General features: G+C 37.6%; 1 protein-coding gene across 1 annotated transcript; it reads left to right on the top strand.

Annotated features, from left to right (window-relative positions):
* Nucleotides 1-39,378: 39,378 nt before the first annotated feature.
* Nucleotides 39,379-273,810, top strand: TMTC2 (transmembrane O-mannosyltransferase targeting cadherins 2). Its single transcript, XM_071423340.1, has 12 exons — nucleotides 39,379-39,833; nucleotides 137,531-138,101; nucleotides 176,198-177,026; nucleotides 191,152-191,266; nucleotides 200,376-200,461; nucleotides 201,295-201,479; nucleotides 203,085-203,163; nucleotides 215,766-215,887; nucleotides 229,474-229,555; nucleotides 243,839-243,953; nucleotides 250,889-250,952; nucleotides 270,983-273,810. Exons 1-12 carry the CDS (start codon nucleotides 39,751-39,753, stop codon nucleotides 271,160-271,162), a joined length of 2,511 nt encoding a protein of 836 aa, XP_071279441.1. The 5' UTR covers nucleotides 39,379-39,750; the 3' UTR covers nucleotides 271,163-273,810.
* The last annotated feature ends 5,806 nt before the right edge of the window (nucleotides 273,811-279,616 follow it).

Genomic DNA, 279,616 nt, shown 5'->3' with positions numbered 1-279,616 from the left:
GCCAGAAGGGGTTCAGAAAGTACGTGAGTCATGACATGTATTTACTCTTGGAACTGGGTGCTCTGACAGTTCAGCACACCCAGCACCTGCTGGTTTTGCAAAAAATTGGACGACTCTTTTGCACAGCAGACCTTACGTAAACAACTGTGTGCTGTTAAATTGTTGGCTCTCCTTCCATATTGACTGGCTTTAGAGACTAAAGGTTGAATTAAACAAATGTTTTATTCCACTGTGGCTTACACCACTATGATATCTTTACTTCCAGATGTCCGTGTTTTCTAAAGCTTCCTATTTGATGTTAATCTTTCTCTTACATGCTTTCCAGAAGAGAAGGTTTGAGTCAATCTGAAATGCGGACATTATAGGATAACTGAAGCCATTTGACTGTTCATACCATGTAGTTTTAGCAAAGAATCTGTATTTTGTATGTAGCAACACTTAAGGACTGGGAAAGGATATATAATATTCTACTCAAGCCTACCTATCTTCTCTATACAGTGGCTGAGATGGACTGTTTTCATGCTGATTGAGAAGTCTGAATGTGACAATTACTCAGATTAAGATTTAGGCATATGACAGAGGAAATTTTTAATAGCATTTTTCAGCACACTGGCAACAGCGCTCATCCCAGAAGATAAATGCTTCAGATCCAATTAAAGATTAGTGCTTAATAAAGAATTCTCTTTCCAAAGGAACGGGATAGACTATTAGATGTGCTGACTGCAGAATCACAGAGTGGACCACAATAACACACAGCAGTTTGGTTTAAAAAAATCAAACAAAACAATCACAGGAAGACTGCTTTTCATTTGGACATGTATTTGCAGTATAAGTTAAAAGTCCCTCATAGAAGCCTTTTGGTGTATCACAGACTATATTTCATTCTAAACTGTCAAGTGATAAAAATGGTTTCACTATTCTGCAATCCTGTGCCTTCTGTCAAGAGTATTTTATAACTTTGCTCATTTTGGTTTCCATGAATCCTGAATTTGTGAGTCCTCTCTCACTTATGAGTCAGGAAGGATTGCCAGCTGTGACTGACATGTAATTACCAACTCCACATTAGTGATTGAACTGCTAAAAGTCAATAGACAAATTAGAGCTTCTTTCTAAGTGCACAGTGACCTACATGTAAAGAATTCTGTACAGGGTAGGAACCTGAGACTCAGGAAGAGAAAAATTTGGATGTGGTAAGTTGGAGGAAAATAATTATCAAAATCATTTATGCTGTTACATGCAAACAGTGCAGAGAAACAAAGTGACCAGCAGGTAAGAAATTGTATTGAAGCCACTGACCAAGATGCTGTTCTGCTGTTTAAGAATGGTAGCTAATTCATCAGCAGATGAGATGTTCAGATATGTACATGCACACCCAAGTTTGGTAATGATATTATCTAGCTAATAAATCTTTGTAAGAGGTTTAGCTGTGACTAGAAAGATAGAGTGATCAGGTCACAGATGGTTGTTTTCTTAGTCTTTATTAGTGTTCATCACTGAGCACACCTCACACCAGGAAGTGTGATATCACCCTTCCTAGCTATTGGTTTAGATTAGTTAACAATAATTTAAGGTTTCTACCTTGAGGAACTTTCCACTTAGGTAAATTCTTAATTTAACTGAAAATGCACATTAAAACCTGTGGGACCTGGCCCAAAATGGTAGACATTAATTTTAAATAGTCATTTAAGTTCACAATTTTGAGTTAATTTAAAAAGAACAAAAACAAAGCATGAGAATCTGAAATAACAGTCTTCACATGGTTGCAAGTGATTATTAAAGGCTGAGTAAATTAGTGTGAATTTCTCATGTGCTAAGCTGTGTTGCGTCATCTAACTTAAGTGGGACAGTAAAGAAAAGCTATGGAGTAGGGGAATTTTAACTCAGAAGATGGAATTTTTATGTACTGACAAACCCAGATGCAGTCTACTTGTGTTTTGGTTTTTTTTCCAAAGATAGGCTGTAAAATGGTTTCACAAATTAAACTTATTTTTGTTTTCTGGGAAGGTAAAAAGGTTTGGCTGTGGGCTGAGAAACTCTCTGCCTCCATTTCTGCTCCTGCAGAGTCATATGATAGACATTAGAATATTTTGAAGGCCAGACTTTGGAGTGTGAAATCATCTCTGGAGAAGATCACAAGGCAAAGTTTTTCTTTTTGTATAAATATATATATCCCAAACAAAGGAGTGTAAATGCCTTGCTAACATTCTACCGCTGGTATACAGATGTTACAAATCATGTTTATATTCATGAATATTCATTGCCTAAACAGTAGCAGGCATGAGAAAGTCTGAATGGGAAGCTTAATAGGAACAGTGTTGCTTATTATTATTATTATTATTATTATTATTATTATTATTATTATTATTATTTTAAAAGTGATTTAATTTTAAAAGTGACTTAAAATTCTCTTTTAAAAAATCTTTGATAGCTACGAACACTTGTATTATGGGGTACTTTATTATTGGATATTACTGGGATTTTTTTCCTGATCTAAGTGCAGACTATCAAACTAAAGCAACTGCAGTGTCTTAGAGCAGTGTTTTTGCACTAACTTCTACAATGTTTCATGGAAAGTCCTGAAGGATCTTGACTTATATCCTGAAAGAAAGAGGCAATAACAATCTGTCTTGGTTTAAGAGATTTAAAGAGGTGGACACTCTAAAACAAGTTTCCTCCCTTTAGTTCCAACCAATCATCTCCCACCAGATAAAAGTAAAAAAAAAAAAAAAAAAAAAAACAAACACAACAAAACAGTTGACTAAGAAGCAAAACTGAAAATGACAGTAAATAATATCTAGATACAAAATTGCTAAACCTCAGGAACTCCCTGAGAACAAAGTGACACCCACATTGTTGGGGTACTGCCCCCTCCTGAGATAGCAGCTCCCTCTGCTGGCGGCAGGCAGGGAGACAAAGGGAAAATGGCGGCTGGCCTACACACAAAATGGCGGCTGGCCTACACACAAAATGGCGGCTGGCCTACACACAAAATGGCAGCTGGCCTACACACAAAATGGTGTCTGGCCTACACACAAAATGGCGGCTGGCCTACACACAAAATGGCGGCTGGCCTACACACAAAATGGCGGCTGGCCTACACACAATATGGCGGCTGGACCACACACAAAATGGCGGCTGGCCTACACACAAAATGGCAGCTGGCCTACACACAAAATGGTGTCTGGCCTACACACAAAATGGCGGCTGGCCTACACACAAAATGGCGGCTGGACCACACACAAAATGGCGGCTGGACCACACACAAAATGGCGGCTGACCTACACACAAAATGGCAGCTGGCCTACACACAAAATGGCGGCCCCCACGGGCGCCTGCATGGCTTGAAAGGCAGAGGGAAAATGGCGCCAGCTCTCTACCCCAGCATGGCGGCTGTCACAAGCAATTACCTCCTTTCCCTGTGTGTGCCCAGCCTGTGGGCAGAAAAGTGTGCTGCAGAAACGCTCCTTTTTCCACTGAAGCCTCATTACAGGTTCTTTAAAGGAAATGTTCCTGAACTCTTCCTTGCTGCGATCATTTTCTTTTTTCAGAAAACAAAACCAAGCCAAACAAACTCAGAGATCCATAAGCATACTTTGTGTGCAGCATGGAATAATCTTGGGGTTGCAGTTCTGTCCTAGCTCTTTAGAGGTGTTCCATATTTGAAATCTCCTTTGACATCCTACAATAATCTTCAAGTGGCCTTGTTGTAATCTTTGAGGATTATTTTATACTGGATGAAACAGGGTGGAGTTAATGCACAGATGAAGGACTAACCTGCAATTAAACTGTGGAATCACTCATGAACCTTAATCTCTTAGCCATGTGAGAGTTTCAAGATTTAGAAACAAACTTGTTTTTTCTCTCTTCTTTCCTGTCCCATGATTTTTGTTTTTATCACTTAAAAAGGGAATAGGAACATGTAGAAGAATAAAGCTGCAAAATGGGAATGTAAAGGCGACATCAATTCTTTAAAATATTTTGTCCTGAACAGAATGTTATTAAATTATTTTTATTTTGTGGGACTCTAGTAATGCCAAATGACTTTGTTCAGGCCTTGCATGACATAAAATGTGCCTGGAAGAGATGCAGCATGTCAGATGTTTTAATCTTGAATCTGTTGAGGTATCCTATGCAAATATCACAGTCCCAGCTACTGACTCTCACTAAGCAATGGGTGCTGTCATACCTTCTGGAAAAGGATATAAATAACCTTATTAACTGGACAAGGAAAAAGAAAGGTAGCCTGGAAAAGTCTTCTGTTCCAGAAAGAGAGTGAAATGGTAGCGCTGTTCATATTCACTAAGTTATTCCCATCTTCTAAATCATCTGTCATTTCAGATTTTGAAAAGAGTCTGAAAGTTGCAACAAAATATATCTGAGTGCAAGTCATGGATCTTGTCCTTGGTGTCATAATTTTGTACTGATACAATTTTCTTTCTGCGATAATATTGCGAAGTGAGAGTTGTATGGAGAATCTATGGGTTGCTGATAAGCTGTTGATAGCATTTTGCACAGAGAAAATACTTTGTAGCATGCTTCTATAGTTTATTGCATGCTAAATCTTGGAATTTATAATTTAGAAATTAATAAGGAAGGGGTTTTTTGTTGGTTTTTTTTTTCACAAAATCAATTACAAATAGTATATTTTATTCAATATGCACAATTTTCATCTGGGTAAACAACAGATGTGGCCAAACACCTGGAGTTACACTGGACAGCATTTCAGCTGAAATGTTCCAACATTATTATAAATCTGTAAAAGAGGCACACCCTCTTTGATAGACACTGTTTTTTCTAGACTCAAGTGGTTTATTGTGCAGCTGGTCATCTGAAACCTTCCCAAAGTAGTCCAAGCTAACATTGCAGAAAAAGTATTCTATGTTTTCTCCATGAAATACTTACATTTGTTGCAGTGCTGTGCTTTTGTTAAACCTTGTATGACTATAGCAGTGCACAGGAAGCAGAGGTCACCACACATCAAGCTCCACCTGCCTCCAAACTTCAGCTGGGAAGTGGGCTGGGCACCAATTCACATAACATTGGCTCGAATTATCTGAAACTCTGAAGGAGTACTAGTCAGCAAATGGCCCCATATGGTGGGAGGAACGCTGTAAATGCTGCAGGAATAATTGACTTCTGGGAAAAGAATACAAACATTAAAGTGTTTGTAATTAATAACCATTTCAAGATGCTTGCCATGAATTGGAAACCTTTTTGCAAACTATCCTGCTTAACTAATCATCCTATACTAGTCTCTGTAATTTGTCCAGTGCCTCTGAGAGAAATTGCAAAACGTCTGATCCGTGCCCTTTAAAAGACATTAATAATAAAGTGAAATCCAAATGTGTTCATTTTAGCTCTGAAGTAAAGCTCAAGCTCCATGCTGAGCACAATTACAAATAATGTATGAACTACCATGATGCTAACTACAGATGTCCAGCTGGTGAAAAAGAGGGTAAGCTATGTTTGCAAGCACATATGCTTACAAAGTTTAAAAAGTATGACTTACCTTAATGTATTTTACCTTCCTAACAGTGTACAACTTCTTGCTGATACCACAGTGTACTCAGCTGCAATTGGGTATTTTTATGGATATTCTGTAGAAGGAATGTTCTCAGAATAAGGACCCCAATATCCATAGGACTTTAATATATCTTCAAAACATAGGGTAAACTGATTTTGTTTAAAAGGGGGAACTCAATAGTTTAAATGCAATAGCCATGAAAATGTTGCTAACACAAAGTTGTCCAAGGAAATGTTAAGTTTTCTGAAAATATTGGAGTGAAGCATTTTGTATGTAGTCTCTTATAATTCTTTGATTGAAGAGGCTCCTCCATTTGTTTTTTAAATTAGCATAAGATGAAAGAAGAATGATTTTTAAGCCAAAGTCAAGGTGTTGCTTCATCTCATAAAGATGACAAAATTGCAAATGCAGCTGAAATTTTATCCATAGGTTACGTTGTGTTCTGAGACTGGTGCAGAAGCACAGCAGTCAGGCTGAAGAAGAGGGAGAGACCAAGCATATGTCAATGAGGAGTCTTGAGGGAGCAGTTGCAGAGACACAGATTAAATTTGAGATGTGAAGCCACAGCTAATTAACGAAAGCTATTTTAAAAATGGTTTGTGAGAGAAGTGTTTTATCAAAGACAGTGGCTGTTTTGTATCTATTTTATGTCTAAGAACAGAGGGGTGCATACCTTAATGACTGATAACAGTTTTGTTCCACTCTCTCTGAATGTCTGTTTTCAGTGGTCTTTTTTTGGCCATTTCAGTAACCCCAAATTGTACCTCACTGGAACATTCCTTTAAATGAAGGTAAAGCTTTAAATGAAGGATTAGCACAGTCTGTTAACCATCAGTTTAGACTTGTAGAAATAGCTGGTAGTATGTCTCCTAAAATAAGAAGGGGGCCATGTGTGTCTGTTTTTCCACTGAAATACCCTGACTGGATACCCACTTTATGCACATGGCATCTCCACTCAGTGTTCTTGAGGTGGTTGGTTGTACTACACACTCATTTGTGTAGTACATACTACACAGGATAGACAGGAGGAGACATAATTCCTAGATGGGAATTAAAGAAAGACTGGACTGGTTAAAGAAGAAGTGAATGGGATGGGGCTTAGGGATGTGGCAAACATCCATTCTAGCCACAAGTGCTTTAGGGTCCTGGTATTATTATTTCTTCTCTGCCTCTTTGGGGTTTTATTAGGGTCAGGTGGAGCCAGAGGAAACCCCATACAGTGCAGGTACAATACAGCAACTTTGCCAATAAGCCAGAAGTCTTGCCTGAGGCCAAAGCAAGCAGGAATAGACATCTGCTTAAAAATTTGAAAAAATTAATAGTTCAGTGTCTTTTCTGACTGAAGAAAACTGGGGCTCTTTTTTGACTGAAGAAAACTGGAGCCTGCATCTCTCTCCAAATAAGTCCTCACCAAGCTGTCTTCTAAAACTCTTTTGAGGATTGTAGCACTGAAGGGGATGATGTGGTCCAGCTGTTGTAAAAAATAATTAAAAAACATAATGATAATCAATCCAATGGGATAAATGCAGTAGAATGCCACAGAAATTAAATTACTCAATCTGATAAAATTAGTATTGTAAAATATTATAGAAGTAATTTCCAAAGGTATCTAAATTCAGTCTAAATAATGTAATGGAGAAATATGTCCATTCTGTTAAAGGTGTATACTAGTTCTACACTGACTGTAGCAAGGTTTCTCTGTAAAGACAGAAAAAGATTAATTCCCATTTAAAATGATCTTTCATCCTTATGACAGTTCTTGTAACTGCTTAAAGTTTCCTGTAGTTTCACCCTTTCTCCCCAAACTAGACACTATTAATGCATTTTGCATTCATTTACTATACATTCCCTCTGGTCCGTATATACATTATAATATTTGCAGGCAGAACATTCTATTTAACTAGTAATCTAAAGTCTCACAGCTCGCCAAGAAAACTAAAGGGGTCTGAGTGGTGGAGATTAAAATGAAGAAGAAATTCCAGCACTGTAAATTGTAAAACTTTACACCTTACAGCTGCCAGCTGTAATCCACAAGGAGACAGTGTTCTTAAGCTCCCAGGAACTTAGACTGGGCCATTTTTTAGCAAATACTTTTGTTGTTCCTTCAGAAAGGGAAGAAAAGGGAAGACAGAAGTCCCAAACCCCAGAAGAGCCCTTACATGCAGAGTACATAGCATTCATGAGGAGTTATTTTGTCCTTGAGTGTGGAAGGATTGTGGTTACTTGATAAGATCTGTTAAGATTACACTTTTCTTGTTGTTGCAGTTGAAATATAACAGCTGAAATGTTACACAGGCTAAGTCATACTAAGCCTGAGAGGATTTTCACAATGTAACATTTACATAAGATAAAGGACATGGTGGTTTCTAGTTCTTTTTAACTGAAATACCTTCATCTTACTATTACCACATGATTTCTATCTTAAACCAGCTTTTACCGTAAGATTAAATGTATTTTTTTGAAATCTATAACAAGGCTTATTTTAATAATCCATTTTCTTAATAACTTTAATAAATTAGCATCAGACAAAATTCATGATGCAGTAAAGATTCCTGAAGTTACAGCTAACTTGCAGAAGTAAAGTAATACATTCAGCACTGAGGGGTGCTGGGCAGCACATTGCTGTTCTGAGACCTTCAAAAAGGAAAACCACATCTTATTCTGAGTAAATGAGAGGCCTAACAATTGCCTTTTTTTTTTTCCTCTAACAAAAGAAGGAGCAATGGAAAACTATTTTGGGCAGGTCCAGGGAAGCCTGAATTGAAGAAGTGTGGCAAGGCAAGGGAAAGAAGGGGAAGACACTGGACAACTCTATGTATCTGTTTATCATATTTTGTCTGCCTGTGTCTTTATGATGAGAGAGAGAAAAAGGGAAGAAAGAGGAAGAGGCATAAGAAATACCAAAGAATCAGTCAAAGGCCAGATCTCAAGATGAAATAGTCACAAATGTAGAGCTCAGAGGAAGTACTGGAAGACAAGAGAGAAAAACACCTTCTGAGCAAAACTGAGTGATAGCGTGTTCCTTGCTAGTGGCTATGGCTTATAAAGAAATCTCTGGATCCAGAATGAATTTTTTTCCTGGTACAAATATCCTAGAGAAGTCTCTATAAGATCTAGATACCCAAGGCAAGCAAAATAACCTAGAGCAAACAAAATAACACTTACAGTTAATTAGTTATTGGGGAAAAAATGTAATCTTGACAACACTAAAGTGCATTAGACAAGAAAGGGGCTTAGTAATCTCTGGGTTCATTAGTTTTAAATAGTGGTTAATTTTTCAAGTACTTCTTCATTGTACCTTTAAATTGCACCTTTCTTGTCAACTGATCTTGATTTTGTCTGAGGTTTCTTCCATGTCCATTTCTATGGAACATACTTTTTGATTAGTACCATAAAATGAAATAGAAAGCAAATACCTTGTGTTATGGAAGAACTCCATGAAGTCCCTGGACTTAGTTTGCTTTAATTCAGATTCACATAGGTAGCTTTAGTGCTAGTCAAGTCTGTGAGCAGAATTAGAGATACTTCCTTAAACCAAGCTTGAAAGATTATCATCTCTTCCTCTGTCATTTTCAGCACAGCTGTCTCTTTATCACTTTTCTTCCAGCTAGAAAAGGGAAATCATAGGGAAATCTACTGCTATTCTGTGGTTCTTTTGGTCTGAAGTAAGCCACAGGAAAATGGAAGTAGTAAACACAAGAGAAAAATGGAGTCCTATGCTGTTGTTAAGCTGCATTTACTTGGTTTGACCCAGGAATAAGCACATGAAATCTAAGATCCAAAGGAAACTTGTCTATATAATTCTGAAGTTTTCTTTTTGGTCCTGAAATCCTATGAATCTAAGTCCCTTCATGGCACTTTGGAGACAGGTCATAAAAACAAAAAACCCTTTTCACTGGGCGTGGAAGGAGCCTTTTCCCTCTTAGCAGTCCATATGGTGTGCCTATAAAAAAGGTGACTCCACCACCAGGAAGCCTGACTGTCCAAAGAGCCAGCATTTAGTAAAAACATTTTCCTTGTAGGCAGTGGATGAACCTGCAAAAAATGTTCTAATGCTGGAATACAATCCTTTCCAGAAGTCACATTTTTACACAAATTTCCCATCAGTATCACTCTAAGAAGGCACACTGCATTTAGTGTGAGCCCTAAAAAGCATGAACCAAAGTGTCATTTGAATCTCATGTCAAAACCAGCTACTCAGTGAGGAATTATCTCCTGGCAGTAGTAAAGAGAAATGTAAGAGAGACACAGATTTCAAAAGACTTCAGGATAGTTATGCTTTTCACATTTTAATCTTTTCTGACAAAACAGAGCTACCTTCCCTGCCATCACTTTTCATCATTGAGTTTCTGTGGCAGGAAAACTGCATACAGAAGAGCTCTTATTCTCTAGCTGGAATCATAGATAAAGGGGCTTAAGTTGGAATATCTTAGACTATGAGTATTTTTCTACTTAAATATTGAGAAAAGCTTCAGAGAATGCATCACTTTGAAACAATTTTGATAAGGAACTATATATGTTTTGTAGAAAGCACTTTTAACATTTTTGACAAATTTCCGAGGGTTTGGGAAAATATGCTATTTCTTCAAGTTTGCCAGGCTTACTAGTTAAGCAAGACCTGTTGAAAGTATTACTTTAATAAATGATCACTTCTACTCAGCTCAGTAAAGTCATTATTTCTCCATTTATCTTTTCTCTGTCAAATGCAAAATCCTATCCAAGTTTAAAAGGTTTATTTATTTATAATTATTATTAATATTACTCTTGCTTGTTTTGGCTATTATTTACAGTGGCTACATAGAGAACTTTTACACTATTAAGATTTATAGTGTGCAAAACTTATGTCAGTTGAGATACCTACAGTACTTTGAGTGATGAAGAGCTAGAAGAGGTGTGGTCAAGGAAAAGAGACTGATACGCTGCTTTATTCACCCAATACAATTTAAGGGATAATTTGCTCATGTAACAGGTTCTGTATATTTTTCAAATACATCCTTATTCAAATATTTTCAATTTGTCAGTAACTATGCTTCTGTCTCCTTTGTTTGATCCCCACAAACTGATGTTATATAGCTGCATTTCAGAAATGACCCTGTTAATAATTTTTCATCTTTTCATAGAAGGATGTAAAAATTGCTATAAAAACATTCTGAAGAAGTTCAGAGTGACATGCTGAAAAGCCAGGTGACTGGAAAGAATAGTTTCACAGTTGGCCCACTTTTATTATCTTTTCCAGTATCTGAATATCTCTTATTTTATTCAAATTAAGCATGTTGTCATGCTTGCTAATTGCTTTTAATTTTCCTTGCTAATGTTTAATTCTCACTGTTAATGTTTCCTCAATAGGTTTTCCAGGGTCAAGCATTTTCTCTTTTTCTACAGCTTGTGTCAGTCACCAGATAAACTTGCAGGTTACCACAATATCCTGGACATGAAAATAACCTTAGTGCATTACTTTTTTCCAATGCTGCTAACCTGGCATGGGTAGTTTAAGAGAGTATATCTTTGAAAAAAAAAAAGTTCTTTCTTTGACTTCTTTTCCTTTTCTCAACACCACAGTGATCTGTCAGGTTTATAACTGTACTGTGCATGGATACCTCTCCCTACTTGCTGTTTCATCATGTATCATTTCCAAATGCTCTGGAAGTGCTCAGTAAAGCTGTACAGTATCCCTTTTTTGAAGACTTATTGCATGTGAGTTCTAAAGCTGCATGTATTTTCTATGGATGCTTGAGTGCTTTATCATGCCTCCTTCTCTTTTTCCTCTTTCAGTTCACCTGTGGCCCAAGATATCTTATTCAATACATTTTTGTTGGGGCTCATTACACTGACATTGGTATTTTTATGGAAGTTTTCCTTTGATGTTGACTGTGAGATGAGTAGATTTCCTAAGGAAATGTACATCAAAGAATTTGTTCACTCTTTCATGGATGTTCTTTGGAGAGAAATGAGGGAGAGACATCTTGAAAATTAAGTTTAAATTACTCCTGAAAATGCATAAGCTGCAAACTGCTCATCTCAGTAAAAGTTCTAGCCAATGGACAAGGCCAGCTGGGAGAGAAAGCCAGGTTCAGCCCATGTGAGTGGGAAGATGGAAGGGGTTAGTCAGGCCCTTCCAGAGCCAAGAGCTTTAAGAGATTTTCGCACCCACTGTCATCACTCTTCCCTCTCCCCACTCCCTCCAGCTATCCTTCAGCTTGTTTTCCTTGAGCTCTTTTCAACCACTGGCACTTTTTTTTTCTGGAGCAGCAGGAGCCAGCAAGCCTTGGCTGCATTTGCCCCTTCTGGCCATGCTTGCTCTGCCTTGGCCCACCGTCATGCACCATCACCTCCCTGGAGCACTGACCCCTCCACTGCTCTCCTGTTCTCCCAGCTGCCTTTCTTCAGCTTCCGCTTCCTCCCATTCTGTTTGCCCTGCGCTGCATTTTCACCCAGCATCGTATTCTCATTGACACAAACTCTTTGTTACGTTTCCCCTGGCAAAATAAAGGACTCACTGAGCGAATAAAAATTATACCTGAATGCATGTCCATGAGAGACAGTGAGAGGATAAAAAGTAAAGAACAAGGAAAGCTACAACAAGGCCTGAGAGAAGCAGTGGTACCCACTAAATCCTTTTCAGACTTCACTAAGCTAGTGTGCAAGGGAAAAGGAGACACAGAAATAATTCAAAGTGGGAAACAATAGGAGAAGAACCTTACTATGAGAGGAAAAATTCCTCATTTCATTGTCACAGACTGGGTTATAATACTACATGGAGGACTGAATCAGGAATTTACGTTGAAGGAACATAAATTTAAAGGAGTATTATTAAGGGCCTATGAATATGGGAAAAGGGAACAGGATAAGGTCATTATTCACCTGGAAGAATAATGTCTTTAATATTTTGCTATTAGGCTCTGACCTAATATGTAGCACATTACAGAAAAAAATTATTCATCTTATAATAATTCTAGATAAAGAAATTCAATAGTATTTTTTGCAGGGATTGTAAATATTATAGGTGAAATATAACTTTAAAAGGAAAGTAGAGAAATGGGCAGATGATTTAGATCCAGTTTTTGCTTTATAGATAATTGTATTGATTACTCAATTGCAAGTGACATGCCTGATTATTTTGTTACATTAAACAGTAAGTGCTTCATAAATCTAGGGAGTGAATCATGGTAATGACACACTTCCAAAATCATAGACTGGGAGACTTGCTAAATACTTTTAAAAGTTGCTTTTTTGTGTATCTGCATTGAGTACTAAAAAACGGTTGTATCACACCTTGCAGCAAATAACTTCAGTGAGGAACCAGAAATACCTTTCTAGTATACCTTTCACACATGGAAAGTAAAGCTCTTCCATTTTAAATCTGCTTAAATTAAAGTGGGGAGTTCCATATAAAAAGTTGGACAGTCTGACTGTTTGTGGAGAACATCTGTAATAGAAAGGTCCAAATCTTGTGCCATGTTGATAATTGTGTTCAGTTTGATTTGCAGAAAGTTGCCCTGGTAGTGGTAACTGCTCATCTTGGTTAAGTTATGCAACTGCTCCAGGCTGTTCGGCTCTCTTTTGGATCATACCTGAGTGGAGGCACTTAATCAGTCTCCTGACTTCCATGTGGACCTGGAGAGCCATTAGGAGATAAAGCTTTTGCTGAGGAAGGGCACCAAGCTGACACAGGCTGAGCTGTGGTTTTAAAACAAAGAGATTTTGTTGCTTTGGGGTACTGACATATGATAAAAGCACTATTTGTAGTGACAGTAGCATCAGAACAAAGAAAGAAATAATGGAAACCTCAGGTCATATGCTCATCTATCCTAACATCTGTAAAGGAATAACCTTCTCTGAAATCCAGGTGGTCCACAAAGACAGGCACATAAAATGCCTAAATCAAAATACAAGCTTCAGATAATGGCTGAAATAGGTCCCTAGAGGATCTCCCTTCCTCGAACCAACTCTGTACATGACAGCCTGTAAAAGGGAGGAAAGAAACACAGATAATTTTATAATACCAGTTGTGAGAGCTGAACATCGCCAGCGGATGAGACTGCTTCAGACCTACTGTTGTTTTAGGAGAAGCCAACAATAAACGATGCTAGCAATGGCACAGATGAATCTTATAAAACACATTTAACTATTAAAGGTCTTGACACAAAGGTGAAGTAATTCCAGCTGTCCTGCTGGACCACATAAAAGTGATAAATGATGTCTAACTGAGATATTCATACCAGGTGCAAGTGACAGATGCAACCAGCATGATGGCAGATCAAGAGTTCTTGTAAATCTCATCAGGAGAGGCCATTTATTAAGGGCTTCAGCATCTCCAGCTCTTTCACGTCAGCAGATCTGACTGAATTTCTCTGTTAATAGACCTTACAAAGTTTCTGTGATTATCTTAGTCCTTTTTCTAAATTTTTGGTTGTGGATGATGAGCTACAGGAGTGATAGTTGAAATGTTCCTTGACACACAGACCTTATTTCCACCCCCATTTTGGTTTCTAAGTGGCTGTATTCAGACATTTCCTGAGGCAAGCCTTTTACAGCTGAGGAGCATAGATATTTTGAACAACAACACAGCACAGATATTTTGAGCAACAGCAGGAAAGTATATGTGGAACTGCTTTTTATGTCACTTTTCACATGCAGTAGTGATCCTGAGAGCAAGAAGCTGAACTTAAATAAACTGCATGAATCGTCCTTTTCTGAACATGTGGAGAGTAGACTGAGGCATTAATTCACATCTTCCCCAGTGAAGTTATAGTATATATATATACAATCTGTGAAAGCTATGGGCTGCATTAGTTGCCCTGTGTGACTCTGCAGTGATTTTCTCATAGTCCCTAGAGAATGAGTTCCCTCTGAACTGGGTCTGACCTAGATATCCACTCCAGTGTCATTGCAGACATCTTAAGACATTACAAATTAATTATAATCCTGGCCAAATTAAGTAAAGCAACTGAGCTAGTATAAATTGCGCAGCTGGGGTGAAAAATTAGTTTCTCAAATGATATTCATGTTATTGTTATACCCATTATCTGATTATTACAGATGACACTATTTATATATAATGAAACAAATGTGCTTTTTCTTAGTGTTCATGCTTGTTCTGTGTTTTCAGTTAAAATGCTTAGTTTTGGGAGTAACTATGAAGTGGCAAGGGCAGACCTGGGGTCACAGGCTGGGGGATGAGCAGATAGAGAACAGCCCTGCCCAGAAGGACTTGGGAGTGCTGGTGGATGAGAGGTTGGACATGACCCAGCAATGTGCACTGGCAACGCAGGAATCAAACATATCCCGGGTTGCATCCAAAATGGTGTGGGCAGCAGGGCCAGGGAGAGGATTCTGCCCCTTTTCTCTGCTCTGCTCTGCTGTGCTCTGGTGAGATCCCACCTGCAGGGCTGCATCCAGCTTGGGGGTCCCAGCACAGGAGGGACATGGAGCTGTTGGAGTGGATCCAGAGGAGTCTACCAAGATGGTTAGAGGGATGCAGCACCTCACCTACGAGAGAAGGCTGACATAACTGGGATTGTTCAGGCTGGAGAAGAGAAGGCTTTGGGGTGGCCTAATTGCAGCCTCCTAGTACCAGAAGGGAGCCTACAGGAAATATGGAGAGAGAATTTTTACATGAGCCTGTAGTGACAGGACAAGGGGAAATGGCTTCAAACTGAAAGACAGCAGCTTTAGATTAGATGTTAGGAAGAAATTCTTGAATGTGAGGGTGATGAGCCACTGGAACATGTTGCCCAGAGAAGCTGTGGATATCCCATCCCTGGCAGTGCTCAAAGCCATGTGGAATGGAGCCCATGGTAGAAGGATTGGAATGAGATGATCTTTAAGATCGCTTCCAACCTGAGCTGTTCTATGATTCTACGATTCTGTGGGTCTGTGATTCTATGACTCTACCCTGAACAGTGCAGACTGTCTGATGTGAGTGGCACAATTTGATACTGCAGTGATTCTGGCATGCCAGCACCAGCCATGGCTGGATTATGCCAGCTGCAGACCACAAGATTTCACGAGGCACAGGCCTGACATAGTGACTCTATAAGACTGCAGAAAACAATTTCAAGAGTCCAGTGAAAATGACACAGCAAAGAATCAAAAAATGGGGCTTTGGAGGCAGAAAGGATAGACTCATTGGACCGCCTGAAAATCAGTTCTTTAGCTACACTGAAGTAGCTCCACTGACCACTGAAAAATAAAGGTTGTAAAACTAAGTCGCATCTCAAAGGAATACAAATTGGTATTCTTATTTATTTGGAGTTTTTGAAAAAGAGTGAGCATGCTTTTTTTATATATGTAAGGCCGTAACATGAAAAAAAATAAAATCAACGGAGGTGCAAAACTGATCCACTACCTAGTTAGTGTTATTCTAACCTCCTCTAAGATTCGTGGGTCCTGACTAAGGACTTGTTTATAAGCTGGTGATACTTTGCTCTCAATGCTACTTCAGTATCTATTGATCTATTTAAATTAAAGTTAGCTTGCCTATCTCAACATTTTATTGCAGTCTCAACATGATGCCAGTGTAGATGTATATACCTCAGATCTCCAACATTCAGGTCAGTAATGGTTTGTCAAGAAATTGTTAGGAGAGAATTCACAGGGAAAGAACTGTCTTAAAAATTTCTTCTTTCATTTCTGTTTTTTCTTGCACAAAGGGCAGTCTTGCATTTTCAGTCTGCATAGCCTCAGGCAATTCACACAGTACAGAATAATACTATTCTATTGAGAAATGAATTACAATGAGAGGTATTGGAGAGCTCTGTAACCTCAGAGAACACCAGAAAGTCAGTGTTTCACAGAGGTGTTGCAAAACTCCCCTTCAGCCAGGTGTTGCAAAACTCCCCTTCAGCGAGGTATTACAAAGTCACCGTGTGAGGAAACCTACCAATTACTCACTGAATACCTATCCAGGATGTTCAGGAAGGACACAGACTCAGAATTATATCTACTGAAACCTTGAGAATGGATTAAAGCATGTCAAGATCCATTTCCTGCATGTTTTCTAGCCATATTAGTAGCTGTCCTGCTTATGCACTAGCTTAAAGTCTCTTTGCTCTTGGGACACTTTGCCCACCTTCCTTTTTCAGTGACTTTAACATCTTTAGCTAGGGCAAAGGAGAGGATAGGTGTCTCACTGCACTGCTGTTAAGCAGAGGTTTCGTGAATCTACTGACTTGGCCCAATTAGGAACAGGATCATCAGGAAACCAAATGTGTGCCGAAAGCCAAACAGGAATTTGTAGACCTGTTAAGGAAACTACCCAGTCTGAGCATTCACAAGACTCTCTGGCAGTCTGGAACCAAAGCCCTCCACAGTTCCAGTGAGCCCACAGGTGTCCCACACACCCCACTCACAGTCACACCAGGTCTCCTGAGCAGTTTAACCCCAGGTTTTCCATAGCAAAGTCTGAGATGTCTCATTCCATAAAGCAGTAACACAAAAACAGCCTGGGCTGGTGCCTCCAAGGAGAAACCCCCAACAAAGGAACCCCTGGGCTTTTATACCTTCACAGTCTACCCAGGCAAAAGTCTTGCTCTTTTCCCTGAGTTCTCAGCTCCTGCTGTGTCTCCCAGTGTCCATCTACCTGGCTGGCACCACCTTCTTTGTGCCATTTAGTAACCAAAGGGCTGGAACTTCATGGCCTCTTGTCTTGGGCTTCCTCCCAGAGCTCAGCCTGCATGTTATCTGCAGCTTGCAAGTAGAGCTGCCTGCACCAGATGTGTTCCTCAAAAGACCATGCCTTCAGGTTGGCAACTAAGGTGCTGCCACCAAAATTAGCTCAAAATCAGCTATGGCAAAATATCATTATGTGATCATCTGTGACTGCTGCAGACCCTGTGCAGCTTAGTGGGGAGCAGTTTCAGCCAGTTTCATTCTAGGAAGGTAGATTACTTTGTATAGCTCTCTTCTAGATAACTTGTAGCATTTCACTGTTTCTGTACAGTGAAACAGTGCCAGTACATCTTACCCTTGATAGATCTCTCTTGGATGCTTTTTAATTTCTTATAACTAGTCTCTAGGGCACACCATAAATTTGCAGAGAATTATTCAATCTCTTTTTCATTTTTCTTTTCTTCTTTGTCCCTGCCTCCCAAAGCCCTATGATTAGAATTTTGAATGCACTCTTCATACACCTTAGTTTGCACATTACTGACTTTAGCTTGCATTTCTTACTTGCAACCTTCTGAAGTCACACCAATGACAACCAATCAATTATATAATGAAATATAATAAAGTAATAACATTTTTGTTTAATTGACAATTGTTTTGGTTAGCATCATATAAAGGCTTAATCTGGAGATAAACTACTCTGATTAATTCATTGTCCATACCCCTGATCCCCACCTTTAGTTTTAGAGGGACTTCTACTGTAGAGTCTTCATGGAGAACTTGTTTGGACAAGTGTACAAATGGAGGTGTCTTGCAGTGATGAGGCCTTATTCTCATTTTTGCTCAGTCATATACTTTCCTCCCCTCTCTCTGTGGGCACCTGAGGTGGATTTATGTTCTAAGCAATTATTTTTATGTATTGGATGAAAAATATCTGCTTAGTAATCACCTGCAGATGAAACTGGAAAGTCTCTGTCCCCTTAGATTATTGTCTGTCATCACCTACAGCCATTCCCTCTGTCAGAACTGCTAGATTCATTCCCTTTCCCAGCTCTCTGAGAATGCCACTAGGAGAACCAGTGACACTCTTCTCTCAATAGTCAAATTTGTCAGTATAGGAATACTTGGTAAAGTTTTTGTTTTATTGTAATTTTTTAAAGTATATTTTTAGAACTATGATCAAATCACCATAGTGCTCCTTGTCTTCAAAGCTCATGTTTGTCTCTCACTGTCTATGTTAGTGCCAAGTCAGAGTGACTGCAGTGGATAACAGAAGGGATGTGTTGAAGCAGCAGCTCACAAGCTTTTCTTGGTCCATAATGCAGCCCTTAGCAGTCCTGTGCTCTGTCCTCAACTCTAACACTACTTGGGCCTGCAGGTGTCCATCCTCAAGCCCCAGAACAGACACTCATACCTGACTGCCTGCTTATTTCCTTCACAGACTTATCCTAACTGGCATCTTCTCTTTCCCTTAGTGCACAGGAAGGTTGCTCACATGGGAGAATGGTGCACAGACTCTAGCACCTCCTGTGAGAAGCTTGCAGCCCAGCTGAGGACAAAGTCCTGACAAGGGGCTCTCTGGAACAGACATGGAGAGCCCTTATTGAATGTACAAATACCCTGAAATGTCAGTTCACATGGCTGCTCCATGCCAAAGACAGAAGGATCTTTTTTCTCCACCCTCTGTTACAGGGCCCAGGAGCCAAATACCCTCACTGAACAGACTGTCTCTCACTCTCCAGATGTTCGCCCACTCCTGGGCAGTGACATAGGAAAATGTGTCATGTAGCAGGAAGTTTAGCACTTCCTGCACATTCCTGAAAGCTTTTAATGAGGTTGAGGCTCATTAAGACACACCCAGCTCTCACACCATGGGAGCTGAAGTAAGGGCATAAAATACCAGATTAGTGTTACAGCAAGTGAGAGGATACACCAAGCCTAGTCTGGAAAACTGGGAAAATCATTCTGGCACTACAACATTTAAGAAGTCTTCTGAAGCCCTGCTTGGCTGCACAATCTGAAGAGAGAGAAGTGTGATGGAGGCCATAAGTAGGCAGCAATATGTCAATGAGACAGCCTGGCTGTCAGTCTCCTTCTTAAGCACAAAGCCTGATATTTCTTTATTCTCCCTCTTCCATCAAACTACTGCCACCACCTTCAGCAGGTGACCAATAAAGTCTGAAAATCATTCACTGAGATCTGAGTCCATGCCCCTTCTTATCTGAACTGATCACTCTCCTTTTGTTGTTTAGTCAACATGTGCAGAGAGCAGCATGGAAATCAAAGGGTTCTTTCAGGTGCTGCTTCCTGGATGAAAATGTTCAGAATGGGGAAATCAGTTCACAGATCTTTTCCAGAGGATGGACTTCAAGTGAAGTGGTTAAGCAGACTAAATTCTATATTGACTAGGAGGTTCAAAGAGTCTACAAATGTAGATTTGTGTTGTTTATAATCTGTTCCACATGGGATTGCCTCTTAGGCCTGCCCTGGACCTATCTCCATGACTCAGACAGAGGACCATGAATAAGGACAGAAAATACTGAGTTCTGCAATAAGGGAGAGATCTGAGAACTTTCACAGTGGCACATGATCTCTCTTTGTGATGAAAGGGCCAGGTTGATGTACAGTACATTTCACTGAGAATGAACAGGTGTTCCCAGCACAAGAGGTTAATGTTCAACTAAAACGGAAAATATTTGTACTTTACAACCACCTTTTTCTGTCCTTCCTACAGTGCCTGCAACACCTCCTCCATGTGTTGATGGAGTGAGTACACCTCAGCTGTCTGCTTGTCTCCCTAGATCACCATCCTGCCCCTACAAGAGCAGCTGAATATAGCACATTGCTGCGAGCCTGTCCAAACTGGGGGGGCCACACCACATTGATGAGGTGTGAAAGCATCCATTGCTTGAAAATCTCAAGCTGAAGCCCTAGATTTTATTAGGATTTAAAAGTTAAATTTTAGAGGGTGTGCATCCTTCATTCCTAAATTTTTCTTCCTGCTCTGAAGCAGGACGAAAAGCCACTTACTAAGTCTTGTTTTCTTTCCAAACAAATCCTAGAGCTTTAAGCACACTTTTTATTTGTCATATTACTTTAAATAGTAAGATGAAAGGGGCTGTCTTTATGTTCCCTGTATATCTTTCTGCAATTTGCGTAGCCCAAGCAGGAGTGCTAGTGTTTATATCCTCTATATTTCACATAGTACTCCCTCTGTGGCCAGAGGGTCTATGTATTATTGTTATTTTTGGTTCAGCTTTCAGGACTTGCATATTGCAAACAGCGCCTTTTTTTTTTTTTGTAAGGAGACAGTAAAAAACTTTGCATTTGTCAATGTCTGTGTCTCTCAACTCAGTGCACTTTTGGAAAGCCATCTCCTCTGGTATTCACGCTATATCATCCTCTACCACAAGACAATTTAAAATAAGATATTCCCAGTCCTGCCAGCTTTCTCTAAACAAAGCCTGTGAGTTGAGAATGAGCTCAGTATTTGCATGACATGTATTGGCATGGACACACCAATGGGAGGGGAGCAGTTAGGGTAATTTGGGATATCCTAGGATACTTTGGAGAGAACTGTGGACCTCTCACTGTTATTCCTTCAGGGACCTTCATTTTCATTCATTTCAATAATGCACTTTCACCCTCAGACCATCAGCCTTCACAGACCCCAAACAAAGCACTGAAACAGAATGCCTGGGCAGCAGGGTTTCCTATTTCTGCAGCTGCCACAGAGAAATGGGATGAGGAGACAAGAGCAAAGGTTTATTCTCCATGAGGTGGTGGTTTGAGATGCATCTTCCTCTGGAACAGCCAATGCATGTCCTCTAGCAAAGGTACAGTAGGGGTTCTGATGAAGGAGAGAGCTGCTGTAGTTTTTATACACAAAGCTGGCCCTGAACCTGATAAGGAGAAATGTGGTATTCTTATATCTTTATCATGGCTAAAATCTCTATTTATTGTTGATATGAGTCAGTAAATGTACTGAAATGTACGTCAGAATACACACCTTGGAAAAGATGACTAATCAGACATAGTTTTAAAAAGTGCCTGAATGAATAACAGAGTAACATGAAATTCTTATTTGGAAGTGTCCATATAATTTAAATGCCATGTAAATATCAGTAATGGTTTGAATCTCGTACAATGTTTCAGAAACATTCACCTGCCTAATTCTCTTTAACATCAGAGCCTATAAGGCATACAAATATATTTGCAATAGTTTTCAAAGGTTTCAAATGCATATTAGCACTGAAAACTGGTTTGTGGTTTTGTTGTTGTGAACTTTTATTTACAGGCTGCTTGTCTTCACCAAAAGTTTGTCCACTGGTTGCTGGCTTTTTTTTTAAAATGTTCAACCACTTTGAATAGTTTTGTTTGTCCTCAGTGTAACTAATCTCACAAATGGATTATTAGGCTTGTAGAATTTGTTTACATTTATGAATATTTTCCCTCATGGCTGAAACAGTTGGAGAGAGAAGTTTCTACTGAAACACTCCCTTTCTTTATAGAAAATGTACTTGTGTTTTGTTTGAAGGAGGCCATGTGCCCTGGCTAGGCTGCCATGAACTGGTGTATGGCTGCACATACAGTACACAGTGTACTTTTTTTGGTAATTTTCTTCATCTCTCCCAGTCTCTGCTTCTTTTAATCCCACAAATTCTAATAAACTGAAAGAGAAATCCTATGAAGGTTGGAGCTTTCAAACCAAAAATGCAGCACTTGAAAGGAAATAGTATGATCTCATCCATCCCTAATTTTTCGTGCCTTTTCTATGCCCAGTAGACAACTTTACTTTTATAAAACTTGACTCCTTGTCAGCCTTGAAAATACTATTTATTGACTTTGTCACTTCTATTTACTACAAGCTATTGCCTCTTGTATATGGCCATGCACAATGAGTTTCCAAACAAAATATGAAGTATTTTTTATGTTGATCAGGAGATCTAATTCCAAAGTCAAACTATTCTCCAACTGTGCATAAGTGAAGAAAAAGTTCTTCAATGTACTATGGTACAGTTTTGTACTCCTGTACATCTGACATAAAAATAATGTGCACTGGGCTTGATCCAACTGAGAGTGGCTTTGTGTTGATCCTGGACATTTCCAGAGCCACCCAGGATCTCTAGTCGAAAAGTCTATTTTTGATTCTAATGGGAGAAAAGTGCTTCCTTCTATGGCTGCAGACTGCCAAATTATGTATCCCATGCTGGCTTTTCCTGACTGGCACTGCAATAATAGCTGCAGTAAAGATTTTAGTCTTTACCTCTAAAGCCAGTTTGGCATGAAAGATTGATAAGCTGATGACTCAAAACTAAATGTAGTATTTCATAAGAGAACATAGGCAGAAAGAGCTGCTGATTGTTTCCCCCTTTTGCACAGTAAATGAACTAACTAGCCAAATCCATTGTTAGGTATCTGTTAAAGGGCTTTTGTTTTCCCATAAATAACCCCTGCATGTTTTGAAAATGAAATCAGCCATCACAAGCAGGCTTTTGAGCATGCCATCAAGGCTGTATGCAGTCAGAAATGCTCAAGAAATCATTTGTCATGATTCAATCAATGGGCCAGAGCAAAAATCTAAAGAAAGGCTCAAGTAGAATAAATCAGCATCAGGTTCCATGCATACAGTCACTTCACAGAATGATTAATCCAGCAACAATTACATACTTATAGTATCCTGCATATTAGAGAAAAAAATACTGAAATGGGGAGAGTATTTTATTTATCAAAATAAGATGATAATAATATCATAGCTGCAGCCAGAGATGTAGGTAATAACAGGAAATTGCTGGACTGCCTCTGTTGACACCTTCCAGTACTGTAGATCCAAAGCTGGAATAGATCCCTGGTTCACTGAAGTACTTAAGCATGTGTTTCATTCCCAGTGAGTTCAAAGAGACTTAATCTTGTCCTTAAAGTAAGCATCTGCTTAAATATTTAAACTGAATGAGGACCTTTTTATTGGAAACATCCACTGACTTCCATAACTGCAGACTATTAGACTCCTAAATAGGACTTGCAGAACTGTGGAGATGGTCTTTAGTCATTCACCTATTTTGCTCTAGGCATGTGTCCTGTGTAGAGGCTACATGGTCCCTCAGGGCTATGTAATTTATCCAGTCTTGGGATACCTAATGGATCTCTTCTCCGCAGTGATCATTGGCAGCCTGAAGTTGTGCTGGGGGGCTTTAGGTTGGATGTTAGAAAAATGTTCTTCATTTGTTGGGCACTGGAACAGGCTTTCCAGGGCAGCTGCCTCAGCACCAAGCCTGACAGAATTCAAAAACTGTTTGGACAATACTCTCAGGGACATGGTGTGACTTTTAGGGATGTCCTATGCAGGGCCAGGAGTTGGACTCGATGATCCTTGTGGGTGCCTTCCAACTCAGCTTCTTTTGTGAATATCCTTACTAGAAATCTCAGCTGATTAGGATGGTAGAGCCTGACTCAGCAAAACACTTGAACATGACTGCACAAACTGGATAATAAGATGACATTGGTTGGTGTTGGTCTAGGAATGCTCTGAATAAATACCACAGTTCCACTTGCTCCCAGTCCATTTTCCCAGAGGCCAGATACAGCTGTGGGGACACAGTTGGTTGGAACAGGGCCATAAGGCTCATGGGGTTGCAGAGCAAAGGGGGCTCTGGCGTTCTGCAAAGGTTCAGAGCAGAGGCCCTGCTGCAGGGGCGGGCAAGGTGGAAGCAATGGTGAAAGTGTCACGCTCAGCACACAAGGTTTGATGGGCCTTCATGTAAGCCCATTAAAGTCAATGAGAACGAAACACACACTATGCTCTGCAGAGATGGGATTACTCATGCACCTAAAATTAAACATGTGGTTAAGTGCTCTGCTGAACCAGGGCCAGAGAGATGGAAAATGAGCACTGCCAGTACTGATTCTCCCCCATCGTCTTTTCCACACAGCTGCCTCCTGACGCCTGCTGACTCTTTGGTAAATATGGACTGTAGCTGTAGTACTGTATTAATTACTAAAAGAAACTGGGCCATATCCAAATCCCTGGCCTTGCTGAGGTCTTGGACAAAACTTTCATTAACACCAAGTTAAGATCATAAAGATGGGATTCTGTAGCATAAGAACGGAGTTGTTCCTAACACAGTGGATAGAGATGAGATTTCCTATCACAGAACCAAATTAGTGGGAAAGTGCAACTACCAGATAAGTCTAGAGGAAAGGTAAATTTTCTGTTGGGAAATGTACATTAGAGAGCTTCTTCTGCAGTTTTCTTTTGTGTGAACTTAATCAGTTGTGTGAACTTAATCTTTTAGCATAAATAACTCTTACAGTACCAGAGAAAATTACATATGTCTGTGTACAGCAGATTTATTATTGAGACATTTGCTTATTTAGCAGGTGCATTAATTTGATCCAACATATGAAAGAATTGTGGTTGCATCAAATTGTTTCTTTAGTTTTAAAACAAAAAATGCAAGCTAGAATGGAATCTCTCTTTGAATCAGGGAAAATGTCATATGTGTGTGTTTGACATAAATGATTATTCATTTGACAAGCATCTGGAATTTATGTTACATAAATTTGGTAAGTCACTATATTCTTACATTTCCTCACCACTTTCTGAATGACATTCCAAGAGTCAATCTTCTTTCAAATAGGCTATACTTCCTCTATCCATGTATGCATCCCATGAGAAAACATATCATATTGATATATCAAATTATCTCAATATCAAAATCGAGGCAGAACATATCATACAAGAATATAAGTGATACTACAAATATCTACTACCTTAATAAACTATAATTTATTTTTGTATAAATTAGAAAGCTGTGGGGTTTTTTATAAACATTGATGATAAAGATTTGATGTACATTTTATTATCTTTGGAAATGTGGGCATTTATGATTGAAAAAAGCACTGAAAAGTAGACAGGATGCAGAATTTTAGAAAATTTTTTCGTCCCCTCTCACAGTGCAAAAAACTTAAAAACACTTTTAAAACTGCTTACCATGTGGTTTGTTCTGTTACATTAAATCAATATCAGAGTAAAGACCCAGGAATTCCAAGAATTTTTGCACAGGTCATTTAACTTATCTGCTCTTCTGCTTGTTACTGTATTATCAGTGTTTTACTGATAACTGCCTTTGAACCAATAAAGTAAAATAGAATTGGAATTGTAAAAAGCTTTATGATATTAGATAAAAACTGATAAGTAAGAATAAATTATTATGTCAAATATGTACTAAATATAACATGTAGTAGACACTACATCATAGTTAATAATAACCAATAATAATAATGCAATGCACAACAATCCTTTAAAAACCTGGTGTCTTTCATTACTGCCAGTAGATCTGGGTGTACAAGAGAAGATACTCCAGCTACTTGCTTTTTAATGGAAAAAGTGTGTTGCCAGGCTGGACACTTCTCAGTAAGGTTTTGTTAGATACAGACTAACTCCAGGAAATGTAGAACTGGGCACCTACTTCTGCTATGCTCCAGAAGACCATAAAGCATCTACAACTGTGCTTCAATATTTAACTACTTCTTTCTTGGTTCTTGCCTTGATAATCATCTTGGAAAACGCAAGCCAGGACAGTTGGTCTGTGTTGCTTTTTGTCAATCCTTAAATATTAAATGCATAGATGTTAGGACTGTGGTGTTTTAGGTGTAAGGGGGCAAATACAAATGCCATATAAACAAAAAAATAATTAATGTCCTTTCCCAAAATGAAAAGAACTCAGCCTCCACAATGTCCGTATCTTGCAAGAGCCACTTTTTTTAGTCATTGTTCCATATTTACACTTATCCAGTTGAAATCTGAAGTCTGAGAGAAGCAGATCCATGTTAAACTTCTTGCCTGTAGCAGGCAGCTGAAGAACACAGTAGCTAAAGCTCAAAAAGGCTGCTGTCTGTCAGACTTTCCTGTTGAACAGTAGACCTGGGAGCTTATATTTGCTTTTTTTGGCTGTAAAAAAAATCACCTTAAGCTGAGCTCAAGTAAAATGCATTTTAAAAAAACCCATGTTTTTTTCCCCCCAGCATTACTGCTTATAAGGGAATGAGAGTGTTTAGGGAATGCAATCCAGGAAAGATGGCAGAGGACTTTTTGTGGCTGTGGCTAGATTACTATTAGAGTGGCTATAACTCTTACATGACCAGCTTGCTTTGAGAGACAGTGATATTTGGATGAAGAAGCTAAAAGGCCTGGAAAGAGATAAAAGCGAACAATGCTGCACTGTGGTGAGCAGAAATGGATGCCCAGGCATATCCTGGGGGAAGTACTAACCTGTGACAGGTTAGTCCTGGCACTGGGGTATGTCAGTTTTCTCTGCTTTCATCACAGTCATCTTCTTCCCCACTTCCCCTAACCATTTTACCAGGCATATTTTTATCATTTTTCCATATATATTTAATATGTGTATTTTTGGTGACATTCTGAGTGTTGCAGAAAAATCTACTGTACAGGACCCAGGATTAAGAAGCCTGCATGATTTACCCATCCCACAAGCAAAGACTATAAGCTGGAATACCTCAGTCTATCAGTTTTTAGAGTGGCTTCAAGAAGATAAGGACCCTCTGTATAATACAGCTGAAGAAGCCAATTAGCCTGCAAGGCAGACAGGACATGTCAATTAAGAATGACCTACTTTCACTGGGCTGGTGGAGATTATGGGTATTTTCTGAACTGTGCTGGAGAGCAACCACAAATCACATGGCTCTGCTTGGGAAAAGTACCCATGAGAAGTGGGAATAATTTTGGCCTGAAAAATGAAGTTTTGTCAGTTTGGACAGCTATCTCACAGAGACAGGCTGTGCCTGTGGTACCCTCAGCTTACCAAGCAGGTGCTGAGCTGAGGGGTCACAAAGCTAGATTCAAGTAATAGAATTAAAGAGTGGCAGGTCATTTTATCTTCCTGGTAGACGGAGAGCAATACAAGAGCAGGAAGTATGAGGTAAGAACCACAAACAAAGCCTGGAGGGATGATTTGTTATGGTTTAGGATCATATGAGAAGTCTTGAAAGAGTGTCAACAAAACCTGGGTGTGGTAAAAGTGTGTCCTAGCAGAAGGTCTTAAAGCAGGCAACAAAACAATAGCAGGAGTTCATGTGGTCTAGACCAATGGCCAAATACAGGAAACCACAAAGTGTGCTTGCTGGCAGAGAGGAAGAAGTGCCTGAGAGCGGAAAATCACTGTTACAGCCAAGCAATATCCAGGAGGGACCCAGACACTTCCTCACAGAGCACCAGGAATTATGTGGGCGACCCTGGCTCCGTGTTCTCAAGGATGGATCAGGACAGATGCCAGCAGTGAAAGCAGCATCCCTGTGGGAGTGTATACAAGGGGGGGAAAGCAGAGCAGCAGGGGGCATAGTTGAAGCTAGACAGAAGTACCCATTCCACAGATACCCATCACACAAAGTGGTCTGTAAGATCAATTGGGGTCTGAAAGCAGTTTGTCCTGCAAATGACCTTATGAAGGAGAGAGCAGCTGGCTAAGGGCCCTCTGTCAGTTAAGGAAAACAGAAATCTTTGGGATTATGTCAGAAAGTCATTGGTGTCTGTAGGTGCTCACCCCTGGATCACCGTCACTCAGAAGAAAATCGAAGGGTCACACTGGCTGTGAGCTGCAGTGGTCCAGCTGCACAAGAGTGCGGGTGAGCCTGATGACCCAGCATCTGGGGAAAAAGTAACACTGAGGTGTCAACAGGACTGAACAGAAAGAATCACTAGGTGGACTAGCACAAGATAAACTTACAGCACATGTGAGTGTTGCATGCTTTTTTGGTAAAAACTAACATACTGCAAAAATAGAGTAAAATAACCTTGATTTACAAGACTTTGGTAACTGTGCTGTTCTCAGTACGTGCAGTTAACCTAATGGTGTAACTTCTAGTTAACTTCTCTGATAGGACTGAGAAAGCTACAGCGTGGGATCTGCCAGAACATCCCTACAGAAAAGCACTGCTTTTTTTGATTGCTGCTAGCAACTTAGTGTTGTCTGAAGCCATGCACAGCAGATGCATTTGGTATTTTGCCAAAGCAAAAAGGAACGGGTGTTTTACCCAAACTGCTTGAAGGATTCAGCTCCCTTTGTGTTTCATGCATACCTCTACAGTGTACCCCGAGCACCATGGAGGCAAAGCAAAGTCTGTGTGTGAGTCAGAAAGGAGACTGACACCAAGAAGTGATGGAAGCTGGCTGGAGTTGCCTGAAAAAACAGGGTGGAAGCAGGGACTAGTATCCAGTCCTTTGCCAGTCTGTCATCCAGCAGTGATAAGGAAGGAGTGACCACCAAGAGGCAGCATTTTCTTAATAGTTTTTCTAAGCTTTTCTGGCCTACTATCCCTATGACACCATTCAGATTTCTGAAATAAATAAATAAATAAATGGTTGTGAAAATGGTCTTGAGAGCCTGTAAATGACAGTCAACAGGAGAGTGCCTTTCTGGAGAAGATTTCTAAAATGCCCTGACTTATGTGGAAGGTACCATTGATCGATATTTTACACTTTATTGTCATGCAGTGCAAAAGTGTGATTAATGGAACAATTAAATTCCCTTGCTTCCAGCAGAGACCTGAACCTTCATTCTGGTGGGGTTTTTTTTTCAGTACCATAATGTTTAGCTAGTTTAAAGGTGTTCTTTAATTTCTTCTTGAGCTCCTATTCAAATTTTATAGAGATACAGTGAAAAACTCTGTCACATTGTCAGCAAAAACAATTAGATTATGATCCTTTAATCACTCATATTGAGCATGAAGTCCCTGATTCAGCAATGCATTTAAGTGTGCTTTGAATTTTAATTAGGTGTGACGATCATTGTTATTCAGAAAGGTGTTTAGGCGTATGCTTGTATGTTTTGCTGAACTGAAGCTTGAGAGCAATAAGAAGGCATCTGGCACTTACCTAAGAGCAATCCAGGGTGAGTCATAGTAGTGAAACTGAAGCTGTGGCCACAGAGAGTTACTGCATAGGGCAGTCTCCTAACCCTGTACTATAATAATCAAGAAAGAAAAAGATCTGCTTATCTCAGTCTTCAGATTCCTGACAGATTCCTTCAGATTCTTTTTTTCTGGTTGAAACTGCATCATTTTACCAGGGTCCTTTCATTTCTTGTCAATCAAGGACGATGCATATGGGAATGTTTGTTTTTTTCATCACACTTTCCACTGGACAAATAATTCCCAGCACACAGGGGTGGCTGTTGAACAAACTCCTGCTGTAAAACCAGTTGAAAGGCTCCCATTGATTCTGAGGAAAGCGGCTTCAGGCCCTGGGTGAGTCACTGCATGGGCAGCACTTCTTGTGTTGTCTCTGTAATACAGCAGCAGATCAAGGTCTCTCAGCCAGTGACTAACAAATGCTGAGATTGGAGAATCACTTCCCAATCCTGAAGTCTTCTGACAGCAGGCTGCTGCCTCTTTCTAGCTGCTTCTTTCTTTCTAGCTGTCTCAGCCATCAGTGGGATCAAATCCTACCTCAGGACAGCAGACTGTCTCTAACAGCACCTGGCAGGGCTCTGGCAAGCCCTGTACTTGAATGCAAGGCACCACTGCTCCACTTGCCTCATCATGATACTAAGGGGAGAATTCAACCCCCCTGTCAACTCAGAGTAATAAATGAGAGAACTCCCCAGCTGATTATCAGCTCTTTTACCTGCAATGTCCTGGACCACTTAAATCTTACTATGACTGATTAAAAAACATAATGGAAAATTGATTTTTTTCTGTGTTATAGGGGGAAAAATCAATGCAGATTAAGAACAAGAGAAACAGAGAAAGGGAAGAAATACAACTGCAAATTCCACTGGACTCAAACCCAAAACCAAGGGTATATATTCTAAACTGCAGGAACACACACTTTCTAAAGCCTCCTAAGTCTCTGCACTGGTAAAATAATCTCAAACAAACTTGAAAGCAGATTGAAAATAGATGGGGTGTCTCTAAGTGAAAAGAGACAGTTATCCTCTCCACCTGCTAACAAACACAGTTCTTTTTTTGTTATGAAATGTCTCTAACTAAAATACTGCCTGAAAGTAAACTCCTTCATCAATTCATGATGAATTCTTCAAAGGCATTTTGGAAGACACTCTAAACCACTGGCTTTATTATAGCTTTATTTAGGATTTGAGGAGAGAGAATACTGCAATCAGAAAGGAAGAAAGACAGACAGAGGAAATGATTACCTTTCAACCCCTGTGATTTAGAAAGAATAACATGCTTCTTTCTTGATCTGTTATATTATATACTTACAGAGTAAAATTTGACAATGTGGCATTGAACTGTAACTGCCTGCTGAAGTGATATCATCCTCTAGTGTATACCAGGAACTTCTGGACCTGGAAATTCTGTGCCCTTTCTAGAATGTATCCTCCCATTGCTTTTGGATTAATCACTGTATGCTCCCCTCCGTACTTTCCAGCAGAAATGATTAATGGAAAGGGTGGGTAGCCATGCCCTCACTGCTGTGTAATCACTTCTCTTCATTTAGAATAAAGGTCAATTTTGACAGCAAAACTATTTTTTTAATTATTGTTTTCCTAAGTTCCTCAAACTCTTTTGACAAACCTAGGTAAGTTTTCCTCCTTTCTGAAGTTGTGCAGCCACACATATTTATTCCTCATGTAAAGGAGAAAAAAGTTTTTGCTGCAGTGCTCTGGGCATTTAAGACCTGCTAAAAGTACAGCACCAAATAGATACTTTTAACCCTGGTGGTGATGAGTGCATATCTGTCAGAGGATGTAGAGCTGAGCTTGCTGTTCAGTTTTGGAGGCCTTCCCAAACATTTCACCATTCCACCTGATAAGGAAAATAGGCTGGGAAAAATGCTACACATTAATTGTGGCAAAGATTGTCCTGTCTCCATTTTGACAACGGGATTAAGAAAACATGATTTCTAATGGCTACACTGAGAATTAGGGATGTTTGACATCTGTTTCTGTAATTCTGTTCTCCCTAAGTTCTCTAAAAAGCATCCAAAGGCACCAGATTCTGTGATAGGAACACCAGAAGAAATACCTTGAGGAATACAACTGGGAAAATGGGCACTGCATATAAGTACTGGCCTCCAGAATTGCCTGCAGCAGGACCCTGAGCTCAGCATTGCAACCCTGTTCTCTCTTTTTTCCATCACGTCCTCTGCTATGTGTTTTTGTCTATCCACTGCCAAACTTTAAACATCAGAAAACTTTTAAACTCAAACTAAACCATTTGGCTTAAAGAGCTGCAATAAAAGTGAACATTGGAGAATATGAATCAGATAAATGTGTCCCTGTGACAAGAGTTTGTTTTCTCTACTGAAAAATAATTTGTTATTCCATATGTTTTGCCACTGAAGGTTTGCTTTTAGAAAGCATGTTATAGAGACTATCAGAAATTTTCTCTGAAGCTGAGTTCAAATATGTGCAAAAAGTGGATGTTTCTCTCTTTTGGTGTGTGTATAAATAACATTATAGCACTCTCCCCATAGACTGTATGGCAAAGATAGAAATACATTTACAGATAACCTATGTAAGCCACACCAGCTTTGGTGTCTTTGTACCAAAGCAATGATGATGTAAGTTAGCTAAGGATTTGCTCCTCCTTCACAAAATTGGCTCGTGTCTCAGTTCCTTCTTGCTGGTAAAGTTCTTGGCTTACCAGCAGCAGTTTGGAGTCGTGTTTGGTACCAGCACCAGCCTTTTGCCTGGCTGGTGCTGCTTGGTGGTCCTGGGGCAACGCTTATCTGGCAGTATTCACCACTAACTTGTCAGAACCCTTTCAAGGTTGAATTCTTATTGAAGGAGGGTAGGAATTGCAAATAAAGAACATTTTTTCTTATTTGATTTCAGCCAGGGCCAGGGGAAAAAAGTACTTTGTGAGTTGTTTGTGGGTTATTTGTACACACAGAGCATTGTGTCACAGGATACTTTCAGCCAAGTACCATCTGCTGCTGCTAATGGAAACTGTCTAAACCGGCCCAAATTAGGCAAGTCTCTGAGATCAAACTATAAGAAGAATGAAGAATTTGCAGTCAGTTTAATTTTCAAAATGGCATTCTAAAATGTGTGGGTTTCTTCCAAGTCCCTCGCTAAAATATGCTGCAATGTACAACAGTGCAGTGCTGAGGGTGAGTCCAGGGAAAGAGGGGTAACTCTGAGGTAATGGAAAAGACAGTTTCTTCAAAACAGTTGGAACATGCCCAGTGATTTGGATGGGTCTATACGTAGTGGGTGCTGGGAATAGGCTGGAGAGGCAGGAATCACCCGGGAAAATGTATTTCAGCAATGGACTTTAATAGCAACAAGACGGCTGAGCAGACCTACCTTGCATGTTTGTGTGATTAATAGCTGTGGTGAAGGGTTAGTGAGTAACAGCCTGATGCCAAATGGATATCAATGGGATCAAACCATGCATTTGGCAGATATAGGAAGGAGCATTCATTGTTGTGCACAGAATAAAGGAGAGTGAGGCAGCAGCTCCCCGAACCCCCGGCAGAGCTCTGGCATGTGAACAAGAATCTGGCTGTAACCCTGCACAATAAGGACCACGCATGTACACATGTGCACGCAATTACATGGCATGAATGTAACAAGAGAAAATTGAATATAAAATATCACAGAAAGCCAATAATTCTGGTTTATATCCTTCTTTCTCCTTGATGCATAAGAGAACCTGGTTATTTTTAAATCTGGGTTCTATTTACATAGCCAAATTTAATGCTCTTTCTTGTGCAAAATATGGTAGGAAGGAATTTAAAATGTCAACATTCTCTAGACCTGTTTATCTCTTTCCATGCCACACTGTATTAAGGAATAGACACTAGATGATTGAAACTGCAACAGTTCTGTTGAAGATGTGACAAGTTATACCAGCTGCAAACATGATCCAAAATCCCTGACAATGTACCTGCCCTACAAAATAAGGATTTAATCACATGGTAGCCAGCATACAGGAAAATCCTTTTATTGATCATGGAGGCTGCATCTCTTACTCATTAGCAGATTGAGGAAATTAAATTAAAGATTTGACACAGGAAGTCATGAGATGTACTCAGCAGGACATTGTTGTTTTCCACAAATTCTTAATGGAATTAGAAAGGAATAACATTCTTTTTACCAACTTTATCTAAAAATTATAACACAAACAATCTGATGGTAAATTTTCCTCAAGGTCGCTAGAGATTGATCAAAGTCCAAGTTTGCTATTACCAGTGTGGAAACACCATGGTATAGACAGGCCAGTTTGGTGATAGTAAATTTCATGGGAGATAGCCCTAGGTATATTTTCCAAGGTGTACTTTCCCAAGCAAACAAAGTAAGCAAACATTACTAGAATAAAAAAATAAGAAGATATCAAATAAATTAGAAAGCGGCTACTTTGCAAAAGACAGGGAGTTCTCTCTGCCAATGTACATGGGAGGGAAAAGTACTGGAATAGAGTCTCCAAAGAATTTTATTTCTGGTGTGCACACTGGAGATTATAACCTTCATTTCATTGCATCCTATGGCACACATCATTGTAACTGGAATCCAGCATGTATATGCAATAGCCAGTAGTCAAGCCATCAACCCATTGTTCACAGAAAGTGTACAATTCTGTATTTATCTGTTTGAATGACACAGCAGGGGAGAAATCTGGGTCACCTGCATTTCCTGAGTCACTGGATCACTTAAAAGCTGAAAATGCTCTGCAGGATTGATTAAACTTCTGCTACAAATCTTGTGTATAAAAAACCCTCACATGTTTCATATTTTGCATTTTACCATATTTGAAAATAAAAGAAGAAATTGCCTTATCTCCAAATTAACATAGAAATGTCCTTAAACCACTAAAAATGCAGTATGTTTATTTCATTAAAAATTAAATTTAATGTCACTTTATTGCTAGCATGTGCTAATTATATTTTGAAGTATGGAGACAGAGGCCACCCGAGATTTCAATTCAGGATTTCATGTATACAGAGAAGCTTTCCTCAAATTGAGCAAGCAGATGAGAAGAAACATTAATTCCTGCTAATTTAGTTGCTGTTTCTGCTATATTGTTAATTAAGAACTTAGAACTACTTGAATTATCCTCTCTGGGCTTGTCTACATTGCAGTAAAAAATGTCATTTAGTTCCAATATTATTATGAAAAATCAAACTGACTCTGTTTAGAGGGGTTCAAAGGTTTACTCCCTATAATAATTTCCCCTTGTTTATTTAACTCTTGAGAATTGTGCTTGTGCCGGTGTTAGATATGTTTTGGTAATGTTGACATATTCCCTCTGAAATAAGAGTAATCATGGTTTTCCTGGCTTTACTTCATGCTTATACAGCAGGAAGTCAGGATTGTACCGAGGTAAAGAAGTAAATTAGGTTATTCCATAGAAAAACTGAAGGGATTGAGGTGGAAATTACACTTGCATCTTTGGCTGCTTTTGCTCTGCTGTGGGATGAAGATCTGATCTTCCTGCCATAGAGATGTATCATTTTTTGTCCAATTTTCACAGCCAATATCCCAGGTTGTACATTTGAAGGACAAATAAAGTAGAAGCAGACAGATCTAGAGTAAAAACTGTCTTTCAACATCTGCATCACAAGGGAAGTGTCAATAGCCTGAAAAGTAGAGGACTTACAGACAGCACAATGATTCGCTTCTTTCTATGGGAAGGAAGATGACAAGGAACAGATTTTCAGCTGCTGATGAAACTTTTCCATCTACCGAGCAATACAGCTGCCAAGAAATTATGAGAGGCAGGATATGATACACAACTCATATTCCCTATCCTCCACCTGCACAAAATCTAGGCTGCACACCACAGACCTCTTGGTTATGTTGCAGGCATCCATCTGTCAAGTAGAACTTTTCTCAGAATTAGTGTCCTAGGCCAAATTAATCCCTGAGATAATTCCATTGTGTTTTGTCTAAGGAAATATCAATTACTGTGAATGGAAGGATGATCTCATGATGAAAGCAAATAAATGACTTGGAATCATGGCTGGGACCTTGGATAGATTCCTCTTCTGCTGAAGGGTTCTCATATGATTTGGATAAACTGACGCAAAGGCCAGTTGCCTTGATTTCCACCTGTATAAAATGAGACTAATTCTAATTTACTTCCAGAGCCATCTTTTAAGAATCTGTATTTCTTTGAGCTGTTTTGATAAGAAGAACTACAGAAAAGCCCAACCTAAAAAAAACAAATGAAACCAAACCAAATCAAACCAAACCAAACAAATTCCAAAACCCAAAACTGGCATATTGCTATTTTTATAAAGCATGAGAAAAACAGTAAGAGCATCATGTTCTGGGAGATGACAAATAGACATAGCTGCATTTAGTAAGTTTATACTGTCACTTACTCTGAAAAAGAAGGATTAAAACCTCTTTTTGATCTCTCTCTGAGCTATCTCAAAGGACATGGGAGATAAATATGCAAAGCAGATTAGGATTAGTCTAGAATGGAGTAATATTAAGAAAATAATCCTTGAAAATTCAAAAAAGACTAAAAATTACCTTTTTCTCTGCCAGTGTGATATGCTTACCTATGAGTCATACAAATGCTCCTGCATGTTTTGTGCATAGAAGAAACTTCCCGTGAAGTGCCTTTTTTTCTCTGTAGAGAGTCTGCATAATTAGATTAGGTCAAGTTAAAAATGCATTGCTTTTCTCTCTCCCTTTCTCTCCCTCTCTCTCTCTCCAGCTCTGCAGCAATACTCTAGCTCCACTGACTGATCTAAAGTAGGAACTGGTGCCTCCCAGAAATGTACATCCTTAAGAAATGTGTTCAGTTAAAATCTCTTCCAAGTACTGATGAAAGTCCTCTGTGTGCTTGTTTTTCCTGCATCTATTTAACTTTTACTGTCATATCTACAATATTCCATACAGATTTCCATGAAATTTTACAGTTTTGGAGTTGCAACTTATTTTTACTTTGGCTGTCATTGCTGATATTATTATTATCATAACACTAGTAAAAAACCAAAAAAATCCCAAAACAAACAAACAACCAAAAAAAAAACCAACTAAAAAGCAATTTCTTAGAGAAAGCAGAAATACTGGTGTCTTTGAAGATTAACATGATCTTGTTAGCATGAAAGGAAAACAACAGCTTGGATTCCTAGCCCACAGAATCCAACAACATTACCTCTATGGATTCGTGACTAATTGTGAAAGCAGCACTTGGCTAAAGCATTCTTCTCTACTCCTTTTTCTGCATTTTTGATCAAATAAAATATTTTTTTCCTTCCTTAGATAACACCAGTTTATTCTTGACTGCATGGGTGTTTCAAAATGGACCAAAGTTTACATTTCTGAGGTTCATTAAGCTACATCTTTGGGTGTCATTTGGATTGTTCAAGATTTGGCACAGTATGTTATGACATTTCTTTGATGGTATCTGAGCGTAAGAACTGGCAAAAAAAATCCACTTATTATCCAATTATTCCTATAGTAACATTTAATATCCAGTTACCTCATTCTAATCAAAAACCCCAGCAGCTTTCAAGGGGTTAGCCTTTTTCTTCTCAGATGCTTTAAGGAAGTTGGCACAAATATTTTTTACAAGCTCCAGCAAATGAACCCAGTGTATAGAAATTGAAGTGTCTAATCTAATCTGTTGAGGGATCTGTACCACATGCATTACCCTGACATTTAAGGTCTCAGCCTCAGTGACCGGTTAACCAAATCTGTCACTGTGACAGACATGTATTTCTACATGCTGTGCCACAACTTAATCTTTCAGGCACCATTTAGGTGAAATATCTTGTAGCATGGTGACTCAGAGTCCATAATGTCTTTAATGAAGAAATTTTCCAACTGGTATTAAAACAGATAACTTTGGTTGTCATATTTGCAATAAAGCAAAACAAAGTGAATTTGCCTACTAGGCTCTACACAGTAGATCAGCTGTTAGACCAAGTAACTCTAGTTATCTTTACAATTACTGTTGTTATTATTATGTGTTATTACAACCCTACACCTCTTCCCTCTTCCCTGGCACCACAGCCTGTGACTTGCTGGAGGTGAAGACTGTTTTCAAAATATTTGATTAATGACAGATCTGAACTTCTAAATTAGCTTTTCTGACACCTTGTGGTTCCTGTACATCACATTGTAAATCTGCTATGAGTCAGAATGTTGTCCGATATCTCTCAATGATAAAGTAAAATATCATGTTGTTTATAACTACATGCATTTAATATTTTTAACTAACTCTAAGAAGAGAAGGAATTCTTTTATCATTATTTGATTTCTACTCCCTTGTTTTCTTTTGTGGCGTTGTTTAACAGCATCAATATTTTTATGCTCAATTTGTCTCCAGGTTTCTGCGCTGGCTCTTTCCGGCTGTTGCCCCTGGTGTGGCCTGGCTTGTGGAGTCCCAGAGCTGACAGGGGGGTGCTGCATGCACATGTTGCCATCTGTATCTTTCTACAAAGCAGGTTATCTCCACTGGAGACAGCTCTTGCCATTGGGAGGAAGCCTGCCCTTTCTTTCTGCAAGGAACAAGAAATGTGTCTGCAAGATACAGACTTTGTGGATTCTTGTAGTGTAGATAAATCTACTTGGACAGGCTGGTTCTAGCCACCCTGGAGCACTTGGGCTGTCCTGGGGAACAAGCACTCTACATGGTTACACATTTCATCCCACCCTTTCTTGACACTTGCTTTTATTAGACAGTGCCTGCCTTTGTTAAACTTTTTTCCCTGGAGGATCTATTTTGTTTCTAAAGCTTTTCTGCCAGACCCCATCTACTCCAGTCTGTAGTCCTACCTCTTTGAAGAAAAAATACATATGCTTTTGATGGATAACAAGAGGCCTCTGCCACTATGACTCAGCAGCAATTATACTGCTTTTTATGCAGAATTTATTAGGATGTTCTACAGAAGGAGCTGTACAAACCAATTGTATGAATTCAGCAATTCCACTGCAGCAAGGAGGACTAAGTCGTGATCACTGGGCTCTTGGCAGTAGGTCCAGAAGCATATTGAGAATTGGTGTCTGAAAGGAAGGATCACAGGTCTTCTGACAAAGAGCACCAACTCTTTAAAATCTAGGTTACTATATTCAGTGCTTCAGGCTGAAAAGTTTAATGCCAGATCAATCTGATCTGCTAATGGGTTCAATAAGGCCCCTCAAAGCTTTAATGTTCTGAAAAAAATGCACCCTCCCCCCATGTCTGCAATTACTGCCACTGATGGTGATAACACACTCCCTGAATCTAAGTAGAAGCAGCTGAGATGTTTGTGACACTTGGGGCAGACTTCCCAGGAGCACTTTGAGCATTGCTTGAAAAGAGGTCTTAATGCATTTCATATATTTCGAGGTTGCAAAGAACAGCATTAAATAATCACATAGGGGAGAAAGAAAACTTGTTAAAAGTTCCCCAATTTATTAGACACAGCTTGATGAACAGACTCCCATTCTTCTGGGACAGCATGATGTGCCACTTGATTGAAATCATGAGGAAACAGTTATATAAAAGGGCTGGCTAGCAGTGAAAGGAGGTAATGTTTTAAAAACTTTCTATAAAGAAATAATCAGCTTGATGGACCCAAATCCTTTCCATAACTTCATGCCTCTATATCCCATGAATTCTGGAAGATGGTTTCAGTGGATTATTTTCCATAGCTGGCTTACCTTTCCAGTCCATTTATCTGTTCTACTCAAAGTGCGCATCTCTGGCTATACCCACCCCTCCTCTCACGGGCTGCAGTTGTGGGGATGTCCTGAGGGAGCACACGCTTGCAGCACTCCCTGCCTTGGAGTGTGTTTGTTTCTGACCCTCTCTGTCAAGTTTCAGTGATTTTGCTTAACTGTAAGCTAAGCTAAATGCTCCCTATGGATGTTCACACTGATAAACAGCAGGCTGTGGGCAAGTGTGGAGCCCCTTGCTCTGGCATCCATCCCCAATATAGGGAGAGCCCTTCTCTTTGCTACTACTCTGACCTATTCAGCACGGCTGAGTAAAAAGAAAAAAAGGGGGGGAAAGGGAAACTCAAGGAAAATAAAGACAGAAAAAGGAAGAAGAGAAAAGGGGAACAGAGAAAAAGGGAAAAGAAAGGGAAAAAAGTCCAAGAGAAAAGAGAATGGAACAGGAAAATGGAACAAGGAGCAAAGGGGAAGGGAAATAAGCCCAGATTGTGCCCAGCTGGTAGCGGGACACGGCCCGGCCCAGGGCCCAGCCCGAGCCCCGGGGCCGGAACGGGAGCGGGCCCGGCTCCGCCGCCGCCGCCGCGCGGGGCGGGGCGGGGCGGTGCGCGGGGCGGGCCCGCACGCAGGCGCGGTGGGAGCCCGGGGCGCCCCACGCGGGCGCTCCCAGAGCCTCGGCGGCGGTGCCCGGCTCGGCAGCGAGGGGGGCGCGGGCGGAGAACGGAGCTGCGGCAGCGCCGGGGCGCCGCGGGAGGAAGGCGGGAGCCGGAGCCGCGCCCCGCTCCGCTCAGTCCCGTTCCGCTCAGCCCACTGCGCTGTCGCCGCCGATCGCCCCGCTGCCATGGGGTAGGGGCGGCGGAGCGGGGGACGCCGTCAGGCTGTGGCCGCCGGCGGAGCGCGGAGCGGCGCCCCGCGGTGCCGGGGGGCGCGAGGGGCAGGCGCGGCGGGGCTGGAGCGGGAGGCCGGGCAGGGCAGGAGGCTGCCCCGGTGCGAGAGGCGGCGGCGGCGGAGGCAGGCGGAGAGATGATCGCGGAGTTGTTGAGCAGTGCCCTGGGGCTCGCCCTATACTTAAACACCCTGAGCGCCGACTTCTGCTACGATGACAGGTAGGGCGGGGAGCGGCGGGGCTGGGCGGGCGGGGGTTCCTCACCTGTCGGGAGCAGAGCTTCGGCCGCCCCGCTCCTGGTGCCCGGGGCGGCGCCGGAGGGTCCCGGAGCTTTGACGGCTCGGACTCAGTCCTCTCCGGCCCCATGCAGCGGGCGGGGACCCGCCGATCCAAGTTGGCTTGTTCTGGGCTGGTCCCTCATGCGCGGTGTCAGCGGGGTGCTCGGCTGCCTCCCGTCCCGTTCCCCCGCTCCGCCGGCACCGAGCGCCCGCGGGAAGTTGCCGTGCGCTGCCGGGCTGCGCTGGGCGGCCGCGGGGAGCGGAGCCCCGCCGGCCCGGAGCGCCGCTGGGCTGGCTCGGGCTGCCCACCTGCTCCTCTCCTGGCCGTACCTGCCCGCCGGAGCTGCGGAAAGGCGCTGTTATTAGTCGGGGGAAATTTCGATTTGCGCCTTTTCCGGTGACTTAATCTGATCGCATTTAAAACAGATGCATAATTATAATGTATTGTTAGGGAGAACAGCACGCCTGGCTAAACTTATTAACCGTCCTGGGGTGATTCATGCTCCATTGGAATTAAACCATCCAAAAAGTGAGCCGAGATTGACTTTGACAGCGTTTCATCAGCCTCTCCCCTCTGAGGCCGGAGACCGTCTGCCCCGGGGCCGGGTGGGTGGGGGGCTCGGCCCGGCCCGGCGCGGCTCTCCCGGCCTCGTCCCATCCCGGCGGCGCGGCTGGAATCCCGCGGGAGCCGGCGGCTGGCCACGCGTGCGGGGCTGCCCGTGCGGGAGCGAGCGAGCGAGCGAGGAGTGCCCTGGGTGGGTGTGTGAGCGGAGGGTCTTACGGCATGGCTCCAGTTCACGGTGCCAGCGAACTCCCTGAGCAGCTGTCAGGCAGGGTTGGTGCCTTGGAGCCTTTGGTGTGAGAGGAGTAAACGGGAGGAAGCACGGCGAGGTAGGACGAGGGATGTGCCTGATCAGGATGATGAGTTGAACTTCCCGGTTCGCCGATGGGATGCGAAAGGGTCAGATGCGTCTTTGATTAGGCATTTGCCTTGGAAAATAACCTGCCTGTCCTGCAGTAATTAGTTACTAAACTTGGAATTTTCCTCCCTTAAGCGGTATTACAGTGCACCTGCCGCGTTTAAGATCTGTCACCGCTTCCAGAACACTCCCCCCTGTTTTCATGGCTTGCTACTATTAAACCTATTATACTGGAAGCAAATGCCAAGTGTTAGTCCTGGTATAGGTCTCTGGCTGGGAACAGAGTTGGCTGCAGAATGTGGCAATTCAGGCTTCAGCCCTCCAGGTCATTTACATGTACTTGAAGCCCTGTGAGCAATTAAGTGGTTTTAGGTTTCTGTGAGTCTTCCAATTTTCTAAGTGATTTTTCTTAAACCTATTTGAAAGTTTTGACGCTTCATTCATAAACAATAAAAGAGAAAAGTCTACTGTTTCCCTGAAATGTGAGGTCTGAGTTGGATCAATAGGAAGTAGTGAATATTTTGATACAGCGACGCTATTTTAAATCTCCTTATTATAGTTAAGAACTGCAGGAGTTGTGGAATATTTGCATAACCCTACATAGCATATATTGCAATGTTTGGGCAAAATCTGGGTTGTTTAAGCACAAGCCTAAAAGCCTGTCCTGCAGGCCAGTTCAAATGGACTAGGCATGGAAAGCAGCATGAAGTACTTTCTGGTGCTGTTGATGTGGAGGTCAAGGTTACTCTTGATCTTGCCTGAGTGGTTTTTTTTTTATACAGTTAGAAAAAATTGTTATTTGAGTGTCATCTCTGAAAGTGTGGAAAAGATAATCACACACAGATTTTGTTAGTACTAATCTCACACTGTTTAAAAGGTATTCTAAAAGATTGCTGTGTTAATGTGTTTACCTCCTAACTAAATAAAGTACTTCTCATCCTTGTAGCTAAGATTTAGGCATTGAATAGAGTGCTGTAAAAGCCAGTTAATGGCATATCTGTATGTGGGGTCATCTAATTAGGATGTTTTTCAATTGCAGCACAGGAAGGGAGAAGGCAGAAAGGGCTGTTTCGTGCTAGTAATTGTTGAACTAGAAAGGGTTATCTATTCAAAGAGGCAGGCTCAGACCCAGAGTATTCTTTTAAGTGTAATCACAGAATCTTGCTACCCCGCAGGAGCTGGCTTGAAATGTAACAGTAGAAAAGGAGGTCGATGCTGGAGCTGCAGGACACATGCAGGAGATGGATCATACTACTGACTTGAACTGAACCAAGATTGTGCATTTGAGCTAGGAACCAGCAATGTCTTGTTTCAGGAGGGCAGCATATTGTCATGGTTTTTATTCTAGTTCCTTTGCTATTATATTGAAATTACATCAACTGTTCTCTTTTTAATATAGTGATCAAACTTACTACATAAAGGGTGTCTGTAATTGCTTTCTGTATTTTTTTATGTAGGTTGGGCAAGATTAAGTGGCATCATAAAACTTCTTATAGCAAAATCAATTTTCCAATGGTAAGATGTAATATTTTAGCAGCAGCATGGCACCAAACTAAAGACTCTATGGACAGTGATATAACAAACTTGCTTGTAGTCTGGGCTTTGACTTTATACATGTTCTTACTTTTTGTCATTAATCTGCTTAACTCGTTTCTTTCAAACTAAGCAGATATATTGCACGTAGTCAGTGCAATCCCAATATTTTTGAGCAGTTGACTTATTGCTTACCTTGAATGAAAGTGTCACTTGTCAGTTTCTAGTCAGCTTCTAAACACAAACACCAGTGTTGTTGGATGTTTTTGTTTTTTTTTTTTTTGTTCTGTAGATGTAGACCTAGAAAACATAAGCTTTTGCCACCCTTGTCCCTGCCACTGTAATTCTTACAGACAGCTGTGATAATTTCTAGTTACGTGTGTGGATTATTACTTGGAGTTTCACCTCTCCAGCTCAAAACCTACTTGTTCAGCTAGAGCTAGAAGCAAATAGATATATTTCCCCCCTCTTTTTACTTATTTATTTTAAGCTGAATGTGGTATGCAGTAGCCCAAAACAAGAGATGAATGAAGAAGGGGGGGGAATACTTAATGCTACTGTAGCTCACATTGTTTGTTAATAAAGGTTTATTTATTGTTAAGCAAAATCATCTTGAAACTGGTAACAGGGTAGAGAGGAATGAAATTTCCATTCCTGCAGATGTATTGAAGATATTGCTTCTTGCAACGTATTAAATCCAGTTTCTTGCCAGATTAAAGGCTGGGGGGGCTAATCTCTGCACACACAGTTTGTGTTTCATGCCAGTGTCTACCAGTCTTACAGGAGGGAAGACAACCCATTGCTACAATTAGGCTTGCACATTGGCATGACCATTTTTGCCTGCCATTTAAGCCCCACTAGCCCACCTGGCAATTTGACCTGCGAGTGCCTTACACGGAAGCTGTCATCCTTCATGTGGCCTGTGCTGACTAAGACAGGTCACTGTCAGTGCATGGCTGGGGAGGGGAAGATTTAGTGCTCTGTGTATCCGAGGTCATGCATTGTTACAGTAAACATGGCAGAAGCAGCTCATCTGTTGAGGTGGTCCTTTCTTCTAAATCTCAGAAGAAAGGCATATTTTAGGGGGAGTATGGTAGGAAGCTTTAACCTTGAGTGATGTATTGTCTCAGTGACACATTGTCAAAATCAGTGTTCTGGAAAATGAGTACAGATTTGTCTCTGTCTGTGTAGGGCTCTTCCATGAAATTTGGTAGCACAGACCAACTTTCTCTAGCTTACACTGCATTTTATTTAGCAGGCCTGAATGGGGCAGCCTTGCTGATGGTAGGAAATATCCATCAGCCCTGTTTCAAAGTCGCTGGGCTATATTCCAGACTGTGTTGCAAAAATCCTGTTAAATGTTTTCACCCTGAAGTGTCAGACTTGCATCATTTTAAAACAGGCTGAGCCCATACACATTTGACAGTACCTCTGTTGGGTCTGCCACATGAGATTTAATCTAGCAAGTGACCCAAATACGTGCACTAGAAGAACAAGTGTAAGTTCACTGGGGAAAATTACTTGCCATCTGTCTCCTTGTTGTGTGTGTATATTTGATTATTAATTTACATTTGTGATTTTTATGGCCCTTTTTTGTCGTCTTCTCAATTTTTCAGCTCTGAGTGCGCCCCTCCAGTAGCTTTTAGTAGCTCCAGTTTACAGGTACCTGCAATCTTCTGAATTCCGGGAGGTGGATGATGGGGAGACAGGGGCTTGTGTGCTTTCTCTGTAGTGTTTTCCCTTTGTCCCCTCTGTTCCATCTTCTGCATGCTAATTTCAAACCACCATAAAGATAATTTTTATATGAAACAGGAGTTTTAACATATTCATAGAGGAGTAAAGATAACTTGGAGTAGATGCTTGAGTAACTTAGGCTGTGTAGTAAAGGTTTATAGTTGAGTTTGTGTTGTGGCTGAGTATTAAGCAAGTGAACTGGCAACTGATTGTCTAATGGGATGAACCCGGCACAATAATATTGTATTAATACCAGTTCTTTTTTAAATGTTGAGCATAACCTAAATATGTATTTGGCTTTTGATTTGAAAAAGATTTCTGCATGAAAAATTATGTTGAATGAAACACTTTGATCCAAATGTGCAATCTTAATTTCATCCAAAATATCAGTGGGTGGTTTGTTTTGGTTTTTGTTTTTTTCCATTTGAGTTACTGTAGTACAGAGATTACAGAAAGCAAAAAAGAAATTATGTCCCCACTGGCTTTATTTTAAGATTCTTGTTGCATGTGTAACACTAACATAAAGCATGTCACTTCTGGTAGCTGGTTCAGAGGATAAATTCATGCCTGTTAGCAGACGGAGAGTCTCCCTGAGTCGCTAACGGGATGCGCCTCATCTGCAGGAAGTTCTTCCAGCACACAATGGAGTTACAAATTCAAGTGTTCAACTTTCTCCAACATCTCCCATATGTATTCCAGCTGCACTTCTGAATCCTTTAAGTTTGCCAGAGCGAAAGTCGCTGAAAGGCTCAGAAGTATCTCATCTCAATTTGTTAACCATCTGATAGCTGCAAGAGTGATGAATTAGAGCTCCTTTGCTTCCCTCATCTGGAAGTTTGCCCTTCCCTTGTTGTTTGCTGCTAGGTTCGTTTCTTTCTTTTATTCTTTTTTTTCTGTGAAGTTGACTGAATCAGACTTTGCTGTTTGTTTGTTTATGTAGTTTCTTTCTTCAGCTGAAATATTTGATGCTGAAACTGATGCAAGACTGCTGGCAACCTGTGGTGAGAGTTGCTCCAAAAAAAAAGCTGGAGAAACAGACTAAATCTGAAGGCAGAGATGCTTAGTGTTATTGTTACTTATGTAGAAGTCAATCTGTTCTTTGGGCCAGTGTTTTATGTTCGATTAAAAAAAAAAAAGATTTCTGTATATTTTATCGTTTCTACTCAGATTTTGGGATAACTGTCTGCTTTTTGGAAAAGAAGCCTTTTAAAAGTGCCCGTTTCCTTATCTGTTCTTTTAACCCTAATTTTTGTCTGAAATGATTGTTTGAAAGGTGGAAGCATTTTATTTGGAGACCTGAACCTTATGCTAAAAGTTTTAAAATAAATTTTGAAATTTCTCTTGATTGTGTAAGCCTACTGTTTGCCTTAGGCTTTGGCAACCTTTGACTCCTTCTGCTTTTCTCCTTGGGGTGACTGACGATATAAACTCTCCTTATGATCCTTTTGAGTGGGAGCTTGTTCTGTGGGCAGGTTAAGTCAGGATGGCAGTAGGATTTCATTTCACATCTGCTAGATCAGGTGCTTATCCTGTCTCGGGATGGTCATCCAGAGTTAAGATCTGTTATTTTCTGTACAGGCAGTCCCTCCTTAGTAAGGTGGTGTCAATTTTGCAATTTCTTTCCCAGTTTCACCCTCTGCAGAGCTCCATACTAAACCATTTTTCCCCAAAGGCTAGCCTGTTGGTGAATGAAACTTGAAGAGTCAGAGAAAAGTGTTTCTTTGGACTGGCATCCTAATTATTACTTAGCATGTCAACACTGCTGCTCAGTTTGTTACTTCAGGACAATTGCAATATTTTGTGAACCTGTGAATGGCTTATGACAGACATCTCCAAAAGCAGCGACATGCATTTGACTCTGTCTTCAGAGGATGCTTCAGGCTAGCACAGGGTTGCTGCTGTTTGTGTATGACAGCTGATTGTGAAACAAAGAAACAAGCTGGATCACTGGGGCAGCAGCCAAGGATCAAGTAATCTCTCAATCTCTGTTTTACTTCAAGGAAAAAGAAAATTGGTAAATCAAACTGTTTGAAGCCAATAAAATTTTGTGACCCAGCCTCTGTAACTCGGGAAGGTTCCTCAATGATGCTTCACTGACCATTCCTGGCCTCGTTAAGCTTGCCTCGTTAAGCTTCGAGAGGGAGAAAAAGTAAAAGTGGCTTCCTTGAATACTAATCCTTGTATTTCCTAGGACACTGTGAATTACTCTGTTAGCCTTCATTGTCCTAGTTGCTGAGGAAATTTTTCAAGAATAGTGGCAGGTTTCAGTTGGAGGTAAATAGTAGTCGTTTATTGTCTTCATGTCCCTTATTTCCTTTACCTCTTCATCTTTTAAATTGCTTTTTGTTTTAATGGAAATATGGTGCTTTCAGCATAAGATTTTTTGTCTTTTATATCTTATTCTGATTTTTTTTGTCCAGTAGTTTATTCAAGTGGCCCATATCAATGCTGAAAAAACTGTTAAGAATCAATGTAATCTGTAAAAACACTTTGGGTATATATACTATCATTATATTAAATAGCAGAATTCTGTTGTATGCTAAAATTTGAGACCCTGCCTTTTATGGCATCTTTCTTCCAACAGACAGGTTTGCTATTAGTCTGCCACAAAGGCTCCTTAATATATTCACAGGGGTCACTGTTGACTGCCTCAGATCATTTCCTTCTGTCCAGGATTTAAGCACATTGGCCTCAGCAGCACTCCCAGTCCCAGCTGGCCCAGCAAGCCAGAGACTGACAGATGACTGAATGGGGATTTTCTATATGATTGTACAAACCATTGCTTCTAGATGACTGGACTGATCTGTGGAATCTTTTATTATTCACCAACTTCTCAGTAGACCCCAGAAGCCCTGCCCTGACCTCTGACCTGGGTTTCAAGGGAGGACACGTTTTTCTGAATTTAGCATCCTGTGTCCAGGATGGGTGTTTCTGAATTTAGTGTTACCCTAGGCTATTTTGCTAATGAGAGGATTGTATGATTTTTAGCTCCTACATGCTTCAGTTGGCTAGGCCAATTCTCATTCAGGGGAACAGTGCAGTAATTGGTAGCAGAACTATTGCTGTGAAGTCCCTGCCAGTGCCTGTATGCTATTTTCATGCAGCTTGGTAATTTGCATACTTAAATCCTAAAAAAGACTTGAACTCTTGAAACAGGGTCACTATTCAATGACCAAAATTGTCATGGAAACAAACCCACTCAACTGCAGCCAATGCCCTTCCTAGATTTCTGTGCAGTCTTCTCACCTCTATGGCTTTTTACATATAGCGGTTAATAATTGGAAGCTGGGCCCAGGAGCCAGACTCCAGTGTGCCACTTCCATATCATTGCTGTAGAATCACCTGCACTCAGTGCTTAAGTGGGAAACCAGTCTCTGAACACTCTCTAATACCTAACTACAAGATATACCACAAGTGTTTATCTGCAGCCTCAACTTAGAGATAGCATTTAATTTCTGTACATAGTGTTTCCAATTGCTTGGCTGCCTGCTCTAAGTGTAACTTGAGTTAACTGTTTGTCCAAGATTTTTCTCTCCCTCTGATACAAGGGACTGTATCTCAAAGTGGTATGGCTCTCTGTGAATCAGGTATTTTTATTTAGGAGGTGGTGCTTGGCTAAGTGTGTGGGCTTCCAGTGTCATGATGGATCAGGAGTGCCTTTGCAGCATCCAGCCTCCAATTTCTATGCAGGAATATTTCTCAGTTGATGCTTTTTAAAATAGCTTTTATGTTTTCTCAGCCACTTTTGAAGTTGGTGATGGCTATTTACTTCGATACTAAAAAAGCCAGCATGGAGTTCCAGTGTATGAGTAAAGTACTTAGAAATACTCTTCCACTGAAAATAGTTTCCTAAATTTGATGTTTGAAGCAGTTTTAAGATGACATAAATACTTAGAGGGGGAAGAGGAAAAACCTCTGAGTCACTGGATGTTGTCCATTATAAAGATCTTTAAGAATTAAGGAAAATAAAAACCTGTCTGTAGATAGGGGTCAGCCAAGCCCTTTATTGTGGAATATCGCAGTTAAAACCAAGCCCTGAAATCCATGCATTTATTATGCTCAAAGAGCCCCTTGATATGTCTTCATCCAGATTCCAATAGGAGATGAAAGACTTCAGGAAGAAACCAGCTTGTGTGTAGAAAAGATTGCTGTGTGCTGAAGTTACCTCTAGAAGGCAGGCAGAGGAGGTCTGTCCCATTGTCATTTCAATCGTAAATATTCAGTGTGTGACTGGTTTTGGAACCATGTATGTTGTAATTCCTGTGCCTGCATTTTACCCCAGGATGTTTCCCAGAGGTGTTTTGTAGCATGCTTAAGGTTCAACCTGCTCTAAGTGAGGTTGTGAGTGGTCGAGTTGGAGTTCTATACTATATTAATACCTATACACGTGACAGGGTTTTAGTAGACACTTTGCATTGAAACATGCTATTAATTAAATTATAACCAACATCTTGGAGGCAAACTGGGAAGAACTGGCATTCTTAATTTGGGATCCAGGATAATTTGATTTTTTTTTAATTTATTTTTTTTTGTAAATGATTTATTTGTTTCAGTCTCTCACATGAAATCTTGAAGTGGGAATTAATTTCAAAAGTCTGCCACTTCTGTTTCTCCAAGTCTTTTGTGTGCGTATATAGTTTGATACTGTTTTCAGAGTGAGTTTTCAGTGGTGGGCCTTTGAAAAGACATGGGAGGTTCTTGCTGCCCAATGTGCAAAGGAGCACATTAAATAATACACTTAAAAGTCTTCCTTTTGGTTTAGTAGTTTCTCCTCTGCAGACTGATCCTGTTGGTATTTTTAGTCTTTGTGATATTGTAGCACTTTGGAAACATTGGAATCTTCTTGGTTTCATTTCACAGCCTGTCAACTTTCCTGGGTCAGAATCAGTTATGCTTGGCTGGCTCCTTTGTTTGAGGGGACTTGTACTGGGCTACTTTGAGAAGAGGATTAGATCCAGTTGGAAATTCAGATGAGATGCCTGCAGTAAATTCTGGCCATTAGAGTAACTTTCCTAAGTTTCCTGTTTCCAAATATCACTGTGGATTTCTCTTACTGAAGTAGGAGCCCATATTGTGTCGGGTGTGACTCTGTGGGTGGAACTTGCAGCTGTTGTTCTGTAGGTTATGAACCTTCTGTGCTATACTCATTTTTTCATGCTTCATATACTTTTTAAAAATAGATCTTTTTCTTTTCAAATAAAGAAAAATTGAAGGAACACTGTGACTTATTTTATCCTTTCATTTCCAACAGTAATGTGACACTGAAGGTGCTGTCATACCTTCTCTTCTATATGATACTGTATTTATTTGATATTGCCACTTAGTAGTAGCAACAATGTTGATAGTTTTAATATTTTAATAAGAAGATGAAGAAATTAGACTCACATATGAGGCAGGATCTTAACAAACCTTACTCTGTTTGTTTTACATCAGCACTCTAGGTATCACTAAAATGATAAGAATATTTATATCCTGGATTAAGCCTCTCTGTATTGGCCCATCTGACCTTTTTGGTGCCAGTATTTAGTTGGTGAATCATCCTGGGCAACTCTCTGAAATAATTTCTGGTTTGGAAGTTGGGTTTGTGAGTCTCTAGCAAGGTTGCTCCCATTCTGCTATCCTTTCTTTAGCTTTCCAGGCCTCCTTCCAGCTCTCATGCCAAAAAGAAGCACGGTACACCTCCTGGGAAGATACTTCTCGGTATGGTATGCTTCTATCTATGTATTTCCTAAGTGCAAAATCTTGAATTATAACAAGAATTTCTTTGTAATAAATTCCATGAATTTTCAGTGTATGTGTTTCATTTTCTTCAGACAGTTTCAATTGTACTTGAGGAAACTTTTAAAGGTCATTTTGTCTGTGGGGGTTGTTTTGTTTTGTTTTTTTTTAAGTAAGAAAAGAGTGTTGCTCTGGCAAAATTAGCATTAGTCACAGAAGAAAGGTTTCCTTTTTTTAACCAATTATTTAGAATTAAACTTCTGATGTGTTACATTTTTACAATTAAAGGAGAAGAAAACTTAGGCTTTTAAAATCACTTTGATCTGAATTAAGGTTCCAGTGCCAAAAAAATAATTTAAATGCTGCATGGCTGTATAAATAAAGCCTGCTGAAAGAAAATGTACTAAGCATAATGAAAAAATTTAATCAAATGGCATTTTTGTGTCTAGCAGCTCTTATTTTGTAGCACAGTTCTTTGTAGCTTCTTTGTAACACCAGTGTACTTGAATAAATTTTCTATTTTTGTGAAAAGAGTAGTTATATGTTCTATTCCATTTCACAGTACATTACTCATCTCTTGCATGTAAATCACTTGGCTTCTTAAAAATGTTAGTATTTCTCTTTAATAAACATCACGCTTCTGGAGAGTTCTCAAAATATACTTTTATCCAGAAGATGAAGGACTTAACAATGGGGAAAGGCCACAAAGAAAATGGTTCCTCACATTGTTGCACTCATGGTAAAAAAGACAAAGCCAAGCTGGATCTCCTGGAGTTCTGTCTGTGCTTCTGTTTGCTGCCAGGCACATTCCTGCTCTGCCTGGCTGTTGAAAGCAGCTCCTGCTATGGAGATGGTTGTGGTGATGTGGCTTATGGAGTATGGCTGGCAGGTGAAGCCTTAGAGGAGTGCCTGCTGCACCCAAATGAGCCTGGGGCTGTGTGTCAGGATGGGCCCTGAGTGATGCTGCAAGTCACTAATCTGTCACTGCTTGGCTCCTTCCCTCCCCGTTCCTGCTCATTATCATGGCAAACCTGTGGCAGCTGAAGCCACATCTTTGACCGTCTGTTGTGCTGGATGGTTCAAGCCTTCATAAGGGGTCTGGCTATTTTGAAATGATGGCTTAGGCTTTAAGAAAAGAACTTGTTTTATATGATTTCCCTTTCACCAAGAACTATGAGGTGTCTAGATGCTGCTTAGCCAGAGCAGTTTTGGTTTCTCTGGAGTGTGCTTTGCTGTAGCACTGTACTTGCTTTAATTAAAAGACAAGAGAAGTTGTGGAGACTCTCCTCCTCTAGAGGTAATTAAAACCCACCTGGACATGATCCTGTGCAACCTGCTCCAGGTGAACCTCCTTTATTTGAATGGAGTGTGGTGCGTCTTGGACTAGAGGACCTCCAGAGATCCTTCCTAAAAGTTGCAATTCTGTGAAAGTCTCACTAAATCAGTTTGTTTAATGTTGAATGGGTAGGTTTGTATGTGTTCTGAGTGGAACCTGGGATTACCCTGATGGAGTTGAGTAACTGGAGTTAATGATGAAAATACAAACTGTATCGGAATACTTCTTTCGTGTTTTGTCCATATATCGCTAAGATAAGTGTTAACCCTATTGTAATTCTGAGCTGTTGGCTTGATGTGTACAGAAATAAACTAGTTTTGCAGGAAAAAAGGTTTGCTCGTCTTTGCAGCTCTGGATCTTGGTGCTGCTTGACAACAGTGTTGGAGAAGAAGGCTTCTTAAAGCAGGAAATTTGGATAGTACAGATCTGCAGGTACCATGGTGATAAGTACCACACGTGTCTTGAAAGGCTTGGATGCAGTAGCTTGGAGCAAGGTACCACTCTGTTAGGCACAGTTGGTAGTATTTCAGTCTATCAATTTGGTTCCATGCTTGGCTTGTTCTAAACATCTTGCAGACTGAAATTTGTAGATTTTGTTGTTCTCTGTGTTGTAGCTTACTATAGGCAGGGGGTTTCAGTTTGTGTTGATGCTGTGCTCGCTAATTGTTAATGATGTGAAAAAGCACAGGAGTTTTATTTTACAGCAAAATGATTTAAACCTCAGTTTCTTGCTACTGAATCCTAATGTTAGGGTACTCTTTTCTGAATAAGTAAAATTACTCTAAAGCATAAAAATAAAGAACTAAGACACAGGTAAATGTAAGTATGGGGAAGATTACAAGATTCCAGAATAAAGAGTTATTTTATTAATGCCTGTGCCTCAGTCTATCTGTAAGTATTTCTTTAAGGAAAAAGTCCAAGTGATGCAGGTGAGAATTTTCAGTGATGAGGGTGATTAAAATAATTTATCAAATTTTTTTCCTGCTTGTGTAGTGGAACCGAAACAATTCTGCTTCAAAATACAGATTGCACTGGATCTTAGTGTGGTCAAGGATTTAAGGACAGCTCTTCTTTGTGTGGCACAGTAGGAGTGATGGCTGGAGGTTTTTGCTTGAACAGGGGCACTGAGAGCACCTAATTTTGCATACTTCTTTCAAGATAAGAAATCATAAGGAAACATCTGCATGTAGAGTATGGAAATGTACAATGTTGTGCTTTATATACTCTTGTATGCTGTGTTAGTGGAGAGTGTTTGTTTTCCCTCCGTGTTTTTCTTGGACTGAAATCCTATATGAAGTCTGTGCAGTAGCAGAGACTGATCCTGTTAAGAAAGAGCAGATACTGTGATAATTCTAAGAATGAATCCGAAGTTGTACCAGGTAGTGCTTTGCCAAGACTAAGTGAGCACACTTGTAGAATAAGTGCTCAAGGAGGACTTCTTGTTGTGGTGTATTTTGTGTTGTAAGATGCAAAAGAACCCTTTTCATAACAGGATGGTTGCATTTAATATGCATACTTAATTGTACATCTAGCTATATATATATACACAAAAAAAAAAGACATAATTTTTCATCCCATCATCCCATCTGTACTGGCATGCTATCTTACATCAGCACCAGAAGCACAGGTCATGGATAAAGTAAAGGGATGGGCCCTGCAATCAGTGACTTTTCCAACAGAGTGATTAAATTATTATCCAGTTATGCCCTTGGGAATTTCTGAGCTTATAAATATAGTAAGTAGTATGAAAAAGCTTTTTCTGATTACTTACCATACTTCTAAGTATAGTAAGTAATCAGAAAAAGCAAGATGTTTGTTTTGTGTTTAAAGAGTTCTTATTTCTTTAGTCATTGTTGTGAATTGCATCAGGAACTGCTAAATTTTTACTTTCTGTAGTGAAGGATCTCTTCTGACTTTGCAATATTTGGGTTTCCTTTTTTTCTGTTCAGAAAAACAAAAAAGCTTGGGTCAGCTAACACTATCCATGTTTTAAAATAAAACTAGATGAGGAAGCAAATGCAGAGATTGTAGTTCAGGTGTTGCTTCAGAAACTTAATAAACTTTGATGTAATTGAATTCTATTTAGATTGGTTGAATGTTGCTGCTGCTGTAATTAAAGAAAGAAGACTACACCTTATTAGCTGTTATTCATGTAGCTGCCAAAATTTATTCTTTTTTGAAGTACAAATGAACAACTGAACTCTTCTGCTAAGCAAAGTCAGTGTTTGTGCATAGAAATAGTTAATTATGCATTGGAAATTAATTATTTAATTTAAATAAGTTAATTATGCTTTTCTGCAGGAAATAGTTAATTATGCATTATCTATTTCCTGTGGATTGGAGAGGATAACTTGCTTAGTAATAGTCAAAAAGAAGGATAAATATAACTTAATAATCTGCTTTAGTGAAAATTTTTAGTCCTTAGTTAAAATCAAAAATAAAGCATATAATTCTGTAGGTAAGACATGCTAGTAAGAGATAAAATGGCAGAGCGTGCCTTGTCTTTGCTGTTGGGACTTCAGTTTTACAAACACTTGGACATGTGTTCAGCTTTTCAGATGTAAATAGTCCCATTAGATGAAATCTGGGTCTAAATGGAATCAATGGTAAAACCTGTGGCAATTTAAATAAGGCTAGAATTTCATGAATGAGTTCAGTGAGACTACTTGCATACATAAAGTTAAACACATGGCTGAGTGTTTGCAGGATAGAGGGCCTGCAAGGATATGAGAATAAGACCCTTGCGACACAGTTTGAAGTCTGACCTGTCTTGCTGCTGAACGATGAAGAGCCACAGTGAGGAAGTAGGGGGAACCATTTTGTGCATAAACAAATGCAGTATATAAAACATCGTAAATAACTACATTTCATAAAATGCTTGGTTGGTCCTAAATAATGAAGCAGTGAAAATGTTTATGGGATGTGCTTGTAATATGTTTTTATTTTATATTTTTTGGCACAAATACATACAAGTATCATTATTATGCTTCATTATTCAGAAAAACTTAGTGGCAGGAGACTTTCTTTTGGAAGAAGGAAGGTAAAATAGAAATTACAGGGCAGCCCCCCCCACCTTATCCTTTCAGTGGTAGGAGTCATGCAACATTTGATAATCGTGTCAACTGTTTTAATCATCGTGTATATTAACTACTTAATTTTACATCACACTTGGTAAAGAAATGCTGTGGGTATTACCATAATTGTGATCATTCTCACCATCTGAGGCTCTCCCCTCCAGATGTTTCACCAGTTTGCAAATGTGATTTGGAGCTGCATGTGCAGCAAAACAACTGATCTGATACACTACCAGATCTGTCTCTTTGTGCAGAAAATCTTTGCAGAGCCTAATTTTACATTTCTTGGTGAGAAATATTGTTGAATGACTGCCCTCTTTATTATCCTGTGAGATTTAGGTATGTGAAATTTTCCAGGTTTTTGAGGGAGTTCTAATTTACATTTCATAACACTCACAAAGCAATTAGCATGAAGTCTTATGGCAGCTTGACAGTCCTTTGTGCCTATGGAAACGGTTACACAATAGTGCACGTGTGGATAATATTATCAGGTCCCCTTTGTGCATGCTCACTTGTTTTACCTGGGGCATACTAAAAAGCTGCAGCCTAATTCTCATTTAAGCTCAACCTGCTCCATTGTACAATGGACTTGCATAAAGAGAGAAATGTTGAGGTCTTAAGAAAATAACGTTACCATTCATTGTTGTGAGTGACCTCATTTTGGCATGCTCAGGCTGTTTTTCTCTATGTGCATGGATTGAACGCAGTGATGGGAGGAACATGACTTTCTAGGTGAGGTCAGACCCAGGCTGCGAAGTTTCCTTCTGTCTTTGCTCTCTCTCTCCTCACAGGTAGGTGTAGAACTGGAGATTAATAGTGTCTCTGTGTTTGGAGAATGGAGAAGGACTATCCCAGCTGCATTGCCCTGTGGATTGCACAATCCAGCTGTTGTTGGGGAATAGAGAGGGGAGACTTGGTGTAGTGGGCAAGAAGGCAAAGAAGTAAAGCAGCAAGGCAACAGAACGTATGGCACTGGTACCAAATTCTTTTGCTGTTGTGTGCACAGAAGATGACTGGGGCAAATACTTCTGTACTTCTTACTCAGTCTTTGTTTTTTGCCTTTTTTTTTTTTTAAGGTTTAAAGCATTTCTGTTTCAGTCTGATAAAATACTGATGCAATTTCATTCACTTCAGTTGCTTTATCCAACTGTGTAGGGAGCAATACCTTAGGGTGCTTTCAGAAGCTCTTGAGAAGAAATTTTCTGCCCCAAGGAGTTTTGGACTGAAAAGTATGAGAAGAGTAATGCATGGAAAAGGGCAGTGGTCCTGTGTCTTAGACACCAAGTAGTGTGCAAGAGTCATCTAAACATTATGGTGTCAAATAGGGCAGGTCTGGCAAAAGGAAAAGGTAAGACAGAAGACAAGAGAAAAGGTGAAATGAGATACAGACCTTGTTGGCTCTTAGGTGTGTGAGATGCAAAAGATCCAAACCCAGCAGACAAGATGTGAGAGGAATTGCTCTCAGAGTATGAGTGCTGCTGTCTTTGCTGAGAGACATTATCCTAGGCTTTGGCAATCTCAGCTGTTCCTGTTGTCGGAAGCCAGGCTGGGTCAAACTGCTTAAACCTGTTTGCTTGATGGAAACAAGCTAAGATCGATCATGCCATCAGCATGGTCAGCAGGTCTGAAGGGATGACTGTTAGTAGGGTAAGTGAGGGTAAGCAATCAGTGCTGATAATCTGGTCAGAGGGTACCAGGGAAGCCAGAGAGGTCTCTGGGGATTTCACTCCTGCCTTTCATGTGTTTTCATCTTGCTCTTCAAACCTGTTCTCTCTGTCTCCCTGGGTGGTTTTCTCCTCTCGTTTCCTACAGTAGAAAGTTATTAAGACATATACAGAAAACAGATGCTGGAACCAAAGTAGGAGAAATGAGCAATGACTTGCTTGATAGATTTAGGCCCATTCAAGAAGAAAGACACAATATGGCCTAAAAAAGGGATAAATTGTTTGGGAAAGGAAAATGGATAAAACAATGTGACTGAAGACAGAGACTTAGCTGATGCTGTGGAAAAGCTTGATTGCTAGAGAAGCTACACTTTTGTGACTGCCTTTTTTGGCTATTCCTCACACTAATTCCTAGTTTGGGACAGACGGTGATGATGCAGAGCACTGCTGCTTTGAGCTGGCCCTTGCCAAGGCTGCTGTGTGGCTAATGAAGCGTGAGGCTTTAACCTCGTCTTGGCAATAGTGGTTTGGATGGAAGTCCAAGCTGAGCTATCATCAGAGACAAGGCTATTTTTAGGGCTATGTTTATGAAGAAATAGTTGATATAAAGCTGTGGAAAACTCTCGAAAAGTGGCCCTGTGCCTTGTGCTTTATATACTTCATACTGAAGAAGTTTTCAAATCCCTCTCAACATGAGAACTGACTGTGAGTGTCAAATGTGGCACTGCACAGCATATGGCATTCATTTATTACCCTGTTATAAGATAAAATTGTACGAATTAAACAAGTTTTCCCTGTATGCTTAGGTTATTGTTATAGTAGACACACATTTTTAATTCCAGGTAGATAGGCTTTTCTCTCTCTTTTTGGACTTACTCTTCCTTCCTTCCATGTCTTAGCTTCAAGGACAAAAGAAAACCTAATTTTTACGTTAACGAAGAAATTATTTGTAAAGACACATTGTACTCCCACGCTTCCAAGACTTGTGGTCTGAAACTTTAAATGTAGCCGCAACTAATGTATTCAGAGACCAGCTCAGTGTGGAGTTTTACTGAAATGTTTGGTGAATAGTCTCAAGAGCAATAAGTGAAGCTTTATGAGTTTTCTTGTAGTTCCCTGTATACTGCCTGATGTTTAATGTTGGCATGGTTTTGCTAGAAATGCATTATATAATTAGACCTATCAATTTACCATGAAAAATAGAACGGCGATAGTATTCCCCATCCCCATTAGCTTGTTTGTATATCTCCCTCTCTCATCTTAAACCAGAAGAAAATACTGAGATTTTTGTGTTGTTGCCATATTTTTTTTTTGATATGCCATTTTCTTAGGTAAGAGGAATGCTTTAGAAGTGTTAATGGCTATGGCCTGTGTTCACCTTTAGCTGATACAGCATTTCTTCTAATGCATCTGTGCTCTGTGCATGGTGAGATTGGCCTTGTACTTAGTGGCAGAACTGGTCTGCATGTGAAATGGGACACAGGTGAGCCAGTAGCAATTGCAGAGAAGGTTTTCTTGTACCTTGGAAGTGCTGCTCTCACCAAAGCTCAAGGTAATGCTGTGAAAACAATTCAAGTGGTAGGTAGATAATGGCAAAATTCAGAAGGCAATAACAAGACCTATTATATGTAAAAGTAAAAAAAAAAATATAGTGAGCATTCAGGAATGCTAGTTCATTTTATAATGGTTTTATCACTTGTTATGGTTAACTGTCTTACATTCATGTAGCAATAATGTTCTATTTTAAAGGTGATTAAGTTGGAGTTTTGGAGACTCTAAAAATATGAGGAACAACTGCAATCTCTGTCCAACCTAAGAAAGGAGGGAAAGCAGGAAATCATCCAGGGTGACATATGGACAGTGCATACTCTTGAATTCCTCCAAGATCTAAATATACTCAGAGTCTGAGCTAAAAGAGCATTGTTTTTGTGCTTCCATGTTAATCTGAGCTATATTTCTGGCATGTGCTAGAGTTTTTGTTCTATCTTCAGGGTAGATGTAGCCAGAAAACTGAGAGAGAGACCAGCACCAGACTTAGTTCAAAAATGGCTTATCTGCAGTATGGGTGGTTCAAAAGCATAAACTCTATAATTTCTAATTTATTATCATAACATGATTTCTGAAGCAGTCTGATCCTTCTAGAGTTGCATCCTTGAGAGACTATAGAAATTAGAAATTTATAAAATGAATTTAGAATATAGAATATAGAAGTTGAGGGACTATAGAAACAATAGCTGAAGCTATCCCAGCCCTAAAACCTTGTTGTTCAGGCCCCTATTCTGGAACAAAAGCCCCCACCCAAAACCAACATACTTCACATCTACCCCTACCCATTTTTTATTTTACTTAGTAGGATTGCTTGTATAAGCCTAAACATTGTTGACTGTCCTATTTTTTCAAGGACATAAAAAAATCTCAGAGATTTTGCTCATGATTTATTTCTGATTACTTCATGCTATGGGTATTGATGAGATAATGAAAATCTGTATCTGGAGCATTGTTGTGGGGAAGGCAAATTGTGTGCAATGTTTCTCATCAACCATCATTAAAGGATTGACTATTACAATTAAAATTAATTGTGCTTAATAAAAGATTGCTGTACTTTTTTTTTTGGTAATGTTTTTAAATCACATGCTCATAACTTTCCCTTCATGTTTCAGAAAGCTTTTGGAAAATTCGGTTTTCCTCTTTCAGGGAGAAAAGGGATGCGGTATTTCTTGAAGGTAGTTATATTTCTTAAATCACTGAATCAAAATGCAGTGGTTCATGTTAATAAATATTTACTTTGGTTTTAAGCTTGGAATCTTTAGTAGTGCCACCAGCTAATCTGTGAATTAGCCTGAGGTGGTGATGTGAGCCTTCAGAGTGTTATATTTGAAGTTGCACTCATCCGTTGATTAACTGAATAAAATTTGCATCTTTAACAAAGACTAGCCTATAGCTTTCTCTAGGTAAATAATTCTGTGCATACTTTGCAGTAGTAGTTTGCAAATTTTTTTCTGTTTTAATTTTTTTAACATTATTTTCTTCTTGTGTTGGTTTTTTGGGTTTTTTTTTCCATTTTTATCTGTAGGGATACTTGTTTTCAATATCAAACAAAACCCAAACACTATCAGGAAAAAAAATTTTGGGAGTAAAAGCAATTTCTTATATCATAGACCACGAACTGTGAAAATGATACAAGCTCAACTAATCTTCTCACAAGTCAATATTAATTTTCTTCTTTCTCCTGGTTTTTGTGATGTTGTGTTTGTTTTTTAATATATCTTTTTTTAAGAGATATTAAAATCTTATGACAAACTCTTTGTTGTCATTTGCTTTGTCTGTGTTCACTTATTCTTTCCTACCTCACTCTTACATCATACCTTCTATGGGCCAAGGACAAACCTGCTTGGAGCTTGTACTTGTCTTGTCTTGCAGGAAAGCTTCTTCAGTGATGGGTTGGATTCTTTAAATGTCATTGCTCTCATCTCGAAACCTGATGCTTTTATTGATTCTTATAATTTGTGAAATCTGCTGCCCTCACTTTTGTAAGTATTTGGTCAGAATGAGTGTCAGAGTTGGTGTTGGTGAATACAGGTAACGATGTCCCTTCTATATTACATGAAATTATTGAGCACTATGAGATGATAAAATAGAAAAATAGTAGGAAACCAGTGTGTTTATGTAAAATGTGTTCTACTCATCAGTTTTGCTCATGAGCTGCAGTACACTCTCTAGGACACCTGTGCCAGCCAGGCAGATCTATGAGAGTCTTCCCATTGTTGAGGTCAGGAGCCCTTTTAGATCTGGAGCATCTGCAGTCCTGAGGATGTGCTGCTTTCCAAGGGTGTTTGCTGCAGAACTGGTGTGTTGGCCTTGCTGAAAGCCTTGAGCTTGTCCTGCTTTGCTGGGATAATCCTGCAGCAGCTGTCAGAGTTCCCCTTTGATTCCTCTGGCTTCAGCAAAGCTGCAGGGACACTGGAAACCTGGCCCTGACCCTGGCTGATCTGGTGGAGATGAGCAACATCATCCTCATTGAACCTGTGTACCATTGCCCTATTTCAGCTAAGGGCAGATTAATAATCCCAGATTTGATTTCCAAGGATGAGTGGCAGGCAGTCCTCCCCCCATCACCAGTCCCCCAGGGATGCCAGCTGCATGTGCTCTGTCCCCAGTACCCCTGTGGGTGGGGTGTGGAGCAGTGATGTGGTGTCAGCAGTTCCCTGTGATGGCATCCCTGCTTGTGACAGCTAGAGGGAAAAAGTGGGTGTTTGTAGATGAGGTTGTACTCAAATTTGATTGAGACCTGCTGTCTGTTGTGATGCAATGCAGAAAGTGTTCTCAGTGGATATCTGGTGAGGAGCTGGGTGCTAGGCAGCAAGAGATCAAAAGTACAGAGCTGCTGAGTTGGTCCTGTTGTATTTGGTATTGTTTGTGAGGCTCAGTGGAATGCACATCCCTTATTTTAGATGATGCCTAACTGTCCCTGGAAACATGTCTCTTAAAAGTTTTGCTCCTATTATTTTCAGCTTCAGCATGCATTTGTGAACTAACTGTACTCAGGAAGGGTGCTCTGCCGTGGATTCAGTTCTTGTCCTACAAAGCATCCCCACTGAAATGTTTTGGAAATGGTTTAGGGTATAATCTGCAATGTGAGGAGGCTGGCAGTGAGAAGGGTCGGTGATTAAATCATTCCATAAATACTGAATAGACAGCTTGAAAACATACTGCTCGGATTAACTGCCTCCACTTTGTGTACATAATTTTCTGTTAAATAATTTGTTTTCCTACAGGTAAAAAGTTAATCTTCTAATTTTAAATTAATCTAGGTTTAACTTCTATTAGTGCAATCTACTTTCTCTTTTCATTTTGACATAATGTTTCACTCTGCTAGGCAAATTCAATAGTTTTGTTGGAATCTGGTACATGGACCTTTTCCATGTGTTGTAGGTATTGCAGACTACCTTTTCTACAGTTTCCATGTCACTTTGTTTAATAGCAACTTTTTCAATATCTAGAAATAATACAGGAGTGATACAAAGATTATGCCTTATTATTTCAACCTACAAACACTCTTCTTTGAGGAACTGGGATTAATAACCTTTGTACCTTTAGGCTCTCTGTGCAGTATAAATCCCTGTGTAACTGTTGAATGTTACATGTACAAGATTGAAATGTATTTTTGCAAAGTCTTGTGATGTCATGAGATTAAACATGTGTCTTCCTCCCTTTAGTTTTTTTTTCTAGGTTGTGGCTTTGATATTAGGTGGCCAGTGTCGGCTTGGCTTTGACCCTTCAGTGAGGTATCAGAAATTCCTGTCTGAAGATGTTTTCAGCTCCAAAGTCAGCTAGTCTTGAAGCATTTCTCTTTGTCCTGCTGCTGGCAGTATTGATCTGAAAAGCTGCAGGTGGAAGCAGCAGCCTGAGGTACCCACTCACAGTGTGTCTGGGGACCTCAGGAGCCACACTTGCTTCTGGCTGCCCAGAGCTAAAACCCAGGCATGAGCGTAGGAGCCTGCTTAGCAGTGCCTGAACTGCTGGTGCATCTTGGAAAAATTAGTACCTGAATGCTTTTTGCACAAAGTGTTATGAATACCATCCTGTCACCCTTAAAAAACCCAGAGTGAAACAGAGCCCTTTGTGATTGATTGTTCCTGTGTGTGCCTCATGGCTTTCTAATTAAAAAAAAACAACAAAAAACCTAATGTGTCTGTTCTGTTTTTTCTTTCAAAGCAAGAAATAAGCATTTATGTAGTGGAAAGGGGAGACTGTCTTTTATCCCTTTCCTTTTTCATCTGAAACAAGTGGCAGGAAAGAAAGGAATACAAATGCAATGTTTGAATTAATTTTACCCTGATTTAAAGAGGGCTTTTCTCCCATATTGACTGTAGTTTGTGCTTTGAAAAGCGATGTTTTAACTCCTAGTGTGCCACACAGTCCTTCTGTGAATGCTGAGAGGGGACTTAAATCAAATCCTCCTTTAGCCATTCTTTACTGAGTCTAGTGCAGCTTTACTTTGCTGTCCAGTGGATATCTCTGGGTCTTGCAGATTTACAGTCCCTTATCCAGGGCAGTTTTCAGGAATTCCAGTTTGTGGCATTCTTGCTACCAGAAGAATTGCCCAAATATTGAAACTTCTGAATTCACATCTGTTCCTCCTATTTGAGGAGAAAGTGTACAAGGGGGGAGAGTATTTTTAGCCTCTGTAAAGTGCAGTTTCTTAACAGCTTTACTTTCTGGTTCCAGTCTATTTCATAGATTTTGAGGGTTCTTTGTTTTTGTTTTGTTTTGTTTGGGTCTTTTTTAGTTTTTTGGATTTGTTTTGTATTTTTGTTCTGATGTGTGTATTGAATTTGTCTAGGTTTTTCAATTGTGCTGCATTTCAACCTTTCTCAGATTTTTCTTCTTTACTGTGGAAGAACTAGCTGTTAATTCCCTGTTTTTTGATGACAGTTTTGAAAATGAGCCTGGAAAAAATGACACAAAAGTGCTTTTGGTGAGGCAGCTTTACCTGTGTCTTTGCATTGACATAGCTGGACACTGCTGGCTGTAATGCAGGCAGACCTACTAGCAGGTGCTTTAAGGCAAATGTTTATTTTTTTTTCCTCTTTTACAGGTATTTTATTGTTTTGATATTTACTCAGTTTTTCTTTGTACTGGTTTGAATTTTGGATTGCTGAGCAGTATTGCTGACAGTACTGCCTAGTTATTGCAGTATTTCTGTTAATAGTTGATATATTTGCAAGAGCAGCCTTTTGCAGAGCACTTCCATTTATTTATTTATTGAAGACAACAGGCTGAGCACACTGTCAGCTTTAAACCAGCATCAGTCCAATGCACAGATGGAGAACACCAATTTTTGTGCCTGTGCTTCAGGGTAGGATTTTCCCCAGCACAGATGTGTGTAAGCAGAAGTCATAGATACATTTGCTTAGTTTTTGCTTAGAATTTGATTGCATCAAATTCTGTTTCTGTTTAAGGACTTTTTCTTGACCTCTTTGGAGTTTCTTTCCTGAACATGTATGAAGAAGATCCGAGGAGGTTAACTCCTGTTTTCAGAGTAATGTACTTTTAATCGAGTGGCGTTGTAAGCTTTTAAATTGTGTATGACCTGTTTGGCCTTACAAATCCCTTCTAGAAGAGATAGTCAGCAGATGTATTGTAACTACAGTCTGTTGGAAAAGTTTGCAGGCTGGAGAGGAATGTGCACACTGTACTTTAAATCTCTTTCCATTAAAAGTTTCTTTTGTTGCCAAGGAAGTAAAGCAATGATCATGTTATGGGGCTGACAGTTTTGCTAATGTTTCATATTTTCAGAACAAGGCTGTTCAGTTCTTCAGGATGATGTAAAATTCAAGGACTCTTAGTAATCTTTTTGATGGGACTAAAATATATTTTGACACCTCCTCCCTCCCTAAAAGAAACCCTCCAAAACTCTTTTCTCAAGGTGACAGAAGAATGGACTCCCTTTTTAATGAATTTTGGTAATTATAGCAAGTAATTAGGTGCTCTCTGCCCCTCTGGTGGTGTAAAAAGCTCCACAGACTCTCTAAGCTGGGCTTCCTTTACCAAGGATTAAGTGTGTTGGAGTTCTCCCTGCTGTGTTTCCTGCTGCTGCTTTTTACAGCTCCTTTGGTGTTGTAAGTCATTGCTGGGGAAGAGCTGTTACCCAGGTCCCATTCATAATTGCCTTGTTCCTACTTCATCTCTTCAAAGTGAGGTGTTATTTTCATCCCTTTCTTTTTTCCTTTGGTCCACGCACTTAGGAAATAAGATCCAGAGACTGTGGTTGCTCTCTCTGTTGCTGTTACCTTTGTGTGTTTAAGGGCATTGGACTTAAAAGTTTTACTACATGCACTGGGTATCTGTGCTCATGGTAAAGTGATGTTAACTCAGGTACTGATGACTTTTCCTTCCTCTTCAAATTCAGGATGTCAGTGAAAGACTCAGGAGTGACAAATCTGCAGTTGAGGCCATGATGCTGCATCCTCATCCTCTTCCCTTAGCTGTTTCTGAGAAAGAGACAGGAAGTGATATTCTTCCTTACCTTTGATGTTGGCAAACATGGTGATGCCTTTTTTATTGAATAAGGAGGAAACATAACTGGAAGTAATTTGAATTCTACTTTTTCCTGCTATGCATGTTCTTGTGTGTGTGGGTAAGTGGTTTGCAGTGCTGATACTGATAGGATAGCTCTTGCTGTGTAACCCTGAATTTCTGATTTGAAAACTTGAGCCTGATGTCATAGTAGCAGTATAAGCAAGATTTATTTTGCCTAAAATCATGTTTTTAAGATATTTAGGTCTATTTTAAAGTTGTTATGGGAGTAAGAATATTGTTTAGAGGGAACAAAAATGTGCAGCTTGTGCAGGCTCAATGATTTTCATTACCAGAGAGACTTCTTCCCTGTCTCCATTCATAATGGTTTAGTATTTCAGTCAAATGTTTTCAAACATTTACTTCTCCTACATGCATGAGAGGATTCTCTCATTTGAGTATGGTTGTTTACTACTAAACTTTAGAAATAATCATCTTGGTTAATAAGGAGTGGATACTGGTTTCTTGCTTTAGAGGACAAAGATACTAGAGATGACCAAATAGTGTTGCTAAAATATGCGGAATATATCACATTAACCTTTGTTTTAAAAATCTTTATTTGCCGGTAATACTGGATGAGAACACTATCACATAAAAAGAGGATAAGGTAGTGTGAGACTAGCATTATTGTTGATCTACTGTGCAAACAAATATCAGTCTTTTTTAAGCAGGATTACTAGAAAAATATCATCACAAAATCAGTGGCATAATCTTTTATTCTTGTTTCCTTCCCCTGTTCTTTATGTCTAAAAAAAATTTTAAAAATCCAAGAAAATACTCTGCTATTATATCTGAGCTGCTGTAAGTTAATACATAGATAGTAAACAGAATTAGGCTGATACACAACAAAAAAGATATTCCTTATTTCATCTTTCTGATGCAAGAAGAAGGCAGACTGATTTTTAAAAACAGCTACAATTACAACAAAGGAAAGAAATCAAAATACTCTGTAGAAACAAGGAGAGTTCACAGAGTTGTCTTTTCCTAGGCTTGCAGGAAGACAGAGATATGATGCAAGTGAAGTAGTTAAATTAGGTCGTGGCACAAGCTTTAGTAGGGATTGCTAGGAAATAATTTGCTGAGTGGAGGAGAGCTTCCTTCCTTAATTGTTTCCACCTGGTAGCAGGCTATTGTCAGACTAGGGACCTCTCTGCCCCTTGGAGCAGCACTCGCAATGAGAAATACACTGTGCTCTGCGAGTAAGTAGTGTTTGGATAATAGCTAATTCTGCCTGGCTTCGTTTTACAAAGCTGTTTGGAAATGTGATAGAACAGCATTCTCCTTCAGGGATACGTGCTTTCCCACTGTGGTCTCACTTGGGAGACTGTTTTTCTGTGGTTTTATTTTTGTGTTGCTGCTACTGCAAGCACCATGGTATGTGTTCAAAGTGCCATATAAAAATGTGAAGTGTTACATTACCTGTTAAAGCACTGTGATTTCTTTGTTCTGAAAAAAATGTACCCAGAAGTTGTGTAGGAATGCAGTGCCTTACTAGAAGAAAAATTAAATAGAGAGTCCTTTATTATGCTCCAGATTTAGCTACTAGGAAGGAGAAAAAGCCTTGCCTAACACTAAAAAAAGTAGAAGGAGCAGGCATGCATGTGAAGTGATATCACCACCGATCTTGAAAAAAATCATAATTACTTCTAATGCAAGCCCTCACTCTATGGAAGTCAACTTAGCACATCTAATGCAGCTCAGAAATTCAGTCCAGTTTTAGTAGCTGAAGGCTAGAATGGGAAGGTCCCTCCTTTTGTAATCTATGCCTCTTTAAAAGTGTGCTTGATTTCTGCCTTGAAAGTCTGGGAGACATAAAAGTGAAATGGAATAATCTTTCATCAGAAATCAGCTGAAATGTGGATTTCCAAGGTAAGTGTGTAGGATTTACTGCAGCCTGCCTTTGTACACCTGTTGTAATTTTAGTCTTATTTAATTATTCTCAAACGATGGTACTGTATCCTAATTAATAGTTTGCTATGTTTGTTGATGGACTTGGGAATCAAAAATTCAAAATGAAATTGCAGCCATTAAAAACATCTCAGCAATGAGACTCAGGACTCTCTGGATCCATTAGGAAGCGCAGTCCCATTGGCTGCTGCCAGCCCACTGCTGGTGTTGCACAGGTGGCTTTGCTGCGATGGAACACGCGCATTCCGCATGCGCCTGGCATCCCTGGCATGGAGCGGGAGGCAGGCGAACGCCTACGGACTGCTGGGGATGCTTCATCTGCCAGAGCTACCCTGGATTCCAGAAGCTGCTTGGTACTAGCTGTGGAATATTAAGCAGGGTTGAATCTGCCTCAGTATGTTGGAATGAGATTGCATATTTCATTAAAGCCTAATTTGTTTTTCATGGGGAAGTACCAGAGGCTTCAGCAATTAACATACTTCTAAGATTGGGAGAAAGATGCTTGGATGAAATTTAGCAAACAAGGCTGTCAGTGCTCATTTAGTAACTCCTTTGTGAATCATTTTGAACCGAATTTGCATGATTGTAGCAGACCCAGAAAACCTTTTGCTGCAATTATTCAGTGATACCACTATATAATCAGCTGGAGGTATTGGGTGTGCTTCTTACAAAACTTTTCTCACCATTTCTGGCCTTTTCAGTCCCTTTCTCAGCCTTCCTGGGGGCATTCTGAGACAACCTGGCACTGACCCAGAGAAGGTACATACATCAAGGGTTGGATGGAGGAGAGATGTTGGCCTTTTGCCAGAAGGATAAGATTCTGGTTTTTCAGATTTGACCCTGCATTTTTTGAAATTTGCAAGGTTTAGGGACAAAAACCTTGTGAGTTGCTCACACCCCTCATACTGGAGCTTGGATTGAAAGTTGTTTATACATCTAGGGTTAACAGTCTAATCTAGGAATTGAATTGAACCCATGTAACTTGCATGCTAAATTTTGAAATGCCTGCCAGATGAGAAAAAAAAGAGGGGTAGGGAAATTGGAGAGTAAGAAGTGCCAAATAAGCTTTAAAGTTGTCTTGCTTTGCTCTTTATTTCAAGTAGTGTAGTAGGAAGCTGAGTCTTGAGTTACAATGAAAAAGGAGTTTGTGCCTCACAGTATCTTTTTGAAAGTCAAGTATTTGTAAATGAGTTCAAGACTGACAGGAAAAAAAATAATTAAATCTGAAACAGCAGCACAGATATTTTTGAAAGTGATGGGGTAAGGTGGAAAGTGCGTATGGAGCTCTGTGAGACAATGTAATTTTTGTTCCCAGCCTATGGAAGCTTAGCAGCTGCTTATTGCCTGTAACAGTTTTTTCTTAATTGACAAGGTTCCCATCTTGAGAGTTTTCAGTTGTATGCTTATATCTCCTCTGTCTTGGTGTTCTTTAAACAGTTTAATAAGCCTGGCATATCTCTTCCACCACAGCAGCAGCAATCGAATTGCATTAGAACAATCAGACATTGTGAAGTGAGTTGTTAGGAAGTCTCTTTGCCTGAGATACAGCTGTTTCTTGAGCATATGCTATCACAAGAGCTACAAGTCTCAGTAATGCTGCATGGAAAAGAAAGAAAGAAAGAATTGTCACTGAATTACTATTCAAAAGAGAAATAAAATCCAAGTTAACACCCATCTGAAATGCAGCGTGGCTTGCACTTACTGCCTTTTGGGTGTGCTTTTTTAAAATTTATTCTGCAGCATAGATAGATGGCCTGAGGAAGAAACAATTAAAAAGGCACAGACCATTTTGAAGGATGATGTTACTGACCTGGCTGGTCTGTTCTGTGCAGATGCAGTTCCAGTATGCTGTTGCACATGTGTTCGTGCATATAGGAAATTGACTTCAGAAGTTTAATGCTATTCTTAGTCTGCAGTTGCTTTTGTAATCACTTGGTTTGATGCTTGGTATCAAAGCTGGGATTAACTTTGTCGGTGTACCTGTAGTGTTAACTAACACTCTCCTAGTGGCAATTTTTTAACAATTCAGAGATAATTTAATAATTTTTAAAGATATCCTCATTGCTATATAAAATATGAGTTGGCTAAGGTAAAAAAAAAAGAGAATATAAATGCTTCGAATACATACATCTGAGCACTGTTTCATTTTATGCTGTCATAACACTTTACCTGCAGTATATTGGTTTCCTGAATTTCAGTAGTCTGGTCTGATCCCTCCATGAACTGAATCCTGTTGGCAGCACAGGGATCTTCTCAAGTGTTGCCATGCCATGTGCATGCATTTCTGCATTGTGATACTGTTGCTTCCACTAGCGTTTTTAAAACCATGCCTCCATGTCTAATATTCTTGGTTAGTAATTTAACCAATCTCCTATATAAATGTGATCTTTTTGTTTTCACTTCATTTCTGTGCAATTGCATGGCCTACTTAATTTTATGGTTAATGGACAATCTCTCTTCAAAGGATTTGGGAATCCTTCTGCCAGTTAGATATCATCTGTTTCGCCATTGTGCTTATATAATGGTGAATGATAACGTAAAACTGAGGCTCCTAAAGCAATTTGATTATTTGTTCAGATAAAAAGTCTTACCATAAGTCATTGTTGACAGTGAAATGGAAACAGGGTGGTTTTAGTGGCTAAGGTGAATGTACAATTGCTCCAGCATTCTCTGAGTGTGCTATGAAATGGTTCCCTGTAAGAGAATTCTTACAGGGTACCCTATGGCCATATGTTCTTTGTGTTTTTTGGTTCTTTTTTTATGAAAACAGTTTCTTGGGAAGACAGTGGCCTTGTATCTCTTACTAGGCAAAAGCATAATTCTCTCCTGCAGAGCAAAGATATAATGAGGGAATGGGTTTTGTGGTGGGGCCTCTGCTTTTCCTCTGTGGAAAGACAGTGTGAGGATATACAGTGCAGAAGAAATGGAGATGGGCAAAACCACTTAAGTGCTCGTATTCTGTAGTGAAGGAAGCATATAGCATGAAGAGTGCACTTGAGCTTAATTGTGCTCATGTTGTTGCAGAATAAGACAAAAAATGACCTTTTTAGCCTTGTAAGCATCTTTCTCTTGAACCTTTAAATTTCACAGTTGGTGGGAAGGAAAGAAAGCTGCATGTGGCTGCTTCATTACATAGCAGAGAATGTAATTATGACTTGTATTCTTGATTTATTGTTGAGCACTGATAATGAGTGACAGCATGAAGAATGCTCTTAGAAATACAGTCTGTCTCAAACTTTGTGGCAGGGCTTCAGCTTGTCTTTAGCATCTGTGTTACGTGTGTTGGGTGGATGCCCAGGTTGTCAGAAATGTTGGTGACTGCTCTCTGCATCTTCATCAGAGCATCAGGAATCTGAACAAGTGATTAGGAGGCCAGCCTGGCTTTCTGGCTTCTCCTCCTGCCTTGCCTTTTTTTTTTTTTTTAATTTTTGTTTGGTTTTTTCTTAATTTTTTTTTTGTTGGGTTTTTTTTTTGTCTGACTGATGGCATCCTTAATTACAGCTGCATTCTGCTGTCAGAAGTGAGCTTGGCTAGCAGGGAAGCTATCAGCCCAATTCCTACTTGCTACCTCCTGGAGGTGAGGCGGGACAGAAGAAAATCAATTAAGAGATGAAAAAGCACATTTTTTAAAATAAACTGGTTCAATGAAACTCCCAAAAGGATGGTACTATTTGCAGGACATGATGAAGGTTTTGACATTTGCATAATCACATTAACATTTGTAAATCAAATGTATTTCTTGGGTCACAGTGAGAGAGGCTGGTTTTAAATATTCTATGAAATTTTGTTTAATATTTGATAGTGAAAGAATTTTTTTAGAGCGTGTAATTGAGTTGGATTCATGGATAAACAAGTTAAAAGTGATTTCCATCTGTGTTTCTTGTTCTACATAAATCCCCAATTTTCTATGCTCTCTTGGGTACTCTTAGCACTTTAGCAGTAAAACCTTTATTTTACCTGACATTAGAACCGATTTCTCAGTGAAAGTAATTTCTACTATTAAAGCATCATTCCTTTGTCAGTAAGAATATTCCTTAGTTGAATATCCTGTCTTTAAATACTAATTTGTGCTTCCAGGTCACCTCCAGGTATGCTTTTAATCTTGTCAGTTTAGAAGAGTGCTTAAAAGGCCAAACACAGAGGGAACATTTTTGGAGGGACTATGTTCCCAGCTTAGTTATCCTGAAGATAATTTCTTCTGTATCACTTAGGACTTGGTGTCCTTCATACATGATAGCAGCATTTTCTTCCAGTTTTGTTTTGCAAGATTGTTAAATGATGTATTCATGATTTGTGAAATAGGCATATATCTGTTGCATATTATGTTTTTATAGAGTTCTGTTATTTTGACAGTGTTGTCACCACCAGTAACGTAAGATTGATTTGAAATTTAATCTCTACTATGCCAGTGAGTAGTGCATCCAATTTACACATGAACTAATCCGTTTGTGTTTTGAACTCAGGGAAAATACAACCTTTTCCAAAAGAAGGCCTGATATCCTAAAATGTTGATTATCTTTAAAATTTCTATCAGAGTTGTATGAACACCACTTAATAATGACGAGATTTATTTAGAAACAAATGTGTTAACCTCCTTGATACTGGAAGCCTTGCATAGTTCTTGAGCAGAGATTTATATCACAGTCTTCATCAAGCTAGGCTTCCGTGGATTGTTCTGAGCTGCAAGCACAAGAATCAGCTCTGTAAATGGACAGTTTCACATTTGCTTCAAAGGTAGCTTGTAAATGTAATGGTAAGTTTTAGTTAAGGAAGGTACATCAAAGATTTATGTGCTTAATCTTGACATTGCTGAATTCTGATGTTTGGGGATAAGTCCTTGCAGCATTTTGCTTTGATAGCCGAGTCAAATCCTTGGCGGTGTATCACATTGCCATTGTTCAGTGTGGAAGGACTGCAAACTGCTTCGCTAGGAATTGTTTGGTATGGTATTAATGTCTCTGCCCTCCGCTGGACATTATGCTTACTAAGTACTATAATGTTCTTGGTAAGGAGAAATAACATGCTATCAGGAAATAACTAAAGAAAACCGTATAGCATACCATACACTAATTGTAGGGGGAAGCAAATTCTTGGCAAGAAATTTAGGAATGTTTCCATTTAAGACTGTAAAGGTCCAAATATTTATTTTTCTTTTCTTCCAAGAAGGAAGAGAAACACTGGCTTTTCAAAAATTGTTAAATGTTTTGTCCCATTTTGTAAAGTAATGATGTTGCTGTTGACTCTCAACTGGTGAATGTAAGCTCTCACCTCTCATGGATATGGTACTTAAGATACTGTGTACTCTACATGTTAGTCATAGTTAGAAGTTCCTATCAAGGAAGCCAGCAAATGAGGAGATAAGGCTGTATTTAAAATGTACAAAAACGATTGTAGACTCATTTATCTGACTGCTCTGGTACGCACTACATTAAAGTACATAATGAATAACTACATCATGGTTCATGTAGGGTTTAACATTCTTAGGTTAGGCTTTTATCAGAGGCATTAAAAGAATGAATAGCTATTGTATGTATAAATCATATGGATAAGCAGAATGTAAAGCTGAAGTGAAGTATGCTGCACTCCTTGGTGGCTAATCTGCAAAGGATAACAGCATCCTTTCCCTGTGTGGTTATATAGCTGCCCCTTTGGTTTGCATAGGTCCCATCATGAATCTTCAAACTTCAAATCATATTGGTTTATTTATAATATTTTATTTTTTGTCTGAATTTGAAGTTATTATATGAGAATAATGTAAAGTTTTCTCTGTTAATGATGAATGCATATGAGTAGTTAGGAAGAACGTAGCACAGTACTGTGTCTTTTGTTTTCTGTTCTCTGCTCTCTGCCCTTTTAAATTTTTTTTTTTTTTGTCTTCTGATTTTGTACTGGATAAGAAAGGATCTTACCAACTTGTTTGGTGTATACTTGGAACAAAGGAAACTTCTCTGGTAGAGTTTGGGAATAAAAGAAAGCACATTATCAGTATTGATGGATGGTTAACTGGTTTTCCACAACACATTGAGAACAGTGAAGAGAAGTAGCTATGTTGTTATGTATTTTCATCTCCTTTGCTTTGCACTAGGGAGATACCACCTTTAGTTTTGACTCGTGGCCTTTCACTTGCACATAACGTTTTGGTCATGAAGTTTAATCAAGATCGAGATCTTGGTCTTGATTTCTGTGTTATTGTACTGCTGTTCTAAATCACTCCTAAAATTTCTTGGAAGAATGAAGTTGCTGCAAGAAGAGAGTGTGCTATTTGTTAATGGTATTCCTCACCATTGCTAGGTGGCCTCTACCACTGTGTGTGAGTGCAAAAATATAGCTTGTACTTGTCTGCACAGTCTGCAAGAGATTCCCCAAATAGGCTCTCAGAAGCAGGTGTCTTCTGTTGCCTGTTACAGTGAATGTAACAGGCAGCAGTCTTCAGGAGAGGCACCAAAAACTCAGGCTGCTGGGAGGGGACTGGGCTGTTTGGTTCTGAGGTTTTCTTCACTTTGGAATTTACTTAGTTTCTTTTTACCTCTGACTGGTGTGAAAAAGTCCAAGCTAGGATTAGCTCTAAAGTGGGCTGTGAAGTCATTCTGTTTTTCCAGACTTTAGGAAGAGAAGGTTATGTTGACTTTACTCTCCTTAAACTCTGTTCTCATCCATAGTCAGTGTATTTCTTGGGTTTCTGGCAAGGAGCACACCTTATGGAAGAGAATTTATTTAGCTGGTAACCTTTTTCAGGAAACCCTGAAAAAGAGAGCTTTTGGCTATGTATAAATATATATCCCTGTACATTGTGCTACCTGGGGTAATGTCTGAAAATTACTAGGGGGGCAAAATTTTTCTAGTCACTGAATCTGGTTTTGATGATAATAAAAGGAGAATTACATTGAAGCAGAAAGAATGTAGACCTTTAAACCTTCAATTGATATTAAAAATTAATCAAAAGGAGTGGTATTCTTCCTGTGCTTGCTTTCTGCCTCAGATTTTAAGATCTAAGCATTAGAGGCTGTGGGTTGTATAAAGACACAACTGTTGGCTTCATTTGATTCTGTTTCAGTGAAACAAACAAAATGAGAACTGATCAAGTGTAATATTCCCTCTGAACTATTGCAAACTTAGTTAAGAGACATCTCTGACTGTGCTGATATTTTGATAATATGGAGGTGCTTACAAGCTGATTAGCATTTGCTGCATTTTTCTTCTCTCCTACTGGGAATAAAAGTCTGGGGCTAATAAAATGTTTTCTGACCTGGAATAGGAGAGTATAATATTTTATTTCTGGATAAACATATAACTATGAGTGCTGACATTTGCTGATTTTGTTTGAGAAGTATAGTAAACAACACAACTTGTGAGAAAATATGCATAGTAAATTTTACTCATCTCCTCTCTTTTTTTTAATGAGAATGTCTTACTCCATGAAGGAGTAAGTTAAAACTAGCTATGTATGTAGCTACCATGTAGCTAATAAAATAAAATGCTTGGTTTGGTTTAAAGAGCTTTCTGTTCAAAATTTCTACTTAAAACATTGAATTAAAAATAGGATAATTGTTATTGTATTTGTCTATACATCTGGGAATTCTACTTTGCATCTCCTTAGCACAGTAAATAAAGAAGGAACTAGAACATACCTGACTAAAAGTTTGCTAAAAATGTGTCTAAAAAATTTATAAAGACTTTATCTTTTCCCCCCTTTATGATTTCCCAAATACTTTTTAATTCAGTGGTGCTTTCAGTTTTTTTTTGGGCTGAGTTAAGTGATTTCCTTTAAAGCTAGCAATGATAAAGGTCTGCCTACAACCATGGTTGAATTAGGAAGTGCTGAGAGTCAGGAGACTAGAGAGGAGAAATGCACAGCTGAAAGCATTTGAATTAGTAGATTTTTAGCTTTGCATAATTATGAAACAGAAAAAAAGTCATGACGTGCTTCCCTCCTGGTTATGCAGCTCAGATTCCTTAACAACAAAGGTTGTCCTAGTGTAGCCAAGGTCTGCTCCTAAAGAAGCCAGCTTTGTCAGCTGCAGGTGGGGATGGATGGATCAACGGACAGATGGAGATACAGATGCAACTCAAGCTAGGAAGATGTTTGCCAGTCACTCTGTTATCCCTCCCCTCCCTGGTATCTGTCTCTTTGAAGTGCTGGCTCCCGATTTTGTCCAGAGTCCCATTTGGCTTCCATTCAAATCTGATCAAAAAAAGATGAGGGAGACATTTCCATTTTTGCTATACCAGACATTCTCTTACGGGTATTTCTTTTTGGTGGCTGGCACACCCTATTTGTCAGGAAACTGTCTTTGAAATGCTATTTGCACTCAGCACTTGACATCTTTAGTACAGTATAACCTGAGACTTCTGTAGCAGCCCTCAAACTTCTTCAGGGAAGGTGGGAGCAAATTCCATGTCTTGAGAAGCAAGAGGTCCTTCCCAGTCCTAAAGAAGGGATTAGTGTCATAGTCACTGTTTAAAACCAACACAATGAACAGCTAGCACAGTCTTATGACAGTCCTAGAAGAGGGAGGTTGGTGATCACTGAAAGGTGAGTCTGGTTTTGTTCTGATATGTAAGAGATGGCGGCTTGTGGCCAGCTCTGGTGATGTTGACTTTCTGTAGGTTAAGGAAAGCAGAATGAGAAGAGCTCTGGAAGAGGAGCCCTTTATTCCCGGAGTTGTCTGGCATTTAAGGTTATGGAGAGCACATCTACACCGGAGATGACAGCTGAGCAGGAACTGTGACATTTTTGTTGTTAGATTGTTTTTATAGCTGGAGGAGGAAGAGAGGAGGGATGCTTGTAAAAGGTGCTTTCCTCCTAGGGAGGATGTTTTTCCTGTTTGAACCTGTGACTACAGCAGGAAGGAAATAGAGGCCATAGAAGAGGAGCCTTGTTTCCCCAGTAGAAATTGCTAATATGCAACTATCAGCTGGGCAATCTCCTAAAATGCAGTGCTTCCAGCCTAATGGCTCCTTGTTCCCAGTGATCAGTAGTTGGGCTGTCAGCTTCTGTTTTAAATCATTGTAACTAGCTCTGTTCCTCCTTCTGGGGTCGGTGCAAGATGCAGACATGGCAGTGTCCTGTGGTATTTATTTGAACAGTTGGGTTTTTTGACAAGGGAAGGCAAGGTTTACTGAGAAGTTCAGAGGGATTATGTGAAATGTCATCTGCAGCCTGTGCCTGGAAGGTGGAGGGAGGGATTATAGGATTTGCTGTGGGTGATGTGAACCTGCACATCTGCCTGGTTTTGCTATGGTGAAGATCAAAGGCTATTTCTGTATACATTTTGGGGGCTTTGAAGTGCTGGCCTTGCTTGAGTAAGTAAGCATTGCCCATGTAAAGGTTATGAAGGTAATTCATGTGACACAGGACTACATAAATGAAATACACATTTTTTTCTATGGTCACATTGTGGCTGGTCTACTGGTGCTCTACTCATCTAGAAGCCTTTTGTATTGGCCTGGCAGCCTATTCAGCTAAAAACCAACCTTTCCCTCCTTTTTCATGATCTCACACAGTTCACCATTTTCAGCTTGCTATTGTAACAACAACAACAAAAAGGTTAATTCATGTACTTAATAATGTGTCTTTGAAAACAAGTTTCTAAGCATTTTTTTGGTCAACGTTTATGGTTCTGAACTTCTAATGTGATGTTTATTAGAAAATATTTTAATAGTCTTCCAGTTGTTCATTACAGACATGTTTGGTTTGTCCTTTTTGAGGGCAGCTTTTAGCAGATGAGTGTTTTTTGAAAATCATCCCCCTATTTTGTGACTGAAATTACTTCATGTCCACCTTTCAGCTGTGTGTGAAATCAATTGCGTTGAGGTCGAAGTCACTCTCTGGAAATGTACTATTTCTTGTAAAGTCCTCTGAAGTGATAAAGTGGTCTAAAACATTTTGTTGGGGATTGTTTTCCTCATCAGTACAGGAAGTAGAAGCAGCATTCTTATTCTTTTTTTTTTTTTTTTCAGCGTTCACAGTAGAGTATCAAAGAATTTGATGTGTGCTTAAAAGCAAACATGCAGAAGAACAAAAAATATGAAACAAGGCTTTGATGTTTTTTTTTTTCCCCTGGACTCTAATACTAACAGGCAGAAATAGGGCTCTGAGCATTATCTTGGAGGGCTTTACACCTGATAGGAAACCAGAGTGCGTTTTGGAGGACAGAATTACTTTGTTGTCTTTGGAATGGTTACTAAGCCGGGTAACAGCATGACTGTTTACAGGGAATAATGCCTCCAGGCTTTAGGCAAAGGAGTGTGAAGGATGTGAGAATAACTGGCCCTGGGAGACACCAGAGAAAGCCGGAGCCTGTCGGTTAGGCTTCAGCATCCCCAGGCATCTGATCCACTGTGAAATTGAGCAAAAATAATGGTACTTTGTAACTCAGGTAGCAAGAATTTAGGATCCAGTGCTGCTGCTTATTTCTTTCCTGAAGTGGTCTGTTGACATTTATGTCGTTTCCTTTGTGTGCAGATGTGACTCTCTGGGTCTGTGGGGAAGTCTGGTACTAAGATATGTATGTATGCTGTTCATTGTGTCTTTGGCTCTGACACCTTGCATGTTTCTTATTTAACCCTTCAAACTTTTGAAATGGAATTTTTTTACTGTGAATCATTTTCAGAAGTCGAGCTATATGATTGCATTAGCCTTATTAATGTTTGCTGTAATGTGCCATGATTTTAGTAATGGGATTTGCAGCTCTGGAAAGATTTTAGTCCTGCAGTACTACTTGGAAATAAAAGTGCCTAAAATGGTTAGCAAAAGTATTTATATGCTCAGTAAGCATCAGGCTGGAGTCAAGATTGCTATTCTGTTAGTGAGCATCCTGCTTCTCCCAGTCTGCCCTTCCAGCTCTCTTCCCATCTTTTTTATCTCTCCTCTGACTGCATGTTTAGTATGTTTGGACAGTAGGTCCAAAAGGAAAGAGTCTGTTCCCTGCTGACCCCTGGAAAGCCTTCGAAGCTGGAAGTTACAATATTTTGCTGAAAAGTAAGAGATCATATTTTGAGGTTAAAAGAAAAAAAAGGGAGGCGGCTGAGTTTGAGTCTGGCTAGGATCTGGGAAGAGAGTGCTGGTAGCTGTGCGGTGCAGTGTCCTTCCTCATGTTTCTCAGCATCCTTATGCCTCTCATCTCTCTAGTCTGTTAAAATCACTTATGCTAGGCAGCCACTGGAAGGATGCTGACTCTCTGAAAGGAGTACTTCTTGCATGAACCAAAGGAGTAAGACACAGTATTTTATTTAGCCCCCAATTTAAAAGTGAATGAGGAATGGTTTATACTTACCTAGGGGAAATAACCTATTCTTAATTTTCAGTATGGCTCTGTGGTTGAAGTTGATATATGATAGGGCCTCTGTCCCATCCTTGAGCTCTTTTGAAGTCCCTTGCACAGAATGAAAAGAGGAAAGAGCTTAGGTAAATATTTTATAATGAAATTACCAACAAAGACCTCTTACTGAGAGAATATTCCTCTCTGTTTACGGGTGTGCCTGAGGTGATTCCCACCCTGTTTTTAATATAATCTTGTGTGTTTGCATGTGTGGGGTCTCCTGTTTCTTCTGTGCTAGATCTCAATAAGACATGTCTCATTGATTTATGTATGCAGGGAATCCTGCACAGGTAACACAATAGCTCCAGTAGGCATGACACTTAAAATACATTGTTACAGACAGGTGACACTTATATGAGAATAATATTAATAATTAAAGTCTTTCTTGAAACACTGATTTGAAATTGGTTTGAACCCACACTCAATTAAGTCAACTATGCTGAGAAACAATGTTTAGTTACATGACTTTGAAGTAGCAGCTCTACACACACTCTACAAAAATATCTATGCTATTATTTCCTTAGAAGTAAACCAAAAATCTCCTCCTAACCTACATAGAGAGTAAGAGGCAGATGCTTCTGTAGCAGAGCAAGTCAAATAAAGGAGAGTATAAGGCTGGTTAGGCTTTCACCATGCTGTCAGTTCAGAGCCACATGAAAATAGGAGTGTGGGAGTGGCTGCAAATTTGTATTTTTGAGATGGGAAAAGTCACCTTTCTGCATTTGAGTGTGTAGGGATGCTGAGTACATTTAAACAATGGGTTGCTAGTTAGTTGGTGATAGAGGGTCTGATTGTGACCTTGAGCTCTACTTGTGTGTTTTGAGGTGTGGCAGGGTTGAATTAGCACTTTTGTTAGTGAGGGAAACTTCTGGCTCGGTATTTGCTTTTTAATGCCAAAATCTAACCCACAGGGGGAAAAACTTCTGTTCTCTAAATCGCCAGATGCTATTTTCTGGAAGAAGGTAATATACAGATGAAAGACAGTTGTTCTTGGAGTATCTGCTGCAAAAGGTTGTATGTCAGAAAAATGTTATGTATATCTAGTGTAAAAAAAAAAAAGAGGAGGCAAGTATGCTGTTACCTGCATGCTCTGCTAGAAAATATCAAACTGAAGCACTGTCAAAGCCCAAAAGGACTTAGAGTAAAATCATTAAAAAAATATATTTTCACATAAATTCACAATGTAAGGCACAAAAGAAATGTTATGACATCCTTTGATCTCAATTATACTAGATTCTTTTATCTTTCAATCATTTATTCCTTTTGTAAAAGTGTTGAATTACTGGACAAAACTGTAGTCTAGGGCTATACAACAATTCTGCTTAAGTGCTTTGCTATTTTTTCAGTATTTGTTTTTAATGAAGACCTGCAGTCTGTGCATCTGTGGCTCCTAGACAGCTGAAGGCAGATATATTTGCTTCTGTGCCTAATGCATAATTTCTGCAGTTGTGATCATTCCCATTCACTTCACTTTTTGTCTTTGTATAGTGTGACAAAGAAGTGAGTTGGTTTCTTGAACATTTGTCTGTTAAAATCTATAGTCTCTGGGTTTTGGACAAGTTCTGCATCTTCACTAAAGAACATTGGAGTTTGGAGGAGGTGTCTTAAAAGAGCTTGAAGTGAGTCTAAGAGGTGGGTTGTGCTTATAAGTGCTCTTCCTGCCATTCTCTCATCCAGAGGAAGGTGAAATTTTGGTCTAGAGAAAAGGACCATCTTGTGCCATCAGAAAAGTTGAAAAGACAAATTGTCTTTCCTCCACTTCTCTTGAAGTGCTCCTCAGTGTTCACTTCATCAGCTTTCTGAGGGGAGAGGGAGCAGGAGAGTCAGACTGCCTTACAAGTACAGCAAGTTTCTATTTAGTTGACATTTGAGTTGCTGCATCTGTAGCACAAGTAAATAAATAACAATAATAAATGAAGCCAAACAATGCAATTAGAGGGCAAAATTTTACAATCTGACTCTCTACAGGAGAATTAGTACATCAGATATCAAACCAGTCACACACATCATCAGGTTATTAAAAAACCTGAAATTTGCAGTTTGTTTATGGCCAAAACATAAATCCATAAAATCTGTTTTCCATAGAAAAGTGTAAGGCTGTAAAAGCACCCCTTCTACGTAATGTGTGTAGTGTTGTTGCTTCTGCATATTTTGATTTTTTTAAATTTACTTTTAGTTCAAACTTTCTAGATTTCTGTGATGATGCACAATGCAATAATCCTGTTGAATCCCAAAAAGGAAAAATGTAGTATTTTATTCACTTACTACTTTTTTTTTTTTTCCTGTTAATGTACAGCAGTAGAGTGGGAAGCTTAGTGGCCAACATCAGCAGCTTAGTGGCCAACATCAGTGCTCCTCTGAGGGTTGCTTCCAGGTGGGCTCCAGCAAGTCATTTACATGATTGTCCTGCATGGGCCCTTGTCAGCTTTTGCTGCTGGGGGCAGAGCAGTGCCTGTGTGATGGGGGCATCCTCTCCCACCCTGGACACTCTGGGAAGCCTCAGGATGTGCCCTGGCTAGGGCAGGGCGTGTGGGTGAGGCTGGTCAGGAGACCTCTGGTCAGCATCCTCACTGGGGTGATTCTTGGGAGTAAGAGGGGACTTTGAAGATCTGGGAAAGTGGATGTGTGTTGAACTCCACCAACTATTGGAGCAAATCAAAGCCTTGTGTTATCAGTTGAACCATTTGCTATCTTATTTTCTTTTTCTTTTTTTTTTTTAACTGTTTTCTAAGATCAGTATGCCTTTCTTTAAAAAAATAAAGAGAATCTCTTAGTGATGAGATCCAGCATTGCTGCATAAGTGGGCACTGCAGCACCCTCACTGCACTGAGGGGCTTTTTGCTTGTTTTTTTGAGTAAACTACATTTCTCTGGTTGCTGACTAGCTTTCACTTTTAATTGTACATGAATAAAGGCATGTCAAAAACTGGAATACAAAAGAAAACCTAGGAAGGGAAAAGCTAAAGAACTACTGTTGAAAACATGATATGTATGAAATAGTGAGCCTCCTATAATGTTTTACAGTATAATAAACTGTGTAAAGGTTTTTATTACAATGTATGTTTTTAGTTCTTTACAATGCAGGTTGTCAAAGATGCTCAGCTGATATTGCCTCTCATCTCTCTAGTCTGAAACAAGTCTGTTAAAATCACTTACAATATTAGGTGAGAATCAGAATATCTGTTTTAGCAGGGCTTTCAGCCAGAAGCAGCCTCTGAGCAGAATCAGTGCTTGATATTTCATGTTTCATGAAAAAAATGTTGAATGAGAGAATACAGATCTTTCAAAATGTGGAAATAGCATTTATGACTGTCATGTAGTCCAACATCTTATCCTCCCAAATGTCCAAAATCATTTACATTTAAGGGATACAAATATTGTTTTTGTACAGTGAACAGAACCAAAAAATGGCTAGAAACATTTGTTTCAGAAAGACATGGTAAATCCTTTTTGTCTGATTTACTGAATAGATTTTGGTGCAGCAGAACACTTCAATATTGCAAAGCTAATATTCTAAGCATTATGAGCAAAATCTAACTTCTAGTGTGAATAATCATGTTTGTTGTGATGTGTTGAGATTCCAGAAAATCCCTGATGCAGTGCACTGTCTCTATGAAATCCCAAGGTAGTCCACTGGTACGTACACATGTGATTTCCACATAAGTAAACTGACTGCTTTATTATCTTGCCAGATTGTTGTGTTCTGTAAAGCTGGCAGAATTGCTATCTGACACCTGCTAAAAAGCATTTTTAAAGGATTTTTCCAGTTCTCCTATTTGTCTTATTTTTTCCTGGGCCGGTACCATAAATGATGATTTTAGGTCCTTGTTGATGGTGATAAATTTGTAATTTTTATACTGAATCCCATCATCCTGAGCTCAACTGTTTGCAAAACGCTGCTCTGCAACACCTAAGTACTGGTCTTGTGATCTCATGCAATACTATCCTGTTTCATTTAATTTCATCAGGACTGATTTTTGAGTAAGCAGATGGCTTAGTCTTCTCAAAGAGTCTATAAGGAAATGCCTTGCCATAAATACTTTGTGTTTCATGATACTTAAGTTAGCTGTGATTTAAGGGTTTGTAAGAGCGTATTCAGCTTTTTTTTGTGCAGTTCATCAGTAGGGTTTCATTGCTGATCTTCAGACTCATAAATGGAGACCACAATTCTGTTGCCAGATGCCTTTCAGAGCAAAGCCTGTTTGGCTGACAGGACGCTGGTTCCGTGCGTGCCGTTGCTTAGGCTGCTCAGGCAGGCTCTTCAAAAGCTTAATCCTCTGTCTGTTTGGAGGATCTGCATGTATCTAGTGCAGCTAATAGGAACTGAAGAAACATAGCACAAAAAAGACATTTTCTTTTGTTTTTCCTACACAATAGATAAATCCAAATAGAATGATTCTAACATGCTATTTTAATTGTCCAAATAATTATTTTTTTAAAAATCAAGAAATATTAAGTTTAAAGGCTGTTTAATTCTTTTTGACCTCTAACTATCATGACATATTAGATAGTTATGTATATAATTATTTAGTATGAAAATTAGCTTTTTATTACTTATTTTTTTCCCCAGTGTATATGTTCAGTGTTAATTTTTCTTTCGTTATAAAACAGTGAATGACACTTTGAATTACATTTTTTTCCTAGGGTATTTTTTTTAGCTTTTATCAGGCTACTTTAAATTAAATATTGTTGCAGTATTTTGGATATTATTGTGTTCCATTCTTGAGACAGTTAAGGCCAACCAGGTAGTGTTCCATATGAGGAAAAGTGCAGCCAGAAGGTAAAGGTAAGCAGTGGCTCCCCTTTAGCCAGTGCCTGGGAGCTTGCATCTAGGGAATTGCGTCCAGTATGGGGCTTCCCAGTGCATGAGAACAGTTTATGAAGAAGAGCAAGTCCAACAGAGGAATGTTGAGGTGGTTTGGGGGTCAAGGTGTAAGTGTAGGAGGGGAGGCTGAGGAAATTGGATTGGTTCAAGTTGGAGATGAGAGGACTAAGGGGGATCTGACTGCTGACTTCAGCTCTCTAAAGGAGAGCATTTAGAGGAGATAAATACAGGACTCATTTAATGGAAATGGCAGACAGCAGTCACATGTTGTTGAAGGAAAACTCTGATTAGTTAAAAGGCAAATAAGTGTCCACAGTGTATGTAGCTAAGCACTGGAAGAGGTGTCTCAGGTTTCTTTGGTCTTGGAGCCTTTAAGCAGTGAAGACTGATCAAGGTAATGGCAAACTGATCAAACTGATCTTTGCAAATTGAGCAAACTGATCTTTCTCCAAATTAGCCCTGTCTGGTGCGACAGCTTCGACAAGATGGCCTCCAAAGGTCTCTCCCAACCTAGAGTATATGCTGATTCAGTGAATATTCCTATGAATGGTGGATTCTTTTTAAGTTCTTGTTGCCTTATATACACTGAATAACTAAGAGAAATTATAGCAGCCCTCCCTTTAATGTCTACTTACCAAGGGAGGTATTTGTCTTTAAGGGACTAGACCTAATTAATTTTGCTTACCATTGTCCCTCCAGATTTGTTTGTGGAACTAAGAGAGATCACACTTTCATTTTACTGATGGATTGGAAAATAAACTCTCCTGTTTTTGCAACTCCCTGGAGGTTAATCAGTTTTGAATAAACTGGTAACTGAATGGAGCTATTTGTATGAGCCAAGATAAAAAGAAAAAATGTAGAGCCTTGCTGTATTCATAAAACATGCTATAGCTGTCAAAGCTGGTTTCTCTCTTTAATGAACTACACGTGCTTAGACAAACATGTTATGTGGGGTTTTTTAATAGAAGCTCACTGTAAAGTTTTCACTCTTGTGTTGTCATGCAGTCAGATTGTTCTTGAAAGTCTTAGTACATTTTTGCATACATAAAAATTCATCTGTTTTGGTCATCTCTCTTTGCCAAGCAGACCAGGTGCATTATGTATGTGCAATAGAAGTGTAAAGAATATGTGTAGGAAAAGGACCTTTTAGGGGAAAGGGTTCTTAAAAAGACAGGAATTTTGTTTTGAGAACTTCTAGCAGCTAGTATAGTGTAGCCTTTAAACTTGGGCTGTTTGACTGGATTTCATTGTTACATTTTCCCTCTGTGCTGCTCCTTGCTTTTGAATTGACTATTTGCTGAGACAGGGGAAAAGTTTTAAATTAGTGCTATGAGCAAACTCGCCTGAGCAAAGTTGTGCCTCAGCAACACAGTAATTTTGTTTTTCAGTTGACTCTGAACTAAATGTAGGGAAAGAAACTTCATTGGACAGCACTGTTCATCAGTACATTCCCGTCAATAGGGCTCAAATTAACTGTCTGTGATTTGGATTGTTTTCATGTGTCCCAGATCTTACCTTTTCAAAGCAACTATCTGGCTGGACTGTAGAATGTTAAGGACTTTCTTGAGTCTATGTGGAGTAGAGGAAGGGATAGGATTGGGGGAAAAATGCTCATGAATTATTATAGTATCTTTTCCATTCCCCATTTTTTTCCTATTTTGTGTCTTAGCTGGCAATCCTGTTGGTCTCTCTGACTGACCTAAACCAGAGGTTATGTTCTTTTAACCTAAACCAGGGGTTGTGTTCCTTCATTTCCATCTTACAGGTTCTTCCTCCTTCTCCTGGGCCTCAATCACTGTCATTGTGTGACTATATGTGTAGTTTAAACTTTACATTATAGCTCAAATATCCTTTCCCCATTACAAGCAGTTTCTGTGGGTGGTTAAATTAGGAGATTGTGTGGTGGAGAAATAGTTCCATAGAAATGAGTATTCCTTGGTTTCTGTTTCTTCCTTATTCAGTTTGCCCAATGTGTGTTTCAGGGATAGACACCTCCAGGGGGTGTGGAGGTGCTGGTGAAGACAGCACGGCTTCTGCTGCTCATATGAGATGTCTTTAAAAGCACTGGTGTGTACCTAGAAATGTAATAATGATAGAATCCTGCTTTCTGTCTTAACATGGGCTGAGAATACTGGGAAATACCATAAAACCTCATCTAATTTTTTTATAGTCAGGCTATTGCCATATATACACTCTTCAGCTACCCTGCTTGATTCAGAGGGAAAAAGCCCAAACAAAACCTCAAGCAAACAAACGAAGCAACCCCACCAAACCCTCTAGAAACTGCAGACAGAAAGCCTGACACCAAACTTCTTTGTAATGGCATTGTGAGTGTCCTGAGGGCTCAGTCTTTGGAGAAGAGTGTATAGCAAGAGGGGTTTGGCTATATATTGATGTGAGGTCACAGCTGCCAGCCATGCATGTCTGTTTCTGCAGCACATTTTGCCCTCTGGTCATGTTCAATGATTTGTTCAATGCTCTTGGTGGTAGATGCTCTTTACTATTAAAAGGTAAAGCTTAACTGGGGATGAAACATGTTAAGGGGAAAACAGACCAATGATCTCCCCCAGCATTGCTTTAGCAAAATGGTACACAGTGTTCTTTTGTCTCAGACAAACTGTCCTTTCTATTTCCTCTTAATGTAATTAGGAATGGAGTTCTGTTCTATCTGCTTCTGAAATATATTCATGGTATCATTTTTTTTTCTTGTGCAGAAAAATTTCCAGGGCCAGAGCAGACCCCAAACTTTGAAACAATGCAGTTGGGTTATAAAGAATATAACTGATGTAGTGTGTTACAAATAGTATTGTTCTATCTGATAGCTTCATGGCAAAATAGGAATCATCACAGCCACAATTACATATTTCAGATGCTCCAATTTATGTTTTTTGCAAGTGAAACCAAGCAGATGCTATCCTGTAGCAAAAAAGGCATTAGACTGAAACAGGGTGTGTATTATTGTCCTTTGCAGGTGTCTCTAGGTTGTGAATAATGTTAGATTCATTGGTCTTCCTTCTGGCTTTAGGGCTCAGCAGTGGTGGCAGGCACAGCTTTGGTGCTGTGAGATTTGTCTCTAGCTCTGCTGTAAACTTCCTGCAGTGGTGAGGGGGGTGGGGATGATGTAGCTGAAGGTCAACTGAGAAAGATGCAATCTACTGGAATTGTTAGCTTATTTGAAAAGCATTTTTATCCCATAATGACTAAAATGATGGCACCAGATGCAGAGTAGTGGTTTTGAGATGATTTGTATTGATCATCTTTGCTGGTGTCCTATTTTCCTGCCTAATAAGTACTGCTGAGCTTTTTTGTCCTAAGCTGATGATAAGATAGAAGGATTGTCAATACCTTTCATTATCATTATTTTGAATTTGCATATTAACACACGCATCATAATTATGCTGTTCTTTATGACTGTTTGTACAAGGGGAGAGGAAATTAAAAAAAAATCTTAATTTTTCATTTTGGTATTTAAGTCTGGACAATAGGATGGATGCAGTAACATATAATCACTAGGAAGGGCTATAGATAGCAGTCTTAGAAACTTAGCATTTTCTTCCTTTGTTTTACATGTGACCTTTTCATCTCTTTGATCCCTTAAGCTGTGTACTGCGTAACCTTGGATTAGTAGAAACAAGATATGCTGTGCATCATCTAATGACATATTTCTTCTGGCTACATCAAAAGAAGGTTAGATAATATCTGTTGTAGAAAATCTGCATCGTCTACAGGAGTGAAGGTTTGTAGCCAAGGATATTGTGACTTCCTTTTGCAAAGAAGGATAAAACTGAAACAGTCTGCCATGCTGGTTTATCTTAAAATGCTTAGGGAAGCCTTGAACATACGTGAAATCATGTTAATTGTGTAAGAGTAGAGCTCATGTGTTCTCCTTTCCTACATGCCGATCACTGGAAATACTGTTAGAAGTTACTGAGGATTGGTACAACTTGTATCCCATTCTACATTTTTGAGAAGCTGCTTTTAATTCACTTGCTTTTGATAGAGTGGTGTTCAAAATTCTTCTTGGGTGAAGGTGGTGAAGTATTTTTTCTTCCATCTGAAACTGAAATGGTGGTAATATATTACTTTTCAATATGTGCTGCTGTTGTGTAGCCCTGAAGGTAAGTAGATTTCGTTGTATCTTGTAACAGAAATGGATGGCAAATCTGGCTTTGTTCCAGCACCATCTGTAAAATGGGAGTAATGTTTTTGTGGTTTGGAGATGGTGCAAAACTGGCAAAAAAGTTAAAAGATGACATTAATTTTTAACGATGCATAGTGCTTCTCTCCTCCTTGTTAATAAAATTGATATTCATTTCTATCAGGAAGAAGAATAACCAGCGTGAGAAGGAATCTTTAAATAAAAGTACTTCTCTCTTGAAAGGTTAAAAACAATGCTGTAGTCTTGCAGAACAGAAACATGTTGGCATTGTGCAGAAACATTTGAGATGCAATTAATTATTTTAAATACTATGTACAGGGGGAGACAAGCCAGTCTCATTTTATGTAGAAGTTCCAAGGTGCTTCAGGTTGGAGTTGTTTGAAGTACTGTGTATAGAAATAGTAAAGGTAGAGGCTGGCTTTGATACCAGGCTGCATCTTCTGTCCTCTATTTGCAGCTCTTTCCTCCTACTCCTGGCACAGTGAGAAGTGACACCTGCATTGAGTGATAGCCCAAGAATTGGTGCAGTGTGCTGAAGTGCCCTGCAGTGAAATGCTTCTCCTTTTGACAGTTTGCATCCGTCACACGTTGGCCAATATTATTGAGTGCAACAAATCTATGGTGATCTTCACATTTAATTGATGGCTTTTAAGAAATCTGTGCAAAAGCATGTATTTCAACTATACCATGTTGTGAGTGATACTTACAGAGCTGCTCAGTTGTCTCATTCACAGGGTGGGCTTGATGAACTACAGAGGAAATACCAACGTAATAAAGTACTTACTATCGACCAACAGAATTAAGGATTTGTATTTCCCTTTATTATAACTGAAAGCAACAGCTACATTCTTTTTCATATAAGAGAATGTGTAATGATTATAGTGAGATGATGTTACAAATGTTAAACTTCTGTGCACAAAGTTATTTGACAGCTCATCTGGTCTGAATCAGCATTTTCTTTCCTTTAATCTCAGAGTGTACCAAAGGGATTCTGCTCCCCTCTGCCTACCTACCATTACTAAATCTCTTATCAGAGTCTTTGCATCTATTTGGAAGAAAAATAGTGTGAGAAGGAATTTTCCTATAGGTGGACCCTTAGACTAGAAAGAGACGAGAATAGCTTTTATATGAAAGAAGTATCCTTCAGGATATAGAGGAGGGGAAAAACTGACACAGGGAAATTCCATTGTTCAACCTAGAATTTTTGTAACTAATGTTTTCAGAGGTACACAGGATAACAGTTCAGGAATCCAGTTTGAAAGTGCTTTTGCAAAGCTTCTCGTGGGAGAAGTGAGGATGGACTTCTATTTTTGTTCTGGCATTTTAGCAAGTACAAATCTTTAGCTTTGGCATTTCTTATCTTGAAAATCTATTCTTAGTTTAAACCCAAATAGCAAAACTCACATACATGCACTGAAGTATTGGCTGTATCTGACACTGAATGAAAGCACCTACAGTAACAATGGATTTTAAATAAATAAAATATTTAGGATTTTGTTTTTACTTGGCATCAGAGCTCCAGTTACCTCAGAGCAATACCTTTTCATCGCTATTCATTGTGGAGGAAAATGCTTCTGATTCATTGCTGAAGTGGAAGCTCTCAGTAGCCAAATGCAATCCAGATATGTAGGGTGTGAGATCAGAATTTTTAATGAATTTTTTTGTTTACTTCAGGCAACTGAACTGTAAAGACGTGAGAATTGTTTAAAATTTATCCTTTCATAGAACAAATCTCAAACCGTGTTATGAAGTTCCTTTCCATGGAGTCCAGTGTACTCGGTTGAAGTAGAAGCTAATCACATTGCTTGCAAATATAAATGGTGTTCTTGATCTCCAAGCTAGATCACTGGGAAGAAGACATGGAAATACAGTTAAGACTGTCTACATTTAAAGCATGTTTCCACTGGTACTAATTGAAATGGTGCAAATGGTTGAAGTGGTTAGTTGCTAGTTGTTTAGAGCCAGTTCTTCATCTCTTTTGGCCAGTCAAGGAGCCTACAGCTGCTCAATGTGTCTAAGTTTAGTACAGAATGGAACGAAAATTATTTCATTAAAATGCATGTAGCAAGAAAGGAATTCAAGACAGCTAATAGTAATCAATCTCTAAAAAAATTTCTGTAAACAGAAAAGAAAAAGCACAGACTTAAAAATTGGTTTCTTGTGAGGAATCGGATTTGTGAGACCATCCAATCTCATGAAAAATGTCTTTGGTATCTCCTAGTTCATCAGCTTTATACCTCTGCAGCATTTCACATGATACAAACAGAACAAAACTTTTGGTATGCAGTCATTTTACAGAAAAAAAAAAAATAGAGTGAATAAGCTTTTTAATGTACTCCTTTTTCCAGTTCATTTTCTAGCACAGAAAGCCTTTCCTCTTTCAAATGAGCATGGAATCACAATTTGATCATATCCTTTCCAAGATTCTACTGTTTAAACAGATGGGGAAAAAAAAGAAACAGCAAATACAGCTCATTGCAGCAGATGACTCCAGCCGGTGTGTTTAGAGGAAGTTTAGCTGCCAGAGAGCTTTTCTGTTCCTTAGTGATTCATTTTAGAGCAACCCTGCCTGAAGCACCGATGGTGCTTGCTGGGTTTCCTTCCTGGGACTTAGTGGTTTCAAGTTTCTTTTCTGTGTACCCTTATAACCCTGACATAGATTCTGTGACTGCAGGGACCATAAAAGATTGGTATTGTGCTGCTGCTCTGGAGGGCATGGAGATGTTTGATGTGGATGAGACTGAATCAATCAAGCAGTTTTAGAGAGTGGTCAGAATATTACAAATAACTACTTTCATAAAACTGAAGAAGTGGGATGTAAGCTGTAGATATTTGTAGTATTCAGAGATTACATTTAAGTATGTGGTCACTTCAAGGCTAGGCAGAAATTCCTGGTTACCTTCATGTGTGATCTTTTTGTCTTACTAGAGCTGACCCTTCACTGATCTTCAGCTGGTGTGGTTGATGTTTGTCATTGTGGAGAAGGCCTGCTCAGAGCTAGCTTAGGAGCTTTGCTTTAAAGTGTGATGTAGATGTTTTTGCCTTTGGAGCTGTGGCCCTCTGGAGGGTAGCCCTTAGAGAATGACAGTGTAAAGCCTGGGGGTCATGATTCTTTGCTTTTAAACACAATACTATTATCAGGGTACAGAAATGTTCTGTAATGACTGAAATGAAAACAAGCGTAGGGAACATTTCATGCTCCTAACAAACTGCATCTTAGGAAAACTCTTAATTCTCTGTAGTTTACTTCATTTGGGAGATGTTCAAAGTAATACAAATACAATCAAAAGACTGTTCTAAAGTCATAGTGATGGAATAGGTTAACTCTTACTGTGTGTTTTGCTGACAGCTGGGTAAGATGTTGTTCAAATGTCAAGCGCAATTTTCAATATCAGCAGTGTTACTGAAGCTTTTTGAGAATTTTGCTGTCCTAAAAAGTCTAGCACATAATTTCTCAGTCTTTGGACACCAGGAACACTGGAAGACTATAATGAAAATAGTGTGAGGTTTCTGAGTAGCACTCTAATAAATGAAGTGCTAAAATAACTTCTTGTTTTAATTTGATAATTAAGAAAATGTGCTCAAATTCATCCTATGATTTAGTTTTTCCGCCTCCACGACATTAAGTAAATAGCTGCTGTCAGATTTTCTTTTTGCCGTATAACTTGGTTAGATGGATCAATGTGCATCTTCTGGCTACAGCAACTTCCACACTTAAGTTATGGATTTTTTGTTTTTGACAGTGACTTTTGGCCCAAAGCTGGTGCATGCTGTGAGGGTCTAATGTGGCATGAATATGATTCAATACAAACTGGACAATGAGTTCTCCAAAAGATGAAAAAGCAGAGCTGAGTAAAACCTAGAGAGTCCAGAGCCAGCTGAGTCTTAAAAGCTGAGCTGTTCACTTAGCAGTTGAACTGAAATGACCTCCACAATTTGTGGCTGGGTTTTTTGTTGGAAAAATTTGGCTAGAATCATGTCTGCTATGTACCAGCGTGTGGTACATGGCTGGTCTGGAGGGATTCATCTGCCTTGTATGCCAGTATGTAACCACAAACCATATGTTCTTAGCTATTGAGTACATCTATTATGTCTTTTAGGAGTTGGGAAGGAGCCATTAGCCTCAAAAAATTGAGTCTGAGGTGGGGGAAATATCTCTGCAATGGTCTGTTTCATCAGAGGCTTTTGCTTAGTAAGCATATATACCATGTTAAATAAGGATGTGGAGAAATATGTACCTATAAATCTCAGTGGCACTCTGCCAATCTGACTTGAGGAAGAGTTTTATCATGACTCAGCTATGGAGATTTGATAAGATATTAAGAACTGGAGCAGAGAACGTCAGTTTAATGTAACTAGAAACAATAAAACATCCGCTCTATAGTTGTGATAGATTGCTCATGCTTTGGAAGAAGGTGAAACCACCCCCCTCCTCATTAGTCTAAATTAATTAATCTTCCTGCCTTGTTAATAAGAGGAATAGTGAAACATTGAATGTTGTCACCTTACTTTAATGTCTTGGTTAAAAATTCTGGTTCGTCCCTCATATTGCAGTGCATACCTGAAAATCCTCCTCTGTTCCCATTACTAAACCCACTAATAAGTTCAGGACAGATAAGTTGAACCTTTCTTTCCTGTATGACTTAGGAGAAGCATGAAGGGCTCTGTATTGAAGAGATGCCTTTTAGAGGAAATGCTCTGAATTTCTCCTACTATGTTCCATAGTCTTCTTGGTGATCAGTGGAGAAGCTTGGCCTGCATAGAAGAAGTAAAAATAATTGTGACTATACCCATTTAAATATTTTTGAATGTGTTATCTTGCTCAGAGGTAATGTTTGGATATACAATATTGTTCTGTTCTTAAATTGGTACCAATTTCTTTATTATGGTAATTTACGTCTGTACATGGTACGTGCTGCATTGTGCACAAGAATCTGAAAAAAGGTGCTTGGATAACTGATAGAGTATCTACATATTTTGAGATTTAAAAAAAGAATTTGCAGACAGAATTGTACCTCAAGGTCAGCTGTCAGACAGAGAAAATGGTGAAATTGAAGCATTGACAGGTGACAAGGGAAGTGAAAAGTTTGTCTTCATAGCACCATAGTCTGCCTTGTAGTAGATGAAATAGCTGTTCCTGAATTATATGAGTGTTGCACCCTACTATTCCTAGCCCAGACTTTTCCGGGCATATTATAATTTTGCAGATCTCAGCATGGACAGAAGGAAGAGTTATTAGAGGCCTTTTTTTTGTTGTTTTTTAACATTAGAGTGGAGAGGCTTACTGGCATACGTAATTTGATAAAATGAAATGGACAAAACCAGTTGGAATAGTTAGAATTCTTGTAGACCATCAGGCTTTTCCTGTTACTGTATAAACCCAGAATATTTATCTTCTTTCTCTTTTTTTTTTCCCCTTTATTAAATACTCACAGTATACACTATTAGTTATCCAGATCTAAGGCTGAATAATCTTTATGTTTGTGTGGGAATACCTATTCCTGCTTTCTACTTCCAGCTCCTGTGTAAAATGTAATGCCATTGTGATTATCAGGCTGTGTCAGTATGGTCAAGGTCTTGTTACATCAAGGTTTGTAAATGACTCTGAGTGGAATGGCTGCAGAAGGCAAATATTAGAGGTATTTATTGCTGCCATCCAATATTTGAAGCAAGCCAACACTACTGGTTCACAATATTCTGTAGATGAGCAATAAAATACGCATTTGACCAAAAGCTGACAGTGGAAAGCAGGAGCCTGTGAGAATGCTAGTCAGTGGTATTCCCTTGGGCTGGAAGTTTTAAAAACAAACTAATGTGGAAAGAGTTCTTAAAAGTAAGAGGAAAGGTTCAGACAGTAACTTGAAACATTTTATTATTAAAACAATAAAATACTTGGACTCCCCAAATTTCATTTAATGGATGCTTAATTTAAACATTTCAAGAACTAAAATCACATGTGAGACTATTGTAGCTAGTATGTGTAACCAGGTACCCATAGCTGTTGTCTCACAAGCACTAAATTTGTAGCTCGTCTGGAAGCAGTCACTATTTTAAATTTGATTTCTAGCATTTGGGAGGCAATGAATGCAGCTTTACTAATCAGCTGCACTTGTTGTAAAATATCATTTGCTGTTTAGTTAGATAAGAGGTGTATTTTATTTAGACGTTTTGCAGTTAAAAATATCTAAATAAAATTCTTATAAGAGGATAAATATGGAAAACATCAGTCTGTCAAAGCAGCAAGGCTGTCATTGCTACCTTGACAATCTGTTCCTGTTTTACAGATGCTGCCCTCTATTTGGCTTTGTTTTCTGAAATTTGGGAATATACCTCTTTTTATTTATCTCAGAATACTAAAGGATATTGTTATAAAGTATTTAAAAGAATTGCCATTCTCATTCCCATAAAATGTCAGTTATGTTTTTCAGCAAGATGATGGTGATTTGGTTACATATTGAGGTAATTTAGTACCCGAATAACTAACTTATGTAGTAAAAACTGCACAAGAATTGCTTCCTAGTTCAGTTTGACTTTTCATTTTTATATACTCAAGTAAGCAGATTAACAGCTAATCTTAAAGTTTAAAAAATGAAATGCTTGATCTCTGGTTTATAGAGGCCACAGAATTTGTTTAATCATCTTCTACAATGTAGGTAAACGTGATGTGTCTCCTGATGGACTGAAAGCTACTTTTCTTCCAGATGAAGCTAGTAGGCTTTGCTGTGACATTTTAAAGCAACTTCTTGCAGTGATATAGGAGCACTAATTTTGGTTTTTTAATGCAGAAAATAGAAGCAAATAATTTATTATTACAGTATTTAACGTCTTAGAAATTTCTGCTTTGCTATCATGCAATATATTCTAATGTTTACAAGTAAGCAGAGGTGTGAGCTTGCTACAGTTCCTCTCCATTTTGCATGATTTGCACAAACATCTTTGCTAAGTAATTACTTGAAAATTTTGTGTGTAGTAATTCTTCCTGAAAATATTGGATGGAGTATTGGATTGTTTCACTTTGACACAAGAGTTGAATTACATGTGTTGAGCTTTTTTAAGTATAAGCAAGTTTTATGACTACAACATCTTACTAACAGTTTGTATGATTTGATGTAGCTTTTGGAGACTGCAAGAACATTTGCCTGTAGGGTTTCAAATTAAATGAGCTTTCTACAGCTGTTGGCTTCCAAATGCCAAGAGTCCACAAATTAAACTGTTCCTTGTTGTTTTAAAGAAAGATCTTCAAGCATGCTTGTAACCCTCTACAAAACCCCTTTCCCATGATATTAGCCATATCTGAGAAGAAAAGCAAGATATGTCAAATGAAAAACAAGAAAATATGATCTTCTGTATATATTTCAATATATATTTAAGCTTGAAAATTGATGTTGAATGTACAAGTCTTGTTCCCATCAGTTGTCTGCATTAAATCATGTAGCAGCTTTAGCTTTATATTTAGGATGTGGAAAAAATAGTTCTGTCAAAACAATATGAACATTTATTATGCAAATAGCCAAGATGCATGTTTTGAACTTTTGAGTCTTAAACTTGTCAGCTTCTGGTGTGCATTGTGTGAACAGGCTCTCCAAGAGGATGTTAGGATCCTGGAGTAAGAGGCTAGGAAATAATTCATTCTTCCTGCAGACTCCACTGGAGCAGGCATTCTCTGAGTTCTTACACGTGTGGTTCAAGTACAATCTTTCCAAACCTTAAAAAGCTTTTATGCTCTTTTTTTCCCCCTCCAAACTGTGTGTGTGCAAATTAGGACAGAATCATTAAAATGCGTGGGCACATGCATGAGTGCCGATGCATTCACTGTTCCCTTGTGTGCTTTTGAGAAAGGCTATTGACAATTAAAACCGATGGTGTATTTGGACTGATTTTAACTTTATTGCTATGTCCAGATATACATGTCTGCCTTACCTCCTCACTTATTAATGCTAAATATATGTATTCAGAAGGAGACTTAAGCTGTCTAGTTTCCAATTCCTGCTTCTTTCTCTCTCCGTGGATTATTTCAATGCTCTTCATTTAGCAAATGAGGAAAACAGCGTTATTTAATGCAGCTCACCCACATTAATGAAGTTGGCAACTAAAGAATTTACATGTTATAATGATGTGCTTGTGTACAGCAGGTTTTAAAAGAATACATAATGAACATAATAGAAAAAAGGTATGATGGGGACAGATAATATTTGTAGTGAGTGTGCAGTCTGTTAAGACTGTGGAAGGTTTTCCCTCTGAGAATGGTACAGTTTCTTCAAGTATTCTAACTGTTCTGTTTTGTAATCTCAGAGAAGAAAGTTTTCATTTCTTTGTTGTTTGTTTTTTCTGAAATACTAACCAATTTTGTACTTTATTTCAACAGAAAGTTTCATGTAAGTTCAAAACACAGGTTAAATGCCTATTTACTTAATGAGTAAGATTAAATATCAGACAAAATGGCTTAAACTTAAACTTGCTTCAGGGAAAACAGTCTTGCTGGGTTCAGAGCTGATGTTCAAGTATTGTAAACAGTGGGAGCAAGTGAATTCCAGGGAAAGATTGTACCAGTGGAGGTCACTTACTCCAGGTTTAGGCTTGTTGCAGTAATGACCTGGAATGCTTCTCAGCTGCTATTGGTTTTAAATCTGAACAATTATGTCAGTACAATAGGATGCAATGAAGAGCAGTATCATATTGTTTTGGAGGATCTCATCAGATCTTGGGCTCAAGCCCCAAAGATTTAAGTCATTATGTGCAGTTTGCAGGGAGCACTGAACAGACTTTGTGAGAGGTGGGTGTTGCCAATCTGAGCCTTGCTGCCTGAAAGACTCTCAAATACTCACATTGTTACCTCCTCATGGCCTAAGCAAAGCAGGGAGAGGGAGTTTCAGTGTCAGTATTTCTAGACTGAGAGGTATCCTTTTTTCTTTGTTTTGTTGGTTAAAAAAGGAAAACAGAAAGGTACCATTAGGAATTATGACCTGGATGTATTCACCAGGTTACTTCACTGATCTGTAAATTCCTCAGATCAACCTTGTTAGAGATCACAAGGTTAAAAGAAATGTCAGAATTTGAAAAGGAGATAAGGGTAAGAGTTATGGCAATTATTCTGATGGTAGAGGAAATCAAAGTTTTGAAGCCTTATGTTGATGTAGAATTCACTGCAAGTTGTCACAGCTTCTCTCATTTAGAGAAATAAATCCAATTTATGCTGATATTTAAATTTCAAAGCATATTGCATGTTACAGTGATGTCTTTTGATCTATATACAGAGTATCTGAGACTTTGAATGCAAGTGACACTCCTTGCTATAAGTAAATTAATAAGGAGGAATCAACATAAAAGTAATTAGCATCTTCATGTCCTCAGTCTAAATTCAGAGGAACTGGCTTGCAGAAACAATAAGAATCAAAACTTCTTCTTGTGTGCCAAAGAGCTGCAAATCAAAAGATATAATGCAGAACATACTGTTATAAACAGGTTTTTTCCTCTTTCAGGATCATGTAATTAAATACAAGCAGCTGTAAATAAATTAATGTTGTTAGGGAAATAGAAAAAAATTTTTACCTGCCTACTTGCAAAAAAGTGAAAAAAAAATCCTTACCCCTTCTCCCCCTGCAAAAATACCCCAAAAAGACCTAAACCTCATTTTATCTTACCTTACCTTACCTTCATGCAATCTGTTTTTCATGATGTCTTGGGAATCCTGGATATAATCTGTAATCCAGCCATACAAACATTCCTCATCTCACAGCTTTATTATAGACCTAGTCTGCTTGCATGCATAAGAAACTTGCCAATTAATTTTTCTTCTTAGGGTTGCAGTCTTTCTTTCAGACTTCCTTTCAGATCACCGTAGGTGATCACATTCACCTAGTCTGAATTGAATTTAGGACAAAAAATTGGAACTATTTACTTCCTCCCTAGAGCCCTCTCATTCAGTGAGGTTGATTTTGCTTAATCAGAATCAGGCCTTATGAATTTAAGGAAGTGCTGTGATTTCAAAACTGGATTCTTTGTTGGCCAGAAGAAAAATATGAATGAAACACTGGACTCTATTCTGTCTGTCTCTTGGCAAAATACAAGTTCAGTGAAAGGGGGGCAGGGTTTGAGCAGTCACAAGGTTAAATTTGTTAAATAAATTGATTAAATTCTGTTTATGGACGTTCTTTTTTAAACCACTTCAAGAAAGGAATGTGTTGAGAAAGCTGTACCAACCACAAGCAAAATCACTTGTCAATTAAAGAAGTTGAGGGGAGGATTTGCTTGCAGGTAAGGTGGAGGTAGAGCAGAGTTGTGTTGTCTCTGAGGGAAATCCCTCACCATTCAATGAGTTGTCCATCACAGCTCTTAGTCCTGGACTCTGGAAAAACAAATTGTATATCTTCTCCTCTTACGTAGCGCAGTGGAACTAATATGGTAATTGTACTGTGGAAAGGAAGGACATTACTGAACCTCTGGAAATACCTCCTGCGGTATGATGATCTGAGATCCCAGGCAGTAATCTTGTCAGATTGGCATGAATGTATAATCATGCCTAATGAAGGGCAATTTAGGGCTGAGATAGACATTGCATTGCCTAATAGTTGCTTTCTGTAGCTATCAGTATATAAATTATTTTGTTAATATATACAAAATAATTCAAACATAGAAAGCAACTTTACAATATCATGTTAATTGAGCAGTTAATAAAATTACCCTCTAAAAGTCTAGCTGTAGCTTGAGTTCTAGGAAGCAGTGAAATGTTTAAACATCTCAAACCATGTAATATTGTATTTCTGGTAAAATATGCAAAAATCTTTTTTTTCCTTTGAAGTGAGTTTGCTGGTTCTTTTCCCCATGTGCGATGGATCTGATGTGTATATTTATTGTACTGATATCTATAGAAACAAATAGTAAATTCAGGAATGCCTTGTTCCCTTTAGCTGTGAAGGAACTGTGTAATATTTAAGAAACTATTGGAGGGACTTCAGTGTGTTGCAAGATGTGTTTGCAGTGTGTTGTGCTCTGGAATCTTGTGTGTAAGGTTTGTGTGCATGTACCCGCAGCAGAGCTGTCTGATTTACTAGGGGTACTAGAAGAGTAAGGATAATTCATAATACAAACTAGAAAACATTCAGGGTAATGTTATGATCATCATGATCATCCATGTCCCACATTTCTTGCATCATTGATACACTTTTTCTGTACCTTCTCTTTCCAAAATAGCAGATAACCTTGATGTCCAACAGACTGCCAGTGGCTTAACATTTGTTGTCCATGTGATCTGAACTGGTAGGTCTGTTATGCTGCTGGCTTTTGCAGAAATGTTTGGTGCTTTTGTGGTGTGAAACATGTTGTTTTATAGTCTGAGCAGCGGTCAGCAGATTCACTTTGACTTTAACCAGAGCCTGATTCCAACCAATAACCCCAGAGGATGAGTCCTGGCACCTTTGTGCCAGCGCTGTTACTGTGATAGACATCAAGAACAGATCCAGGCAGCTCTGCAGCTTCAAAGTTAATAATGTTGCTTTCTTGTTCAGCACTGCTGTTGCTGTAGACACGTTCTTGTTCTTTGTGCTTGCTGAACAGAAGAAAGGTGAGAACTAACTACTTAGTTAAAATTAGAGGAAACATTTCCAAGAAAAGCACTCAAAATGTGATTCACTTCCAGCTTGTTTGCCTCTCATAAGTTAGAGTGCTCTTCATTGACTGAATGTTGTGTGATATTTTTCCTGTGTAAACCTCTAGGGAAAATTTAAGTTAACTAAGAGAAAAATGTTAATACAAATTAAATACTTTTCTTTCTTACCTTGGTTGACATGCCATCTTACTATCCCCCAGTTGCAGATAACAATAGAGAGGTATTGTTTCCAAAGTCTAATTGTTATTTTCTTTAGCATAGGAGTGCTTTTCAAGCTGTTCTCAAGAGCTGAGCCTTTGTGTTTGCTCCAGGGTAGCTTATATAGCGATGACTTTAACTTCTAATCAAATGATAGCTTGTTCTTGCTTTTTCTTCCAGCACTGGCACTTCAGCACTTGCAATTTTGACTGTGTTTTGGCTGGACTTCACATGCATATTAGTTCTGTGTGGTCAATAGTCTCTTAGCTGTGTTAAGTTACCTACCATATTGCCAGCTTTCGCAGTATCACAGGACATGTTCCTTGCTGTCTTTTGCCTGCTTGCTTACTTTCCCTAGCTCAGGTGATAAACAATGTAATAATTTGCTTGGAAAATATGATTCAAACTCCAAAGTTTATCAAGAAATCCATATTCCAGGAATAAAGCAACTGTACTCTTATTACGTGTCTGTCCTGTGATGGACAGACAAACTCCTGAAGATATTTATCATTCTGTTTTGATAGTTACCACATCATAGTTGTTTGGTGATGTCATGAGCAACAAATGTTCTGGTATTTTTTTTCTGTCATAAAGGTATTTTGGAGAATGTGAGCTAAGGATCATTGATGTGATCCTTACATTTTGCTACATTTTGCATTGCCATTGGTATTGTGTGCCACTTGCTTATGAGAACAAGGAGAAGAACAATATTTGCTTAAGTTTACTGAAGCTATACTGTCATGTAGAGAAGGAAAAAAGTTGGAAATGACCAGTTCTGTCTGTGCAGTAAGATAGAGTTTGAGTGAAATAGGAGAGTGTTCTTCCTGGAACTACCCACATAATGGTTGTGCGTGTGAGCCTACTAAGAGAGGCTGGGAAGGAAAGAGCTTGTCAGGAGTAGAAGAGCCTATTGGAATGTCCCTGTAGTTTTGAGTATTAACAGCTCTGGATCACTGTTTCCAATTTTGAGGCATGGATCTCCATGAAAGCTAAAAATCTCACTTCTCCTTGTAATATACTCACTAAAATGTCCCCTGCTGGTGTCAACATTTTCCACTGATCTGCCATTGCAATAGCCAGCACCAACCCTGTTCTACTTGTTTAAGGAAACGCTGGAGTTTGAGCATGGATGAGTGTCATTCATCGTGTCTTTTACTTTTGGAAGCTGTGGTTAACCAGGCCAGAGCAGATGGCATTAGGATAACAACCTGGAAGAATCATGATGGTGAAGATTGTTTCTGTTTATTTTGTTAAACTAAGAGCCCAAACTGACACACCTGGAGAGACACAAGAAGTAGAGCAGGAAGGAAGGGAAATCTTTTATCTGGTCATGAGGATGATGAGCATCAGTCTCCCTGGTATACCATGGCATCTGAGATTTAAAGTCAAATTCTTGTTTTTTTGATGATTCCTCCTCAAAACAAAACAAAATTTCTTATTCTCCAGAGTCTAAACAAGAGTTTTACCTTATGTATTTATTTTCTCTTTAAAACCAACTGATGTTGTTGAGCAATTGAAGTGCTTAAAGACAGTATTTATGTTGGAACTGCTCAGTAGCTTAAAGTAGAAAGCCTTGTGGGATCAGGAATGAAAAGGAAGGGAATAATGTGTATCTCCCTCAGCTTTCAGTCAAAATGGTGAGATGCAGAATTTTCTGTCAAATGCCAATCTCTTTTTAGGGGAATAAATATGAAATGCTGACATGTGATGGAGTGCCTGCTTGTTCCCCTAATGATACTCTGAGAAACAGTTTTTTAATATCCGTAATCATATGTGACTCTAATCTTGTCTCTGAAGTACAGGGGCTTTAGTATTATTGTTTTATAATAATAGCTTGTCTTCTCTTTGAAATGTAAATCAATTTTTTTTTTTACTTTTGGTTATGTGTGGTTTAGGTTCTTGTAGGTTTGCCAGCTAGAGATGTTTGTGTAGTTTAAAAAGTGTGAGAAAAGGGAAGTCCTTTCTGCTTTCTCCAGTTGGACTTCTCTGTGGTTCCTGGAGTGATGCAGAAGAGAAAGGAAAGAAAAATTCTTGTTATTGTAGTTTTTAACATTGAACAGCTGCTCTTTAAGTTATTATTATTTATTTATTCTTACATGTATACTCTGGCATCACTCACAAGTGAGGTAGAGTTTATGGGATTAATCCTTTTTGCTCTGGGGACATTTGTCTGCATCAGAGAAATAGCACACACTGTTAGAGCATTGGCAACCTGTCTTCTGCAGAGACTTGGGGCTGGAACCGATGGGTAGTTGTAGATAGGGACTGAGCCATACTGGCAAAGCTTTCTCATGCTTGCACAGCACCTGCACACCTTTACTGTGTCTTGATGTGTCCCAGGCCCTTAGTCATAACAACAGCATAGGAACCAAACTAACAGTCTGCTTCACATGAGGGAGGAAAGAATCGGGTCATTCTTTCAGGGTGCTGCAAAACTCTACTAGTGGCTTCCAGAGTTAAATTTCTAAGCAGCCAACATGCAATTTGAGTGCCCTAATGAAGACACTGTAAGGAGAACTTAAAAAGCACAGTCCAATGAATATTCTCACTAAGTTTATGAATGGCATCCATTTCCCCCTTACCTTAATAAGTGAACATGCTAATAAAATGGTTTTGTAGAGGACAGAAGAGATTCTTATTACAGTATGTGGTGGCCTCTCTGAAAGACAGAATACCCTTGAAGTCTTTTGAATGGTATTTTGCAAGCAGAGCTATGTTTCAGAAGAAATTACACTGATAGTCAGCAAACTGGCAGATGAGGAGTGAAGTAGTGCTACAATCAATATTCTGGTATTCAGCCTGCTTGTGCAAAGCAGGCTTCTGTCCAGATTCGTGAAGACTTTTGGAAGAAAAGTCTCAAGCTTGTGGAGGGTTTTTTATGTCATTGCAAAATACTAAGCCTGTTTTTCCTTTTTAGAGAATCTTGCTAAAGGCTGTCTTCACTCTGGTTTGCAGCTTCATTCATTCCCATTCTGTTTTTGCTCTTTTAAAGGTTTGGTTTCGCTGCAGTATAACTTTCAGCATCTGTAAGGATTCTCTATGGATTGGTGAACAATAGGGGGGAAGTGAAACCTTTGCCAGCACCATATGAGCTGAAGCCTACACTTTAAAATGTCCTGGGCCTCAATGCATCCAACTAATGTCAAGGTCCTGATTGATCAGTGCTGGGAATAGCATCAAATTCCAGCTAGTTGTGATGTGCCAGGTAATATTGAACTGTCTCTTTTGGAAAGGGGGAAGAAAAAGGAGATGAATAGATACATATTCTGTAGTTCCTTAAGTCAGGATTCCTGTAGCTCTACAGGTGTGGAATAATTTTGTCCTCTTATTCCTTAGTACTCAGAGCTTTTCTGTACTGAAGTCAGTGAGGAATGGCCTTATGGGATCAAGCTGTTGTTAGAGAAGTTGGGGTATGTTGCTACCTATGATTTTTCTGTATGAAACCCAAAATATTCAATTCTGGATTAGCAAAATTCTGAACTCTTGTCCAAGCTGTGCTTTTGCCAGCTGTAGAATAATATTGCAAATAAGATTTTGTATGTTACTTAAAAAGCAGAAAGATTGCATTTTGTTTTGTGTGATTAGATGAGGAATTCTTTAGTTAAAGGCCTGTCCTAAATGAATCCCTCTCAACTAATTGAATTACATTAAGGGTTTGAGCATGTTGTTTCAAAAGTTTTTCTTCAATAAATGCTTTTTAAGGAAAAGAATATTGAATTTTGGGGTTATTACATACGTTAAATGTAAGTCCTGTATAGTAAAAGCTTCAGCTCAGCACAAAATAATCCATTTGCTTTAATTCCTCCAAAAGCATAAAACTAATATGTCTGGAGCTGCAGATCAGAATGTGAATGTAGTGTAATGTTTTTTAGTTGAAGTGTGAGTGAATTCACCAGCAAAATTAGAGCAAGTTTTTAGATTTCCTAATTACACTTAACAATATATGATCACTTCTTGTGTCAAGTAGTAGAAAATAGGAAAAGCAATTATAAAGAAAATGAAGAAAATTTGTTTTCCTTTTTGTTGATAGGCCTATTTCACAGAATCACAGAATAGGTAGGGTTGGAAGGGACCTCTGGAGATCATTTAGTTTAACCCCCTGCCAAGGCAGGGTCACCTTGAGCAGGTTAAACAGGAACTCATCCAGGTGGGTTGATTTGTATCCAGAGAGGGAGACTCCACAACCTGCCTGGGCAGTCTATTCAGTGCTCTGCCACCCTCAGGGTAAAGAAGGTCTTCCTCAGTTTGAGATGAGACTTCCTATGTTTTAGTTAATAGCCATTGCTCCTTGTCCTGTTGCTGCACACCACTGGAAAGAGTCCATCACCTCCTTCTTGGCAGCTGCCTTTGAAATAATTAAATGCACTGATGAGAATCTGTCTCGGTGTTCTCCAGGCTATACACACCCAGCTCCCTCAGTATCTCCTGACAGGAGAGATGCTACAGACCCCTCATCATCTTTGTGGCCTCTGCTGGACCCTTTCTAGCAGCTCCTTGAACTGCTAGAGACCAGAATTTTGGAGACCAGAATTATTGATCACAATTTTCCAGATATTCCAATATTCCCGATTAGGGCTGAGCAGAGGGGGAAGATCACTTCCCTTGATCTGCTGGCCACACTCTTCTGATGCACCCCAGGGTACCAGGGGCTTCCAGGACAGGTACCAAGATAGGTACCATGGTACCAGGACAGGTACCAAGGGCACTGTGGGCTCATGGTCAGCTTGTCATCCACCAGGACTCACAGGTCCTTTTCTACAGAGCTGTTCTCTAGTAGGTCAGCCCCAACCTCCAATTCCTTCAGTTTAAAGCCCCTCTCACCACTCTGTCCTTTTTAGGCAGGTGGATCCCATCCCTCCTTACTGGGCTACAATCATTAAAGTACAATTTCTGAAGTTTTGAAATCTGTGGTCTTCCTTTTCACCCATAACCCAAACTGCTGTTTTTAAAGGTGCTGATGAATTGCTTAAACCAGAGAGGGTATTCTGCTCTTACAACATTTGTTCTTTAACTTCCTTGATTGAAATATTTAACACAACTTGCTACTTGCTTATCTTAGATAATGCTATGGTTAATTACCACCTCCATTCTCTGTCTTTTCTTCCACCTCAACTTTGCTTAACTCATTGGTTTAAAGATTCATGAAAATAAGTCTTCTGAAGCTTCAAAATAATTAGTCTTTTCACTTTAATAATAGTCCTTGAAAAGGGAGGTTAGATGGGCTTTCCCTGAGGTTTAAATTCTCCTCTATTCTTTAAAGCAGCATAGTGTGACACTGCACATGAGCAAGGAAGAAAAAAACTTTTTGCCCCATTACATTCAAAACTGCTCTTTAAGGAAAAGCTATTAAAAACAATTTGCATTTAAAAAATAACTTTGTTTTTCAAGACAAAAAGGTACTCCAAAATCTGAACTGTTAGTGACTTTTTAAAAAATTCCCATCTATGACTGAAATGAGAACTGAATGCATGTTTATCAGGTTATACATATGGCATGTATTAGCCATATCTAGTACTACAAATGTAATTTGGGTTTTTTTTCTCCATGGAAGAAAATTTCCTGAAAGTCAGGCACCATGTTAGTTATCACTCCTAAGACTTAGCAGGAGGTGTTTCTTAAATTTGCAGCTTGAACCAATAGGAATATAGATCTGCATTTAAATGTTACCACTTCTAGAGCATTCACTGTAGTTAAAATTCGTAATGTAGAAAATATGCCAGGTAGTAAACAGTTAATAGACAGGTGTTATTTTAGAAGTGGTCCCATTGGATTGTTCTATTTAGGAAGGTTATTCCCTTTCCAATTCATCTATCTGTAAACAACACTCAGATGTGAAAGCAGTGATTTATTTTAACATGCTGAGCTGCTGTTCCTGACCTATATTATTCTGGAACATCTGTTGCCCTAAATTTTTAGGTTTTGAAGTAGTCTGAGGCCTGCAATATTTAGTCAGGTCATGTATTGACTTTCTCTGAATTATGTCTTCAATGTTAATTTTATTTGAGTGATGACGTCAGATTTGACTCTTAAAAACAAGCCTTTCTTTCATCTTCCCAAGGCTTCATTTACCACCTCCCTCTGTGAATTTTGAGTTTTAGAACGATCTTAGTGTTTTGGTCAATTCCTCTTGGTTGTTGAACTCTGGCTCCATTCATGTATGTCCTTCTACTGTCTTTGGAACAGTGACCACCTGTTCACTCTAACTCTCATTATATTTTTAGTGATCTCCTCATGTAGTCACTTAATTATTTTTAAAAACATAGTGATAATTACTGAAGTGTCCCAAAATGTGGAAGTATTTTTAAAAACACATTCGTTTATTTCCTTTTAACCTAAAATAATGTTTTCCTATTTGTTTATAGATACATGGCTTACAGGTTGTATGCCTTCTTAAATAAAAGAATTTCATGATGTCTTGCTATTTATTCATTAAATTTCATCAGAGTTAATTAACTGATTAGGAGAAGACTGGACTCCTTGGTGGAAGTGCTTTGCTGTTTATTTTTTGATTTTGGGTTTTTTTTACCCCCTCCAGTTAACACATGGATGATAATTTTTATTCTACACTTTATAATAATCACTACAAAACCAAATACAACAGGATTTATAACACCTTTGGTATGTAATTTCATTTCCCATTCAGGGTTTTTTTGATGCCCTGCATTCCTGAGCCTTTCACTGCTCTTGCTCTCCTACTGCCTTAGCTCCCTTCTCCTCGCCTGTGTGTAAACCTGGTTTTTGCCCTCCACATCTCCCCAGCATACACTCATTTCCCATTGCCATTTCCTGCCTTTGCTGTGCTTTATATTGAGGTTGGGCCCTTTGGGCTTAGAGAAGTTTGACTTGATGCCAGGGAAGCAATGAGAAGTGATGGTCTTGCTGGCTGATGACAGCTTGTTCCTGAGCAAAGCAGCTGCAGGTAAATTTAGTTCTCTGATGAGAGCAACACTTTTTTCCTCTCCCCTTTTAAATTTTTTTTCCACAGGAAATTTTGAAAAAGGACAAGCATTTAATCAAAGTTTAAGGAAGATGTGATGTTTATGAAATGTCCTAATTGTGACAGTTTAGCAAAACCAGACAATGGTGTGTTTACCTCAGTTTTCCAGGAAATTTGAAAAGGAAAATGAAGTCCACCAGCAATAGAGCTTCAGTGTATATGTTATCATCTTAGCTAGGATTTTGGACTCCCTTCAAAGACATCAGAAAAAATAGGTAATCTGGGCATTACTTGTTTAAAGCTGTTGTTCAAAATAGTTGGGTGAGTGCTAATTTCTCTGAGGTAGACATCTAAAGTTTGAAGTATGTTATCGTACTGGAGAATCTCTTCAGGGATGAAGAGTGTTTACTTAGGAGCAACAATCAGCAGTAATTTTGCTTTTGAGAAACAACCTTCTGAACTTAAATTGCTACCTTTAAAAAATTCATTAAAGCATGAGTCCCTCTAATTAAATAAACCAGTGTTGTTCTATAGGTATGATTGATTCCTTACAGAAATGTTTCTTTGTGTTTTCTATCCTCTGTATGATGGGAAATGTGAAATTTTTTAGGGAATACTTTCTTAATGATCAGCTAATTGGGCCCTTAAATAGAACATAAACATTTTTGGCTGGAAGTGATACGGACTTGTCCTCTATTTATATTTTTCTCAGGAAATTTTAACTGCGAATTAGTGATCAGGTCACACTAACAACAGAGCCATTTAATTTTGTTTTCCTCTTTAGGAAGGGTAAGGCAGTGAGAGGGAGGACGAGACTTTAGAGGTTTTAGCATAGCTTATTGTCTACACAGACGAGAAGCTTTGCTGCCCTGTAGCTTCTGTATTGTCCCGTAGAGTTTTGGTGGCTTGACCTGCTCTTCAGTCTGTTTGACCCTTGTCTTTCTGCTCAAGCTTGTGCCTGTCTGATGCTAATTAGAGAGCTGTTTTCAGCCGCGTTCTCCTGAAAGCAGGATGTTGTCTAAAGACCACATTGGTGGTCCCATACAGAGTGATGCAATGCATTTTCCCAGTTGCCCTCCCTGCCTGCACTGTGAGCAGTTACCATAGGAGGTGCATTATGTAGTTATTAAGAAATGAGGTTAAGGTATCAAGTGCTCAAACACTGTAGCATTGGCTTGCTCTCTGACTAGCTGGGTAACACATTGGGCAAGGGGCATGCTGGTGTCCTGCCTGTCTGGGCTCACATTCTGGTTTAATTTTTTTAAATGTAGCTGTTGATTCAGAACACAGAGAGTGCCATATAAAAGACTATTATGTTGAAGATTCAAATAGTGCAAGATGTTTTGTGTGCTGGGCTGCCTTTGCATTCCTTGTAAAAGTAGCACAGAGGAACTAATAGGCATTTGGTGTCAGGGCTTCAGAAAATAACTTGACTGTTGTGAAGCAGTTGCCTGAATAAAACCAAAAACAATGTATAAATTACCCTCGAATGATCTGTTTGTATTATTCCTTTATTGTGCAGGACTTGGTTAAAACTATGAATCTTGCCTATAGAATTTTTGTTTTTTTTGAATAATTAGTATAATGGTGTTATATTGTACCAATCAACTAGAATATCCTGTAAATATATCATAAAATATTTTGATAGAATACAGAGTTGCCTAAGTCCATTTCAGTAAGGATAGTATCAGCTTCACAGGTATATCCTTGGATAGCTAGGATGGCTTGGAAAGCATATAAGCAAAAATTTCTGTTTATAATTTTCTGTCTTTTTCTTTGCATCATGATTTCACATTTTGAGAAAAGTTGATGATGGTGTTCAGAAACTGCTGATGCTTTGGACTTTTTTCTCTTTTGAGTAGTGTTATGTATGATATGATAAGTTTGTTTATGAGTCCATTATAAATTGAGAACCATTTTTAAAATCCAAGCTATTTTGAATTAACAAAGGCACAAAAATTAATTTCTGTTCAATTTCTTTATGTGTTTATCAAATTATATAATATTTTGAGTATATAATATCCATACTCAAAACAAGCTGAAACAGTTTCATATGCATATTTACAGTTGGATAAAGCTTGCTTAGTCAAGGAAATAGTCAGTCTGCAAAGACTTGAAAAATGTGACAAGTTTTGGTTTCAGAAATTTTGTTAGCAAGACCTAATTGCTTTCTTGAGTGAAGTTTGTGAGCAAAAAAGACTGTGCACAGTCCCTTTTTAATTGGAAGCTGTGGGCCTTATTAGTTAGAAGTGATTAGATAATGCTAAAAGACTCAGTCAACTAAGATGGAAGACTTATTTTCCTGCTGACTATTTTTAAAAATTACAAATACAAACATAGAGTGCAGTATGCTAAGGGTGATGATTATTCATAGTGTTGTAGAATAACTGGAGTTGGAAGGGACCCACAAGGATCATTGAAGTCAAACTTGTGGCCCTGCAGGAGAATCTCAAGAATCAGACTGTGTGCCCAACAACATTGTTCACATGCTTGAAATCTGTCAGGCTTGGTTCTGGGCCACTTCCCTGGGCAGCCTATTCCAGTGCATGACTACATTCTGGGTGAACAACCTTTTCCTATTATGCAACCTCAGCATCTTCTGACACAGTTTCAGGCCATTCCCTTGGGTCCTGTCACTGGTCACCAGTGAGAAGAGATCAATGTCTGCCCCTGTGCTTCCCCTTTTGGGGAATCTGTAGACCATGATGAGGTCTTTCCCCAGTTTCCTCTTCTTCAGGCTGAGCAGACCAAGTGAACTCAGCTGCTCCTCATAAGGCTTCCTCTCCAGACCCAGGCCCATCCCTATCTTGATAGCCCTTCTCTGGCTGCTAATAGCTTTGTATCTTTTGTTTGTTGTGACACCCAAAACTGGCCCAGCACTCAAGGTGAGGCCACCCCAGTGCAGAGCAGAGTGGGACCCACTCCCTTGCCCAGCTGGTGATGCTGTCCCTGATACCCCCCAGGGCAGGGTTGGCCCTCCTGGCTGTCAGGGCACTGCTGACTCATGTTCAACTTGCTATCAACCATAAGCCCCAGGTCCCTTTCCACAGCTCTTCTTTGCAGCATCTCATTCTCCAGTCTGTCCATACATCCAGGGTTGCACCATCTCAAGTGCAGAATCCTGCACTTGCCCTTGTTGAACTCCATATGGTTGGTCATTAGCCATCATAATTTGTCATGGTCTTTTCTGCAGGGCCTCTCTGTCTTCATGGGAATCAACAGCTCTTCCCAATTTAGTGTCTTCTGCAAACCTGGTATCCCTTCCAGTCCTGTGTCCAAGTCCTTTAAGAAAATGTTGAAGAGCACAGGGCCAAGGATGGAGCCCTGTGGAACCCCACTAGTGACAGAACACCACTTTGATGTCACCCCATTCACTGTAACCCCTTGTGCCTGACCCATGAGCCAGTGGCTCACTCATCATATGATGTGTTTATCCAGCTGTGGGCTGGACATTTTGTTCAGCAGGATCCTAATAGGGGCGGTATCAAAACCTTTACTGAAATCTAAAAAGATTCCATTGACTTGCTTTCCTCCTGCAACTGAATAGGTAACCTTGTTGTACAAGGTTTGACAAGTAGGACTTGGACCTCATGAAACTGTGCTGGCTGTGACAGATGACTGTGTTGTCCTTCAGGTTTTTTTTCGATACCTTCCGGGACAATCTTCTCCATAATTTTACCTGAACTATTAATCTGTTTTGTGTGTGAACACCGTTATTGTGTTCAATGTTTGTTGGTGTGCTTGAATATTTAGAGAAGTTCTATAATAGTGGATGGCTATGAGTCATCTTGGTTGTTCATCAGACTAAAAAATTACTCCACAGAAGAAAATTTACAGGAGTAAAAGCTTCTTGACACAAGTATCTCTGGCTTGTAATGTAGGAATGCGGATTTCATGTATGTGCGTTGTATTTCCTGCATCTTTGCTGCGAGTGATTACTACTGAGCTTTCTGTGATTCTATCATAGCCCTAAATTGCTCTTTAGCAGGAAACCCCGTCCAGTCATTTTTTAAAAAGAGTGCTTTGGCTGATGTATTTGGCATGCACCTTGTCTATTACTATAGTTATAAGATACTTTATTAAGTGAACAAGAGGAAGAATTGTAATAAAGAAAAATATCATGACACTTAAGACTCTTCAGGTGTTATTAATCACAGGGCTGCTTTTCTCCTACTAAAGCTTTTCTCTTACTAAAGCAGCATCAAGATTTCTACCCCTTCATCACTCTCTGGATTGCAGATGCCTTCCTGAGTGTTACTTCGCTTCCAAACAGCTTCATTTTTACTTTATTAAAAAAAAAAGCGTTTACTGTCTTCTCTGCTTAGAATCTGTGACTCTTTGAAATATTGCCTGAACATTTTGATAAAACCTAAGATACTTCTTAATGTTGATTTCAAAACTGGTATGCTGACACCATTTGATGTAAGGGCTACTTTAAAAGTTTGCTTAAAACTTATGTGGGAAATGTACTGGAATATTTCTCCTCTAAAAGTGAGTAAAGTTATATAAAGACTAGTGTAAAAATCTATTTTTATAGCTAAATATAGACTGCCTAGAGGTTGTTTAAAAAAATCCTGGAACTTGAGTATTGATACCCTTGGTAATTCTACTTTATTTTGCTACAGTTATGGATGTTGTTCTTATTTATCTCTGTTGCTACTCGTATCAAACTGTTGGAGTCAATATCTTCAAAGAGTTAATTCCACCTACTTCACTTTCTTGCTTCTGCAGTGAAATCTGTTCTTTTTAATTTTCATCTAAATTAGAGAGCTTTCTTCCCCCACTAGTTTTGTGTAAGAGCATTGTTTCATTATTCCTGTTGCATCCTGAATGTTTTATTTATTTATATATTTTTTCCAGTGGAGTGGAGTTAAAAAAGGTCAGTAAATAATTGGGCATTTTCTAGCCCCTTTTTCTCACAGTAAATCAGGTCTTAATGCTCAATTACTCTGCAGCTATTCAGACTATTACAGAGTGGGTATAAGTCACTATGCTCTAATTTGGCAGCATTTTAGACTTTCTCTGTTGGCTTTTCTACCAACACTACTGCTATTGGTAAACATGACTGTATGATGCAAGGCAAAGAAGAGTCAAATTTGAGGTGTAACAGAACCTTTCTTTAACCTTTTCTTAATAAAAATTTCTAAATCTGAATCTTTTGCTGAAGTGCAGGTGCCTTCAAGTTGTCAGTTGTGATGCCTTCTGTATGACTATGTTTAAAATTATTAGTAAACCTTTTAAGTTAAGGAGAGTAAGTTCTATAATGCTAATTAGCAGCAGCATTTGACTTTTACATTATAGGACTTAAAACACAGAAAGGCTATTGTATGAGGCAGGTTATTGTTTTTTAGTGCTATCTCGTACAAATTTTAACCTCCAAGTTGTCATTTCTTTAATAATTTTCCCAGCATTCTTTGATCATAAGCTTTTTTCTCCCTAATAAGAATGTATGGGTGGTCATACTGGATCAAATTGCTTATCCATCTTGTTATTATGCTCGCAGGAGTGAACAGCAGGTGAGTAAAGATGTGAATGAGAGCAGAGGGAAACACAGTGATACTTTCTTGGAACCTTAATACCAAGAATCTGCATTTTGGATCTGCACTGAATCCCTGTATTATTAGTGAGTGCTAGAAAGAATAAAGCAAAAACCTCTCTTTGTAGTTCACTTCCTGCATACCACCAAATGTTTACATGTAGCTGTTCCATTACATTTTTGTGGTATTTTTTTCCAATTTGAAAGTTCTCAGTCTTTTGAGCTGCTCCTTATATGAGATACGTTTATCATTTTTTCTGTCTGTAAGATTTCTTGTTTCCTTTCTAAAAGAAAAAACAAAGAGAGAATGGGCACTCAAAATAAATATTTTGGTGCATGCACAAGTATATAGCATGACATTTTATTTTTTTTAAATATCCTTATATTCTACTTGAAGTTTGTAATTACTCAGCATTTAAACTCAAACTTATGAATATCTAATTACTCCTGAGATTTTATTTTTTATTTTTTCATGGGCAATAGCTAGCTCCAAGTCCATTACTTTCTAAATAGGTATACTCCAGGTATGTTCTGCTTGACTAAATGTACATCTATAGAATATGCTAGGATTTACTAATTTAATAATTTTCATGTAATGAATTGCCTGCAAAATATCGTGAGGGCTTTCTGCAATGCTTCAGAGCTGGCAATAATCCTTACTATTGGATTTAACCCAGGAAACTTTTTTATTTTCACTGTTTCTTCTTTTTGCTTCTATACCTGTTTTTCAATAATTTAATAAAATGAGAACAGCAGAGGTGCTTTTTGGATCTTTCTAAAGACATTCCAAACAGTGGTAAAAATATTTTGACCTTGTCATAAAGTTTATGTCTTTTTTTGTAGCTGTCTTATTTTAAAAGCATTTGCTTTTAATTACATCCTTATATGTCAGCATTTTGCTCATGAAATTTTTTATCAAAAGCAGTGTGTGGTTCTGGAAATTCCCTGACTTTGGAAGAAATCACCAAAATTGAATTTGTTAGGATGATACCAAAACTTTAGTTTACTTATTAGTATTATAATACATAAATTCTTAATTTTAATCTTTCTTCTATTGCATTTAGGTATATTTGAGAGTATTATATCTGGTTCTCCTGTTGTTGAAGTTTATCAGAATTTTAATCAACATAACTGGTTACTACCACTTTATGCAAATTAAAATAAGACTCACAATCTTACTTGCACTAGCCATGGTAGTGAACAGATTTTTGAGACATAAACTGTAAACCTAGAAGTGTATATGTAGCTTTTCTTTCATGAAGGTACACAGGCTTTATTTAAATATGTAGGAAGATTTACCTCCAGCTTGGTTTTGCTAGGCTGCTTTGGAACTTTGTGCAGTGCTGTTTCATCTTGACTAACCTACATAATTTCCTGCCATCAGCATTTTTTCCGTCTCCTCTAGGTCGTTAATAAATACATGGAACAGTGTAAGTCTCAGTACAGCTCCCCAGGGCACAGTGCTGTTAACTTCTTTCTGTGCTGAGAGTCTGCCATTTATTAATTCTCCTTTGCTTCCTACCTGTTGGCTGGCTTTCAGGCTATGACAGGACTTTACTACTCACTCTGCGGTTACCAAGGTTGTGTTTTATTTTGTTTGTTTTTTAAACAGCCTCTGATGTAGGACATGTAACCTACATTCAGGGCTGCTTCCTTGCCCACTGTTTTCTTAACTCTACTTAAGAGTTCTAACTGTGGAGGGAGGCCATATTTCATTTATAAGGGCTGTACTTCTTTTCATCCCTGTAATGCTCATCAAAATGCTTTATCTCTCCACGTAGATTCAACCTCACAGTCCTCAATATCCAGATATTTTTCACTTTTAAGTGTGCTACAGCTTACCCTTCAATGAAAGAGGGTTTTAGCAGAAAACCATAGTTCAGGTGTGTGGTAATGAATGATGCAGCTAGGTATTTTCCAGTGAAATTGTAGTACTGATGTCCTCTTATTCTGATGCCTACTAGCAAAGAAAGTGAAATTACATCTACATAGTTCAGGCCTTTTTTCAGTTATCTTATTTTGTAAAGCATATACATTTTGTTTACTGAAAATTGCACCCTGAAAGTAACTTACAGGATTTTAAACTTCCTGAATAAAGAAGCCTCCTTCTTCCTATACAGCATATTTAGTCTAGCACATTGGAAACTGTAAAATAGTTTATTTTATTAATTTGATGTTATGGTGGTGTTCCTTTAATGTAGTATTTCTCTTCTATGATATCATCCATTTGGCTTTGAATTTATTGTCTGAGTTTTTCACTCCTTTCAACTGTTAACATAGTTGCTATTTTTTATTTTGGGTTCATTGCCCCATTTCTCACTTTCTCCTGGTTCTCTCAAATGTGAGAGCTAAGTAAGCTGTTTTCTTGTTTAAGCTGAGTTGCAGTTTATGGAAAAAAAAAACTTTTCTGTTTAGCAGCAAGGATAGACCTAGTAAGTTTTATAGATGGTGTGTGGGAAAGCAAAGCTGGATTTATCATTCTCTAAAACATTTTGAGGCAGAACCATGGTTTTTCAGAACCATCAAAATTTTATCTTTGGTCTCTTCTAATGTGATGTAAACTTCCACATTGGTGGTTCATGAACAAGAGCTTTGCTATCATAGGATTTGTATGCATGGGTGGACTAAAAGTTGCCATATGCAAACCCCTTACTAGTTTAGTATTTAGAGATTTGATTATTTTGGGGTGGACCATTCGTATTTTAAAACATGGTGGATGTGTTGCATACTTGAATTTCTCATCTGATGTTACTGAGATGATAAAATTTTTGACTTAAGAGAAAACATCATGTGGATGAATGGAAGATGGTAACAAGATCAGATGCTGCTGTACTTCAGTGTATCCTTGTGTTTCATTATTTAAATACATTGTGGCACTAATTACATGTGTATATGTGGGGAGATGAAGGTGGGGATCAATTAAAGCTTGGGTGTTTTTTTTTTTCTTGGAAAATTCTTTAAAAACAGAAGAATAATGATTTTATACTAAATGTTATGATAGATTTCTCCCTGAAGAGTATGGGGAAAAATAGTTTTGAGGGGTGGAGGGGGATTAGTTCTATTTATAACCTGGTAATAAATTTTAATGTCAGAAGGCTGCTGGGAAGACTTTGTCCTTTAGCTTTGTTTGCTTCATTCTTTGTAGAGTCTGTTCCTTTGGGAAATACTTAGGTAATACCATTTATTTAGAGTGTTTGAGGTAACAAAGTAATTCATAGCAGATTGCTTTGATTGATAATGTGTGCTGCTGCTTTTTGTCTTGATATGCTGTTTGCAGTGAGATGGTCAGAGATACATAGCTGTTCTTTTACATGGGAATTAATGTCTTAAATACGTTAAAGCTTGAAGTTGTTCCTTGTCCTCCTTTGCCTCCTCCCAGCTGAGGTGCCACAATCCAGCTGAAAGCACCCAGCCTTCTCAATAACTGTGAGCAAAATAAAGAGGTCAGTTGTCACTTGTACTTGCTCTGGAGCTGTGAGGGGTTCCAGTTAAGAACAGACTTTGTTGTGTAGCATCTAATGTGATCACACCCAAAGAAAGACCTTGTGTTGAAGAGATTCATTCAAATAGAGATAGATTAGTGCAAACCAAATGCCTTACTTTTTTCTGGAATGTAATGCTCTTCAGCACTCAGAGGTGACAGACTGCCATCTTCATCCTGTGAGAGCAGTCAAGAATGGGGGTCGCCTTGAGGGCGAGCTGATGCTTGAGGGGTGGTTGTTCAGGTAGCTAGTGTGCATGGAAGATGAAGATGGTAAGTGTTGATGCTTTCAAATGCTCCTTCAGAAGACCCAAGGTGTAAAGCTAGAGGGGGGTTGTGCAAGTTGTTTCTTCCCCATTGTGGTTGGAGCCCAGAAGCAGAGTTGAGAAACTGTGTAGGCATGCGGATGCTGAGCATGAGAATGATCAGTCTGGGCTGCCAGGTCATTCCTGGATACGCACATCCTCACAGCTTGAGATGTGGAAGTGATTTTAATTCTTGTTTTTTTGTCAGCAGAATTACAAACAAACCAGCTTCTCTCACCTTCTTCCTTTATTTAACACTTGATTGATGGTTGCTGTTTTTTTTTCCCCCCTCACCTTTTATAGTTTGGTGGTAGCAGGGAAAGGTGGCCATGCAGGTCTTTGTGATTGTCTGGACAGTCCTTGTTGAAGGAAGATAATTAGGTATATGTGGCTCCAAGCAAGTGGTGACATATGTGAATTGGAGAGGTGTGTGCTGGTGGTGGCACAGTGCTTCTTTCATTTGTTCAGCTGTTAAAAGCTTCCAGGATGGGCATATTTTCTGTATAGTGCTTGTTTGCTATTCACTTGCTGTTGGTGTAAAATTTGCTTCTTTTTGTTTCTGCTGAAAGTTCTCAAATACTATATGCTCATTCACACCTAAATCATCCTGTCTTTCTGGCCAAAAAGTAATTCTGTATTTTCATAATAAAAAAAAAAAGCGTAACAGTCATCTGGGTCATTTGTTAGAGGATGACATCTTAGAGGTCAGGGCGGGCAAAGAGCTGGCTGCTATATTGATTTGGAATGCCACAGAGTATTTCTTGAAGGCTGGAAGTCATTACTTTTGCAGACCTGTTATGTCTTATGTGCTCAGCATAAGCTTACTCTTTTGGCCCTTGCTGCATGCTCTCCTGCTGTGGTCCAAGTGTTTCAGACCCTGGCTGCACAGCCTTGCTTCTGCCCCATATCACACACAGCTGATTCACAGATCTGTGACCTTTCACTTATCTGCTGGTGTATAGTCCAGAAATGTGGGAGGGACAGAGGGGTTCTGTTACGCTTTGGAAAATGTGCTAAAAGAAACAGACTTTCAGTACCAGCTTCATCAAGTAGGCATTCCCTTTCAAAGGGTCTAATTTGCCTTTGGCACAACAGCCTCACAACTCTGCACGGGCTGTGTTGGGGGCCCATGCAGAAGTGTGTGTTTTTTGTGTGAATAGATGCCTTTATCCCTGGATGCTGCTTCCATGGAATGATGTTAGAGTTTTACATGAGACTTCTAGGAACTGGGGACATTTGCTTTTGTGTAAAGTCATTTGGGTAAAAGTCCTTTTGAGCTAATCTGGGAAGACATTGAACAAAGATGTCTTTGCTGCTTGTTCAGAAATTACTGAGCTGCCACTTCTTCCATGGTCTGAATAGAGAGGTAGGGAATAAACTTCATAGAAAGTTTAAGAAAACAAAGCAGGAATTTTCAGGAGTGTAACAGGCATAGTTCAAGCTGATTATTCCAAAAAATGATGTGAAATTAAGGGTGCTAGTACTGATAGCTTTTGCTTACAATTGTAGATTGTTAAGTTATGCTGTTATCTGTGTAAGCAGAGAGCAATACTCTGTATTGCTTTCTATACTTTTAATTTTTTTAACTGGATAGCCTTTGCCTTCTCTCACCTGCTGCTTTTTCCATACAGTCTTTGAACGTCATGAGAAATGCATGCCTCTTGTTTTTGTGCTTGAAAAGATTTTCATGTGCCATCTCACTTGGGATGCCATAAAATTGCTACTGGTTTGGTAATGGAGACTTCAAGTTATTTCATGTGCATGGTGAAACATGAACAATTCACATAGTAGTTAGGGAAAGGATCAAATAAGATTTTTTGTCCTAAAAACAAAAGTAATGTTTTGGTATTATAAGTAATGTACAATCCATTATTTACAAATAAAATGTGACTCTATGAAATATATGTGAATAAAGAACTCTGTACATACAGGACAGACCCTGGGTATATATGCTCAGTAGCAACCACTTCCAAACTTCTATCAAGTGTACCAGATTTTAAAGAAATTCATGGCTAACATGACTGATATTTTGTTCTTGTATTGGTCATGGTCATAAGCACAGAGCAGCAACTCTTGCACTATATATAGTATTTTTAAAGCCTATACATTTCTTTATTTGCTACTAGAACACAAGAAGTCTTTGAAAGGAGTATTTGGTATGAAACGTGATTGTTTACAAATCCAGCTGATTTATTCATGCTGAACTTCCATTTTTCATAATGCTAGGCTATTCAGAGAAATCCAGATTTTTCTGAAACGAATTCATTGACAAAATCCCACTGTCATCAGTGAAGTAAGATCCAGATATGCACTTCCATGTAATCTTAAGTCTTTTACGTGTCTTTTCAATTCGTCTGCCCTGAAATGTTCAGCGGAAATATTAGCGCTTGATATTTTTCTTCCAGGGCTATTATGTTTGCTTACACAATCATTTTATTCCTCTCCATCCACAACAGAATAAAGAAAATTCCCAAATGGAATCCTCTGCAGGGATGAGTACCTTCAGTGCAGAGCTTGAGTGGAAGCCCAAACACTGAGAAGCTATTTTTGTTTTCAGCAGGAGAAAAACGTGTAGTGTCTTAGCAGTATTACTTGTACTCTTCCCGTTATTGATGTAATCCCTCTGCATTCCATCAAACTAATGTCTTCCAACAAAAATTCATGAAGGAAAAAGGAAGGACTATTTGTAATTATTTTCATTTGTCAAGCAAGTTAGTGCTTGTTCTGTCTTCACTTTGTGCATTTGAAACTGAGTTCTCCATCCTGCATCATTGTAGCATTTGAGCTCCTCACAGTCTTTTTAGCACTCTTCACTGGAGCACAGTAAATATTTTTTTAAATTGCTTTTCTAGAGAGAAGTTATTATGGGTCAAGAAGTTTTTTAAAGTTACATCTTAAAGAATTTCTCTGTGTATTTCAATGACTTCATTGGGCATTAAAATTCTGGCAATACAAGTTATGTTCACTTCCAAGCCTAGAACTGCATCCCCTTTGCTTGATGTGAGTGTGGCAAATGGTAATGATGGGTACCCGGCCTCTAAGGAGTGTTTCATTAGACCACGGAGGTAATATGTTTGTCAAAGTCAGCTACAAAAGCTCCTCCAGGCTGGGAGGTTTATGTTGGTCTTTGGGACATGGAGACATAATTTCCTCCTCTTCTAGATGGCTCACTGTGACCTGAACTGCAGCAATCAGCTAATGTTAAGGGACAACATTATTACCCATCTCCCTACCGAAATGTGCAGCACATATCATTTAAGGAGTAAACTGGCAACAAACTAAATAGTTTTACTGTTCGTGACAGAATCTTAATTAATGAAATCTGACTCCAAGTGAGCAATTCTGCCCCTAGGCAGAATCCTAATTAGATGTTTAAAGAATCATAGGTTTTTTTTTTCCCGTATGTTGTTATTGTAATTATTATATTTTTGGACTTAGGTTTTCATTCTTTCATTCGAGAATCCTGAAGATCTGAAAACTTAGAGAAAGGAAGCATTACTATACTGTTGTGGGATAAAGTGTTGCTTACATTTTTTTCTGTTTGTAACTCAGGGGTTTTATTTATCCCCTGTGGTTACTTGCTGGTTTATTCTATGCCTGTTGTTGATATTTTTAAAAGGAAGCTGAGAGTGAAGTAAAAATTGAATGAGGGATAGATAAACTGCTTCAATAAATGGGTCTGAAGATTTTTGACTTGGCTCTTTGGGGCAGGTCTTGCAAAAAGCCTGGGACAAGTGCACTAAAGTGCACTATACCATTGCTACTATCAGGATAGTAGCATTATTCAATCAACTTCAATTAAAAAAAAAGTGCATGAAAAAGCAGGGACTCCATATAGATTTTAAAATATATTTTTATTTTAAAGTCAACATTGTGATGTGAATTTATTTTTAGCATAGTAACAGAAAAAGTCTATGAGAGAACAACTGGCTTTTGGGGTTTTTATATATTCAGTTTTTCAAATATTTTATTTTCATGTGGAATGACAGTGAAAAGTAGTGTAATGTAGTATTGGGGGGATATTTTAGCTATAGTATTCCAGGAGTGGTCTAATTGCCATTAGACTATGATAATCACACTTTATTCTCCAGTTGCTTAGATTAGCAATCTATTAATAGTTTTCTAAAGGGAAATCTTACTCTGAAAATGCAACAGGTTGTATTCAGTGCTGATATTTGCCATTTTTGGCCCTGTATTCTGGCTGTAGTTAATAGTGTTCTTTCTGACAGACTATGATTTGTACATAAATGTGAGAAGACCCTGGAGACTCAGAGGTGCCAATAAAATGGGTGCTGTCAGATGTGGTGGACAAATTTAGGCTGTAGAAATCAGGTGCGTAAATAGCACGGCGGTAGTAGGAAGTGGTGTGCGTGGCTTGTCTGAGTGGTGATGGCAGGAGCCAGCATGTGTTTAGGTGTCTTTTCAGGTATGGGCCCCTAAACAAACGTCTGACTGACTGCTATTGCCTTCTATGAATATAAAACTCACCGGTGATGAAAGTTGCTACTAAAGTCTTAAGAACAGAAGTGATGTTCTGAAATGAAGTCATGACTCTTTAATGTTAGTGTTGAAGCCAAGCATCTGGAACTACAGATTTAAGTGAAATGTGAATGCCAGGAGCCCATTTCTTGTTCATGTTCATCAAACTTTGGCACTGCTGTAGAAGTACCAGACATTTGAAATCTGAAATGTATTTATTCTGCAGAATATAGAAGGCCCTGTTTGTATTATCTGGAAGCAAAGAGAATTTAGTTGAATTCCTACTGATTTTGTGAGTGCATATTCAAAGTATGATATTTTTATTTTTGATGTGGATTTGAAAGCGTGAATTCTTTAGTGTAGCTTCAGATCAGCTTGTTAAGTGAAGCTCTTTATTATACAGCTATGAAAAGTTTAAATTTAGGTATATTTCTGTACAGACTTCCAGTAAATTTACTGATCTCTTTGCTGGAGGCATGATGGAAAAGATCAGTAATACCTCTATATGCCTATGGAGAACAATTTTAATGTTTTCAGTCCTTTTTGTTTCCACAAGTATTAATATAAATCTTTCATTTCTTGTTTCAGTTGCAGGTGCTCACCTCAGGTTCTGTGTGCAGTTTTGGGCACTACAGTATAAGAAGGAAATAAAGTTAGTAGAGGGCATGATGATAAATCTGTTGATGTAATTGGGGAAAATGAGAGGGTGTGTATTCACAACAGCTCACAGTCAGATGTAAATGTTTTCTGACCTGCTTTTAGGAGCAAGATTTTTAGAACTTGCTATGAAGACATTTTTAGCCAGACTATTAAGAAGTGGCATAATCCAAAAAGGCAGATTGTTTGAAATTTTGATCACTTGCTTAATAGAGTGTTTAAGTTCGTAAGACCGATCGCTACATTTTAAATTAACACTTGGTCAGAGAGGGAAGAACCTCTAGCACTCAGTCCAACTATCAACAAAGAAAAAAAAATTCCTGTAAATTGATTAATTTTAATATTGTGGCATTTAAAAGGAAGTGATTTAGGGGAAAAAAAAGTCTCAAACATTTATTGGATGGAGTTTTTGTTTCTGACAAGGACCATCATATATTTGGACAATTTAATGACTTGGTATTGAAATTTCATTTCCTTAACATGGAGGAGTAATTGTATTATTTATTGTGTTACATTTTTTCCCCCCATGTGGTTTAGTAATCCTACATTCTTAAATGGAAATGGGAGAATATAGATGACAAGGGGGAAAAAAATAGCTGGAGGGGAGGGAAATGTCTTTTAATCTTATGTAGAACTGAAGAAATGTTAAAAGATTTGGCTAGAGCAGAGTAAGTCAGAAGTCTTATGGCAAAAAAATACTTGATGCTCAGAAACCACAGTTCTTGAAATTATAGCGTGTAAAGCCAGTTTGCTATTATAGTATTGAATGTTTTTGTGCATGAAGGCACAAATACTTACACACAATACTTACAAGAAGAAAATTTACTGATTGTTTGATTCCTGCTGCTGCTGTAATTTTCTTCCTTTAGATTATCTTTGTTTGGCTAGATGAGTCTTAAAAAAGGAAAATTAGTCAATAATGCATCAGTCATGTAGAAATAATTCTTTATAGGAATATTTGCCTTGGAACACCTGAGTTTTATTTATACTAACTGCTTTACCCCAGGAGCTAAAGAGCTTATAGATACCTAATAATTTGGACTTGTCTCCTGAACACTATTTTCTAGTGGCTGTTAAGTTATTGTGCCTTTTCCTAGAAGTCATGAAATTACAGAATCCTTTAGGTTGTTGAAGATCTCTGACATCATGGAGTCCAAGACCACCACTAAATCATATCCCATGCCACTGCATGGCACTGTCCCTAAGTGCTATCTGCATGGAAATTTGATCTAGAAAACTGGTGAATATTTTAGTTGTTTGGATTAAAAAAGAAATAATCCCCAGCAAGTTACTTTTCTGTAAAACAAGATCAGATTTACTCTTAGAAAGAAGTTGGAAGCTTAGGCAGTGTTAATGGCAAAACAAGGAGATGTAATTTTGCATCATAATATCCCTTTGGCAGTGAATTTTGAAGTTCAAAAAGTGATTTCTGTCATCTGACCATAACCACACTTTCAAAAGGGCCAAGTGGCTGCTTAAAAATAAACCACATCAGCTTTATTGAGGATGTTGAAAAGTGGTGCTCTCTGTCTTTATGATTCTACCTATTATGTCATTTTTACTACTACTGGCCCTGCAGAACAGGTACTGCCATGAGAGGCTGAGCTGGTTCATACATCACCTAGAGAATTGCTAATGAAGTTTCACCTGCCAAATTCTGCCTGCAAATTAGAAGCATAGAACAGTTTCACCTTGTTTATGTGGCTATTTAATATTCTGCTTTGCCTTCAAATTTCTAATGAATCTGTTTGTTCCTCCAAAGCTTTACTCTGTTTTTATGTTCAACTCGTACTGATTGTCCTGTACATTAATTTTCAGTGTTACTGTTTTGAGCACTGTAGATGTACTTCTATGCATGTCTTGATGTGGTCTGTGGTGTTTAACACTGCATTATATAAATGTCACTGCAGTTGTAATTAGTCCACCAAACTTTGAGTCCTAGATCAAAGGCCATATAGGCTTCAAAGGGGAACAGTTTGATTTGCTGGTTGATTTTGTAGAGCTAACAGCAGGCGATAAGTAACTTCTTTTTGTGAGCACATTGATCTGGATTGGAAGGCTATAAATATAGAACCAGTCAGTCATTTTCACAGTGGCTTTTTCAAGAGCAAGTACTCTTTCATTTCTGATTAAATGACATAGAATTAAAGAATTGTGACAGATGAGGGAATGTGTCTATGTGCAGTTCTTCTGTTTTATGAATGGGAGCTATGATTGCAGCCATCAGTGTGGATTAGAACTTCCATTTTGTAGCAGAAAACATGCCATGCCTGAAGACTTGAAAAAGGGGCATGAAGGGAATTGTCATCGATGAGTAGCTGTGAGTTTGTAGGACATGGATTGCTTAAGGCAGTCATTTGTTTTTTGCCTAATTTCTGTCCCTACTGTTCTCCAGCATGGGAAAACCTGAAGAGTGAAAAGAACAGAGAACAGAGTTAGACTACTTTTAACACTGGTGTTTTAGGACTGAAAGCCAATGACTTCAAGAGAGAAATACGAGCGGACAGAACCTGGCTTCTCTGAAATCTAGTTCTAGCTAAAAGCCTTGCAGTTGCTTCCCATATTGTCTTTCCTTCTCTCAGAATAATCATGAGTTTGATAAAGAGAGTGGGTGAGGTTTGAGTGATTATTTCTGTTGTCAGGGATGCTATTTCACTGCTCAAGAAAGAGGGTAGAATGAAGCAGTGGCAAGATTTTACCCTACTCCAGCCTCATGAGAACACTCTCAAGACTCATTGCCTGTGTGCTGTTCTCTAAAAATAAGATGCTCCACTGGAAAGATTGTAACACAAATCTTCTCCCACTTTCCCTCCCTTTCCTGAGCTGATAAAATGAGAAAGTGGTGCTCGTTGGCTCTCCATTCAGAAGACCTACAAGAACCTGGGTTTAGGAAATCAGTTGCAATGCAATGAGGATTTCACTTTTTTATGAGGAGCTTCTTCATTAATCATAATAAACTCTACAGTTTTGCAATATGAAGGTTTGCATCTGTCTCACTGGAAATCTGTACCTGTAAAAAAGGTTCAAACGTTATTACTGGTTAGTGTGTTGTTTCTGAGTTGTTGAACCTTCTCTACTGGAGTATTTCTGGCAACACTCAAAAAACAGTTATCCACTTAAGGAAGGATTTTTTTATATTAGTGCTAAGACAGTGAAATGGCCTTGAAATATATACCCAAAAATACTTTTATAATATTATATTTAGAGAGAGATCTTTGTGTATTTGTAAGGGTTTCAGAAGTGATGGGGAGACATGACAATATTTGAATACTTTATTTATTTGAATAATTTTATTTATTTTTCTTATAAAATCACTCTACTGAAGCCAAGGAGTAATTTGTGTATATTAACACCACAGACAAATTTGCTTTGTCTTCTTTCCAGTCACAGATACTTGGGGGTATATATTTAAACATTGATCTGAATGGCAGAGATGAAAAGGGCTCTGCACTTATAAGTTGATTTGTATAGGAGTTTTTACATCACAACAATGAAGTTTTATTTCCTAGAATTGAAAAAGCCTCCAACAATCCATGCTGATAAATTTCTAGTAGCAAAAACCCCAGAAACCTACAACTAAAAAGCCTAATTATAATTAATTGAAAAGGTTTTCTGTAAAAGCTAGTGGCAGTGATTTGCATAAATTCTTATTAAGGTGAATAATATATTTTCTTCAAGATCCATTAAACAAGTTTAATCAGTTGAACTTGAAAAACATCACCATGAAACTTCCGTTTAAAAGCAATTACACAGCATCTATTTAAGTTCTGAAAAATTACAAAAACACATCTAAGAGAGATCAGCATCCTTCACAGAGTAAGAGGCCATGTAATAAATGCTGAGAGGAAAGGTGGATTGTTGTTCCTGGCTTTAAGTTAATTCCACAAAGGCAAAACATACCTGGTGGGAAGGAAGCCCAGTGGGGTGTCATATCAGAGTGAGGTATCTGCAAACTACTTTTTGTGCTATTTTGATGAAGAGAACATAATGCACTGCAGGTGTGCTACAAGAATCAGTACTTAACAACTCTGCCTTACGTGGTGAAGACCCTACTGCAGGTTTGGGGTTTTTTTTCTTCCCTTTTGAACAGTTAGGCTGAGCTGGCTTTTAAAACATTTAGTTATCTATGCAACCTAAATGTTTATGTATATTTCTATCCTGTTTTTGTTTTCAGCATTAAGTCAGATGCAGTCTTTCAGATCAAAAATGCTAACTGGTTAGGTGCAGTGTCTTTAGCTTGTGTTTAATTAACAACTTTCTTTTCTGAATTAATCCATTTGATGTTAGAACTGTGTGGAATTCAGATTGGAACAACCATTATCTTTTTGTTGGAGTCTTTTGGATGCCAGGAAAGGTGGAGTTTCAGGAACTCAGAGTGTCTGCTGTTCTTGGCAATACTTCCCTCTCTTTATTTAAGGCCATAAAGAAAGGAGCACTTCAAAAAAGTTGCTCTAATAATGGTAGTAATAATAATAATAATAATAATTTGGTTTTATTAATTTATATTTATTATTACTGAAAGTTGCACTGAATCCCTTCCTTACATTTAGTGAGAAATCATGCAGAAGCCAAATTGAAACTTCAGATGCAGGCACTGAACTATCTGACACTGTAATTGAGGAACTGCTGTTTATGTCACACTTGTATAATTTATTGCACACTGTTCAAAGTAGTAGTTGAGCTGGCTGGAGCTGATACTGCTGGAATTGGTACCTGCCAACCTTTATTATGGTGCCTGTTCAAAGAAAAGAATCCTCACAATTTTGTCCTATTTTAGTACATTTTTCGTGCTGCTTTCTTTTGTTAGATGACTTTTCTTTACAGTCTGAAATATAGACATGGGGCATGTATTTTAGAATGGATAAGGATGACTGCTGTTAGGAAGTACTAAAAACTTCATTCTCTTTATTTGGGTCAATGTGACACTTGTTGTCTTTGAGAGGTACTTTTTATAGTACATAGTGGTATCACCATCAAGAAAACAGAGCAGTAAGTATAGCTTTTGTTATGTGTAAAGATAACAAGTGTGAGGCATCTTTCTTCCTGCTCATCATTTGACGTAGCTTTTTTTCCTTGTGGGTTTCTCTTATTTGAGAGACCTCAGCTGTAAAGGGTTAAATAAGATATTCTATTCTGATATTGTCTTGTACTATGAGAACTCCCTTAATTAAAAATTGCCAAAATATTTGAATGAAAAAGTAATTCATGATTGCCTTGGGGGCTCTGGAGCCCAGAATGAGAAAATGATTGCATGTTTCTTCAGTTAGTAGGGTGCCCCTAAGACTACTGTTATTTGTGAATGTTCAAATATTAATTTGTTTCTGATTTTCCCACATCATTGTGGGGTCCTGATAATATGAGTTAGCTCTTGCAGCTTCTTTTCGTGACTCAGGAGAAGAAAGGGAAAAAAAGAGTTTATTTTATTTATTAAAATACCCGAAAACCCAATCAAAAAAACAAACCCAAAAGACCCCAAAAAAACCCAGTATGGTGACCTGAATTGCTTCCTTTGTTTTGTGATAATTATCACCATTATTTCTTGTTTTATTGTGTTTGTGTATTTCTTTTGGCTGTGTAAGGGCATTTAGGTTCTTTATTCTACTATTGTAATTAAACCATTCCCAAAACGTTGCCTGACTAATCTGTAGAGGAATATACACATTAAAATATCTCCAGATAAACTCTGTTTTGATGTTTTTCCCTGTTGCATCAATTTTCAATTATTTTGCATCATGTTAAAAGAGCTAGTGTCCCAGGGATAACTGGTATATGCTAAGATCCAGTTGATTCAGCTCCTTTAAATGTTATGGGAGGTCTATAAGTGATGGGTGGCCCAAAACCCAAAGTCACCATTCTATTCAAATAAACATACAAAGAAAGTATGTGCAAGACCTTTAACTCTTACAGAAGCTTGGCTTTGTGCCATGCTTCTGACTTAATGGAATGGCTGATTTCAGGGTTGCCTGGGGCATAACCACAAATAAGCATATGTATCTCTGAGGTCATTGAAACCAATTTTATTATTTTCAGACTTACTCGAAATAAGTCACCTGGCTTGATTTATACATGAAATTGCAGAATATCAGCCTACAGAAGGGCTGTTTAATTAAAAACTTTCACCTGTTTTGTTGCCCTGTAATATTAAATTAACAGCTGCTTGTGTCTCTAGAAAGACTGTTTTATCTTTCTTAGAAGTTGATGTTAAGCATTCACTGTAAGGTTGGGATTTAAATTGAATGTCTTAATTGAAATAAGGCTCATATTCAGCACTGCTGCAGTTCCCAGTTAGATTGCTGCAGGGGTGGGACTTGCATCTTCCAGTGAGTTTGAAAACATGATGGTGAGCTTTTGGGTTTCCTATGGACTCCCAGTGCCTCTTATGAGCCAGAAGCTACCTCTGTTCCACAAAAATTTCTACATGCTTTTCTCCTAAAAGACTAAGATGAAGAAGGAACTATAAGGGGCAATGAAGTTGATTTGAATAAGGTGTTTATGGCTGATTATGTTCATCATCCAGGTAATTTTTTCTAAAATAGTTGGATAGCAATATCCTACTGTCTCAGTATTTCTTCAGATTTCCTTAAAAGAACATGGCAGCCTACACGGAAATCTTCATAGACCTTTGCTGCCACTTTGTCTTAGTGGATGGTACAAATGGGTTGCATAGCTGTAATTATTTATTGGCTATGTCATAATTAATTTCTCAGTTTCTTTCTGTGTACCACAGCATGTGAGGAACTTGGGAAATTTATGATGCATACACAGCACTGTATTATTCCAAACAACTAATTTTCTGTGGTAAGAAATAAATCATGAATTCCTGATTATTTTGCAGCAGATCAATGCAGAGACCCAGAAAGAGAAGCATGTCTGGTAGAGCAGAAACTGCTTATTCCTTATACTATTCTAGGTTGATTTTATTATACAGAAATTCTACATCCTGGTGTTTTATATGGCCTAGCAAACTATAATTTTCTTCATTAAACTTTCAGTGACTTACAGTGCTAGGGAAGAGAGTATATACGGCTCCTGAACTCTGAAGAGGTAATCTTCCCCTAGCTTTGTAGGAAATAGTATTTGCTTAGTTTATGTAAAGATTCAAATGGACCATTGCTCTTTCTAAAATGGTACATAAAGCATGTGTTTCATATATCAAATAATACCATACAGCATTATATATCATATCCTATGTCTTCATGCCCTAGCAGAAAAGAATCTCACTTCAAGCTCTGACATGTGAATTTGAAGCTACTTCTCTCCAAGATGAAATTCTGCATTTCTTGTCTTCTCACATATGGATAGAAGATACTTGAAGAGAATATTTGTTGAATATTTGTTGTTATATTTGTTGCCTTGTCAACAAATGCAAGACGTTTTAGGTTTTTTTTCTTTTTGAAATCTGAAAGTGCCTACTGACCTTTCCAAGGCAGCCTGGTCTTTGATTCATTTGGGTCAGCTTCATTGCACTGAGTTGCATGTTTTTCTCTTAATCTACCTGTGGTTTCCCCCCCATGTTTGGAATTTCTTTTTATTGTGATCTCAAGCAGTCTTCCTGCTTTGGCAAGAGGAGCAAAATTATTACTGTTCTTTGGCAGTGCTGGGAGTTTGAAAGATAACGTACAATTTCTCTTGTGATAAAATGCTGCATGAATTTTAGTCTCATGGACCATTTTTTTTTTAATGAAGACTACTGAAAGAAACAAACCACTTACTTTTTTTAAAGCTTTCATAAACCTTTGTGTGTGATCAGCTTTCCTCTGTGGGTCTCTCTAGGCAGAACTTAGAGCTGTCATTGTCTACAGGCCAGTGTTATGAAAAACCATAATGTTTTGTGGCACTTGGGTTTCTCTCATCTGCCAGGAAAAAATGCAGTCCTCTGTTGTGCTGCTGTCAGGGGTGGTTGTACTTTAATGTTAGAGTGGGCAGTTAAGCCTAGCAGTTAAATATTGTTTTGATCTTCCAGAAGATCTTCAGACCTTCATTTATAGAATGGCTGGTGACATAAAGCTGCTTGGAGGAAAAAAAAAAAAAAACCCTAAAGCACAGAAATCACTAGTGGAGAGGAGTGCAAGTGCTTGGCTAGCATAGAAATAGAGAGACTTGAAAATCTGGGATGTTTCAGTTAAAAGCTTCCTGCTTTTGTAGTTCAGCTTGACTTAGCTCTAGTTTTATTGTCAAGGAAGGTTGATCAGTTTTGTGATTCAGGTAATGGCTTCAGTTTGCCTGAATTGCTGTCTGAGATCCTTCTTGCTAACTGCCTGCCTCCTGATTGCTGTTCTAAAACATAGAAAGGAATGGGGTTTGGTTGTTTTGTTTTTTGTGCTTGTAAGTTTAAAAAGTGTAGAGAAAGGCTATAAAAGCTTGTGCCAATTGCAGTTGATTGTAAAACCTACTGGTTTCAGTGACATAAAGTGCAGGTTATTCCAATACCAATGTGAACTAATATAGTAGAAATCCTATGTGTTCTGATAACATATTTCAACTCATTTGTCATTTTCTGCTTTTTTACCTCAGTCTTTGACTGCATCCAGTAAAATCCTTGAGAGTATGCTTGATAAAAACTTGCATATAATGGTAACTGTAAAGCACATTTTTATTTCAAAATAACTGTGATTAGTTATCTTGATGTCGCTCCCAAACTGTTGCTTGCTATCTGGGTGCTCTAACCAAGCAATTCAGAGAAAATATAATTGATTTTAAACATTGCTATGATTTCAATTTCTAGTGTTTCACAGTTGCTATGGCATGCCACAAAACTTGTTTTACTCTTGTGAATCCCTGCATCTCTATAAACTATTGGGGCACAAAGGTGAAACAAATCAGTAAAAGTAATTTCAGCCTTTTTCAGTAAGATTCACACTTTCCAAATGAGTGGGTGCCATCTGCTCTGTTAAAGTACATTTTTGAAGGGCATCCCACAGTGCCCTCTGTAAAGATGCTGAAGAGTAGAAAAAATGTAGTTCATTCATAGAATCATTAAGGTTTAAAAAGATCTCCAAGATCATCAAGTTCAACCTTTGGTGAAATTTCACCATGCCTGCTAAACCTTTCCACAGAGTGCCGCCACGTCTACTTATTTATTTATTACTTCCATGGATGGTGACTTCAACACTTTCCTGGGGAGCCTGTTTCAGGACTATGCTGAACAGTCTCTCTATTCACTAGAAGTCATTACACATCTTCCCATGAACAAATATTGGTTTTAATTATCTGGGTTGTTTTACTTTTTTGTGGGAATTTGGTTTTCATAGAAATTGGTTTCGACATAAGTCTCTAGCAAGTTCCTTTTTTCCCTGCTAAAAATATAAAATTATAAAAATGCTTACAGGAATTTGTCTGATGTGTCTGTGGCAAAGGCTGAAGGTAAAGTCTGACTCCATCACAAATGCTTTCTAGGCAGATTTTAGGCCCTCTATATATTATGTAGGAATTTTGATTAATAGGCATCTGGGAAGGAAAGGTACTGCATTTTTTTAAAAAATTTGGAATCCTCTAAGAAGGTACTTGAAATATTTTGGTTGATTCACTGGTGAGTAAACTATCATCACAGAGAAATGTAAGCCTCAGCTATATGTTTAACATTTCTTGCTGCTTTTTCCATCAAGTTAAACTTGCTTTGCTTTTTGTGTTTCCTCAAGACTATTTCACTGAAATGGCAGTACATCTCATGGTTCATGATAGTGTAGCTAGGCTTTGTAGCTGACACAGAATAAATTTTGGTAATCCTCAGGGAGGATTCCCTGGCCCTCATTATTATTTTATATCTGCCTTGGAAATGGCACTATGACTACAATCATCATTACTTGCATGTCAGGCAAGTTGATAAACTAGACTAGGAAGATAGTAGTGACTTGAAAGACAAGTGGTGTGTGGTTTCTTAGATCAGACTGATTTCAGGAAAAAAAGATTCTAAGCAGAGGTTGCTGTCTAAAAATGGTACCTTTTATAGTGTGCTAATAAATTTGTGGGCAATCTTTTATGTACATAAATGGGTAGCTTGTGAGGGCTGTTATACTAAAAATGGACAATACTGCAAGAAAAAATATGCAAGAGTTCTAGTTTCTTGCCATACAAAATAGCCTTTTAAAGCTTCAGCATCAGTATTTGCAAGATACCAAAACAGATTAACCTAAATGGAAAATGCTTATTCTATACAGTATTATTAAAATAAACCCCAAACCCAAACAACCCACCCCACAAATTTGCGAACATGATACCCTTTGGGTAGGAAAGGTGATACAGGGTGTACAATTGATGTGTGTCAGAATTTTAGTTTGATGCATTTAGGTATCCTATAGTGGGGCTGGAGGGAGGGAAGAGGAGACTTCTTGGTGATGTGATCATTTTGAACCAGCACGTGTCTCATAGTTTTAGTGTGGCACAGTCCAGACTTGCAAATCTGTGCATAATTTAAGTCAAGGTGGCTCTGACTGTTCTCTGAATCACTTGGTTCTTACAGTGAATAACATGAACATGGTAAGGGATAGCTGGGTTTCTTTGTGATTGAGTTTTTTCCCCCTCTCCACCAATATGGATATTTCTTCAATATGAGTTCTAAAGACAGCATGAAGGTTAAATTGACCTCTGTGTGGATATGCATGCACCAAATTGTTTTCACTGATGAGATTTTGAATAATATTTTTCAGTTAAACAAGTAAAACTAAGTTTAGATCAGGCCTTGTTAATGAAGGGTTGTTTTACTGCTAAAATAAAAGACTTGAAGAAGGAAACTTACGCACTAAAACCCTGTTGCATTTCTTTATCCTTCATCCCCTTCAAAAAATAAGAAAAGGAGAGTGTCTCTGTGTTGTCTTGTGGTTCAGTGGTTTTTCCTCAACTTATTATTTCTTTATTTGTATGGCAACGTGTTCCTGGTTATTCTCTTCAATGCTTACCTAAAAATAAAAATCAAAATTAGAACCTAAAAATTTTTTCAGGCTTTAAATTTAGAGTGCGTAGGAGTCATGGGCTTAGGCACAATTCTGTACAATCTCCTCAAACTTCCTGAAAATGCACTAACAAAAATAGATTAAATGTGGAAAAAAAATAGTTTTTCTGAAGTTAAATTGCTTAACTTAATTTTCTCCACAGTGTGCCTCATACTGAAAAAAACCCAGAAAAGTGAATAGTCATTGGACTGTTCTATGACTGATAAACTCTTTTTTATACTGCTACAGTATGTATGTCTCTTATTTTCAGATAATGGCATAAATTTGTGTGTGTCTTGGAAGGGTTTTATCTATATTCAGAAGGTGACCTGTCAAAAAAGTACTTTGATATCCATACTCTTAATTTGGATAAGAAAATCAACATTTTTACTCTAATTGCTAAAATCTCAAGCCTTTAAATATCTATCCTTTTACTGTCATGAGTGGCAAAAATTATTTATGTTTAATTTTTTCAGTGGGAAGTGAGGAAGAGAAATAATGTGGTGCCATATTGTACTGCAGAACAGTAAATCCAATAAGGCCTGCTGGGCCCACTTTTATAATCTAAAATAGATTTGAAAAGGCAGTAGGGGTTCCAGCTATGAATTCTAACCATGCTTCAGAAGCTGACATTACATACATATATAAAATAAATAAATTGTGAATTATTGCCAGGCAGTTGTTTGGCACAGAAGAATGTTTTAAAGAACAGCTTCAGATGTATATTTGAAAGAATATTTATGAGGTAAAAGCAAAGTGTCTTGAAGTTTCAGAAGAAGACAATTAGACATTTTGTGTTGCAGGGTGTAGTTGGGAGTGAAGCTAGCTTATAAAATAGCTGTGAGAATAGCAGGAAGCATTTCCAATGTAGGAATGAAAGTATCTTTTCCCAGACCTATGGTACATGCTGTGGTGAAGAAACTCAGGGAGCAGAGGCAAAGACAGGAGCTGTTCTTCTCCTTATGTTTTTATCAGCTTCCTCTGAAGAGGACACTGATGGTGTCCAAATGTTCAGCATATGAAGGTATTAATTACTTCTTTCATTTCCCTCCATTGTGTTTTTTTTAAATCTGTGCATGAATAATCAAATAATACAATACCAGGCAGTTGGAATTAATTAGGGTTTCAAATTTCACATAGTCCATCTTTTAGTTTTTGTTATGTCAGGCTAAATCTTAAACTGAGGGGAATGCGGTGCATTTAGGATTAATATTAAGGCCATATTCTTTCCCCATGGGAGGATATACATAGAAATGGAAAGTCTTATACAATGGAGAAGAGATCAAAACCTTTACAGTTAGCTTTTAAAATATTTATAGGCCAAAAATTTTAAGGCCATCTCGACCTTCTTGTAACCAAAATGTTTTGAACTTCTAGTTACATAAAGATTTCAAAGCCCTCTCAGTCAATGAGAGAATCAATAGATGCAGCATGCTTCAGTGTAGTTAAAGCAATTCCTAATAGCATTCAGTATTATATGTAAGCATTGCCACCACTTCCTACTTTTGAATAAGATCCTACATCTTTAATTGCAAAATTATGAATTCTAGAAGTGTTCAGCTGATGGGCTGCTGGATCATAGCCAGTCACTGGCAGACAAAGTCAAACCACAGCAGATAAAGTCATTGGTGGAAATAAACAAGGGACAAGTTACCGCTTATTTTAAAAGATCAATTTCTTTAAAAGACATAGTGCAGTACAGAAAAATCTTTAAAAGTTTGTGTGTCTTTATACTGTAGTATAAGACTATAACCTTTGTGTTCTTACTGGTTTTCCTTGTGATTTTACTGTTTTGTTTTCTTTAGTATTTTTGTGTCTTTGTTTTTGGCAGTGATTGCAATCATCTAAGGGTATAGTTACAGTTGTCTCACTCATCCATCTTTCCACTCTGTTTATATCTAATTCAGGAAAGTCTCATCCAATAAAGTTTTACAAATAAAACAGTATTTACAGACCTGTTACTTGTAGCTCCTGTTTGTTCTGGTACTAAACTGAAGTTGGCTGTAGAATTACTTTCACAGTCCAAAATACAGAATTAATATAATCATATATTTTCCAGGGATCCTGTACTAACTCTGTATAGAGTTAATAGCTTTCACTAGTAATTACATAAGATGGGAAAATTATTTTAAAACTATATGTTGTCTTCAGTGTTTGAACTCTGAGTTGAGCTCTTTCTATACAATTAGAAAATTATTATTGGCAGAAATAAACTAGATACAAAGTTCTAGTAGGCTAATTTCCCTTTTGTGATGTTATGTTTTCCTTTAATTTGTTTAAAATATTACTTGACCCTAGGTGTTTCCATCAATCTGTATGTACAGACCCATTCTCCAAGCCAGCTAGCACCTCAGGATCCTATATGTCACTTAGCTAGTTGCCAAGTATTTCCTTTCTGAAAACACCTGAATTATTAGATTTTTCCTTACAGATTCACCTAAGAACAATTTTTCTTAAGACAAACCAAAAGCTGCAACTTAGAGGATGCACAGGTTTTGGTCTCCTGCAGGTGTTCCTAGGTGATATACACTATAGAGGTTTGTGGTTTGGGGTTTTATTTTTGGGTGTTCTTTATTTAGTGGGTAGGGTTCTTTTGTTGTCATTTGTGGTGGGCCTTTTTATTTTTTTTTTTTTTGGTGAGGTGGCATGGGTAAAACTTTCCTACCTGCTGGATTTGAAGGTAAATTCCACTTTAACAACTGAGAAAGATGAACTTTAATACACAACATGTCAGACATAATTGTCACCAGAATTCTACCAGAATGGCAAATAGTTCTCTAGAGGCTATAATTAAACATTTAGATGAATGTGTTTTCATGTACTTAAGGTTATTACTTTCTTAAGACATCTCTGCATATTAAGTAGTATTTTCTGACTTTTACTTTATCCTGTCAATACAGACAATGTATGTGTGTGTGTATATATATATATATATATATATAGTAGTTTGCAGGCAAGTATGACAAGCTCTACTTCCCTGCTTTCTGACCACCACCTGCCTAACAACCTGTAAGCAGTCTGCAGGATTTACTTGGCTGCTGTATGTTTTGGGGTTGTGAAGCTGTTTGTACTCAAGCAAGTAGGCTCTTGGCTATGTTTTCAATCTTGTTGTCTATATAAGTAACATATAGTCTTGAAAGTATCCTCAGGGTGTTTCATTAATATCCACTGTAAAAATACCCTAGGGTATTTTCCCATTGCTATTCAAGAAAAAAACACTAAATTAATACTGTTTAAAAATGACTGAGGAAAAACAATGATGAACCTCCATGTTCAATGTTGCCAGTCCATCACTGACTATCTATTTTATGTGAGAGATGTCTGGTCAATGGCTTCCTGCATGCACAGTTGGGAATTTTCGTTTTCCTTTAAAATATGTTGTCTACTTCAAATGCTGATGGTAATTTTCAGCATATGGGGACCATTAGCAATATTGAAGCTGAATATAAGGCTTAACTCGTTAAATCACTTTAGAATGTCACATCTGTTTTTTTACCCTAGTGTTAACACCTGGATCAGTTTAACACCAGCACAGAAGTTTAGGACATATATAATTTTGAAAACATCTGGAACTTTTTTGTGTGCGTATGCATGTATATGTGCACATGTGAATGTATCTCTGGCATTTTTAGGTTTGATGAATAAAAGCTCAGTGAGTTGTGCTCAAGGTGTGTACTGACCTGTGGCAATTATGTGATTTATGGCAGGAGGCAGAAGCATTATTTCAAGGATTAGAAATGATGATTTTGTCTTTACAATTTCTTTCTTTCTTCAGCTTTCTGTTTCTGAAGAACTGATAACTGAGTCTAATTCTTACCTTCCCCCTGCCCCCAGCATGTCCATTTGTTGTATACTGAATAAGATAGCCCATTCTCCAGGGATGTGTGAAATGGGCAGGCATTTCAAATTGAAGAAAGCAAGTTCCCTGCCTGAGTGTGCAGCCGTGTTCAGAGGCTACTTGGAAGTAAAATGTCACTTGTGTTGGAATTTTGAGAAAAGACTTTCTCAGGTGACCTGCTGCCTTTTAGCGAGAGCAGAGTTTGCAGCTCTGGCAAAGAATGATGAGTTGCTTCTCTTATGCCCATTAGTGAAATTGGACTAATTTGTGGGACATAACCTCAAGGTAAACTGTAAGTGAAGCTGGAAGCAAGGCTAATACAGCGTTTTGTAATTTCCTTTATCCCAGAGTCTCTTCCAGAGCCAGCAATTAATTTAATTTTCTATCTGCAGAGAGTGAGGGTGGCTGTTAGCGCAGGAGGCTTTACTGGAGACAAGCTGGCACTGCTACCAGAGTGTGAGGAGGTGTTGGTTTCAGAATTTCTGCTGGAACTGGAGACTAAGCAGGGTAAATGGCTTGGTGATTCAGTAACTAGGGAAAAAACAGAGCCTTGCCACAGCTAGGAGCCAGGGCAGCCCAAGTCCTGAGCATTGGGCACTTCCCTAGGGACAAGGACAGGCTGGGATACAGGTTCAGCTCAGCAAGACCCAAGTCAGGGCCTGGGGAGCTGAAGACTGGCCCTGCTGAGGTGTCCCTGGGGCAGGGGCTGATGGCCTTGGGAGACTCACATGGGGTCCTGGGCAGTATCAGGGAAAGCTTTGGAGACCTGACATGAGGTCCTGGGAATGTGGGCAGGGTGTGGGAACCTCGGGAAGGGGATCAGGCTGTCAAGGCTCATTAATGCCCTTGGAACCATAGGGAAATCATACAGAAACAAATTCTAACTTTATTTAAAATTTTGATCAATAGAAAATACAGAATTTGATGTGACTAAACACTGAGTAAGGTGGAACTGTCAGCTTCTGCATTCTTCATGCAGATGGGCAGGTAAAGGAATCTGTAGCATTTACATGTGCAAGAAACTAGGAGTATTCTAGAACTGCATGCTGAAATCTGTACCCAAATACAGTTTGATCAATACTGTATCTTCAGGGCTTCCTTTTGATTTTTTTTGTTGTGTGCATGACTTCTTTCATTGTATATTTCTTTGTTTTAATTTTTAATATGGACAGGTCTAAATGGAAAAGGATCAAGGATGCATGAAATTTGTTGCTAAAGCTGTGAATAAGATTTGACTGAATTAATGCCTTTGGAATGTACACTAGGTTTCTTTATGATACAAACAGTTTACTTTTGGTGGGGATGAGTTCGATATGAGTGTCTGCTGCATGAAAACTATCACCTTAGTGAGAAGGCAAAATAAATACTAAAAGCTACCATTTCCTGGGAACAACCTGGGAACTGTCTGGGCTCTTTGTAGAAGAATGCTTTGCCTCGGGGGAGGGTGGTTGTGCTGGCAATGTTGTTGCCACTTACTTTTTTATTGTTTCCTCAAGAAAAAATACTTTTGCAGTTCAGGGTTTCAACTCTAAATCCTGACATCTGATAGCCATTCTTACCCTTTGGGAGCCTGTTGTCTAGTATATTTTTCCTCAAGGAAAGGACTCTGTCTTGCCTGACACCTGCTTTATTTTTGCCAAATTCCTAGGTTTCTGATAGTGGTTCTGAGAGTTATACTACAAATGGAAATCACAAACAGAGGAATTAGGTTTCAAGAAAGGACAACACAGAAGGACAAGATAAATAATGTGGAAACAACAATCTTGTTTTCCTCCAGTGTTCTTTTGTGACTCGCCTAAAATGAGAAAAATGTGTGTGGGGTTGGGAAAACAAATACAGGCAACCCGATACACTGCATAAGCAGAATTCAAAATGAAAATTTTAAAATATTCTTAAAAGCATCATCATATCTTTAAAGGATTTAAGCTGACCTCTCTATGACCTCTATGGGCTCAGAGATAAAAGGACATGCTGAGAGGAAGCATGTCTGAAAGCATTACAGCAGGATGCTCTGGACAATGGAAATGCTGAGCTGTGTGGTATTTGGAGTATTTGCATGGAGGTTCTGTGGTGCAGGATATCAATTTTGAGCATTTTTCATCCCAGAACAAGACAACATTCCTGAAATGAATACCACAAAAAAAAAAAAAGGGGGGGGGGGATTTGCTCACAGGTTCTAAGGAAATGGAGAATGTGACAGGAGTATTGGAATATGAATTAGTCATGCATTTTAAATGTGGGCTTGAGTTTCACACCTTTTTTTCCCTTCCTCGTCTGAATTGAAAAATTATTAACTATATGAGGGTATTTATTGGTAAGGCAGATAGGGGTTTTGAAGAGAGAATGAGATAAAAATCATCTCTCTTTGGTTTTTTGAATAGGAGAGTCTTGAGTTGGCTGGATTCTTAATTACCCTAATAAAATAAATGTTAAATGAGTTAAGCTCTGTAGTAACAACAATGCATCTTTAAATAATTGCTTAAATACAAGTAACTAATTAAATTCTAGTCATCTCTTTGCACTAAGCAGGTCTCACACCTTCTCCCACTGCATAAATTTAAATGCAAATCTTTGGATTTGTACGAACACTATGGGAGACAGATTTTTACAGTAACGAATTAAACTTGGAGACTGCTAATGGCTGGCATGAGTTCTTGCCAGTGTGGTTGTAAGCATAGATGCTGAAAGCTGCAGCATTTTTTTTTTAAATCAAGCTGACAGACTTGAGTTCATAAGCTAATACAATGTAATTTTTTTTTTCCATCAATTGTAAATACAAGCAGTTTGAAAAGTGTATTTTCATATGTGAAATATTCTGCTGTCTTTCTTCAGCAAGGTGTTGCAGAAAATGTTGTAAGTCAAAATATGCATAAACAATTATACAAGGCCCTGTCCAGAAGCAGAAAATTGCTCACTCCTAACAACTTCTATATTTATTGTTTAGCTATGTTAGCAAAATCCATTCCAAAATCTAAATTAAAATTTCGGTATAAAAGGACAGTTGGGGTTTTATTTCTGATATACTGGAAGATCCATTGTTTCAACAATAACGTTTGCAAGATTTTCATATTTCTTTTACATTTTAATTATAACTCATCAAATCTTAACTGATTACTCCTGGGTTAGACTCAGAAGAATGTCACTGAAGGGTGTTTTAATTTAACAGAAAGAGTGTAATGTCTGTTTCTAATGTTTTAAAAGCTGATTTATATGGAAATTTTGCTCTTGAAGGAAGTCAATAGATATGTAATTTTTAACACCTCCTGTTAAAATTCAAAACTTGAATTGAAGCAGCACCAAAGCAATGTCATTTTTTTCATGTAGCAGTGTGATTGCATTTTCACAGCCTTTTCATTTGTAGCCATTTTCTAGTGTTAAAATGAAGTTTTTATTTGTCTTTTGTAGTCGAGCTATCAAGACAAACCAGGACCTTTTACCCGAGACGCCGTGGATCCATATCTTCTACAATGACTTTTGGGGGACACTGCTTACTCACAGTGGGAGCCACAAGTCCTACAGACCTCTCTGCACACTTTCCTTCCGCATTAACCATGCTGTTGGGGGAATGGACCCATGGGGCTACCACCTTGTAAATGTCCTCTTACATGCTGCAGTCACTGGCCTTTTCACAAACTTCTCCAGGATTCTCTTTGGCGATGGGTACTGGACCTTGATAGCGGGCCTGCTGTTTGCATCTCATCCCATCCACACGGAAGCCGTAGCAGGGATTGTAGGGAGGGCAGACATTGGAGCCTGCCTCTTCTTTCTGCTTTCCCTCATGTGTTACGTGAAGCACTGCTCTACCAGAGGCTCCTCACCAAGTACTTGGGGCTGGATCTTGGGAGCAGGGCTGTGTGCAGGATGCAGCATGCTGTGGAAGGAGCAAGGAGTGACTGTTCTGGCCATTTCAGCCGTGTACGATATCTTTGTGTTTCATCGACTGAAAATGCATCAGATCATTTCTGCTTTATACAAGGTGAGTCTTCTTTGCAGTAAGCTATTTGTGAGGCACCATTCACCGCTTAACAGGTGCTAAATGTCCTTTTGAGTACACAGTAATTCTTAGTAGTTTAGTTGACTCCCAGAAATAAGCTCAGATGTTTAATGCTGAAAGAACATTTCAAGAGCTTTAGTGTGGTCTTTTTACATTTTGTTTAAACAATGTGTTATTAGCCATTGCTATTACTCAATGCTGGGGATGGGTTTTTTCAATTACTTTCCTTACTTTCAATTACTTTCCTTACAGCTCCCTCATTCTGTTTGCTGTCAAGCACTGGATATCTGAGCCAAACACTGGATATCTGACTGCCTTTTGCAAAGAATTCATTCGTGCTCTTATCCTCTTGTATCTTGCAAACTCAGCTTAGTTTGGTCAGGCGTGCAAGTTCGGCAGCTGATATCATCAGCTTTGCTCCCTGAGGCAAAGATAAAACTCTTATTGTTCTAGTTTAACAGAGATGCATAGGACTTGGTGCATGCCTTTGACACATATTTTTCTTCACCTAGTATTATTACCTTAATAAAATAAGTATTTCCAATTTTTTAACTTCTTCCCCAGAACAAACAAGTAAAATAAGCAAACAAAAAAAGTCACCAAATCCCCTAGCTTCCCACTCAAAAAACTGTGGGTATTTTAGTGGTACCCAGAAACCCCAGTTAAAATCAAGAGTCCTTTACAGCATTTGCTGTGCAAATGAGTAAGCTGAGTATACATAATTTTCTTTTCAGTGAAATTACTGTCTTTCAGAAAAATACTATCTTGACAAAAGGACAACAGTGTTTCATTTGGACATGTGTTGTCAAATTTTTCAGTGAGATGTAGATTACAAAAATGTATTTTGTTTCATTGCTTTGCTTATCTCAAACACCTTGATTTGAAAATTTTCTTTTCCAAATGAATTGAAAGGAAATTGTAGTTTTTGATAAAGCAGTGCTAATTTCTGTTTGTACAGACTACATAGCTGTAATATAAAAGGAAAGTAGTTAAAACACCTGGTCACTTGTCGTTTCCTTTTAAACTGCTCTAAGGTATTAACTTAGTTATTATGCTATTTTCTGAAAAATGGAAAAGAATAATTTTGTATATATATACACACAAACTTGGGATTTTTTACTCATGTATAATGACATATGTAAGACCTCTGAATGTCAGTAGCCAAATACTGTATGGTACATTGTGCATCTAACACTGAACAGAAACCAAGAGGAAACTGATTAAGTTGTTCCATTTATTTTTTCCTTAATGTACATCTGCAGCAGCAGGCTTTATACTGAAAAGCACAAAGATGAGACTTTTTCAAGTGCTTCAAGGAGTTTAGTTCATAACTCAAGTGTTACCCTATCCTATGGAATTAAATAGTCATAAAAACATTCATATGACAGAAAATTCTGAACATCAATAAAGTTTTTCTTGTTAAACACTCATTGCTCAAATCCAAAATCTTTGCAGATGTTTCTGATGGACTTTTAATTGAGAAAAGCTTGTTCTCACCTTTTTCCTCCTTTTCCACACCAAGGCCAGAGTAAAATTGGTCCAGAAGAGACCAGAATGATGCAGGTGAAGCTTCCACATCCTAACTCTGAATGATGCAGGTGAAATCCAAGCTTCCACATCCTAACTTTTTGAACACAAGGTCTCTCTTCCTAGGTGTGGAACCCTAAATTTGGATGCCTGGCTTGACGGTTTTTTTTGCACCCAGTATCAGAGTTGCCTTGGACAGAAAGCTGTTGTCTTTAAGAATTTATTTTTTCATCTATAATGCTAGAAATAGTAATTCTGAATTTTGTAGATTACAGACCTTTGTGTAGATTTGATTTTTGCTGGAGACAGTTTTATGCGGAGAGACCACATTGAATGAAAATATGAATATTTCTACTATTACTAGGCTGCATGTTTCTTGCACACATGTTCAGGCTGTGTGCTGCTCAGCCTGAAAAAATTAGAAAGAATTGTGTCCACGTGCCTGTTCTGGAATTTGTTCTTCATGTTTCCCTAGTGTAATACTGGGAGAAGGCAACTTCAGGAGAAAGGAAAAAAAAAAGACATCAAAAAAGTCAGTCAAGGAAAAAGTTGTAGTCTTTTGCAGTGTGATGGAGGGCAAAAGTGTAGAATGGAGCCAAGGAAGAAAAGAAAATAATTTAAAAGTTGGTTAGCTCAAGCCTGTACAACCTAAGTAAGCAGTAACTGAATGCTTTGTAATGGAACAGTAGAAAGGTTCCTATCCATTTCAGTCTGCCTAACCTTTAGCTCAGCCCTGTCCAGCTGAGCTGATATGGCTGTTTCCTAGGCCGTGCTGCAAACTGAACTGAGAGGGAATGCAGGAATGCAGGTAAAAAAAAATAACCTTTGAGCACCACACCTCTCACCCCAAATATCCCAGATACTTCTCTTAGGAGTTACTTTAAAGCTGGATCAGTTCAGTTATATTCAGTCCTTGTCATTGCCCTACAAATAGCTGTACTGACTAGCAGTGAGAGGAAAAATGCAGCATGGGCACAGAAACAAGGGGTGGAGAGAGACAGATTTGGAGGAGTGGCTAGTTAAGGACCTGGGATTGTGTGATGCCAGACTATGGCTTTCAACTTTGAAAATTATGACATTTTCTAGAATATACCACTGGGGAAACTGGGACACAATTATTTGTGTTTAAGGAATAGTGAAACTACTGCCCATCTTCATGATGCTCAGTAAAGTATGAACTGGTACAAGCAACTTGAAGAATGCTCCAGCAGATGGTAGGATATGGTGTATTGTGTGACCAGCCTATTTTTTTTTCAGTGTGTTCTTATCTTTGGCCAAATATCCTATGGTAAAAAATGATGGCTACTACACAAGCCAGTTATCATGTGCACCCTGATTTGTCACATTGAGAACATGAAAACATCCCAGTGTAATTTGAGTAGACTGGCAGGGCTTCTTAACAAGGTAGCTGCAAAGCTGGACCAGCTGAGCAGATTAATGCTAACCCTTAATTAGAAGCTATTCTTGAGGCATCTTAAAAATTTATATTGTAGACACTTACTAAACGATCCAACTCTTTTCTCTGTCATCTGTGTATTGGTTATTTCAGTAGAACTTGGCTGCTGATTTTTTTCTGCTGCCAGGTCTTGTATTCCTGTCTGCCTGTGATGCTCTCACTCTGGCTGGAAAAGTTGTCAGTCTGGACTCCATTTCATTTGGTTAGCTCTGTTTTATTCTGATTGACTGACAAGAAGGTATTCACTGTCTTTGAGTCAGAAGATTTTGATGGAATTGTATTTATTGCAATCATAAATGAGTTGTCTGAAATGAGAGTAATTGAGAGTTGTTCTACTGGGGTGAAGCATTCATTGTGGAAGTAAGTTAATTTTTTTTTCATTTTTCAGGATTCTAGACCTTGAGTAATTTCCACTGTAAGTTGCACAGCAGGTATGCAGATTGATTGAGTTGTCAGGTGTGATAGGTATCAGAGATTGTACCTGTCAGCAGCTGGTGTTGTGCAAGTTAAACCACAGGACTGGGAGGGGGAGCTTAAATATGGGAGAGAACTGTGATCAAGTTTGTTATTACAGAAAATGTGCAAATCAAGAGGCTTAATTGTTTTGTACTTATAATATTCAGCTTGAGTGCAGAAGCATTAATCAACAGTCTTCTGTCCAATTAATAGTACAAAGCTAATACAAACCCTGTTGTGCTGCTCTTTTTTCGTCTTGTGGGTTTTTTAGATTTTCTTTTGTTTGCTTGGTTGTTTTGTTGGTTTTTTTAAAGCATGAGTGGATCCAAATAACATTAGCAGTTAAAAAGATGGGCAAATGCATTAAAAGCTCATTTTTAATATAATGGTAATGATAAAGTATTTATTGCTCTGTGGCTGATGTATACAAACTGCAGTACAGAAATAACTAAACCAGATGTAACTTCTACTAATGTTGCACTGCTAAAATACAGTAACATTTTACCAGATCAACATATTGTTAGTACGGGGAGTTTGTTATACCAAAATAAGGAAATGTATCTTTTCCCATCACATTTTTGATTAAAATCTCCCTCCAGGAGGTCTGTCTCACATGTGGAATTAGTTATTGTTGTCTATAGCTTAACATGAACCACAAATTGGATTGAAGGATGCATTATCTAGCCTCCTGTGCTATTATAACAGTATTGGTTTTGTAAAAGGCAATTTTATTGGAGGCCTATATTTTATTTAAGGTAATGATGTAAACCTGGGGCCTCCATGGATGACATGGTCAACCACCAAACCATGTTTTATAAAACTCTGCTTTTTTTTTTATGGCCTTGGAATGGTCTTAGTTGTGGATGATATGCTGCTGGGCATTAGATAAAGCTACTGATTTTTGAGAGCACTCTAAACTTCAAGTAGGCCACTTTCTGCATTCTTTAGTCTTTGAAGTTGCTACTTTTAGAACTATTGTGCTTTGAAAAGCAATGTCAAAACAAAATGCTGCTCTTGATTTAAATTTGCAGTTTTATTCTTCTCTTCTGAGGAGCTCTGAAGCCTTTGTAATGTAGTAGTCAGTGTTGCTTATTGCTCATCTCTTCTCCATTTGCAAGTTATGCTGTTTTGCAGTAATGTTTCATTGTTATTTAAAATCCGACTCAATGGTTTATTTTCTGCTCATTTTCCACCACCTAAGGAATTTATTATGCTGAACTTACCCAGAGGTCTTGATATTTTGGCACAAGTGATTGGAAACCTATTATTTTGTAAGTTATTTCTCTTTTGGGTGAGCATGGTCCAGTCTTGTCTCCATGTCTTTGAAGTATAGTATTTACAGTTTTTAGACTGTTAGGGCAGTAGCTACTCCCTTGCAGGACAGACTTCATCCTTGGACTCAGATATAGTAAATATGCTTTTCATAGAGACTGCTTTTATTCCAGTTAAAAATAATAAATAACTTACAGCTTCAAAACATGTCTTGACCTTTCACAGGGTTCATTTTGCCTAACAAGAGTCACATATTCAAGTGCACTGAGCTGTTACAGATTGCATTTGTGGGCTGGGTAACCCTTAGCATTTCAAGAACTCTGGAAGAGATTGGGGGCTCCATTGCCAGCTGGGGCCCTCTTTATCCCTAGCATCTCTCTTTCTGCAGTAGTCAGCTGGGGGTTAATTTTCCTGTCAGCTTTAGGGCTGTACAAAATGCTGAAAACAGTGAGATGAATGTGCCTGTGCATACATTGCTCATATTTGGGGATGAGCCAGCCTGATGCTTTTCTCTTCCCTCTGCTGGATGGCACAGCATGAGGCCTGTGTGGTCTTGAACATCACTCCCCCTACCAGATATTTCCTAGAAAAAATAAGCTTTTTCCAGTTTACTTCTCCCTTGATAATTTCAAGTAGCTAATACTGCTGTTTCCTGTAGTTCCCACAGCTCCTTGCTGCTTTTCTATTTGATCCTGAAATAAGAAAAGCAAGATTGGCCTCCACTATCTTCTCAGAGATATTGATCTCCTGCAGGTCCCTGTGATGTCAGTGGAGTGGTACTGAATTGGACATCAATATGTATAAATAGCTGTTGTTTCCTGAAAATATTTTCATGGGGTGATTTAAACCACTGAAACAGATCACATATGACAGAAATACAGCATCTTAAGGCAAATTTATCAGAGTTGTATCTTGTGAAAAATGAAAAATCATAAGATGTCTTGCTGAAGTCACTGACACTGGCATAATACAGATTATATTTTAATATTAAAATATAATTCACTGGAATCCCCATTACTTTTATCTATCCACCTGAAGTCTACAGTTATATTTAGGAGCCTGTATTTGAGAATGCTTCTCTAGAAGAATGAAAAAGGCAAAGTCTTCTTTAATAAATAAGTAAATAAAAAAGAGAGATGGCTTTTCATATTTACAGGAACTGTGGAGAACCTTCAATTTACCAGAGAGGTTAGTTTGTCAGAGAAAGTTTGTTACTGTCTTCAGTCCTGCATGAGATTATACTGCATGGTAGCATACAAAGTATGTTGTGGTGCTCCATTCTTCCCTGTTGTGGTTTAACCTCAGCCCCACACAGCTGCTTGCTCACTCCCTCCCCTTAGGCTGAGGAAAGGGAAAACTCAGAGACTGAGATAAAGGTAAAGTTTGACAGGTAAAGCCAAAGCTGTGTGTGCAAACAAAGCAAGGAATTCATTGACTGGTTCCATGGGCAGGAAGGTGGTCAGCCACATCCAGGAGGGCAGGGCTCTATCATGCACTGCCCTTGGGAAGACAGACACCATCACTCTGCATATCTGCCCCTTTCTGCTTCTTCCCATAGCTTTAAATGTTGAACATGATGCCTTATGTCTGAAACATCCCAGTGATCAGCTGTCCTGGCTATGCCCCCTCAGAGCTCCTCTCTGCTGGGGCAGTGTGAGGGGTAGAAAGAGGCTTGATGCTGTGTGAGCACTGCTCAGCAATAGCTAAAACATCCCTGTGACATCAACACTGTTTCCAGCACAAATCCAAAATAAGCCCCATTCTAACTACTATGAAGAAAATTAACTCTATCCCAGACAAAACCAGCACATTCTCCCTGGCTTAAAAGGGATCTCATTAAGAGGGACAAGGTAAGAAAGTTTCCACAGGCTTTGCAAAGTTTTTGTTAGCACTTATTTTTCGTTCTGAGGTTACATGCCAATTACTGACATCAACAGCATCACTTTTTCATGGTGGTTTTTAATTACAGGGTATTGAGGGGCTCACTACTTTTGACTCTACAAAATCTTTGCAAATAATACAAATCAGAAAATGTTACTCTCTTAACTTTTAATGTTTTCATGATATTTAAGGAATCAATTGGAAGCACCAAGCTTATCATATTGTCTAATAACTGAGTTTCAGAATATTAGGCATTATTATACATGTAGGTTTTTCTTCATCTTAGTGACTAGTTAGCTCCTTAATTAAAGAAACTCAGTAAAGCTGTTTTCCCAGAAGCTGAAAACATTCCTGTTTAAGACAGCAGTATTAAAGAACAGTTAAATTTCATGCTTTTTGGTATGGTTAGTCAGTGCTTAATACTGAAATGTATATTATGCTGTGATAAGGGGACTTGGGTTTCTGCAAACTTTGGGGGATAAAAAAATATACGTAGCTTTGGCCAGTCTTCAGTTTTCCATTTGTTCACTAGCTAGAAAGCTGTGTTCCTTTCCCCTCTGGCTCTGCTTCTCCCATGGGTCAGTTGACCAGGTACTGGCCACAGAATGGGAAAAACACCTTCCAGTGCTAAAGCTCAGTGGTATTTTAATGAGTTAAACATTTCCTGGTGTAATTCCTTTTGTGCAGATTTGCCTCAGGAATTCTGCCTTTCTGCTTAAACCTGGTTTAGTGCCATGGTTAAAACATTCATGGTTGTGTTCCTCAGGTATGGACCGTGTTTGTTAAATGCTGCACAGAAAGTTTATACCTGTGCCTGTGTGTTCAATCATTAGTACTTTAGATTGGACTCTTAATGTCATGTCATGTTTAGACACCTAAGTGTCCTGGTTTGATGAAGTGTGGAATGCTTGTAGCTCTTGGCAAGCTTTACCTAATGAACCCATTGCACTTGGTCAATCACAGGTAAATAGCAAGCTAAACCTCTTACTCCCAGAAGTCAGGGCATACAGTCATAGTGTCAAAAGAGGAAAAACCTGGAAGTATATCCTCAAGCAGAATCAGATAGATTAGGGAGTAGGTGCAGCTTCTGGATGCTCTGAGTTCTGACTTCCAGTTTGTTACAGCACCCTGGGGAAGGATAAGGCTGCTGAGTGTGTGAAGGTCAGGCTCCTGACTCTTTGAGCATCTTAACTGTGGTCATCTAAGTTTCAGCACTGTAGTCCTCTGACAGCATTGCCCAACTTTATTCTATAGAGCTGCATTTTCAGTTATGTTCCTAGAGTCCTGCCCAAGAGAAAGCCATTCCTGGTACATCAGCACGAGCTCTGCTTCCGAACCTGAGAGAACTTCCTTTGAAGGGACAGAACCATACACAAAACCTGAGTCACAAGGGAGAATTTTTCTGATGTTAGGTTTAATTTTGAACTTTCTGGCTTATGCTCAGTTTTATTTAAATTGTAATGATTTAATGATTACCTACATGCTTTTTCTTAGTGAGTGGCTCTAAACATTAACTTATGTAGACAGTTACAATATTAAAAAGGGGGGAAGTACAAGTGTATGAGATTTACAGTGGAAGCAGCCAGTGATAGAAGATAGCAAACACTTTTTGGCATATTTATTGGAGGAACTGAACAATATTTTGTACCTCTTGCATGTATTTTTTTTCCACCTGCAGTATAGATTAAGTGTGGGGAGGGAAGGAACCCATGCTTGCAATTTTGTAGCTGTCTTTATGGGTCAGTTGCTGCAAGGTAAATTTCCAGCCTCACTAACCTTGAATGTCACTTACAAAAGGGAAGAATCTCTTGATACTATGTGTAGTCCTCATTGGGAGAAAGGGAAAACAAAATGTGTTTTATTCTTGAGTTTCTAGGAAACTAATTGAAAGGGTGAATGTGGAAATTATGTTAAAAATTATCCAGAAGGTTTTGGGGGAAGGGAGAGAGAATTTTTGTACTTGGCATTTAAATGCCAGGTAGAACATATGTACCTTTTTATGATCAGAACTGTAAGACTTTCAAACACATACACAGATTTTTTTAAGGCTGTAGATTTGATTAGGTTGTACAAAAGTCAGAGCTTCTGTGACATTTAATCAGCAAAATCTTGTTTTTCTCATTGACAATAAAATATGGAAATAAATTCCCATAGCAACAAAGTCTTTAAAGTGAGTGTAGTGACATACTGAATTAATAAAGGCAATGAGGAAGCAAGGGAAAAGAGGGGGTAGAATTGTACTGAGTCTCTAAATTCTTCCTGTCCCAGAAAACTGGACTTTGGGGTTTATGGATAAATTTTTTTGCATGTTTTAGTCTGCATGTTTTAAAAGTATCCTGGGCAGCTTGTATTGCTGTAGAGTACAATGGAGATTGCAGCAATAGGAATGTTCATTTAGTAGGGATTTTGGGATTATGGTTTATTCCTAAACTATATGTTTATTATACGTCTATCTCTGTACTTGGAAACTTTACTCTTTAAAATGTTATTAAAAGTAGCAAAACATCACCACAAAATAGCTCTCACAAGTTTTAAAGCAGAAGAAATGCCTATTTTATAACTTTAATTCTTGTTTCTTTGGACTATTTAATGTATAGCATTTTTGGCTGTTTGTAATTTGAAATCTGTGGAAAATCAGCATTAGCGATCTTGTGGAGTGATTTTTTTCTTTGTTTCTTTGTTTAAGCAACTGCATTTTTACCTCTTCTGATCTGAGCTGTTAGCCAAGAACATGACAGTTCATGGGTAATTCTGGTTGAGAATATGGATTGAAAGATACCAGGTTCCATGAATATGAAATCCTGTTTCGTTTTAAAGAAAATCCCAAGGATGATTTCTTCCAGAACAAAAATTACCCAACTATGTATCTTTCTTCCAGTTCAAAACACCTTTCAGCTAGAAGGTACCTGCATAATATGTGTTTTTACCTTGCTTTCTTTGCATGTTGCATGTCCTCTGATCTCTTACTGATTCACACACATACAATACCATACCAAACCAACCATCCCCACTAAGCTAGAAAAGAAAAAAATCTCCCCAAACAACAAAATTAAAAAATTCCCTCAAAACAAACAAAAAACCCCCAACCACACCCCCTCCATATATCTTTGTTCTGGTAGTGACATTTTTGCTTGGAAGAGTACAATTAATTTTTTTAGTCAGCTTCTGTAAAAGCTGGCTAACTTTAGGGACCTTGGTACAGACTGCAAAAATGGATTTAAAGGCAAGGTTAGTGAGTAGGGCCCTTGGCTGCATCATACTAGACTGATACTAGTGCACAAAATTTGAGGCTGTCCAGATGGTACATATCTGCTAGTTTTAGAATTTGACTTAAGTTTTTATGAGCCCTCTCTTTGTCAGGACACCTTGTAGTCAAAATAAGTTAGTGCTATTGTCATCTCAGGCCTTTCAAAATAAGAAGTGTTAATAATCTGGAGGTAAACTTTGGAAAGTTTTAATTTGCTTTGTGTTTTGCAAATATGTAGAATAAATCTTATCAGGAGTTCATCTCTAATAATGAAGTTTGAAAAAATGAAAGAAAAATTCCTTACTTGCTCAAAACTGTGCTTCTTACTCGATGTTAGGATACTTTCAGATAAAACTATGTCCTGGCTGCAGTTGTGGCAGATTACTTGATATCTATAATTCCTACTTCTTACTTGCAGTTACACTTTAGGTACTATATGTAACCCAAATATTTTGAAAAAGCAAAACAAAACAAGAAAAGAAGACCAAGCACAATTAATATCTATTTCTATTTAATTATTGGTTTGATAGGTCTGTGTTGATGTATTTTGAAGATGTGGTTTCTAAATACAACTTAAATGGATTTAAAAAAGGTGGGCTTTTTTAAATTTTCAGACCAGAAAATTGTTTGCACTCCAGCATAGACCACAATACATCTGGTACTATCTTAGCTGTAGATCCTATTAAATAACCATTTCTGCCTTGGCACTGCCCTGCTCATGGTATGGCACGTTGTCAGCAGTCTGTGGTCACACTGAAATGAAAAGGGTTGATGTGTCTTTGTGCTCTCAGGTTAGTCTCCAAGGCTCTGAAATACCCAGATGGCTCCTCTGTGCTCTGATAATTACTCCTGGCATCATTAGGTGAAATTCTGAAGATAGGGGTGTCAGTGTAGCTTCTTCACTGTTAATCTGCCTGACTCATATTTGTGACTGCAGATCTGCATCCGGTAAGGAGGTGCTATGTCTGTGTAGGAGCTACCTGGCATAGATATCTCCTTCAGTTATAGCCTGGTTTTCTAATGGAAATGAATTCAGTCTGAGATTAAAACATTGCTCTGAAGCAGCAGAGATTTATTAGTAGATTTATTAATAAAGACAGTGCTCTTTGACTTAGTCCTTATTGCTCAGTGTTTTTAGCTTCAGGTCTATACCAATCTTAATTAAAATGTTTGGTTTTCTCTTAATTAAATGTTTGGTGATATTTAGAATGAAAGAATTAAGTCCAAGTCTTTGGACTATTTGCTGAAGTTATAAGGAAAAAAGGGAGAAAGTAAAGGTGGAAAAAAAGCGCATTGATTGGGAAGCTGAGTGTATGAAAATTTGGGAACCTGTACAGGTCAAATATCTGTATTAATCAGCAGAATTGCTCTTATCAACCAGATGATATAGCTCCTTTCCTTTGTCCTTATTGTATGCAGTGTTTTGGGATTATGCTTTATTCCTAAAATATATGTTTATTATATGTCTATCTCTATACTTGGAGATAGTATTTTTCTTGTAAATTTTGGCAGAGTAATGAAAAGTGAAATTTTAGAAAATCTTTTTTGATATGTGATCTTCCATTCCATGGCATTGGTGGTTAACAACCAACGTACTGCCTCCATGGGGTAATAAATTCATGTTTTAATACAGTTACGTATTTTGCTTGTAGTGCAGCAGACAGCTTCAAACCCTCAGGGAGGGCTTTATAAATCCGTCTGTCAGGTGCACTCCTTTGCTGTTTCATCCTCTGGGCATGATTACAGTATTTTGATTAAATGTTATATTACTGCAATACACAAATTATTTAAAATGCTAGTATTTTTTCTAGAAAAAAAGTATATAAAAGAACCCGAAATGTACGTGTCTGAAACTGCAGGCTTAACCTTTTTGTGAGTCCCAAAGCCATACTGCTTCACATCAACAGACATCTTCCAAGCCTGTCAACATGAAGATATACAGCAAAATGGCTCCAAAATTTTCTGACTAGAAATACTTGAAGTCTTTTTTAAGGAAGCTAATTTTTCAGTGCATTAAAGGAAATAAGTAATTTTTTCCTCATTTTTCCCCCCTGTTGATACCGTCAGTAGTTGTGAAAATTTAAGTCTGTCATGTTTTCTATATGTAGTTTTTTGGTAAGCTGATATATTCTGCCAGTAGCTGGCTGCTACAGCCAATTGTTAATTCCAGAAAGGCAAACTCCTTGTGAAAGCCTCCTTAGGTGTAAGTGCCCTGGCAGCCAGGAGGGCCAACCCTGTCCTGGGGGAATCAGGCACAGCATCACAGCTGGGCAAGGGAAGGGATTGTCCCACTCTGCTCTGCACTGGGGTGGCAGTTTTGGATACCATGGTATAAGAAAGATTTTTAACTCTTAGAGAGCATCCAAAGGATGGCAACAGAGATCATGAAGAGCCTAGAGTGAAGCCATATGAGGAGCAGCAGAGGTCACTTGGTCTGCTCAGCCTGGAGGAGACTGAGGGGAGACCTCACTGCAGTCTTGAACTTCCTCATGAGAGGAAGAGGAGGGCCAGGCACTGATCTCATCTCTGTGGTGCCCAGTGACAGGACCTGAGGGAATGGCCTGATGTCAGGGGTGGTTTAGGTTGGATATCAGGAGAAGGTTCTTCAGCCAGAGGGTGGTTGGGCACTGGAGCAGGCTCCCTGGGGAAGTGGTGACAGCACCAAGCCTGCCAGAGTTTAGGAAGCATTTGGACAACAGGCACACAGTGTGACTCTTGAGGATGTTTCTGTGCTGGGCTAAGAGGTGATATTGATGCTTGTGGGTCCCTTCCCATGTGTGGGTCCCCACAGCATATTCTGTGGTTCTGTATGTTGTCCTTTTACTAGTACAGAGGATCTGAGAAGGGTAGGGGTTTTTTTTTGCTATTGACATACTATATTCAACCCCTGTGCCTCCTTGTGCCTTGCCCATCTGCTGCAATTTTTATGATGCCAAATGTTTCTTTAACAGGTGCTCTGTTGAGCTCAAATACACATTTGGAACTGGAAGGGGGACCTAAGTTTAATGATGTGCAATTTCAAAGTGGCTTTAAGAAATCAGAGTAATTTGCTTCTGAGAAATTGCAATCTAAAACTAATGATCACAGATGTTCACTCAGGTATAAGAAATAATTACCATACCTAAAGTCAGAATACAGCTTTGCCATTCCTATCTTCCACTTAATGCTTCAAAGTATTGCTAACTTATGCTATTAGCTGTTACTTCAGAAGACTGCCCTTGGGATTGCATTAAAGAGGGTTTATAGTCCTGTGTTTTATGAGGATATATGCAACCATTTAGGAACTACTACCAAAAATTGATTAGAAATATGGATATGAAAAATTGTTTGAAGAAAGTGCTAGTTAATGCAGGGGATTTTTTTTAAAAAAAGGACAACTGTGTAAAGAAAGTTTGGGTGGTGGTGTTCAAAAATAAAAGCCAGGTGTTAGAAGAGGAATGATTTGAAGATGCTGGTTGTAAAAGCGTGTCCTGCCATATCTTCCTGAAGATAAAAGTTCAGTGAATTCAACCTGAATATATATCTGTTTGCTGTGGTAGGAGAGAAACTGTCATTGAAATAGATTTGTGGACTGTGGCATTCTGCCATAATGCAAGAGTGAAGTTATTTTTGGTATATAGCATTTTAATATTTAAAAGCCAAACCTTTTTTCAAAATTTTCTCCACATGAGATAATTATGGGTAAAAAAGGTTAGAAACCAGACAAAACCAGCATAAAATTGTGGGCTAGATTTTTTTTTTTTTTTTTTTTTTTTTTTTTTTTTTTTTTTTTTTTTTTTTTTAAGTAAGAGAAATCAGAAAAAAAAATTCAGGTTTAGCATAATGATGACAGTACACTGTTAATTTATAAAGAATTGAATAACATAAACATAATTCTTGAAGGGACTTTCTTTCATGTTCTCTAGCAAGGAATGAACCTCTCTTACACGAGGTTGTCAGAATATTCCTTCAAATTAAGATGGAAGCCTTTTATAAGGTGTGAACAGAGTCCGATCGGAAAGGTTCATTACCAGGAGGGAAAAAAATAGATAAATAGTGGAAGTGGAATGTGTTCCTAATTCATAGTCTGATATCTTAAGGTCTTGTCTTAACCTTCATGCTTCGTTAGAAGAAACATGTCCTATGAAAATGTAAATCTTAAGGAAAGAGAAGTGTAAATACACATTATCTGTAGAAGCTTATGAGAAGAAATGTCAGTTCAGACTCTGTCATAAACACACAAACAGATCAGGCCAAGATGTGATCAAGACTTTTATTTAACTAGTTTCTGCAAAACAGCCCTTTGCTTTAGAAGAACAATGCAGGCCAAACCTAAACATTATTAAATTATATGTTCCAAGACTGTAAATTTCCCATAGAAGGCTTTATTTTAGGAAAGATAAAACCCAATTGCTCTCATCTTAGCTCTGTACTGTCCCAAGGACCCAACTCTTTATTCATTAGAGTGGTCAATAATAACCTAAAGCAAAAGTTCAAAGTCTTAATCTAAATATGGCATCTTTAAAATTCCAGCAAGGAAATGAAATAGGAAAAAAAGCCCTGAACCTGAAAGCCTTGCTAATGGCCCACATATCTCTCAACCATGTGAAGAGCTTCTTTGTCAGTAAGACTGAACAGTGTGTATGTTGCTCTCTAGGTCTAGTGGAGTGTCTTATTAGAAAGAAGAGTTTAAAAATATGTATTTGACCAATCTTTATACTGTGAACTATTATTTAGGAAATGTTAACAACTCATTAGAATGCTTAGACAATTGAATGACAGCAGATTTTTTGGAGTTCAGGGGATAAGCTGAAGAACTTAAAATGTATTTTAATATTTTATTGTTTATCTCTGGATATAACAAACTTCTCAGAAAGTTATGCTGTCTTGTACTACTGTCAAGTAAATCATCATAAAAACATGTATGAAGCACCAGGAGATTCTCACTTCCTCCACCTGTCAATCCTAAAAGGGAAAATATCATCCCTCAAAATTAGTAAATGTTATGATATATTTTTACAGAAAGCTGAAGTCCCCTGCCTTCTGTTTTATGATCTACATTTTGTATGATACCACTTCAAAACCAAACTTGTCAGTCTGAAGGTAACATCATTAATGAAAGTCGTTCAGTCACTATATTTGTGATGCAGTCTTGAGACCCCAGGGCACTTTCAATTAGCAAGCAAGAATAAAGCTGGTTGAGATCTACATCACTGAGATAGTTTAAGAAAAACTCAGTGGGAAAAGATAAGCTGACAGTTCTAGTGTCTAATCTGTAAGTGCACACATGACTGCTGGTAGCACATTTCAGGCATGAACCAGGAAAGTCCCATCCTGTCAGCCCAGCACTGTAAGGGGTACCAGGATGTCTGTCATGCTCATTGGGGGCTCTAGGAATCAAGGGAATGGACTGGTTCAGCAGCAGAATTCCTTGTGTGGAGGGGCCAGGGACAACACATTTAGGAGCTTTCTTCTAACACATTTAGGATGCCAAGTACTGGAAGCAGGTAATTTGCTATGAGTCAGAGAAACAGAAATATATTAAACCCCATGTCTGGTAATTACAGGTGATTAGCATAATTGTGTTTCCTTCTGAGTATCTTCCATTTTTAATTCTTCTAGTTTGTATGTAGAAGGAATTTCAAAACTCTTCCTGATGAAACTTTGAACTTGGAAATTTTAGACATCTCAGTGTTAACTTCTCCCTACCTATTAACAAAATAATATTTTTAATATTTTCTTCCCAGTATCCTCCTAAAGTGGCCTCGACAAATGGATGTTAGTTCCAAACTTACTTCTAGAATTTATAGCCTAGCTATGAATGTTGTTTAGGCCAAAATTTAGCACAGATCATAAAGTGACAGAAAATAGGTTTGAAATTCCTGAACTATAAATAAAATTTGCGAATTTTCTATCTCACAGATCTTCAGCAAGTTAACAATCTCTGGATGATGTTGTCTCAGAAACTAGTTTTAGTGTAAACTTATTTTAAAAGACATAAAGATTGCATTAATATGCTTGGAATTTCTGTCCACCTTTCTACTTACTTACTTAAGTGTCCATCAGTCAAGGAGAAGCCAATTTGACAGGGGAACAATGTTCTCAAAGGTGAAGCACTTAAAAGCTTCATTAAAATTGTAATAGGAATAGAGAAGAGACAAGCTACCCTGGGAGAAAAATAATTCAGGAGCACCTATTTAGATACTAGAAATCCAAGTAGCAGCAACACATTCTGAGTTCTGTATCAGGCAGAAAGCCTCTTGCCATGGTATGTGCATTCAGGGCAAAGCAGGCTTCATTAATGCTAATGTTTGCAAACTAATTGTGTGTAGGTGGCTTACAAGTTTGTTTGTTCTGCACTCCTCCTGAAATACCTAAGCTTTATGCTGATACATAGTCCTACTCCCCAAGGGCAGAAGTAGAGAGGTATTCTGTTGAAACATCTAAGTTGAGAACAAATTTTTCTTTCAGTCCTCATCACTGATAATCAAAGCCTTCCTCATTCAAAATTTTCAGAAACAAAGAACTGAATAGGATTTGTCAGAAGGTATATTTTCAGTCTGTTTTTTGTGTGCGTTTTTTGTTGCTGTTTTTTTTTTTTTAAGGCAATGTTTAAAACTGACTAGTCCTCTCTATATGGACCTGTACTCACTATGACCCAAGTCACATTATATTCTCTTATAATTTTCCTTTCTCTTGCTTTTGCATGGGAATTCCAAACCAGTAGTCAGTGTACAGTTTTGGGGAAAGTTTGAATCCTATGCGTGTATATGAAAGTCCATTTTATACATTACAAAGAGATATACTTATCAGTTAGCTGAAAGATTCTCCAGTTTGTGACCAAAGTTTTAAATACTTACAGGAGCAATTAAAATGTTCTTTAGGTTTTCTAGTATTTATGAATCACTATATAAAGGAATGATACTTAATCTTTAGTTTGACACAGAGTCACTTAATCTTTTGGTTTTGCCAATTTGCTTAAAAATGTTAGCAAGATGAGAATTAACAATTCTTTTTCCCCCTCTTTTTTCCTTTCTTTGTAATGTTTAAGACAGAATATTCTCTGTGTCTACTTGATCAAAGTTCTCAATCCTTTATAGGTTTTCTAAAGCTACTTCAGAGCTTTCAAATAAAATGTGTTTCTTTTTGCTTTGAAAATAAAATAATTGGCAGTAGTTGTAGGAAATGCTTCTTGAAAATGGCTAGCAGGTTTTTAAATGCTTTATTATTTTAGAATAATGTATTTAATTTTGCTTTGTTTTCTTAATAGTTATAGAAGCTTTTGTCAAATCTAAAAATGTGATGAGGAAAGGGCAAAATAATGTGACTACTGTTCTTGTAGCTGGTTATAACAGAAATATACCAGGAAAATGAATGTTTATCTCACAGGGTAGGGCTGCAAAGTGTAGATTTTCCCCTGAGGAATCTGACAATATTTGCCTTTCCCCCCTCTCTGCTGTAGTATCTCTGTTAAAAGACTTCCCATGTGCCAACATGCATTAAACTGCTTTGGCAACATGAGAATTTTTAAGAAAGTCAGGTTCTGTCAGCTTCTACCATTGACCCATTATTACCCTGGACAAGTTCATTATTCTTTGTAGATTCTTTTTCTGCTGAACAGGAATGATAATAGTAGACTGTTTCCATGATTTCCACAAGTAGCTATCCTCTATAAAAGCTTAATTTCTATAGGCTGGTTTGCTATAAGTTTATTTAGGTGTTTTTGGAAGTAAATGGCATTAATGGTGTAGATTCCTTTTTCTTGAAGGATGTACTCTATTGGGTTTTAGGTTTCAACTTTTCTAAAGTTTATAAGAGACCAGCAATTTTAGAAGTCATCTCTTTAGTCTGTGAGATTTCTTTACTGAGAAATTTTCCAAATAGGACTTAATCAGAAAAAAAGATATATGGAATATTCAGTCTTAAAATTTTGAAGATTAATTTGTGTCAAGAAAAGGCCTGGTATTGGAAGAATTTCAGAATGTGATAATTTTGTCTAGTAGTAAAATTGAAACTTTTCAATTTGTAATTTTACACTCTAAATTAAACTCCATTATAAGAGTTGTTTAGTAATTTTTTCTCATCTGCCTCTCTTTCAGATTGTCAGATTGCATTAAGCCTTCATTCCTTCAAGGGGAATGCCAGTTTAACTAAGTGGTAGATCTTCCCCTTCTTTTATGTAGGTTAACTGTATCAGACTCAGTTTTGTCAAACTGTATAATTTACAATAACCATGAAGAAAGCAGTGTAAAAACTGGAAATACATTAGTCTTTAGAGAAATGTGATTTGCATATATATATATATATATAATATTTTTGGAGGAAATATCTGTGCTATTCAGTGGTAAGTTTCTTCATTCATGTTTTATCTGCTGCACTGGCCACTGTAGCATTACGAGAACCTGTTCTATCTCCATACTTCTGTCAACAGGTCTTGCAGTTACTCATCAAGAGTTCACTCTTTGCTGGAGCTGTGTTCGCTGGGCACAGTGGAGGTTTTCTCTTGAAGTGGTGGTGGTTTCCCACCTGCACATGTCCTTGCTGCTCTGCAGACCTGGGGCCTCAGTGGGCCATGTTTGCCTGTTATGCCAGATGTGCAATCCATTAGGAATTTGCACTGCCTCATTTCACACATACTTAACAAACAAAAGATTTCTGTGAAGTAGCATGGCTGTTGGCCACCTGGGACAAGGCAAAAATCCAAAGAGGTGCCCAAAGCAAAAGGTCAGATTCCACAAATTTGCCCAGTGCCTCCCCTGCTGCTTCCCTCCTTCTGCTCTCTGTATGAGTGTTGCACCTGATAAAGCACCACCCAACATTTCCCAGCAGGGTCATGAATCCTGAAAGCCTATCAGGAAATGATTGACAACTTGATGGAAGTGCCTCGGCTCAACCACGATGGCCAAACCAGGCAGAATTCCCATTAGACATATTTATCTAGGAATTAGTACAATTACTTTAATCTGCTGGACAAGTTGTCTAATCTCATAGGTCAACAGAGAAGAAGGTGTCTTTAAGAATGTCAGTGTTGGCAATGGAACTAACACATACTCATGGTTTTCAGGCATTGTGGAAAAATTGCGTGGGGTCAGACAATCACTTTCTAAATAATTTCTGAAATTTGTTAATCTTTAGGTTTTCATGCAAGACTGTGTTTAATGTGCACAAAGTGCTTGTTATATGATGTAGAAAAAAACATGTCTACCTTTGCTTTAAGTTGTTCATGAAAGTATTTCCTTGATAGTAGGGTCTTATAATAAAATTTTGGAAGACAGCAATATTTTGTACAAGCTCTTTCTAGTCGTCCCATGGCTGTACAAAGCAGGATCCAAAATGGACGAGGTAAAAAGAACTAAGCTAATTCCTAAAAAAAGCTATACATTCCCAGGTATATATGTTACATTTTCCAGGTTCACATTCCTATTTTAGCTTTGTTTCCAGGGTAAAGTATTGTATGAATTGTCTATCATAGTATCTATGAATAGTGCTCTGTGGCCAAGTACCATTTGCACAACTCCCTCTAGGTAAAAAGGTGGCTCAGCACTGTCCCAGATGGCTTGGCTTGTGAGAACAACTGGCTGGTCAGTCTTTCAGCAGAGAGATGCTGCTTTGCAAAGTACAACTCTTGTGGACATTCAGTAACTTTCAGTGTTTTCATATCAAGCATAGGTTAACTGTACGGAATGTTCTCACCTCATGTTCTTCACCATGTGTTTTTATTTTCTAGATGCAGTGGAGGATGTGAGTTAACTTTGAGATCAGTTATGTTGGGTGAATGATTGGGACTACATATCCAATAATACTTTTTTTTTTCAGTCTCTTTACAATTCAGATGTACAGACCAGGGAAGGCTTAGGGGAAACTTTTGACTTGGGATAACACAAAGACGATTAGTCAACCAAAAATATCTCCAAGTAGCTTCCTTCATTCTTCATTTGTTTATCCACCCCAAAAGCTAAGCTTGGATTTCTCAAAGCTGTTTTAACCCTCTTCAGACCTGCTGGAAACTTTCAGGCTTATCCCTAAGCAGGTAATGTTAATGAAACAATGAAGGTTGTTAATTCACAAAAGGAGATCTGTTTGTGTAAGCTGATGGTTTTTTCTGTTGGAAATTATCATGGTCAGCTAAAGAACAGTTGCTTTATTCAACCAGATAAATTTACAATTGCAATAGTAAAAAAACCAAACAAAACCACCAAAAACCCCCAAATCAATGAAAAAAAATGTAGTCTGTTTAGGTGCTGGTGAGATTGTATGCCTAGCAGAATGGGAGAGCTCATAAGTAGTTATTCTAGTAGCTTATCCAGCCAAATTCCTGCCAATTCACTGTATCTGTGCTCTCTCTGCCTTCAGTATCTGAAATTGTTCTTCAGTCTAAAGCAGTATGGTCTACCAAAAATGTCACTGTGCTGAGGTGTCACTGTCACCTCATCTTTAGTCCACTTACCAGCCCATTTTTTTCAGGGGGAGTTGTTTCACTATCACACACATGCATTGCAAAGCTCCTTCTGCCTTGTCATGCTTACTGCTGCCCTGTCCTGCTCTTCCCGTACTTCTTACCTATCTTCAGATGGAAGAGCTGTCCCAGCTGGGTGCTAAAGAAGGAGTTTGAGTTGGGACAGCTGGTGGGAAGGGTGAGGAGAGAAAGAGGGGTCTGAATTGCACTGACAGTCAAGGTATTGAGCGGCATGAGCAGAAGAGCTGGGACTGTCGTGGGAGGGTGAGGAGGGAAAGAGCAGTTTGCTGGAGCGAGCTTTTAGATCCTGCTTTGCTCAGCTGAAGGAAACACAACAGGTCCCAGGAGCAAGTTTCTGTACTTCATCCTAATCCCACCCATGTTTGGTTCAGTGACATTTCTTATTTTTCCTGAAAATTATCCTTTCTGAAAAGTTTTGCAATGCCCTTTGAGAAACTCGTTAAACTACTGGTAAAAAGTTTTACTAGGTATGTGAAGAGAAATTAATTAAATATTATCAAAAAAAGAACATAGGATTAAAAGAGTTACTTTATTGCAGAATTATCTAGTACATGCATTTAATCTTGGTAGGATGATCCCTAACCATGTACTTGATGCTTTTGCAACTTTGCAACTTCTTGGTGGATTTTTTGTTTGTGTTTCACTTCACTTCACTAACAGAGTTTTGGAACTGCTGATGGTTTTTTTTTCTGAGTTTATTCATTTTGCGTGCTCTCACAGTCTGCAATCCAAAATGTAGTTACTGTGCAGAGGAAAACAAGCATATTTTGGTTATAGATTTATTATTTTCTGAGATTTTCAGTGTTTTAACAGATAACTTAGCAGATATATCCTGGCTAGTCTGGTAGTTCTAAAGACATTTGAAAAATTTTCTAAAGACATTTGAAAAATACACCTACAAGCCAGAAGGATTTTAATCTGGGTCTTTATAATTTAACTATGATTTTTAGAGTATACAAAATCACATTGCTGAGTCAAAGGAAACAATTTTTCCTCCCAACTGTTTTGGGATGGAAGGAGAATTGTCAGCCTGTCAAATTACTTTAATCTGAGCAATTTTGATTAAAATTTGGAAAGAGCTTGAGCAATTTTAGTTGGTGTAAACACAGCCACAATGACATGTTCAGGACTGCAAATGTCTTTTCTTATGTGGAAACCTTTACTATGGCAGAGGCAAAATGAATTTTCAGAGGATTTAAAGCATACAATTCTTCAAAATACATTCCTCACTTGGTTTTAAAAATATCTTTTCTCCAGAAATCAATACTCTATGCATTTATTAAAACAAACTGAAATAGTCTTCCTTTTTTTTTTTTTTTTCCTCAACTCTTCCATTAATGTCTGGCATAAAACAGTTGAACAGAGGGGTTGCATAGTGACACCTAATATGTTTATACTTGAAAGAGCAGTATTTAAAGTACTCAGTCATGTGGATCTGTCCAGATCAAGAGCTCAGTCACAGCATAAAGGGTTTTAGGGGTTACATTTTTAACATTCCTCACATAAATACATCAAAGCTCAAGTATTTCAAAAACAACCCAAATTCTTTATGCTTCAACACACTGATGGATCTGAAGAAAAAGCAATATGCCAGTTCTCAATTTTTTTTCTTTTTTTGACTGAAGGACGGATATTTGTAGGAAAACAAAGAACTTGCACCACTGCACAAGGATAACGTAAGCATTAGCTAGATGGCACTGAAACATGCTTGGGCAGAGGTGTCAAACTGGCTTGTCTGGAACACAGTCTCTCTTAAATGAAATTTCAAGAATAAGGTGTCTCTTAGCTGCTGATTTTCCTTTTCTAACCATACTTATATATCCATAAGTCTTCATCTGAATGTGTTTTTCGTTAAAGCATGCTCTCAATTTCACAAGCCTTTTCTTATTCACTATGTATGTTGTCACAGAAAGACAACATAACATAAACAATGCTGAAATTTTTGCTAGCCATATTGCATTTTTTGTTTTTTATTTCTTTTCACAATTTGGAAGTCTGTATTTTAACATACAAAGGAAAACCTTTTCTGTATCACTTTTCTAGGCTATAGCCGTGGGAGGGACAGCATGCTTAGCATTAATAACATTTTAAAATATAAGTTCTACATGAATTGCAATTGTGGGATAAAAGAAAATTTATCTTCCAAGAAGTTAGCAACTGTTCTAGCAATAGTAGCTGCATCATCAGAAAAGGTTAGATACTACCCTTCTGTGAATCCATTGCTCTCTGGCTTTGTAAGTAATTGGGAAATATTCAAGAGACAGACTGGCCTAAAATGCAGCTTTCAGGTAGCTTCGGGGTAAAAATGAACAAATTAGGGCATTCAAAAAACAAAGCTCAAGCACTTTCTACTCATCTGTGCTCCTTTTTAGTAAAGAACTTTATTCCTGCAAAAGCTTTAGACATCCTACATTATTCTGTACACATTCACAGTAACTTAAAGAAATCTTAATGGACATTTCTGCTGTCTCACCACCCCCCTCCCCCTCATAAAGCTGCCCCTGTTGTCACTCTTGTGTTTGTAGAACTAATCTGCTGATGTCCTGAACCACTTGTAAACAAACAGACATTTGATTGAAGATTTTTATGGTTACATTTCTTTCAGATTTTTTGGGGGGTTTTTTTGGTTTTTTTTTTTTTTTGTTTGTTTGTTTGTTTGGGTTTTTGTTTGCTTGTTTGGGTTTTTTGTAAAGTTGGACTCTTAAATAGTCAAAATTGGTTATTAAGTTCTTGTCCTTTAAGAAACTGATTAAAAAGCAATAATTTAATCTGGTGGGGAAGTGGCAGGTCATGAACAAGCATACTCAGCATCTGCACACTGACATTGCCGTCCTGGGCTGGTGGAAACCCTTCCAGGGCTGTATCCTAGCTTAGATCCCAGGCACTGCAGTCCAGCTTTCTGGACATGCTTTTTAATCTCTGCTCTCTGTGGAGCTAAATTTCCTCCTACGTTGATTTTGCTTGTGACCTTAGAGAAATTGAAGGGTTTTGCTGTTAGCTTCAAAATGCTGTATGCTGGTTGATCTTTTCTATTTGAAAAATCAAATCTCTTATAAAAACAAGTTGGCCTTTTATTTAATGAGGTTTCTTTCTGTCAGGGTCAGTGTCATTTTTAGAACAAAGGGGAACCTCCCTGTAGAAAGAATAGTTTATTGACAGTACAAAAGAAAGCACCTCTTTGCATCTTGAGAAAGAACTGCATGCAATTCCAAATTGTGTGTCAGTTTTCTTAGCATTTTCTGTTTTAGATCTTAGGCCAGTAATGCCATCTCAGAGCTCTGAGCAATGTCCTGTCTGGATATTTCCATTAAAGGGAATGCACCAAGAATCTTTAAAACTTTTTTAGTGTTTGTATTTTTTTAATATAAATATTAAAATAAAGTAGAAACTCATGAAAGATACAGCAGATTTGCTGGGTGGTGTATATTCAAATAATTGTCTTTGAAAGCAGGTTTAATCCTTGTCTACTGTCATCCTTGAAAGGGAAAAGCCTCTTATTTTTCCCTTGTTGGATTTTTGTGGTCTCCTGTAGGTCTCTAGAAAAGTCTTCAGTTGTCTCTGAGATGTGGTTCCTTCTTTTCTCAAGCCTTGTATTTCCATCCTTGTGGCTCATTGCTTCCCCCAGCTTTCCTTGTTGAGCCCTGCACTGCAGCAGCATTTCCCAGTTTGGTGCTCTCTGAGAGCAAGCTCCCTCTTCCTTCCCAACATCCTGTTGAACCAGTGCATAATTGCCTGGTGAGACAAGCAGCCAGTAAGACAAGGAGCCCAGAGCTCTTTTGACAAGCCACAGCCCTTTAACAAAACATACACGTACGATAGACTGTGAGCGGTGAGCTACGCACTCGTAACATCTGTCCCAGTGAGAATCTCAGCTTTCACAGGAAAAACCCCAAACCAAACTGATATATGTAGTCATCATGGTTTTGGCCACTGCTTAAGAATGTAAACCTCTTTAATCTGGGATTTCAGAAAGCAAGTAACAAAAATTAAAATGAAGTGGGTTTTCTAGCCTTCCACTTATTTCTGTGATAAGATTCAAAGTCTGACTGTGGGTTTGACTGGAGTGAGGTCAGGCCCAGCTGTTCATGCTCTAGTCCAAGGGAGGCCTGTTGCAGGCAGTAGGAGGTGTTCTTCATAATTTAACTCTTGATTTAAACTCCTCTTTGTTTATACTTATAGTATGTGGAAAGTATGTAAACCTTGGCCAGGATGCAAAGGAGGAAGTAGGGACACAGTTGATTCTATACTATCGCATTACCCAAGTCGAAAAATTGTGTCTTAAGGTCTTGTTCATCTGTTGCTTGCAGCTAAACTGGATCCCTGAGTACCATCCTTACCTCCTTTTAGGTATACAATAACCAGTTTATGAGCAGAGTGTTTGTAAAGCCTGTCCAACCATGCATCTTTCCTTCTTTGTCGTCAGGATGTTTTATTCCTCTTGTGCTCTAGCACACCAGGGCTGCTGTACTGCATGGTGAGCTCTGAGCGATGAGAATATGCTCAAATAGATACTGAAATACGTATTCAGTGAGATGGTATAGCCCAGGTCTCCTCCAAAACAAAGGACTCAAATCATGTGCACTTGTGGCAGGCTTTGGAAGAGAATGTCTGTATAGTCTGGAATCTGTCACAGATAATGCATAGAGACTGAAATGTGGATATTCTGGTTTTCTTCTTAAAAAGGAGGGTTTTCCATAATTCTGAAAAATTACTGAGCAAAAGGAAGGAAAACACATTGTCTTCTTACTTCTGTTGGTGAAATTAAGACAAGTAAGGTTTCTGAGGAACTTGGAGACTAGCCTTGACAAAGTGGTGGTTTCTGTGGAGCCTCTTTACTTTAGAGACATTTCACTTTAAAATGTTTGAAATGTTGATACTTTTAAGCTGGTAGGTGATTAAAAATGAATTTTCATCATTGTGATATTTATATAATTTTCATAGTTTTCATCATTTTAGTATTAAAACCATTAATCTCAGAAATCACCTCATACAAACAACCCAACAATACATAGTTTGTTTCAAAGAACTACAGATTCTACTACAAGGTTATCTTTAGAGTTTAGTTTCTCTTTAGATATATGAATTGTGAAAGATGTAGTTTTTAATAACTGGAAAAACTTCAAGGTTCCTTCACAGAGACTCCTGAAAAAATTAGCAATTGTCATTTCTGCTCTGGAATTTATTTTGGCTAATGATTTTTATGTACTCTTGGAGGCAAGAAGGAATTTTAATGAAAATTGTAGGTACATAATTTAAAATATTAGTCTTTTCAGTCAGATTTTTCATCACTAAAATGAATATTGCTAGCCAGGTAAATCCATAATGTGTGATTATCCCTAGTCTTTTAAGGTTATTCTCATTTTTTTTTTCTCTAAGCAATGTCAAGAAATGGATTTTGTTCATTGATTGGCAAAGTTGAGAAGAACATGAATGACTAACAACTTCTGAGTTTTTTGCTGCTGTAAGTTACCTGATCTAGTTGATGATGGTCCTACTTATTGCAGGAGTGTTGAATTAGATTGTTTTTAAAGGTTCCTTCCAACCCAAACTATTCTGTGAGTTTGTGAATATTTACATGCACTTCCTAGGATGCCGTGTTCAATCCTGTAAGATTTTACAGCACACTGAGTATAAAATGGTGGGCAGCACCATTCTGAAAAGTATTGTTGCATTTCAGGGTAATGTTTGGCAGAAGCAGACAGAGAAAGGAGTGAGGAGCAAAGAAAGATGAAAATAAAGTCATTGGCAGCTGCTATATAGGCTGGATAAATATGCAACAGAAGCATGCTGGATGACAATTTCCAGATCACACAGTAAAAGAGTTCACTGCTGTCTGTAGTGCTTAATTATTTGTATAATAGATACTTATTTAGGGGCAGAACCTTCTTAAATTCCATAGAAAGCATAATTACAAATTCCTAATACTGTTAGGAATACAGTATCTGAATTTAGAGGCAGTATGGGAGTATCAGAGCAAAAGGAGACAGAAGGTGGTTAAGCAATCTGCTTAGTATCAGTCAGCATATCTGTGTCAGAGCTGGCGACAGAAGCATCATCTTCATCTGTTATCAGGTGCATTTTGTCATGGTACTTTCAGCAAAACTTTGAAGAATTTTCACTTTCTGGAGTGATTTGAGTGTCACTACCATCTATGAGGTAGAGATGAAGAAGGTTTCATAGGAAGACTTAAGGTGCTTTTGACAGGAGAATGATGAGCTGACGAAGGATCTGTGGGTTGGGCGGATGGTTTGAAGTGCCGACAAACACAGCAGTGAAGTTCATCCTGCTGTCTGAGGATTATCATGAAGCTGAAGATGTGCATACTTCCAAGGGACAAGGAAATATGTCACAGCTTTCTGAAAAATTCAGAAATTTGGACTTTTAATGTCATGACATCTAGGTAACCTGTGTAGTGACCCTGAAAACAAGCCTCTGGTGTAGAATGAATATTTAAGACTGTCAGGTGGGAGGGAATTTTGTGGCCATGTAATCCTTCTTTGCACATGATAGCTCAAGGACTTTTTGTTTTAACATAGACTGTGTATCTTCTGTTCAGTAGGACTTGTCTATTTTTCAAGACTTAGAAAAATGAAATATTACTTCTTGAGGTGTAACAGTTATAGCTGTTCTCAAATATTTCTGTTATAAGTCTCAGTTTGCTGAAGAAGCAGGGATGGGTGTGGTTTTTTTTACCATGCATGGAAGATTGCAATTGTCCTAGTGATATTCTTGGAAGTCACATTTTGATAGGCAGCCTCTTTGGTAGCAGTCATGGATTAACAAAGTTAACCACTTTCTTCAGCTTCCGTCTTTTATATGCTACTCCCTCCACTGGGCTGACACAATGTCACTCTCACAAGGAGCAGGTCACTCTGGAAACTAGGAAAAAAGAAGCAAGAAAGTTCCCAAGGCATAATTACTGTTTAAATTCTTCAATTGTCAAGAAGCCACAATCTAAATTTACTCATTAGAAAAATGCAGCTTGAGTCAGTTATGCCTACGTTTTGATCTTAAGAATTCTGGCATACTGTACTCCACTGTCTTCTTCCCACCGTCTTGCTGGCATCCTTCCTTAGCAAACTCAATAGTTTAATCTGAAAGCCAAGGTGGATGTTTTCTAGCCTGCAAAGCTGTTATGTCCCCATCACATGCATAAAGGTTATGGCATATAGTTTACTGAAAATGTATTTATTTTTAAGTCATTATTAGAGGGTGGATGTAGCTTTGGTCTGGAGGTGGATTAAGGGGAGGCTTCAGGTTTGTGTGTAACTGAATTTGAGTCATCAGCACCCTTAGTGCTCTCCTGCAGGGGAGAGTGCTGCACAGAGCAGGGACCTGCAGGTAACTCAGGCCTCTCCTGAGCTTGCTGAGGTAGGGTACCTCTCTGGTCTTCCATTGTGTCTTTGCCAAATAATGTCTTGCTTCAGGCCACAATTTTTTCTTGTTTGCTCTGTGGAGTGGCTGACCTTAGGCAACTTAGCTTAGTTAATTAAACTTTACTAAATCTTTTTATACTGAATTGTGTCTGTCTGCTAATCCCTACAGATCCATGTTTTACATTTGAAAGAACTTATTAAAAAATGAGCCAAAAACTCAAAATAGGAACAACTTTGAGGATTTTTCTTTTGGTGGTTTTACTGTAGCAGCAATGTTCAGTGATGTGAGTGTCTGCATAATGTAACACATCCTATTCCAAATCTTGCCTTTTTTGAATTCTTGAAGAAACCCACACTCATTAAATAGCTTTCTGTTATGATAACTTGCAGAGAGTACTGCTGTACTTGAGCCTTCCTACTGAGTGACTTCTCATTATAAATCATCTCTTTATGGCTCAAAATACTGCACTTCCAAACTCCACTCATTAGTGAGACTGGAATGAATTTAAGAATAGCTGGCTTTTTGCACCAGAGCCGTGCTAAGGAAAGACTGCTTCATTTATGTCCTTGATGCCCAAAACATGTTTGTAATGCACTGGACCTGAACAAACCAGGAATTACCAAGGCTAGCTCTGTGTGTTGTTTGTGTGTGTAAATGTGGATGAGTACATGCAGGCAATGTGATTTCTGTTTGCACTTCTTTCTCTTCTTCTGTCTATAAAAAATGAGAAATATGTTTAAAACAAAAAATGAGAAATATGTTTAAAACAAATAATTTTTTTTTCTTAAATACATTCAGTACCATTCTCAAAATGGTACTGAATGTATTTAAGAAAAAATAATTTTCTTCCTTTCTTCTAAAAGAGTATGTAAGTTTTCATTTCCTTCAGAGAAGCTGGATTGTTTTACAGGTAGACTTATTTGATCACAGATCATTACCTCACAGGAATTATTAAAGATCTTATTTTTTTTTAAGCTAAACAAGATAACTGTGCAGGCTTTCAAGTAAGTTTAGTGTAATTGGTTAAGGGTTTCAGCACACCTCTTACAGTACCAGTAACTGACCTATTTTTAGTACTTCACCCCCTAACAGTTGAGAAGTATCTTTGTATTGGTTCACAGGAGGTTTCTACTAACTGCCTCATTTCTTCACATTAGCTTAATGGAGAGTAATGACATTCCACATCATGAAGTAAGTTTTGTCATCCATATTCTGCTTCAGCATCTTTAATCTCTCTTTATCTGAATTATTGAAGATTTGGTTTTGTAATATGGAGGTCAGTAAATGCTTTACTTTTTACTCTGTCTCTGATTCAGGCTCTAGTAATGCACTTTGTATTTTTAAAAGGCTATGCTTAAATATCCTTTTAAATACACCATAAAAGGATCCCTAGAATAAGGGGAGAAAGAAGTTAACACCAATGTTTTTTATATTGTTTTCTTCATATTTCATGTATAGGGAACCAAAGTAGAGGGCATCCTATTCAAGGTGTTCTGGTGCTTTTATCAAAAATACTTTTGAGAAAATTTTCCATTGAAGTGTTTGTAGTTTTAATTATTGCCTAGATGTTATATTTGAGCATTTTTACTCCTGTGATATTTTTGCAACACTCTTCGCTGTCATTGAGCAGTAACTACTTATGTAGTTAGCCAAGACTGTTTGCTGCAAAAAGTTTAATTTGTTTTCTCTATTCATTTTCATATAGGTTTTCATTGCCATTTCTGTTTAGTGTGTTCCATAGGGAATGAATACAAAAAGCTTCCCCAGTAATTAACATAGAAAACACGAATCTCTCTCTTCTTTAAATTAGTCTTTGATCATAACCAATTCTATTAAAAAGCTTGCAATCTAATGAAAAAGGGGAAAAAAATTAAGTTCTTATTAAAATGGTAGTTTTCTCTGTCTTGCTCCTCAAGATTGCAGTACTTACTGGTCAGGTCTTACAAAGGTTGTTCATTGAAGTTCTTTTTTGAGGTGCTGTTTGTTTGCTTCTTTGGTTTTGGGTTTTTTTGGTGGTTGGGGTTGTTTTTTTGTTTTTTTATTCCAGTGTTTTTCTCTTCAAACTTTCAAGCCCATATATCCAGAATTTAACTGCTAGTGCTTCATAACTACTTGGTTAGCTACATGGGAGGCAAGACTAGGTTAGGTGAGAAAGGAGGCATGTAGGTGTGCTTCAGACTGCTTGTTTTGACTAGGAGCTTGGGAGAAGTTGTTGGCAGTACACCTGGGAACAAAGCTTTTCATCAATAGTGGTGACCTACTATTGGTCACCATTCTTTGTGAATTACCTTTCATGTGCTGTTGAATCTCGAAGGTGTGTTGTTCTCACTTTTGTTAAGGCTTTCCAAGACTGTTAGTCATTGCTGTGTTGCCTTTAGCTTCTCCAGTTCTTCGTGCTACCCAGTTTTTAAACTGTGATCCTAGGGGAGCATAGAAAAATGAGTAGTTAAACAGATTGCATCCAGACTGCAGGAGATGTCCTTCAGGCTGCTAATTATAATAAGCACTGCATCTGAAATAAATGCCCAGTAAGTCGCTGATACTGTGAAGTTTATTCCTATTCCTAAAGGGTACTGTGTTCCAACATAATACTTAACTACTTTGGAGTGTGTTTTGGCCATCCTATGGTGCCTTTTCATAAATAAATGTATTTTGTGATTGTAGAAGGAAGGTGAGTTTTTTTAAAACAACATTTTAGTTACAACCTAGCCTCAGTTTGTCCCACAGATAGGTTCTGAGTCACTTAACAATCTTTTCCTTATCTTGTTAAGCTGCTAGATCTGAAAATAAAATAACTGCACAACAATCAACTTTAAATATTTTTTAAGGAAATAAGAGTCTACTTGATCTTAAATGAATCTTCCTTAATAGTATGCCTTCTGAGTTAATAAGCAGGCTCTGTGTTTTGCATGGAACTTTCAATACTACTTGTGTTTCTCTTTGAAATGTTGTAGGTTTTAAAGCTTTACTAGAAGAATTACAATTAAATGTTAAAAAATGGAAAAGTTTTTCTTTATTAGGAGTATAGTTTCAAGACTACTTTGCTGCTGGCTCTTTTGACATATTTTAAAAGTACAAGTAAAACAAAACACCTTGATTTTTTTTTCAGTAGGCAAACAGAAAAATGGAAAAACCCGCACATAAGATGCTGGTTGTTATCCTTTATCCACTCCAAAATCCTTTTATCCACTGTAGCAACTGACTGCTGTAAACTTGATGGGCTTCCAGCTGATAGCTGCTACACCTAGAGAGGTTGTTCCGTCAAACCTAAACTTGTTATTTATCCCATGTGCAGAAGTTGGTTATTGATGACGTTCTTCTAGTTGGTGGTAAAGTTGCTTAGTCGTTGCTAGAGGCTTAATCTGGAATTTAATGACATTTTGGTCATAAAATCCATTGGTCACTATTTGTCTATTTACATTCTAACAGTGTGTGTTTTCCTCTCACTGCATATTAAACCACTTCATAGGCTTTAATTTTCCTTTATTGCCCTCTTATTAATTTAGAAAACATGAAATTACAATTTTTTGTGTTAGGTTGGTAGGATTGCAGTCTGTGCTCTTTGGAGCCAGCCAGCTCTTTGTTTCTTTTTCCATAAGCAGGGCAGAACATGGTATAGAAAAGGAGAAGAAGCAGTTAAGAAGAAAAACTGCATATCTATCTATTCCAAAAGCAGAGCTTTAGTAAATTGTATTGTCAGGTCAGATTTACTTAATGTGACAAAGGAGATATAAATTATATCATGAGCCTTAGCTGTTGCTACTCATTTTCATGTGTATTTGTTACTCAAGAGGATGGGCCAGCTTTTGTTTTCCCAGGTACAGCTTTTGTGTTCCCAGTGAGACTGGGGCAAGGCTTCCTTTCTCCTTGGGGCTCTGCAGGTCTCCTGATCCATTTGCTCAGGTGTAGAGCTGAACTGTGCCCCCCACCTCAGCTGTTCCACTCATCTATAAGACTGACCTGCTTCCTTGTAGTCTGTGTGGCAGTGGTAGAAAGAAACTGATTCCATTTTACACAGCTGGAATCTTCCTTTGGTTCCCTTTGAACTTAAACAAATTACTCTGTTGTGTTGCTCTATTCAGTTCCTTTTTTTATTTCAGAAAGATCCGTGTTGGAACCAGATCCTTTTAGGATTTATTAGTATTGAGAAGAGTGGACGGATTACTTCACGTATCTTGGAGGATGTGCTTTCATTTGTAGCCTCAGTACAAGTACAGTGTTTACCTTTCTAGCAGTGGTTTAATAGAGTTGTTTGTGATCTGTGATGATCTCTTATGCTTCTCTGAAGATGAGCCAATTACTTGCTCCACTTCTCTTACTTGTGTACCTTTAAGCAAACAGTGTTGCCCCTGCCGTTTATACAAGTTTATTTTTCTTAACATTTCTCTGTTTTTTCAAAATAATTTTGAACGTGCTTGTGTGTTCAGTGAGCACTCAGTGTTTTGTCTAGTCTGGAAAGTGCAGCACTCTTCCCTCGCTGTAAAACCTCTGAGTGAGACAGTACTTGTTAAAGGAAATGCAGGTATGATGACCAGCTGCCTACCTGTGCAGTGGTAACAGTGGTGCTGGACAGCTCAGACATCCCTGAGCAATCTGGCAGTCCAGGACTGTCTTTTGGTCCCAATGTCTTTCTAATCTCCTGTGTAAAGTTCTTGCTGCTGCAGATAGATGGAATAACTCTGGGTAGATATCCATAGCATCACCATTGTTACACAACATTTAGTTATGTGGACTTACAGGAAGCCTTTCCTCGCACTGATCGTGAAAACAGATTTATCAAACTGCTGTATATTCATACTGTAATTGGCCAAATATAAACTTTCTAACAAGGGTTTGAATATTACAAAGTAGGCATTCTTTATTGCAGTGCTGGGAATTTGGAGGATCCTTCCACTAATCAACATTTCCTGATAGCTGGGTAAACAGAATTCTTATCATGCACACTAATCATTAGCTATCCCCACTTACTTGATATATATGTAGTACATTATTTATGTAGTCACAGCCCTTATCAGAAGTCCTTTTATGGTTCTTTGGGGTCTTCTTTAGTGGTCTTCAGTGCCCGGTGTCCTATTCAGGTGGCTTTTCCTTGAGCCCCACTTTTAAGTGTGATATCATTGTTTTGCTTTGTCAGCCTTGCAGAGCTGAGCTGGTGTCCTGCTTAGGTTTTGCATGACTTCTGTTTGCCTAAGTTATCTTTTATCTACTTCTCCAAGGCTTTGTTGTTGTGTTCTCCTGTCTGTATTAAGTCCTTCTGCTCTTGTACTATCTCCTGTCATTCCTGCAGATTCTGATCTTAATGCAGTCTATCTTTTCCCCTGTAGTCCTTATAGCTATTTTTCAATGGAGAGGTTAGAGTCTTGGTGAGTTTGGATTTTTTTTTTTATTTTTGTTTTGGTACTTCAAAATCCATATTAAAGAATGAAGGATTTTAGAGTGAGACTTTGGCAATTTTAAATGCTAGTATTTATAACTCTAATTAATGTAAGGCAAGTCAGTAGTAATAATGACTGTTTAACTTGTGCTACAGGCTAATTACAATAAAACTATGTACAGATAATCTTTAACTGTTTTGTGAATGCACTTCCTTGTTGGAGAAAAATTGTGTGGGGTCTTAACACTAGAATTAAATGTCACTAAATATGCCCAGTTGATCCCAATATTGGAAAAGCTGTTGACAGAGTTCCAACTCTGAGGTAAAACACACCTTCAGGTCAGTTGTTGCATCACCAGTGAATATGAGTAAACCTCATTTAGTGGGTCATGCAAGCAGGAATTAACAGGGCAGGTGGTCAGGCAGCGTTAAAGGCCACTTCCATCTCAGTACTGTGGCCCAGCAGGAGTTGTAGCAAATAGCTTCATTCCTGGTGGCGAGCTGTTTTTGAATTGTAGTTTGGCTCCAACTTGGCAGATCTGTTATCCAGGAACCTCTACCTAGGGCGGGAAGAAGATGCTGTAAGTCTAGTGATCTGGCAGCATTTTAGTACTTTTGGAAGTCCCAGTTTTCAAGCCAACATATATTTAAGGAACTCTAATTTGGAAAAGAAACTCCTGTGAGTAATCCCTGATGACACATTTTCTTTCATCACTGTATGTCCTGAGTTCTAAGAATAACATTTTCTGTGTGATGATTCTGATTTCTGGACTGTCTCAATCATGTGCCATATTTAATGCTGTTTGTGAAGTGGACAATGTGAGGTTAAAAGAACAGTGTCTTTTCAAAATGCTTTGGATACCACTTAGGTGATGACTGAGTTTTGGCAGTGGCTGCCCAATTAAGAAATCTGCTGCAATGCCTTATTTAAGGGCAATATAATGAAGTGAGGAATTAGGATTTAATGCAAGGGAAATGTGCAATGTGGGTGGGTCATGCAGATGGATTTTGGTAGGGGGATGAAAAAGGTTTCTAAAGTCAGAAAGACTAAAATTGCAGTGGTGGTACTTGCCTGTTAGCAGGCAGGAGATATGTTAAATCTGATCTAAATCAGTGCTCATTTTTTTCCTCAGATGAAAATGGCTACTTATGAAAGGTTAGAGGATTTATGGGGGTGTCAAAACGTATGGCAGATGGGCTGGATTAGGACTCGTGAGTATAGTAATCCAAATCCTTTCTGCCAAGCATTACAGAGGATCTCTTCAGCTCCTGGACTGCACTGAATGTACACAATCAGATCAGAGTAGCACAGGCTGTCAGGAGGCTCAGAAGAGTTACTAGTGAAAGTGCTTGTCTGAGCAGAGTTCATTTTGAAAGCACTTCCTTTGCAGGCAAAAGTCTACTGGGGTATTATTTAATTTTAATAAATTGCTGGAATGATTTTCTTCCAAAGCCTTAAAGAAAGTAAAGCAAAAATATGTGCTAAACCGTTATCTTTGACTATATTAGCACTGAGGGATAAAAGCTATGCAAAAATCATGAATGTTGAGAGAGGAAAAAAAGGAGAATGAATTTGTATTTCCCTTCTGGCCAATGCTGTCTGTGAGATTGGAAAACTGAAAACTAAAAAAAAAAAACAGAGAAAGGAAAAAGGCATCATACTTTTAATTGTTGTGACAGATGTTTAAGTGTTAGGGACAGATTTTTCTTGCCTCTAGACTGAGCCTCCTCTGAAATCTGAAAATTCACAATGGTGAGTCAGTGTTATACAGGTTATTGCTAACTGTCCTTAACTTGTAGGTAATTTTAAAAGGTTGTAAAGCTACTGACTATTGAAAAGATCCATGTGTGAAATCTGGGGAAGAATGCAAACCATTTTTGTCTGAGGCAGCAACAGGAAATTTGCACTTCACTCCTGATGTCAGTTAACTGAGTTTAAGAATCTACCAGAGCTCAGTCTCCACTTGACTAGTGGCTTACAGCATGATGAATAATGATGATTATCTTGGGGTGCTAAACCTACTCAGATATCTCTGAGCTCAATGAGTGAGTGCTTAGACATTTCCTTTGAAAATCATGTAAAATGATTAAAAAATAGTAAAAAAAAGTTTTGCTACAGCATGACACACAATCCTGTATGTGGATAATCTGCGTTCTTTGTAAAACCTACAAGTGTGAGGATTCAGATATTACAGGCCTTAAGTGTAAAGCTTAAAAGACAGGCTGCAAATAGTTACTCCAGTGGTGAAGACTGATTAGCTCTAAGCTACAGATTGTTAACAATTTTTGGGTTAGAAGCAAGAGACAAATTTCTAGTTGTTAGTATTTGGTTAACATATGAGAAAGACCTGAAAATTTTTAGTAGGTTTCACTATTATCCATGAGGAATAGCATATTTGCACTCACATGGTTTTGTCAGAAAACTTTGTAATGTGAACTTTCTTGGCATTTAATTGAAAAGTTCAATGGTTAGGACTTCAAAAAAGTGAGATTTCCTTCCAGTTGTTAAGTAAGTATTAACAAAATAACAAAGCAGCCTAATCAGTCTATGGAAGCTCACTTTTCATCTGTTAATCAAGTTTCACTTCCTTAATATTTGGGATATCTTAATCTTTCAAGTGGTGCATAGCCTTCCAGAATAGACTATTTCTAACTCAAAGAAACAAAAAATACTATCTTTTACTTTCCAGCTTCTTTCTGTTTTAGCAGCCTCTTCATAAGAGATTCATAAGAAGGATGTATGAGAGAGCAAATAAGTCATGCTTATTATTTGAGAGTTGTTTTATGTGTATGTTTGAAGGAAATGAGTTTGAAAATTATTGAGCCAGAAGGGTGGACAGAAAAAATGTCATGTAGAAAACTATGATGAGAATGAAAGGACAAGTTAAACCTGGGACATGAGATTTTACTGTGAGGACATACATGCAAATCCATGAAATCTGAATAATCTTTTTATTCCAAATGTAAACTTAGTTGGGAGTTTCAGTGATAACAGTGATAACAGCTTTATATTACACCATTTTATAACATTATAAGCATTTAAATAGTTTTGGCAGGCATGGATGAAACCGTATGTGAAGTGAGTTGTAAGGTATTACCCAGCTTACAAATAAAAGTAAGTTGTTCTAATAGGCTTTCCAGGGAAAGTAGTTATCATGATGTGTAGATGAGGATTTTGGCTGATATATTACCAAAACATTGTGGATTATCCAGAATGTAAAAAAGCTAGTAAATCAAACTGGTATTAATATGGCAAATTAAATCTGGACCCAGGCTTTACTTTGTGTATAAAAAGTGCCAGCATTTTTTACATGTTCACAATCCAAGTGCATGAATGTTCCCATTATAAATTTGTTAGTTCCCTACTAATGCCTCCATTAAATTCCATAATGTAGCATAACTAAATTAATGAATCTAACTGATGTTTAATGTTTTAAAGTTCACAAGGAGGAACTCTGTAGAAACGCGAAAATGTATAAATTTCTTTCTGATACATTAAAGATAAACTATAAATTATCATTAATAGAATGCGTCTTCTTAGGAAAATATCAGTAAACTGTAGAAAACTTAGTAATTGACCTAAAATGGAGCAACGCAATCATCTGTAATTTATGTTATCAAGGGTTGATCCCACCCACAAAGAAGAAAAATTAATTGTTTTGTAGAAATAAGATAAAGCATTCTACTGTTAGGTTCTGCTTCTGAATAACTAAGTAAACATTGAATAATCATCCCACAAGTGTGTAGTGTGAGATGGAAAAAACAAACCTAATTAAATGAAAAATTATTGACAAATAATTCTTTGTAATAATGGGGAAAAGATAATCAAAGCACTTAATCTGTATCTGTAACTATTTGGCAAATAGTTTTTTTTTTTTCTTTCCTTACAAAAGGCATCTGAGAAATTGAAATATAAGAACCCCATATATTTTAGCTTTTACATAGAGAGAGAGTAATGTAAACCAGCTTTCATTTAGGGTGCCCATGTAATCGAGAGCAGAGCTTACCCAAGAAGCAGCTTCTGCTGGAAAATGTTCTGCTACTCCATAAATAAGTGCAGATCCTTCAAGTTGCTAGCATGATGACATTGGTAGGTGGAGTGAGCTATGTGCTTCCATAATTTTACTTAGAGACATATAAAGATGTGAAAAGTTTTGGACCATTTATTATGGTGTGCTTGAGGAAAAAACCCCGATGTGTTGTTTGGCTCTGAGATCACAGAATTGTTAGGGTTGGAAAGGACCTCTGGAGACTGTCCAGTTCAAATCCCCCTGCCAAGGCAGGGTCACCTAGAGCAGGCTGTCCAGGAACAAATCCAGGTGGGTTTTGAATGTCTCCAGAGAACAAGAATCTACAACATCCCTGGGCAGCCTGTTCCAGTGCTCTGCTACTCTGAATGTAAAGAAGCCCTTCCTCCTCATATGGAGGTGAAACATTTTGTGTTTTATAGAAAATGAAGTGGGACTTTGGAGTAGGTAGAGCTGAAAGCTCCAAGTTAATAGGTAGGAGCTAGCAGACCTAAATATGGAATCTGCGTCTGTTTTCGTCTCTTGCTTTCTTGGAAATTTTAATTGGTTCTCTAGTGAAATGCCTCAAGGAGAGACTTCGATTGAAGAAAATGGATCTGGAACATCCTTCAGACTTTAAATATAGCTAAGGCAAACTTGTGTTTCGGTCACAGCCAGAAGATTATATAGGATCTAATGTAAGATTCCATAAACTCCTCTAAAATAAGAGTTTCAAAAGCATTATACAACTAAATCTTAAGCAAGGACTGACAGCCCTAAAATATCTGAAGGTTTGACTGTGATGCATTCTTGATAGAGCTTAAATGAAAGAGTAATTTCCTTTAGTCTGTAGGTCAACAATGTACCCTAACATGGTGCGATCCAAATGTCAGAGATGGAGATCTATTGTGTTTGTTTCCATTACTGAAAAAGAGTTCTATCAGATATTTTCTTGATTCTTTGTTGTGTATAATTTACACAAATAAATACCTAGTGTTGATTTATGCTTTTTCTTTTTCTTTCAGAGAAAAAATTTGACCCTGTTCTTCAGCATTGGCTTATTGACCTCCTGGGGAACTGCACTGCTGGGTGTTCGCTTGTACTGGATGGGCAACAGGCCCCCAAGTTTTTCTAATTCTGACAATCCAGCAGCTGACTCAGACAGTTTTCTCACACGTACCCTGACCTTCTTTTACTTACCAACCAAGAACCTCTGGCTGTTGCTGTGCCCAGATACCCTCAGCTTTGACTGGTCTATGGATGCTGTGCCTCTTCTAAAAGCAGTCAGCGACTGGAGGAATCTACACACTGTGGCCTTCTATGCAGGACTCCTCCTCCTTGCCTACTTTAGCTTGAAGGGCTCCAGCAATGAGAGAGAATTCAATGGGAAAACTGTAATGAATGGCAAGCAAAATGCTAATGGGCATAGCTGTCACCCAGAGATGGAGTACAAGACACTGGAGGTGAAGTCAAGCTTTGCATCAAAAGAAGAGAATGGCCTAAAAAAGCATGAAATTCAGAAACTGCAGCTTCCTTCAACCGAGAACATTGTCATTCTGTCTCTCTCTTTGTTAATAGTGCCCTTCGTTCCTGCCACAAACCTGTTTTTCTATGTTGGCTTTGTAATAGCAGAGCGTGTGCTGTATGTTCCTAGTATGGGCTTCTGCCTGCTGGTTACAGTAGGTGTCAGGGCCCTTTATGTCAAAGCCCAAAAGCGCTTTCTGAAGAACTTGGTTTTTTGTTCCACTGCTGCATTAATTGTTTTCTATGGACTCAAGACTGTTGTCAGGAATGGGGACTGGCAGAATGAGGAGATGCTGTATAGGTCAGGGATAAAAGTAAACCCTGCTAAAGGTAATTTTTGCTCTTTATGGTGAATGTTTTACTTATTCCTGTCTATCTTTGCCTTTGAATTGTCTGATTTTACTAGCAACATCTAAAGAGAATACTTTAAGAAATGTAATTTTGAGTTGCAGTGGTATGTCCATCAGTAAAAAATGGGGAAAAGCAGGAATGTGTTTTGATTAGGTGTTACAGGTTTGGCATTGACATGGAGAAAAGGAGACCCTAAGGTAAGGGGATACTTTCTTTTTCAGTAGTATTAGTTCTGTGTTTTGAAATTAAAGATGCATTATTAGTATTATAAAGCCCACCCTGGTGTTTTTCCATTTGGAATCTGGTATATAGCACGCTAATGAACATTTTTTGTGAGTTAACCAAATGTTCTGTTTTCTCTGATTAGAAAATATAAGAAGTAGTAAAGGACAGCATCAGGGAAGTGCTGTTCCTTTATTTCATCTGATGCAAATAATGTCAACACTACATAATAAAAATGAGGAAATGAGGTCAGGTATAATTCAGCCTAGGAAATTACTGTAGTTCCCCTTGCCTACGAGTACTGTAAAGAGTTATTGTCAAATACTTTTGCCTTCCTGCTCATGTGTAAATATCAGCTATTTGTAACATTGCCCATCCACGTCTCAAAGGTTATATCAATGCTGTGATGAGATGTGACTACAGCTAGTGTAAACATATCCAAACAGGCAGTAGTAAACCTGCCAGTTTAGGTATCAGTAACAATGTTTAGCTGTAGCTGTGTGGTTTCAAGCATGTATGGCAGATCCAGCTTGGATCCTGGACTCCATGCTGCCTGGCTGTACTGCTCCTGGCACAAATGCAAGTTTATATGAGTGGCCAAAATATCACCTGTGAGTGCAATGTAGACATTGACTAAGCCTTCCTTATTCACAGCTCATCAGAAGTGAGAAGGGATTAGTTGATTGCTTTGCCTGTCTGTGAAAAAAAAATTTGACAGGGCTTGAGTACTTGAGTTTTTTCAGTGCTCTGCTCAGAAACTCCTTATGTAATGTGAAGTCATCTGCTAATAGAGTTGTGCATTTTGATTAGACAGCTGTATCATGCCATTGTCTAAAAGCTGTGATAGTAAGAGGCAAATGCAGGTGGTTCCTGTGAGCTGATAGAAAGTGAAAAAGTAGATTTGACAGATAAAATGCCCAGCAAAGCAGCATTTTAGTGGTTTGTCAGTCTGATTTTGTAACTCTTCTTCATATACTTTCTCACCCTAGGAAAATTACTGAACTTGTTGCTGCAGTAAGTGAGTTTTTAAAATTGTGAACAAGCACATCCCATTTGTTTTACTTTTTTTTCAAAACTAGCACAGGAGAGCAGGAAATGAAGTAACTGAACAGCGAGCCAGCACACCAGAGTGATTATATGAAGCTCTGAGAGGTACAAGTTTAGTGACAGTATAAAACTCATATTAAAACACTGGAATTCCTTGGAAAGAAAAGTGTGTATGCACTTGGTTAGTTAATGCATGTTCAATTTTTGTCCTTGGTGGAGATGCCCAGAGATTATTAGTTGTCTGCTTGCAATGAGGAAGATTTTGTGATCAAAAAAACCACAACATGCTTCTTTTTGCCCAATAGTAGGGTTGGCTGCAGCATTGTCTGGAAATTTGACTACTGGGTATTATGCTCCCAGGAGACAAGATGAGCTGTTTTCATCTACACATCTCAGTATGCACAGACTCGTGTGTACATGATCGTCTGGTTTCTTGCCATATAAGCTGACATTAAGTGTCTTGTAAGATGTGTAAAAGCAAAGACAGTATGTCATGCAGTGATATAGACATGACTGAGCTGACTTAAATAAATCTGCTCAAAATATCCTGTTAAACTTCTGCTGAATATTTACTAGCCCACATACATTGCAACAAGGCTGGGTATACGACACCCCTAGCTAATGTGACCTGTCACCCAACTCTATTCATTATTGTAAATATTTCTAAAATTATCCTTGGCTTTGACTATGCTAATTTCATTTTCTATTTCTCATATAGTCAGGCAAGCCTGACTGGACTAGACTGGCTGCCAATCCTGCCAAAGCATTAGGAGATCAACAATTCAAACTACTCTTCAGTAATTAAATGAGGTTGACATAGGAAAAACAATTTATTTTTGTTTGCCTCTTTTTTCTAGTTTTATGAATTCTAGTGATAAATAGGCTATTCAGAGAGTGGGACAATGGGCTGCTCAGTCAAACAGTAGAGTGGAGAAGTGTTTTCCTTATTTTTAGGCTACTTAGAAGAAGCTGTCACTCCTAATTCTCTGCTTTCCTCAGCTTGTAGCAAGTTTCTACTCAACAGTATTTTCTTACTTCTGAAAATTGTGGAGTAGCAGGATAATTTTCCCTGATAGTTCTGCTTTTTCTCTCATCTCCTGCAAAGAGCTTCTTCTGAACAAGAGCTGCTTCTGTCGTAATCTAAAAAGCAATGAGGCATCCTTCGAAAAACTCACGGTGTGGAAACTGATAAAGAAATAGGAATCTGTGAAGACCAGCTTTACTAAAGAAAAAGATGAGTGTTTTGTTCCAGATCCATCTGTATTCTGGTCTAGCAGGCTGAATGGCACTGATGGCTGACTGCTGTGCAACACTGAGCTGATGTGCTGTAGTCATAAGGGCATTTGTTGAGGCAGGCTTTTAGCATGGGTGCATTTGTGTACTAATGTGGCTGAACTGCTTTGGAAATGGAGTTGTCTCATGTGGTGGTGGTTTATTACCGGGTTCTCTGTGTTGTGATATGTGTAAGATTATAATCTTATCTGCTACTGTGGGACTTTGAGGCAAACATATTCAGCAGCTTCTCCATCTTCAATCCTCAGGGAAGAAATGGGTGATAATCACCTCACTGGTACTTTCTTCTGGTCCCTTCAGGGGTACCTTGCAGGCAGTGCAGGCAGAGTCGTGTTCTGCTGCAGGTGAGAAAGCCTCTACTCCTGCAGGCAGCCACAGCCTTTCTGCAGTTTACATTTCTCCAGGCTGTTTTTGTCAATCACTGACAATGTGGGAAAAATACTCAAAAGCATGAGCATGGATTATCTCTTAAAAAAACCTGAAAATGCACCGTGGGAGAGTTAAGTGAGAGGAAGATGGTGAAGCTGCCTCCAAATTACCCTGTGTGTGCCAGCTTTCCTGGCTGCTTCACTGTGTGGCAGGCAGCTGCCATCCCTTGGCTGAAGGAGTCCTTGTGAGGACTTGGGATGCCTTAGCTGCATCTTCACTGGTCTTATTCTGCTGTTCTGGTGACGACTAGTATTTCAAATAACTTTAAAGTGATCCAAGAAGTACCTTGTTACAGTTTGTCAGCACTTGAGGGAGAAATATGCAAGACTGACTAATTTAGTTTATGGATTCTGAAGTGGGTGTATGCATGTTTTGACCGTAGGGAGGGAAAGACACAAGTGTTTCTATGTTCTGCCTTCAACTTAATGAGCAGCCCAAGTGATATAAAGCAATTCTCATTATCTGAATGTTCTTTTATAGCAAAGGAAGCCTCCCAAAGTGTAAAAACAAACAAAAAAGTTAAAAGTGGGTGGTATCTGTCACGTCTTTTTCAGTTAGACTGAGGGTCATTCTGTGGTGATGATTACCTTGTGTTTCATATAAAATTGTAATGACACACAAAATAATTGTGCTTATTATGCCTCATTAACTCTAGTTTTCCCTGTACCAAAAATAGGCTTCAAAAAGCATAATCTTCCTCTGGGCCTTGCAGCCCACATCTGAACATGGAAGATCATTATATATTTTTATAGCTGGGACAGACATTGATTAAAGAAGTAGAAAATAGAGAGGCTTAAACTGCTAGACTGCCACAGAGGTATTAGTTGCTTGGTCATATTTACTGATGAAATTTTAATCACCTGGTGCCATTACATTTGCAAGTAGGCTTTGAGGATCCTTCCAGGAAGGAGTTGACCTGCTATACAGAGCAGATGCTTAACTAAAAATTCACCTCAGTTCAGTGAGGAAAAACAGTTACTATATTTTGTACTAAGCTAGGTAGAGAAACTGTTATTTCCCACAAACAAAAAAGATGCAATAAAACATTATTTTCCATTATTATTATTATTATTTTTGAATCACTACTGGTGACTGGAAACCAAAGGAATTGAAATATTTTAAGATACAGCATTCTTCAGATATGCTTATTATTAAGAGCTTATGTTATGCTGACAGTATCTCCTCTAATACCTTTAGAGCTTTCAATAGCTATTGCTGTGACACACAGCTTGTTGTTCACTACACATTTTTGTACTTCCTAAGTATAGCAGTGTGTGTCCTAATAAATATCACATTGGGCATTTAAAAATAGTTTGAACATTTGGAATTTGCCTTTCAGTGTTTTGGTGTGTATATTCAAATTTTTTATATGTAGCTTGTCAGTAAAACTACAACCAGTTTTTAGCCCAACAGCCCAAAATATTGCTCTGTACAGTAGTTATTTCTTTTTCCTTAGGCTCATTTAATGTCAATAATAAAATAAACAGTGTGATTAATATAACATTGCACTGAATAGAAAATGTGGGTTTGGGGGAAAACAGCTTGAGAGAGAAAGTGATTTCAGTGCACAGATTGTCATATAAAACATCAGACTTTAAACATATAAAACCTGCTGATACGTACACTTAAAAGTTTTGTGTATTATCATTGTTAGGAAATACCAGTGATATGAGCATACCATCTGGAGTTAGGTATTCATGAATTAGTTTTAGTTTTGCTAATTAAATCTTCTTTAGTCTTTGAAAAAACCACTTTAATCTCAATTTTTCTTTCTGGAATGGAGCTCATATTACCTATTACCATAAGACTAGATTTTTTTTTTTTCATGGTTCATGGTTGTTTTAAAACTTCTCTGTATTTATGGCAGTATAATATCCATCCTAAGCTAATATATATCAGAATATATAGTCATTATGGTGATTCTTGATATTCTTTTTAGTTAATGTTTTTAGAAATTGTCAGAGAAACATAGTAACAAGTAATCATCCATTTTCCCAATATCTTTGCCAGAACTTTCTGATACTTAAGTCTTTTTAGGCTAAATGTTGCATGAATATTCTCCTTTACTTCTATAATAATTTTCAGCTTTAGCTACTTTTTAAAGAAGAAATTACTTTAAGGTATATCATCTTTCAATAGTGTAAAATCTTTCCAGCCACCAGTAGGAACCTTTGTAACAGCTACTGTATGGCAGATACAATGATTTTATTTAGGTAACAAAATCATAGGTTAGAGTTGCACATTAAAAGTGTCATTTATGATATATAAAGTTATATGGCTATATAAGTCTGTTATGCAGGAATTACGCAGGATATACCATGATAAATCGGGGTCTCTGTTCATAACAAAAACATCAGAATTTGAGGGATAAATGTCCTACGGGATTTTTCCAAGTTCTTAAAATAAAATGGAAATACATTTTTATCTGCAACTCTTAAAAGCTTGTTTTGGTTTAGGAATACTGCTCCCCAAATCAGTGTCCCCACCCAGGCTCTCCCAAATGCTTTCTCTATCTTGCAGGTGATGGGAGAATAACCTTAGGGTCTGGCTATGCCTGCCAGGGTAGCTGGGACTACAGGCACCACCTTGCCTCGCTCCTGTAAAAAAAAATAACTCTGTTCTGGTTGGAACTAGGACACAGCTTTAAATGAGTTAGCTCAAATGAACTACATAGAATTGTTTGAAAGTTAAATAAAAAGCCTACTCCCTGGAAACAATTTGGGGCTCTCTAAATGGATGGTAGTGCTGCTCTGGATGATTAAATAGTGTAGAAGGAATGGGCATTTGTAAGTTGTTTGGGAAACAGCCATAGTTATTTAGGGCATTTGAGCATGCCACAGGCAGCCCTCCCTCAGCAAAACAGTCTGGTTATGCCAAATACGGTGGAGAGCTGAAGGAAAGTGGTTTATAGTTCAATTCAAACTCTGAATTTACTCTACAGTGACAGTGTTCTCTCTTCCAGTTCTTTCGAAGTGCTGTAATTTCCTCTGAAACCCAAGTCAGTGTGGGATGTGCTTCTTCTTCAGCAGGATACGAGAAAGCCTGATATTCTTCCTTTATATATGTGTAGAGGTCTGGAAACAAGGATTTATTGTTTTCCCCTTGGAGTGTAGTGCAACAGTATCTCTAATCTGTGAATCTTAAAGTGCAGGGGGATAGGAAAGAAACTATTATTAACTAATAGCTAGGTTTTTTTAAAGAAACAAACATGAGACATTGAGCCATGGGCCAATCACATTGTTACTTCTTCCCCTGTCTTCCCCGAGATGCTCTGCAAAATCATTCAACAAGCTCATCTGGGCTAAAAACTACAGTGTAGGGGGAAAAAAACCAAACAGGCCCAGTCAAGGAGGAATCAGCTTTGGCAAGATGAATTTTTGTAGCATATCAAGCAAAATGGCGTAAGTTTTTTTGTTTGTTTGTTTTGTTTTTGCCAGAAAATGATAGATTTTATTTTCCAGTTTGATTAAAAGAGAGACCTTTGGTTCATATTTGTGTCTTCTGCAGAATTAGCCTGAGGTTTTTTCAGAGAAAGAGTTACTTCTAATTAGAGGAAAATGAGATTATCTGGATTGGTTCTCAAGCAGAGCATGTTTATTTAAGTGCATTAGATAATAATCCAATTGTTTCATTATTTTATCTTCTTTTCAAAATTTGACAACTTGGAAAAAATCCTCCTTACTTAAAATTTTTGCATTGAGTTACATGTCATCATTTTCCTACCTGTCATGGATTTTGTATCAGTACATATTCAGGTCCACATACATTAGTTTAATATGGACAATGCAGTAATCTACACATATGCCTTTCTATACCACTTGTGGTAGGGTAAAGTCCTAGTGTAGATAAATAAATAGAAGTATTTTAAGATTTCAAATACCCCTCCTTTGGGTAACGGGATGTTTTATTACTTAAGCCTGAACTATCATCATTGCCAATCCTCATGCATCCAAAAAGTAAATGATGGCTGATGCCATTACAATGTGCACAGGAGGCTTGCATATAGTTTTGTTTTAAATTGAAGAGCAGATCATGAAATAGAATGACTGAATTCTCAATGCTATTTTCTTCTCTTTCCTTAGATGCTCTAGCACACTGAACTTTTCTTTGAGGTCTTAAAATACAGAAGGTATTTTGAATATGGACCAATAAAGATGCTAGTTAATAGTTGTAGTGTCTTTAATTAGTTTCACTGATAAATGGAAGGAGGTAATTTTATGACCTACCTTCCTTCCTGCCACCTATATTTCCATACTAATGGGGATATGTATGGCTGGCAAAGCTTCACAAGCTCTTGTCTTGCATTTCTAAGTGATTTAAAGCAAAGCAAACAAAACCAGGCAACTTGAAGTGTTACGAAAAGCCTGCTGCTACCTGGATATGAAGTAATTTGCATTTTCCAAGTCTGACGTGTCATTTGAGCACATGTGAAGATTCCCTTGGTTTTACAAACCCAAATGCTGATTTTCTTTTCACCATGGCTCCTCTGGGATGTTCCCAGGACACTGTGCTCACTGTTCCCCTTTTCTGGAAAGAAACCAACAATGATCCATCTACTCGTAGCTTGGAGGACCAGGGCTGACATTTCAGTGCATCCTGCCAGTGCTGCAAGAGGCTGGGATGCAGTTGATCACTTGGGACATAAGTGATAATTTTGAATGTATCATAGATAATTTTTTATAAAGCCTACTGTTAAGAAGGTTACATAATTTGACAAATTTAGTACATGGTCCCCTCTTTGCCTGAGTCACTCTGAGGCTTTGAAGAGTTCCTCAGGGTTCATCCTGAGATGACTGGGATACACAGACATGTCCTCTTGTTCCATTTGCATTTTTCTGCTCCTTTCATGTTCTTGCATGATTTATATCCAATGCTTCAATTAAATACAGTTCCTCATATAATGAGAGTTTCAGATCAGCACCGTTCACAGCTCTGTTCCTGACCATTGTGAAGTTAATTGGAATGGGACCTTTGTGGCAGTAATGTCTTATGGTGTTCACACACTTGCAATGCACACGTAGCTAACAAAGCTGTGCAAATGTGTGATTGGGCTCTGCTGTGAACAGAACAGTGATTAGATCAGATGTTAAAGGTACTGTGGTCATCCTTTTCTCATTGTTTTCCCTAGCCTGCATCATTTTAGTTGTCTGATTGATACCATACTCTTCACAAAAATCATTTTAGCATGAGGGAGGCTGTGCCAAACATGATTGGCTGTAGGGTGGTAGGTAATGGTGAAGCCAAAGAAGAGCAGCAGCTGCTCGGTCTCATCTCTCAGGTTCATTGAGCTGTCAGAATCACGCTGCTATCCTTTGAGGAGGAAGAGTTAATTTCTGTAACACAGAGGATGAAGGGGGAGTATCAGCAGTAGAACAGGCCATGAGTTTACGTTCATTTACATTGGGGTTTCAGAACTGAGAAACAAGACCGAAGCTCTGCCTGCCAAACATGGGTTGGTTAGTACCCATGCTGACATGTTGCTGGATAGCTTTCAAAGCAGTGCATAGTTTTCAATTTTGTTTTCCTTTCACCTGCTGTCATTACAAAAGCCCTGCAATTGATCAACAGATGAACTGTTGAACAAATGCTATAAATAACAACCCTAATAAATAGAAAAATATGTAAAAGTTAAGAAGTGATAGATCTCTGACACAGTCTCTCTCAACATTGCCACATACCCATCAATATAAAAAAAATCAATGTACAAAGCAGATTAAATGTATAAATTATGGTTATGTAGAAACCATTAGCCCTTTAGGAAACAAGAAATTGGGCAATTTTGTGGTTAAGTTAGCAAAAGGAAGGAACTTGATAAAAATATTCTATTAACGAGTGAAGTTTTTAGAAGAATATTATTGCAAATTATATGCATGAATTTATTACATATTTTGAAAAAAATCATTATTTCTTTGGAATAACAGAAAAATATAAATACCTTATACAAACTGTAGTACAGAAGTTAAGCAAAAACTGTCCCACTTTGAAAGTAGCAATGTGTATCATTTAGATGAATTTTTCCATTCTCAAACCACATAATAAACATGATCTAGTTGATCTTGCTGTCTTTGTGAGTGGTAGTGGCTCTGTATTGTAAAAAAACCGTTTTAGATGTTGAACTCTTTTCATTATGTTTTTATGAGTCTGCAGTTGAACTTTCAGAGGTTTTCTTGGGGAAGCCTGTCACTTCTCTGTTGGTGAAACTGTTACCCTCTTGAAGAAAAAAGTTAAGGTTTTTCTTTTGGGACTAGCTTCGCTTCATCCTTAAACACTATTGAAGAAAAAAATTGAGATTCTAATTGTCATTCACTTCTTTTTCATAAACAAGTCAGAAGAAATGTGGACGGATTTTAAACAGAGGGAATGCAAACTTGAACTGCTGTTTCTAATTTCACAAGCTAAAGAATGATAAATAATACACAAATATCTGTAAAGCTGCATAGAGGTTTTCTTGGCTTGATGTGCATTTTTCTGTGAGCTAAAGGTTCTAGTTTAGAACTGCTGACAAGCTGATTACAAATTACTGAGCTGTTCCCTAAATACTTCAGGTTTTGTTCAAGTAGTTTGTTTTACTCAAATAATAATCTAGTTCACGCTCCTTAATGCATTCAACAATTTGTGGAATAACTTGTGTAAGTTTGATGGGATAAGGTGAGAACAATATTACCAAACCTCAGCAATTTCATGTGAATAGTGAATGTCACATATTAATTTTTTAAGTCTTACATTTTTTTTCCATTAGTTTTCAAGTATGTTTTCATAATATACAAGGAAAGGCAAAATTTTCCTTTTCTCTGCTATGTTATTTTAAAATGTTTACCAGGATGTATTTGAGTGATTTATTAGGCAATTGTAGTTGGATTTTTTCCTCTTCATGTTTCAGAAGTGTTTGAACAACAGATATATTAATAAAATGGCAGTTTACAAATAGATTTCAGTATTACCTAATTTTTCATGGATTATGTAGGGGTGCCAGGTGGGAATCAGAATTTAATACTTTGGGTTATCTTTGTTAATGATTTGCGATGTTAATTTTTTTTTAATTTAAAGCAAACTTCTGAATCAAGAAATTACCATGCATGCTTTTAACCCAACTGACTGCTCTTCTAGGACACTTTGTTCCTTTATTATCTTAATTTCACTGAATAACAGCATGATCTTTGGTTCAGTAGAAAGGGAATGTTTTATTTAAATGAAGAAGTTTGTAGACCTTAACTTCTGTTTCTCACTTGTTTTTAAGTTCAGTTGAAAGCTGAAAGTTTACTAGTTTTCTTTAGAAAATGTGCTTCTTAAATCCAGGCAGATTAGATTAGACAACGTTGTCCTTGTTTTGCTGTTGGTCTTGCACTCTTACAGTGAAAGTGCTTGGAGAAGGTTTAATATACCAGCTGGGTATTTTTCAGTCTTGTTAAATCTTAATTGTCAGTTTCATTGAGATAGTTGAGAAGTTAAGCATGTTGAATGTGAAACTAATATTTTTTTATATTCATTTTCATTTTGAAAGCAATAGAATGCCTGAGAACTTGACCTACTCTTACTGCAAGGTGGCGTAAATGCAATCTTTAAAGTTTAATAGAGGTCTAGTTTGATATGGCCAAAATTATAACACTAAAACAACTATTTATTTTCCTACTTAGTGCTGCATAATTTCTTCTGGTTTTTTTTTTTTTTTTAACCCCAGACAACAAACAGAAGAACAAAATCCCTTTAAAAAGTTTCATTTTCCTGCAAAGACATGTAAATACCATAGGAGTTATCAAGCATTAGGAGATTCTTAAGTTTATACTTGACTAACAATAAAGGTAATTAAATAGATTTAATTTTTAATATGCCCATTAATATTAAAAATTAAGCAATTAAGTAAACTTTGAATAGACTGTTTTGTAGGCGAGATGTGAAAGTTACATTTGTTCCCATGCTATGATGGAATATTATTTCTTAAAGACCTGGGTCTGTTCTGGTCTCATTGTTAGTGGACAGGGAATTAAGCTGCAGGCAAAGAGGAAATATTGCAAAGCTCTTTCATTCACAGCTTCCTTTTTCTCTTATGCTGAATAGGGTCTTCAATATGGGGAAATTTGAATTTTGAATTAAAGATTAAAATGTGGCATATACATGTACACCTTAATATTTTCTGAATGTTAAATGTTGCCTTTCGCAGCTTAGCTAATGTAGATATTATGTGAAAAATATTTATAAAGAATAATTGGAATAAACATCCATTCTAAATTCCAGGATTACTGACCTAGTTTCTTTTTCTTTTAAGAATATTTGTTTATTTTTCTTTCTATGTACAAATGGAAAATAGTTGAGTGCTAGAATTTAGTTGGAATCATAGGGTGGGCTTTTAACAGGAATGTAGATTCATTTAGATATAACTGTGCTTCTGTTTCTGAATCTGCCTAGAGTTGAAATAATGCTATTCCAGTTTTGAATAAAAAGTTTTAAGATATGGAAGCTAATAATTGAAGTCCTTTTTTCCCTCTGAAGGTTAGTTGCATTACTTAAGACAAAGCAGGAGTGAAGTTCCTTGAGTAGCTCATGTAGCCTCTTCTCCATGTATGTACACCATCCTCTTTTACTCTTGCTTATATACCAAAACCCAAGAGGACGTGGTTGCTGCAGATATTAACTGTTCATAATTTCTATGGTGTATGAATCTCATCTCTACACATGTTCAATGCAGCTTCATCACCAGCTAGAGACAGATCATTCTTCTAACTAGTTCTGTATTTAAATAGTAATGAATTTGTTCTATCAAATTTATCTGGTTTGGATAAATGAAAAGACCTTGGTTTTCATGTTTCCATTAATGATAAATTGTCAGATTATCATGTTTTATGTTTGCTATTTTCTATTATTGCCACTTCTTCTAGTGCATCACATAAGGTTAATTATTCACAGTTTTACAAGTTTAGACAAAAGTCTAATTGAATAAATTTAAAATTAAATAGTATAGGTTAATATTGATTTATATTAAAAACTTGATACAGATTATTTTGAAAAATGTACATTAAAATATTGTCTTAAAAATTATGTTGTCTTAAAAATATTATCTTAAAAATTAACTCAGATAACTGTTAGAACCCATGGCGTGAAATGAATTGTAGAGGAGAAACTATTGCACTGAACAGTGTTAACAGTGTCTTTCCAGTCTAACAGGTGAAGAGATGAACTGAATCATCCTTTTGTGCATACTTGTATTTACTGAGCTTCAGAATGGTTGGGAGTAAATAACTACATGGCAGGAGATTGCTATCAATAGATCAAATGGTCATTTGATGTAATGCTCTGTTATGGGAGATTAGAATGAAAACAAAACTCCCTATAGATTGTATGGAACATGCAGTTATGGGAAACTGGATGCTCCTTTACTGCAGAAGCAAAATAAGGGTATATCTTCACAAATTAATTTTAAAAATAATATATAAGTCTGTGTTTTTCTTACAAGGGTTAATGCATATAGACTGGCTAGTCACTTTCATTGGTACTTCCAGACTGTTTTCTCTGTGTAAAAAGGGAAGAGTAGCTGTAAAAAAATGGGGAAATTTCAGAATTCTGCACATTTGCTAGGCAAGTGTAAAAGTTGAGTGAACCTGAGAATAGTTTTAGCAGCTATATTTCAAAATGATGAAATATTTTGTAACTTTTGTTGATTTATTGATAAATAAATATTGATAAATTATTTCTTATTAAATGCTAGGCTAAAAAGAATTGACTCACAGAAGTGATAGCTTATTTTCTTATGGAAATATTGCACATATTTTCTTTCTTTGATTTACAGAATATGATGTGCTCAGTTGAATGACATGGTTTTTATGAATTCTAAATAGATTTATTAATTTTTTTTTCCCAGCAATGACTAGTTTATTCTGCTCAGAGGAAATTCTGTGTTTGCTGCTGTTACCATCCCTGTGGTGGGGTGATTCTGCTACAAACCACAGCAGCTTGGAAGTGATGCAATTTCTAAGGAAAAAAATGCCTATGTCAATTATCAACCTACATAGCAGTGTTACATTAAAACTACCTTGAAATTTTGCATTAGTCAGAATTGATGCAAATTCTTGAAAAAGGGGCTCAACTGAAGTATCAGAGTTAGTTGCTACTTAAGCTGATGTTTAAGTGCATCTGGAGGGGAGAATATTCTGATATATTGTGTTTGGTGTAAAGGACACACATCATCTTTCCATTGGTTTCTTTCATTTAAAAAAGGGTGAAAGTATAAAAAGGGTGAAAGTATAACTTTTTTTATTAAACAGCTTTGCATTTATAAGCGTAATGTGGGTTTTTTTTCATGTTCACACACACTTTAATTGTAGTGCCAGTTAAATTAGCTTCCTAAATTCTGAGTAGCAAAGGTTGTGTTTTCATAAAATGTTAGTTCCAATTCCTTTTTTAAGTAGCTTTTGTGCCACTCAACAAAACTGCAAAGGGAACACATGTGGAGCTTTAAATAGTTTTTTACCTAAAGTCCTTTATAGATGGGCTATAAAAGCATGTTGTGTAACATAATAAATTGTATGGAAAGGGACCAAATCTTTTTCTGGTAGAAAAAAAAATGGATTTTAGTGATCTGTGTAGTATGTTTATATCCATATGGCATATTTTTAATCTTACTTACTTACCTAACTGTTCTTTCAATTCCTGTGTCATATGTCAAATTTTAATACTTACATGGGGACCATGTCTACTCTGGAAAACTTTTTTGCCGTTTAGAGTCAACAGGCTTAACAAAAAAAAGTTAAAACTAGAAAGATGCCTCAGTTCCACATTTGACCCTGAAGATTTTTATTTATAGGTGGTATGAAATAAAATGGTCCTTTCCCTTGGTTACAGTAATTTCTAGAGACATATTTTTGTAAAAAACTTCCTTTTCCCAGCTGAAAGCTGTATGCATTCAGAGTGCATGTAAATCACCTCTATGAAATGTGAGTCTCACAGTAAGATGCAGAGAACCAGAGGGCTGGGGGAAAAAATAACCAACCTCACCTCCTGTTCCATAAAAATAGTTCCTTTGTGGGGTTTGTCTCCCTAAGAAACTTCCTGATACTTGCATACTCTGTCATGTGTAATTGGATTGTAGCCCTTTATGAATACTGTTTTCTCCTCTTGACAGCATGGGGTAACCTTGGAAATGTTCTCAAGAGCCAGAGCAAGATTTCTGAAGCTGAAAGCGCCTATAGAAATGCCTTGTACTACCGCAGCAACATGGCTGATATGCTTTATAATTTGTAAGTATGTGTGGCTTTCCTGGGGTTGAATTGTCTTTGAAACCTGTTGTGAAGAGACCTACAGATTTACTTGCTGGAAATGGAGATGATGGTTTTTGTTGCTTTCTAATAGTCATTTCATTAATTGTGCTCCTTAAACTGTGGGGTGGACAGGATTTTTTCTTGGTCAACATTATGGTGTATTCATGTAATGGGTATGGGCAAGGTAAACTTACAAATCTGTTTGCTCTAAAAGAAGAAAAAAACCCCTACACTTAACAAGTACCAATACACGAGTTGTGAGCTGTAGCCCTCCATCTGTTTGAGACTCAATTAAATAGTGAGGTGTTATTTAGACTTCTTTTTTAAGTCTGAATAACACTTGGTGAGCAGAGTGGGTGTAAGCATTTCTAAGCATAGACAAATACCTTTCTGTTAGCTCCAGAGGTCTGAAATGTTAAAACAGCAAATTACTTTTCTCCTGTGACTGACTTCAGAGCAGCATAGGTTACATAAAGTTTAATTACTTGAACCCTGTTGTAGGTGAGTAAGAGGATAAATAACATGAGCATCAAAATAATTATTCATCAGGGGAAAAGATTTCCCATCTCATTAATGTACCAAATCATGAAGATGGAAGCGAGCGCCGTGCCAAGCTTTGCACTGAGGTGGGATGGTGCTGTGTGTCCCATGGGGAAGGACTGAGTCCTAGCTGTCCCAGCTGGGCACCCTGCTTGTCCTGCTGCCCTTCCTCCCACTCCTGCCCTGACCCAGCCAGCACAAGCCCTCAGAGCAGAGCTCTGCTGCACGACAGGCTGGTCACCTCCAGCAGCCATATGCTCTTGTTTCATGACAGAATCCTGTGACTGCCTTTCCATAGGTAGCTGTTGGAAGATAATATCCTGTGTGCAGCAGAAAAGTGTGTCTGTAGGATACACAAAATGTGCAAAAGCTGCATTCAAATAGTAAGTCTCTTCAGATAAACCAGGCAATTAAAAAATAATGTTCTGCCTGTAAGTATAGTTTAAAATGAGTGCTTATAATATGTGAAAATGAAGTTTATCATAATAGTATTCTTTACTATTTTTTCCTTGTTTAAAAAGGAGGAAGTTGACCATTTCATTAATTTGCCTTGCAGATAAGCAAATGAATTGATGAAACTCAAAATAATTTAATGATAGAATTTATTTTCCAGAATGAAATCTGTATTTCATAATATGTGTGTTTTTACTAATCATTTAGTTACACAAATACATGTACGTGCAGAATTTCCCTCTCTGTCAGGCAATGAGGAGTATGAAAAACATAATTTTAAGAGGAAACTTCTGCACACAGTTAAAAAATAACTTCTGAAGACAGTGGAAGATTGTAGGAAAGAAAGTGACAAGATTGATACATGTATATTTCCTATATGCTATTTGTTTTGAAGGTGAATATTATAACTATTAAATTTTTTGTATGCCTGTGCAGTACTTTTGTCTCTTACTGTGTTGTAGAGAGAAGCTGAAGTTAATACCAGGGTAAGAAGAGGAAAGGGGGCTGGATGATAAAGACAGGGACATAAAAGAAATCAGACTTCAGTCTTTTCACTGTTCTCAGAATAAGCTGCTAGTCTTCCAGTTTTCCATTGATCCACAAAATATATGTCTATAAACCTTCATCTCTGTTTTTGAACAGAGGAGTTTTTGAAATTCTACTGAATTTTTGTGGAAGGATTTTAACTAAAATGCTGGTTGGAATATATAGGGCATAAGAAATTAAGTTTGATTCATAGCCTTTCTACTACTACACTGAATACAATAGAATCCCTTATTTTTAAAACAAGCTTTACAAAACCTTCAATTATTTAACAGTAGTTTAAAAAGCTTGCATCATGTTTTTCTTTTTGTAGGCTTTGACAGTGTTGGATGCTTCAATATCCACCATGAAAAATAGATGGTAAATGAAGTGTCCTTTGATAGTACACAAATGAATCAATTCTTTTAAGCACAAACTCTCAAGAGCTCCTTTGCAAGTTAGACCCATCCTTGACATGTAGTTCTGTGGGAGCCTTTTACAAAAATCCTCTCTAATGGAAAATGTGTCTTATATGTGCTTACAAGAGGCCAGTCAGTTTTGCTGTTTCTGGTTTTCAGTATGTGCCTTTGAAACTAAAATAATCACTCCATAGAACTTCAGGAAAAAAGTATCTTTATAGTTATTTAGAAGCACTGTATGTGTTTCACATGGTCATTATTGTTTCTAAGCACCTATGCCTTGGTATTTGATGCAAATTAATTGGCATGTGCAGCTCAGTGTTCACTCATAGCAGTAACAAATCCAAGTGCTCTCTGCTGAAGAACAAATTATTAAGGTTTAACTCACAATTTTAATGGATAACAATCAAAGAGAGAAGCTACATAAGCAGAAGCTCTTGATCTCTTTCCTTCTTTTTCAATAAATTGAAATGTGAGGTTAGTTTAGAAGTTGACTACTAATACATTAACATCCAAAGAATTTAACAGACTAGATGAATGGCTGAATTCAGTGCTGTATTTTTGGTTTTTGACTTGTACCTTATGGCTCTGAGTTACAGCTGCTTTTGCCATTTAAAAAAATTTAAAATGCATTAATACATCACTGCATAGTTTACATTTGAAGGTTTACCTGATTATGAACATCTTATATTTGTGTTCTCAGTGCTATGTAGCTCTGGTGATTTCAACTAAATTTCATAGGGTAGTAAATCAGCATAAAATGACCTTTCTTTGTTTTTTTTTAACTGAGAAAACCATATATTTTAATACTGTGAAGTACCAAGGACAGAGCTGTAGAGAAATTATAGTTTATTCTTTCAAACAAGGCAATGTTCAGTAGATTAAAAACAAACTATTTTAGTTTGCTTTGGCTTTTCAGTCTTTGTTACCTTATGATTGTTAGCTAAAGCTTGTGGGGTTTTTTGTATTGTTTCAAATTGCTTACAGTTAATGTCTAAAGTAAAATTCTTTTTCAGTTAAAAGACAATTTTGTATTTATTATTTCACTTGTTTTTAGGCCTGGCTCTGTTTTGAGTATTCTTTTGTCATCCATATTAGTAATCTATGTTACCTTGAGTTTCTCATGTGATTATAAGGATGTTCTCAATCTGACATAGATATTGAACATTCCTTTAAAATTATACTGATTACTTGAAATGTTGTAATTGTGGAGTATGCAGTGCCCTATAAAAGATCAATTTCTAGCAATCAGCTATCCCCTTGCTTCTCTCCTGAAGTATCTCATTTTGCCTGTACTGATATAGGACTGTGTGTATAGGTTCATTATTCAAATAATCTATTTTCTTTTAATTAGAAATAATAATTTCCATAAACTTTACATTGGAAAACTTAGGGTATTGTATCAATAAACGTTAAATTTTTTAATGTCTCATTTAGAAATTGCAGCCGCTGTGGCAGACTACCTATCCCAGAAATTCTAGGATTGCAGTGTTTTACAGGAAAAGCTTAACTCTGTATCCTTAGGTAAAAATCAATATAAGCAAAATTCCTCCTTGTCTGTTGTTGTTAGGCTCTATATGTTGGAAAATGTGTTCCCTGCCTTTTAAGGGTTACTGGCATAGAAAACTCCTTATCAGAGGCAAAAAACTCTAAAAGCAGGCTGACATACAAACCTGTGCTGAACTGTGGTTGAACCTCTCCAAGACAAAGTTCCTGCAGCAACCACCTAGTAGGAAACAGGTCAAGGTTATGGTTCCTCTTCCTTGATAGACCAGAAGGTTTTATCATTCAGGATGTTGAGTTAAAAAGCAAAGAGGATGTGTCATCTGGTGTCTAAGTACTTGATTATTGTTTTCCTCAGCTATGAATGCAAACTGGTTGCAAACCTGTTTGGAATTAATTCTGCTTTGCTGGCTAGTTCTTCCTCTGTCAAAGACAGCAGCTAAAATTTGCATCTTGCTGTTACCAAAAATGTCTTGAAATAATCTTGCTGTGTTATCAGACTGGCTCTTGATGTAGCACCCAAAGGTCACTTAGGTGACTGGTGGTTTCCTGCTCTGCAATGTAGGGCCTATATGAAGTACAGATAGTTTTCAAAGTTCTATTGAGAGGTGAAAGGCATTCAGTGACCTATTACATGTCTCAATATTTCAAATGGTGGGCACTTACAGTCCTTACATAAACTTCCACCATTTTATAAAATTAGGAAAATAATGGTTTGTGTCTGCCATTCAGTTTCAAAAAAGACCCCTCTTGGAGGAAGTTCTGTTCAGCTCTCTGCCTATTTTGACTGCTGGGGTGCATGAAAGGGAATGGGCATCTGGTTTGAGGACTGCAGCCACAGCACAGCATGGCCCATTGTCCAGGGGAGTGAGAAACACAGGAGCAGTGCTATTCCTCTTCCTCATAGTGGCCCTCCCTCTGTCAAGGTAATAGGGGTTGTGCAAGTTGATGCTGTCCTGAAAGGGTAGTATTCCCAACCAAACTGTACCAGTAACAGAAAAAAAATGGGACAATATTTGCTGACCAATTTGCATTGCATTTGGGAAGGTCTGCCCCAGATCTGGGAGAACATAACAGTTTTACTGTGCTGTCTGAAAGATTAGAGGTTGTTTTGGGGGTGATTGTTTAGTTTTGTTTTTGGGGGCTTTTTTAGTAGGGGAGTGATAGATTACTTAGTGAGTTCTGCAAAGGAAATGGTTATTCTCTGTGTGTTTGGATTCTTATTGATTAAAAAAATATGTTTTGTGGTAGCATCCATACCTACCTTTCTACCCACTAGTCTTGCAAATGACAGTGAAAGAGTTGCCTTAGGCAAAGTAGATCCACTCTTGCTGTGTGATGGGAAACACATCTGTGTAGGGAATAACAGAGGATTTTCTTTCATTCCTTTCTTTGTTTGCCAGTGCAGCATTTAGGTAGATATAGTCTTTTGTAGATAATCCCACCTGAAATCAGTGGGATGAATGTAGCTTGAGGCACGGAAGGACTGCAGTCATGGCAAAGTAATAGCTAACAGGCCCTGTATTAGTTGTTATAAACCAGTAAACAAAATTGATTAAACTGTTTCAGTGTTGTACCTGGGTTGAAAATGTTATAAATATTTCACTAACACGTTTACTTTGACAGTTGCAGTTTCTGTGTATCGTACTTGGCCAATTTATGCCAGTTTTAGTCACTGAGTAGTTTGCTTTATAAGCAGACCAGCTGACTAGAGTAGGACTACCAACAGGAAGAAATTCTTATGAAACTTGTAAAAGAACATAGGCCATCTACTGCTTATTTATATTCTGTGACTGCCTTCTGGTCTCTGAAAACATTTTTGGGCCATTAATATTTAGTGACTTTTGGTCAAAGCCAAAGCAGATTAGGAAGACAGGAAGATTTTTGATTGTTGGTGAAGCAAGATAGGTAAAAGTTGGCAGCTAAAGAATTCAGGAAGGTTGCAAACAATTCATTTGGGGGGAGGTGTTTTCCTGCATCAACTAAATGAGCAATTCTGTCTACAGAAATGATGTGCATCATTTCCAGATAGTCAGAATGTGGTCTTCATTTTTTTCTTTTATTTTTCCTCCTATTTTAAAAACAGGATTCTTAGCCACTTCCTAAGTCACTTGGAGAAGTTTGCTACACCTGCAAGCAGTCAGCACATATCCTTCATTTCATAAATGATTAATACTCCGTGTAAAAGTATCTGGAAGTAATGCAAGCAAAAAAAAAAAAAAAATCCTGTTGTAAAGTTCCAGAATCTTGCTATTTATTATAGTTAGAACTTGTCTCCTAATTAATCCTAAATTAATTCATGAACAGTTTAAAGCTGTCCACTGTGTGTCCTACTTTTTTTAAGTAGCTTTTTCTTTTCCAAATACTTTTATCTTTATGTATTTCACAGAATCAAAGAGTGTGTAATATTGGAAGGGACCACAGTGGGTCATCTGGTCCAACCTCCCTGTTCAAGCAGGGTCATCCCAACGCACCTGGCACAGGGTTGTGTCCATACAATTTCTAAATATCTCCAGTGAGGGAGACTCCACAACCTCTGTGAACAATCTGCTCCGGTGTGTGGTCACCTGCGCAGTGAAGATCATCTTCCTCATGTTCACTTATTCTTTCCCAGTACTTGTCTTACTGAACTATAGAAGCCACATTTTTCCAGTTCTGTCAGTGAACTGTCTTTGCACAGAACTTGCATATTTCATTTAACATCTTCATTTGTCTGCCTTACAACTGGGAAGGTGAGCTGAAGAGAATAAGAAGTTTTGGAAGTATCAACTTTTTTTTTTTTTGTGGGGGCATTTTGGTGGTTAGGCTTTTTTATTCAGTTAATTTGGCATTTTTAGTAACTGTAGAAAGTTAAAGGGGCCAGAAAGGCTTTAAGGTCTTCATCCAAGTTTATCACTGGAACTCACTCTTTTGAATCAAGCATGCTTACTTCAAGGATGTCCTTTCTTTTGTTCATCCTTGAGTAAGGAAAAAGGAAGGCTTTCTGTCTTTGTAACCACAAAAGTTAGGTACATGCTCAACATATCTCAGCTGTTCTGCTCCACCTCTGGCTTATGTCCCATGCTTCTCACTGTATTGATGTCTTTGTTGTCTTTCTGCTCCTTCTCCCCTTTGCCAAAAATCTCTGAGGAGGAGTTATCATTTGACATTCAAGCAGAGAAGCTAAAGGCATTTCAGGAACAGATCTGCTCCTGGCTGTAGTGGATGCTTGCTTATACAGCCAAGTGCCCTGGCCATGGGGAGGGTGAGATACTGGAATCTGCAGTGCCTGCAGGGTGTGAACTGCAGCTCAGGGATGTTCTTCCACTGCATCTAGAGAAGTCAGCTTTTTCCTGACTTAGTTTAACCTCAAACTAGAACTGGACACTCATAAATCTAATAATGTTTGTACTGCCAGAAGCTACATGAAAACTAGTGATCAGTCAGGACCAATTTCATTCACAAGGAGATCAGTCAGGACCAATTTCACAAGGCAGTTTCATGCCTTGGTAAGATTATATTCTTCTCTTTCTTCTCCCAACCTCATAACAAATACGAATAAAACACTAATTATTAGGTGGAATTCAGCACTCAGTTCTTCATCTGAGCTGCTTTGGTTATATATATGAGAGAGAGAAGGAGAGAGAGAGAGAGAGACACATGCTGACAGACTGACAGTTAATGGAACAGCTTTTAAAATAAAAACATCTTTTGGAAGAGAAGTTTAAAAAAAAAACCCGCCTCAAAGTTTCAAGTCATAAATCAAAAGTGTCAATATTAGAGCATGTAGTGAATGCAAAATATTAATTTGTAATAATTGCAAATAAAAGTTCTTTTAATCACAAAACCACAAGTGTTGTACACTTACAAAAGCAATTTGTTTTGGTGAAGTTGACCAATTGCTGTATTACTTCTTTCACTATGTTACATTATTTATTCCAGAATTAAAATAAGAATGGAATTTCTTAGATAAATTGTTTCAAAATTGTATGTGAGAATGTTTTTGCTTTTTAAAAAATTAAGAAGCAGCTTAAATGTCAGACAATGCATCTCATTTTTTTCTATTAATTCTTCTGCTATCAGTAGCAAACAGGATGAAAATACCATAATCAATCTTCCTTGAAGTAAGTGTATAAAAATGTTTATAATAAACAAAATTCAGCTTCTAGAAAATTCAGAAAATGTTTTTTCTGTTCTGATGATTATACCTCTTGCCATTTGCAAGATACTTGACAGTAGTTACAAACATTGGTATCATTCCAAAAAATATCCTGAATATATTCCTTCATTTCTTACTTTACTGCAAGTACCTACTACATGTAACTTCTGTTAATATTAAAAATTACTTGCTACCTAATCTGAAGTTGGGAAACAGTTTCAAAGTGAGCTCTTGTGATACTGATAGGACAGTATAGAAGAAAAGGAAGTATAGAAGAAAAAGAGGATATATTTCTCAATTCTGTTAAATCCTAACCCAGTGACAAGAAGGAAACAACATAGATGGTGGCTACTTAAGCTCCCTTCTCTTTTCATCCCTTGAAGTTCACTGGTTTAATTAAAAAAGTTTTCCTGAGATGTTAAAGGGAAATAAAATCTCTGATTTGAGACTGGGGATAAAATAATTCCAAGCTCTTTGCAGTTCAAAGAGCTATCAGCAGATAAAAGCATAGAGGAAGAAAAGAAAATTGCTGTAGCTTAGGGAAACTACAAATAAATATGGTTCCACTTCCACCTTAGAGGAAGAGCTGTGTTAAGCTGTGTTTTCCTGGATATTTTGAGTTATATGACAAGGGATGTTTACCCCTGGATACTGATGTCTGAGTCTCCATTCCGAAATGACTGATTTTTAAATAATTCTGGTTTTAAGATATTTGTATATGCTCTTTTTCAGTCTTCTGAAACTTTGGAAAACTGTAATGCTTTGGGCCTTCATTTAAGCATACAGTGTTCATTCATGTCATTGATGTCCAGACAACTTCTCAGAAATTTGTGGGTAGCTGGTATAAATCATAATTCACAAGGATGTTTATCTTAAAAAGCTAAATTAAAGCCTATCTATTATGAAACTGGAAATATTCAGTATAATTTTTAATACTTCTTCAGTTAGTAAATTTGTTCAGAGTATAAAGAAGACAGGAAAAAACAGAACTATTGCAGGTGCTGAGCTGTATAGTGAATAATCTAGTGAAATTGCTCAACAAGGGGAGTCCTTAACGTAGCAATGAAGGGCTGGGTGCTTAACTGTATCATGCATTTGGAAAAGAACTGCTTATTTCAGGTCAAGACAAGATGCCTGACTAATCATTAATGACTTACAAATACCTCCACCATATTCTATCCACTTTAAAAAGTCTTGCAGGCTAACATTTTCTCGACTGAGTAAATGAATCTCCTGGCTTCCAAGAAAGCCAAAATTATTCTGTTTAACATCTGCTTTGTTAAAGCCATATGGATGCACTTGGTGTCTAGGAATTCATCTTTATACATGGAATAACTCTCACACAGAACTGTTAGTGAGTGCTTGTATCTCTGAAAGACCAGTAAGCATATTTTACTTTGTTACCCAAGTTTTGTTTTCAGTATTTGTTTTCAAGTTACTCTTTGTAGTAACCTCACACCTCACTCACTCTTTTCTTTTTCTTTTTTTTTTCCTTTTTTTCCCCCTTATACAGAGGATTACTACTTCAGGAAAACAGCAGGTTTTCAGAGGCATTGCATTACTATAAACTGGCAATTGGTAGCAGACCCACACTAGCTTGTAAGTATTTTGACTCTACAAGCTTGTATAATATTGACTATAGCTTTCATAGAAAATTTTCCTCCTCTTTAATAACTCTTTCTTTTTTTTTTCAGAAGGTTTTAAGTCAGAAAGCCAAAGGTGAATTTGTGCCCTTGATAGCAAGTGTTTATTAGTAAACAACTATATTTAATGTGGTACAAGTAAGAAGCAGATGATATATTAAAACTCTATATTAACACTCAGCAGCACTACTAGAACTTAAAATGCTTCTGATCTGGGGTGTTGAGTCAGAGATACTACTGCCCAAGTTTCAGGCTCCTGTTTTCTGTTTCTTACAGCCAGTCCCTGATATTTATATGAGTGAATAACATAAATATTTTTTCTTTCTTGCCTGGGAAAAATGGTGAATAATGTTCAGGTGTTGCCAGTAACAGATTCCAAAATTAAGTGGTGCTATTTGAGATGGCTGAGAATTTTGTACCTTCAGTATTAATCGTCTCTGTATGTATATATGTTTTTATGTATATGTGTATTTTTTGTAACACTTCAAACTGTGGTGCTATATGCTTTATACAGCCCTAAAAAGAGGAACTAAATGGAACACTCTGCCTAACCAGTGATTCCTTCCCTCCTTACTTTATAGTCACCTTCTTCTTTCCTTGTCTCTGAGCTTCTACCTTTTATATATTCACATATGTTACATATTCACACTCACACCAATGAGTGATCTGTGTTATTCAAAAACCAAATTAGATAACCACGGGATCTCTACCAGGTACTACTTAGAATTAAAACAGTAGATAAAGCATAATAGAACTCTATTTAAATATAGCATTTTTCCCTCTTCACAGCTGCTTATTTAAATACTGGTATCATCCTGATGAACCAAGGGAAGACAGAGGAAGCCAGGAGGACTTTTGTGAGGTGTTCAGAGATCCCTGATGAAAATCTGAAAGATCCTCATGCTCACAAAAGCTCTGTTACCAGCTGTCTCTATAACTTAGGAAAACTTTTTCATGAACAAGGACACTATGAGGTAAGACTCCAGATTTGTATATAATACATTTATAAAACTTTGATATACAAATAATACATACTGCTTCTACTGAAACTTTCAAAATATATCACATACATGAATTAGTTGAATTTCACCAGATCAAAATTAGCATTGTCTACTGAGAATATTTGTTCTCTACAGCCACTGGTGTAATGCTATTAATTAACAGTGTGATGTTCTCACATCAGAGTCAACATTAGCAGTGCTCACATCTGATATGTGTTAGTTCATTGGTTTTGGCTTTGTACCCGTAGCTGGTATGCAAGGATAAAGCCTGATTAAACCTGATTAAAGGCCAGTCGACCTAAAGTGTAGAGGCATTATAATTCAAAACATAGTAAGTCCATCTTTAGCTGGAAAAGTGCAATTATGCTTGCATTTAGGTCTCTAAAAAAAAGACCGAGTTGAAATAATTTAACAGTGATTAAAAACATCCCACTGTGTGTTATTTTCAGATAACTTGACCTCAGTGCTAAAGCGGGTTGGATATTTTTAATGTAACAATAAACTGCACCCAAGCCATCCCATCTCATTTAGACATGCAACTGTGACTGTTGTGATTCCTCTCCATTTTCTCTGATGAACTTAACTGAAACTGGACATTCACTTGAGGTTTGACCTTTAGCAGTACTTGAAAGAAATTAATTCTCTCTTGGCATTGTCAGGCATACTTCAGAACAGGAGTTGTGAGTGGTTTTGATCCATGTAAAGTGTTCTTGACCATGACAGTTCTGTCAGCTGTTTAAGATCAGGCATGCAGAAGCTGGACAGATTCCCTGTCATCTGTCTGCTGCATCCAGCTCTGTCAGATGGAGTTACTAATTGGTTAAAATACAGACAGCTAATGCATCTATACAGAGAAGAGACCAGCAGCATGTTGTCTGCACAGCTGATAGAGTGTAGAGTTGAAGTTCAATACCTGCAAGATACAAGAGCTTTCAGGAATATAAAACTTCAGATTTCTTCCTGGCTGCTTTCTTGCAGCCTTTGTAAGCTGTGAGTGTTTGATGCAGAGCTAACAGACTGACCAGCCAGCATCCAAAGTGGGGAATGAATGGTAATTCAAGGAACAGCATATTTGAAAAGGGATTCCAGTTTTGGGTGTCTTGACTTCATAGTGCATCTCATCTGTTCTGTGGAGCAGGCTTCAGTTGCAAGGGTTATGCTTTGTTATTATTTGGCAGTAGACAATGATTTCTTTATTTTTAGGTCACTTAGCATAGTTAATCATCAGAATGTCCTTTGTCTGCAGATCAATAATACCCCATATTCTTCCCCAGCCTATTGAATTTTATGTTTATAAACTCATCAGTCATTAAGAGGTATCAAAAAAGAGTCCTTCTTAGTTTTACCTGTAAAAAAGTTACCATGTTGGAACTAGCTTGATCTCTTGTCTATAAGCCTCACTGAATTTGGTAAAATTCAGGTAAAAAAAGGAGAAATTTTGTACTTTCTGTGGCATTTTTGATGCTGATGTGTTTTCCCTGCATCTTTCATTTGGGGAAGGAAGATAGTTTGTTTTTACTTTATATATGAAAGGATGCTTTTTAAGTTGGTGTTTTCCCACTGTGTATTTCTTTTCAGGAGGCCCTTACAGTTTACAAAGAAGCAATACAGAAAATGCCGAGGCAGTTTGCACCACAGAGCCTATATAACATGATGGGTAAGTTAGTGCATTGTTAGTGCTTCAGAATGATATTTGAGGAGTTAGGGTGAAACAAAAGACCTTATCCAGGCAAATGGTGCTCAAATTAATGAGCTAATAAAACCCAAAAATAATTACCTTCAGTACAAACCAAACTAGGTTCAGAGCTTAAATGCCAGCAACTGCAGTGCTGGATAAGGTACAATAAATGATGAGACTGTTAGACACTGGATGCCCTTAGGAGTGTCAGTGTAGCAGTTCTACTTTTAGAATGCCTGGCTTAGTGTTTTTCTTGGTCTCCAGAATCTCTCATACACTACTTTGGAGGCCCCATGTGCTCACGTGTGTATGGGTCTTAGATATTGAAATTCTTTGTAAACCAACAAGGTGTTCAAACAGACCCACAGAAACAGTTGTAGGGTTTTTTTAGGTCGTGCCAAAAACTTATTTCCAGCTGATATACTATAGTTTAGATGCCTACATCAATGAGAGAATTCTTCTTACTTTTCTTCCAGCTATTTGGATCAGCTATCTGTCCTTCAAAATTTTAGAAGTCCTTTGAGTACTGCAAAAAACTGTCAATTTATCTGTGAGGTGTTTCTTGTTTATCTGTGAGGTGTTTATTGTTTAACCTCAGTTTCTCATATTCTTCATCTCATTTTTATGTGGGATACATTAAACAGATAAAAGAAAAAAGATAATATGAATTATTACTTATAGTACTCAGATCTAAAAACAAGAGGGCTGGTTCTTATTGTTCCAAAGATGCTTGTAAGTGGAATTCTCTCTCAAAGCTCATGTGTTTCTGCTAAGCACTCTCTGTGTTTGGCCCAGTACTCTCTTGTTTGGGATCGAAAACAATGTAAGAATCTTTACTTTGAAGTAGGTGAAAGTGGAGCGATTAAAACTATCTCTGGAAACAATTAGGATCAACAGGAAGCATATGGGGTTTGATGTGGTTCCCCCCATCAATGCCTCATATACAAGGGAATGTGTTGGTTGATACCAATTGCTTTTACACAGTTCTTGACCACTTATTCAGGAAAGGCACCTTTGATTAGTACCTCACAATTACTAGGGCACAAAAAAAAATAAAATTGTAGTTGTAACTGATGCTGTATGTTTGAAAAATGTAAATGCTAGATTAAGTAGTTCTCTTGCCACAGTGACAAAGTATCTAATGTCAGTCTAAACACTTTCTTAGCAGTTCATACAGTTCAATGGAGAGCTACTTCTTCCGGAGCACTAGGCTTTACCAGATTGGTGCCAATGGCTAAAATCCATAAATTACACAAATTGATTATTACATATACTTTTGTTCATTGCCAATCTTAGTGAAATTATTGTTTTATCAGTTTTATTTATCAGCATTTTCTGATCAATTTGGTGGTGGTATCCACAGTCACCTCTGTGTGAATTAAACCTCTGCTTACTATTGGTGTCCTATACTGACTGCTGAAATACTGCAGTGCTTCAGCAAATTCTCTGAAGTTTGACTGCCCACTTTAGTGTAGATATGTTTTTCATAATTCTGATAAAAGTGTTCCTCAGAATACAAAATTGGAACACATAAATCAGTGCTGTTTCTAGCATGTAATGCTTGTCCTATTGCAAAGCAGGCTTGTGCTACCCTTTTTCTTTTCCAATGAATAGAAGCTACCCTTAAAACCACTATGACCTATAAGTTTCTCCAGATTTTTCCTTTTTTTGGTTGTTTTTTAGGTTCAGGAGGCTTTTCTCAATTTCCTTTGTAAGCATGGTCTGTGATGTCCAAGTTCACTCTGTTCCTAGGGTTTGCATTTTTTAACTCACAAAACCACAAAGACTAGCTCAGTCCTTTGCCCAGGCTGGCTCCTGCTGTACTTCCTCCCTTCTCTCCCTAGCCCATACTCTGGCTTCTGCTTCCTTTAAGCTGCTGCCAGCACTTCATGGATGTCCTGGTGGCATAACAAGACACGGTCAACTGAGTGTACCTTAGCTCCTTGTGGAGCTCTGAGAATTTCAACTTAGCATTAACATAGCTCATATTTGTATTTTGGTTGCTGTTGTGTTGGCAGCTTTTGCAGGGAAGACAGAACTTGCTTCACAGTGGTTGCTGAAGTGTTGCTTGTAGGTTATGCTGCAAAGGCAATTCAAGAGGCTACACAAAGTTGGGCAGTGACTTGAATAGAATGCAATGCAGCTATATGAACAGGACTCAGACTGACTTGTTCAAAGCTGTCCTGGATGTGTCTACAAAAGCCTACATGGATGCATTTAACCTCTCCTGCCTGAGATGACAAGACAGAGCTAGGTAGCTGTGCTTCTTTATAGTGTGGAAAGAAAACTGTACCTCTGGGGAGTAATGAAGCCTTTCTGATTTAGACATCTATTTAAGATTATACACATAATCCCTGCAATCATACTTCTCCTTTAAAAAGAGCTGAGATGACTGACTTAGACTTAGTTGCTTGATTTGGGTGAGATAAATCCTAGATACCTTTTCAGTCATCTCTTTGCTTTGTGTGTGACAGGAGAACAAGGCAACTGCATCCATTATCAGGAGTGCATCCGCTTTGCAGCTCATATGGTGTCACTGAGTATCAGAGGGCTGTCTGGAGTGTTTATTTCTGTTTCCATGTTCAAGACAAAATTATAAACACATTCCCTATAACACTTTCTTTGATAAACAGCATTACATAAACTTGTCTGCCCACTTCTTGCCTTTAAAAGGGAGACTAGAGGAACTGAAATAGGCCAGTCCTGTCTTGTGCACTTGCAACTGCATAAACCTGACAAGCTGTCCCCACTCCTTGTATGCTCATTGCTGGGGAGGAAGAGGGAGAAACTGGGAAGCACTCCCCATCTGCTTGGGAAGTAGCAGAAGGAAGTTTTCTTCCCCATCTCCTTAAATGTGGAAAAAGTCTTCACAGCTTATCATGAAATCCAAGAATAGTCACAGTTTGAGGATTATCTGCTATGGTTGTTACTGTCATGACTGTATTCCGAGTCTCTGGAAATCTCTTTGCTTGGTTGAGTGGCACATATATTGCTACATATTGGCATATCATATAAAAAAACAGTGCTTCCTCTAATTTTTAATAAGTACTCATTCATGCAATTGAACATTTTTGGGAAAGTTTTTTTTCTCCTGTATGATGTACATGACCTACTTGAAAGAGAATAAACAGGAGATGAACTGTTTAAACTGAATCAGGTTTGAACTCCAGCACTCTGACTGCAGTAGCATTAACACTCCAGCAGTGCTAAGCCTTTGCACCACCTGCTTTCCCTGTTTGTGTTACACTTTTTTTCCTGTACTTGCTTCTATTGGCCCTTTGCTCTGACAGGCCCAGTGACTCATTCCTCTGGTGTGTCAGTCTTCTTGACAGACTCTCATCCTTTAAAACACTCTGTAACTTGCCTCTTAATGGGAAAAAGAAGTATTGGGGCTCAAGAAGCAGGCATCCATTTGACTTTGCTTTTTTTTCATGGTACAAAAGACAGGACTGTAATACCAGGTTCAGATGTTCTAAGTTTGTGCATATGAAAAAGTTGCAGGGAAGATTTTGGTCTCCTGTTGCTGTGATTTATTTTGCCAGGTGTGCAACAACTCAGCTAAGGAAACCATATGTTTCTCTGGCTTTGTACCAAGAAACAAAACCTTTTCATTTTTTTTCCTTAGGAGAACCCAAAACAACTAAAAATTGAAACTTTAAAACTAGAATCAAAATAATTATTCAACTAGCTGTATAAGGTTGGCTTGGTATTTATTTTCTGTATACCATATTGCTTTGATGTAAATTAAAAAGTACATGCTCAGGTTACACAGATTAATTTGCTTGGCATGGCAACTTGTGCTACAAAGGCCAGAGTCCAGCTCAGCTGTATTAAATAGGTAATATATTTTGTTTAAAGTTTCAATTAAAGCCTGAGGTCAAAGTCCCTGTGGGATCTTGAACACTTTAATGCCAATATTAGGATTGCTTAAGGATCAGCCTTTGCTCTAGATGTCTTTTGCGTTTCTTGAAATCTGATATTGTGCAGTTGATTGTATTACATTGCTTTTAAAACCACACTAGCCCACCTGCTACAGTAATTCATACTCCTGACAGTTAAGTGGTGTGAAGTGGACCATGGAGGCTTTATTTTAATACCAAACAGTAACAAGAAAGATGGTGGGGTGGCATTGTTCAGGTTTAGATTGGGAAGATACTGCCATAAAGACAAATATCTTGGTGATACTTCATCTGCCCTTGCTAACTAACATCTCAATGTCTATTTTCAAATGCACTTCAGGTAAAGCCTTACAAATTTTTTTTTTGAGAAATGTAAGTCACAAAAAAGCTAACATTGCAGGAGTGAATACAGTTCATGATGCACAAAGTTTCAATTTCTCCTTGCGAATCTGCTGGATTGCACATGGACAGAAAACAAATCACACACAAATGTACAGTTGAGAAAAGGGGAGCCAGATTTTACATCTGGTGCAGAGTTTTGTATCATAAGTACAAAGGCTTAGCATGCAGAGAGGCTTTCGGTGTTGATGATTATAACATAGCTATCACTTTACTTGATTATGCTTTTGGGTGGATGTGGCTGCTTCTACAAACCTGTTAATATTGTTAAGGCTCCTGTCCCATTTGCCCCTTGCTCCCATTAGATGCTTTCTTATTGAATTATTTTGAAATAGCATTTAGAACTCCAGGAAACACTTTGGTATAGTTTTACTGTGTAACACTTAATTTATAAGATCCAAAGATGATTAAGCTGTGAAATACATACCTCACATCATAACTTATGCAGAGTATGGTACCTGCACTTATCTAAGCATTAGTAATCAGCATGCTTCCTATGCATCTCATGAAGTTTTACTAGTAATTTCTTACTAAGTGTACATTACAAGTCTTTTTTTTTTTCTTTTAAAACTAGCTTGGATGGAAAAAAGATTTTTTTCTTCCATATGTACATTTTATTACATATTCCATGGAAAGAAGAATGGTGTCCTCTCCAATGGTGATGGGAATAAAATGCTGGGCTTCCTCCTCTCCCCCTTCCCACTCTCATTCTGATACTTTAGCCCTTCCCCCTCTGAGACTTTGCAGACTGTGGTAGTTTATATCTGGTGTCCAAAGCTAAGTAGCTAAGTGCTGCATCCAGCTGGCAGCCAGGCCCTGGTGATGTTCCACAGGGCTCAGTATTAGGGCCAGTCCTGTTTAATATCTTTACTGATGATCCGGATGAGGGGATTGAGTGCACCCTCAGTAGATGACACGAAGGTGTGTTGGGGGTATTGATCTGCTGCAGAGCAGTAAGGCTTCGCAGAGGGACCTGAACAGGCTGGATTGGTAATAGCTCAAGGCCAGTTGTATGAGATTCAGTAAGGTGAATTGCTGGGTCCTGTACTTGGGTCACAACTACCACAGGCAGGGGGGAAGAATGGCTGGAAAGCAGCCCCGAGAAAAGGGACCTGGGGGTGTTGGTCAGCAACAGCTGCAAATGAGCCAATGTGTGCCCAGGCATACTGGCTTGTATCAGAAATAGTGTGGCCAGCCAGATCAGGGAGGTTATTGACTCTCTGTTCTCTGCACTGGTGAGGCCACACCTTGAATCCTCTGTCCCGTTCTGGGCCCATCACTAAAAGGAAGGCATTGAGGTGCTGGAGAATGTCCAGAGAAGGGCAGTGGAGCTGATGAACAGTCTGGAGCACAAGTCCTACAAGAAATGGCTGAGGGAGCTGGGCATATTTAGCCTGGAGAAGAGTCAGGAGAGACTTTATTGCTGTCTTCAGCTACCTGTTGTAGCCAGCTGGAGGTGTGTCTCTTCTGCCAGGCAACCAGCAGTACAAGAGGAAACAAGAATTAGCTGTACCAGGGGAGGCTGGACAGCAGGAAGAATTTATTCACTGAAAAGGTTGTCAAGAATTGGAACAGGCTACCCGGGGAAGTGGTGGAGTCACCATCCTTGGAAGTGTTCAGGACGTGACTGGATGTGATACTTGGTACAATGATCTAGTTGATGTAATGTTCAGTCAAAGATTGGACTTTGATGGTTGGTGTCTTTCTCAACCTAAATGATTCTGTGATTCTATGATTCTGAGTATGAATCTTAAATCTGATTGCAGTGTCTCCTAGTTTTTTGACTTTGCTTTGAGGGAATCAAGCTGGGTATGAAGCAGTGGATTGCTGGAGATGGTAATTAATTCAATGTTTGAGAGCATGTTTGTTTGGTTTTTTTCCTCAGGTTCCCAGATTTTCTTAGTTTTAGCTCTTTGGACTATTGATATATATTTTAATGTGAAATGCTTGAGTTTTCTCAGGTAGGAATCTGAAAAAGGTGATTCTAAGGATGAAGTGCTTTTTTATTTTAAACGGGCAGGGTTTAATATGAAAATAAGTGTAATTATAACATTTGCAGACCAAAAATATAGTCAAATATGGAAAATGCACTACAGGGATCCCAGTTAGGCATGATTCTAATGGAAAGTGCTTCTATTAATAAAGTTTTAAAGAAACCTAGAAATGGCATGAAAATGAAATTACCTATCTTGTGTGAGCTCCATGCCTCTATTTTTGTCAGTATACTTCTTTCACTGGAAGCCTTTGTACAGCAGGAAACAGCTGTGCAATGTCCATGCTGTTCCATGCTGCAATTGATGTTATTTTGATGTCCTTAATTTATATCTGTTTTCTACTATAGGTATTTTCCTTCAAAAGTAGCTTAGTGGTCTAATTAAATCAGATAAGGCTTTGCTTCAGCTACTTAAGGCCTATAAGAATTTGTTCAGACAAAGTAAATGTGGAGTGACTCCCATCCATCATAAAACCCTGATAAAATACAATACATTCCTTGAAATCTTGAAGGACATTATTCTGTAAAAGGAAAAAATTTGAGCCACAATATGCTTGGTCTATGCCAAACTTGATGCTCACTATGTTCACATGGTTCAGCTGTTTCAGGGAAGATGTGCATGTGCTGCATATTTATAACCAAAATTGTTAATCTGTTGCAGTAGATCTTATACATCAGTATAGTATAACATCAAACTGTGCTTCCAGATTTATTATGTTATTTTATGCACTGGTACCAAAGGGAAGAAAGAGGGAAGTCATATATCTAGAGAGGTGTATTTTTATGGTAAGCACATCTGCAGCCTTAATTTGCACAAGAAAGCTTCATGGCTGCATTATCAAAGGCACAGATTCTTTGTGGTATTGTGATAGAGAGAGACACAGACCTCCCCATCATTGTCCAATTTTTTATACTCCCAATTAAAAGAAATTATGGAAAAATTAAATTTAACTCCTGATGGAATGTATATGTTTGAGATTTTTATTTTCAAAGGGCATCTCTATCTTCCTTTGTGTTTTGCTATGTGGTGTCTTGTCCATGTCAAATTTTGTTTTCTAGATTACAGTTTTACTACCCTGAAATTGGAGGGGCAGATAATTAGCATATATAAGGATGATGCAAGGCAGATTTACCCTACATTGTCTCCTTTATGGAGATAATTTTTCAGTTGTCTTTTCAGCAATTTCTTTTGGGACCACTCGAGGGACATACTTTTTTAATCTGACAGTATGGGTACCTTACATCTGTGGAAGTACAGTGCTTTTACATCCACAGTTCTATTGAACTTTCTGATTAGTAAATCTGGCATGCTCCCTACCAGGATATGGCCTTGGTATACTAATTGCATCTGAAACAGAAAAATCATGAAATCAATAGATGAGATGTTAAGCTAGAACCATGTAACATACATTCATATAAATGCTACCTAATTTTGCTTTTTAACAATATGTGGTATGTGTCGGAAAATCTTGTGTCCTTTTTTAAAATTTATTTTTTTTTACAAACACATTCCATTTAATTATCAAGTAAAATATAAGCCTTTAGGGAAAATGGCTGCTAGCAAGCTAATCTTTTATGAGCATTATTATTTAATATAAATATTTAATTTTTATTATGGTGGTTACGGAGTTTTAGTTATTTTTAATTATATGTTAATTATTGTTAAGGCTATGTTAATCAAATATATTTAAATATAATTAATATCCTGGTATGATTTTAGTGGTGAGTTTTTGGCTAGTTTATTCGTTTTGTGGGATTTTGTTTAATTTTATTTTGAAGTATTATTTTTAAATTCCAAATATTCTGAGGAAATATGGGAAAATCCTATTGGTGAATGGTAGTTTTGCAAGTAGTCTATCTTTGTGGGAAATAAAATCCACTTGAGTATAGGGATTTAATTTTGGTGGTGAAAATCTAGCTAAAAGGTATCCCGTTTCTGATTTCTTTGAAAGTATTAATAGAAATGTCCATGAACTTAGTATGCACTTCTTTAAATGGTGTTTCAGTTGCATATTAATGTTTTTCTTGCGCTACATTAGTAAATGAGAATTATAGTTAAATAATCTATGAGCTTTCTAGTAGAATAAGACAAGAAATGGGTTCATAAAACTCAGAAAATATTAACTGAACTAACCCCTGTGCATCTGGAAACAATTTTGAAATACTGATTGGTCTCATTTTACTCCAGTCATTGATTGAATTTATTACCACCACTCATTGTGCAGGCAATGCTGCATGTCTGTGTGTTTGATTAGGGACATTTATAGCTTAAGGTTTTCACTGCCATGAATTTCTTTCTCTGTCATTGTTACCTCTGTTGAACTTTACAGATCTGACAAGATTTATTAATAAAGTGTCCATGTGTGATCTTTCAGAATTTTAGCATGAGATTTGGAAGATTTTGCAAAAGAAGTAATTGTTAAAGTAAACATAGAAATCTGCTTGCACGTTTGTTTGCATATTTTCTGCCAATGGACACTCTTGTTATCTTTCTAATCCCTAAATTATTTGTGTTCCAAGTTTTTAACAATGTATGATTGTAAATATTGGCAAATATTATTTTTCTTATTTTAATCTCAGACAGGAAAATGCATCCTGAATTACAGCAATCAATCCATACATGTTTTCTCTGACATTTTGATGGAAAATTATCTCAAGTTGGCATAGGTATTATTAAATTGCATCAGCCTAATGCATAAATTTACTTCAATGAATTAATGGTTCTGTTACCTGTTGCTTGATTCTATTTTGGTAGAGAATAGAATGATCTATAAGATCATTCCAGACCATAGAATTCTATTCTATGGTAGACCATAGCATTCTATTCTATTCTATTCTAGTGCTAGGAGCCGTTATCAATTTTCAACTTTTTCTTTTCTTCATTTACAAGATGGCATTTATAACAGACCCCCTAACAGTGCTTCCTTCTGTAGCAATCTATGTTCTAATTACTTATAATACAGGAATTCTTGATACCGGTTCCTCAGAAAAAAATGTTCAGCTATAGAGAATTACCTGCAAAGAGTCACAGAAGCACACAATCAGCTGAGTTGGAAGTCACCCGCAAGGATCATTAAGTCGAAGTCCTGGCCCTGCACAGCACTATCCCCAAAAGTCACACCATGTGCCTGAGAGTATTGTTCAGACTCTTCTGGAACTCTGTCAGGGTTGGTGCTGTGACCACTTTCCTGGGGAGCCTGCTCCAGTGCCCAGCCATCCCCTGGGTGAAGAACCTTTTCCTGATATCCTGATATCCAACCACCCCTGACACAGCTTCAGGCCATTCCCTCAGGTCCCATCACTGGGTACCACAGAGAAGAGATCAGTGCCTGCCCCTCCTTTTGCCCTCCAAATGAAGTCATAACTGCCATGAGGTCTCTCCTCAGTCTCCTCCTGGCTGAACAGTCCAGATGACCTCAGCAGCTCCTCATACAGCTTCCCCTCAAGGCCCTTCACCATCCTGATTGTCCTCTGTTGGGGACTCTCTCATAGGTTAAGATCTTTCTTATATCATGGCACCCAAAACAGCCCCCAGCACTCGAGGTGAGGCTGCCCCAGTGCAGAGCAGAGTGGGACAATCCCCTCCCTTTCCCAGCTGGCCACGCTGTGCCTGATGCACCCCAGGACAGGGTTGGCCCTCCTGGCCAGGGCACTGCTGACTCATGTTCAACGTGTCATCAGCCAGGACCCTTTATGCAGCACTGCATTTCCAGCCTTTCACTCCCCGATCTGTCCACACGTCCAGGGCTGCCTCATCCCAGGTGAAGAATCTGGTGCTTGTCTTTTGTCAGCTTCATATGGTTGGTGATCTCTCATCTCTCTGGTTTGTTGAGGTCTCTCTGCAGAACCTCCCTGCCTTCAGGGACTTCAACAGCTCCTCCCAGTTTTCATCTGCGAAGTTCAGGGAAATACAGTTTCTTTCTTTACAGTTTGGTATTTAGATTGACATATTGTAGCTTTGTTTCTAGTTCCCCCCCCCCCCCCCTCAGAAATGTCCTCAAAGTTTTAAGAGTTTAGTTTGTGAAGTCGTTGAGCTCTTAAAACCTATTAAAAATTGAATTTCCATTTACTCCAAGGTTTTAAATCTCTTCTTATATCAGAATCCATCATGAAAGATAGATAAGAACCTTGGATCCATTTGATATTTGGCAGTGCGTTCAGCCTGTACTACCCAGAGATAATAGTTCCATCACTTATGGCTGCTTACATTACTCTTAAAGCATCTTGTTGTTAATTACTTGAAACTCTGCCAAGCTGTAACAGGTTGGGGTGGAATTTTCCACTTAAAGAAAAGGACAATATGGATTCCTCATTTCCTGTATGCTAATGAAGCAGGGGCCTCTGGGAGAAATAGTATGCAATCAAGTAATTAAGCATTCTACATTAAAGCATGCAGCTTGGGAGAGGAGTTGAGGGGAGCATAAAGCTTGACTTCTGGCTTCTTCTGTCCTTTCTACACTTAATGACCTTGTTTTGTGCAGATAAAGTATATTGTTGTGTCACTTACTTGTGACTGCTGACATAGTGAAAAGATCACATGATGTTACTGTCACTGAATGTGATGTTCATTTTCTTTTGGGATTTCATACCTGTTTGGACTTTCTTTTTTTAATTTAGCCTGGGATTTTTTGCAGGGAATTGTTCTGTCTTTTTGGCCCTAAACAGCAGCAGAATTACCTAAGTGCTTCTGGATATCGGATATCCAGACCAGTGCATGAGTACGAAATGCTATGTAGAACTTTGATTTAGAACAAGTAGACTTTTTTCCCAGACAGGGATGCAAGCCTCTAAATACAGCAGGCTTGTTTGAAAAAAGTCTGTTTGTTCTTAACAATCATGTTGGTTTTTCTTAACCTTGGCTTAGCATGCCTTCTGTCTCTACATCATGCTTATTTTATCTGTGATCTGAAGTTTGATCATTTTGCATGCACCATGCCCTAACTCCTGAAATTCAAAACGTGATACCACGTTTTGCCTGGTATCCTTCTCCTCTGGTGACAAAGACATAAAAAAAAATCTGACTTGGCCTTATCCAGTTTTCTTTTATGAAGAAAATCATCCATAGCCTCTGTAAATATTCAAGATAAAGAGATAAAAGTAGCTCCCATGCTATGAGTTATTTCTCCTCTTTGAGAGTCTTTTTGTCCAAGTTTTGATAGTGTGGTAGTTGCCTTCAATCTTGATTAAAGAACTTTGGTTCTTCTGTCTCCCTGATACCTTCACAGTTATTAATTTCCATGTAATGCAGAACTGGAGGCTGTAACTCACCTGGAGACAGCCTTAGCTGATCTTTACTTGGGTCAGGTGTAGTCTCTTGATCCTCCAGGAGTAGCATTTGATAACCTGTGTCTTCATAAGTTTTGGAAGATACTTAGTCATTTATTAGCAATGGGCCAGCTGCTGGGATGATGAAATCCTGAATCTTCAAGTGGCATTTTCAGGGTGTCATTGACCCGGGAAAAGGGCACATTTATATCCAGAGTCCTTGTGAAAGAGCTGTGTGAGAGTTAATCTGAAAGACTTTCTTGCTGTGTATGCAAAACTCTTTCCCAGAAACTTCATGATTACAATTATCTGTCTAACACTAATATATAATATATATAAAAACATATAACATTCCATTCATATATTGTTCTTCAACATTACTTGCCTCAGCTTCTCATTGTAAAGGATTTCACTTTGAAAAATGTCCAGGTTCAGTAATTTTGTATGTGACTTCATAAGATTAGCAATTTTAAACTAATAGATGCTATGTTTTAATTTAAAGAAGTTGTGTAGATGACCAAATATAGCTGCATTCAGAGATTAGTTTTTTTAATGTCTTGCCCCTCCCATCAATATACTTTCAGGACTGTTTTCTTATACTACCCTAGTTTTTGGTTCTTGAGTTATTATGATTAAATGCAAACATTTATCATGTTCTCCCTGCTATTCCATGCTTTTCAATGTAGAGCGATGGAAAAGAACTAGCTTTTCTAAAGTAGATGAGGTAAGATTTCTGTTACTTTGAGACTTCTGACTAAAGCTTAGCAGGTGGTGCTCTCTCTGGAAATTCTTTTCCAACAATAGTTTTCATCTCAGCTATGCTATTTCAGCCCTAATAAGGCCTTAACTTAATCTCCTCGCTCAAGTTTCTCCAAGGTTTTTTGTGTGCGGTTGCAAGTGTTCAAATCACTTTGCCTTTTTCTAGATCATTACACATTTAAAGCATAGAAAATTTTGTGATAAACAAATTATGGAAATCTTGAGAAATTTGTGGCATTCTCACTAGCATTTGCTTGATCCTGCAGGAGAAGCCTATATGAGAATGAGCCGGCTGCCTGAAGCAGAGCACTGGTATGTGGAGTCACTGCGATCCAAGAGCGACCACATCCCAGCCCACCTCACTTATGGAAAACTGCTGGCTCTGACGGTGAGTTTATCAGCACCTCCTTTCAGTAGGTTAGGTAAAGGAATGGGAAAGCTTTGTCCTGAAAATTGCTTATTGCCTGTTTGTCACACTGTTTCAGTTATTCCTTTTAATTAAGGACTTTGACGGCATTGGGTTTTTGTTTGTTTTTTTTTTTTTTTGTGAGACATTGCCTCTATTCTTGAGATAGTATCAACTCTGTGCTGGAAAAAAAACCACTGTAATGGCACAGGAACTTTGTAATGCACAGTAAGGAGTTCTCTCAATAAAGCCTTTGTAAGTTCTTTGGATGACAAGTAATGGAAATTCTGTGAGATATTCAGTGTTTGACTCAGGGCTGTTGGAGCAGCCTATGGCTGAGTGTCATCTATACTTTGTGAATAACATCTTGTGCTTTGAATTTGCACTTCTTTAGGAGTATCTCTTTGAGCATGTGAAAGGAAGTACTCAACTATTAAGAGCTAGTTCTAAAAAATCAGAAGAGTTGGACTTCTTTATTTCTGTAAAATTTACTTAACTTTTGGCTGCAGGTGTGCTTGTGGCTCCAGCTAAACTAACTCCCTTTGATAGTTACAGCAAAGTGCCAGTCCCTCCTTGATGTTCACACATGTTGAAGATGAAATGGATTTCTATTTTATTAATTCAAATAATTCTGTTTTTAAACTGTCTTTCATTTGTTTTTCGTTTCTCATTCCCATTTTTCTTTCATTTTTATCTGTTCTACGTTTGGTTTCCTTGCTACCTTAGTGAGTTCATATTTGCTTCCTGTACTCTACTGATACAGCTCTGCATAGTTCTTGAGTCCTTGTGCCTTAGTCTGAATATCCCTCCATTGAAAGTTCCTCAACTATTCACCTGGTGATAAACTTTCTCTATGGTCTTGATTGTGCTGTCCAGTCTTCAAGCAAAAAATGTCTTATTGTGGAACACATGATTAATTTCAGGAGATCCATTACTGTTTTAAAAGTATCTGAATTTAGAAAAGGGGAAGGAATTACAACATAAGTTTTCTGTATAAGTAACAGGTGACAGCATGGTTTGAAAGATTTAAAAATTGGTCTGTGTTACTATGTAATATTAAATGCAGAGTTTTATTAAAAGCTGCGTGGAAGGGAAGGTTCAACATGAAATGGAAGTCGGGGTGGTAGTGTTATATCCCCACTGCCTGTCAGTTCCATGTCCTGGAAAGGCTTTTTTTGAACAATTCCAGTTAAAATTGCTGGGATATTGACAAATATATGCACCCATTGTTTGCCTTCTTCTAGAATATAACTACAAATAGGTTGTACAGTAAGATTTCCATATTTATCTTGCTTTTCCAGCAGATATCTTTGTATATTGGACCTAAGAATAATAGCAGAAAGTCAGTGTTATTGGCTTCTTCTTAGGAGATCTTTGACACAAAAGTGCTAATTTATTGGAATTGCTGTGGGGAGGTGTTGTGGTTTAGGAATAGTATTTCCCAATTTAGTGTTCCCACTGTAACACTCCAAACCACACGCTGCTCTCTCACTACTCCCTCTCCCTCCTGCAGCGGGCTGGAGAGGAGAATTGAAGGCACAAAAGGTAAAGATCATGAGCTAAAACAAGAACAATTTTCTGCAAACAGTAATAAAATAATAAAACAAATAGTAAGAGCAGCCATATTAATAACAAAGTATATGAAAGAGGCAAATGATTCGCATGGGAATGCTCACAACTCAGCAACCCCCAGCAATACCCGACCATGCCACCATGCTCCTCGATCCAGAAGTGACCCCTTTCCCCCTTTCCTGGATGGGGAGGTGGTATAGAATAACCTCTGGGTCCTTTCCATGCCTCCTCCTGGCTACTGCAAAAATTAACCCTGTCCTGGCTAGGAGAGGAAGTAAAGGGTTTGCTTAATAAAATCCAAATTTCTTTTTGTTTGTTTGGTTTTTTGTTACGCGCACACACTCTCCTACCCCAGTAGTTCTCTGGTTAATTTTTTTGACTGCTGAGTGTGTGAAATATGAGGTCTGTTAGGGAAAGTCTTGCAGTGATTCTGGGAAACAAGGTCTCACAGTTTACTTCAAAATAACAAAATCTCCAAATCCCAGAAGTGTACAAACATTGTGAGCCACTACTTTATTTTTTCTAATTCTGTCCCCTCATTGTGAAAGAGCAGGTATAGGATTAAAATTTGGTGTTATTATTCCAACTTTTAGAAGGAAGCAATGAAAAATCTGCATGATTCCTAATAGTAGAATTGAACTGTTTGCATTTTTCTGGGGATACGAGTGGAAGATATGTGTGGTGTGGATTGTGACTTGAGCATCTGAGCCGTGTTTGTGGAAGAACATGTCTCAGCAAGGAGAAGAACTGTGTACAGCTTTGAACCTTGAATACTGCATTATGATAGGAAATAAAATACCTTTCCTTTCTCAACACACACATGCTTTCCTATACTTGATCTTTGCCATAGTTGTAGTGCATTCTCCTCACATTTGTTTGTTATTATCTCTTGACACTTGTGTCTTCATTACTGTTGCTTCTCATATTCATGACAATATGTACAGATAAGGTTGATGTCCCTTCCACTGACAGCAGTATAAGCTGAAAAGATGGTGCTGATGTCCTGTTGACTTTCAGGATTTCATAAACATATAGCAAGGAATGTTATGATAACAAATTATTTACAGATAGCACAATATTTTTCTGATGGTTACTTCATTAATGAAAAATAAAGTTCCCTTATCTTTGATTTACTGAAAATTGGCATTAATTCCAATTAGTTCTTTGAACTACAGGTCTGAAAAAATATTCAACACAAAAATGGATGAAGAGATTTGGCAGTAAAATGTGTGGTTTTTCTCTGAATTTTGGTCACTTAATCAGTTTTGCAGGTTACTGTCTGCTCAGTAATTCAAAAAATGAATTTTGTCTAGTTTCTGGCATACTGAACTGTCCTAGTATTAGTTCCCATCGCAAATACATAATTGCTGTAACTGACATGCTTCCTGGCATTCTTCATAAACTTCCTTGGGATTCAGATTAGAGCTACTCCCTTTGGCATAGTTATTTCAGCCCAATCCCAACTTGAGCTATGAATGTGATTTATTCTTCTGTTATATTTTGCTACCTTGGTTAATGATAATTTTCTCACAAATTTAGGAAAGAGAAAAGCCTACTTCGGTTAGTTTTTGGATGTTAGAGATGTGTTAGAGGCTTCTTTGCTGTCTTTTGTTGGAATCAAACTTTTGAACTTTTACAAACCTGTTTCTAAATATAGGTACTGGGACAAAACTGTTAATAACACTTCTCTGTGTCTCTTTTCTAGGAGAGAAATGTGAGATTGCTGATGTAGTGAAAGGTGGATGTAGGTGCTGATATAGATAGGAAATTTCTCTGTGAGTGAAATTGGGGTGTAAGGGAAGAGAGGAGGTAATTTCCAGACAAGTTCCTAAATTCCAGCCAAAGGCAATTCTACTATAAAACCCCCTAGCAGTAAAGTCAGACCTGTAAAGTTCACAAATTCAGCTATGTTTTATTTCCTTACTTTGATTCCAATGAAGTGGCTTAATTTTAACCTCAGCTTTTCTGCGTTCCCAAGTCTGTTGCCAGTATTAATGCTTACTGAAAGCAGCATCACATAGAATCAGAGAATCATTTAGGCTGGAAAAGATACAAGTAATGCCCAAACAGACTTGGACATGCTGCTGTATATGCAGGAAAAACAGACCAGCTTAAGATCTCCAGATGAATAGTTAATGAATTTACAGTCTTGTTACCTAATAGCATAAGTTACAAGAATTTCCTAGCTCCTATATTAGTTCATGTTATATGTTTATATCTAAGAATTACAGCTCACTAAGCTACAACTTTCTCGAAAATATGCTAGGACAGCATAATATAGTGGTTGAAAATCATGATTAGTAGCTCAGTTACTAGAATAATTGGAAAATAGCCAGTTGTCTGGGGCTTAGGTTTGTCCTTCTTTTATATTTTTAAAACGACATGTAGGTGTTTAGAACTGCAGTGCTTTAGCATTATGTGCTTTTCATGCCTGTAACTTGTTAAGCTGCTTAAATAGTGAGGAATTTATTTTTCAACGTGACATGTTAGTTAACATAGCCAATCTTCTGGTAGCTTCGTACCACAGCATCTGAGCCTCATCCCTTGCTTAGGTATTTTATTTCTAGATTACAATGAAAAGCATAATTTTTTGAAAGACTTTAAAATTGCAAGGCTCTCAGCTTTAAGATGAAAATGAGACTGTCAAAAATGACAGTGCCAGGTGATGCCTTGAGCATGTATTGTAATTTGTTTTCCATTATATCAGCGACCTTCTAGAAGAGAAGGCATTGCCTGTCTTACTAAAAAAATAATTTGTGAGTAAGTCTTTTATTTTTTTTTTCTTCTTCTCACTGTAGTAGTCCTAAAGAGAAGACTAAAAAACCCTCCTCCCTCATAATGCCTGGCCTCTGCCATCAGTCAGTGGTTGATTGTTAAAGTAGCATGCTAGTCTGAGAAGCTTTATTTCAATTACAAATAAATGTTGTCAAGTTTTGTTTTGTCTGTTTTGAATGAAGTTGAGCCCACAAATGACCCTGCATAGTTTGCAGTAGTGACTCCAATTGCTAAAATACTTAGGGTCAGCCTCATCTTGTAACATTTAGTGTGTCAGATCTAGGAATTACAGGCTTTGCTATACTTCTCTGGAAGAAATTGCAGTGTTGTTTTGCATTTTACATGGCTCCACACAGTACTGTTAATCTCCTATTTTTTACTGGATTGGAAAATCACCCGAAATGCTGTAAGAAAAATTTACTTTGCCTTGTAAAATTTTGCTGCTGGAGCTTCAAGTATTAAATTCAGCAATAATCATCCTAGAAGATTCCCTGTATTACAAAATATTTTATTTTAAAATATTTTCTTCAAATGCGGTTTGGGAAAAGACAGTGATAGATGTAACAGAGATAGGCAGTGTTTTGGATTAATATAAAAGTAACAGGATTGGGACATTCAAGTATCAATGTTGAAGTTTAGTACTTTTCTTAAGTTTTGAGATAATTGCTCCTTAGTGAGTGACCATATTTTTCCTGCAGTTGATTGTTGCTTATGCTTCTGACAAACAGAAGTCCAGTGAGATATCCTGCCATTTTTGGTTAGTTGTGAAATTACTCAGAGTGTTGCTATCAAATACCCCACTGTATTCAGTAATTGGTGTAGTGCTTGACTGTCATCTCAAAATAAATATAAATAAATTAAAACGTGGAAATAAATGGAAGATAGGAAAAACAGAAAAGCATGGGATATACAGGAAAAGCAGAATGGTATAGATGAATAGATCTATTACAACATTCTGTAAATGTTGTAAATTCAACATTTACAATTCCTGTAATTACTCGCTGCTGGTGTTTCAGCACAGAAAGGAAATTTGCATTTCTGTTGGAAAAATCTGTCATATTGTCATCTTTAATGTCACTGGTTCATTGCTACTTTTTTTCTGTCTCTCTAGATTTACACAATGAGAAGAATGCAGGAATGAGGGAGAACAGTCATGATGTCAAAAGAATCATAACTGTCTTTAAGACATAGCAATTGAAATGCTCTGTTAAATCTAGTCATGATCTTCCAGAACAGTTTCTTCTTTTAGTAATCAACTCCTTTAAAGCAAACAAAAATATTTTCAGTAATACTTGGGGGCCAATAAATGCCTACACATAGAGAAATCTTTAATTAGTGAAAAGGCATTTTCTGAATAGGTCAATTTAATTAGATCAGGAAAGCTCTTAGGTATTTCATTTTGGGAAACCATATCCCTTGACTGTTAGTACTGCTTCTAGGAAGTTTTTTTTTTAAATGAAAATTGGATCCTTCAGTTAAAGTTACAGCATGACAATATAAAAATGACATTGAATCCATGAGAATGCCTTGCCTGAGAAATCAAGTTAAGCCAAGCAATAGCCATTACCGTTTTTCTGTCTTGTATTCAGCTTGACTTTGGAGCCTGGCATAGACACTATGAGCTTTCTTGACACTTGAAATCTCTTGAGGGTTAAAATTGATATGTGCACAGTTTGTATTTAGTTCTGAGTTTGCAAAATGTGAGTTGTTTTAATTTTTGTTTCCAGCTTACAAGCAATTCACTTGTAGCAGCTAGAAGGAAGGGGTTTTCCTCTTCAGCGGGGAAAATCAGGTTTACTGACTTCAGAAGCGTGAGCCCTTTTTAAAAAGGTTTGGTTATCTGGTGTATCTGGAGCTTTAACACGTCCAGTCTGAATGACAGGATTTCCGAACTACAGAAATTTCAATAGCTGACATCTATTGAGCTTGTATTTCTTCAGAGGCTGGCTGCATGCCAGAAGTATTGCATCCATAGATATACTTTCCAGTCCCCTTAGGACATGTGTTAGGCTGCATGCCAACTGTAATAGAATTAATTGTAAAACAGAATATTTTCATTTAAATATACCATATCTGTCTAGTTCATAAATGACTCTGGAACGGGTATTTAGGCACATAACCTCTCACTAACCTCCTTCAGGGATCTCATCTTTGGTATCGTGTTTCTAACTTCCTGTAGACAGGAAAGAGGGAGCCCTAAACTTCTCACTTTACTCAACATAAATCTAAAGCTTGTTACAGAGAACATCACTGACACAGAATGAACTGCTTTCATGAAAGAATCACAACCTGCTTTGGGTTTGGAAGCAACCTTAAACATCATCTAGTTCTAACCCACCAAAAGAGAGATCTTTTTTGTTTTATTACGTGGTTGAATAAAGCTGCTGTAGCTAGTCTGTGTGTAGTAATTTTTTCAGTAATTGTGAAAAAATAGGCCAAATTTAGATTAGAAGAAATTCATAGGACTCAGTGAAAACAGCATGTGAAAATACTGAATTTATATTCTACTGACTGGCCAGTGAAATATGAGTAGATATTAATACATTTCTTTATCAGAAAATATAAAATATGGTTTAAGACTGAACAGAAAAGAAAGGGACTAACCTGGAAATTTACTTCACATTTCATTACATATTTTTAATACAAAATGGTCAAAGCTTAATGACTGAAGTGAGTATTTCAATAGGGGTCTAGACAGTAAATAAATCACAAGGTATAGAATGAAATCTGTTCTTTAGAAGTTTACTTAAGACTTTACACAATATTTCTTGGTTCCAACAGTGATGTAATGAAGTAAATTCCTTCTAGACTTCAAGTTACCCCAAAAATAAAATAATTAATTAAAAATTAAAAATACCACCAAACAAAAAAAAAACCACCACAACAGAGCAACCAAATAAAAAATCCTCCAAGGGAAAAAAAAATTATGCTTACATTTCTTTTTGATATTGGTTTGAATACTTTAATAGAACAGGAATGATTTTGGTGATAGGAGACACATAAACCAAGAAAATGGATGTCACATAGCTTTAATATATTATTGATTAATTTGATACATAATACTTGAAAAACATACCACCCTAATAGTGTGTCTCAGTCACGTCCCAAGCCAGTGAAGTTTTGAGCTGTGCTGTAATTTCTAGATCTATGTGTCAGTTCATATGCAGTCGTGTCACATTCCAAAATGCTTAAGGTCCAGTAGATTCCCGCAAAGTCAATGGGCCCTGCTTCAATCTCAACCCTCTGGTTATCATGCCTTTAATTATCACTACAGATGTACACTCAAGAACACAGTTTATGTTACTATTCTCTCTATTAACCTTGGCTCATAAAAGAATCACACTGACTTCAGTAGCATCTCAGTGAAGCTAGTAGATGGATTTTTACTCAAAAAAATTCTGCATGTGTTTGAAGGAGGACTAATGTTATATATTAAGGTGAAAATGAGCCACTTAAGGTGCAAATAGAAGATGAAACTACAGGAGGTTGGATGTTCTTGATTCTACCTAGGCTTATTTCCAAAAGCAACTAGGTTATGTACTGGGTTATGCAAGCAGTATGCAATGGACTGGATTGTGCATGTGAGGGCCCTGGTCCAGTGAAATGTTTGGGGAGGAGAATGTTAGTCATGACCAAGTTATGTGTCACACTGGACAACAACAAGAAAGTTGCTCCACATTTATTATAAAATTTAATAAATGGTGAATTACTTTGAATTGGTAGATAAAGATTTATAGTGTAATTTCCTCCAGAGCAGTCCAGTTCATGCTCCCATACACTGAGATGGCTTCTCTGCTGTATTTGATTGTTATTATTTTATTTTAATAAAGATGAGATGAAAAGGCAGGATTTGTCTCCTTACTCACAGGAAGGATAGAAACTGACATGAATTTTAGACCTTTGATGTTAATAATCCAAGTCCTATATATTTCAGTTGGTCTAGCATTTCACATATGAATTATGGTACAAGATATTTGTATTGTAATTCAGAGTGAAGAGGCAAGAGTTAGAAATAACAGCAAAATGAAGGAAAAAAGAAGAATCCCTTTAGCTACTAAATGCTAAATATTAATGTTGTTTTTGAACTACTAATATTTAGACCTGGGGTGGCGACCTTGCCTATGTCAATGACATCATTGTAAGGTGCAACTCTATAGTTCCTGTTTCATTAGTCCAGCTAAGTAAACACTTTTGAAGAACTTATTATGCATTTACTCAGTATCACGCCATTTAAGTTGTGTTTTGCCTCACAATTTTTGTGAGGCAAAAGGAACTGGTTATGACATAGGATGTGCAGGTCTGCAATAACTTAAAGAAACATGGAAAGGAAGTCACTGGTTCAGTTCAAACTTTTTTCAAACTTTTTTACTATCACTGAATAGTCTGTGACTTTAAAACATTCTAGAGAGGAAGAAAAAAAGCATGTAACATAATACTTATTTTTCTCTATCAATGTGCACATTTTAATCAAACTTCCATTAATAAATCTTTTCATAATTCAATCTGTTTTATTAAAAATGTGAATGCTTGCCAAAAAAATCCAAACAAAACAGATGTGGAGAGTGACAGTCAACTGCATTTGTAGCATAACTTAAGTTCTTTATGCAATCACTTTATTACCAGTTAAAGTTGGTAAAACTATATTGAAGAATGAAGTCTGTGTCCTACTGGTGAAACCCTCCTAAGTTTTGAAGAATGATGAATATTTATGTCATATAAAGTTGGTTCAAATTGCAGAGACCACCTAATTTGTTGAACCACCTTGCTGGTTGCCACTGTGTCATCATAGTTTCCACAGGAGGGTTATTCAGAGCTGCTCAGCTGTATTAGTCTTTCCCAGTTTTACTACCATTGCAGGGTCCCTGGGCCTCCAGCAGCCTGAAGTACAACAGCTGCCTCAACATGAATTTGGCACAGTTAACCAGAAAAGTGAGGAAAAAAAAATTGGGGTGGATATCGAAATGCTAGTTTTGTCCTCAGCTTTTTAATATTTTAAGAATAAATACAGTCTTCTACTAATGAATGAACTGCCCTTAGCTGGCTTTTAAGTTGTTTTGATGATCATAACAGTAATTTAAATTTCATTTGTATGTCTGTAAAAGCTCTATGTCTGACCATATTAGCAAGCACAGATATATTGTTTTGGTCTCTAGGGAAGAAGCAACCAACAAAATAAAAAATCTCTTGCAGTCAACTGCAAAGAACTGGTCTTAAAATCAAGCTCCTGAAATCATATTTAAACAATTAACAGTTTGTCTTCCAAAACTGCAAGCCCCCAGCCATTCTGATTTAGAGTCTGTGTGATCTGTGGAGAGTGTGGTATTTCTGAAGTTGGTATTTCTGACAACTTATGTGTTAGGTTATAAGAGCCCTGTATTACTTACCTGCACTTTTAATATTTTTTTTTCCATTTTTAATTTGTTGGTATTGCTGGAAGATGGTAAGCAGGGGCAATTCATCTATATTTGGGTGTGAGACAGGGGAGAAGGGGGACTGATGTTTTCTTTATTAATGGAAAACTCCAGGAAGCTTGTCCTCATTATATGCTTTAGGTCCAGATCCAGTAAGGCAAATATCAGCCAATGTTCCAAATCAATTATTAAAGTGTCTTCATCATGTTCAAGTTCTTTTCTTCAGCAAGGAGATTGGCATTGATTGTTTTATGATTCTGTCTTGTTAGTCTCTGCACTGTTAGTCTCTGGAAAGCCATAAATATGCCAGTACCTCTGTGCAGAGGATCTCCATTAGGGCTTGGGCTGGGACCACCCACTCATTTCTCCAGAGCAGACCAGTAGCTGTCACAGAGCACCTTTTCATTAGCTCCTGACCTGGACTGAATGTAAACTGGTGACCAAGAGGAGAAAGGTATTTTCTATCCCATTATTGATCCTCAGGGCTGTCAAGTATTTTCATTAAAATTTATTAATAACTTCTTTATCCTTCTAATAAGTCTGCTATCATGCTGTTGTAAACTTACAGTTTTTTGCCTTGTAAAATTGCCAGAGCATGTAATTATGCATATATGACTGCAAACCCTGCTGCTAGAAATTGGGAGGTTACCAGTGGCTCTCAATTCCTGCCTTTGTATGGGTCAATACATGTAACAGTGAGCATGCACACCAAATGCCTTCCTGTCCCAAATCAGTTGTTTTCAGCTGTTTAAACAATTATTTGGATTTTCTTTAAAAGTTATCATTTTATTCACTTACACCATCTGTTTTATTTAACACTGAGAACATACAGTGGGAAAGGAACAGTGACAGGATTACTGTCAAGTAAAAGACACAGTGTCTGCATTCTGTTGGGTAGTTAAGATGTATATTGGATAATTTAAACAAGTTGATAAATACTAAGTTTTAATTGTGAAATAGCCTGATTCTGTAAAGTGGTTGTATTTTACATATTTTGTCACAAAAAGTAATGTGTGTTAAATCTATGCTGAGGTATTGACATTTTAGCAGTAGACTGCATTAAAGAGGACATTTTAGCTGGTGTGATGCAAGGTTCCTCACAATGCCAGTCTGCAAGACAGCACTTTTATTCATTTTTTAAAATAATTTTTGTCAAATGTGAATAAATGAAAGTGATGGTCAGGATGAACAAATAGAGCTTTTGTTGATTGTTTTTAATCAGATAACTTTATGTCTTGATTGATATAATTAAAGCTTTTTCTCCCCTTTATCTGTGAAATGACCATTTGAGCCTGTAAATAGCACAGTTCTTTTGATGTTATGTATGCTGGCACCTGTCATCACTGTGTATTGTAGGTCTCCTGACTAGCCTGAACTTGAGTGCAGTATGCCATTTGGAAAGTGCCAAAAAGAGTAGAGCAGTCATGTATTTTTGGTGATTATAGTAAATAAAAATTAATCATGTTTGACAAATGTTTGTGGCCTTCTAATTCTGTAGGTAGAAGCTACAATTTTGTGACTGTATTCAATGAACTGTGCTTTGATATTCTAGAAATAGACACAAAGTGCAACCGGCTAAAACTAATTAATGCTGGTCTGTTAAAAAAGGCAATTATGCAAAATCTGTAGATGTTCATTCTGTCAGTATTAATGATACATATGCTTAGTGCCTCTCATTTTGAAGACTCAAAGCTAGACTTAGATAAGCCATTGTAACTTTTGCCAGACCACAACTGCCAGCCTTAGACTTAAATGTGAAAAATTGAGTGTTCGATTATCACCTCACCCTGCCAGTTGCTTTAATTGATGATTTTTTTCATCATTTTTTGTTCTTAACTATAGTTACATGCTATTTTAAAAAACTGTATTTTATATATATATATATATATATTTATATAAATGTCTCTTCTGCACTTGTAAAAGAGGAAAAATCAGTCTGGGTTTTGTGTCATATGTTTTTTTGCTTTGGGATTTTTCTTTATGGGTTTGTTGTTTTGTCGTTTGTGGTTTGGATATTTTTATAAAGCAGGATGGGCCACTGCAATATAAGATAGTGTACTCTAACATGTAATTGCACCATTTGGTTGATAGGAACCTTGTGCCATGTGTATTTGGCTTTAAGGAATATGGTTTACCAAAGAAAGGTCACTAAATAATAAGGCTGAATTCTTACTCCGATGAACATTCATTCTGTGAAACTAGAATCCTGTAAATGGTAAGCCTGCTCGTATCTCTGCCAGGATGCTCTCTTGAAATGTGACCTCTGTGTTGGTCTTGGTGGAACCTGGTCTTCATATGGTTTTTGGTGTGCTGTACAACTTCCTTCACTCTATTTTATTGTCTCTAAGACCCCTGAGGGAAATACTGAGAATCTAAAGCAGCTGTAATCATGAACAGACCTCATTATTATTCCTATGTTAACTTGTGGGATAGTGCAGGATGTGTGCCATGTCTGTTTCCAGACCACAAAACTTGAGAAGGCCTATATGGTTGTATCTGTGAAATCACACTCAAGGCAACTTGAGAGGTGCAGACCACAATGCCTTTCTTGCACAGGGGTTAAGCTTAACTGTTCTTTATTCTGCAGGCTGCCTATTTTATAGCACAAACCACAGCAGCTAATTTCGTGGGGATAGGGATAAACAGGTCACAGGTGTTTTACTGAATATGTGATAGTGATTTGTGTTTGAGTATCAGACTAGACTAATCCAATATCACTGTTTTTTCAAGAATAATGGCCACTAATGGATCTGCTCTGGCTCTTCTATACCATAATGGCACTATAGTGATTTGGTGATTCCAGTGATAAGGAAATCTCTGTCTCAGAAAATGTCTATTCTTTTTACCAGTTTATTCTTTTTATCAGTTCTGTTAGGCTTAGTTTAGTTGGTTTTGGGGGTTTTTTCCCCTGACCAATTGTCATACCTTTTACCATTGTCTTTAAAAATTTCCATTTCTAACAGCTAAAACAGCTGTTTTATGGTTTTCAGAATTGATTTCTGATAAAATCTGACTTCCCACATTAAAATCAGAAATACATTTTTTTTAACTTTCAACATTAACCCCTAAAATACTTTCTATTTATTTATTTTCATTTGTGGTAACTTTACTTTTGGCTGTGTATATAGTGTTATTTAGGATACAAGGCAAAGAAGTGGAGCTGCAGGGGACATTCAGAATGGATATTGGGCAAAGGTTTTTCACTGCAACGGTCACTGGGAAGTGGTTACAGCACCCAGCCTGTCAGAGCTCAAGAAGTATCTGGAAAACACTTGGTCACGTGGTTTTAGGTAGTCCTGTGAGGAGCAGGGAGTGGGAATGAATGATATTTATGGGTCCTTTCCAACATGAGAACTTCTAGGATTCTTTAATTTCATAGAACCATAACATGCCTTCCCTCCCCCACCCCTCACTGACTTTTTTTTTAAGAGCATGACTAAAGCTCTGTCCTAGTTCCTCCCTGATTTTAGCTTGGGTAAGTGTAATGCTTGTCCAGAAAAGTAGCATGGAACCGCTATGCACTCCAAAGCCCTTTACAATACTTTTTGCAATCTGTTTCTACCAGTTCCTTACTTTTTGGACATTGATGAGGTTGGATACATTTCTTCCTCAGTCTGGAGATCTGCACCACAGTAGCTGACCACAAAACTTATTGTAGCACTTAAACATTTATATTTATTTAGGTTAAAGCCTAGTGACAGTAGTGGCTGTTTTTCTGCAGTGCCTGGAATTTGGAAATTTTTGCTGGACAGGATTGTGCAGGGTGACATGCTGTTAAAATAATTTCACCCCTGATTTTTTTTTTTTTAGGGACGCAAGAGTGAGGCAGAGAAGTACTTCATGAAGGCTATTCAGCTGGATCCTACCAAAGGAAACTGCTACATGCATTATGGTATGTTTCAGATAGATAGGATTTCAACATGTATTCCAGGCTTGCTGTTAATCTCTCCAAGTGATTAAAGATTTGAGAAGTTCTACTGGCAAAATATCTTCTTTAAAAGGAAAGAAACTAATCTACCATATATTACTTCATTACCATTTTTCCTTCACTGTAGAGGGGGAGGTGAAGATTTTCATATTTTACGTAACTTTCCTGCTATGAGAGGAATTTCTGTATTGCTGCCTCTCTGGGAAAGAACAAAGGTGACTATTGCCATATGTCAAAGTTTCATGCTCTGGAATATTATTGTTAACAGTTTTGGCCTGACTTCACTTATTGTTGGTGGGTGGACAACCAGAAATTTTACTTTAGTGTGTGTGAGTTCCATATATTGAAGTGTCTTACAGGCCTTACATCTACCTCCTTCCCACCACCTTCTTGGCTTGAAATGGCTAAGTATTACAAAAGGTTCTGACAAGTTGGCTGTATCTTTCCTTTTACACCATGCACGTTGCATAAAGCACACAGTTAATTTGAGGTATCTTCGTAACTTTGGTTGGTTTTGCTAGATGTGCAAAAAACACTTCCAGATGTGTTTAGTCTCAGGGAACCAAAATTATTTATCTTTATGGACTAATTCTTAATATATTTTAAAGCTGATAATGGATAAATCTTAAAATGCAAGCTATGGTGTCCCAATTGGAGCACAGAAAGCACTTAGTAAGTTTCATCTTAGTTTAGGAAGAAGGTGGGAACTACAAAACACACTCTATATATATATATATATATATATATATATATATATATATAATATATATATATATATATATATACACACATATATCTTTGTATATTATTTTCACTTCTCTTCTGTTCTTACTGGTAAAATAAATAAAAATGAGTGGGTAAGAGGGAAAATAAATCTCACATAATAGCCATGTTTTAATCTGTGATGTCTTTGTCTGAATTGCTCATATGTTGTATCATTGGTCCTATGCAGTATGAAATTCTGTATGTTAGATTCCTAGAATCAACCTTTGGACATAAAACATGTCATTGTATTTAAATGAATGTAGCTCAGTGCTGCATTATTTTGCATTATGGAACATTGCAGTTCAAAGACTTGTCTTCTCTTTATGCCTGTACAAGTAAAGATGATAGGGATATTTGTGCATGTAAACCCCATTATTTCAATTGGAGGTGAGTATTGTGTATATCTCAAGACAATGAGTAAAAGTTAGAACTGATGGTTTCTTGAAATCCTACTCAAACCCCTTCCAGCTTTTGTTACTAAGAAAGCTGTCCTCAATTATTACGAAATCTTTTATACAAATTCAGTGGTTGGTCTCAACAGTTCATCTCAGCAAATGATGTTAGGATTTAGTGTATTTTATTATTGGTCTAGAACTTTTTTCTTTTTCACTCATTACTCATCAACTTGCTTGTCCTTTCCTGCAATATTCCCTCTGTCCCATTTTCAAGTATCCTATAAACTAAAAGCATGGTTATTGAAATCATAATTCATGTCTGATATATTGACTTCTTCATTACTAGATTACAATATTAACATGGTGTGTTCTTTCCTAATTAAGATTATTCCCTAAAAACATGGGAAAACCTTTCCTTTATTGTGTACCAGGTTCAAAAAGTGGATTCTGTCATTGTGCAGAGGTGATAATTAACATAAGCGAGGTTCTACTCAGCAGATTAGGAGAGAAGGGTGAAATTCAGTCAGTGTTTGGAATAACAGCATAGTGAAATGGTTGCTGAAGGGCAACAGACACAAGAAGATTCTCTTTAACAGCCACTAGGTCTCGGAGCATTATACCCAGAGAGTTCTTCTGAATGTGTGTGAAATCTTTTCACAATATAACTTCTGATCACCTCACTGGTTCAGTGATGTTATTCTACATTTATATCAAAGTAGCTATGAGGAAGGTATGGTCTACTTCTGCTTGGCTCTTGTGTAGTACAGCTGGTCTCAAATCCTTGTCGCTTTGGGCACAGAACTTTATAAAATGTAAACTAAATTATCCTTGCTTTTTCTTTCTTTTCTTCCTTGCTTTATTTCTCTTCTCTTTTCCACCTTTTTCTGTAATAATGAGGGCTATGTACTGTGTGTTACCAGGGGCATTCCAAATAATCCATTGGAACCTCTAGTGAACACTTCAAGCTTTACCTCTCCATCTCATTAATTTGTTCCAGCACCTTGTCACAGGTACATTCTACATCCTGGGGAAATACATCCATATTTTGCATGTAAATCTTAGAGATTACTTTTTTCCCTCAGCATGAAGATGTTGAGATGAGAGAATAAAGTAGTTGGCATCAGTCCTAAAAAAACACATACTTCACAAAGCAGCCAAATGAAAAGAGTGGTCAGCTGGGACATGACAGGGTGTTGATGGAGTAGCAGGAATGAATGGACTGAAGATTTTCTTCCAAGTGCACATGGATTGCATGCGCTTATAATTTTTGCTTCAAGGTTGTGCAGATGTTCTTTTTGACTTCTAACCTTCTGGACTTTTCTTGCAGCTATGAGAAAAACTGTTAATATGCTGTATCTTTTAAGAGGCTTACCTTTGTATTACAATGTGCTTTAATTCAAGCCGTAAGCTAAAGCTATTTTTAGGTATGACTTGGTGCAGGAGGCAGCTTACTTAATCACATGAAAATTTGGAGGGAGTGGAACAGTTTCATGGTTTCTCCTTGAAAGATACCACCACAGGATGTTTCTCTGCTCAAGCTGGCATACAGTTAGTTTTCTATAGGTACTTGGCTGACTTTGGATTTAAGGGGATTTAAGTTTTAAGCAGTGTTTCCCAGACTCATTATGCTTGAAGATTTCTGAAGGGAAAAAGAGTGGAAAAGCTGAAGATATATAAATCCGTGTAGACTGCTGTCATGATGCCACTTCATTGGACATAAGGGGAAGTGGCTTTTTTTCTAGTGACCAGAGAGGATGGCAGTCCCCTCTCAGATGGAAATGCAGGCTGCTGCTCACCTGACCACCTTTCTTTTGCCCTTCTTGCTTTCTACCTCTCATGTATCAGTTATCTAAACATCTGAACTTGGTGCAAAACCATTACATCTTACAAATACATGAGGGTTGATGGTTTGCTACAAGCTGTTCAGGTGCACAGTACGCTACACCTCACAGATGGAAGAGAGAAAATTCTCATGACTCAGGAAGAAGAAAAAGTGAGAGAGTGAAGAAGCGCCAAAACTTTTTTTTTCACAATATACACGTTTTTGAACTAGAAAACTAGAGGAATTTTTTTGGATACTGAGTTTGTATGCTTCTGTAAAGTTTGAGGCTTTTAATTGGATATTTTTAATACACATTTTCTAAAGATTGCCTAGAATGAACATTTGTGACTAAAAGAGGTCAAACTTAATTTTTTTTTTTTTTTAATTTTCATTTCTTTTTTTGGGAAAGTTTTCTTCAAACTGACATACCCACATCTACTCAAGGTATTGGCAGTCATGCATCCCCCTCTACTTTGAACATTTAACTCAAGTAGGCCATTTTGAATCCTGCAAGATCTTGGTAATGTTGGTCATCAACAGATTTATGACATAATTGAAGTGATCTCCACAGACTATTGATTCTTCCTGAGCTACTTGCCTTGATGAAATGAAAGGGATGAATCTAAGTGTCTGTCTGAGAAACCACAAAGAGGTACCTATGAACCAAACAAGTTAAAAGGAACTACCTTCTAAATATTTTAGGAACATAATGGCATCTAAAGAATCAGTGCATCAAATTTGTCAACAAATGTGCCCAACATAGAGATGTTCAGTCAGGTCAGACAAGTGCCCTTAAGGCTCAGAGACTATGTAATTTTGGATATAGTTTTTGGATGTATGACAAAGGAGATAAAGGTCTCTATTTCTGTCTGCACTGAGCCTATCTCAGGAGAAGCTGAAGAAAGATTATGTATAAAATCTGTCAGTGCACAGAGATGAGGTGCATTTCAAACAGTGACATACTTATGTGCTCGTCTTTTCTAAACAAAAAAAAAAACAAAAATTCTTCAGTAGGTAGGATGCAGTGTAATTGAGGCGTTTGAAATTGTTGAAGCTTTCTGTACAAGCTTTTCCTTAAATGAAGAACACCATAGATCTACAGTGATATTTGTTGTATAAAGAGTTTATCTCCAGGAGTATTTTATTTATAATTTACTGTTTAAAAACAAAAATAAAACAATAAAATAATAATAATCATAAAAAGCCCACCAAGCAAAAAACAACAAAACAAACAAAAAACCCCCACAATAAAAAACCTTCCAAAAAACCCCCAAACCAAACAAACCCCCCAAAAACCACTAAAGTGGAGTTCATTTTACTTGTCTGCTAAAAATAGGTTTTGCCTATATGCCTCTTAACTTGCATATAGTGGCTTTTCTCCAAAATGATGAAAATGGAGTAGGGAATAAAGCAAAGAGACAAAGAAGGAGTAAGATTTCAAGATAAATGTTTGTAGAGGTCCCTTCTCCCTTATATTTGTAATGGCTTCGTTGAAATAGAAAAGTCTAGAACCCAACAGGATGTTCAAATTAACTCTGTTTTATTAATAGCTGTTGACACCTCCTTTTAAAATAGTTTCCTTTGAATAATACATTGTTTCTAATAAGCCTAAATTGTTTCAAGATTCCTTTTTCATTATAAAAATGGATTATTCTCATTATAATAATTATGCATTCACTTAATTTGGCAGTTCACATTGATCATTTGCCTTTTTAAGTGCATTCACAGTTAGAGGTGTAAAACAAAAAGAGACTTTCAGATTACATAAAACTGAAGTGTATTAGATATGTCCTCATTGAACTAAGAACAGATTAATGTGTTCCCAAATACACTTTTGTTTTTACTTTGTCTTTCACTTTTGACTTTGTGATAATTTAGGAGTTATTTTTATAGATTTTCTTACATTATCTGTTTCTTTTTAAGCATTTTTAACTTCTTAACTGCCTTTTTTATTGTTTTTCAATTTCATCATCATCTTTCTAATCACTGTTTCTGCAAAGGGCTCTTAGCCCTTTTTGATGCCTAAATTTTCACCTAAATTTATGAGCACTTTGTATCTGTCTTACTTCCAAAGATGACTGCATTACCACTCCTATGTCACAGCCTGAAAATGGGTTGGAATTGCTATGGTTTAAGGATCAAAGTATATTTCATTGAAATATGATGGCAGTGAGTTTTCAAGCACCATTTTTTTCAGTCTTTAAGTTTTAGGCTTACATGTATTAGTGAGTGGGAGAATTTTTATGTGTTTACAGGTGTGACTTTATTTTTTTTTTTTTTTTCTTAGATGTTTCTGCTTAGATTGAGGTTCAGTAAGGTGAAGCCACCTTACGTGGTTCAGTCACCCTTGCAGCACTGCAGGCTGGGGGCAGAGTGGCTGGAAAGCTGGGCAGAGGAAAAGGACTGGGGGTGCTGGTTGTCAGCAGCTGAACATGAGCCAGCTGTGCTCAGGTGGCCAAGAAGGCCAATGGCATCCTGGCCTGGATCAGCAATAGTGTGGCCAGCAGGACCTGGGCAGGGATTGTGTTCCTGTACTTGGCACTGGTGAGACCACACCTTGAGTCCTGTGTCTGGTTCTGGGCCCTTCACTGCAAGAAGGACATTGAGGTGCTGGAGAATGCCCAGAGAAGGGCAACAAGGCTGGGGAAGGGTCTGGAGCACAAGTCCTGTGAGGAGTGGCTGAGAAAACTCAGGTTGTTCAGTCTGGAGAAGAGGAGGCTCAGGGGAGCCTCTATCACTCTCTCTACCCATCTGAAACGAGACTGTATCCAGATGGGAGTTGGTCTCATCTCACAGGCAACCAGTGACAGGATTAAAGTAAGAGGCCTCAAGCTGAGCCAGAGGAGGTTCAGGTTGGACATCAGGAAGAATTTCTTCACTGAAAGGATAGTTAAGCATTGGAACAGGCTGCCCAGGGAGTTTGTAGAGTCACCATCTCTGGTGATGTTCAAGAAAGGACTGGTCATGGCACTTAGTACTATGTTTAATGAGCATGGTGGTGGTCAGTCAAAGGTTGGACTTGATGATTATTAAGGTCTTTTTCAACCTAAATTATTCTTTGTGCTGTATTTATAATATTTCCATGTAGTCACATTGTTCTCAGTCCTTGAGCTTTGTGCTTTTTGTCTTCATTGAGTGAAGAACAGCCCAGGAAAAATTTATATATTTTCCCGACATATTTAAGGAAAAGCTTCTATGAAGAAAGCAGTGAAGTAATGAAAAATAGAGTATCAATTGTATTTAAGGTATTTAAAGTATCAGTTATAAAGTTTATACTTTAAGGTATTTAAAGTATCAGTTGTATATATAAGAAAGAGGAACATCAACCATGACCTGCTCATGAAATCTTACTAATTTCTTTAGGAGAGGTTTATGTGGATGGTAGAAATGTCACACGAGTCCACACGTAGGTCAGTGTTCACTTTTGTCAATGAAATTAATAAAACTTCACAAGCCATAAATCCAGGTGAATGGATTATCAGGTTAGCTAAATGCAGTATATACCAAATGATAAATAAAAGTGCTGCATTGGGATCTGCTGCATTGGGAACCCCAGATGCTACATGATGATTTTGTATTGAGAAATTAAATCCCTTGATGAGGCAAGGTCAAAGTGAACCAGATATAGTATGTCCATCACCACATCACTTCCCAATATGCACTTGTGAACCTTTCTGCCAATGACAGAGGCTTTGCCATTTTAAATCTTTGGGAAATCCCATCATTGGTATACAGTGACTTCATAGGGAAACTATAAACTAGTTTATGATACTCAAATAATACATGTTCATAGAACATATGTGCTCTTTGGAGAAAGGGGGTCTCTGTCTTTATCATACCATGTGCCATCAAACCAGGGTCCTGACTTTGGACTATGGCTTATATCTGCTCCTGCAATATCAATGAACGTAATTCCAAGAAGACAGGATTCCTAGACCTGTAGCAGGAAGATGTAACTGTCTTGCAGAAAGACTTCATTAAGCTGCTGACCTTTCTGCTCCCAAAACTCTCTCTACAAACTTTAAGAAAATCTGTAGCTACTACTAACCGACAGTATTTCTTACTTCCAAACTGAGGACAAAAACTGAGCTGTTCAGGACAGTCAACCAAATTTAAGTCCTTTCTTCACTCTAGGCTACTGTTACCACACAACATTAAAAGAAGATTATTACAGACCACTATAATAACTATTTTTTCCAAACACCCTTTAGAACCAAACACTCAAGTGGAATGCAGCGGAGTATTTCCAAACAAGCTAGGTCACTGACCTGAAATGCTATGGAATTTCCATGCTTCTGGCTCTTCCCTTGGGTTTAGCCTTAAATCTAATCATTCTGACATCTCTAATACATGGTTTATTCTGCTTCCTCAGCACAATATACTAGACTGCTCAAAAGATGTGATATAGATAGTGCAGATCAGAGACCGGGTTAGAAATGTGTCTGTATGTTTCTTCCATATTGCCAAAATATAACATTTCTGTAGGGACTGAAAAATGAACATGAAAATGCTGGAGGCTTTGTGGCTGGAGGTTTTGTGGCACAAACAATGCTGGGGGCTTCTTTGCTAATAGTCATATGTTTTGACCTATAAGTATTGTCTCATGGGGATTTTTGTAGAGATAGCATGAAGCTGCTACGAAAGTGCAACTGGATAGTTCTTTTTCAGCCAAATTTTACATTTCCAAACCTTATACATCATCAGATATCTGGGAAACAATACAGAGTTCAGGATCTTCCTCAGTATTTGTAAATCATGAGATCCTCTGTAGTATATATTTTCATCATTAATCTTTGGTTTAGTGAGAGCTTCCAGTGATCCAGATGTGGTCACAGGTTCAGTTATCAAGTCCCAAAGGTTTGCTAGTTAATTTTTTCCCTCTTGTCTGTGATCATGCTCTGAATGACATCCAGTGGTATATTTAGCACAATTGCAACAGATAGGTTTTTCAGACAAAGAAAGGACTAATAAAATAAGTATTTTCCAAGCCAGTGCATATAATGACATTGCAGCACCCGCTGACTTTCTTAGTGTTTCATTATATTTTATTTGCATGGGAGAATTTTCTCTATGGGAACTAATTCAAGGGAGAAAGTCTCCAGAAGTCCTTCAGCAAGAAATCAAGAGTACACCTTTCAATTAAGATGGAATGGGATACAAGGAGCAGCAAAAATTGAAATGCTGCTACCATTTACGTGATTGTGATATAAGTTGCCTTTGTTTCTCCTATCACATCTTCCACGTTCAGCAAGAAATTGTCTAAACAGGCCTGGAAAAACAGGATATTTAATCAAATGTACCCTTGCTTTGGGGGCTGCTCTTTCACAGCCAGTGAATCTGTTTTGGAACTCCTAAAGGAAGCAGTTACATTAGGTCACATCTGTTGACTTTGTGTGGGAGGATGGATTGTAGGAGAATAAGAGATAGTGCTAAAGGCAATCTCACCCCTGAAGAGTTGCAGCTGTACTAATTACCAAGGATTAGGAACAGGCCTGCCCTTAATAGGCCTTAGATATATCCAATGAGGCTGAGTGGTTTATATAAAAGGGTGGGCTAGCTAGTTGAGAGAGAGTTGGAGTGAGCTGGCAGTGCTGTGGCAAGGAGGGAGAAGTCAGCTGGCCATGAGGAGCTACCCATGAGAATTCACAAAGAAGGTACGAAGGTTTTACAGTAAGACAACAGTGACAACTTTGCATCTTGAGACATTGATTTGTCACCTGAAATACTTTGGAAATCAACTTGGAGACAAGATCTCTCCTCATTTCTTCCACTGAATGCAATTTAAATTTCCCATTTTGAAATCTCTGGTTGCATCAGCTCTTTAGCTCTGCATTGCTGCCGCAGAGCTGAAGTTGATAGAAACTTCAGTGATGGTTCTGCCACTGAGAATATAATTCTGCTCTCAAGACATCATCTGCATCAGACAAGATACAATGCATTGAGTCAGCCAGAATCCACTCCCTCTTCTGATTTCTGTTGAAACTTGAAATGCTTTGGAAGCACCAGCAGATATTCAGCTTCCAATCCTCAATGTTGAATGTGTTGAAAGAGCTTCTAGTGAGGTTTATTACAAACAGATTTTACAGTTGAATCTTGGTAGAGCCACTTTTCATGTTGTAGAAGTAAAAAACTCTTTTGAAGAGGATAAGAAGCAGAAGGCTTGGTGAGAAATGTATATTAAAAGAAGCGAATTCTAGGTTAGGATAGCATTGGAAGTTTTTTTGTTATTATTCAAAAGGTAGTTTACTCAGTTTTGCTTGCATTACTAAAGCTATCATCCCACAAGCCTGTATAGCAACCTGAGTCAATGCAGAAACAGCAGCATTCTGAGAACATTCAAGGTAGTGCTTTTCAAAAGCAACACCAGCATGATGAGCTATTTTAGAAATTTACTGTGTTCTGGAACAGAGTACCTTTGTATGTTTGCCAGTAAGTACAAGAGGGAACATTTCAACTAAAAGATTGGTGCAAATTGCACTTTTATCTAGTAAATTAAGCAAATTGCACTTTTATCTAGTAAAATCAAGAATCACGGTGCCTGCAAGGAATAGTTAAGTCCATTCTAGGAAAACACACTAATGCCTTTGTGCTCTGAACATAAAAGATTTTTACACAGAGACAGATCCCTACCAATTAATACCTTTCTTGTTACAATAAAGCAGCAGAACTACCAGTTCAGATGTATAGCTTTTAAATTGTTGATGGTGCATATCTTAACAAATTCTTTACAAATGTTCAGGATTCCTTAAGGGACACAATTATTCAGGATAGAGAGCTATAGGGGCTTTCATTTATGTGGATGAATACTTTTTAAGAATTCATAAAATATGAAAATAAACTATTCTTTTCAGTTGCTGGGAACTGGAAATATTCTGTTCTTGTTTGAATTACATACATACTTATATCTTACTTTTCAGTAGATTGCATATATTGCCCCAAAAGTTTTTGGTCAAATAAAGACTCAGAACCAGTGTTGATGGGTTGCAATGAAAAGTAAATTTGGTCAAGGCTGCAGGTACAGATTTCAGCAGCTTTAATGCTATTTCTGATTCTTAGATAGTATAGGAAAAAATTACAAAGAGGGTTGTGAAATACTGAATCAGTTTTCTGCTATCAAAGGTCTTTAACAACTCTTGACTACACATTTACTCTCACAACTGTGCCGTCTAGCAAGAAATGTGGAAAAATTTATTTTAAAAAGCAGCATTCCAGGCAAAGAACAGTGTTTCTGAAACTCACTTTTTTTCCTGGACTATGGATTTCCCACTTCCAGTTTAGGAGAAGAGTAATGAAAAATATTCTGCCCTCTAGATAGGGAAGTGTGGTATTTGGAGCTGTTTTCTCAAAAGCTGTTGTGATTCCAAATAAAAGTCAGGCTACCATAATTTATGTTGTTGGCAAGAGCTGGAATCATGACACCTGCAATAAGTAAGCTCTCTATGTGGTGTTGGGCAGTATCTCATAAATCATGAGGTTTGCCAGCTGCTTGTCAGAGAAGAAAATCCTATATATAAATTTAGACCCACACAAGTGGTTCCTGGATGCAGGGGCTTGCAGATCATACCCTCTGATCCACCTTCAACACCTTGCCAATATTACACCCTGCTAGTGCTCTTCTCTTGGGAAAACCTCTTTATGGCTTTGACAGGAAAGGTTCAGAAGTCTGTTTTATAATGAAGAAAGCACAGCAGTAAACTGCCAATCCAGCTCATTCTTGTATGAATTTAGTATATAAGATTAAAAGGAATGGCAGCTAATATTTTCAAAACATTATTTTTCTATTTAGGTGTTTTAAATTAAATTGAGATGTGTGACTAAAATTAGTCCACCTTTCAGGAGAAATTGGCAAATCAATTTTCAGCTGAAAGTTTCCACCTTGTACTGGTTCTGGATGTGATAGTGTTAACTTCATAGCAGCCTGGATGATGCCTTGTGACTAAAGCAGCCTTGATAACACACATCAATGTTTTGGCTGCTGCTGAATAGTATTCGAGCAGTGTCAAGGCTTTCTCTTTTTGGGAGGGAACATAGCTTGGACAGCTGACCTGAGCTGGCCAAAGGGATAGAAGTTATATGGACTGTTACATCATATTCAGCAATAAAAACTGGGGTAGAGAAACAAGAAGGGTTTTGGCTTCTGAGGTGGCTTTGTTTGGAAACTGGCTGAGCATTACTCTTCCTGTGAGAAATTGTGAGAAATGTCCTTCGCTTTGCTGTTTGCTGTGTTAGTATGTTGTTTTTTTTTTCTTCCCCATGTTAAACTGCCTTTATCTTGATGCAGAGATTTTCTTGGTTTTGCTCTTTTGTTTTCTCCCCTCACCCTGTGTGAGTGCTTGGATACTGGCAGGGGGCAACCCACCATGCATCTGTAATAATCTCAGGTATTGACTTTTTCACTAGACTGAAAAAGCTGCAGCATCTTTTATTTGTAGCCCATGCAATTAAGGAAATCTTTGATCAGCAACCCTCCTCTGGATGCTCTCTAATAGGTTCATAACCTTCATATGTTATGGTGCCCAAAACTGCACACAATATTCAAGGTGAGATCAAACCACTGCAGAGTAGAGTGGGAAAATCACCTCCCTCAACTGGCTCACAATGCCACGGTACCATGACTCATGTTTAACTTGCCATCTGCCAGGACCCCTAGGTCCCTTTCCATGTTGCTGTTTTCCAGAATCTCATTCCACAGTCTATTTGTACACCCAGGGTTGCCCCATCCCAGGTGCAGAATCTAGCACTTGCCCTCACAGGAGTTGACAGTTCCTCTGAGTTTCAAATAATTCACGAACTTACTTAGTATGCTTTTAAGGCCTGCATCCATGTCATTTATGAAGAAAACTGGCCCTAAACTGGAGTTCTGTAAGGGTTTGCATATAGAGGATAAAACATTTGGTTTCATATATGCATCATCTGCTGCTTACCCACTCAGCATGAGTTATTGCCACCTCCAGTACAGGGCAGATTTGTACGGTAATGTGCAGTCCTAGAACTTGCTGTTTTGAAGAAGTGAAAGTTTTACTTATATCTTTGTTTTCCTCCCTGGCTGAATGTATCAGTAGTATATCCACGTACCAGTGTTTCACTCTGCTAATCTAGAGCTTTCATTAGCAAAAGTATCTTACTGTTAACATTTTATGGACTTAAAGATTAGGGATACTGTTTTGCTTCATTCATTGGAAGAGAATTGGAATACTAGTTGGTCAAGTTTATTTCAAAGATTGTTCTTTAAAGAAAATAGGAGTTCAGCCCAAATAGATGTGAACTATTTTATTTGGTAGATTTACTTGGAGAATTTTCAGATTCAAATGCAGCAGTTTGTCCTGCTGCATATAAGGCATGCTCTGATGTGGTAACCAAAAGAAAAATAAATTTTTTTTTTTAAAAAAGTAAGCTATTAGCTTTTGTCAGATTTTTCTCCCCTTTAGAAGAGACTTCCATTAACAGTTCAACCATTGATCTATAATTCTGAAGACAAATTAATTTCTTGTGGTTGAAATTGTTCTCAAGTTATGTTTTCTTCTTCTATTTTCTTGTCTCTTTTTATTTATTTATTTACTTATTTTCATGTGTGCAAAGGCTTTTTTTGTGTATCATCTGTTTCTGAGCACAATAAGCACAAAGCATTCTACTGCATCTAAGTGTGGTACACATTAGAGTGTGGATGTAACTAAAGCAAACAAACCTTATACTGTGAATGCAGGAAGGTACCATAATGTTTTTACAAGTTTTGCAGATCTGAATAATTAAGATATAGGAGACTGAGTAAATAATCTGCCAACTCTCCCAAGCTGAAATGTATCCACAGAGAAAACAAAAAGCTAAGAAAGCTGTCTTTCATCACTTTTTGTATTGAAATGATTCCTTCTGCGAATGTCTTTGTTGTACCAAAGCATGACTGGGTTCACAATGCTTGTACAGACCTTGCTAGCTGTGGTTAAGGGAAGTTTTCACATAAGCACACAGCAAGTATGTGAGCAGCAGGGAATGAATGAGGAAAGGGGAAAAGAAAAAAGAGAAAATCCCTTACCATGGCAGGATATAATTTGCTCAGGGTTTTATTGATTTATTGGTTTATTTATTTATCATATTTTTTTTTATTGCTCCTGCTGAGGTTTGTGGTTAGTGGTGGCATGGCAGAGTTTTGGTTGAGAGACTTTACTTGACAAAGTAAGACAAAAAGAGAAGGATGGGATGCTGAAATGTATAATCACTAGGCTTTAGGACAGTTTTTCCAAATATAAAGTTATGTATGCACAGAGACTAGATGGTTGAATTCCTTAAAAGTATTTTTGCAAAAATTGACACATCTTACAGATTAGGTCTGAAAAAGCATTAAAACGAGCAAAAATAAGGCTGAGCATCTTCCAAATTCTTTTTTTCACTTTCTACAAAGGAAAACTCATTTTTATAGAGTTCTACTGTATGTTACATGTTTTGTTTTGAAACTACTGTACTTCAGTTAAAGCTTGTTGGCTAATGCTAAAATATTCATTCTTTTCAGTTTATACTTGGTTTAATGATAATGATAATTTCATTAGTAAAATGTGAGTCATTTGATTTTAGCCATCTTCTATATTTGTTTAATGTGAGAAGTAAGTATCATATACGAAACTTTCAAAAAGCTACCTGTTGGGATTCTTTTAGTGTTAGTGAAATACATTATAAAATACCAGTCCATTAAGGTATACATATATATGTAATGGTTTTAAAGCAAATACAATGTAGAATTCTAAGCTGAAAAAATTATCTTGTATGTATACAGAATTTATCATTTTGTGTGATTTTGGGATATGCTTCTAAAACAAATTTTGGCATATTCTTCAGGAATGTGTTTAATTTGTGGATACTATTTTATTTCAATTAGTTTTGAGGAAGGAAAGATCATGGTAATTGTATAGGCAGAAAGGCATGTTCTCAAATGTCAGGCTTCTTGGTGTTTGGGAGTATTGCTTCTTGATGTCTGAGTTTTACTCTATCATTCTCCATTTTCTTGAATATATATTCCAAAAATATTGTTATTGCTTTTCAAATTTATTGCAATTTTTCTACATTGACTGTATTTTGAAGATATTGAAATACAGAACAGATCAGGAAATAACTAAACATTGAATCCCAGACATTGGTTTATTGCTTGGTTTATTAGTTTGGGGTTTGGGGTTGTTTGTTTGGGGTTTTTTTGTGCATTCTTTTCCTGACTATACTGTCTGAGGTGTATTACATCAGTTATTTCCTGTGGGCTGATGTTCACACATTCCATTGCAGGTCAGTTCCTCCTAGAAGAATCCCGCCTGATAGAAGCAGCTGAAATGGCAAAAAAAGCAGCTGAACTTGATAATACGGAATTTGATGTTGTTTTCAATGCAGCCCATATGCTCAGGTTAGTGCTTGTACATCTGCCTCACTTGATTTTCCTCTTCTTTTGGAGGAAAAACGTCTTTATAGCCTTTGCTTATGCAGGATTCTTTTTAAAGCTCAGCAACTCTTTTGAATAATTCAATAATATTGCTAATAAGATACAAAGAAGTGGAATTAAACTGTTGCAGCATTTAGCACTTTGCATTTCTTAAATTCTGTTTATTATATCATAATTTCCTACCTTCAAAACTTCTGTTTTCACAAGCAGGAAATGTATTTTGCTTGCATATGAGAACAAGCATTTCTTTGGTGAAGAACCTTCTGTAACATTTCCTTTCACCTGACTTTTAAAATTTAAGTGTGCATATCAACTGAAAAGAGGAAGAGGAGACCATATTTCTCATCTGGATGTAAATAGAGAATATTGAAAATTTCTGATAATATCAGAACATTATGATAATTTGAAATCTAAATATTCCCAGGCTGATAATTACTTTGAGATGCATAGGAGCACTTAGTGATATTCTCAGAATCTGTGATTTAAAATGTAAACTTATATTTAATTATCTCTGTCTGAATAGAACAAAGCTTTGGACTTCTATTTTACCTTTTAAAGCTGTCAGGCCTGGTTATTCCATAACATTAAGCTTCTGTCTATGAGTTTAACATTATTTTATTAACTCACATTACTGTCATAGGTATCCTCCATGCTTATTTCTAGGATAACTATCTAATTATTGTCTATTGTCCACTTAACAGCTATAAGGATACTTGATTTCATTTAGATGGTGTCTAAGCATAGAAAATGCATGAAAAAGGAAATTAAAAAAATATACTTCATTAGCACAAAGCAGTTGTTGAGATAATTTCTCTGCTGAAGATATCTTACTAGGCTTCTTTATATTTTAGCGTTTTAAATAAGAAATGAAAGAAAGAAAAAATACTATAAAAGAGAGGGTAGAATCAAAAGTTATTTTTTAAAAATAACTTACTGCTTGTAGATTAGAAAGGAAACCAAGACAAATGGCTCATTGATAAACAACAGTTTGACGTGGCAGAGGTGTATGAGCTATTTTAAGGATCCTTCCCTTCCCCAGGATTGTTTTGTGAATGATACGCTCAAGACAGAATTCAGTAATTTGAAACATTTAGATTAAAGTTACAACTTCACAGACAGAAGAACAGTAAGTTAGGCATGACAGCTGAATTTAGAAAGTTATAGAGGGGTAAGATTCTTCATTTTACTGTGTGTGTTTTAGAAGATGGTTTCGTGGCATGATTGTGTGTATTATAAAATGTGGTGGTGTAAATCAATACTATTTTTGAAATAGCTTTAATAAATCTGCTTTCTCTGTGAGCACTGAGTGTAGCATTTGAGGTCTTTGAAGCACATTTATTGGCATCTGGATATGAGTATTTTTTCACTTTCAAAGTAATAGCTATGCTGCTGTGCTGTATGTCAGCCACAGTTACCCTACTTGATCTGGTTGGGAGTGTACTGTTTTTGGGAGGCCTTGACAAGCAATGATCTCAGTGATTCTAAGCTGCAGTCTCAATTTTTACTGTAAGTGCAAAGCCAAAACCTTCAAAACCAAAGAAAATGCACTAAACTGAAACACTTAAAAAAAAAATAGGCCTGTTTTAGTTTAGCTAGAATCCCTTGTGCTGCTTTGGGATACCCAGTTGATCTAATTTTTCACTTAATTCTCAGCTCTCTTTGTGGAAGATCATAATGTCCTCCTAATACTCTCTGAGAGTCTAAAGCAGTCTGTAGGATTTAGAAAGAGTCAGGGTGGCAAAGCTGAATTCAGTGCTGACAAATATTTGCTCAAAACCCCATGTGTTAGCATCTGACTGATTTTTCCTAAAGGTTATGATTTTGTTATCCGTCCTTGTTCACTGCTCTACTTAGCAATTAATTCAAATATATTGCTTCTGTGATACATGTTGGACAAGGGCAATGCATATTCATTCATTGTAACAGAGGAGCTACAAATCCACCTGGAGCCTGGCTCTTCAGAAGCAGATGATTTTCAGGATCTTTAGAACAATGGAGGGCTGAGGTGATTCCAAGAGGAGAACAGATACCAAGACACAGAGGACAGAAAGAAGGGAGTACTCCAACTGGCACAAAGTGACACTGCTAGAAATGGAATGCTAAAGACAGTCATAAATGAAAGGCTGACATAATTTCAAGTAGGTGACCAACTGCTCTTTAGGTACCCTAGAGAGCTATAAAAACTGACTGGTAAGTGAGTAAGGATTTTGAATGAACTGCACAGCTGTGAGATAGAAAATACATTATAGAAGTTCACAGAGCATGAAAATGAAATGACTCTTGTGAGAGACACGGGATAAATTTTAAAGACGTGTTGTGGAATAAGAGACAGAAATTGATATTAATGGGGATGATGCAAGGTTTCCAAAATGACTGTAAGATAATAACAGAGGCTTAGATTTTTATATAGATTCTGATATTTTCTTTTTCAGACCAAATACTTTGCACAGTGATATATTTTTGAATTAGGAAGGAATCATCTTTCCCTCCTCTCCTACTGCTGTTTCCACCATTAGCCTAAGGAGTGTCACAAGACCGAGAAATATGAAGACATTTCTTGGTTTACAGCTGTTTTGGATAGAAAATAAATATACTAGTCTCTCAAAATACAATTAATTTTTCTAGTCTAGTGCTTAAGTATTTTCCTTTTTTTTTTAAATCTCCCTACTTGCTGGGAAAAAAAATTAAAATGCAACCTAAATAAAAATGAACAACTTCTGAAAATTTAGAACTGGAGTGCTGCAAGTTAAATTTCTTTTTCTTAAATTTGCAACAGCATTGTTAACTGGATCCAAATGCAGTAGCTGTATTTATAGATAGCCTGTTCTCAGTTTAACAGTCACAAGAAGAATGTCTGCTCTTTCAATCAGATATTCCAATGTTGCTGATTTCCTCTCTTTGTGACTGAATCTGAAGTAAAAAAAAATAATGACTTCGTTCTGTTTGCATTATTGAGAGACCTCCCCTTTCCTAATTACATTATAGTTATTAATTTTTTTTCCTAAATGACTTCTGTAGCAACCCATTAATGCAATGCAAGATGATTCAAGTCATCTGTGAGAGGGCTGAGATGTGCGATGAATGCAATTAATTTCATTGCAACAGTCTGGTAACTTTTAACTTGTGTAATACTTGTCTGTAAAATTCATTTTCTCAACAAATTTGTTTTCCAGACAGCTTACTTCAAGGGTCATGCAGCCATTTGGGTGGTTCCTGAAGCAGTATCTGGTCATGTGTTTTATGTTTGCAGTATTTGCAGTGCTCCTGCTTAGAGGAGTTTGCAGTCTCCCAGCCGAGCAGTGAGGCGTGCGCGTGATGCTGCTCGGTGGCTGAGCCCTGTGTTAGCAAGGGCCACGGTTCACTTTGCTCTCCTGGCCCAGGGGAGCTGCCAGGAGCAAGGCAGTTCATGGGCAGCAAGGCACCATGTGGGAGAGGGAGTGAGCATTTCTAGAATGAAGGGTGGCAGGGTGGTGGCACCGCCATAGTAATTAGAAACAGGAAAGGAATTTCACCTTGCCTCCACATGAAAACAGATTTAGGAAAAAGACCTCTTTGCTTAAAAACACATTTTGTCGGAAAAATTCATTTTTCCAGGCTTTTGTGAGAGGGTTTTGTTCTGGGAAAATCTCATGTGACATGAAGTTACAGGATGTTTATTGGCTGTTGAAAAAAGAAGTCTAAATTAGAGCAGCACTACATTACATGGTCTTTATTTTTCAGTGATTTTCTGCAAGAGTGTTTTTGGCTGTCCCCAATACATTGACCAAACATGGAGTGTAATTGCTGATACAGTACCATAGGCACAACTTAACCCTGTGTTATTGTCAGGTTATATTGAACCTATATTTGCTATCTAAAGCAGCTTAAATATATATGTAGGGCAAAGCATATAGTCTATACAGATTTTTTAAACAAAAAAGAACAACTATGGATAAATGATTCATTGCAACAGAGCAGCTGATTATAAAACCTGATAATCTTGTTGTTACACAAAAAGGTCCATTAAGAAAGCCATTCAGCATTTTAAAATAGGAATTGCCGAAGAAAATTTCTCTGTAGATGTGCTGACATCTATGATTTTACTGTAAAAATCAACAGTCTGAAGCCTTGTACCAAGCAGCAGGTACAAGGTACCAAGCAGCATGTTAAAACTCACCGTTTCTCACTCACATGTATCTGAATAACTCAGCGCTGGTGGTGTTTATCTCTTACAACAGTATTTTTTCCAGTGAAAATCAAAATGAATGTAAACTGATTATAGCTGGGTGTCAGGAAAATCTAAGAGTGATGTGTCATCAAGCACATTTTTAGGTGTCACTGTTAGTCAGCTGGAGCTACGTATGGGGAATTGTTTGGTCTGGAATCTCAGGTTAAGAGATATGAGAGAATAAAAAGTGGAAACATTTTTTCCCTTAAAACAAGACTGGATGCTAGTTGTTAGTGGGGAAAATCAGATATGTTTTCAAGGGCAGTTCTCATGAAAAGATTTAGGATAGAGGTTAAAATATAGCTCATAACTATGAAAAAGACTTTCTTCTGAACCTCTCTTTGCTCCCTTTTCTTCCTCTCTGATTTTTTATCAACATTTTATCTAATATTTTACTCTAATGTGAGTTATGTTACTTTTAATAGTGTCCTTCCATTATCTGACATTGATCCAGAGCTCTTTACTGCTCAATGGCATAGGGTTACTGCAATTTCCTACCTCTGTGCCTTTAATTTTTCTCAAGGGAAAGCTGTTTCAGGGCTTAACATAATTAATTTCTAGCTTAAATTTGCAGTGGAAATAGGAACTAGAATTCTGCAGCATCTTAGCTAAGGGAACGGTTGCTGAATGCCTCAAAAATGGAACTAGCATTTTTCTGACCAGGTTACTGTGTTGTGCATTCATTTCTATAAGCTGTTTTTAACAGAGAACTATATATTCAAACTGGTTTCCACTTGGCAATTAATGACCCTCGTTCCAAGATGTACATGTGGCAGGAGAGCAAGCCGTGTATTTCCACTGGCCTAAAGGGGGACAGGGTTTGAATGTGTTCCACACTCCCATGCCAGCAACTCTTTTTGGAGGTGAAGTGTAGCATTTGTATTTGCCTCCTGGGAAAGGCACCTTGTTTATTGTATGTTATTTCATCACTTCAGAAGTGATTTGTGTCCTGACAGTTTCGTACAAACAGGGAAAAAAAAAAGCTCTGTAACATGTTTCATTTTACAGTGCTTTGCTGTAAATCCTGAAATTCCTAAGTATGAGATTTTTTTTTTTTTTGCAATCGTTTCAAGTGCTACTGATGCCCAGCAGGAGTGATTCAGAAGCAGGTTGAATGAATATTTTTAGACATTCAATCATCTCTAACCACTGCAACCACTGAGTCAATGATACATGTGCAAAGTAATTTAAAACAGTTAACAGGTATAAACCACGTTCTTTTTAGCAAATTGTTAGTCATGAAGTGGTTTCACCTTGCACAGGAATTATGTGAGAAACTTCAAAGGGATTATCTTTTCTCCCTTTCTCCTCCCAAGACCAATAGCTGTAAAAATATGTTGTTTGGGATTAATTGCCTATCCATATATTATGTGGGAAATGTTTAAAATCTATGTGGATAGAAATAAAATTAGAACACAATCTGATACCAAATCATGTAAAGGCTCATGTAATGAACAAGATAAAATAATTTTATTGATTATTAATAATCAATAAAATTGATACTTTTATCAATTTTGATTGATACTTTTTGAACTAGTAACATTGCAAAAGCAGGAAAAGAAGGAAAAAACCCTCAAACTGCCCACCCTACAGTCTTATCCTTGTTTTCTAATGTTTCCATTTTGTATCACAGAAATGCATCTATAATCACATAACAAACACAAATCTGCTGAAGATCTCCTGTCCTAAGTCTCCTGTGAAAGTACTTAACACTATGGTTCATGTGAAAATAGCAAATAACGGTAGCAGAAGATAAGTAGCCCACCTGAGAGTCCTGCTTGGCTGTTCTTACAGATTTGCCATTTTTCCTTTGAAATATATGTGATCAACTGATATTCACTGGATTAGTGGCCAAAATGGATAGTCAAGGGGAAATTAAGAAGGTGGAGACAAAAGGAGAAGAGAGGAATTTGAGAGAAGTGATAAGAAGGGCCTGTTGAGACAAAAACATATTTGTATTTGTTTAGTAACATACTGCATTTTTATTTGAAGACATTAAAACATTAAACTGAAAACTCAGGAGAAGAAAAGAAGCTAAACTATGAGGAGCATGTAGATGGTGACGGTAGTAGTAAGAAGAAAAAGTGTTGAGCTAATACTGTTTCAGGTACCCAGAAACTCATCTCATTCTCTTGGAATATGAGATTTACATTTGTATGCCTGCTCAGAATTATGTGAATAAATGTTAAAATCAGAACTCTTTTCTGAATTAATTCCCTCAATCATGGAAAGCTAGTTTTTAGAAAACTTCACATTCCCTGACTTTTTTTCCTTTATTTACTGGAATTATAGTGGTTTTGGGAGGGTACAAAGTGAGAAATTACATTGTGTTATAATATACAGTTTCAGAGTTTGTCTGATAACAAAAAGTGAGCCACATTTTCTTCTGGTGAAGACTAGTATGTCTCTGTTTTTGCCTGAAATAAGTGTTCAGCTTTCTGTATTATGTACAAATATTATTGCAGAACTAAAAAGAAAATTAAGTAAGCAAAGAGGATTTGTACTAATGGACATTCTGAACTATAAGAAAACTTCTAGATTTACATATTTTGTGCATTTGTTAGGCTAATATCCTTAAACAGCAGGGAGTAGTTGCAGTGTTTCGTTTTTTAGCTATGCTTCTTTAGGTATGGTTTCATTTTAACACGAGAAGAATGAGGTGTAACTGTGTTGTTCTTTTCCATCCTGATAGACAAGCCAGTCTTAATGAAGAGGCTGAGAAGTATTATGAAATGGCAGCAGGATTAAGACCTAATGTAAGTACCTTCTTAATGATATCCAGTACATAAGTTGATGAACATGCTATGGTGCTGAACCCTTTGTGTTGAGGAGAACTTCTTGCTGGAGCATTTGCTCTCTCAGCCTGTGTTATATATGATCTTTTAGTAGTTAATTGTTGGGTATTCAGATGAAGATGTTCATCTGTCAAACCAATCACTGCACTTTCAAGATGCCTCAGTGAAGTGGTCTAGCCATAAGTCTTGGCCAACAGGCCAACAATACTTGGAAAAGACTTCTAGATTTAGATTTATTTAACTATGTTTAAATGTGTTAAGTTTGGAACGCTTTTCCAATTCCATCTCTTCACTAGTAAAAGAGAATGAAAGGCTATCCTGTGAGCCACAGTTTAAGGAATTTTTAATAATATGTTTATGCATTTTCTTCTGTCATGAACTTGTGGCAAACGTAAAGATGTTTATCTCTGATGTAGTTGTATATTGGCAAAGAAATACTTATTGTTTGAGCAGATATATATAGGAGTGACATGCCTTTTAAGAAGGGAAGCTCATTTCCAATTTTCATTGCGTCAGGAATTAAAGAAATAAAATACTTTTTACTTACCATTTTTTTTACTAAATATTACATTTATTTTCAATTACCTTTTCATTTTGAGGAAAAAATCATGAATATGAATGGGGCAGAATTTATTTTAGATACATAACACTTTGGCTATGCAATAAATCAAATCTAGGAAAATTTCTGTCACAGAAGTCCAAAGTGCCAAATTCGAGGATACAAGTCAGCAAATGCAGTTAAAAAAAAAAGGAAAAGCCCAAGTTTGAAAAAAACCCCAAAAAACTAAAAAGGGTTTTCAGAGCTAAGAATCAAAAGCAACAACAAAATATAATAAAAAAAACCCATAATAATTTATTTGTATGAAATACTGTCTCTTAAGAACTCTCAAAAAACTACTTACTTCATTACTTCATACTTTGTGAAATAACAATAAAGACTTCGTGATTCATAATGCTTGCATAATGAAAGACTCTTTTGCCTTTTTTTCTGAGAGGATACCTTAATATTGAAAGTATTCCCTCAGCTGACTGCAGATTGGCACAATTTTTCTTTTCTGTGCTTCATTGTATGCTCAAAATGCTTCTCAGAAACTAAGAAATAAGTTGATTGTGTATAACCCTATAGAAATATGGTTATATATTTGAGGTTTTTCAGAGAGCTTTGGAGTGACTGACAGCAAGCTCATAGCAATAGTGCTCTAAAGGTTAGGTATTTCTGATTATTGATGACAAACTTTACATGTTATGACCAAAAAATCCTTTTTGAAGAATCAAATTATCAAAACACTTTATTGTAGAAAATTTCTTCTAACTTTGATTAGTGTAAGTAAAAATCTAATAGGTACTGGTGTTCAGCTTTCTTCAAAAGATGATTATGCTTTAAGGTTCTAGGTGATAGTTTAATTTTCTAGCTAAGCATGGCGTGCATATGGTTTACAACTTTTTAAGAATATTTTATTGGTGTGGAGTGGGAAACTTGTATCCATTTTCACAGCCATTATCAACTTTCTGATGACTTTACAGGGATATGTCTCAAAAATGTGAACAAAACCACAAGTAGTCATATATATTTTGCTTGCTGTTATTAACTCTCAGATTTGCCATACTAGTTTCAGACTGGGAGAAAAAGAAGCCACTCGAGGAGGCTTACTTGGTAGTAAGCAGTCTAATGTATACATGGTAAGACAGAAGCTCCCAATCTTTCCAAAGGAAAATGGAATGAAAATAATTGAAGGACTGTGTACTTCGTGGCTGCATCTGTGCTGATAAATTAAATGTGCCTGGAACGATTCTCTAGTGCTGATTGAACCAGCTGCTTTGAGTGCATCCAGGTATTGTCTTAGAGACTGCAGTGGTCCAGGCCAGAGCTGTGTAGAAACCATATTCACAGCATGAAAATGCCCACAATTGATTTTGGTATTTTGTATGTGGCCTGTGTATCCTCTCCCTGTCTTATGAATATGAAGGATCAGCAAAATTATCTGAGTCAAGAGGTAACAAAATATCCTTAAAAAGAATCAGTGCTTGAAGGATCTTTGATTTTTTGTTTTGGTTTTTTTTTTTGTATCTATCATTAATGGTCTAGAAACATTTCTTGACAGAAAATTCAAACTACTAGATGTATTCATGTGATGTAATATGCAGATTCCTACCATTCCATGTATGTAAACACATACCTATATGTATACTCGTGTGCATCTGTTTAGCTGCTAGTAGGTCTGTCCCCAGATAGCCTCTCAGTGAGAATACTGTGACACCATGGAAGTCTCATTCTGTGCAGTGGATCATCCTTGTTACTAGTACAATTAAGTGCTCAAAGGGTCTGCTTAAGAAGATGCTTTCTTCTGGTGCTTTAAAGAGTATGTTTGGTATGAGTGAATTATGGAACAGCATCCCAAGTAAACTGGGACTCTGCTTTTTTTCAGTATGACCTTTTTTTCCTTTGGCTCCCCAGCCACTTGGCCAGATCCCAAGTTGAAGATCCATTTCTTTGTTATCAACTTCTTTCTTTCACTGTGCCAAGACAATTAAATTATCACTTATTCTTTAGAATAACTTTAGACCAATGCCTAGCTCCTGAGAGATTTTCATCTGAAACAAAACTCAAATTTCCACTCTCTTGCATCTGTTCCTTTGCAAATATAACATATTGTATAATATCTCTAATATTGCTACTATAGGATACAGTCCTTAAGAGCAATAAGAGATTTTAGTAATACTGTAAACAAGTCTTTTACTAATTTTTAGTGAATTTTTTATGCTCATTTAGCTATCATAACACAGTTTTGTTCTCAGCAGTTTATCTTCCTTTTGCATCTCATTCTTTGGTTTCTCAACCATTCTTGTTGCTTTTGAAATGAAGCAATACTGTGTGCACAACAATTCCTCATCTGCTCCCTAATGTATAAGCCCTTTGGATCCAGAAACTGCTCTGCTGAGCTTTCCTACACCCGTGTCCAGTTTAAATGGCCATCTGATTTACTACTTTCAGAGATACTTAATTGGCTATTTTAGTGCTTTTTCCAGACAGCAGTCTCCACTCTTGCATTTGTCTCCTAGACAAGCCCTTTTATTTCAGGGTCTCAAAATGGGAGAGCAGCAGTGAGCACCCATATGCCTGCATGTCTGAGTCACATTCTCATTCAACTAATCCATTTTTAGAAAAGTTGTGACTAAGGCAGCTAAAAACATTGCCAGAAACACAGTATTCAGTTACAGAAAATGTAACTTCTCTGAAACTTACAGGCTATTGTTTTTAAGAAACCAAGCATAAAAAGATTTTATTTTTGCAATATTGGCCATGATTCATTCATCACTGAACTAATTCTGAGAGGTCTGAGAGTACAGTTTGTTTTTTTCATTACAAGCCTTATTGCAATGAATGAAGTATTTGCAAGAAAAATATACTCAGTGAAGGAACAACTGAATACAGCAAAGGTGTGTTAAAATGTATATCCACATCTTGAATGCCATCCTTGCTTTTGGATACACATTATGTTTGCAGATGGTAAAAGAATTAAAACACTTTGATACAATAGCTGCACCAGCTGAAAAGGAGTTTGGATGCAAATAAAAACAAATCTGGCTGTATTAGTGTTTGAGATAGAGACCTAGCTGTTTTCTTAATAATGTTCACAATTGGCCTTATTTACAGTAGGTGGGTATTTATCCTCCATGAAAGTAATTTCCAGACAAATTTCAGAAGAGCAATATTTTCTGGTGAACACACTGCTGCTTTGAAGATGGGAATAATTTGTCTTTAACTTTACTAAAGAAGCAAGCATTTTCAAAGTTATGTCTATTTTAGCTTTCAGAGAGTCAACTTCCCCTGGACAGCCAAGAGGTAGAGAGGAATCCAGGAAGCAGTTCAGAAAACAAACCTACTTTTATTTGCAATCAATTATTTCTTACAGGACTGTGTTTTCTTCCTTCAGCTATGTAGGTAACCTACAGAGATTAGCCTCCCTAGCCCCTTGATCTTTATGAATGCTTTCCAAAAAATATGTTACTGCATTGTGTGTTGTACCATGATCAAAACAAAATAATTAGAGCTTTCTCAGTGAGAAGCACATGTTTGTTCTAGCAGTGTTGCCTTGAGTGTACATTAATCACATTGGTCTAATTTTATTAAATTCAGTTGCATGAAGAAATGAAACCATAAGTTCCTTGGACATTTATACAGTAATTATTCTGAGTGTGAGAATTGCTGAAGAAAAACTGTATTCAGAGATGATTTCTGGGTGCCCTACATATTGTAATCTTCACAAACCAGGAAATTGTTTTAACAAGTCATTAGGCACTCTAAAATGTGAGCTTTAAGCTTGCTTTGTTGTGGAAAAATCAGGCAACCAGAAACTGTCTTTAAATTGCCATTCTTTACAAGCATGTGAGATACCAAATTAAGCTTCAGCCTTTGTTCAACTTCTAAGATATCATTTGTGTAATAGAGCTGCATTTATAATTTTTTAAGTCTGAGCCTGAAGCAGCCTGTCATTAAAAAGCTGCTCTAGAACCCCCACATATGGCCAATGGCTTTTGAGAAGAAAGGGCACTTTGAAGTGTGACCTCAAGAGTATTAAATGAAAGAGAGCTCACCAGAGCCTTAAGACTTTGAGCCACCACCTTGAGCTGATTGGCTTAGGAGCATTCCTCAAGGAGGTGTCATGACCTGTAAGTCACTACCATCCCAACCACATATTAGTGCTGCTTGCAGTCTGGAGCTCATGACAGCTTTAAGCCCCATGTCATCAGCACATTGTCAGATACAGCTGTTTCCACTCTACCACTTCAAAAGGGCTTGATTAAATGTCTTACTGTAACAACATACATAAAGACACACACGGAGAGTGAGGGGGAAAGGAGAAATGTACCTATAAGCAAAATAAATACAATTTCCACTAGATGGTTTAATCATGATGTGGGGGACTAAACCAGTTTTTGACTTGAAGGGCTTATGTAATCAGTTAACACAATATCATATTAAAAAGCAGTTTCTACAAGTGCTTCTTTAATTTTTTTTCCCAATGCTGGAGTACAGAATTCATGCCAAAGGCTTCAGGCTTGCAATAAGCTCTACCTCAAGCTGTCTAACTGGTGAAAGAAGAAAGCTAGTGATTTCCACATAATTGACTGTAATTTCATAGGCACCTTAGAGATAACATGCTTTCACTGCCTTCTTAAGGAAAGTGCTCATAATTCATGGGGTTTATTCATGGCAGGACTTCTAAAAGAAAATACTTCCACTAATACTTACATCTTTAAAAAAGTAAAGTAAATATAGCATTTTTGTCTTGAAACATCTGTAATCAAGATCTACTTTATTATATATTTTTTTCCTTCAATGTTGCTGTGCCAAATTTTCCTATTTGATTTTCACATGAACATTCAGTAATTGCCTCTCGTAGCTTTACCAGATTTGGAGTAATTGTGAGGGGAAAAAGCTTAAATGCATTTTGCCAGCTTTGTTAAGGACATGTCCTGTTGTTGCCAGGGAGAATTTTCATAAACTTTTTTAAGAGCTTCTGCTATGTTAAATCTACTGATGATGCCAGTAATGGATGGTTTAGCAGTGATTCTTGCATTGTCTGCTGCTGATCCTCAGCTGACAGAAAAACTGGCTACACTGGATCCAATGTCACAGCCACACTGCTCCAGGGATACAGCAGATCCCTCACCAGCAATGTATCTGTTGCTCCTGCAGCTGTTTTGAGCAGGTCTACCTAGTCCCTGTTATTCAAATGTAACTGTGGTGCCTTGCCATCCATACTCCTGGTTTCTGGACCATAGTACAGATAATTCCCTAGAGAAACAGTATATATATGGTTTTAACACCATGTATTATTGTCAGTAAAACATGACAATTTACAGCTGCAAATCCTTGTTTTAAAATGTTGTTCTGCCTGTTTACTTCTTCATTCAAAATAATGAACACATGAACACATATTTTAGCTTTATCTACTGGTGTTATAGCATGACCACAGAGCTTTATTTTTAAGTACAGCTGATCCATCTGCTTAGTTGTCTGCCTGTACTGAAAGTGGAGCAGAAGGAGCTTCTGTTGACTGCCCATGTGCCCTCTGAGATGCTCCCAGCTTCTCCTGCCCTTTGTCAGGGCTGCACATCTTCCTACTACCAGCACCAGTTGCTGCTAAGCCTGGCATTGTTTAAGGCTTCCTCTCAAGTGTGCCAAACTTTCTGCTTCAATAATATGAATGGCTGTGGATTCCTTCCAGCCCAGCAGTGCTCTTGGCTTCCTGAAAATGCCTCCTTTCTTTGCTCCTGTTGAAGGTGTGAGGAAAAAGAAAACTTCCCAGGATCCAGTTCTTCCTGTCTTCCTGCTAAAGACTGAAGCAATTGTTACAGGGCGTGTAGGAATTTCAGGCACTAAAACAGGTACTATGGTTTCCTAATAAGAAGAAAAGGCATAAGTGATGAGAACTGAATTTCCAGATAACATGTTTTTAATTTTTTTTTAGTTTGAATTCAGACAGATACAGGGGTGGGGTGCTTAGGCATGGATTAGCTCCACTGGGAGAGGAGGTAGTGGAACATCCTTATTGAAAAGAGGACATCAGTCTCTGATCTCAAAAGGTTAAGAGAACCCATTCTTGGTTACTGTAAATTGCTTAGACTGTCCCTGTTGAAACACCATGAAAAAATGACTCTGAGATTTGATATCAGAATATCTGTGACATTTTTCAGTGTGTGTAGTGCAAGGGTGACCTAGATTAAAGGTTGTGCAGAACAGAAAAATTCAAGAAAATTACCTGAATGCAAGATTCCCTTCATTTCAGGTATGAAGACTCTTCAGTATTTCCACAGAAATGGCAATATTTCCCCAAGTAAAGAGTTTATCCATGCACAAAGTCTCTCTGCTCCTCCTGAGCTTTGTAAAATCTTATTAGTCCCCAACTCAATTTTCTTTTGGTTTTGTTTTGCTTCACCCCTTTCAGGTCCTTCTTGTCTGAGGCTAAGTCCAGGGCAGACACATTATATACATCCAGCTATTTGGGAAAAACAATGTTTATTCTTTTGAAAAAACTATTTCTTTCTATATTTGCAATTATATTTGTTAGCCCTCCAAAATATTTTTATTACACATTTGGAGTGGTTGTTGTGCACAATTGTCAGCTTCAAGACAGGCTTCTGTGTTGCTCTGAATCTTAAAGTATTCCTGCTTCAGCAGAGATTAGTGTCTCCCACCTTAAAAAAAATACAACAGAAGAAAGAAAAAGCCTCATGTAGTGTTTTCCATCCCTGTGACCTCCATCAAGGGACAAAGAAAAGAATACAGGCTACTGGAATGGGGATATTTACCTGTATCTGAAATACAATATCAGAATGAGTTATATAATTTGAAAACCGATTTACTCAGCTGTGGAAAACACTGAATTTCCTTTGGGAAATACATGAGAATATTTATTGCCTTACTGCAGAAAATTGTACATGTGTTTTCTTCTGCATTGTAGCAGCTCTGTAAAAGCAAAGATTGAATGTGCTTTTGGGCAATTATAGAATACTTAAATCTAGTTCTCAATATTGTGATCCATCTTTGTGTAAGATGCAGAGGAACAAGCTGGAAATCCTGTCATTACAGCTCTCATTTTCACTTTTGTGAGAGCTAGGTTATGGGGAGTTGATTTGTACTCTCCTGATTATACAAGCAGTTAAACACAAATGTCTAAGATCAATTGGTTTGCTCAGTGTAATTTGTGAGCTTTGAAATTGAATTAAAATGCGTTTAAGTTGCTGTTTATTTCCCATCTAGAATAATTTGTTGTACATTGATATTCTAATCAATACAGAGCTATTTTGTCTGTGCAAGTTCTAAATGACTGAAATGAAAATACATTCATTCAAGTTTCTTTTGCTTATACAGATATTGCATTGCAATGCCACCACTTGTTTAGTGACTCTCCTGCATATGTGAGATAAATTGAACTCTGTATGTTCTGATTTCATGTGGAAGCATGCAAGCACCCATGAGCTGTCCTAAGCTTAAAGTTTTCCAAGCAGTAAGCTGCATACCCAGAAACACTTGGCAAAGTAAGCCAGAAGTGCATTGTTATGGTAATTCAGAGTGTTTTTAATTTCATATTTAGCTATAAAAATGTTTACAAAATTGCCATAAATATTAGTCATTCTACAGTCTAATTATTGACGTAATGTTTTCCAATTTTCCAAGTCTTTCGACTTCATGAACAGTGAAATGTATAGACATGCTTTTACTAAAGGGGAAACAAATGTTGGAAATAGGCTTCTATATACTAACTCCCCCTTTCTAATTCATTTAACCTTTAGAACTCCATTCAAGAATCAATTACTCTTACCAAGAACGGTTGAAACACTTATTTTGTGCTAAGCATGTAGTCTGGGAGAAGGAAACACTCTGATAATTCATATGACATTTACTTAGCACACAGGTCATACCAGGTTTTCAGTATATCTCATGGCAATCCCTTGTGTGCTTGCTAATGAAGTCTTTTCTTCACACAAAAATAAAAGTAAAAAAAAAAAAAAGTACCCCAGGTCTGTTTGGTTAATGCAACCATTTTCCACTGTAGGCTCTGTTGCCCACAGGTTCAAAATATTATGTGACTAAATCTCCGAAAAAGAAAAAGACCATGTTTTCACAAAAATCGTACATGTTTATTGTTGGTTTAATGTGTTTCTAAAGAAGTTAAGCAGGGAGGTATTAATTTATAGATTCTGGTTTCTCTCTGGGCACCTACCCATGTTCTTCCAGTACCATTAGATGATGTAACCCTTGGATAGTTCATAAATGCTCCAAAGTGAAGGCATTCTTATACAAATAATACTTGAGTTATTTCATTGTCAAGACTTTGATTCAGAAATTTTGTAGGACTATACCTCAGTTAACTTGAAATGGAAATCTTGCATTATTTTTAATATGTATTTTCATTATGCCAGTCTTTATCTCATGTAGTCTTTATGTCATGTATAGATATGTTCAGTCCACCATCAAAAATGCTTAAAGAAAAAAAAAGATGTAAAGTCAGCTAGGCCTGTCCTTTGGAGTGCAGATTTGTTTCATCTATCATTTTTGTGTTTTTCTTCCACATCTTAGTAGGCAGATATTCTTTTTTTCCTGTGCTTAGTCTTCAAGAATGAAAAGAACTGCACAATGTTTGTGTTTGTACTCAGCTGTGATGTTAATTTACAAAATAATTTGAAAATTACGTTTTTGAAACTAATTAATAAGAAACTAAATAGTCTAGATTTGTACTATTGAGTTAAATAAAACAAATCATTATGCTTTGAGATGATGAGAGGTAATAGTTTGTGAAGATTCTGAAATTGTGGAATTGAAGATGGTGTATCATGGGTAGATTTATGCACTTGAATGTGATTTACAGTCTGATAGTAATATGGCAGGGGATACTGTGCTGCCTACATCAGCTCCTGGAGAGAGGAAGATTGCCTTTGCCTGGAAAATTTGCCCTTGGTGTCAATCAGAAATAAAGTGCCATGAAATAGAGAACTCTCACCAGCAGATTAGCATTTCAGAAATTAAACCATCTGTTTGAACTCAATTAAAAGGGAATCCAGCAAGGCTTTTCCTAATAGAATGTTCTAATGCTGATTCTAGAAACAATGCAAGGGATTTATCACGCAATTAGAGCTCATAAGAATGTGAGTTTAATGCCCATTAAATAAACCAGCAACTATACATTCTCAATAGGATGTTTTGCAATAAATAACTACTTAATTTTCTTCCTAATCTGTATTTCTGATGTATTTCTCAATCTAGGAATAATTTTTAGTTGTGTATTGACATATCCTACTAGATTTTTTTTCCCCTACAAGTTTTGGAGAAAGTTTCTTTCTCACAAGATGGTTTTGCTGCAAGAGATCTTCTCCCCCACGCTCCCACACCTTTGGGTTGAATGTAATTTCATGTATAGAGGAGAAATGCCCTCTAGTGAGGCTGGTTTTGGTCTGAGATCTGCCTGAGAAGAGCTGTACTTTTGCAGACTGCTAGGAAGGGGATGGGTGGCAGGTGTCTGTATGAAGTAATTTGCTTTGAATTTGGTTTTAAAAGTAACTTCACTATCAGTTTGAACACGTTTTTGCCTCGGAAAGCTAGTCCAGAGATCAGATGCCTGAAAATGAGAAGGTGCAATGGGGAGGAGATGGAGAGTTGCTTGTTTCCCCAAGGAACAGTCCCTTTTTGAAGCTGTCTGAACCCCACTGTTTATTGGCTACCTCTTCATTTTGCATTCACATGATTCTGTTTACCACAGTTAGTTTTACTGGAGAGCAAATGTGCAATCCATTGTACCTACCCTATTGAAGTGTCTCCCATACAATGAACAGCTTTATTACTAGGCTGAGGAAGTTTTACTAATTCTTCAGGTGTTCCAGTAAGGATTGTCTTCCTTAACAATAAATAACTTTAATCTGGCATTATGGTTTGTAACAGTGCCAGTTGCCTCAACATCTGGCTGCCTCAAGCTCATTGCAAACAATTACAGCATGAAAGAAAATATAAACTTCTTCCAATAAAGCAACAGCAATAAATAAAATCTACAATAAAACCCCTAGATTAAATTCCATAGGAAGATGTGCTGTATGTCTCTTAGATTCTATGGAGGTGAATGATTAATATATTTATGGTGGAGTTATTTGGTGGAGTTTTATTGCAACTCAGTAGTTCTACTTCATTTTTTCACATTCTGACTGCATTTAAATGCACTTAAAATTATCAGACATGTTCTGTCCTTTTTGAAAAATCCATGATCCCTCATTAATTCTGCTTGGAAAATTCTATTCAGATAGCTACATTGCAAGAGTGTTTTTTGCTGACTAGTTCACAAGTTGAATGTTTTACCCATAATAGAGGAAGAAAGTGCTCTCTGAGCAGAGATTATGGAAATTGCACAGGAGACAAACTTTTTGGTTTGGGTGGAAAAATAAGCTTTCACTGGTAGAACCCTAAGTTAATTTCTGTGGGATCCTGTGGTATTCATATAGAATGAGTGATAGGTGTAGTAAAATTGAGGCAAAATAATCTGAGTCATCAACTACAAAATTGCTTAGCAATTCCACTGGCTCTGGATTACACTTTGCCCCAGCCATAGAGGGTTTTATCTGGTCCAGTTTGGAGCAAGCATCTGCTTTCATTGAATAATTTCTAACACTGAATTTCAGAGGCAGGAATTGAACTTTGATTTCTTGGTGCTAGTCTTGCAACTATTAATTGTCCTCTTGTACCTTTAGAAATCAATGCTTTTACAAAAAGAAAATATTATTCAAATTGTTGCTTCATGTGTCCGTTTCTTAAAACTTTAGTCTGACAAATACAGAAAACTTCTCTTTGATAAACAGCATTTGTCAGCATATGCTGCATCACGTGCAGTCTTTCAGAGTAGAATGTGCAATTTCCCACTGAACATGTCCTGCTATTATTGATACTAATTAGTGTAAACACATGTGTCATCATTCAGATGTGGTAAATAAGGTTACCCTAGCTGCAAGTAATTTTGTTTTTTTAGAAGTCACAACCTTGTAAAAGCCTAGCGAGCCATTAGTGGTCTTACTATTAATGATCAAAAGACCAAATTTTAGAAACTGAAGCCCTGAAATCTTTAAGCTGTAAGAATAAAAATTAAATCCATGCACTTACTGTGGAAGTTAATAATTTTAATCTGTACTATGCATTTAATTGCTGAATACTGTACAGGGGACACCTGCAAGTTACTGGCTGCCAAAAAGTAAGGCATGAATTTTTATGAATTACACAGAACACTGTAGTTCAGCATTTTGCAAAGGACCTCTAGTAGGTGCCTCTCCTCTCACCTGCTCTCATAATTCTGTGTGTAAAAATCAAACTGAAGACAAGTTTGGGCATAAGCTTATTGCATTAGGTAAAAAGCATGGAAGTGATAGGAGCCAGATGAAAAAGGACAAAGGGAGGCCATGCAATGCCTCAAAAAGTCCTAGCATTTTCTTTTCTGTAATACTTTAAGACCACCCTTTGTCTGTGGACTGTCTTAATAATGATAGTGCATGATGGAAGCCTTAGAAAAAATTAACAAGATTATTGTTCTTTGTGCTCAGAGCAGGTATGTCAGGTTGCATAATGGTTTATACAATGTGCCTAAAAGCAATGCCTTTTGACTGTAAGTACATAAATACTTTGGGAAAACATACAGTTATACCAATATTAATCTAGTTCTCAAGCATTTAATTGAGTTGTCAGCCAAAGGTGCAAAGGCTTGCTGGAAATTTAATGTTCAACTGAACATTTGAGTTGAAATATTGGAAATCTCATTACATTGAGATTCCCCTAACTAGAACCTAGTTAAATTTTCAAGGCTAGAAATTAACATTACTTCTTTCTGAAACTGCAGTTGTTGACTATTCTACCCAAACTAGAACTCTAATGTAATATGCCTGTCACAAGCATCTTGGAAAAGCTTACAACCTTCTCTGTGTACCAATGTATTTGATGAGTATCTGGGCAAAAATAAGTGGATAATGCATTCATTTTCAGCAGTCATTTTTATTTTCTAATGACACTTTATTTGATTGGAAAAATTTGATTGGAAAAATGAACATCTTTTAATGTTAATAGTGTGAGTATAATTGTGATTAAAAATTGTGATGATCTGTGTATTCAGCTTTTCTCTGATGATTAGCCAGTTTTGATTGTGTTAGTGTGGACAGCTATTCTAATCAGCCTTGCATGTGAGCTGCTGTGGTGAAGTACATTATATTTTTTTAACTCTTTACATTTCTTTTAAATTAAAAGTGGGCTTTGTCTTTAGGCAACAACACAAAGCCCTTTGCTTTTCTGTTTTCCAAGGTTTAGAAAGAAAATGCAGGTAAAAATACATTTACTCACAAATTGATTTTCATTTTAATAAACTTACTTTGTTTTAATAAGACAGAATTCTGTTAGTGAAAGATTTTGAGCAATTTCTATTTGTCATTATGATAGTACAGATGACATTTCTGTTCATCAGGTTTTCATTTGCCTGAAGTACAAACTTTCTACTTAGTATGCAGCATATTTGTGCTGGATAAGGTAAATAAGTTGTTAAGTGTTTTATAACATAATCATAACTATATATTAAAATCATCCAATTGAAGACAGTTGGATTTCTATAAACAGAATTTAAGTGATTTGGGTTTTTTGTTTTAAATGGAATCCTGAAGTGTGAGGAAACAGAATAAGATTATCCTATCCTATACTGATGACAACATTTAAGCTGGAAAGCAAAGAAGTTTAATTAGAAACACTTTGAGGTCTGGAAAATGTTTTTTTGTTTTGTTTTTTTTTTTAATACAACCATAATATGAAATGCTCATAACGTATGTTCCTCTTTAGCTTTTATTGTGGTAATACAAGTATGTTATCTAAAAATGTCCATCACAGTTTCCGTATAAACTGAGTGATTACTAGGAGGCTTCTTAAGCATAAACCAAAGCCGTTGATGCGTGACCATTGGGAAAAAATGTCTAGATACACAGAAATTACAAGTGTAAGTACATTTTTGTGGGATGTTTTCAGCTGTTTTTAGGATCCACAGCCTCTAACAGTTGTAACACATGCTTTTGTTAACTTGCTGATCTGTAAACTGGCCTGCCCTGAACTTACATAAAGGCCAATGGTAGCCAGTTTTTCAGCATCAAGATGTAGCATGTATCCATATATGGTTGTTTGGTTTTGGACAACTATTTTTATAATATGCTGAGCAGTCTTGGAGGGTTGAGATGAACAAGATGTTGAGGGGAAAAAAATCTCCACTGGCTGGAGAACATTGATAGTAAAATGTCCCCTATTGATGTGGTAATTTGAGAAACAAAGTAGAATGCTTGATGCTTCCTTCCTATGCCAAGTCTAGAACTCTTCCCTGACTCACAGCTGTGGGTTTCCTTAATGATACTGATGTCTCCATCCAGAAGCAAACTGAGTAATTTCATGGTATACTTGTGGATGAAGGCTCCCACATCTGTCACCAATAAATAGGAAAAAAAATGGTGAGAAACATTTCCTTCTCTTTTTAATTTCTGCCTTTAAATGTAGGTATCATGTAGTTTGCAATTTGAGATAGGAAAGTCTCCAGTGTTTCAAAATACACAAGGTTAGATGCATACAATTTCCATATATATCCTCCTTTCACCAGGTGGGTTAAAGTGTCATCTGCTTTAGGTGTCCAGATGAGAGTATCCAAGTCTAAATGAAAAAAAAAAAAAAAAAAAAAAAATTCACAACCTAATGTTTTGTAGTATCATCAGCTGTTTAGGTGACCAGGTCTTAAATCATTCTGGTTTTCTAGCTTATTAGCATAATATATTATCCTCACCTGAGACTATATATAAATAGTGTTCAACAGAAACTACTTAATTCGTATTTACTTTTTTACATGTATTTATTTATTTATTCTTTCTTTGGAGGTCCTTTTTTTCTGCAGGGTGTGCATCTTCCTGGAAATCAATAATTTGTTAATTTGCTGAACAATGAATGAGGTCTTTGTTTAATGACATGTTAGTAAATAATAGGTAAGGTTATTCTCTATTTGGTGTTAAAAACCTACTACTCTTAAAATGATGACTGAATACAAGGATCAGATCCACTCCCCTCCAGATCCTTGGTCTATTGTTCTTTAAATTTATATAGCTATTTATATTGCTCATTCTTAAGGTAATTAAATAGGGACACAGATTCCCTATTTGCAGCACAGATATTTAGGTCCATTTCTGACTAATACAACAGTGGAAACTGTGCTCTGTGTTCAAATTAATCCTGGCAGGGTGAATGTTTTCCTCTCCTTTTCCCCTCTTAACTTTTGAAACTGAAAGCTGCTGTTGAGACAAAAGCATACTTACTAAAATTGTTCATCAGCAGATTTGAAATTTAAGTGATGTATTTAACTTTTGTAGAGGAAAAGTTGCAGAGAATTTTTCCATTTTAAGAGCTTGCAAAGATGCTGATTTTTTTATTTGTTTTCCAGCAGAACTGAATGTTTTGCTGTCTGGTTTGATGACACCAGAAATCCCTTTTAATTTTGAATTTTAGCTTTTTTATTCTGTCTGATCCATACTACTTTGCAATACATCCTGTCATCCTGATCCAGAATGTTTTTTGCACCAAATTATCAGTACCTAGACAATTGACTTTTGTTGTCTTAGCCAGCTTATGGGAGACCAGTGTCTTAGTTGTGGTTCATGTACTGTTGGTGACAAAATACCAGACACAGCACAATGCAAAATGCAGTTCTTTAGAAGCCTTGTAGTGTAGAGAGCCAGGTAGAAACATGAGTCTCTCTCCATAACTGCTGCTTGGTTTATCTGAGAACACCAGATCACTCCGATAAAAATGTCTGCTTCCATGAGCCACTGAAGATTTTGTGTGTTTTCAGTGGAGAGTAAGATGCAGTTGGCAGCAGTCGTCTCTCAGCATGTTCCTCCCCTGCTTTTCCTTCCACCAGTAGTAAAAGTTCAAGAGAAAATTCTTGCTATCACTGCAGAAGGATAAAAAAGGGCATGACAGCAGATTACTTAGTGGCCACTGATCAGATGCAGCAGTCCAGCATGATTTTCTCTCATGCCTAGTGAGCCATTCTAGACCTAATATTCTGCTGTTTGACTACTCAGTCATTGTGCCTCCTATGTGTCTTCAGTTATCAAAGAGAAATATCTGAATTCTTCACCCCTTTTAAACTCAAAGTGCTGACATGAAATATTCATTTGTGATTCATGTTTTGTGTCCTTCTTTAACTCAGAAGAAATCCTTAAAAGAAAAAGAGTCCTTAATTGCCCTTTTAAAAAACAATACACAGCCTCTGTGTTTCTGGTAGGTTGGCCACACTTATTACAGTATTCATTCCACAGTCCTGGGGTTGTTTTGGAGCATCTACAGTATCAGACACAGCAGTAATTCCTTCAGGGCAAGATGGATTTTGGCAACATCTTTTCAGTGACTCTTTAAAATGGATAATTGAGAAGCATCTTGCACTTGTGATTCTACTGGGGTAAAAATTGCCATAATTTCCTTAGAAGTACCCCAGCACCAACAAAATGCTCTTTCCTCTCAGAATCTACTGCCCTGATCTCTGTGGTGTTGAGCAGAGAAGGTCATGTGTAAGCAGAGCTTTGATGAAAACAATTTCTAATTTCCTTGCTTGTGTTGGGACTGTTCTTTTTTCATACTCCTCTGCCATACAAAAGGTATATTTGTGCTACATTATTTGTGTATTTGTTTCTCTCTCCGTAACTTGACCATGTAGGAGTAAAATTGTCTTTTTGTGTTTGGGACTATACTTCTGCTATGGCATTTGCTGTATGTGTAGCCAAAGATGATAAACAAGAAGGCAGTTCATCTTCTATGTCATTAAAATTGATTCTGTTTGGGGTCCAATACTGTATATGGTTACATATATATGAAATACTGAAATACTACTCAGAATTATTTTGAATTATTTGAAGATTTTATAGTTCTCTAATTTTAGAGAGGACTTTTTGATAAGATTTTTGCATGGTCCAGTGCTCTCCTTTTAATTTGGTACTTAAGGGAAAATCTGAAAAAATTGTCATCAATGTAAACCAAAACCACCTCAGGCAACTAAATGCTTGCCTTGTGTTATTTCATTATTCATTAACTAATCTGTTATTCCTTTTCCCTCCTCCCCATGAGCACCTTCCCCCACCGCCCCCAAAAAACCACTAAGGAAACAAGCACACCACGGTAAAATGCTAATAGTGGGAATAATTCCAAATAGACCATAAAAGGCAGCATTTATAACCTCAATAGAAATGCCAGTCAGCTATTTTTGATGTAAAGCATCTGTCTCCAGAAGGAAATGAAGGCAGGCCTGTTTCTCCTTTCAAGTCTCTGAAGTAGTAGGTGGTGTCATTTGTTATACAGTGCTACAAGTCCCGTGTTATTGCAGTGGTAGCTGCTGCCTTTGTTAACGTACTGAAAAGTTTTATCAGCTGTCTTTAATAAAAGACAATCTATGTGAAGCAAAACTACAGCAAATGTCTCTTCTCTCTTATCCTCTGACCATCCTTTTTAAATGCCAGAGAGCAATGCCACTGATGAACAATCTTGCAGATGTGCAAAATTCTTGTGACTGTTGCAATAAACCGTAAATGTTGGGGCAACTGTTATCCTAGAAAGTTAGGGAGCAGTCTTTCCAAAATCCTGTGCACTTCCTTATTTGAAGTGTAAAGGAGTTAGAATGTTTCAGTTCATACCTGGAATGATTTATCAGTTCACATTTTCCATGGATACCTTTGTCTAGAACATGAATGGCCTAGAATTAGTTAGGCCTGCAGGAAATCAAAAATTATGTGTAGAAGAAGGAAAATTTCAGTTAAAAGGCATGCAGTTTGTTGATTTTATTTGGTTTTGTTGCTTGCTCTTGTGAAATTATGTATCAAATTAAAGACATGACGGTAGGAGAGTTTCTTAGCTAGGCATATAGTCTTACATATATGATGTTCTTGATTAGTCCCATACACACACACCATATTTTCAGGAGGGTATGGAGGAAATGGGGAGGAATTCTGGAAGCCATATGAGACAACTGAATTATTTCCTGCACAGTAAGTTTTGTGAATGCTGTAGAATTAGCCCTGAGCACATTTAAACATGTGTCTTATTTCTATGAGTTTTTCTAGGTTTAAGATATTTTTAGTCCTTATCTGTTGTAAGCTTTGTCTTGGTGTAAGCACACACATAGTTATAATTCAAGTGAGATGACAGCTCTGTGTCAATAACTTCAGGAAAGCTTTTTCATTCATGAACTCTCATTAAACAAAGAAATAGGATGACTAGAGGGAATGGACATTCCTACTCATGATTTGAGAAAATTCTCTCAAACAAGCTGAAGTCTAATAATGAATTAGATGTGGGGGGTATTTAGACAGTCATGAATGTACATGGGAGTTGATTTCCAAGCATTCTTCACTTTAACAACATCAGTTAGCACCCTGAACATCTGCAATTAAGGAGTATATTATTTCATTACAAAACAGTATGCAAGACTGGCATTTCAAAAGTGGAGCTATGGAAATATGGCTGCCAATATGAGTTACTTGTAGCATAGATTACGTTTCAGGAGCCTACTTTCCCTTCTTTTGAAGAGTATTGAACTGATAAAACTATATAAAACCCAGCTGGCATTTTTTGTTTGTTTGATTCACAGTGGAATGACTTAGAGAAGGTGGAAAAAATCTGTCAGGGTAAGGCAAGAAAAAGTAAATCTAAAAATTACATCTTCAGATTCTGCTTCATTAGCATTGTGATGTTTACAATAAGGAGAGCTGAACTAATTTTGTTTTGCTTAATTTTGAAACTCTGTAAGACATTTGTTCTGAAAATTTGATGCATCGCAGTTCTTTATGAGACTTTGTGATGTGTGTATTAGTAGGTTAAAAGAAGCAAGAAGAAAGCTGAAAAAATATGAATATATAGTATGAGACTATACAGCATTGGAATTATCTGAACAACATTTCCAGCACAAAATTTAGGTTTTGGACATAAGAATTATAGGGATTTTGTTGGAGCTTGATTAAAAAGGATAAGAGTAATGAGTTTTACTTTGTAGTGGAGAGGCTTGGATCAAAGGTAAGTCTTCCTCATCGTAATGATTTCCTATTGCCACATCAGTCTGGGAGACCAACTGTAGTACATATTTTATTGACCTTCTACCTAATGCATTTTCATACAATCATCAAATGGTTTGGGTTGGAAGGGACCTTCCTGCCAAGAGCAGGGACACCTAGACCAGGCTGCTCAGAACCCCATCAAACCTGGCCTTGAACACTTCCACAGCTTCTCCGGGCAACCTGTTTCAGTGTCTAACCACTTTCCTGAAGTTATTGTCACTGGAGAGCTCCTAAAGCATGCCCTCACAGTAGTCTGAACTTGATATGCCATTCACATTTTGAATATTATTTTGAGCAGAACACTGATGAGTGGTGGCTTGAAACACTTATCCTCTGAGGCAAAACTATGTGACTTTGAAAGTGAGTTTTCCTAAAGCTCATTGAAACTTAGGCTGACCTGAGGGTGAGAACTATAGTGAACTTTGTGTGGTATTTTTTCCCCATTTTTCTTTAAAATGCAAAGCACTGGTTTGACAAATGCCTTTACTGTGCTCTCACTAGGATATGAATACCTTGGTGCTTGCCAAAAGGTAGGTTAGACTCTTCAGCTTCATAAATGTGCTTTTCTGCCCTTGTAATATTTGTTCATTCCAGCGATCAGGCATGCTATTATCATGAAGAACCTATTATTTCATAATGGAATAACCTTGAGATGAAAAAAATAAAAACAAGCTAAGCATTTTGTCTTAGCTATACATGAAAAAAATTCTAGCAACATAAGCTTTTAAATTGATTTGTTACAAAATTATAACAGTTTTATTATTAAAATAGCATTTTTCCACCACTGTTAATTTTATTCAATCATTTCTTAAGAAATAATTGCCACAACCTGAATCTAAATGGATATCCTAGAACCCCTGGACATCCTTAGAATCTGAGAGCAGGCTGTATTTCTTACTAGTTACAATTAAGACAAAGAGAAGAAAGGGATAAGTTCCAATTATTATTGTGTTAATTATTCCCAATGATTATGAACTCTTTATTAGCAAGGGGTTTGATTAAAATTAAATTCTTGTCGCTAATTCACTCTTGGATTACTTTAATTTTCTCTTGGAACCTGTGTTATGCCAACATTACCACATTTAAAGCTTTTTAAGTTCTGTGTTTTCTCATTAAAGAGAGAAGTCTTATGTCTGTAGGCACTAGAGCTTGACCTGTTTAAAGCACAAACTACACAGCAGCTGTTCAGAAACTTTTTCTTGTTATCTGTATTTGCTTAAATTACTAAATTGCTTCCATGAAAAATCAGCAAACATAAGGGAGTAATTTAAGTGGAAGAAGATTGTCTAAAAAGAAAAATTGAAAATATTTGTAATATTCCTCCTTCTTTTTTTTTTTATTGGTACCAGTATCCAGCTGCCCTAATGAATCTTGGAGCCATTCTCCATCTGAATGGCAAACTGAAAGAGGCTGAAGAAAACTACCTCCTTGCTCTTCAACTTAAACCTGATGATGTCATCACCCAGTCCAATCTTCGCAAATTGTGGAATATCATGGAGAAACAAGGTTTGAAAACATCCAAAACATGATGATGAAAACTCTGAACTACTTTACCTTAAAGTGATTAAACCCAAGAACTTGAACTTCCACAGAGTTGTCAGGTCAGAGAACTTGCTGGACTTGACTGCAAGGATCTGAGGTCCTAATTGCTGCTAGGAGAAGCTATTCCACTAGAGAAACAGAAAAAGGGAGACTTTGAGGGATTAATGAAGAACTTGTTACGCAGCAAATATATTTGGAACAATGGCATGTGAGAGAAGTTGTTTCAGTATATTTGATAAATAATTGCAAATCCCATATTGCTTACTTTTGGGTGGGTACTTGAAATGTATACTGTCATAGAAATATGAAGGGAAAATCACACCGTATACACTAAGCCATATGGGACTTAAAGTGGTAATAGTAGGTCAAAGTATTTTGCTGATACTGTAACTCATTAAAAAGTGTACTAAATCCAGTGTGTTTGCAGTTTGTCTTAATGCTGCTGTATCTCACTTTTGAACCACTTGCTAGCCAATTTCACAGCGTATATGGCCCATTTTTTTCCAACCTGTCACATGATTAGATGACAGCATTGCAAGTTGTTTACTGAGAATATGCCTGTTACTTCAGCTTGTTAACTAATAGTGCAGTTTTCTTGAGATACGCAGTCAAATTTCTGTGAGGTAGACAGAATGACCAAGGAGCTGTCTGTGTTCTACACCAGATGTAGTATGTAGGCTGGTAAGAAAAAGACCAGAGGTGTGATTTAGCAATACAAGCAGGAGGGATGTTGGCCCTGATACTTTGCTATCAGATAAATCCACCTTTAAATTGGACTCTGCATACTATGTTTTTGCAATTACTAATTAAAATGGGATTGGAAAATACTAGTAGGTAGCTAAAATGAGACTTCATGAGCAACTTGGAGAAAAAGTAATGTTATGCATTGATGAGGCTAGCAAATAACTGAAGGGACTCGATTTGATCTTGCTTAAAATAGTGTAGACTGAGAGGAATCAGTAATGGTGGTTGCCAGTTACTTTTCGTATTGTTGGTGTTTTAAACAAACCCATTCAGATAGTAACCAAATATTAGCATTCTGTTTGTATTCTGACACAGGCTAGCAGCAGAGCTGTCAAATATCTTAAATATGCTTTTGGTGAGGTTCAGTTTATTTCTGTTTCAGAATGATTTAGCCTCATTACTGTTTTAGTCTTCAGATCTTAAATGTAAAAATAATTTATTTTAAATCGAAGTATATGAAGCTTTAGTAATTCTTTTTTCCAGGCCATTTGTTAACTGCTTTCTTTCTTTGGAATAAGTATTATTGTTTGTAAGAAAATTTACTATTTCATTTAATGGCCCTTTGGTATCTGCTTCAGTATTCCTTTCATAATGATAGATAAAAAGTTAAAGTGGTAGAGCACCTTGAACTGAAGCTTCTTCAGGATCTTCTGTTAAAAACTCTTTATTACTGAAAAGGGGTTTGGGGTTTTTAGTTTATGTATTCCTTTTTAACTGTTGAGCACCGTTCCAACAAAAATGTAAAGAACACCTTGCTGTATTTATTTATTTATTACTTGACTGCAGCAATGTTACCTGCCATTAACACAACAGTCTCTAATGTTGCTATTTCCTTTATTTGGTTTTACTTGCATTTGCTTTGTGATTATTGTATGTACCGAATGGGAAAGGGAACACTTGAGTTATACTCTACCTTCTTGGTCATTCTACCCTTACACTTGGATTTTAAATCTATATTGAATAGATTGGGGAATAGCTGTTTCAAAGTCAGTATAGTAGAAAAACTGTAGTTATGTGTATTTCCTTTTCCTCTTGCTCACTAAAATACCATAAGTTGCTAAGTTTACAACTGGCCCACCAGAAAGGCCAGAGGGGCAAGATTGTTTGGTTTTGTGGAGTGTGTCAAGTTTTTCTCAAATAATGTTCTTGCTGGAAAAGCAAAACTGAAGGATCAAAAGTTGAATTTCTACTTGATCGTTGAAACCAGTGTTAGAATACAATGGTAGCTTGAACTTATTCTCCTGCTTTACTAACTTTCTGGGAAAAGATATAGAAATAGATAGTAACTGTAACTGAGCTTGGTATAGAACTGTGGTATCCTGCAGCTTTATTTGCTCAACAGCCATCAAACTTCGATGGTTTCTTGGTCTTAATCATTCACCAGGTTATTTGTCTCCTTCAACTTGTACTTATTCTTGTTTGTTAATTTTTATTCATTGCACAAAAAGGGGGAAGAGGGGAGCACTCCTGTGATACGGTGTCATGCTTGCATTGATAACTGGTTTTGGTTTTTTCTTTAAAAAAAAAAAACAACAAAAGAAAAGGAAAAGAAAAAAGGACTACCATAAATTTACCAAGAATGTCCCTGAATACATTTTTTTAATAGAGGTCTGGGCTTGATAACTTTCTTCTTTTGGGATAAATTTAAAACATGTTTAAAATATATCTCTCTGCTCAGGGATTTGTGGTGGATTATTGCAGACAGTGCTAAAAAAGAAAAAGAAAAAAAGAGCACAAGACAAGTTTACTAAATTAAAATTTTATTTTTTGAAAAACTGTTATTTGTATAAATTATCAGATTTGTAGGCTTTCCTTTTTGTAGAAATAATTGTTTATGTGCCAGATAAAAGAATTTCAATTTTGTTTTCAATAATAAAGCATTGATAACTAATAGCCTGTGTATTCCTTTGTGTTACTTTAACAGCACTTTGAGTTTTTTAATTGTTCTAATTTAATGAGTAATCTTGATTATTTTATGTATGGGAGAACTGGATAGTGTAAGTAAAATAAAACATGTCACATTTGGCTTTCTTCTAAACTCTATTGGAATTAGACTTCAGTGGATATTTTCAAAAAGGTTCCCTGAAAGCATTTTTTAATATTTATACTCACTAAATCTAGCCAAAGGGATATGATAACTACCATATTTGATTATTGAATCTAAACTCTGTAGGAATAAAAGCTGATTAATATATTTACAAAATACTTTTATATTACCATACAAACACGATGTCAGTAAAAACATTGTTAAAATGTAATTGGTTACAAAAGCTGTAGAGAAGATTCTGCCTACATACAAGGTCTTTTGCATGTATGAGGTCACTTTTCCTCATGCTGCAAAGTCATATGATGAGTTTCAAATCTTCTGCCTTCCTGTGCAGAGATGTTATGAATTGACATGGTTCTTTTGCCTTTTGGCTGTCTTTTAATCTTCGATGGACAGAGCCTTCTTAGCTCATTGCAGCACTAATATTCTTATATCTGCCTAGTTCTGTTGCATTCGGGTCCTGAGCATTGATAGGCTTGCTCTATGATTGAAAAACGTGCATGGGCATGAGCAGAACAGTCTTGTGGTCACTGACTTGCAAATTCTCCTGTCATGACTTATTTTTATTGAAGGTCACGCCTCATCTTCAGACTTTCCTTGCCTGGGGAGGTGTTTATAAACAGCAGATGATGAAGGCAGAGTATGCAATGAATCACCTTAGCCAGGAACCCTTTTGTGTGAGACCCTGTTCTGTCTGCCTTGTGCTGTGCTTCCAATGTTTCTGTTCTTCCAAGAATCACACTTTCAGGCAACAGATACTTGCTATGTCTCCATTTCTGTTGAAGGCACATGACAGCTCTCTGGTGATTTTTTAGTCCTGCTTTCACAGACTCATCTGAATTTGCGCTCGGTAGCTGGTACGGATGGCTGTATCACTTCTGGGATTTCAGCTAGGATGAAGGTAAGGCACTGAATTATTCTGTGTAAGCATACCAGCTCATTTGGATCTGGTTTGCCACTCTGTTGTAGGCATTCCCATAGCAGTTCTGCCTGACAGAGGTGAATGCTGGTAGCATGGGAGAGACACTGCTTCAGTTCACATATGATAATAGGCATCAGCAGCTGAATTACGATCAGATAGGCTCCCTTAGGTAGGCTGATCCTGCAATTTGAAAAGTCCCTGCCTTGTTTCACACAGATACTGAAGATTTAATCTCCCTGAGATTCAGCAGGTGTTAGATGTGGTTAGAGGAATAGAATCATCAATAGAAACAGCTGATATTGTGAGGGGATATTATGAGGGAGGCTGGGAGCAGAGCCTCCCAACATTTTGGGGGAAATTAGTAAACCTTTAGAGGGATGAGCTTTATTCCAAGAGCAAAGAATGAACTCTGAGATCAAATTATTCTAGGATAAACTATGGAAAAGTGCATGCATCAGTAAATTTTTTTTAAATGCCACAAAACAAAGCCCTAAAGCTATACAGACTGGTAAGAAGTTGTAAGTTCTTCTGCTAAAATAATAAATTCAAACCAAACATTGCCAACAGGAAAGGCTGGCCTTGGAACATAGTATTTTAAAGTTCAGGACATAAAAATATATTCCCCATTGTGCAGGTTTTGGCTGGGATAGAGTTAATTTTCTTCACGGTAGCTAGAATAGTGTTGTTTCAGATTTGAGCTAGAAAATGTCACAGGGATGTTTTAGCTATTGCTGAGCAGTGCTCACACAGCATCAAGGCCTTTTGTGCCACTCACGCTTCCCCACCAGCCAGCGGGCTTGGGGTTCACAAGGAGCTGGGAGGGGACACAGCCAGGACAGCTGACCATGGGGATATTCCAGACCATGTGGTTTCCTGCTCAGCAGTAAAACTGGGCTGGAGTTTGGCAGGGGGCAGCTGTTGCTTGGGAACCAACTGGGTATTGGTTGTCTGGTGGTGAGCAATTGTTTTTCACTTGTATCATGTGTGTTTCTTGGGCTTTATTTTTCTCATGTTTTTGTAATATTCCATTACTGTTATTCTTACTGTTCATTTTCTTTCAGGTATTACATTTATTTAAATTTTAATTATTAAATCTTTCCTAAATCAGCCTATGATCTTTCTTACTTTTATTGTTCCAATTCTCCCCTCCATCCCACCAGGAAAGAGTGAGTGAGCTCTGTGGTGCTTAGTTGCCAGCAGGGGTTAAACCACGATACCTGAGAAAGACTGAATGTGTGACTCAAGTTATGCCACTTGATTGGAAGACATTTAAAGTTGTACTTTTATTCACATTTCAAGTCAATGTTTCTCTCTTCTCTTAAAGAAATTCTTTATCTTATTTACCCCGTTGCTGTGCACTCTCTGTAGTGGCACCACAGTTCTAGAGCTGGACAGCTTTGACAGTTATGTATGAGGAAGCATTTCAGAAGGGCAGAAACACCACAGTGCACCTTCTAGAAAGGTTTAAGATGAAATAGATTAAATCATTCACTCTTGCTGAACACTCAAATTATTTTTTTATATAGTTTCAGTAACAAAGCCTAGTTTTACTTACTAAAGTTATTGAGCTTAAAAGTGTTTATGTGTAAGGCTGGAGATTAAATTGTTTATACATACAAATCTCTATCTGTTTATGTGCATTTAACCACTGATTTATGTTTTAAAAACATCTGAGATTTCCTTTTGAAGAAACAAGTGCAGAAGCCACATTGTGAGGAGATGTGGGGTTTTCTTGATTTGATAGAGCTGTGTGTGAGCCTGTGTTTCCTTGCATCACTGGTCCTTTAGCTGATGACATTCTATTTCTATATGAATATTTTTGGGTTTTCTCTCTTGCAGAGTTTCAATAGTTTAAGTTACAGATTCTGTTTAGAGCTAGATAGAGATGGAGCTTTGATGGCAAAACTTGAATTCAGTTTTAATTTCAGTAATTAGTTAACTCAGGTGAACAGATTTTTCAATCCAATAATACAGTGGTTTGCTGCAACAGGCAATCCTGGAAAACAGTGATTGCTTGAGAGTCTTTGTTGGTTCTTCTCTAGGTTTTTTTCTTCCTGTCAGCAAAACATTTTTTATCCTCTTCTGAAGAAATATTTTATTTTGTCTCTAATTTTCTTGAAAACAGATGTTCCTGCATGCCCAGTATTTTTCTTTATTACAATTAGAAATTAGCTTTTCACAAAATGGATTTCTTTATTATTTGATCATGTTTGTTGCAACCACAACTATAAGTTTCTCTACAGTACATAAGTGTATAATTCAGTGTGTTGTTCCTTATATTAAATCAATTCCCTCTTCTGGTTTATACTGATATGCAAAGCAAATCATTGCCAAAGTTTCAATGTGCTAATTTCTGCCCACCCACAGTTTCTGGAATACAGCATTGCTTTTCCTATCATGATAGAGAACATTTTGATATGACAACATGAAGATGTAAGATGGTAGAGTAGGACTCTTCTTTTTTCCAATCACCATTATCTCAGTTTTTTGTCCTTTTCCATAATGAAATCATTTAACAATAATTTTTTTAAAAAACTAAACATACTATTAATAGCAATAGAGCTCAATGAATGGCACTTATGCCTTCAAATTCATGGATAGAGTGTAGTAGCTCTGTCATTAAAATCTATTATTTTAATTACTATTCTTCCTTCCAAAATGCCATTTCTCTATGAAGTTTTAGTGGCAATTAATCTTTTAGCTATATAACTGTAAATTTCTGTTTCTTGATTTTTTTTAAATGGAATATGTCTCCTGATAGTTCTCATTAATTGAAAGAGTCTTTAGATATTCTTGCATAGAAAATTTTCCCCCATCTCTTCTGTTAGTTTTATGAATTATTTAGAGACCAGAAAAGGAACAACTTTCCCTGAAACAAAAGGCAGAGAAGACCTTTCCTTGAGCTTATACACCAGTTTTATGCTTTTTAGCCAAAGCCCAAAAGAAATAAAATTTGTTTTGATTCGGTTTGGTTTGGTTTAGTTACTTACAATTGGCTTCAGCATTCTAAGAACAATTTGATATCCAGTTGATGGGTTTTGTACTTCATTGTGCTAAAGACACTCTTTGCATTCACATGAACAAGTGTGTGTCCCACTGGTGCCATCACAGCCTGATGTTCTTCTGTCAAGTCTGCAGATATTTACCCAATTCGTTCTGAATCAGTTATTTACTCTAATGTTTATTCTGATTGGTATGAAAACTTCCTCTCTGACATAGGAAGAAAATAAACAGCCATGTGAAATGAGATGGGTACTGTTTAGGACTTTTGTGGACTCTCAGTAGTGATACATAAATGTAAATTAGAGGGGACCATAAAAAAAGTAGATTTTTGTTTAACTCAATGAAGACCATGATTTTGAAAAGATAAGGAATCCCCTGCAAATAGAGTTACTAAGATTTGTGAACAGATTTGTTACTCAAATACTTATTATACTTATCAATGTAATAATATTTACTGGAGTTCTGTTGTGCTTTGCTGTTTGCTTGGTTTTTTTCATCATAATTTAAGCTTTAATCTCCAATTTGTAAGTTAAGGTATAAGATTTTCAAAATTATTGAAAAATTACTTATTAAGGCGTCATCAAATTGATCCTCTTTTCAATATTTCTTTTCTTCTGAGGGAAGCTTAGGAATAACAATAAGGAAGGAGAAATCTTGTGGTTGTATTTAGTTATTTTTTTTTAGCTTTGTTCCCATATAAATAAATAATTAGTTCTACAAAACCCTCAGAGTTCCACAGAAAACTGATGCACGCATCTGGGCCCAGGTAACCCCAAGTGAAGATAAAGATAAAGAAACATATCTCACTTCTCCCTAGGAGAGCCACAAAATTATGAAGCAGGATCTTCACTCTCCAGTCATGCCAGCTACAGCTTGTAGCTGTACATGACATTACAGGTACCATCATTTTGCTAATCCTGCAATCAGGTGAGCCCATCTGAGTCTCAAGATCAAGTCTGTTTCTGAAAGAAATGCATAAACTAAAGTGGTCAGTCCTGCAACACCTAGAATATAATACACTAAGTCTTAAAAATGGCTACTGGCCATTTTGATAGAGCTGTGTGTGTAGGCAAGAATTACATCAGAAAATTTTCTTTTGCACTGTTGCAGTCATCTGGCCCACAAAGCAGGGAGATGTGATGCACGTGGGTGTTCTTGGGTTCTCAGATTGCCTTAGCAATCACTTGTTGCATGTTTGTGAAGAGTTGCTCTCTAAGCAAGGTATGCTTAGAAAGATTACACAGGGACTGCAAATGATTTCTACTGTAAATAACCTCTAGAAGTCAGCAAGTGTTCACTGACCATAGGGAGAGGCTGGGCTGGGAGAAACAGGCTGGACCTTGATAGTTCCCCAAAGAATGGCCAGGGAGTGAGACAGGAGAGAGAAGCTGGCAATCATGCATGGATTTCACTCATCTTATTAAAAAGTATAATATGAAAAGGACCACCTATACAGATTATATGAATTTTTTTCTTTATAGAGGTGGAATTCCAGCAACCTCATTAGACCTGTGGTATACAAAATACAGAGCCATAGCAAGACTGGACCAAAGATTCCTGAAAGCATTTATAATCAAAGTGTACAAATGCAAAAGGATTTTTTTTTTAATCAAGTATTATTACCTTGCAAAGCTGTGCAGTAGCTGAGACACCACGGTGAGCTTACTGTCCTCATTTGCTACAGGGTTCAAAAACATGTTGTCTGTTGGTTTGGCTTTTTTTCTG

This window comes from Agelaius tricolor, unplaced genomic scaffold (assembly GCF_023055355.1).
Source record: "Agelaius tricolor isolate 1412-34295 unplaced genomic scaffold, bAgeTri1.0.p SCAF_3, whole genome shotgun sequence".
In the NCBI taxonomy this organism is placed as follows: domain Eukaryota; kingdom Metazoa; phylum Chordata; class Aves; order Passeriformes; family Icteridae; genus Agelaius; species Agelaius tricolor.
This window is presented reverse-complemented; position numbering and strand designations above follow the sequence as displayed.

What these genes read in the sequence shown, in the direction of transcription:
- TMTC2 (XM_071423340.1), top strand. Translation starts at nt 39,751, where the DNA reads ATGATCGCGGAGTTGTTGAGCAGTGCCCTGGGGCTCGCCCTATACTTA. An exon ending in GCTGATATGCTTTATAATTT is followed by an intron (nt 191,267 to 200,375) that starts GTAAGTATGTGT and finishes CCCCTTATACAG; the next exon opens with AGGATTACTACTTCAGGAAA. An exon ending in ATGAACAAGGACACTATGAG is followed by an intron (nt 201,480 to 203,084) that starts GTAAGACTCCAG and finishes ATTTCTTTTCAG; the next exon opens with GAGGCCCTTACAGTTTACAA.